The sequence below is a fragment of the Petromyzon marinus genome, chromosome 4 (genome assembly GCF_048934315.1).
Source record: "Petromyzon marinus isolate PM22_M1 ecotype Great Lakes invasive population chromosome 4, UKy_Petmar_22M1.pri1.0, whole genome shotgun sequence".
In the NCBI taxonomy this organism is placed as follows: domain Eukaryota; kingdom Metazoa; phylum Chordata; class Hyperoartia; order Petromyzontiformes; family Petromyzontidae; genus Petromyzon; species Petromyzon marinus.
This window is the reverse complement of record NC_133670.1, coordinates 24,850,827-25,122,210: the sequence shown is the minus strand read 5'-3', so window position 1 is coordinate 25,122,210 and position 271,384 is coordinate 24,850,827. Positions and strand designations below refer to the sequence as shown.

The 271,384-nt window shown below is 51.4% G+C and overlaps 1 protein-coding gene and 1 long non-coding RNA gene across 6 annotated transcripts; one reads left to right on the top strand and one right to left on the bottom strand.

Moving 5' to 3' along the window:
* Positions 1–27,992: 27,992 nt before the first annotated feature.
* On the bottom strand, positions 27,993–253,368 carry SRCIN1 (SRC kinase signaling inhibitor 1). Of its 5 annotated transcripts, none has more exons than XM_032946607.2 (22): positions 253,035–253,368; positions 85,534–85,853; positions 82,866–83,040; positions 82,274–82,475; positions 81,484–81,577; positions 76,088–76,938; positions 74,200–74,417; positions 71,492–71,592; positions 63,792–63,985; positions 61,790–61,932; positions 61,107–61,254; positions 59,801–60,110; positions 59,199–59,573; positions 58,251–58,677; positions 57,487–57,788; positions 52,962–53,144; positions 52,040–52,156; positions 44,434–44,529; positions 41,498–41,590; positions 37,747–39,720; positions 35,673–35,816; positions 27,993–34,338 (listed from the first exon to the last, which is right to left on the bottom strand). In XM_032946607.2, the coding sequence occupies exons 1-22, from the start codon at positions 253,156–253,158 to the stop codon at positions 34,138–34,140; spliced, it is 6,792 nt and encodes a 2,263-aa protein (XP_032802498.2). In that variant the 5' UTR covers positions 253,159–253,368; the 3' UTR covers positions 27,993–34,137. The 5 variants fall into 5 exon arrangements, with proteins under 5 accessions (XP_032802498.2, XP_075916442.1, XP_075916445.1 ...); XM_076060327.1 differs by having other exon boundaries at positions 27,993–34,335; XM_076060330.1 differs by having other exon boundaries at positions 38,209–39,720.
* On the top strand, positions 149,099–153,303 carry LOC142911437 (uncharacterized). The gene is made up of 2 exons (XR_012933455.1): positions 149,099–149,264; positions 152,893–153,303. It is a non-coding gene; the product is annotated as an uncharacterized LOC142911437 (long non-coding RNA).
* Positions 253,369–271,384: the final 18,016 nt, after the last annotated feature.

The window sequence follows — 271,384 nt, the reverse complement described above, 5'->3', positions numbered from 1 at the left end:
TGTAGCCACACACGTCGTCCTCGTCGTCTTCGTCGTCATCAGCAGCAGTAGCCATGGTCCATCCACTGCTGGATGAATGCCCCCCCCCTCTACTCTCAAGCGCCATCTCCGCGATGTGGAAGTCCTCTCGGATGCGTTCCACGGTTGTTGTTGTTTTTTCAACTGTAACCGACGGACAACGTTGGCTCAACGTTCAGGTAACGTTTGGTCCAACGGTCCCAACCACATACCGACGTTGGCCCAACGTCGGTATGTTTACCGGGGTGATATAGAACAAGAACAACAAGGGGGACGAGTGGAGTGACGAGCCACGTGTCACCATCAACCTCAACGCGTTGGTCAATAACAACGTTGCCGTTAAAGAAGAAGAAAATCAAGCTACATGAGACAACGTTTCGGGAAATGGTCCTTATTCGTGTGCTATGAAGAAGACTTTTTTACCGAAACGTCGCTTAATAAATATTTTATTTGCAGCCCGCAGTTTGCTCCACTGGTGTCCTGCGAGTTGCCTTGTTAGTTGCTCTTGTGCACCACTGCCAATGCAGCATGGTCATCATCAAATATTGAATGCATTCACATCGACTCATAACGCTCAAGACATGCCAATCGAATCTCTAGAACGTGTAAATCTACGTATGACGTGAACTCATCCCATCATCATCGAACAGACAAATCAGTGCGGGAAGTAAAAACCATAAGTCGTTTCACGCAGCACTCAGCCTCGTCCGTGCATTATACAAACACCACAGCAGTTCCTGTAGAACTGCGCTGTGGCATCCTCTTGCCTTAGGTCACCAGCAGCAACGGTGGTAGGACCGTAGACCGGTTTCGCCCTTATCAGAACTCCTCGGTGCCGTCGAGTCTGCCGCGGCAAAGTCTGCCCCTGGGGAGCGAGGGTCCCCTCTTTTACACGGCGGGGGATCGCACCAGAATGTGGGGGTAACGTGCGTGAACATTCTATGCAATTGCACAAACGAATGTCAGATCTAGGACAACAATGGGCGAACAGAGGCGCGCTGACGAGACGGAGCAAAGGGGGAGAGATATGCAAAGCGGTCGCTAAAAACGAGGGGGAGGTAATCGTAGCGCATCGAGTGGAGTAGTGACACCCCCATCGAACTGTGACAATTCAGGAGAAGACAAAAAACACGATCGGATGATTGAATCGTGCCACGGTGGCTAGGAAATGTTAACTACCTCGCCTGGTATACAGGAGGCCGCGGGTTTGATCCCGACCCTGACGCTTGCTGCTGTATATTTGAAGTTTGCGGTGTCTCTCTCCGGTTTTTCCCTCCACATTCAGAATCAACATCACGCGTTTAGAGTATTTGGCTGCTATAAATGTCCAAGTGCTAAGCCACTTTGTTGAGCTATCATTTGTGATAGCCAGGTCGCTTCTGGGAAAGATATATTTAGCTCAGTGGGCCTTATATGGTAAAATTGTAATAGTTCATAGGTGTTTTTTTATCTAAAATACGAGAGCTGTCTGGGTGTTCTCTCTCGTAGATTTTCTCCAAAACCTGAACAGCCCAAGGCTCAAGGTCAAATAAGACAAAACTCTGCACATATGTCAATCACACGTACTGCCTTAAGAGAAAACAATAAATATATAATAGGCGACGTTTCGGGTAATGTTATTACTTCATAGCACGTAAAAAAAACAAGTTTGTTTTAATGTATATATGTTCTTTTTCAGGCGGTGTTATTAATGAAAGTGTGGAGTTTTTATTTATATATATACAGTCCGAGCAACTTGCACATCCTTTGGACGTGACAGCACCTCCGTTCGTCTCTCCCAGCCAGCCAGCCAGCAAAACGTGTTTTATCTTATAGAGAGCCCTGTCTCTCTCCACCTCTCTCTCTGCCTTCTCTGGACTGTATATCCCAACTTATCTCAATCTCTCGCTCTGTTTTTCAATTCCTTATTTCCCTTCATTTACCTCTCCCTCTAAATCCCTCTCCTCTCTCCACTTTATCTCACGCACTTATCCTCCCCGTACCTCTCTCCCCGTTTCTCTCAACTCTCACCCTCGCTCTCCTGATTCCCACCTCTCCCTTTCCCGTCTCAACCTCTTCTCTCCCCTCCGCAACCCTCTCTCCCATTGCTTGTCGCTTTCCCTCGCTCTCCTCTCTCTGCTTTGCCCTCTCTCTCTCTCATTCCTCTCCGTTCCAGGCCCTTTCATTCTCTTCCCACCCCTCTCCTTCCCGTCTCTTCCATCGTCCTCCATCTCCCTCCCTCCTTCACTTCCCTCCTCTTTCCCCTCTATCGCATTCTCTGCGGGATACACGGCCCCGGGTAGAAGGTGGTTCGGGTGGGGAGGCCGTGAGCATGGCCGGCTATGTACGGTGCGAAAGAAGTTCAACATACATAAATGCGTGACGTCAGCGAGCACGAACTCGGATCAAAGCTGTGCGATGCGGGTGGCGTCATCGCGCAGATGCGCGCCCTGTCGTCACCATCTCACCCTTGGCCCTCCAACCAGTCAGCCAGCCAGACAGCAAAACTTGTTTTTAAACGCCGGTGTTTGAAGAGGGCTGGGGCTGCTGGTGGCTGACTTCGCAGCGACTGTTGTGATGCCTGAATCAGAGGTAGTGGGGCGAGTCGGAAGTCAAACCGGAGGGAGTGGGTCAACCACAACTTGTCATTCCCATTTGTTTTGCCGTTTTCCGAAGGCACCTTGGGATGTCGGTGTACGGTAGTGATACGGCCTCGATCTCTCTCTCTCTCTTAAATGTTGAGGCTCCTCTCCGTTGTTGAAATCCAATGCCACAGCTCTATCAATGTTAACTCGTCTGAGCTGCATCATCTCTGCAAGAGCTTCGAGGTTTCAGGCTGCCGGCCTTGGCAGTCGAATCCTCCTCTTCGATGTCCTCGTCGTCGCTGGATTTGATCAGAAACCTCCCCCGGTCCCCTTCGGTCAGCTCCTCGACGGCCGGCTCGATAAGTTTCCTCCACCTCCGTTGCCTCCACGTCAGCGAACACTTCTCCTGCGACTTGATGCGCCTGCCGAGCAGATGTTCACCAGCGTCGTCATCGGCAACAGACGGGAGACCTCAGATGTCGTCGACTGCTCCTCGCCACAGCCTCCTCCAGCAACCATTCAGCGTAGACTGCTTCGCCTCATCCAGCGACTCTGTTGCGTTTGCAATGCAGCCCAGCGATGTTAAGATTCTTCCAACACTGAGCGACATCCAGTGTCCGGTCGGTCTCCAACGCATTCACAATCCGACTCAAAGTTCGCCTGGTGTAGATGGCCTTGAAGGCTGCTATTACGCCTTGATCAAGGGGTCGTGTGAGAGAGTTCGTATTTGGAGGCAGGAGTAACAACATCCACGCTCGGAGGCGCGCACTTGACGTCTCGTGGGTGGACCGGAGCATTGCCAATGAGGGGAAGGACTTTGAGTCCCAAGTTATTTGATTCTAAATATGTCTCCACTTCATGAACAAGGCGGTGGTGCAACCAGGCGAGGAACAACGATCGGCAAGGCGCATTGACGATTGCCCTTGATCGCGCATGGGTTCAGGGCACGGCACAGCAGCGTGGGCTATGCCGTGCGGTCCCCCGATGCAGAGGGGAAGTCGACACTCGGTCTGTAGCTGCCTCAAAGCCGCCAGGAGCAGCCCTTTTCTTGTTCCGACAGGAAGGTTCGCCGAGGCATCTTCTCCCAATACAGGGCAGTCTCGTCCGCGGTAAAAAAACAAAACCAAACCTGTTGCGGCCAGGATCCCTTCTGCTGTGCGAGCCTGCGCTACTCCTCAGGGATGCCTCGCGGGCTGCTGCCGACGACGACGACGACGCCACCCCGGCTCACCGGCCTCACGCTGTGCCGGCTTCGCCTTCTCTTGAACGTTTCGAGACATCCCCTTGCTGGCTTCACATTCAGTGGACGGCACCGTCTCCAACCCCGTCGCTTCAAAAAATGTTCGCGCAAACGCTTCGACTGGCCGAGTACGACTGGGGGCCACTCGGTGGCATTCTCTGCCGCGCTTGGCTCCTCGATCCACCCGCACGTGTCACGCTTTCGCCACTTGGTCGTCAAATGTTTTTTTTTTGGTTGTTGCGCACAGCCGTTGTCATGTTAGCACCCCGGGGAGCGGCCGGCCGCAACACTTTGCCCGATTGCATTCGCGCTCTCTGTAATGGACCTCACACGGTCGACTCGTTTGTACCAAAACGTCGGCCTACCCCGGACGCACTCCCACCGGTATCTAGACGATCCAACACGTGGTTACCTGTTCACTCAAACTCATCACTTCTGCCTTTTTTTTTTCAGCAGACGCACTTCACCTCTCCAATCGAAGGCTTGGGAGCGGTGATTAAGGGCAATTTACCTATCACGTAAAGAAAAATTGGCAGTTAGCGAGGTCAGAGGATTCAGAGGAGCTGCAATGTCGTTCGTATTCGTGCTACGCGGGGTTACTGCGAGACGGAAATCTTCGCTGACAGTTTCACATGTCAAATTCTGCGCGCACCTTTCCCCCGGTGTTGCTGGCCTGGTACTCAGTAGGCTGGCGAAGACTCGAGTCTGGCGGGTCGCGAACAGGGATTTGGTGCAAAGTAGAACCCGCTCGATTTGCGAGGGTTGCGCTCTCGAAAGCGCTCGCGAATGCAGAAACCTTGGGGCTACGTTCCTGGTACGAGTGAACATGGGGGCGGGGGGTGATAAATGTTTAATAAGAATGACTACAATAGAGAAATAAGAAATGATAAAGAGCAATCTGTTTTTGTTTTTACTTAGCTTTAACACTAACCACACTCATGAAATAAATACATTATAAAGAGCAATGTGTTTTTTTAGTACCTTCGATGACGATTATGATGATGATGATTTGAAGACGATGTAGGTGGTGATGGATGTTGAACTAATTTCGCGCCGTACGGAGCCATCCGCGCTCATCGGAGGTGCGTGGTACGGACAGGAAACGAAACACAGAAAGAAGTTCTATAAAAATGAGTTTTCGATCGAGATTTAAAAGCGCGCAGCTCCAGCGGCTTCCTGATATCGGAAGAGCGTTCCAGACGGCCGCAGAAGCAGCGCACATCCCAAAGCGCCGCGCGATGATGTGGTGGCTGCTCTGGAGATGCGGCTGTTTGATGGCAACGGCGCACGCTCCGCTCAGTGGACATCGCAGTCGACTCTCACCGCTATCTCGTCTATACAACACTTTGTTTCACCTTTTCACTCAAACCCATCACTTGCTTCTGCATTTCCCCCCCCCCCCCAGCGGACGCACTTCCCATCCCCCATTGGACGCGTGTGAACCAAAATTAAGGGCAATGAACGAGCAAGCGCGTGTCACGTAAAAAGTGCACAATGGCGAGTCCATAGGAGCTGCGAAGTTTAGTTCCTATCGTTGAGGACAAGGGCGGGCAGCCGAGGTGGCGCGCCCAATCTTCGCGGACCATTTCCAATGAAACATTCTGGGCGCACCCTCGCACTGCGTGGGAGGCCTGGCACGAGGCACACTCGCGCACGCTGGACTCGCGAGGAGGGAAGTCGTCGACGATTGAGTCGCTCGAGATTATCGCGAAACTCGCGAGTTCAAAACTCGCGCATAGCGAGGGGTTTACTATACTCGTTGGTTCGCTCGTTAAAGTACCTACGTGACTTTAACCGAAATTAACCAAAGAGTATGGGTTTCTGCAGTCGCGAAAGCTTCAAATCAAGATTGGAGGGGCTTACTGTCGTGTGATTTGTGCGTGCGCACCACTGCCAGCGCAGTAGCAGCAGCAGCATCGCCACAAAGATTTGTTCACATTTCGCAAGACTCAAGGTTGATCCGAGTGTGGAATCGTCCGCTCCTGGAGGGAGTTCAACAACACAAGTTGGCAGGAGGCTAACACGAGGCCCGTGTGAGCGAGCACGACCGAGACGCGAGGCGGGGCGAGAGGCGTGAGCGCTCAAACTGCGCCATCAATAAAGCAAGAATCTACAAAAGGGGTGATGCAGGGGGCGCTCATCGTGAAGAGTCGTGGCCCTGTGTACGTGCCTCCTGTGTCGCTCGCTTGTGTGCGTCTCCTGTGTCTCTCCTATGTGTCTCCTGTGTGTGTGTGTGGGGAGCGGTGGCGAAAATATGAACAGATCCTGGACCTCATCTAGGTCGACTCAGCCTTATATGAGGTGCTGTGCCATGTGTAAACATCAGCACTGGGGAGACAAAGGCGGCTGGGCGTCATGCTGGCCACCCACTCCCTTGTACGTCATTATGGCCTCAATCGGTGCTCGCTAACAGCACTTGTCCCTACAGCCTGTTCAAGGTTATATGGGGGATATTTGTCTTTGTGTCCCTTGTGAGTTTGACTTGTTCGCAACCATACGCTACCCATGCCTACAACCCTAACCAACCACACCGAACCACACAGCAACAGTCTCTTACCAATTCCCAAATAAACAAAACATACGCATTCAATGAATTGTAAAATGTGACTTGATGCAAGGCTTTAACGGTTTACTCTCTCCACCTTCCCGCAGTCGATGAGTCGTGATTATAGCGGCTGCTGGCGGCTGCATGAGTGCGTGCACCTATGACGTACGTAACAAATAAAACAATCGACCTTTCCCACGCGCGATTCTTGCTTGCACGCGACGCATCGCGAGATTAAAAAATGCATCGTTAATAATCTATGCAATGCATTTATTACGCCACGTAAACAAAACCACCTTAGACCCCATCCCCCCCCCCGCCCCCCAGATATCCCACGCAGGTAAGCACATCTCAATGGTTCCCTTTCGTGGTTAAATAAAGGGCGGTTCGCAGCAGGTATAGTGTGCGTATATGCACGTGGATCCCGCGGCCGCGGCCGCCGCCGCTGCCGCCGCTGCTGCTGCGTCATTAATAAAGCGCTGCGCTCACGAGTGGCGCGCGTGATCCCTCGGCACGAGGGAGGGAAGAGAGAGAGAGAGAGATCTGGGTTCGGACAAAAATAACCACAGCTCCCAGGGGTGCCCCTCTCTTCCTCCTCCTCCTCCCTCCTCGCTGCGATTCATGCGCAGCAGCAGCAGCAGCGATAGCAGTAGCTATAGCCGTCATTAGCAGTAGTTGTAGCGACAGCAGGAGCAGCAGTAGCAGCAGCGGTTGTATCAGCTGTAGTAGTAATATCCGTCTGCACGATTAGCAGCAGCTGTAGTAGTTAACGCTATAAACAGTAGCTGTAGTAGTTAACACTATAAACAGTAGCTGTAGTAGTTAATGCTATAAACAGTAGCTGTAGTAGTTAACGCTATAAACAGTAGCTGTAGTAGTTAACGCTATAAACAGTAGCTGTAGTAGTTAACGCTATGAACAGTAGCTGTAGTAGTTAACGCTATGAACAGTAGCTGTAGTAGTTAACGCTATACACAGTAGCTGTAGTAGCGGTAGGCACAGCAGTAGCAGCAGCACCGTCATCACCAGTAGTAACAAGCAGTGGCAACAAGAGAAACAGAAATAATTGTCGTGAACAACATCATCATCGGCAGTGACCCATCACGAACATCGTCGTTATTATTTGTGTCTTCCTCCTTCCCCAGTAATACAGCCCGGACACCGCTTCTCTCCGTTGGTAGCTCTGATCGTGTGATGGGAATCCCACCACATATTCCTTGGAAAAATTCCCACATATTCCATGGCAAAAATCCCACATTTTCCATGGCAAAAATCCCACATATTCCATGGCAAAAATCCCACATTTTCCATGGCAAAAATCCCACATATTCCATGGCAGGAGGCAATGAAAGCTTATAGGGAAACACATAATGATCTCCCTTGAGATCGGTATTGTTTCGTGTTCATGCATTTTGCCAGGTGACGGCTCATTCAGCATTAAGCTCGCAGATGTCCTGGTTTGCCGGGACAGCCCCGGTGGTTTCACAAAGTCTGTCTCCGTGTCCTGGAGCTTGTGTAAAGACCAATATATTATTCCTGGTTTCAACACTTTACAGATTTTTGCTCGACTCACGGTTGCGGGAATATCGAAGGAGCTGCGTGCGGGCGGGGCTAGTGAGCGGGTGGGCGTCGTTATGCAAAGTGGGAGTGGCCGATAGAAGGAGGGGAGGGGGCTACCATGTGACGTTGCCACGTGTCCTGGTCCAGAGGAGGGACTGCCACGAGGTACTGCCACGTGCCCTGGGCTGAGCCTCGTAGAAACGCGGACAGCTTTAGTCTAGGACGGTTCGCAAGGACCACGAGGGTGGCGCAGTCCACGACACGCAAACATTCAACACATTCGTCAATAATACTGCGGCGTTAAAACCAAAAAAGATATAATAGGCGACGTTTTTAGGCAATGGCCCTTCATATCCTTGGAATAAGGTGCGGTATGCACATATATTCTTAAAACTTTCATGACTACATGAATTAATATTATTTTGTTCTTTCGGTAAAGTCACGTAGATAGAAAAAAATATTGAAAATAATTATAAAAATAAAATATTTTTTCTATCTAAGTGACTTTACCTAAAGAACAAAAGAATATATATATACGATAATACTATTCGTAATGCACTTCTAAGTTAATTTAGGCAGGGGACTATTTTAGGAAGTTTGTTATAAACAAAAAATTTAGCTGCGTTACCTCGCGTTAATTATCAAGGATGCCGGAGTACTTTGAGAACATCCCCACACACGAGGACAAAACAAAAACATCACCCTAAAAAAATAGATTTAGTTAATATTTCCGATTTAAAAAAGTGTGTGGCGTTATCAACTGCTTGTGCTTTCAGGAAATTATAGAATTTCTCGTGATTGTATTTTTTCATGTTGACCTCGCCTCCTCTTTCTGAGTGGCAACGTCTGCGTCAAAATTGAGGCTTGTGAAATGTGCATTTATTGGATGCCAAAGAGCTCCGTGGTGATGGGATCAAGCACCTGGGGTTGGATCCCGACGCACGTTTGTGGACAGGAACGTCGTCATGATATTCATGGCATCGCCACGGACTGCTTATATGGCGCGCATGCGAACGTGATGCTAGCCAAGCCAGCAAAGCCACAAGTGTGTGTGTGTTGGGGCACATTCTCAGAGATGGATGCTTGATGATGGAAGTTCTGGAAGGAGTCGGGAACATTGCGAAAGAGGCCCAGAGGCAGAACAAGAATAAGCACGCTTCTTCTTTCTTATAGTTGATGTAGATGCAGAGCGACAACCACAATTTCACATTCAGGTGGTCAAGCCAGACAACCGCGTCATGAGCAGCGGAGTACGCCGCTGTGATGTCTCCTTCGTATGTGTGGATCGGGCATTCCGTCGTTACACGTCATCATGGTCTGTTCTATACGACCATAGTCGCACACTGTTACTGGATAGTTTTTTTTCTCCATTTGTGCATCAGGTATCCACGTCTGTCATGGCGGATGCGGTTTAGGGTGGACCATGAGCTTCGTCGAAGATCGAACCCAGGGTTCAGGGTTCTTCTGCGTCGGTTCTTTGACGACTTGAAGGAATTGGGGGGGAGGCATGCATTGATATGAAGGAGGACGCTTAAGATGGAATCGGAAGAAGGAGAAGGGAGTTTGAGCCAAATACAGTACCATTTAGCAGAGGAGTCAAGATAGGCATGTATGCGTGCATACACAAAGGCACATCATATATTCCCTTCCAGAGAAAATAATGTGAAATTTCAAAACTCACGACGACCGAAGGGACCTTTAGGAATTAATCCCAGAGATAATAATGGACAGAGGCGAAAATGAAGCAAAAAAAATCAGTACAACCAAACGAAATACTGTACTAATGTGATTACAAAACAGAATATTGCTCTTGTGAGGCCAGTCTCGTTGTCATCCATGGGTCGTGCTGGGACGGTGAGCTCTCTTGAAACCCCGGGAGAGCGACTGAGACAAGCCGACTGACCTTCGTCTTTGACCAGGTGTCTGAACACGTGTCCTTGTGCCAAGGGCGCGTGGATCTCAACACGTGTGTCTGTCTCACTCGCAACACGTGTCCATGCCTCAACTCGTGTGCATGCCTCAACGCGTGTCTATGTCTCAATACGTTGTGTCTAAGTCCATGTGTTTCATCACGTGTGTGTGTGTTACCGGACGTGTCAACACGTGTGTGTGTGTGTTGTTTCCTCTCGAAATCCCCACGTGGACAATGGACTAATTTCCTTGGATGGCAGATAACTCTGCTCTTCATCGGCCAGCGCTGTCTCTCGCTTTCCTTCTCACGTTCAACTCGACACGCATGACATCTAGACACATGTACAGTCAACTATATAACACATTCGCTTATGAATGATCATAATCATAATCTACAATCCTTGGTCTCTCTATCCACTGCACCGTTTCAGTCTTAGGGGTTGTCTGACTATTTCTTTACTTCAGCGAGTTGTCAAATCGACACCCGACCTCCAAGCTTACAGTCTCATCATCATCATCACTCCCATCTTGGCTTCAGGTGATCTCCTGGTCACTTGACGTTGTGTTCAAACGTATGCATATCGTCGCTGTGACAATCCGTGCAATGCCATAATGACGCTCATAACCGTAACTTTACATTCATATATATATACACACGTTACAAATAAATTAAACGTAGTTCCAAATTTGTGTCGGGACAGTCTGGAACACAGCCTCAGGATAGGTAGGATATAAGACCTGCTTAGAAATGATTCCGGCTGCGTTGAATGCACAACTGCCATAGTTACACGTGTATAACGATCCTTATTTAGATATATCACACTATTCGTGGGTGAATCGGAAGTCCCTTAAAAACAAATCAACTGCTTCTCATTTGGAGCTCATTAGCTGCCCCCCCCCGGCTCTTCTGCACCACGTGGCAATGGTCACGGGGTCGCTGCTCGGTGATTGGGCAGCGTGAGAACCGTTGAAGACTCCCTGTGAGGGCAACATCGCTCTCGACATGATGAAGATGCGAAGGACTGGTGCAAGTGGAACCGGAATTGAAACTGCTCTGGTTTTTAATTGCGTGATCCGGTTGATCTGTTTCAACAGCGCCAACAAAAATATATAATGTCAAATCCAGAACAATAATCAAATATATACCAATTATAATTCGTATATATGCATATGAATAATTATTCATACGGAAAATCATCACTCGAGTCTCGACTCTTTCTCAGGAAGGTCCTGCATTAATTTGCATGTTTGACCAAAATCACCGCACGGCTTCGTTTTGTAAGAAATCAGAGGACCCACATCGCAGCCCCATATCCATAACACGTGGTCACGGTGCACCCATCTGAAGGCAGTACCATCCAGGCGCAACTTCCTGCTTAGCTCTCGAGATCAAATGAGATAAAAGTATATCGGGCGTAATTAATGGTCACGTATGTGAAGCCGTGCTTGAATCTGTTCGGGTTTTTTTGTGTGTGTGTGTGAGCCATCTTCCTCCTTTAAGTGACTCACTTGCATCTGAGATTAATCCACGTGGGCTTCAGACATCGACTGCGTCATCTCCCCGTCGAAGACACCCCGACTCCAACCAAGTGAGAGTGGTCCCTAGAGGGTGTCTCTTCCTCCCTCTCTCCCTCCCATCGCCACCACCACCACCATCCCCTCCCCACTTCATCCTCCTCCCCCACTCTCGCTCTCTCCCTCCCACCACCACACCACCACCACCACCACCATCCCCTCCTCCCCCACTCTGCTCTCAACGCAAATGTCAAATTAAAATGACGACTCGGGGGGCTTGCGTATGCGTCACGCTGAGAGAAAGAGAGAGTGTATCGGCATGTTTATTTCATTATCTCTCTATCTCGCCCCGCTCTCCCTTCACGTCTTTGTCCTTGCCGATAAACATCTGGCAGCTCACCAGCGAGCTGTGACTCTGCTGCTGATGAGACACTGCGTGTCGACACCGGTTCACAGTGGGCGTGTGTTGAACGAATGGTGCTGAAATGGCGCACTGCCGGGCGGACACGGCTGATTGGACTTGTAAAACGTCTATTTACGTTGTGTTGACGTGGGGGGAGGGATATGTGATGGAGGCGCTGAACATATTTTCGTCTTTATCCCTGGCCCGTTGGGAGAAGAGACACTCTACATTGATTAGAGTGGTTGGCCACGTACGGTGCGAAAGAAGTTCAGCGTACATTAACACACATGCTGCTGCCTGGAGTTCGTCTGTCCTCTGCACGCAAAGAGCCCCGTTGCGTGCACCTCATCTGTCGTGTGCAGTAAAAGTCCCGTCGATTATAAAGGATTATATCCATCGCGCAGCCCGAGGGATTCACGCCGCCGACACGGACAGCTCCGGGTGTAATGAAACCGCGGTTATAGCTGTACCGAACAGCAACATCACTGTGTTGTCCGGTGACCGGCATACTTTGGTGTTGAACATTGTAAGTAGTGTACAAGCGTGAATGACCCCATGCGTAGAGTGTAGCCAGTCATGCTAGTCTCTGTATAATTGCTCCACGGGCTGAATTAATTGGAAAACGCCGCCAGTTCGATTTAATTGGTGTCTCGTTTAGGTAGAATGCTGCGTACGTTGTGCTGTGAGGGGGGTGGGGGTGACGGAAGCGCTCTGGTGATCGCGCTGCGCTATGGGACGCGCTGCCCTGGATTCTATTGCAGACCGTGGCTCTCACGGCAGTGACGGGTGGTGATGATCTTAGTCAGTCTCCAGCTGCCCACCCCACCCACCTCCCCGCCCTCCCTCTCCCAAGCTCGACCTGTCCAGCAGCGTGGGTGAAGTATGGGCTTGCATGAGTAGAGTACACGTGGCGCGGTGGATAAATATCGGCACTCCGCTCAAGTGCCGTGGCGACCTTAATCGGGGTTTCTTCCTCTTCATCTTCTCACAAACACTGAACCCCACAAAGAGTCCTCGAGCATAAACGGGGGTCGTCATCGTAGTTTGTGTTGCGGGCTCCGATGACTAAAGCCACCCAATGATTGCCACTCTCGCACAACTGGTCAGCGTGCAGACTCCACCAGTGCTGCAGGATTATTCGTTCAGGTTGTGGTCTGGCAACGGTGGCGAGATGTTAACTCCCTCTCCTGATATACAAGCGGGCGTGGGTTCGATTCCGACCCTGACGTCTGTATATTTGGAGTTTGCATGTTCTCCCCTTGGTCGTGTGGATTTTTCTCCGGGCCCAGCAGTTTTTCCCTCCACATTTAGAATGAACATCACGCGCTTAGAGTATTTGGCTGCAATATATTTTTTTCTACGCGATAATCCACTACGTTGAGCTATCATTTGTGTGGCCAGATCGCTTCTGAAAAAGAGCGACATGGCTCGGTGGGGCATACCTGGTAAAATAACAAGAAAACGTTTAAATCGTTTGGATAGATCACTATTATTCCGCTGTTTACCCTTCGAGGAAAGCCTAATTGAATCTCCTGACTCTTTTTCAGGAGGGTTCTGCCGAGTTTTCGCAGTTGGGGGTGGGGAGGGGGGGTCGCTGCGTAGACTTCAACCGAGCGACGTCACGGCATCCCTAACGGCCCACTGTGAGTGAAGCAGAACCAGCGTAGTCGTCGTCGTAGTATGTTTACCATGAATACACACCGCAATATTAACCGGGGCGGCCTTCCCGATCGAACCCTGATCCTCTGCAACAAGCGGTATATTGAAGTCTCGGCGAGTCAGGCTTGCGCCCCACCTACCCCTTGCCCTACCTACACCATCCAACCAAGCCAAACGGAGACACGTGGAGTCATGGACGCACGTGGCTGCCTGTAGTCCAGCAGTGAGGAGGCAGCGAGGGTGCCTGGATCGCGCAAAGATCTTGTGAAACTCCGAGGTTCCAGACCCTTCCTCGCCCAGGAGAAGGCGGCACAGCAAGCGCGGACGAATCTACAATTGTTTCCGTCAGCATGGAATAGAGTGTTTCTCCCTTGCACGCCGTGGGTTTTTTTCTTGGTGATCCGGTTCTCTCCCACGTGTATAAACACTCACTGGCTGAAACCTTCTCAAAAAACTTCGCACCTCCGTGTTTGAGGATTTTGCAACCCTGCGTGAAATACGTTTGCATAAATTACGCTCTGTAAACAACTAAATTATATTGTGTATGCGTGAGGGTTGCCTACGATTACGGACACTGCATGAACTGTGATTTTTTTGCACACAGCGTTGGTGTACGGTGCTGTTTTCAGGAATATTTTGCTGTTTTTTCATGCATTTTCTGTTTGCACAGTCACATAGTCACTTTAAGATGTTTTTCTTGTTCGTGTTTTAGTTTTTTTGATTGTTGTGGTTGCACCCGATTCAAGAGCCGAATGGCTCACAAGGCTATTCCAAAATAAATAAACTGAAACTGTAGATGTACATCAGCGTAACACGAAATAATCGAGTCGTGGATCGTATCGTGATGCAGATTGTAAAAATCGGATCGCGGAAGGATGAGTGGAGAGCCAGGACAAATTGCCATTGAGCGTGAGCCGGGCTTGAGCGCTGCTGGCAATCCTCACGACGTAGACTCACACCGAGTCCCATCAACTCACACATAGACTCACATAGAGTCAAGACTCAGACAGAGACCCATCAACTCACACATAGACTCACATAGAGTCAAGACTCACACCGAGTCCCATCAACTCACACATAGACTCACATAGAGTCAAGACTCAGACAGAGACCCATCAACTCACACATAGACTCACATAGAGTCAAGACTCACACCGAGTCCCATAAACTCACACATAGACTGACATAGAGTCAAGACTCAGACAGAGACCCATCAACTCACACATAGACTCACATAGAGTCAAGACTCACACCGAGTCCCATCAACTCACACATAGACTCACATAGAGTCAAGACTCACACCGAGTCCCATAAACTCACACATAGACTCACATAGAGTCAAGACTCACACCGAGTCCCATAAACTCACACATAGACTCACATAGAGTCAAGACTCACACCGAGTCCCATCAACTCACACATAGACTCACATAGAGTCAAGACTCACACCGAGTCCCATAAACTCACACATAGACTCACATAGAGTCAAGACTCACACCGAGTCCCATAAACTCACACATAGACTCACATAGAGTCAAGACTCACACCGAGTCCCATAAACTCACACATAGACTCACATAGAGTCAAGACTCACACCGAGTCCCATAAACTCACACATAGACTCACATAGAGTCAAGACTCAGACAGAGACCCATCAACTCACACATAGACTCACATAGAGTCAAGACTCACACCGAGTCCCATGAACTCACACATAGACTCACATAGAGTCAAGACTCAGACAGAGACCCATCAACTCACACATAGACTCACATAGAGTCAAGACTCAGACAGAGACCCATCAACTCACACATAGACTCACATAGAGTCAAGACTCACACCGAGTCCCATAAACTCACACATAGACTGACATAGAGTCAAGACTCAGACAGAGACCCATCAACTCACACATAGACTCACATAGAGTCAAGACTCACACCGAGTCCCATGAACTCACACATAGACTCACATAGAGTCAAGACTCAGACAGAGACCCATCAACTCACACATAGACTCACATAGAGTCAAGACTCACACCGAGTCCCATGAACTCACACATAGACTCACATAGAGTCAAGACTCAGACAGAGACCCATCAACTCACACATAGACTCACATAGAGTCAAGACTCAGACAGAGACCCATCAACTCACACATAGACTCACATAGAGTCAAGACTCACACCGAGTCCCATAAACTCACACATAGACTCACATAGAGTCAAGACTCAGAGACCCATCAACTCACACATAGACTCACATAGAGTCAAGACTCACACCGAGTCCCATAAACTCACACATAGACTCACATAGAGTCAAGACTCAGACAGAGACCCATCAACTCACACATAGACTCACATAGAGTCAAGACTCACACCGAGTCCCATAAACTCACACATAGACTCACATAGAGTCAAGACTCAGACAGAGACCCATCAACTCACACATAGACTCACATAGAGTCAAGACTCACACCGAGTCCCATGAACACACACATAGACTCACATAGAGTCGAGACTCAGACAGAGACCCATCAACTCACATAGAGAGCCATAGACTCGCATAGAGAGCCGTAGACACACAGAGAGAGCCGTAGACTTACATAGAGAGCCATAGACTCACATAGAGACCCATAAACTCACATAGAGAGCCTTAGACTCACATAGAGATCCATAATCTCACATAGAGAGCCATAGACTCACATAGAGACCCATAGACTGACATGGAGAGCCATAGACTCACATAGAGACCCATAGACTCACATAGAGAGCCGTAGACTCACACAAAGAGCCATAGACTGACATAGAGAGCCATAGACTGACATAGAGAGCCATAGACTCACATAGAGACCCATCAACTCACATAGAGACCCATAAACTCACATAGAGACCCATCAACTCGCATAGAGAGCCATAGACTCACATAGAGACCCATAAACTCACATAGAAAACCATCAACTCGCATAGAGAGCCATAGACTGACATAGAGAGCCATAGACTCACATAGAGATCCATAGACTCACATAGAGAACCATAGACTCACATAGAGATCCATAGACTCACATAGAGAGCCGTAGACTCACACAGAGAGCCATAGACTCACATAGAGACCCATACGCTCACATAGACAGCCGTAGACTCACATAGAGATCCATAGACTCACATCGAGAGCCTTAGACTCACATAGAGAGCCATAGACTCACATAGAGACCCATCAACTCACATAGAGAGCCGTAGACTCACATAGAGCCCCATAGACTCGCATAGAGACCCATACACTCACATAGAGACCCATCAACTCACATAGAGACCCATAAACTCACAAAGAGAGCCATAGACTCACATAGAGACCCATGAACTCACTTAGAGAGCCATAGACTCGCATAGAGACCCATAAACTCACATAGAGACCCATAAACTCACATAGAGTGCCGTAGACTCACATAGAGATCCATAGACTCACATAGAGAACCATAGACTCACATAGAGATCCATAGACTCACATAGAGAGCCGTAGACTCACACAGAGAGCCATAGACTCACATAGAGACCCATACGCTCACATAGACAGCCGTAGACTCACATAGAGATCCATAGACTCACATCGAGAGCCTTAGACTCACATAGAGAGCCATAGACTCACATAGAGACCCATCAACTCACATAGAGAGCCGTAGACTCACATAGAGCCCCATAGACTCGCATAGAGACCCATACACTCACATAGAGACCCATCAACTCACATAGAGACCCATAAACTCACAAAGAGAGCCATAGACTCACATAGAGACCCATGAACTCACTTAGAGAGCCGTAGACTCGCATAGAGACCCATAAACTCACATAGAGACCCATAAACTCACATAGAGTGCCGTAGACTCACATAGAGAGCCATAAACTCACATAGAGAGCCATAGACTAACATAGAGACCCATAAACTCATATAGAGAGCCATAGACTCACATAGAGACCCATAAACTCATATAGAAACCCATAAACTCACATAGAGACCCAACAATTTACATAGAGACCCGTAGACTCACATAGAGAGCCATAGACTCACATAGAGACCCATAAACTCATATAGAGACCCATAAACTCACATAGAGACCCATAAATTCACATAGAGACCCGTAGACTCACAGAGAGAGCCATAGACTCACATAGAGTCCCATCGACTCACATAGAGAACCATAGACTCACATAGAGAGCCATACACTCACAAAGAGAGCCATAGACTCACATAGAGACCCATAAACTCACATAGAGAGCCGTAGACTCACATAGAGACCCATACACTCACATAGAGACCCATAAACTCACATAGAGAGCCGTAGACTCATATAGAGACCCATAAACTCACGTAGAGAGCCATAGACTCACATAGAGACCCATACACTCACACAGAGCGTCATAGACTCACATAGAGAGCCATAGACTCACATAGAGACCCATAAACTCACATTGAGACCCATAAACTCACATAGAGAGCCATAGACTCACATAGACACCCATACACTCATATAGAGAGCCATAGACTCACATAGAGAGCCATAGTCTCACATAGAGAGTCATAGACTCACATAGATACCCATAGACTCACTTAGAGATCCATAATCTCACATAGAGAGCCGTAGACTCACATAGAGACCCATACACTTACATAGAGAGCCATACACTCACATAGAGAGCCATAGACTCACATAGAGACCCATAAACTCACATAGAGAGCCATAAACTCACATAGAGAGTCATAGACTCACATAGAGACCCATACACTCACATAGAGAGGCATAGACTCACATAGAGAGCCATAGACTCACATAGAGAGCTATAGACTCACATAGAGAGCCATAGACTCACATAGAGGGCCGTAGACTCACATAGAGAGCCATAGACTCACATAAAGAGCTATAGACTCACATAGAGAGTCATAGACTCACATAGAGACCCATAAACTCGCATAGAGAGCCATACACTCACATAGAGACCCATAGGCTCCCATAGACACCCATCACTTTCAAACTCTCTGGTCCCACTCCTCTGGTCACTGCCATAATCTACCGACCCACCAAACCAAATCCTTCCTTCCTCTCTGACTTTTCTGACTTTTTAACTCAGTTATCTGCCATCTCACCTTCTGTTCTGCTCCTGGGAAATATCAACATCCACATTGACACTGACTGTAAATTTGCTACTGAATTCCTGGAACTGCTACACTGCTTCAATTTCACCCAACATGTCAACTTTCCAACCCACAGCCGTGGTCACATTTTGGATCTCGTCTGCTCTACTGGTCTCACCATACCGCTCCTCGAGCCTCACAACCTTAACATCTCGGACCACCTGGCAATCACCATGAACATTAATCTCCCCATTTCTACAACCAAGGACAAAAGGACAATTTCTTTCAGAAATATTAAATCCACCTCTAGTCCTGCCCTTTCAGCCTCTCTTGCCAGCAAAACATCCTCCTCCCCCCGACCCGTGATTGACAACCCTTCCGACCTCACCAACTACTACAATGAAACACTTTCCACCAGTCTCGATTATCTGGCTCCTATCAAAACTAAAACTGTCTCATTCACTCACTCTGCTCCCTGGTACACTCCTATTCTGCCCAAAATGAAATCCCATAACTGTCAGCTTGAAAGGCTCCATAAGAAAACTGGTTTAAATGTTCATCTACAAGCTTACACAGATTACCTTCAGCAGTATAAGGAAGCTCTTAACACTACCCGGTCCACCTACTACTCACACCTCATACATTCTGGTTCTACCAACCCAAAGGCTCTTTTCTACACAGTAAATAAACTTCTCAAACCTAGTGACAATATCGTCAACTCATTCACAACTGATAAATGCAACACCTTTCTATCATTCTTTCAGACCAAAATTGACACCATTTACACCAACCTGTCCTCCTCTTCTTCTGCTACCACTGTCTGCTCTGTCATTCCATCATGTGTTCCCCCCCACCACACCTCTCAGCCACTGTCTCAGTTCTCCCCAGTGTCGCCGGGGGAGCTGTCTAAAATATTGATAGGGATGAAAACATCAACATGTGTCCTGGACCCCATCCCACCTCATCAAAGACTATTTACCAGCTATCTCCACACTCATTACAAAAATCATTAACTCCTCTCTCAGCTCTGGCTCAATCCCACGTTCACTCAAACTGGCTGCTGTCACCCCCATTCTCAAAAAACCTGGACTTGACCCCAACATTATCTCAAACTTTCGGCCCATTTCCTATCTCCCCTTTCTGTCTAAGATACTGGAACGCACTGTCGCCAAACAACTCCAAACCCACCTCTCCTCAAATGACCTGTTCGAACCATTTCAATCCGGCTTCCGTTCACAACACAGCACTGAAACAGCCCTCCTCAGAGTTACCAACGACATCCCCCTCTCTGCAGACTCTGGTCACCTCAGCATCCTCATCCTCCTGGACCTTACTTCAGCTTTTGACACTATCAACCACACCATTCTTCTCTCTCGCCTCAAATCTACCCTCAACATCACTGGCACCGTCCTCTCCTGGCTCCAATCTTATCTCACCGACAGACAACAGTTCATCCACATCAACAACTGCACCTCCTCCACTGCTCCGTTGTCCCAAGGTGTCCCCCAGGGCTCGGTGCTTGGTCCTTTGCTCCTCATACTATACCTGCTTAACACTGGTCTTAACTTTCACTGCTCTGCCGATGATGTCCAGCTCCACATCTCCACCAAATCCATCACCTCCGCCACCCACTCCACTCTCTCTAACTGCCTCGCTGACATTAAATCGTGGATGGACACCAATTTCCTTAAACTTAACTGCGACAAAACAGATATGATCATCATCGGTCCCAAATCTATCACTAAATCCATTCGCAGTTTCTCCGTCACTGTCGACACCTACACCCTGTCTCCATCCCTTCAAAGTCGCAACCTTGGAGTCTTTTTTGACAATAACCTCTCCTTTGAACACCACATAAAAACAAATCACCAGAACTGCCTTTTTCACCTCAAAAAACATCTCCAGACTTCGCCCATCACTCTCTTTCTCCGCTGCAGAAACCCTCATCCACGCCTTCATCACCTCCAGAATCGATTACTGCAACAGCATCCTATACGGCACAACCAAAACATTAAATAAACTCCAGTGCATCCAGAACTCTGCTGCTCGTCTGCTCACTCACACCCGCACCGGTGACCACATTACCCCTGTCCTTCAGAACCTCCATTGGCTCCCGGTCCCACAACGAATTCAATTCAAAATCATCCTCCTCACACATAAAGCCCTTCATAACCAGGCCCCTTCCTACCTCACTGACCTGCTCCACCGCCACAACCCATCCCGTAGCCTTCGCTCATCTGACGCCAACCTCCTGACTCCACCTCTCAGGACCAAGCATCGAACCTGGGGCGACAGAGCCTTCTCTATAGCTGCCACCTCACTTTGGAACTCTCTCCCAAAACAAATCCGTGACTGCACCGACCTTCCAGCGTTCAAATCATTGACTAAAACTCACCTTTTTAAAATTGCTTTTAATGTTTAGCTAAATTTGATGTGTTTTTAGTGTTTTTACCATTTGATGTTGTTTTTGCTGCTTTTATGATATTATGTAAAGTGTCTTTGAGTATTCAGAAAAACGCTCACCAATAAAATGTATTACTATTATAAACTCACATAGAGAGCAATAGACTCACATAGAGAGTCATAGACTCAGATAGAAACCCATCAACTCACATAGAGCCCCATAGGCTCACATAGAGAGCCATAGACTCACATATTGAGCAATATACTCGCATAGAGACACGTAGACTCACATAGAGACCCATAAACTCACGACTCAGATAGAGAGCCATAGACTCACATAGAGAGCCATAGACTCACATAGAGAGCCATAGGCTCACATAGAAACCTATGGACTCACATAGACTAAGTCGTGAGTAAACCGTTTGAGCAGAACGGTGGGGGGGGGGGGGGAACACAAATGCCACATCATCACCATCGTCATCAGCCATGATCTATCCACTGTTGGATGAATGGCTCACTTGCAAGCCGCAGCCATCCCTTGTGGTCTTGCAACGCAACATTTCACGGAGCTCGCTGCACTCGAGCCCATTGCATCGCTCCATCTCCCTGGTGGGTATCCTCTCTCCCCCTGGTCCGTATATAATACATAAATGCCTTATCCAGTTCGAAGGTAATGAAACAACAGGAATTTCTCATCACCACGGGGCACGCTCGTTCCACGGCTTCGGATGAAGGCCTCTCGTAGTTAAGCACCGTCAACTATTCCTCACGGTGCTGTGAATCTCAACAATGCTACAAAATCCATCTCACCCCTATGGCCATAGTCTGACGAGCTACGGCCGTGGGCCTCCTGAAGCAGCGAGCAGGCACGAGGCCATTCCATGTAGATTTCACTCCCCCCATAGCTCACCGCCTCTGTCCCCCCCCCCCCGGTCCCGTGCAGTCGCCCGCGATCTGTAATGCCATCATCCGCTCGGGGGATTTAATTTCTATAATGGAATTACAGAGGCAAATTGCATCAGACTCGCGTGACGTCTCTCCCATGCAGCCTCCCTCCCTCCCCATCACCGCCCCCACCCCCCTCACCACCACGTGCCGCGCTATAACAGCGCTTGACATTTATTTCCCTTGATGGGTCGATGCACGCATGCATCTAGGTAAGCCTTGCTGAGTCTCAAGACGTTCACTCTTTCAGGAGCGTCCTGCGTCCGGTTGGGTTGGCCCACATGAACTGCCTGCCAGTAGCCAGATGTTGTCGCCTTGGGCTGCGAAGTGGCCAAGGATGTGGCAGTACAGTCATGGATTCTTGAATCTATCTGTGCGGAGTTTTTCGTGTGTTAACCCCCTCGCAAGCGTCATGGATTTGCTCGGGGTAACTCCGGTCTCCGCTAGCATGATGTCAAAGTCTCGTGAAGAAACCTCCCCTGCACATTGAGCATTCCCCCTCCTTAACCTCATCTCGTTCCTCTCTCAAAGCCTAACCTCTTCCCCATTGCCCAGTCCCTTGCTCTCCCTTCCCCCTCGACTCCACCACTCGTTCCCGTCCCTCCTCTATAGCCCTTTCGTGACCCCTACGTGCCCTCTGTTATGGTCACTCCTCGGCCCTTGCACTGCCCCTGCCATGTAAATTACTCGATTTTCGTTACTGTTTTTGTTTACAATGTAAAGCGCCCTGCGCTAAGACTAAATATGAAAATAAGAACGTGGATGTTGACCGCCTGCCCCACGCGGTGTTAGTCATGGGGGTGATATTTAACCATACTTCACCCCACGCTGGTCAGTGCGCATTGGTGAAGTGGGAGGGATATGCCCGGGCCCGGTTCGGCGATTGTTAGACTTGGGCGAGTAATCGAACTCGGTTCTCCGCTAGTCGCCACGCTCACGCTCCACCCCACACTGCTGCCCCACCCCGCCCCCTCATCCCTCTTCCTCAACCCGCACTGATGACCACACTGGCGTAACCCCCCCTCCACCACCCCCCGTGACCGACACGGCGTTGGGGGGAGGCTGCCATCCAGTCGTGGATTTACATCGGGCTCGATCTGCTCTCGAAATGGAGACAACAAAATTAACGAACCCTTCCCATGGAGGGCGCTGTGATACAGCGGAACGGAACTGGCTCCGTCTCTTAGTCGCACGATTGCGAATTGGTGGCTACGCAATTTCCATACATTTCAGCAGTGGGGTGCTCTGCGGATGACCTCGCCGGGCCCCGCCACGGTAATGTGGAATTTCCATCACTAGCTCGGATTAATACCGATCCAAGGAAGCCACTCGGACGTTTATATGTATGAATATCCACACTAACATGCGAACGTACGTGTGAATATACTGTATGTAGAACTTCTTTCGCACCGTACCTAGCCAAGCGTGATAATCGGAGGTGCGGGGGAAAAACAACCTCAACACAAAAGGCAGTTGTTGTACGTCCCATCGTTAGTGTCGTGGGAAATATCAATCATTCTCACTTTCTTCCGCAAGACCAAACCGTCACACAATGCACTGTGCCAGCTATATTTTAGAATTTTAATATACTGTACATGAGTTTAATTAGTCATTGAATAATAATCAATCAGTTTTTAAAGCGCCTTTCAAATTGGTCAGCTGCAAGCGCTGTACATAAGACATAAAAAACCTTCATATAAAAATAAAACAGTGACACACCAGTAAAAAACCCAATCAGAATACAATAACACCGAAGATAAAACCCAAACAGAAACACTGGCAACAATCGGTGGAAGCTAGGGATAATACAGTAAAAACTGGTGGAAATTGTCACGATCTCCATAAAATGGGATTAACCAAAAAGAAAAGCCATCGATGAAAAAAAAGATTTTCAGACATTATTTTAAATAACCGACAGAATCAGGGATCCCGACGTCGATGGAAACAGCGTTCCACAGACTTGGTGTGGCTTCCATAATAGAGGTTTTTGGGTTAGATCGCGTAAATATATAAATGTGTCGTTAAAACCCGCCACCACCCGACACAGTCAACTAGTAAGGGTTGTCACGTAAACAGAACGTGGCCAATTCGTCACTAGTACATCACACCGGTGTGTTGGAGAGCCAAGCCACACCATTTACAATCTGAGTACGACGTTTCGTGTCTCCTGTGATAGCGAATTTGTACATGGAAGATTTTGAAACAAAAGCTATAGTGTCAAGCACACTAAAACCATCTGCTTGGTTTAGATATGTGGATGACACATTGGTGGTCTGGCCACACGCAAAGATCCACTGAACGCATTTCTAAATCATCTCAACTCGCAAAACCCATCCATCCAGTTCACCATGGAAGTGGAAGCTGACAGAACTCTACCATTTCTTGATATTCTGCTCGGACGGGTAGAAGTGGTAAAATAACACACAGTGTTTACCGAAAGAAAACGCATACTGACGCCTATCTGAATGCAGAGTCACACCATCACCCCGCACACACATCTGCTCTTATCAAGACACTCATTCGTTGTGCTAAGAAAGTGTTAGATGGTGACAGTCTGAGAAGTGAAATTCAACATGTTAAAGAAGCGCTGCAAATGAAGGGTTACAATGATGCACAAATCAACAGGGCATTGAATACCAAAATCAAATCAAATAACGAGAGCATTGAAACTGCCCAAGTAATTAAAACGATCAAAATACCGTGCATTGAGGGAGTAACTGATAAACTAGCCAGATGTTTGCAAAAACAAAACATCCGAGTCGGATTCAGCACGGTACATAAAATACAGAAATTAATATCTGGTACAAAAGATGTATTACGGAAGCTATCAACAGAAGGTGTGTACAGGATTAACTGCACGTGCGGTAAATGTTATGTTGGGCAAACAGGACGAATGATCAGCACGAGACTAAAAGAACATCGGAGAAATAATAAATTCTCCCAAATACAACTGTCAGCAGTAGCAGAACACGCGTGCCAACAAGGACACACTCAATTTATTTTGATGTTGAAGTTCTGTGAAAAACTAGCGACTACTGGCCAAGACTAATTAGAGAATCTATAGAAATTGAAAGAACTCAAAATAACTTTAACCGTTCGGATAGCTACCGTCTTAGTGCTGCGTGAAAGCGAATAATCAAATAATACATTGTTTAAATGCATGCCTACAAAGGGAAGCGTACTTCAATAGGGATTACCGTTGGTAGGGCTATTTTAATAAACACAATAGAAAGGAAGGACAAGTTCAAAGGGTTCGCATAATGCACATGCATCATGTACTTTGCCTCAGTAATCGCCCCCCTCACATTGTGCAAGAGCGCAGAAGCGTGGTCACCACATCTACATAAGGAACGAAACAGTAAGACTTCTACATAAATCTGGCTGTCGCCTGATGAAGCTAGTTGTAATTACTGGCGAAACGTCGTACTCAGATTGTAAATGATGTGGCTTGGCTCTCCAACACACCGGTTAGTGCTGTACTAGTGACGAATTGGCCACGTTCTGTTTACGTGACAACCCTTACTAGTTAACTGCGTCGGGTGGTGGCGGGTTTTAACGACACATTTATATATTTACGCGATCTAACCCGAAAACTTCTATCATGGATGATATTGGTCGCGAAAGCCTCCGTGTTGAATTGGTGTGGCTTGTTAATCCCTACCATTCGTGCAACTATTCATGTGCCTTTAAAAAAAAAGTGGACATCAGAAAACATTGATACAATGTGATTCTCATCAGTGTTAAGTGCAATCTCCAACTCTTATTGTCCACTAACTCTCTGGCCGTTCCTTTCATGTCCTATGAAGTAAGGGCCATTGTCCAAAACGTTTCCTGTTGTGTATATTTTTAAGGCCACATCGTTACTGACGAGTGTGTGTGGACTTTCAACTCTCAACTCACGAGAGGGCACCATCTCTCGCGGCACGTGCAGTCCTCGCCTAGCACATCACCAATCACAATTGCCCGGGCCGGTTAAAGTGGAACTAACCAGTGCCAAGGGCAGATCGATTACTTCATACGCACGCCTTGGCTCCGTCGGGGTTATTTCGAAACAAGTCACGTTACATAATTTCGTCTTGTGACGATGCTTTTACGTAAACCAGTCTGGACTGTGTATGCGTGCTGCTGCTGGTACGACTACAGTGTTGGATTCTATTCCGTCATATGTCGGTGTACTTTGACAGTGTAAATGGCAATTAAAGTTTGTTTTTTATGAACGGTTCTCTTTTGTCCCTTGCCAATTGTTTGCTGCGTTTGGAATTGTTTGGCACTCAGGAATCAGTTGTAATTATTTGCTTTTCGCACCAAAATGTGTCCTACCTAAGTTTACCCAAGGCTTACTGGGAACAGAAACTCGCGGTCTGAAGACGCTCCGTTATCTGATCTCAAAAGACCAAAATGCCCGAAATCTGCCCATTGTCGTCCTCAGTAGCTAAGCAGGCTCGAGAGCCTGATGAGTACGTGGATGGGCAACCTACGGGTTGCTCTGGGCGTGGGACTCCCATCGCGTGGCCAGGAGGAGAGATGGTAGCGCCGATGCGTGGTTGGGTTGCCTTCGGGTGATCCGGTCTTCCTCCCACAGGAAGCCAAACGCTCATCACTAATGCTCCGAGCTAAACGGTCCAATGTAGCAGGGCCTACCTGAACGATGATCTTCATTCTCGGCGTGGTGTTTCTGGTTGCTGGGTATTGACGGTAATCGCGACATAGCCTGGAGTGAGTTGCTGCGCCCGAGTCCTGCACTTGGGTTCGTCACACCTCGTCGCTCCGAGGTGGACTAAAAAAAACCCCCACAAAGACAGAAGGGAAAAACATCTTCTTGGTTCTTTCGGTAAAGTCATGTAGAAGGGAAATAATAATAATTGTATTATGTTAAATTTTATTATTTTATTATTTCCCTTCTACGTGACTTTACCGAAAGAACCAAGAAGATGAATCCCTGCAGTCACGAACGCTTTAAATCAAAAAAGGGAGAAAAAAAATCCATTCAAAGATTCAGCTGGCAGAAAAAGATAAACAGCCCAAGGAAAGCGCGGCTGACAGAGACCGACATGAAGGGAGGAGTGATCAAAGGGGAGATTGAGTGATTGCAGCAGCGTGGTAAGAAGGGGGTCGAGCGTGACGAGGCTTTCATCCAGAAGCAGAGCGAGATGTTTGTCTTGTTAGAAACTAAAATCTGAATCCCGTGGCCGAGCGGTGGCGCGTTCGCCGCTCGAGGCAGAGATTCACGGATGCGATTCGAGCGGCCGCCCCGGTTAATACTACTGCGGTGGTGGTGAAATATTAATCGTGGAAATATTACGCTGCACAGTGAAAGTTAAAGATCCCGTGACGGAAGTCGCAGGAGTTTTCCATTGTGTGCCAGCGTCAGGGTCCAAATTTGAAAAATGTACCCGCAAACTACTCAATTGGAATAGGCAGAGCAATCACCGCCCCTTACTGTAAAAACTCTTGAAAAATACTCACAAGACTCAGGCTATCCTGGGTGCAGAATATTAATACTGTCTATAAGTATATCGGCGAACTAATTGCAGTTTCTCCTGATTTCTCTCATTTAACTTAAACTTTCTGGCCTATCTAGGCCAGAAGGTCCATTTTTCCCGAAACGTCGCCAATTAAATATTTAAAATGTTTAAGGTCACAGTGTTATTGACAAATGTCTCGAGTTGTTTTTTTGTTAATTTGCGATTGCCGCACCACTGCCAACGCGGCAGCATCGCCGACGAACGTGCGTCACGTTGTGGGATTGCTTCATCGGTGATTTTATTTGAAGAAGAAGCAGCAGCACACACGTGGCCGCTGTGCGTGCGGTGTTCACACTGGGGAGGAAAGAGTCAACATCACTCTGTGCGTCTGTGTGTTTGCTCGCGCGCCGTGTGAGAAAGGCCAGGCGCAGTAAAGCGATCGAATGAGTAACGTGACGACTCAGCGGCCAGTGGGCTGCGGCATGAACGCAGGGAAATAAGTCCATGAAGTGTGGAGGCCTAATTGTTAAGTAGGTGCATCATGGACAAATGAGGTTACCCTGGGCACCTGCTTGTTGAACTGTATACCTATATGTGTGTACGTAGTCTGTGGGGGAAAAAAAGTATTTACAGGTATGCACTCTTGTTTAATGCCATACTTTTATTCCACATTTTTCAATTCCACAATTATTCGTGAAGGAAAAATTGAACGCCCCCGACTCAAAAAAAGTGATTATTACTCGTTACCATGATTAACAAAAACAACCATTTACAATGCGGGTAAAGCCTTTGCCAGACAGCCCGTATCATACACCAGAAACCCATCGCTAATATCTACCTTGCCTCGACACTTGACCAAAGTCCCACAATCCATCAATCACCTTTCGTGTGTATGCATTGTCTAACACACAAGACCATCAGTCACATGTAATTGAGAACAGGGTACAATTGTTTTGTGTGTATATATATAAAAGTATATGTACCCAATTTAATATCGTGACACTTTCATTTCTAACATCCGCCTACCCTTGTTACTTACTTTAGGACCTGCGCTGACCATTGTGGTGAAGTATGGTCAAACAACCCCACGACCAATAAGGCATGGGGAGGCCTTCATCCAGCAGTGGCTTGAAAAAGGGCTGTAAGCCGTTATTATTTAGTAGACATTAGAGGCTTCGGGGTACATCTCGAGTTATGTTGTGTCTATATACGTTCTCGAGTACTTTACTTTGTATAGCAGTTGCCAAAAGTAGAGTTCCTTTGTTAAGCTGCAATACACTTAAGTTTAATGAAGTGCATTACAAATTTTATTCTAATGGTAATGAAAACGAAATTTATACACAATCAAGTTAGCGTGAATGCCGAATTATCACACGGGCAGTGTTCGCGTGACCTCTCCCGTTTAAAACGTCGATTGGTGGTCACGCGTTGCAAACAACGGTCCGGTAAACAAACCATTGCGCTATCCGTGGAAGCTGTGAAGCTATGCTCACGTGGCGATATTGCGGTTTCATCTGAAATATTTTTTTCTCGGACATCAACAAAACCTCAAGTCCCAAAAGCGCAGCACGAGAAAGAGGAGTTCCGTGCCATAATAAATGTTCTTGGCATTCCGTGACGATACCATTACAGCGATTGCTTTTTCAGAAGGTGTAGAGTTGCTTTTTAAAAAAAATCAGTGTCGCAAATGACCTTCGTATTAATCCAATGACATTTCACTTACATTTATTTATCGACTGGCCCAAAAATAAAACAAAAAAGAGCAATAATGGGGGGAAAAAGCCATTTAATCGTTGATTTTTAGATTACCGTTCAGATTTGTATTAGTCTATGTTGAAGGCACCCCCCCCCCAACCACCAAGTATAAGACAAGACATGCAGTGAATGGCCAATCTCCCCCCTTCCCCCGACTCTCCCCACACCTGTCATCTCTCTGCAGATTAATGAGCGTAATTACAGTCGGTGTTTCACGTAAAACGTCGCGTGTGTACAAGCGAATCTTCACGCACGGTCCCGTCTGCGGTACATTCTACGCCGCGACACCCAAGCACACAGCGAGCTCAGAGCACAATGTACAAAGCTTTGCTGCAATTTGTAGACGAACCCCCCCCCCCCTCCCCAACTTAAAAATAAAGACGACACTCAACAAGAGGCTCGGCGTCGATCCTAACACGAGAACACGGGGCTCCGTGAGCTGCAGACCTGGCGACGGCCCTAGTGATCACGGAGCGTTGGGTCAACGTTGGGCCAACGTTGGGCGAACGAGGGCCAACGTTGAGTGAACGTTGGGCCAACGTTGAGCCAACTTTGGGCCAACGTTGAGTGAAAGTTTCATGTTTACCGGTACACCGCAATGTGTTTTCTTTCTCTTCCAGGCCTACGAATGTCCTCAGTTACAAACACGTGGATCGATTACGCGCTGCACGCGCCCGATGATTACGAAACAGGCGTTAACATCGCGTCGGTTAATTTGAACCGGCATCCTTCAGTCACTTGAGAGACAAAGATCCCCCCCCCGTGTAGCCTTAACAGACCGCTGGGGCCAGCGCCGTCAGCAAGCATCCGTGAAGGCGCACGAGGGAGGTGGGGTGGCCAACAGCACGCCCACACACGATCTCTTATGAACTTGAAGCGGTACTTTAGCAATCACGAGGCACGTGCAGCGCGGAACGAATCGTATTCATCGTGGTCTGTCGCGAAGCGCTGCAGGTAGGGAAGACCCCAGGCCGTGTCACGACGGTGAACTCCCGTGCCCTTCCCACTCCTTAAAAACAAAACAAACACTGCGAGCAACGCGCGCAGAAGCCACATGGGGGCGCTACTACGCGCAGCTGATATCGGTGAAGGCCCCGGCGCGTCTGGCTCCCCCCCCCACCTCCTCATCCCCCGCGTTGCTTCTGCTGCCGCCGCTAAGTGCCGAGTCCATTGGCCCACCGCGGGCTACCGGGAGAGGCGGAGCGCAACCCGAGGATGGCCCGACCCGATCGCAACCGTTTAGACGCTGACGACCACACTGTGCTCACGCAGCTGTTATGGGCTGCGGATGGGGCTTACGTCTTCGGCTATGCAGAGAAATCCACCGTTGTACTAGGCTTCTATGCTCCCACGGCTATGCAACGCCCCCCCCCCCTGCCTGCGCCTGCTTTCGCCAACCGGCACTGACCAGCGTGGTGAAGTATGGTCAAACAACCTCCCACCCCAACTCCCACTATCTGCACCGCCTGTGTATTCATGGCCATCAAACGAGAATTGTGTGAGAGTGGGAAATGAAACGCACACCGAATTTAAATCTGCTATCGCTCTGAAGTCAACGCAATTGGCCAAATGGCAAAATCGGTTGCACACTTCAATTCTGTTTTGGCCACATTCCACGGCCCAACGTGCTCTGGCGCACCTGCACCACCCCCCAACCAAAATCGTGTTGCCAAAAACGGTGCCATCCATGGGTCTCGTGGTGTCTATCGTCTGTAAATCTATTTCGCCACGAGCACAAATTCGTTTAAACCCGTGCTCCCGTATATAAGATCGCGCCCTTAAAGGGCTCTCGGCTGGTCTCAAGAGAAATGAATGAGTGAATGATCTTCGCCAAGTCCGTGTGTGAACGGCCTTGCAAGTACGCGGGTTTGAGAAATGCGTAATTTCCCGCACAAAAAAAAACCCCGTGAAATACCCTATACGTGTTGCCACCGTACTGTGATCACAAAATCATTCGATAGATGATACGCACCACAAGCACACATTTACCATATATATGATAAAGTCTACTAAATAGGGAAAACCCAGGCGCCATCATCGCCCCCTGCTGGCAGACTAATGCCCCACTTGCAGGCACCCCCCGCCCTGGCTGGGCTGCAGCAGGGCATTGGAATGGTTGAGATGGAGATCTAAGGCGCTTCGAGTTACTTGAGGCATATAAGCGCCCTATATATGCAATTTTCTCATCCCATATATGATATTTAACATATATACATTTACCATATATTTTAGGCTGAAACGCCGATAATTAGCATTTCCTAATCGACCGCTAAATCCTCTTAATCCTAATTAACAAGTTATTTTATTACGCTTACGTTCAGCCCGCCCACCGGCAACTTGATAACACCATATACGATAGGTTGGTTAACCGACGGTTAAAATGAACCCTTTTAATATCGTGATTAATCGATTTAAATTAACCCGACGCGACAGCTCTACGGGTGCAAGGGGCACGCACACACATATGCACGGTCTACACCGTGTGCATACACAAGTAGCAGTAGTAATACATTCATGTAATATACACAGGGCTGAGGAGGAGGAGGACAGTATACATGCACCAAGTACAGTGGGTGTACGTTGAACTTCCTTCGCACCGTACGCAGCCAACCGCGCTCATCGGAGGTGTGGGCCTGGCGACCGAGGGTCGTGCCGCGGTGTTGACGCCTCGCGCCAAGGGGGCCTGGGTTCGACGCCTCGCTCGGGCGCCTTGCCGTGCGCGGTTTGTATGTTCTCTGTCACGCGTGAGGTTCTCCAGATTCTCCAGTTCCCTCCCCATAATTAATGTGAACAAATGTACCTTGTGATGGCATTGGCCGAACATGCCAATGCAGGACCGCTCCTGAGGGAGAGCCTTCAGACTCGGCGTGGCATTGCCACGTGAGTCATCGGGGTTTGCATCGGACCATCTTGACAATTACTCACACCCCTAAAATGTGTTTCCCTTCCTCGTTATCTTCGACCGTTTAAATTGACAAATCAAAGCGACATTCCTCCGCTCGCGTGATGCCAGTAAATCGTGCAAAGTTTGCCCAACGTCCCATGTTGAGTTTCTACGTCGAACACCCGCCTACGTAGTGCCATCTATTCACACTGCACGATGCTCAACCTCCCTAATCGCTCTCTTTAAAACATTCACATCGTGTTCGATTGTCGGCTATTCTGCCAAGTGAATTGAATTGGAATTGGGGCACACTATGTTTTTAGGAATCGGATTAAAAAAAAGTATAAATGAATCCTCTTTTAGGCTCAATTTGCGCAACAACACGATGCACAAATTCTGTTTTACTTGGAGTGCAACAATTCAGGATCGTGGCATGCAGGAATTGCTTTTTTTTGTCGTTTAAACATCATAGCGAATGCAGCGCCTTCCAACGCCTGCAGAGGTGACAAGAACCCGTAACATTAGCACGTGTGTTCATTGAAGAACGGGGGATTGTTCTGAGACTGCGAATCGATATTGATAATTTATGTGAATTAAAGATGCACTTGTTTTGAGGTTACAGCCGGTAACGATTCCCGCTCCCCTCCTCGTCGTACGAATCGCTGGGATTCGCGGTTGCCATTCAATGTTTACAATTTGATACTTCGAAAAAGAAATCATTGCGATGCATTGTAGCGCCCTTAGTGGCTGCACGGATCACATGAAGCCACTGCCAAGCAGCACGAACGAGTAAAAAAAAAGAACCACATCAATGCTCGCAGGTGCGACTCGAAGCGCGTATCGCGGGCGCAAATATAGTTTTTTTGTTTTAACCTGCGAATGACGCAACGTTACACCACATAGGTTAATCTACTCTCATTAAACTCTATAATATATTTTTTTACAATAAAATAATGTGCATTTCATTTGTATGGCGTTACAGGCCGATCAAAGAACGAGGGGATGAAAGGTGGAGATTTACAAAACAAGTTAGAGGCAGGGATTTTCATGAACATTCCTTCTAATGAGTGTGCACGACAGTTCGCTAACCAACTACGCCTAACAAAGCATAGCCTCTAGGTACAACACTGCAAACCGTCCATGTCAGGATTCATTTCACGGGCTTACTCGGACTTAGGAAAATGCAAAAGCTTGTTAATATTCAAAGAGCGTTTTCAAAAAACTGCAAACGATAAATATTGCGAATCCATTTGGTGAATAATTTATCAGGAATTGTTTGTTGTTTTTGTCATATACCATCGGAATAAATTTCAATAATTCAGTTTTACAGGTCTGTGTCACTGTAACCCTGTAACCATAACAGCCAATTCTAAGCTCTTGACTTGTCGAAATAGGCCCGGACAGCAATAGACCTTGATATTAATATTCGTGCAATGATTCACTTGTAACGCGTTTGACAATCGCCGCACATCCTCGAGCACATAACCTCTGCACCTCTGGCTGACAAATCAGAAGGATGTCCCCCCCCCTCCCCATCTCCCACCCCCATCTCCCCCCCACAATTTGACACCAGTCCAGATAGGGTCAAGCGAGCTTTCGGCCAAAAGAAAAAGTGTACATTTTGGCAAAACGATTGCGCACGCGACGCACGCAGTGATGTTGGCAATGTGAATGTCAAGGCCACACGGACGGAGCGGTGCCAAAAACACCGATCCTGAAAAACTGGGCCCAGAGCGATCCAAGGACGGACGCCTTAAACCGGCTCGAACACCGGTCACCACGTGCGCCGGGTCCCCCCCTCCCGCGTGCCCGGTGTGCAGGGACTACCGGTCGCGTACACGTGAGCGTGGGTCGCGGTTAGCACACAAAGCCCAGTGTATTCATTAAGTCACTGTTGTTAATTAATCACGAAATCCCAACGTCTACCTCCCGCGGTAATCACAAAATCATAACGGACCGTCTGTGTGCACGGAAAACCTGACAAACTCATAACCTTTACATCGCCCAGCCCGGCATTTAGAGGCAAACAGCTTGTAGAGTTCATCGCGTACAGGACCACTACACGATTGGCATGATTCACAACCGACAAACGAGACGCACACGGCGGTGGCCGAGCAGCGAGTCGCTACCGCGGCGCTGCGCCGCCCTCATTTATGCTGGCCTTGGGATCCCACCCCGCCGCTACCACTGGTGCCACCGCCGCTACCGCTGCTGCCGCTGCTGCTGCTGCTGCTACTGCTGCTGGTGGTGCGACCGGTGTGGCGGAAGGAGTGGAACACGCGGATGGCCTTGTGTCCCTGCAGCGGAGCGTTGGGGTCTCCCGCGTCGGCCGGAGATTTTCCGTTCTGCTGGTAAGGGGTTGGGTGGTGGTGGGAAGTGGTGGTGGTGGTGGTGGACGGATGTGGCAGTGGATGGTAGCAGTTGGTAGGTGGTGATGCAGGTGGTGGTGGTGGCGGCGAGGAGGGATTCGTGGGAGAGAGAGAGAAGGAAGAGAATCAGTGACGCACGAGTCGACTGCCCCCGACACTCCCTTGGGTCGTGCAGGGAGCCCTGTGCAGAGAGATTAAAGGTGCTTTGTTTCCGGCTGCAGCCAAGTGTCTATTGTCTAGCAGAGAATGTCTCAAACTCCGCTTCTCTTATCCACCGATAAAGTGCATGTCTCCATGGGAACGCCACAACACTGCTATGAAACTCACATCATTACCCTCTCCACCACCGCCGCCACCGCAGCAGCGGCACACGCAGCCATTCATGTTGGTCGTGCTGCACTTCAGCAGGGTTACTTTTTAGATTACAATCCTTGGCGTTGGGCGACGTTTGCACCGGCCCCACCGCTCACCAAGGCTTCGTTTTTGTCGCCGTGAATTTTGCCTCCAGGTACACAAACTCAGGCCTCCTTTGCAAAAGCCCTCACCCACATCTAAAAAGAAAGGCAATCGACCAAGGTGATGAATCTCCAGGATTGTCTTTAGTTGTTTGGTAAACTGTCGGAAGGCGTAATGATACATCGCTTTAAACTGCTCTGGCAACAATTGGGGATTCTTTTGTTTTATTTGCGCCCGTTGCACGGAATGGGTTCGCATGACCCCTGCAGACACTTAGCGATACTCTAAACTAAAACTATTCGAATATAAACCATTTTATTTGACCAGGTAAGGCCCACTGAGCTATGACGCTCTTATTCAGAAGTGACCTGGTCACAAATGATAGCCCAACGAAGTGGCTTTTCACGTGCACATTTATAGCAGCCATATACTATAAACGCGTGTTGATAATTATAAATGTGGAGGGACCCGCAGAAAAATCCACGCGACCACGGTGAGAACACGCAAACTCCAAATATACAACAGGCGTCAGGGTCGGGTATGCATTAATCCGCTGTGGGAGGGGGGGGGGTCAGAACCGTTACACCTCGAGGGGCCCATCGAGATGGATCACACTGCAGCAGGGTTCTCGTAGGCAGATCGCATAAAACACGAATGGGAAATTCCTCCGCATCACATTGCCAACGCTCCAGCTGTGGCGCTCGCTCGACACGCAGCACGCGGCATGACGCCTGCCCCAGCCTCGCAAACACCGACCCCCTACCCCCTCCCCCCCCCCCCCGGTGCCACCAAACGGACCGCGGCACCCGGGGTGGCGCCGAGGGACACCCGCGACGAGCCCAGGACATCGGGGTTACCTGCTGAGCGCCGTCCGCCAGGCCCGCCTGCCGCGGCACGCCGGGGTCCCTGGGAGCATGCGCCGAGGGGTGGCCGCCCCCTCCAACGCCGCCGCCGGTGGGGGTCACCGGCGTCACGGCGTTCGGCGACGTGCCGGGGGGGCCCTGCACACGGGGAGGGGTCGGTGGGTGTTGAGGAGATGGAAACGGGGAAGGGATGAAGATGGAAGAGGCACGGGGGAGGGGGGGGGCATGGCGTTAGCGCTTAGGGGGCGACTGGCAGCGTTGGGCCATCCCAGAAGCGGTTAGTAACTGTGACAAAATCATTTTGTATTGTGTTAATAAATTAGGGTCACACGCGGGGGGCGGGGTGGGGGGTGAGGGGCAAGCAGTGGGGGCGTCGTCCCAGCTAGCGCACGGGGTACACGGCACGGTCGCTGTCGTTATGTCCGCCCCAATCGCAGCCAGACGCAGATTAGCTGGCTGCTCTCTGGCTGCTGAAAATCAAAATCCCAAGAACTTGCAGAGAAAACGAAGTTCCATCTCCACGCAACCAAACACGGGTGCCGCGCGCCACTGACTCCGAACCACTTTCCCCATCCTGACTCTGGACAGGGTGAAAATGTTACGAAATAACTACGTTCAATTCGTCGGTGTGGGATTGCATGGGGTGGTGGCAGCTGCCCCACTTTCTCCTTCGGACAGAGGGGTAGGAGCCACCATGCTTCACAGACCCCTCCCATCCCGCCTCCCCCAGCTACTCAACTCGGCTGATACCGGCCACACGATCCGCAGCTTCACATCCGTTCCGGCGCTCCTAAATCACACCGCGCTGCCCTTGTGGTCACTGCCGGTGAAAAGCCCGCAACTTGCAGATGCGGGCATGAGAGAACGAGCGGCGCGCCGCGTGCCCAGGTCCCCCCCCCCCTCCCACGCGACCCCGCGTGCATGCGTGCGAGCACAGGAACGAGCGAGCGAGATCGCAGAAACCGCCACCCCCCCCCCCCCACCCCCGTTCGCGTGCGTCGCAGCGAGCGCCAAGCGGACGTGCCGTGTACCCCGAGTCTAACTTCACCCACGGGAGGTGCACGGGGGGCCGGGACGCATGCAGGCTGTGAGAGCGAGCGCACGCGCGCGCACGCGCGCATGCTGGTGCGGGGATATGCAGGCGAGCGGCTGTGCGTGAAGGGAGACAGGGTTATCAGAGCGGGCGTTGCGAAACCCTCGCCACGAGCGGTTCAATTATTTTTCTGCCGGCGTCATCGGCCCCACGGCCTCGCGCAGTGAAAACCTCAAAAGGGGCGGCCCCAAATGTTCCGCCCCGAGCCTGACGGGGCAGGGTTGCTCACGAGCCTTGGTCGCTTGCTCATCTGACGAGGCACTTCAGCGGCAATGCGTCGGTGAAGGGTTCGCAATGCCCGGGGTTACAGAGCGGTTATCGAAACGCGCGGAGACCAACCGAGCCCCAAAGCACAAAATCCACCCCAAAACGAAAAAGAAAAGAAAAGAGGGGAGCGGCGCCCAGACCCACAGCGACCGGCGGCGCCAGTCACACGTCTAGACACGCACGCGCCTGTGCAATTATGCATGTCGCGAGGTGCGAAAATTGTAAAAAAGAAATTAAACAAATGCAAGGAAATAAATAAAGGTACTGAGCAAGTCACAGCAGATTCCAAACGATGCACATCGAGTCTACGAGCAGGCTGCATGTACATCAGTGCACTGGCGGGTACACGAGCGTACATGCCAGCGATTAAAACTGCGATTTCCATCCTCCTGCACTGGTGGGGATGGAAAGACGCGGGCAGTTCAGGTTAAATGCACAGAGTAAATAATAATAATGCTAGCAGAAGGAGTGATAGTTTAGTAATATAAAGGCAAGCTGAGTGCGAGCGGTGTCGCAGGTGAGGTCACAGTTGGCCGCGTCAGCATCTCGCCGGGCGGACCGCCTCGAACCGCTCCGACAGCGCAGAGGCCCAGTCACTCCCGCGAGAGATCGAAGCGGAGAGCACCCAGAGAACTCATCACAGAAGCGGGTCCAGGGAGGAAAGAAGGAATGTTTGTGCGGGCTGATTTGAGAAAAACACAAGGGAACCTGTAGCAACTGATCGGCAGACAGGGATGGCTTTGGTAGCAGGGGTGGTTTGGATTTTACAGATGTTTTTTTTACGCTGGTTTTCAATTTCTCTTCTCGTGGCCGCTCCTCCGTGATCTGCTGTGGTGAAGCCGCAGCCGCCACCGCCGCCGCTTTATCATCGACGGGCGGTGGCGTCTTGGGCACGGAGATCTCCTTAATCGTGGTCTCCAGCTCTCGGATCGTCTCTTCCAGGCTGTCCAGGCTGCGGTAGGTGTTTTGCCGGATCTCCTCGGTGCGCTCAATGCTCATACCTTCTTCTTCTTCACCCTTGCCGCTGCCGCCACCACCCCCGTCGCCACCGTCGCCGCCGCCGCCATCGTCATCACCCGCAACCCCGACCTGAGGGCCCTGCGGTGGAACCGCCGCCGACGCCGACGCCGCTTTGGCTACCACCCGCGAACCCCTCTGCTCGGAACCCACCAGAGCCGCCCGAGAGGAGTCGCCCTCGGGCCCCGGCGCCTCCCTGCCCTGCGCCGCCGCCGACGGAGGCGGCGCCTGGGTGGCCTGCTCGCGATCCGGCCGCTCGTCCCCGTCCGGCACCAGCTCCAGGGTCTTCTTCCCCGAGCGCGTTCCCGAGCGCAGCGCCGACGTGAGCGCCGCCAGCTGCTTGCGGGGGAAGCGGATGCGGAACTTGGAGGAGGACGCCGTCTTGCCGTCCTTGTCGCCGGCGCCGTGCTTACCCTTGGTCGGCGCCGTGGCGCCCGCCCCCCACCCCCCCCGCGCCGCCCCCCGGCGCGCCGCCTCCGCGTCGTCCCAGGGCGCGGCGCCGCCCGCGTGCTCCTGCGCCGACTCGGGCATCGGGCTGATCTCCACGTCCGAGAACTCCGCCTCCCGCTCGGCGGTGGAGTTGCGCTGGCTGGGCGAGGAGTTGCCTTGGCTCTGCCAGTCCTGCTCCATTCGGTCCAGGTCCGACTCCTCGAAGATGGTGGACAGGCGCTTGTAGGCGGCGCGGATGTCCATGGGCTCGTCGAATATGACGATGATGGGCTGCTTCTTGCTGTGGTACGTCGTCTGGGAGGTCTCGGAGGTCTGGGCCTCGCCGTGCGCGTAGCCTGGGGCCGCCGCGCCGCTGCCGCCCCCCCCTCCCGTCGCCGCGTCCGCGCCGTCGCGGCCCCCCCCGCCGTGGCCCGCGCCGGCGCCCGGCCCCGCCTTGTTGGTCACCATGAGCGAGGTGACCTCGTCGCCGGCACCGCTCACGATCTGGGCGGCCTGCTCGTGCGACATGGCCTGCACGTGGCTCTCGCGGATGAGGAACGCCAGCTTCTCCTTGACGACGCCGTCTGCTCCCTCCTCCTCGCCGCCGCCGCCACCGCCGCCGCCGCCGGGGGGCACCGTCTCCGAGGTGATCTCCTCGATGTAGCGGATCGTTATGGTCTTCGGCGCCTGCGCCCCGCGGTCCAGCACGCCGCTCTGCTGGTACACCGTCACCGTGCTCTGCTGGCCGTCGCGGGCCGACGACTGCGTGAACGTCTCCCTGGTGGCCCCGGCGGGAAGGCCCGCGCCGACCGGGCCTTGCGGGAAGCCCGGTTCCAAAGCCGCCACGACGGCGCCGGCGCCCTCTCGTGCCGCGCCGTTCCCGGCGGACGTCCCCCCTCCGCTGGCCGGTGGGACCGCCGACGCGTCCTCGGCCGTGGCACGAGGCTCCGCCAGCGGCCTTCCCGCCGGCTCGTCCATCTGCGTTTGGATTTGTGGGGAGAAGGTGACGCTTCGTTTGGCGGCGGCCAGGCCTTCCGAGGGATGCGCCCTGCGCTTGCGGCCCTCCTCGGGCTGTTCTGAGCCACTCGGCGGACGGGCGGGCCGCTCGTGCGGGCCTGACCCTGTGACCTCCGCAGTGCCGGGCAGCTCGGGCGAGCGCTCGTAATACACGATGGTGCACGCATCGTCCTGGCTCTCGCCGGGCACTTGCGGAAAAGTGAATTTGCAAGAGTGAACCTGCGCCAGGAGAGAGAGAGAAAAGAGGAGAAGGAGTTGAAGTTAAAAGGAAACTAAAATGAATGCACATTAATAAAAATGTTAACGCTTAAATAATATATTAGAATAAAAGACGTTAGGAGTTACGCATTTCATTTTATACTTCACCAAACGTTACTAATAAGGCAAGAGAGTAATACTTTTTTTTTCCCCATGAAATTGAAACGTTACCGGTGTTTGTTATAATTGCAATTATTCATACCCTCGTCGAGAGAAAGAAAGAAAAAAAGAAATCCCCCACCAGTGCGGTTTTGCTCAGGGAGAATTGGATGGGCGCGTTAACTCGAATTAATGCTCTGAATAACGGCACTTTGTAACCGACTGCGAGAGAGAAAGGCACAATCGGGCGGGCGGGCGGGCGTGCCTCAGCAGTAACCTGTACCATCGTTCTGATGAGCGATGACATCATCCCGCCAATACGTTCCGTGACGGCACATTCACCACGGCTGCATTACCGTTAAAAATTAATAACGCCCGTGCATTTACTACGTCGGGTGCGCGCGTGTGCGATGTCATCGGCGGCGAGAGGGAGCGAGCGCGCGTCCCTCTGTGTGTGTGTGAACGGACGGTGCAGCAGAGCGTGGTACGTGCGTGCAAACAAGCGGCAAGCAAGCAAAGCCATGCGTGGGTCCAAATTACCAGCAGATTATTCCGCTGGTGAAACACAGGGCATCGTCGCTCCCCGTTGCAAAAACTTAGCACGACCCTCCTACAAAAAGTGACCAGAGACCCAGTGAGGCTTTCCTGAGTAAGTAGATGAAATGCACGAAATGTATTGTGCGTGTGTGTGCGCGCATGTGCGCGTGCATGCAGGGAGGTTAGGGGAGCGTTGGTGCAGCGGTTATGGCACTGCACTTCGAACCCCGTGACTTGAGTCCAATTCCCGCTCACGGCCAACACCGATGACGGTTTTCTGAATTGGTCCTGGCTCTCCCGTAGGTCGACTCAGCCTTAAATAACTACCTAGCGTGATGTGTAAACATCACCACTGGGGGAGTCAAAGGCTGCCGTACGTGGTGCTGGGCACCCACTCCCTCGTGTGACGTGCCGGCCTTCATAGGCGCTGCTCGCTAACAGCACTTGCCCTAACAGTCTGTTAAAGGCTACACGGGGAATCTGTGTCTTTGCCTGTGAAGCCACGTGTGCCGAGGTCTCAGATGAATAACCGAGACTAAACTGGCGGGTCACGCCGACGAGCGGAGCTTGCAGAGATGCGGAGGCGATCAGGAGATGGCAGTACAGAAAGTGGGTTTGGTGCACCCCTCCGCGTAGAGCTTGGAGCGTTATCACCTCGAGTGCGTTGGCTTTCTCTGGGCACTCTGGTTTCACAAAGGGAATTGGCAGGGGAGCGAGAGTGTGAGTGGGCAGGGCGTGCAGGGCGTGCGGGTGGCAGGGGAGCGAGAGTGTGAGTGGACACAGTGTGCGGGTGTTCACATGCTTGTGTGTTTGTGTACACGTGTCCGTGCGTATGTACGTACGTGTCTGTGTACATGCACGCGTACATGCGTACGCGTGCATGCACACGATTGTTTGTGCGCGTCTGAGCATGCGTACGTGTGCGCGCATGCGTGCATGTATGTACGTGCGCGTCCATGCGCGTCCATGCGGGCGTACGTCCACGAGTGTCCGTGCGTGCATGCGAACGTGCGTGTCCGTGTGCTCGTACGTCCGTGCGTGCATCCATGCGTGCCTGTGTACGTGTACGAGTGTCCGTACGTGCGTGCGTGCGTGCGCCCACCATCATCTCTTCCCCCGTGGGAGAAATTACTCTGAGATCCTCGCTGCACGGCAGCCCTGGGCCGCCGCCGATTCCCCGGCAGGCGTCGGCGCCCTGGAGTCGCATAAACCCCGGCAGAGAAGTCAACACCACAGTGCAGCTCCCCCCCCCCCCCCACCAGACAACCCCCACAAAAACCTGCCTCCCAGCAGGGGCATCGCTACGCAAAACGCCGTGGACAAAACTGACGGAGGGACTTGTGTGCGTGGCTGCTTGTGTGTGCGTGGCTGCTTGTGTGTACGTGGCTGTGTGTGTGTGTGGCTGCGTGTGTGTGTGTGCTTGTGTGTGCCTGCTTGTGTGTGTGCCTGCTTGTGTGTGTGTGGCTGCTTGTGTGTGTGCCTGCTTGTGTGTGTGTGGCTGCGTGTGCGAGGCTGCGTGTGCGTGGCTGCGTGTGTGTGTGGCTGCGTGTGTGTGCTTGTGTGTGTGCCTGCTTGTGTGCGTGCCTGCTTGTGTGTGTGTGCCTGCGTGTGTGTGTGGCTGCGTGTGTGTGTGTGCTTGTGTGCGTGGCTGCTTGTATGTGTGGCTGCGTGTGCGAGGCTGCGTGTGTGTTGCTGCGTGTGTGTGTGCCTGCTTGTGTGTGTGCCTGCTTGTGTGTGTGCCTGCTTGTGTGTGTGGCTGCGTGTGTGTGTGTGCTTGTGTGTGTGCCTGCTTGTGTGTGTGGCTGCGTGTGTGTGTGTGTTTGTGTGTGTGCCTGCTTGTGTGTGTGGCTGCGTGTGTGTGTGGCTGCGTGTGTGTGGCTACTTGCCGTTTTTGTTGGGTCGGCGGAAAGTGAGAAAAAAGAGAAGCAAAACGGGGAATGAAATGATAGAATGCGCGTTCAAACAAGTTGGCCTCCTGGGTAGGGAGATGGTTTTGCTCATCGAGGCAAGAACAGAAATAAAATGAATTATTGAAAAAAACGAAGAGGTGCTTTTACTTAATAAATCATGGCAGGGGGCAGGAAGGCAACATTACGTCGTTAGAATACATAGCTAGAGATATGGTAACTAGTTGTAAGTAAAACATAAAATAAAATTCTCACATTGAGAATTTTATTTTATTATTATAATTCTCACAGCGAGAATTTTATTTTATTATGTTTTATTTTTATTATTTTATTTCCCTTCTACGTGACTTTACCGAAAGAACCAAGAAGATGAATCCCTGCAGTCACGAAAGCTTTAAATCGAAATTTAGTTGTAAGTAACTAAATAGCAAATATATGTATAGAGAGAGAGATAGCATGGGACAGAGAAACGCAAAGATAAATAAAAGGTTAAGCCTCTCATCATGAATCAGCGCCATGACATTTCTATGCCCGTGGGTCGCAGTGAGTGTCACACTGGCTGTGCGTGCGTGTGCGTGCGTGCGAGTGCGTCCTTGGTGCCACGGAAAGGACAGATGGGTGACCGAGCAAATGCAGCGAGCGGACAAGACAACTGGCGATCTGGCGATGGTGGTGGCGGACGGTTTCATGCAGGCAGGGAGTCGCGGGGGTGGTGTGGTGGTTGGGGGGCGGCGTTTGCTGGCTGCAACGACGACGGGGGTGGCGGCTGCTGCTGCTGCTGCTGGCACAGGCGGGGGGTGGAGCATGCGATGGCGCGGCGGCGGCGACACCCCGGGGGGACCCTCTGCGTCTCCTCGCGACGACGGCATCTCTCGGCGGTGTTGTAATCGCGTCGCGGGCCTCTGACGGAGCCCTCTCGGCGTTCCCGGGTGGCTCTGCCCCCCCCGCCCCCCGCGCCGCCGCCGCCACCACCGAGAGGGTGATCGATCTCCGAGCGGTGTCTCGTCGATGGGCCGCGCCTCGCTGAAAGCGCTCAATGGAGTCGAAGCCGGCCCAGGGTCGCGAAGATTAAACAAAAGCCACTGGGAGGGTTGATCTGGAATGCCTCTCTAATTCGATCGATTCAATGATTTCCTTTCGTATGATGAAATAAAACGGTTTCTTCTTTACAGGGATATACTTAGACAATTATCAATGATATCGAGGCTAGGATGCTGAAATTTGGTATAAATATTGTCTCGTCTCTGCCTATTATGGCATAATCCCAAAACCTAAATTTCGGCACCAAAAATTACAGGCCAGAAGTTGATTGACTAGTTTCACTCATAGGATTAGGGTCGGCCTAAAGAATATTGGTTTAATATTTACGCAAAACGATTACATCATCAGTGAACCAAGTAATGTGCCTCCCAGAGAGTGTGCTGCTGCAGAAAGACACTACACTCCCATACATACACACGCACGTGTATGACCAAATCATCGGATCTTAGTAGCTAAGCAGGCTTTGGCCTGGCTTGTTCTTGGAGGGGTGACTACAGGAGCTTGCGAGGTGTTGTGGGTCGAGCATCTTCAAGATCTCCCACGAGATGGCAGCGTTGAATATTCACCCCGAGGATGTGGAATTTCTCCAGGTTCTCCCAAATTGAAGCCAAACCATCCCAATGTAGCAGGCACCTCATGTAAAACGTTCTTGAGGCTCAATGGGACTTTGCAAAGTGAATATTAAGTGTAACTGTTATGACGCTATTATAATCATATTCTGTACACACACGTGGCCTAAGAGAGCTGGTTGAAGTGTCGCCCCTTGTGTCACCGGAAGCGGCATTGTGGGAATTTGCATCGTGGCGGAATGGAGATTTCCATGCAGATGCAGCGATGGCAGCGGCAATGTAGGGACAGCGCGACGCCGCACGAATAGCATGGCGTCGCACGAATAGCTTGGCGTCGCACGAATAGCATGGCGTCGCACGAATAGCTTGGCGTCGCACGAATAGCATGGCGTCGCACGCGCGCACGACTGACAAACGTCAAACACCCGACGATGAAGGCGACGGGGGGGGCAGCGGACGGAGCGATGGGGCATGGGACAGAGCAGAGGGTTTTGTCCGTCTGCGAAACGGAGCCAACTTGCCTCCTCGTCAATAAAGAGGTGGGCTGCTGCACGGTCCCAGGGCTCAGTGAGCGTACAGTAAAAGTAAGGGACGTAGTAGGATTGCTGGAGGTAGGACTGTGCACGCGCGCGCACAGATAAAACACACGCATGCAGACACCCACACACGCATGCAGACACGCACACACGCACACAGACACCCACACACGCACGCAGACACGCACACACGCACGCAGACACCCACACACGCATGCAGACACGCACACACGCACACAGACACGCACACACGCACGACGACACGCACACACGCACGCAGACACGCACACACGCACGCAGACACGCACACACGCACGCAGACACGCACACACGCACACAGACACGCACACACGCGCGCAGACAAGCAAAGACGCACACAGACACGCACACACGCACGCAGACACGCACACACGCAAGCAGACACGCACAGAGGCACGCAGACACGCACAGACGCGCGCATACAGACGCACGGGCAAACACGCGCATCCGCAGAGAAGGACAGCACAGCGTAAAGGAGAGTAAAGATGGCTTTGCATAGGTACAGGAATTTTGCACATACATCGGCATAGATTAGATATAGGCAGAGACACAGTTACAGTCCTCCTCCTCGACAGTCTCCTTGCACGAGTGTATCTCTGTGTGTGTGTGTACACACGTGTGCGTGTTATTGCACTTGTGTGGATCGGTCCTGGGCCTCCCACAAGGTTGACTCAGCCTGAAAATGAGTACCTGTAAGAGAGTGTATAAATTTCAGCAATAGGAAGACAAAGGCGGGCGGGCGGGCGGGCGGGAGTGGTCCTGGCCATACCACCCACCATGTGGACCGTGCCGGCCCAAATAGGAGCTCGCTAATATGACGTTGCCCCGACAGTCTGTTAAAGGCTTCATGGGGGATCTTTGTGTGTGTATATGCGCGCAATTTTCTGACGTGTTGCATTCTTCCATGGAACATGAATGCGGGGCATTGTGGGAGATCGCAGCGGGCCGAAACGCCAGAGCAGCGGCAAAACGAGAGGCGTGCACAATCGACGCACTAAGTGCCGGTAGGGAGGGAGGCGGGCAGCAATCGTGGGGAGCAAGCGGGGCCCTGCAAGAGCGGGAGGGAAGACGACGCAGCTGGGTACTCAATAACAGGAGCCGAGGTCGTTCACGCGGACACTAAGCCATTAACAGTTTCGCCAACAAATGCCATATGGATAATAAAGGAATGAAGCTCATTAAGGTTACGCCGAAGCGATGGTAGCTGCAGTAATTGAAAACGAATGTAAAAGTGTTTTTTTTTTAAGCAAACGTATTATTCTTTAGTTCTTTCGGTAAAGTAATGTAGATAGAATAATAATAATAAATGAAGTGAATACAAATGATAAAAATAAAATAAAAATAATAAAAAACAAAAACCACTAATGTCGACTGTGGCCTGGTTCTTAATCGGAGTGAGTGTACTGGCAATCTGTAATACAGACTGTAGCCTGGTTATTAAGTTTAGTGAGTGTACTGGAAGTCTATAATGTAGACTGTAGCAATGGTCAAGCTGGGTGAGTGTGCTGGCAGTCTATAATGTAGACTGTAGCCTGGTTCTTAACCTCGGTGAGCCTAGTGGCAGTTTATAATGTAGACTGATAGCCTGGTTCTTAACCTGAGTGAGCATACTGGCAGTCTATAATGTAGACGTATTATTGGTTCTTTCAATAATAAAATAAGTAAATGCTAAAATTATTATAATAAACCACGACGTTTCGATCGCAACACCAGCGGTCGTCATCAGGGAAAAAAACGCTTGTGTTGCGATCGAAACGTCATGGTTTATTTTATTTTTATTACTGAAAGAACTAATAATAATCTTGATTTGTTATTTTTTGTCATTTTATTTCAACCTATCTACGTTACTTTACCAAAAGACCCAAAGAATATGAAAACCAATAACAAGTCTACATTATAGACTGCCAGTACACTCACCCAGCTGAATAACCAGGCGACAGTCTACATTATAGACTACCAGTACACGCACCAAACTTAATAACCAGGCTACAGTCTACATTACAGATTGCCAGTAGACTCACTCTGATTAAGAACCAGGCTACAGTCTACATTAGTTTTTTTATTCACTTTATTTTTTATTATAATTTTTCTAAGTGACTTTACAAAAAAAAACAAAGAATATGATTTCCTGCAGTCATGAAAGTTTTAAGTAAAAAAAAAATTAAACGTATTGTTTGGCATTTCGTGGACTGTGTACGATGGCCACGTTGTCCTGAGCGTACCGCGATCGCCAGAACTTGGAAGCCAAGCGGGTTCGGGCTCGGTTTGGTGCCTGGGTGTGTGGTTGCCCGGCAATGCCCGGTGTGACAGGCAAAGGGCTTTAAACATGTAGCCAGCAAAATCTCATCAGAGGAATTCACGATCGATGCTTTGAGTGGTGTCCCGCGGTGTGTGCCGGGGTGTTCTCTGGGGTCTCCCGAATCCTGGCACACCTGTTCAATGGGACTCAACGGACATCCCAAAGCGGGACCCTTTCGGAAAAAAAATAAACCTAGAGATTCAGCCAGGATGTTTTTTAAGTGTAAATAATTTACGATGTTGTTGATTTTATTTGATTTAATAACAGGTAATGTGCGCGGTGATCGCTCGCTTTATGAAAGAAAGGCGTTAAGCAGGCAGTAACGCAGCCCAAAATTCCCCCGAAAGTTCTAAGGTCCTCCTACATATGATTGTGGAAATCGGCCATGTCATGAGTCTTTACAGGAGGGAGGAATGAGCAGCACCCAGAGAAAACCCATATGTACGAGTGGGCATCACTGTACCCCACACAGAGACGAGTTCACACTTTCCTTCTCCTGGCAAGCTAGATCATGGCACCTCGCTCGACGCCCAGGGGAAGGATGATTCACAACATCTGCGCGTGATCCAACAACCCTCGCTGCTGCCTCCACAGCGCTGGGTTACAGGCATGCGCCACCACCTCCCAGCTAATGTATTGCTCGTAGTTTGTTAATTTGCTCGCGGAAGTGTCGGATAAGATCCTCCCATCCCCGATTGTTGGTCTTCTAATCGTTGCGAAAAACCAACGAGGAGCCAATATAAGAAGAGGTTTTCCCCTTTTTTATGGCAACAAAAGAGGTGTCAAGATGTTAAAACACCAAACTTAAATCTTTTGCAAGGAATCATGTCTGCATTAACCACAGATACATGTGGTGAAAATACAAATAAAAACATGCTCTGACGGTATGTGCATTGTCTTTTAAACTGATTGGTCCATACCATCAGTTTCAAAGACAATGCATATCCCAGCCTACCACCTTCCAATGTTAGTGGTTCTCTTTGGCTCTCTGATTTTTTACATTAACAGATTAAATTTCTCACTAACACAGCTACCTTGCGTGCCATCCTCGATACTGCTGCTTCATGATCTGCCATTAACATGCTAACCTCTTACATTGACATAGCCACCTTGGCGCACTCACCGTGAAAGTCTCGACGATCTTGCATTGACATGCTAATTTATGTCTGGCAGCCCTGAGATTGGTGGAAAGCCCACCACCGCCGCGGTCGCTGTCCACCACTTGCATCGGCATTGGCTGCTGACATTTGGGCTACGCCCATTTCAAACCTTTATAAGCAGTTGTCTTTAGAAGCTAACCCCCCTTTTCCTGATAACCACCGCTAGTGTTGCGATCGAAACGTCGTGATATTTTTATTTTTTCTATCTATTTGACTTTACCGAAAGACCCAAAGAATATTAATTCCTGCAGTCACGAAAGCTTTAAATCAAGATTTAAGTCAATATTTAATGTATAATCTGTCAGAAACTGATTGGTCCACACCATCAGTTTCAAAGACAATGCATATACTGTCAGAGCATGTTTTTTGTTTGTATTTTCACCACAAGTATCTGTGGTTAATGCAGACATGATTCCTTGCAAAAGTTTTTCGGTTTGGTGTTTTAACATCTTAACACCTGTTTTGTTGCCATAAAAAAGGGGAAACCTCTTCTTATATTGCGACACTGGCAAAGGAGGTCCCATGATGAGAAGTCATTATTAACACAAATAGTTATTTAAAATGAGCTGGTGTAATGATGACCTTACGTTACATTACTCCTCTTTGCTCACTGTGGAGCATAAGTCTGCAAAAAGCCCACGCCATGCCGGACGGTCTCTAGCAGCTTGTGATGATGACTTGCTCTGCCGAAATTTACATGAGCCTCACAACTCAAGTCCACATTCCAGTTGCGCTCGAGGCACCGCGTTTCCACGTTCGCTTTGTCAACTCAAGTTAGCTGCCGTCCAATTAAACAAGCAACGACATTGGGCCATCGTTGGCACGTGGTTGGAGCGTTGGCCGAACGTTCCGTGTTTACTGGGGATTCTTGGCTGGAGGCCGAATTGTCTGGGCAAAATTGACACCCTCGGCGGAGTGTCCTGGATTCCCTCCATCAGGAACCGGCTGGGGATAGGCATGCGCCGCCAAACATGCCACGAGAAAAAAACGTTGGAGGTGGAGCGATCACTCAATTTTATGTTTGATTTGACATTCAGCGAATTCGTATTTCGTTTTTTTATTCTCCTTGCAATGCAGCCTTGACCTTTATAAGCAGGAGCATTTCTGCGGAGGTTTCTTGCTTGAAAGCGTTTCTGGAAAGACGTGCCCAATTCCTGTGATAACTGGAGTCACTAGGAAAATTGCGGTAACACCACTTTATCTAACTAAATGTAATTGTCCTTCAAATGGGCTTCATCAACTGGAGGTGATTAACTGGGACTCTGGGATGAATCAGACGCAAGTGCCCTCAAGTGTCTCCTTCAGTTGCCTGTCCGTGGAAAGTGAAGGGTGGAAAGTGAAGAATGGGAGTGTCCGTGCGTAATCGCACTGGGAGTATAAGACTCGTGGTCCATAGATTAATTAATTATTTTTAGCTAGATGAGAACGCAAGTGACTAGGATAGTCTAATTTGCAAGAGTGAGTGAATGAGTGAGTAGGTGTGTGAGATTGTGAGTGAGATGTTGGGTGAGATGGCAAATGATTGAGTGAGTTGATGAGTGACTTTCTGATTTTAAATTTTCTTTAACCAGGTGAGAACTCACGAGACCGGGGAAGAGTAATTTGCAAGAGTCACTTGGGGGTCAGTAAAATGGTAAATGCAATGATGTAGAAGCATTTTCCATTCCTTGAGCATAAATCATGGCTGAGTGAAGTGGCTGTCAATCTTCCGAGTGGTTTGTTCTGTGCCGTGTCCGCAATGGAGAGGCGTGTGAAATGCACACATGACTAGCTCTGTTGCTACTTGACACTTCACCCAATCATCAATGATGATGATAATTTGCATGAATAGTAAGTTGTCTGCCATTGTTAAGGGCCCACATCTAAAATCCAATCATTATCCTCTTTACCCAGGAATGCCTCACCGAGTCTCAAGACTGCTTTCAGGAGGGTCCTGCCAGGTTTTCTGCAGCCATGGGGGGTGTGGGGGGGAGTGGCAAACCGAGCCATCTGCAGGGAATCGTTCAGCATTGGGATGTTTGGCCGAGACCAATCACAATTCCCTGTATAAAACCAATATCCTAGGTCTCCATTGTACAAGAGCTACTGAATCTCAACAGGCGCTTGCCCCATTAAATGAAGGGCAATGCTTAGCCGGCTCATGCGCGTTATCTCGTAGACTCTGGGGAGCGTGCAAAAGGGCTGCACTTTCTTCGAAAAAAAAGAAGGAAAAAAAACAGCTAGGAGTGGATTTTTTAAGGAAGGATGATTACATACTCTATAAATATTTAAGTGGATGCCCGTGATATGAGAAAACTGGAGGAGGAGGCGTGGAGAGTGCAGAGTGGAGATTGTGCCCCCCAAGGGTGGAGGTGTGGGGGGCGAGGGGGGGGGGTTAGTGGGTTGTGACGCGCAGACAGCGGGCCCCCGCACGAGAGACGGGCGCAAGCGTAATGAGTTTGCACCGCAATAACCCAACACTGCCATTAACGCCACCCGCTCGGCCTGGCTTCATTAAATTGACTTGGCGCTTTGTGACCGTGCAATAATGAGTGGAGGTGGGGGGGGGCAGGGGGCCTCCCCCCCCGCCGCCCCCACCCACTCCACCTCCTCCCCCTGAACGGACGGGGCAAGTGCAAGGCTGCCCTGGGTAAACATCGCCTAATTAGTGCAGTGTAAGGGGCCGCGAGGTTGCCATGTACGCCCAATTTAGCGAGGGATGAATCGCGCTGCCGGGACCGAGTGTGCTCAGGTCGGGAGCTGCCGCCCGAGACAGCCGATTTCATTCATCGCATTTCAATATATATGTAAAAAATTTGGACGTGCACATTTTCACGGCCGATGAGGGTGATGATGACGATTCATTCCAGTTATTTAAACGATTCGCCACAGTCCTAACGTGTTTTATTCAAGCGACGCATAAACGTTTTTTTTATCATTTACCTCGGTGTCTACGCATGCCATCCGTGTTCATATGTCACAGCACTGCTGGGATGTAATGAAGAATCAAGAGGAACTGGTACGCCATTGTTAAATCGAAGTTGCCTTGTGTCTGCGTTTAACAGTGCTTCGCGATATCTATCGCGATGTACTGCGGGTCTCCCACCCAGTAAACATGCCAATGTTCAGCCAACACTTGGCACTCGGATGGAACTGTTGGATTGACGTTGGCCCAACGTTGGCCCAACATTCGACTAATCTTGATTCAACGTCAGACCAACATCAGCGCCCAATCTCTTGATCTGCGCATTCAGCACCACCGAGTTCCAGCGTGTGGTTGTGCGGCCACGACGCACGAACACACACGTGGGGGGGGGGAGGGGCCCTCGTGGCGTGCATGTGAACCGCTCATTAGGGCTTCGTGCCGGACGATAATTTTGCATCCAGTTCGGCTCTCGTTCTGCCAGCTCGCGGTCAGACCCAGTCACCCGGCAAATATTCGGCAAGAAATGAAGCTGTGCCATTAGCCTAGCGTGCCTCGCGCCTTTTAGCTGGCTTCTCATTTCCGCTCGGAAACCACGTCACGGCCACCACCGCCTCACCCCACCGCCACCAACTGTGAGTGCGACGCCTGCAACGGGCTGCATAGGATGCATCACCGTAAATGGGGGCTGTAACATGACTACACATAGAAGTTAATGAGGTAGCCGTCTAAACGAGGGTGTCCTTGGTTTAATGATTCACCCTGCGCCCCCCCCCCACCTCCATTATTTGGTAAAGAGTCAGGATTTGGTATCACAATTCGATTCGAGAATTGTTGTTCTTGCGCTGGTGGCTACACGAGTCGCCAATTATATAATTATATACTACACATCAGGATCAGCCACGGTTCATCCACTGCTGGATGAAGGCCTTCCGCAAGGCACCAATATCTCTCAGTAGGGGCGGGTCAGAAAGTTAGAACAACAAACAATACAAACGTCATGGGAGAACCTATTCTCAAACAGTACAAACTTCTCTGAGTCTCGAGCATCGGCCATCGTCCCCTCCTCACGGCCTAACGGCAGGCTTCGCCTTCCGCTCGTCAAGAGGCGCGGATGGGCCGGCCTACATCTCCCTGGGCCCTGCGGTGCGAACACTGGTGCCAGCGTGGTGCCCCCTACCCCGTCCTCACCGTGCTGTCCGTCAACACCTCCCTCTCGGCGCCAACGTCGAACACCTCGCACGCCTCGGCCGCCATCGCCACCGTGTTCGCACTTAGCCGCACCGGAGCCGGGCTCCGCTGGAACGCCTGCGGGTCAGGGGGGGTTGGTGGGCGAGGGTGGGGGTGGGTGAGGGCGAGCCATGGAGTGTAGATGCGGGAATGCATGGGCATATGGATTAGCAAGGTCATGGTTTGATTAGCAGAATTGGTGAGATCAAGTGTGATGGGTGGGATCATCCCACCGGGCGTGGGGGTGGTGGTAGTGGTGTACATCTATGATCCAGCACTTTGGAGGCGAGGGTTTGTGGATCGTGTGAATATTTGTTAAACTCCCAAACACTCCGTGAATTGAGCTGGGCTGGTCCATGCACCAGGCGTGCAGAAAGCAGCACGGCCGTAGGCTGTGATGAGGCTGCACGGCTCAGATAGCGGCTCTGCCTGGGAGGGCGCTCCTCAGCCACCAGGGCCAGGTAAGCTCCTTTTAGTTATCTTTGAGCCTCCAAGTCGTGGACAACCCTTTGATCATTTTGACCAGTTTTCAACATTGTGTGCCCCTAAGAGCAACGCAACTTTATCCGAGATTTTCATTTGTATTGAATAGCCTATATTGAAGTTTATCACACGCTCCGGATGGACAGACAAAGCTCATGCATAAATCCTTTCCACCCTAGTTGCAAAATATTAAAAGCTTGGCTACGTGCCGAACACATCGCCCGTTATATATTTTAGCTTTTAAGGCCTGCAGTGTTATTGATGTTGTTGAGATTTGTTTTATTAACCGTGCCTGCGTGCCCACTGCCAAGGCAGCAGCATCACCAAAATATTTATCCAAAGGCCCGTACGACTACTGAAATGAACGTTTGGCGACGATGACTGCGATGGAGGTCCTCACCTGCAGCTCTGCGAGGATGCGCTCCTCCTCCTCCTCTTCGTCATCCTCGCTGTCGAACGCGGACGCCACCACGGGGGGCCTGGGCGTGCGGTTCACGCTGGGGGGCAGGGAAGACGACGGCGTAGTGGGGGGCACTAACCTGGACACCTCCGCTGCGCTTGCGTTGGCCTCCGCATCAGACTTCTGTGGCAGCGAGTGAGTGCGTAGAGAGGAATTGGATGGCGCCAAGAGATAACACATGCATGCACGCACCCACGGGCAGACATACACATAGGCAGAAAGAGAGAGACAGGAAGGTAAGGAAACAGAGGAACAGACAGAGCACCAAAGACACATACAATAAAAACACTGCCATCATCATCATTGTGATACAATCACAACTTGTGCAAGGATACTGTATCTAAGGCTCATCATATGGGTAATTGATGTAACTTTGTCTTTGGTCATGCATGTAATGTCAGCCTGTTGTACGTAACTCTAAAGCAGGGCCATAGCCATAAGCATTGGTTTATCATAATTAGTCTTATAATAAGGCGGTGTGTGGCTGCCGATGAGGAGGTGTCCTCAGGATGGCGAGCCATGCGATTCCTTTCAGTAACTCTGGCCCAAGCGGAGCGCGGTATCGCAGCCAGCGCAGAGCTGACGAGCACCAGGGAGAGGAACAATCTGGCGGGCGGCGTTGGGAAATGCAGTCAACCTGCAAATTTGTCCACAATTTTGGCAGACAATGTCCCGTGCTCGTGGGCACCATCCTCAGAGTGTTTTACAGCCAAATAAATTGCACATGGGATGTGTGCTTTGACGAGCAATGCCCTTGATTTGTCTTGTTTACAAACAAAATCAAAATCATGCAAGGAGGTTGGGGAGGGGGGGAAACTGGGGCCCAATTGCCAGCCCAGGATTCGGCAACAGAGCTACGGAGCAGCTCAAGCAAAGCGCAAAACCACAGAATGTTAGAACAATCGCGCGGCAAGCCGCGGTTTATTTTGCTCAACAAGTAACGAGCTGTGGGTAACGGTCGTCAGAACGCGATGCTGCAGCAAAAGCCACGTGCTGATTTCTCCAGAGACAGGGACGAGCCATGATGAGACGGAGGGAGGATGCTGGGATGGAGGGGGAGGGGGGGGGAGTAGGGGGAAGAGAAGGAGTGGGAGGAGGAAGAGGAGGGGAGGGAGATAATTTAAAATGGAAGCTAATAAAATGTGAATGTCTGCCCTACACACCAAGAAGTAGGACGTCTATTTTAGGAATTATTCAGTGAACGCTTCTAACGCTCGTTAGAAGGGTTACAGAAGGGGCAGGAGACAAAGATAATTACGATTTCCACGACCACAGCAGATTTACCATTTGCCCGACTGTCCCAAAAATAATTGCTAAACCTCCAAGTTCGGAAAACAGAGAGTGGTGTGGCGAGGATTTCGCGGAAGCGAATTTAACTAAAAACTAAAACTATTTTTATTTTACCAGGTAAGGCTCACTGAGCTGCTATGATAGCGGCCTGGCTATCACAAATGACAGCTGAACAAAGTGGCTTATCGCATGAACATTTAACAGCAGCCAAATACTCTGAGCGCACGATGTGGATTCTGAATGTGCAGGGAAAAACCGGAGGAACCCAGAGAAAAATCCACGCGACCACGGGAAGGATATGCAAACACACGAGCGTGCGCGTTTTGTGTAAACGCCCGCGCAAGGGAAAAAAACACACGAGCGGGAGCCTCCGGTGAAGACGTCTCCCTCTGGTTGTACACAGCGGCTCCACTGAAGCACCCTCCTTCTCATCCTCGCTGTGAGGCGCACTCCGCAATGCTCAAATTACGTGCCCCGTCGTGATGAATTTACCTACTCAGGGCGGTGGAGCCTCTATCGCTCACCACTATAAATGAAAGGAGCTAATTAATTGGCCGGGTAATGGATTGACGGGCACTTTATGAAAACGTTTAGAAGATTCTCCATAGTTCAGGTGCGCATATTTAGTGGTTCATTACTGTTTGGGTTTTCATCTGCACGGACCACCTAATGGAACGGGGCAGCTGTGTGAGCCGAGGTCACAATTCGGGGGGGGGGGCCCGTCAAAGTGGGTGGGGGGACGTCACTCCGCAAATGCTCGTGGGGCTGTGAAGTCTCGTGGCGACGCGAGGAGGCACACGCATGACGCGTGCACGCTACACGCACACGTGACATGCGCACACGACACGGACATAACCTTTTCACATTCCAATGATGAACGTCGTTTTTTTTAAATGCCAAAATAAAATAGCTTTATCGGTACCGAGGCTCCCACAAAGCCACGTGGCACAATTTAGCGCCAGCTATCGTAGAGTGCGGTCGTGTCGCTACGGTTCTCTACGGTGAGTACAACGTCTTTAAAAACAGTGGCGCTACTACACCTCGAAATAAAAATTCACGCCGTGCCGCTTGCGGGTACCGAGATGCAGCGGTGAACGGGACACCACCCACCCTGGAACTTGCAGAAGTCGTCTCGGAATGGGAAAGGGTTAAGAGATGCAGTTCCAAGCACGCTAAGAGGAGGATGTGCACGCACGCCTCTTGAGATGCAGTCTCGGTGAGATGCACGACAGGAACGCGTGGATCGGCAAAACAAACACAAATTGGAGAGATCGCATTGGCGACAGAGAAGACCAGTAAATGAGCTCGGGCAGGACACATCGCCGGGAGGGACGATGGCCGACGGGCAAGACTGGTGCCGGAATGAAAGCCAGACAGAGGGAGAGAGAGCGTCTCAGGAGGATGACAAGTGCAGAGATGCAGCGATAAAATACATTCACGTGTCGGAGTGCGATGGACGGTAGCGGCACTGGACCGTGAGAGGTTGTGATGGCGTGCGCAGGCCTTCATCCAGCAGCGGATAGACAACGGCTGACGATTAATCCCAAATGTACCATGGTTACGTACGTACGTACATGTGTGCGCGACATTTACCCACGTTACTACAAAGTCGACCCGGGACGGTCCCGAGCCCATTATGGATTTGCGAACGTCCGCTTTGATTATCCCTAACGAGCCTCGGCACTGACAAGGGTCGGAAGCGCTTCGATTGAATTGGGGAGTGCTCCTGTATGCGATGAGCACAAACCCCCCCCCCCCCCAGGCCCGCCCCACGCCCGCACCTGGAGCAGTGGGGGGCTTCAAAGCGGCCCATGAGTGGGCCCCGCTCTGACAATCAAAGTCGCTTGTGAGCACTGCAAGGGTGCCGGCGGATAATTTCCATCGCATCAAATGGTGGATGGAGCGGAGTGGACTGAGCGGAGTGGACCGAGCGGAATGGATCCAGTGAAGCGACCGAGTGGAGCGAACCGAGCGGATCGAGCAGAACGGATCCAGCGGAGCGGACCGAGCAGAGTGGATTGAGGGGAACGGATCCAGCAAAGCGGACTAAGCGGAGCGGACTGAGCAAAGCGGATCGAGCGGATCGAGCGGAGCGGAGCAAACGAATCGGATCGAGTGAAGTGAACCAAGCAGAGCAGATCGAGCGGAGCTGACTGAGCGGAGCGAACGGAGATGATCGGATAATTTATTATTAGTTAAATCCTGCTGCTGTTGTTGTTGGTGCTGCTGTGCTTGTAATAATTTAAGCATTCATTAAACTTGATTCTTATGATTACCGTGCATGCAGTGAAAAAAAATGGCTCTTGAAACTGGGTGTAAAAAAAATGTAAACGGTAGTGGGGCAGCCCTGCAATTGCCCGCTCACGCAACTGCAGGCGGAAGGCATTCGCACCTCGCGGGAGCACTGCCGAGCCCCCCTCAAGGGCGAGTTGCTGCACATTTGCACGCTCAACACGCGTCTTAGAATAGGCGAGAGTACCCACACTTTACCCCACCACACACAAACCGTTGTTGTATCCATTTATACCGGTGATTGCGTGGAGGCGGGGAGGTGGAAGGGGGGCAGGGGGGAGCAGGCGGAGGAGATTTAAGAAACGCGACAGGAGCTGGGCTTGAACTGTGGATTCCAATGCGCTAACCATTACACCACGAATGTAATCGTTACGGGATTATTATTATGATTACCACGATAACCACGCGTATTAAGATATGCTTTTGCGGCCATCTAGAATGCTCTTCTTTCTGATATTAAGAAGCCACTGGAGCTCTGCACTATTACATCAAAATTGAAAACTAATTTCTTTAGAACTGCTTCTGTTTTGATTTAAAGCTTTCGTGACTGCAGGGATTCATATTCTTGGTTCTTTCGGTAAAGTCAAGTAGAAGGGAAAAATAAAATAATAAAAATATAAAACAATAAAATTCTCACGACGTTTCGACTGATGATGATTGCTTGTGTTGCAGTCGAAACATCGTGAGAATTTTATTGTTTTATATTTTTATTATTTTATTGTTTCCCTTCTACGTGAGTCTAACTGCTTTTGTGCTTAGTTTGTTGTCCTCCCCTGGAACCTCCGATGAGCATGTTTGGCTACGTACGGTGCGCAAGAGGTTCGACGTGCATACGTACATATAAGACCATACGTACAACATACATACGCTAACAACCACTGACCGTGGGCGGCGCGGGGGATTTGGTCGACTCCTTGCGGCTGGTCAGGATGACCTCGCCGGAGCGGCCAGTCGTCAGGCCGAACGAGAAACTCTGGGGCCCGCGGGGGGGCGGGGTAGGGGGGTCCCCCTCCTCCTCCTGCCCGTCCGCGGTCGCCGAGGGAGACCCGGAGCTCGTGGCCTCTGGCGCTACGGAGGGGCTGGGGGCGGTCGGCGCCGCAGACGGCGGTGGGGGCCGGGGCGGCGCGCCGGGCGACTCCGGGGGCGAAGTCACCACCGCGTCGTCCGTAGCTGGAGGCCCGGCGCCTGTACAGGGAGGGCAACAGCACGACGCTCGTCTGGGTTTCATCATGGGATGGACGGCCGTGTTGTTTTTTATTCCGATCCACGGTGTACTCCGCTGGGCGGCTGGGGCGGCACCCCCGTGCGCGGAGGACTACGGCCCAAGGAGGGTGATATCGCGAAACTGCTTTTGAGATCCCTTCAAGCGACCGCTCGCACTCAGCAGGGGCAGCGGTGAATTTTACCGCATGTCCCTGCTGCACAAAAAAAAATGTCATTCTACAGGCAAATCAATATTTTGTACTCTCAAGAGTTAGAACCATTTACCCCGACGAAGGAGAAAAGGTAAGTTAATGCATTGAATGTTTTGTGCAGTCGTTGGTGGCCAACTCACGACGCTTGAGAGCCCATCTACATTGGAACCTAAAGTGGATTACGATGCCACGCTTCACAGCTCATTTCATCGTCACAGCCGGACCCGCTCACCTGGCCGACCCCCGACCTCCGGGGCCGTGCCACGGGCCCTTGCGGGCGGAGCCGCTCGCGCCTCGGATACGGCCGACGCCGCCACCGGCTCCTCCGGGGCCGCCTCCTCACGAGCGTGCGCCGGGGCCACAGCTCCCGCCGGCGCTGCTGGCGCCTCCCTCGCCTGAGCCTGCAAAGGCCCCGTGCCAAGGCCTTCCCGAGGACGAGCCTGCTGCTGCTGCTGCTTTTGCTGCTGCTGCTTTTGCTGCTGCTGCTGCTGCTGCCCGTCGTCCCCCTGCTGGTCCCACGGGGCTGGCGGCGCCCGCCCATCGCCCACGGGGGACATCAGAGCCATGGTGTTCTCGGCCTCGTTGAGGACGCGGTTGAAGTCACGTTCGCTGAAGTGGCTCCGGCTGGCTCGTCGCTCCTCCAGCTCACGCTCCAGCTCCTGCAGCAGGCGCACGCGATGCCGTTGGTAATCAGCAGGTTTGCGCGTGGTTAGTAACTAAACTTAAACGAGATTGTTCATTTTATGTTTTACCAGCTAAGGCCTACTGAGCTGTTAAACTTATTTTTCAGAAGCGACCTGGCCAAAAATGGCAGCTCAATGAAGTGCCTTATCACGTGAGAAATGCTTAGCAGCTAAATACTCTCAACGACTTTGCATTCCCTCCTTAAAAGGAGGTCAATTGACAAATGACTAAACTTAATTTCAGGTGGAGCTGCCCATGAACCCCCTCTTGTGGGGCTGGGGGCCCTGGAAAATATCCCATCGCAAACGGGTCACGAGGCAGAGAGTTTTGTTAGGACCTCATCCCTCCTCCAGAGTCCAGATTGACCCTTGCCCACCAAAGAAACGCGGAATTTCCACCGCCGGCTCACAACAGCGAGCGCGAGATTGGCCGCCGCTTAAAGCGAAAACGAGCAGCACCGCCACTCTCACACGTCACGGAACGCCCGGGGACGCACGTCGAGAGTAACGCTCCTGTTGACAATCTCCAAGGTGGCGGTGGACGTGGCGGTGGCCGTGGCAGCCGTGGTGGCGACGGCAGCGCCGCTGCTGATGACGTGCGCGGCGCCGCCGTCGCGGTGCTGCTTGGGGGTGGGCGGGAGAGGCGGGGGGGGGCCCTCCCGGGGGTGGCCCTCCCTGTGCTGGGCCCCCCGCGACCTCGGCGCCGCCTCCAAGTGCTGCTTGGCAGCCGAGCGGCCCCGTCCGTCGGGCCGATCCCCGCCATGAGGTGGCATCGTGCGTGGCTCCTCCTGCTGCTCCTCCTGCTGCTGCTGCTGCTGCTGCTGTTGCCGGGACGACTTGACCCCGCGAGTTACACGGCTCACAGGATGCCCCTACACGGCAACCACCACCACCGCCATCGCCACCGTCATCCAGCAACGCCACGTTAATCAACAGCCAATCAAATCCGAGCCGGATCCGACAAGACACGTCGTATTTGTATTTATTAACGGCACCAGCATTCTACACAGCAGCGTCATAATCACCATCATCACCACCACAACCACCACCACCACCACAATACTGACCATGGGCAAGAGAGATGTAACCACCTCCTCACCTCCTTGCTTGCACCACCGGGTGCGGCCGATGTCACCTCTTGGTTCCGACTGCCCGGGGAAGCCATGGCGAGGGTGACGGTGGTGGCGGTGACGGCGGTGGCCACGGCGCTGGTGGCGGCAGCGGTTCCTGCAGCGGGGTTCCGGCCCTCTTCGGCCGCCGGTTTGTGGTGACGCGGCACGGCCCGGGGCTGCGGGGACGCGGCGTCGCCCGGCGGCTCCGTGGCGTCCGGCCCACCCTCAGCCGGCACCGGCTCTCGCTCCCAGCGAGGCAGCTCCAGCGAAGAAACAGGGACGCCCTCTGCTACCGCCCTGCCGAGGTAATGACGCGCGAAGCGGCGACGCTCAGAATGCACGCGGCACGCAGGGGCGCGCGTGATGCCACACGCGGCACACGGCACATGCAGTCCGCACGGTGTCGACGTGAGCGATTGCCGATCGCGGTGATGTCACCGCGTAAGGTTTCCACAGTTGCTTGGCAACGGCTCTCCGGCGTGTTTTCGGGTCATACCGTACGATGTCCGAAGTTTCACTTCACGTGATCGGAGCTTCGTCAGGAACCGAATTTAGTTCTTGGAACGGAAAGACGCGCGGTACAATCTAGAGGCACGCCAAAGAAACGGCAGTGATGTGGATGAAAATGCTTGGAGTGCGGGAGAGCGAGTGATAAAGCGACTATTTGCGATGGCAGGGACGGCGATGATAAATATGGGGGTCCTGTAGTTTTTAATAACCGGTTGCGTAATTGTAAGTGTCAGGCAGATGTAATAATCTCAACTACCGCTAAACGTTCACAGCAATGACAATAACGATGAGGGATAGCGGTGAATGGCAGTGATGATAACCGTGATGAAACTTAATTTGCGAAGACAAAGATGATCAAATCAACAAGCACAACATCCATGAAAATAATCATCAGCGTGCCACAACCATTTCCTATGTTTGTTTTTATGAGCAGCCCAAAGACGCACACGGACAGACTAAATACAGAATTACTCGACTCTTAATTGGGCGCGAGGAGGCCGAGTCGAAGTGGCAGATGGACAGACGGACAGATGAACAGACAAATGGATAGACCAACGGACAGATGAACGGACAAATGAATGGAGAGATGAACCAACAGATGAACCGACAGATGAACCAAGAGATGAATGAACAGAAAAAATGGACAGATTGACAGACAGAGAGATGAGCGGACAGATGAATGGACAGACGAACAGACAGACAGATGGATCTGCATTCTGCCCAGCTACAGTCACACCACGAGTGGAAAGAGACTCTCCTCTTCTCTCCATCTACGATGCGAACCTGCGCAGGAGGCCGATGGCTTCGTTGATGACGTGACACCTCCTGTGCAGCCCCTCCAACTGGTGAGGTTCGTCGTTGAGAAACTTCACGGCTTCCACCTCGGCTCTCAGGAGGCTCCGCAGATGCATCTGGAGCACGGAGAATTGGGCTGCTCACACACGCACACACGCACACGCACGCACACACGCACGCACACACAAACAGAAGGTACGTGTGTGGCCTTTAAGAGTCGGTTGGGGCTAGTGGTAAGTCCGACATGGCACACGATGCGGCGGTGTGACCAGTGCCATGTCCTACAGCCTTTGTCTCCCCACTGTCGATGTCAATACATTGAGTGATACTTTAATGCTGAGTTGACCTGAGTTGACCTAGAGGAAGCCCAAGACTGAATCAGATATCAGTCACTTTTAGCCATGGCCGGGAATCGCTGGGTTCATGGTACAGCATGTGAATCACCATGTGTACATCCGTTTGTTGTTGTGTGTGTGGTGAGTACATCTGCACGTTTGTACGTATGTCTGTGTTCACGAATTAGGCCTGTGTTAGCATACATCCGCATGCATGTTGAATTTTTTTGCGCATGTGCGCGTGTGTCCGCGTGCGTATCCGAGTGCGTGCATCTGCGTATGTCTCTGTATCTGCGTGCGTATCTGCGCGCGTGCACGTGTGCATCCCCCGCGGACCTTGCAGCTCGGAGACGCCCTCCCCGACGTGTCGGAGCGCCCCGACGCTCTCGTCCAGCGCGGCGAGCGCCGCTCGGCCGCCGTCCCCGCCGCCGGTGCTGGAGAGCTCCCGCTGCAGCTGCTGCACGCCGCCCTCCAGCTCGCTGGGACACGGGGCGCAAGCGACACGCAAAGGCAAAGGTCCCCCGCGTTGCCTACACAGACTCTTTAGGGCGGGCGCTGTCAGCGAGCAACTATAAATGCTGGCGCCACGCACGACGGGGCGGTGTTGGCATCGGCACCACGCCCGGCCGCCTTTGTCTCCCCAGTGCTGATGTTTGCGCACTGCACCGTCGAGGACTCATTTAAGGCCGAGTCAACTTGGGGCGCACCCGGGACCGGGAAGGGGGGGGGGGAGATGTGGTGGGGGGCGGCGGGCGGCAGGACTGCTTCAGACGAAGCAAGCAAACATCTGCAGAGAACTAGTGCATGCACCACCACGTTGAGCCACTGCTCTATGCAGCATAGCATTGGAGTGCATGCCAGTGTGTGTGTCTCATAGAGGGGAGCGGTAGTGTAGCGGTGAGCGCTGCTGCGCTATGAACCTGGTGACCCGAGTTCAATTAGTACCTGGCGCCGTGTGCTGGCCGTGCCGGCCTCCGTCGGTGCTCGCTAACAGCATTGCCCGAGCAGTCAGTTAAAGGCTATACGGGGGACCTTTGTCTTATGTACGAAGATGTATGCGATTACAAATAAGCGCGCGTGCATGCGCCCATATGTCAACACTCAATCTACGTCGCGTTCACTCGTGATCTGCGCTCGCTCGCGAGAGAGAGAGAGAGGCAGCATCTGTTTGACCATGAGGCATATGCGTCGTTACACAGCTGCACTTCATCACGAGCTGGACACGAGATGTAAATTAGTTCCGCGGCGGTTCTGGTAATGAGAAATTAAAATGTTTGCCACAGCGAATCAAGTTCCTTACATTTACAAATAACCTCAAAAAAAAAAACTTCATCAACAATGCAACACATTTGCCAAGAACACTGTGGCCCGGAAGCGACGCTCGGTCGATTCGTCAATTCAGTCGCTCGTCCTCGCAGACTATGCGCAACGAAAATCCGTGGTGGAGTTAAGATAAACGTCATTCCCTGACGAAGCGTGATGCTCGGGAAAGGTATTCTCCTTCGGTGTGATCTGTACTGTATTCATCATCATCATCATCGACCACGGTCAATCCACTGCTGGACAGAGGCCTCCTCAAGCAGCCGCTACCAACTCATGGCGCCGCGATGCTTCAACGCACGTAGCGGCCGTGCGCGAGCAGATTTCATCGCTCCGTCTCCTCCGTGGACGTTTTCCAACGACGGCCAATTCCCCCCCCTCCCCCCCCACCCCACCGCTCCCTTCGCTGGCGTTCACACAAATGCAATTATCAAATGGTACTGTGCACAATTACGCACGGGGCAGGTCAGCGCAGCGCCCGCGCGGCATTTCAAAAGTTCCAAGAGTGGCTTTGCGACCAATTAGGCGGAGGCCGGTAGTAAAAACTGTTCCTGTCAAGTGACGTCCATCGTAAGGGATGGCGAGGATGGAATCCCTGCGCTGGGATGCGTGCTTCTCTACCCTCCCTCTCTCCCCCTCGCCCTCACGCCCTCTCACCCTCCCGCTTCGTATGTCTGCTTGCACTTCACGGTGTGACGACATCAAGCCAATACTGCCGAAGGAAAATCGTTCCCAGAAGGCCGTGGTGGCTGATGGGATGTGTACAGGAGGCGAAACTGTCCGCTTAATTACTTTGTTAATTACAGTCTCCAGAATGGTGCTAATGGTTACTTTGCGGTTGGTCCATCTCATCTGAATGTCTGTGTATTGCTGCCCATGGCCGCCTCTCACTCCGTCCGTGCGTTTGTCTGTCTGTGTGTCTGCGTGTTTGTTTCTATGTCCGTGACCCCCCCCTTCGCCGGCTGACAGCGGGCCAGACGAGGGGAGGGGGGGGGCACGCAGCGATGGGGCACCGCACCTGAGCTGGCGCTGCACGGCGTGCTGGCGCCCCACAAAGTGGCCGCGGCTCTCCTCCAGCTGCTGCCGCTGGAGCCGGGCCTGGGCGCCGTCGCCGTGGTCCGCGGCCGAGCGCCGGGCAGCCTCGGTGGCGCGGCCCAGGACCTGGCGCGCCGTCGCCAGGCTCACGGTCTGCCACGCCAGCTTGTGGCTCATCTGGTGGGAACGCGGCATGCACACATATCAAAGATCTACCCCCCTACCCACCGTGTAGCCTGAACAGACTGTTGGGGCCCACGTGGTGTCAGCGAGCAGTGTCTATTAAGGGGTGGCACAGGGCACTACACCGGGTACGGATTTAAGGCTGGGTCTGCCTAGGGAAGGACCAGAACTAGTTCTGACATTACTTTTGACATGATTTCAGGGTAAGTGCACCAACTGCTCCCCAAACACACGTGTACATATGCACAAATTATCCCCCCGTACAGCCTTAATAGACTGTTGGGGCAAGTGCTGTTAGCGAGCAGCACCTGTGCCACACGAGGGGGTGGGTGGCCAGCACCACGCCCAACCGCCTTTGTCTCCCAAGTGGCGATGTTTACTACACACCGCACCAGGTACTCATTTGAGGCCGAATCACACGCACGCGTTACACGCACGCACGCACAGGCATGCCGAGCGCGAGCGCCGCGAGGCTGCAGGCGACACACTCTTCCAACGCAGCGATGCGCGGCGCAGCCAAGCGGAGTGGAGGTGGAATTGGTTTTGTTAGTGCTCGTCGGCCTCATTTGGTCCGAGAGATTCGATTGTGATGGAACTGCGTCTGATGGGGGACCTGCTTGTAGAGTTAAAAACTGGGAACCCCCCTCACCCCCCAACTCCATCGCCCCAGACGCATGGACAACTTGCTTGGACAATCCGAGGTTTTATCTTTTTAAATACAAAAATGCCTATTGCACACAAATATAACAAAGATCCCCCCCCCCCACCTAGCCATATAGCCTTAACAGACTGTTGGAGCAAGTGCTGTTAGTGAGCACCTATGAAGGCCGGCACGGTACAGGAGGGGGTGGGTGGCCAAAACCACGCCCGGCCGCCTTTGTCTCCCTCGTGGCGATGGATACACATCGCCCAAAGTACTGTACTCATTTTAGGCTGAGTCGACCTCGGGGAAGCCCAGGACTGACAAGAAGGGACGGACACGCACACACGGACAAAGATGCACACACACACCCTTTAAAACGAGGGGTGGAGTGAGCCCCTTCCTGACAATGAGTGTTCCCGGTACAGTGCTGCATTCAACATGGGCCTACATTTGAGAAAATTATCCAAACATATACTCAGTTGGAATTAATGTGTACAGGAGAGCACTGTACGCAGCCATCATCATCCCCTCCTGCCGCAAACACCCTTCTGAAAAAAGAGTCACAGGAATTGGCAATACTTTGCTGGATATAAGCGTTGCTATAGCAATAAGAATTCTGGTCCGTTAACCCATTAGATTGTTTTAACATTGTCGTGAATGTAGCGGCCACCAGCGGTTGCAGGGGTCATGTGAACGCATCACGCGCTACACGTGTGAATCTGCATGCATCGATTTTTCCCCACACGCAATTAAAACGCGCGTAGCGCAGGCTTCGAAATCGCTATCAATTGATCAATCTATGCATAATTACACCTCTACCTGAAACCCATTTACAAGCGCACTCCCACGTTGCCATACACAGCCAGATGAGAATTACCATGTGTGCTTATACACGCACGAGCATCTGGTGGAGGACCTGAAAGAGCATTAGCTGCTCAAGTCCTCCGAAGCAACCTCATTTTATCCCTTGTGATGCTATCAAAGTGTTCACTTATTACATCCAGGCTCTTTAAAACGACTCAACGTTACAGATGACGTGGGATATAGCTTAGCTGAATGGCCGAATGAACGAACAAAAATACCCTAGTTTTATTTTGTGGACGCAAATAAACGTTCTCCAATTGCAGAAAAATCTAACTCTAAAAGGCCTCCGCAGACAGCCAGGCGTTTATGCTTGGGGGTTAGGAACGTCCCGAAAGAGTTAAACGTTTGAAGCAGTGATGCGGCGAATGCAGGGGAAGGATTTTTCCGATCGAGGCACCCAGCATCAGGCTCTCCGCCGTGACGTGCCATGCCGTGCCAGGCGGCGTGGCTCAGCTGCCGCTCGGGGTCCATGCGAAGAAACAAGCCGCCCGAGCCAGTGACAGCAAATTGGGCACGGAAACTGGAATGTCATAACCTAACTGCAAAGATGAAGGGTAACTGTCAACTCCCCCGAAATTGATTTGCTTTAGAGTTCATAAATGTTTTTTGCTGTGGGTTTACACAAGCTCTTGACACAAGGCAAGGTCCCTCTCTTGCAAGCGTGACAGGAGGAAAGAGCTCCTTCTTCAAGGGCTTGCCAAGTTCTGAGTAAATTATTTGCTTGAAAGCCACGTGACTAAAGCTTCGGGAGCAGCGCGACTTAACGCCGCCCGGTCCACCGGGGAGCGGGCCCAGTAGGACGACGATGCCGTTTGTTCATGATGTGGTCCATCGTTTGGTTCGGGTGGCCGTTGGTCACCGCACCGCGAGTCTTCATCGTCCTTAATGTCCCACTCATGGAAGAGGTTTCGCGTAGCGACCGATCGTTGTTCTGAAGTGGTTGACAGAGCCGCTGCAGGGGGTGGAACCAGTCGATTTGGAGTGTTGTTGGGCTTCTCTAGTTGATTAGTTTATTATGTTCAATGCATTTCGATGGCCAGACAGTTTTTTCAAATTTAACTATAGCGACATCCAGTGATTTTCCGAGGTTTGTTTTTGGCAAATTTTTCTCTTTCAGGAGTCGGTGGCCAAGACTGCGCCGTGCTGGAATTTCAATTCAGCGTGGTCCGAATGACCTCGGAGAGGTCCGTCTCGCACCCCCTCACTCGCTACGTGCCGGCACGCGCTCAGCCGGGAGAGTGCCACACGCGAGCATCACGAACATCCCGCCGTCACCAAAACACACATCCCCATCATCCCGAGTTCAGCAGCGCGCAGTGGCCCAGACTTTCTGCATCACCCCAGGGAAGCGGGGGGGGCGGGGGGGTGGGGCAGTGTCCTTCTTAACGAATGTGTCATGAAGGCCTACTGACGGTTTGGGTTCTCCCAGCAAAGATACGTTGGTCTAAAGTGACAAACTTAGTGACTGACGCAGATTCAAGAGCAAATCCAGGGATGCTTAAGAGATACAGGACCAATACTCGGTCAATTGTCGTGACATTTTGACGACTTTATGCAGTCTATGTCGGCAACATTTCGTGACATTTTTGAAGCTCGCATGGCGACTTCCTGCTCGAAGGAGTTGCCCGTATCGCTAGCCGTGGACTTTCGCAGGCAATAGTGGAGGGAGGGGGTGGGGGCTGAGATGGGGGGAGACGGTGCGTGGTGGTAGCGAAGGGCACCGTGAGCTGGCAAACCACGCGACGTGGAATGACCACGGGGGGGTCGTGTCTCACAATGCGGCCGCACTTGACACGCGTGCACACAGCTCCATCACCGTCACCCACAATACCACGGGGGTGGGGGGGTGGGGTACTGGCATCAATAATTAAAAGCGAGGAGAAATGGGGAGAAGGAGGGGTGAGAGGTCAGGACGAGAGCTATGCGGCGGTGGCGGTTGGTGGGGGGTGGGGTTAATGAGTGATGAGCTGCATTGTAAAAAGGCGCCAAAGTGGCCCGCAATGCCTGCCGGAGATCAGACTCCACTACCTCCCTCCGCGGGCAGGTGGGCGGGCGGGTGGTGGACCCGTCCGGTCACTATAGACATTCTATAGACGTTCGTTTGGTGTGAACCGTGCATGGGAGGGGGGGTGCAGTTAGAGAGACCTCTGATCAGGAGGGGCAGCATCTCCCCTCACGGCGGGTGGCTGGGTAGAGACGACAGTCGTCAGCGTGTTTGCCTCCAAACCAAAATTTGCATGCAAGACGAAGGTTCGCTTGCCCCACAGGCGCCCAGGAATGTCGCTGCATGACCCGAGCATGGCATGGGGGTCTTCTTGCGACGTGAGCGTCAGTCACCGCGTGCCCTCGTTGCGAAGAGCAGCTGATTGTGTCTGAACCTCAAGTGTTTGAAATTAAACCGTTCAATCAGTAAAGGGAACGTTCATATTTGTTCATATTACTGTATCACGAATGTGACATCTCAATGCTGCACTGCTGGGTTTATGCTCTCCTGCTGCTTGTGCGCACAAAGCCTTGGGGCCTGGCGTGAAGACTACGTGAACCCCACGGACCCTGGGCTCCCAAGCTGCCTCCTCTCTGCCAGCTCTGGCACTGCCTCAGACGATGCTCGACGACGTGAGATGAAGTCAAACGAGGTGGAAAGTGACGTGGAGGGACCAAAGAGGGCCACACGGCAGCGGAGCCTGAGGCCTACGTTGGGTTAAGCCGAAGGCTCAATCCCACTTCAAGAGAAAGCACGGTGATTGATCACAACAGAGAAGTGTCTGCCAACTCCTTAACACAGAAAGTCCTAAAAACGAACATCAAAACGTCTATCCAGCACACAAGGAACATTGGGCCGTCGTTTGTCCAACGGGTTTCAACTGCATGCCAACGTTGGGCCAACGTCGAAATATTTACTGTGGTCTAAAATGTCACGAGACAATTCACCACTGATTACCCGTTGTGGCAAATATGTGGCAGTGTCCTCGATACACGCTTATATCCGCATCATGTTCTGTTCAAAGAAAGTTGATAGATATCGCCCTGTCGCTTTGACAAATTCACGTCGCCAAGGAAACCCGAAAACGTAGCGCGAGAACCTTGGGACAAAATTGGCTCATTTGGCAACGCTTGCGTGATCCGTAGCAACAGATGCCTCTGGCGTCAGTGGCCCGGAATAATTACAGATGCAGAACTCTGTGTGCTCCAAGTGCGAAAAAATGTGCACCTGTACATGTTAAACTGCACGTGTAATTGCTTCGTTAAAAAAACGAGGAACAACCCACGCTGTGCGGCCATCTCAACGTGTGTGTTTGAGAGTGCGTCCGTGTGTATGTTGATTATGCAAATTACCAAGAATACTATTGTACCGGTTAAAGTGCACTAGAATCAAAATGATAATTTTCCTTGCCAAGAGCAAATGTGTACGGCTGTGAATTCCAGTGCAATCAAGTGGAGGTGGAGGCTGTAATTTCCCTCTAAAGACGAGCGAGTGTGCGGACCGTGAAATAAATTGCGTTAAAAAACTAAGAAAAAAGAGCCTCAACTAAAATCTCCAATGGCATTGTTTGACTTTTAATTAAGTGTTAAAAATGCAGGCCAAGACCACTTATATTAACTGCCCCCACTCCACTCTACCCTCCCTCTCTCTCCCCTCCCTTACTCCACACCTCCAGACCGTCTTGCCAGAACACCTGTTCCCTGCAGGGCATGCTTGGCAGAATCGCACATTCATGCCCAGACACATACACACAAGGATCCCAGACGTCATCTTGAACAAACTGTTCGGAGCTAGGACAGTTGGCGAGAATCTATTTAGGAGACGGTGACGTGGCCAGCACCATGCCCCGGCCGCATTTTTCCCCAGTGCTCATTGTTTACATGTAACATCAGGTTAGTTCAATTGAAGGCTAATTCGACGTACGAGAGACCCAGGACCCGTTCTGGTATCATACACCACTGATGTTAGCTACGGTGGGTTCGTGGCACAGGGCACGAACCACAGCACGATGTTAAATTACAATTATTTAGATTTAATTTCTCTCAATTACAATGGGGAAAACATCCTCAGTAATTGTCCATTTTTGCTCAGCATTGCGTGGTCAATAGCTTGGCTTTCTGGGAAATAATTTCATGACAAAATTATTTAATAACAAATCACACGTAACAACAACAATATTAAACGCATTCTTTGTTTTTTTTCGGTAAAGTCACATAGAAATAATAAAGTAACATAATAGTGTACAACGTTTCGATTGCAACACAAGCAATCATCATCAGGTAGAGAAGAGCTAAATTTACGAGAGAGAGGAGACACATAACCGCAGATATAGATATATATACAGACACAGATACAACAGGGGATACAGGGAGAGAGAAACGTGGGAGCACACTAAATCAAACAGGTTTTAGCAAGATTTGGAAACCATATAACCCCCCGCCAAGCAACACCCACCTCCAGCGGGGGTGGGAGCCACACTTTGTGTGCGGTTATGTGTCTCCTCTCTCTCGTAAATTTAGCTCTTCTGTACCTGATGATGATTGCTTGTGTTGCAATCGAAACGTCGTACACTATTATGTTATTTTATTATTTCTACGTGACTTTACCAAAAAAAAACAAAGGATAATTCCTGCAGTCACGAAAGCTCCAAATTCAAGTTTCAATATTAAACGCATCCAGCTATGTTTTGCACGTCAGGACAGCTACAGTTTGAGCAAAGAAATGCACCAATTAACTCATAACAATTAAGGGTTCTTGGAATCTATCTTGGAATCAATTTTGGAAGACAAAGTAGTTTTTTTTTCAAGGCTAGAGGCAGAATATACAGTGGGGTTTTTTTGGGGTTCAGAGTCAAGCGCAAGAGAGAGAGAGAGAGTCAGTGGGGGTGGGAGCCACACTTTGTGTTTCCTGTTGGGGACTCTACAGGAGCAAGCTGCACCTCTGTGGCATTTGGAGAAAATGCCAGCGCGTGCCAGCGACCGATGCCAGCGTGCGGTGGTGACTGGCGTCGGCATCTGGCAGGGTGAGCGGCACCAGAACCCCGTCGTTCTCACCACGGTTGAACAAATAAAACTCGACCCGGTGGCAGCTCACGTTGCGAGCGTGTGGTGGTGTGCACGCGGCCAGCGGTGTGCCACGGTGTGCTGCAGTGTGCTGCCGGCACTCGGCTGTTTTCGGCTTTGGCAGGTGGGTGTTGCTTGGCGGGGACTGGTATTGGCGCACGGAAAGGCACCGGTTCGGCTACACGTGTGACGGTGAGTGGTGGTTCCCCTTGGGAGAAGTCTGGGGGCCGCGGTGCTGAAGAGTGCGAGTGGAATGAGAAAAACAAAGCAGCGTGGAGAGGTGCTTGCTCACAATCACACAGAGAGAGAGAGAGGGGGGACGTGGAGATTACCAAACACGCAGGTAAACGACACCATTCCCACTAATAGTGAGTGGGGATTGGGTGAGACAGTAGCCATCAATCAAAGACGGTGGTCACCACATTTCGCGCTTTCAGATGCGGTTCTGTGGCCGTCTGGAACACTCTTCCTTCTGACATTAGGAAGCCCCTGGAGCTATGCATTTTCAAATCATCATCTCGATTTAGAACTCATTCCTTTAGAACTGCTTTCTGTGTTTAGTTTCTTGTCCTTCACTTGCACCTGCAAGGAACACTGTTGGCTACGTACGGTGCGAAAGAAGTTCAACGTACGTACACAGGTGGCCAAAAAGGAAGATGGCCGACGGTCAAGAATAATGACGGGGTGGCGTTCAAGAGTACGTCCCGTGAAGGGAGATGGAGCACCTCGCGCGCGGGCGGGTAGGTGTTTGGCAGATTTTTGTGCCAGAGCAACCGTGAGAGATGGTGGAATCTTGCGGAGGCCTTCATCCAGCGGTTGATTCGACCAAGGCTCATGAGTAACCTCCTTCTGAACCTGGGTCGGGCCCGGAGAGAGCGGCTACGCCACGCAACAGCGCATGGCGTCGCCGCGTGGCAGCGTAGGCATGTCGTCAACGCGGCGGTCACCTGCATGTGTCTCAGCTGATTGACGTCCGTGCGGAGCTGTCCCACCGTCTCCTTGAGTCGCCACGCCACCGACCGCAAGGAATCCGGGTCCCGGTCACCCTCTGCAAAGGTGAGAGATGGAGAACTGAGTGGAAGAGATAGAGACAGAGTGATGCACGCCGATAGGAATTTACCAAAACCTCACGCATCCCAGCGATCTCAGCAGCCGTTTCGTCCATCTTATGGACAACATCTTTAAAGCTGAGATTTTACCCAAAACGTCTTTTCCATGTTTACGAGGTAAAGTATAAAATGTGGACGAATCTCTTTCAAGTCTGGGTTGCTTCAGTTTTATGGAATGCCAGTGTGTCTGTGCAATGACCTCTCACCTTGTAAAATCGAGGTCACTGAACGGCTGAATGGCTGGCAGGCTGACTGGCTTACAGATTGACTGATTTTCTAGCTAGCTGGTTGAATGATGTCAGACTGACTTAGCTCACTGACTGTCCGACTTCTGGCTGGCTGGTTGACAGGCTCACAGTTTCTATCCTGTTCTTGCACACGATGGCAATATCTTCAGGAGCTTGTGTAGTTCTGCAACATTTAGGTTGAGAGAATTTCAAAATGTAGTTTGTGCATTCACAGACCTCGTCTGATCAGTTCCTGGTGATTATTTGCAGCATTTAGCTCTCCCGATCATATCTGTATACAAATTAACAGCGTCCATGTCACCTTTATAGGATGGTATTAGTTGTGTTTAAGGTGACATAAAAGAACATGAAAAACGTAACAAGTGGGCCCGCAAGAAGGCTCACCACCTTGTGAGCCAGCGAGGGCAGGCCATGCCACCGCATTGAGGACACCTGCTCACAATAACAATGACGATAGAGAGACAGACGCCTGCGATCCTCTGTTGATAACCACCTACGCGAGAGGCGGAGGCTGGATAAGGCGAGTGGTGTAAAGTGAGATTAGAATGGCGGGGGGAGGCAAAAGCCTGAAGGGATCTGCCTTCCCCATCCCCTGTCCCAAGCTGCACCAGGAGCTCTCTGCCAGTGTAGAGCGATCGAACTCAGGGTGAGAGAGATTGTGAGATGGGCAGATTGGGAGATGGAGAGGCAGCTAAGATCAAAGGAGCAGAACAATGAATATTGCAGGGAAGAGAAATATTGTGGCAGATAAGGACAACGGGAAAGATTAAGAGCGGAGTTTCAAGATTCGTAGTGGGCGGCTGCCTTGGAGAGGGGGAGGGGGCCGCAGGGGAGGAGAAATAAATACAGAGAGAGGTAAGCAGGAGGAAGGAGGGAGATGGAAGGCAAGATGGCTGAGATGCAGGAAGAGAAAAGACAGAGGGAAGAATAGAGGTACAGAGGAGACATGGCCAGACACGGCTGATGGAGCGAGAAAGGATGACAGGAAATTACAGACATTAAAACGAGAGGGCAACGAATTACTTTAACGGGGAGATATGAGATCAAAAACGAGATAGCCAGAGAGATGAGGTCACAAACGGCGCCGGCGAGGGAAAGAGACTCGGAGCTGGGGAGGTCACCCCAGGTGCCCTCTGGTGACACACGGCGAGCGCCGCTTGGCGTCCCATCAAGCATATCCGGGGTAAAAAATAAAACCAAGTAATGAACCAAGTAAAGGAGCCGACGATGACGCCACGGTGCTCTCTCCTCACGGGCATCACGGTGGGCCACGGGGAGGCAGCGAAGGGAGACGGAGGGAGACGGAGGGAGACGCGAAGGCACCGGGGGCGGCATCATGTTGGGCACATCGCCTCCACCCAGTGGCCTGAGCGACCTCGTGTTCCAAGTGCGCGCATGTGTGTGTGTGTGCTCTGTAGGGGCAAGTGCTCGCTAACAGCACTTGCCCCTACAGTCTGTTAAGGCTATATGGGGGATCTTTGTCTTGTGACTAAGTGACCCAATCAGACATTTAGTCGCGTTTCATATAAACCCACCAACTCCATCCACCTTCTCACCTCCATCCACCCCCTCCCCTCCTCCTTTCTCCTCTTCCCCTCCATCCATCTCCTACCCTCCACCTCGCACCCTAGTCCCATTCCTCAGTAAGGAGTTTGGCGAATTAGGGGGGGGTCTATAAATGATTAAAGCCTTAAATTTCGATTTAAAGCTTTCGTGACTGCAGGGATTCATCTTCTGGGTTATTTCAGTAAAGTCACGTAGAATGGAGATAAAATATTTTTATTATTTCATCTGCATTCTACGTGACTTTACCGAAAGAACCCAGAAGATTTCAGCCTTGGCAATATTTTTTCTTGAATCATTGCGCATGGCAAAGAGCCAGGCTCTCCACCGCGGTGCCCGCATGTACGCCGCACCAGAGCTGCTGCCGTTAAGCCCCAATTCTGCTTGTTGATTAGCGCTAATTGATTTACGCATTTTAACAGAGTGCCATTTTCCCTGCCGTCGATTCAAATGCGACGGGGCACGCACACGAGCGCGCCCGCGCCCACAGCAGGCATCGACCGCGCATGTGGAATGGTATTTCATGGACTCTGTAAATTGAATGGTAATGACGATGCGATGGGGCGCGTTCCATCGCGACGCCGACGAATGTTTTGTTTATTGCAATCAAATCGACGAGCATATTACGAGAGTCTGAATCCGTTCGTAATCGACCGGCGAATCCGCCACGTCGTTACGCGGCGGAGGCACAGGTGCCGAAGGCGCAGCCGACCCGATCCGGCGCTCTGCGCGTACCCGAGGAGTCGGTCTGCGTGCACGCGTTGCTTGTCGGGCAGGCGGGCGCCGGCGTCGCGCTGGCGCCGCCGCCGGCACCGCCAATCCCCGCCGCCCGCAACCTCGCGTCCTCGGCGCCGCACCGGCTCAGCGCGTCCTCCAGCGCCTCCGGGCCCATGGTGCGCTGCAACAGCTCCATCAGCATCGTGACCTTGCGCTCCATACTCTCCATCTTCTCCCTGGGCAGGGTTTATTTAGGGGGCAGTGTCGGTAGTGGGGGAGGGAGAAAATAATCAAGTGTTGTGGTGGAGGCCCAGGGACGGAGCTGAAGATGCTGCGAGTGGCGGGCACCGTGGGAGTCGCCGCAATGTCGGCAGCGGGGGCGGTCGTCACTACCGACGGGCAACGTCCAGTTTGGGCTTCGAGCTGGCGACAGTCTTACGCCGTTACTCTCGCTCGCACTCAAACCGGGGAGGTAACCAAGCTGACGGCCGTGGCGAGGGACGGAGCCGCGCTCGCCCTGCCGGGGGCAGGATGACGTACAGAGCTGGCGCGGCACGCCACCACAACCCAGACAGTCGGGCGATACATTCCTCCCGCGGCCGTTGCGGGTGTGTCTTCACTGCCGCCACGTGTTCGACGTTACGGCTACGTGACCTCCGGCGCTAGAGGCCGACCCGTGCCCGAGTGTGCATATCTGGCTCGTCGAAGCGCGCGTTCAGCTGGAGCCGCCTGACCAAACGACGGACGAGCCGAAAGCCGGCGGGGGCTTCCGGGCCGGCCGACTCGCGTAGCAGCAACCGACCGATTGACCGGCTGATGCGGCGGCCAATCCATTTAACTGCGTTAACGCTCTCCGGAGGAGTCGCCGAGTGACCGAGCGGACACGCATAGCGAGCGTAATTTTCCGCGGCGTGCACCGACACGCGTCCAACCCATCTGCTGCCGAGGGGGCCGGTGCTCAAGCCCCAAATCTCCCCCCCCCCCCACGCATCATCCATAATGATCCTCGCAGCACCGTCCCGTGGGCACGGCCAGATGCCCTCGCCCCCGCTGCGTGGATTTACTCAGAGTTCACACGCGCCGTGGGGTCGCGACCTCGCAGATTTGAAAACCGATTCGCCGTAGGCTGGTGATTCGATGACATTTAGCAAATTTAGGACCGCGATTCTGTTCAAGGTTGGATTCGATTATGTTCCGTTTTAACCGTCGTGTTTGCGCTTTTGTGTTTTTGAATGAAGAGCGCTATTTGCTAAGTCCAATGCCACCATAGTATTTTGCATGCGATTTGCATTGATTGCATGTAATCAATTCTCACACACTCGATCCGATGCACGTATAAAGACGGTCAGAATCGATGCATTATTGCACGCCTAGTGAATAGAAATTTGCAAATTAAATCTAATTCTGTCTGACCTCTGTACGTTCAGAAGACAAAACAAAGTCAAGTCAATCTGTTTCCACGCTCAAATACTTTGGGAGTCGTGCCCATCTCCTTTTGCAACCCAAAGCGTGGTCAGTACGTGCATAGGGAACACTGCCTGAGAAGTCCAGGTGTTGTAGGCTTGGGGCTGCGAGGTAGTCAGGAGATGACAGCACAGCAAATCATATTATTGTTCAGCATCAACCCTCCGTATGCATGTTAGGTTTTCTCCGAGCTCTCTTGTATCCTCGCACGTGAAGCCAAATAATCAAAATAGAGTTGGCCAAACATCCCAATGCAGGACCCAACTGCAAAAAAATTTTTGGGCAATGAGGTTTTCCAGCTTAGCACAAAGGGCATTTCTCTAAACCGGGAGGAATCGCGAGCCTAGTCAATGGCGACATCCACATTTAACCTCACGACCTTCCAATTAAGTCTGCACCTGTCGAACCACGGTGCCACCCTGGCCGGGCGCGGTGCTCTCACCGACTTTCGCGGTCGCTGGCGAGCGTCGACGTGCTGTTCCCTGAGGGCGACCGTTCCCAGCGGCCATACCCCCACGAGTCGCCGCTGGGCGGCGTGGTCGCGGTCGAGCTGGGCGTGGGCGTCCCGCGTTGCAGGGACGCCGACGCCGCCGCCGCCGCCGCCGGACCTCGCCCCCCATCCACCGTCGACCCCCGTCCACCGCCGTCCAACTCGATGGGCACCACCGTGTAGCCATGCAGCGAGTGCAGCGACGCCGGCGGGGTGCGCGACCTCGCGGGGCCTGGTGACGCGTACGCCAGCACGCCACCTCCTCCTCCGTCTCGCGCCGAGTCGGAGCGGCGCATGCTGCCGGTGCCGCGCGCGTAGCCCTGCTCGTAGTACCCGCCCGTCGCCACCGCCCGTGCCGCCGCCGCCTGGTACTGCTGCTCGCTGGTGTAACTGGCGTTGGAGGCGAGGCTCTGCCGCGCGCTGCTGCCGACGCTGCCGCCGGCGTCCGCGTAGTAGCCGAGCAGCACGGGGTCGGAGCGCAGGCCCTCGTTGCGCACCAGCACCACGTTGCGGTTGCGCAGATCCTCGTCCGGGCGCACGTCTCGCCGCTCAAGGATAGCGCCGGGCGACACGGGGGAGGCGGGCGGCGGCGGCTGCTGAAGGTGGTGGCGAGGGGCCGGCGACGGGCTCCCCCTGCCCCCGGGGCCCACGCCGGACGGGCCCGCGTTCCCCCATTCCCAGGTGCCGCCGGGAGGCCCCGGGCTCGGCCCGTAGCCCGAATGGCGCTTGGACGGAGAGGGCAACGCCGGCGAGGCATAGCCGGGATTGGCGGCGGCGGGGGTGACGCGCCACAGCGTCTCGTCCTGGAAATCCACGGCGCAGGGTGGTCGGAGGAAAGAACAAGATGGAGAAATGCACAGAGGTGAGTGGGGTGGGGGGGATGGTGGGAGCGCGATCGCGACTCAGCGCTTCGGAGGATATGTAGAGTTGTGAAACGTTTCAATGAGACGGGCTGCTAGGTAGTTGTGGAATGGCAGTACAGCAAGCGGGATAGTGAAGCCGTACACGTTAATCTCTGTGCATTATCCCCCCGTACGCATCGTGGGGGGTTTCTTTTCCCGAGGCAAACAAATACTTTAAAAATAACGAATCAAACATCCACTCTGCACGATCTCTCCGAAAAATTATCTAAGATAAGTAAGCAAGTATTTATTTTCTTAAAGTGGACAGGTGTGCTCCCGATCGTGACTACAGCTTACATGTTCTTCTGTTCTTTTGGTAAAGTCACGTAGAAGGGAAACATTTAGAACTGGCGATTTGAAGTGCAAAACATTGCGACGCGAACCTTTTCGTCGCAAGAGCTACCATTTAAGGTTTGTATGTTATTTTATATACGCAATATTATTTATATATTATTTATATATTACACTATTTTAAGGCCACGGTGTTATTGATTAACATATCAAGTTATTTTGTTGGCGTGAAGACAAGTCAGGTGTTTGTGGGGAATGTCATGCAAAATGTGTCAACTGCTCTTCTATCGTGCAACGGTTAAGAGTCCGAAATAAATTAAGTGGACTCACGTTCACAATATTCCCCAAACGACGTTACATTATCCCCCTCCCCTTCCTCTCTTCCCTTCCCCTCCCCATGCTTCTCCCGATCATCATCCCTACGGTGCTAAGGCTGTGAGGAGCCCAAGTGTGCTTCCAGCGGGTCCCCCCTTGACGCGCTGATGAACTGTGTTTCCCCCGGATGTTTGTTTGTCTGTTGGGTTCTTTAACAATAAAAAACACGACAAGTACAGTGAGGGAAAAAAAGTATTTGATCCCCTGCTGATTTTGTACGTTTGCCCACTGACAAAGAAATGATCAGTCTATAATTTTAATGGTAGGTTTATTTGAACAGTGAGAGATAGAATATCAAGAAAAAAATCCAGAAAAACGCAAGTCAAAAATGTTATAAATTTATTTTAATGAGGGAAATATGTATTTGACCCCTCTACAAAACATGACTTAGTACTTGGTGGCAAAACCCTTGTTGGCAATCACAGAGGTCAAACGTTTCTTGTAGTTGGCCACCAGGTTTGCACACATCTCAGGAGGGATTTTGTCCCACTCCTCTTTGCAGATCTTCTCCAAGTCATTAAGGTTTCGAGGCTGACGCTTGGCAACTCGATCCTTCAGCTCCCTCCACAGATTTTCTATGGGATTAAGGTCTGGAGACTAGCTAGGCCACTCCAGGACCTTAATGTGCTTCTTCTTGAGCCACTCCTTTGTTGCCTTGGCCGTGTGTTTTGGGTCATTGTAACGCTGGAATACCCATCCACGACCCATTTTCAATGCCCTGGCTGAGGGAAGGAGGCTCTCACCCAAGATTTGACGGTACATGGCCCCGTCCATCATCCATTTGATGCGGTGAAGTTGTCCTGTCCCCTTAGCAGAAAAACACCCCCAAAGCATAATGTTTCCACCTCCATGTTTGACGGTGGGGATGGTGTTCTTGGGGTCATAGGCAGCATTCCTCCTCCTCCAAACACGGCGAGTTGAGTTGATGCCAAAGAGCTCCATTTTGGACTAATCTGACCACAACACTTTCACCCAGTTGTCCTCTGAAGCATTCAGATGTTAATTGGCAAACTTCAGACGGGCATGTATTTGTGCTTTCTTGAGCAGGGGGACCTTGCGGGCACTGCAGGATTTCAGTCCTTCACGGCGTAGTGTGTTTCCAATTGTTTTCTTGGTGACTATGGTCCCAGCTGCCTTGAGATCATTGACAAGATCTTCCCGTGTAGTTCTGGGCTGATTCCTCACCGTTCTCATGATCATTGCAACTCCACGAGGTGAGATCTTGCATGGAGCCCCAGGCCGAGGGAGATTGACAGTTATTTTGTGTTTCTTCCATTTGCGAACAATCGCATCAACTGTTGTCACCTTATCACCAAGCTGCTTGGCAATGGTCTTGTAGCCCATTCCAGCCTTGTGTAGGTCTACAATCTTGTCCCTGACATCCTTGGAGAGCTCTTTGGTCATGGCCATGGTGGAGAGTTTGGAATCTGATTGATTGATTGCTTCTGTGGACAGGTGTCTTTTATACAGGTAACAAGCTGAGATTAGGAGCACTCCCTTTAAGAGTGTGCCAGAAATCTTTCTGATTGAGAGGGGGTCAAAAAATTATTTCCCTCATTAAAATGCAAATCAATTTATAACATTTTTGACATGCGTTTTTCTGGATTTTGTTGTTGTTATTCTGTCTCTCACTGTTCAAATAAACCTACCATTAAAATTATAGACTGATCATTTATTTGTCAGTGGGCAAACGAACAAAATCAGCAGGGGATCAAATACGTTTTTCCCTCACTATACATTACCAAAACGAGGCGTGAGAACACGCATGGCCCAGGCGGTGCCCTCGTGTTCCAAATCGATGCGGCATCACGCTTCAATTGCGATCCGCAGATTCACGTCCCCACGTACGGAATGCTGTTTTTTTTTTAGATTCTCTAAGCTGCCGCCCGCTGTTATGCAAAATAGATTTTTATTCTATTGAATGCGTTTGAAAAAAAGCAGAACCCGGCGGATTCATTTGTATAACTTTTCTTTGTTGTGTTATTTTTTTTTATTTCCACGAAGCTGCGCGCGTGGCAATTCAAAACATTGAACGCATAATGGGATGATGATGTTCGGTTGGTCAGAGTTTTTTTAAATTTTCATATTTCAGGAGAGACGGGGGTAAGAGACAGCTGATGAATTGAGACAAAAGCGAGAGGATGAAGTGAGAGCGGGCCGACTGGAGCCGAGGTTTTGTGTACACGTGCTCTAATTGCACACGTCTTTCACACCTGTTTACTCATATCCTCCATTCACGTTTAGATTTGGTAATGGCAAATCCACGTGGTTCTCGGAAATACAAATGTATTCCGAGCACGGGGAGAAATACAGGCGGAGACGAAGCAGCTGTCATCATCATCACGACTACAAGAAATGAACATTTGATGTGCCCCAAGCTAAAAAGAAATGTAATGGATTTCCATTATTTGGAATTGTGATTCATATCCGAAATGTATTGAGATTGTTGTCTCCTCTTCATCAATTTGCTCCGTTTCTCATTTCTCATCTCATTCCTCCAGTGCGTTCACTCCGTTAGCCTAAATGTAACGTTAGAAAATCACGTGCATCACATTTGCAGACAATAATATTGATGATTTAGTACATGTCTTACAAGCGCAAGGCTATCATGAAGATGCTCTGTTTCACAGACATAGCCTGGAGGAGTGTGTCAGCAGCAACGCCCCAACTACAGACCGCCACGTCTCAGAGCGCTTTGCACCTCACATCCTCTCCTCAACACATTTCCAAGGGCGCCCCCCTGCGGTGGCAGCTGTCCCCGTGTAGTACAAGGTGCCTCGGCACCCGGCCTGCAAACGGGCATGAGCCTGCCGGTCGATGGTGAAGTCACGAAGAGAAAATCTAAACAGAGTAATTTTGCGGTGAAATGTTTTCAAATTCGAACCATGATGCAGACACACAACGACCTGCTCGTTTGGAAAGATGTCACGGGATTTTTTACGTCCACTACGAAGCAGATGGCACGTATTTTACGGTCAAAACACGACCACAGTATTAGCCAGGGCGGTCTTCCAGATTCGAACCACGAACCTCCGCGACAATCGGCAAACGCGATACCACGGGGCCCGTTTCATCACCCCAAGTTACCGGTAAATATAATCAATTCTCACACGTGCAACTCGATGCGTGTATCATGAGCCTGGGGAATTGGAGTTGATTGACGAACCGATGAATCGTTACACGCCTGGTGTAGAACATCGGTGATTCGTCGCGTTATATGCAAAATGCAAATACAAAACATTGTGTCTGCGCAGCGCCAGGTGCAAGATTGAAACACAATACCAGCAGCTGGTCACACGAAACATCGTGTCCTCTAGTTGGTAATTTACATCCGTGTGAAGTTCAGTCGAATTTCATGGAGTATGTTTGTTCTAGGCAACCAACCGCAGGTAACGAGAGTTAGAAAAAAAATACTCTGCTTAAAATCCACCAGATAGCCACCAATACAAGGTGGCCGGGTAGAAGACAGCACAGCAAGTAGGTCGCTGGCCTATCACAAGGTTTGTGTTGAGTGTTATCCCCTGGAATGCACAGACGTATTGGGAGCACTCCAATGTCCTCAAACAATGCTCAAACACTCGATAAGGCTTTGGGGGCCAGACATCGCGAGTGGGGAATATTCCTACTCAGGGAGACTTCCTGGGCAATGAATGCACCTCCGATTAGCACGGTTGGGCTACGGACGGTGCGAAAGAAGTTCAACGTACAATGTAGGACATTAGAATCTGTATTAGTATTGTTATTGCCGTTAAACGATCCTGTGAGGTGCAAGCATCTCACCCGCATGTCCCCGTTGGAGGGGCGAGGGGCCCCGTAGACAGCCTGCGCTGGCTCCATGAAGACCAGCTTGAGCACCGCCTGATCCCTCACCTCCCTGCGTGGGAGAGGCGGGGGGATGGGGGGTGCAGACGAGAATGAACGACCACACCTCATGGATTACGACGACTGGCAGATAAACAGAAGAAGAGACGGACGGACGGACAATCGCACCGATGAGCAGACAAATAGGATGGGGCGAGGGAGAGTAGATGGGAGGACACAACTGTGAGTAAGAGCAGAGCGGACGCATCCGGGATGAGTCAAGGCAGACCGGCCGACAGTTGGGACCAAGGTGGCAACTCGGCGCACACTGTTGCAGTGGTGCAGGGTGGAGACCGCGACGCGATGAATGAAGCAGATTTAAGAATCCAAGAGTGAATGCAATCTGAATAGATGATCGGAAACACGTGGCTTGAGCAGTTTGAAGGCAGTAGCGGATTTATATTAAGGGATAAATGAACTGTGGTACAGAACACAGCACTAGTGGCTGAGTGTGAACTCAGCCCTAGGCCTTCGGTTGAATGGCTCCTAAGCGAAGCATCATCTGCAGCTGACCGAGTCGAAATACAACCCTCATGAATTAATCCCAAATCAGGAGTCATTAATGGTTTTCCGACTCCCAACCTGAACCTCATCAGCGGCTTTGTGAACCCTGCGCCATCTCCCTCGCGAGAGGACGCCAGGCCGCGGGTGGTTCCAGCTTCGTCTCCGCGGCGACAGCGGCACGGTCTCCGTGGCGACAGCGCCTCACCCGACGATGTCATTGAGCTGGTTGAAGGAGCTTTGCTTGTGGTCGCCCACGAACACGATGGCGTCGGGCGAGGTGAGCAGTGCCATGGTGAGCGCCGTGGGGAAGGCCTTGACGAACAGTGCCCGCACCGTGTCCATCGTCGTCACCGAGTTGGGCATCACCGTCTGCCGCATTTCGCCACCGTACTGCAGGTACAGCATACCTGGCGGCAGTGGTGGGCGGGAGGGGGGCGGAAGGGGGGGGGGAAGCGTGCAGAGGTAAGGGGAAAATGTCGCACTCGTTAGCCAGGCCTCGCCGCCAAATCGACTGCATTTTTGTCATCGATTGTTCGGGCCGAGTGAAGAATCTTTTCCTTTCCCAAAAGTAGGAAGCCTCCTAAAAGTCAGGCTCAGTGCAATGTGGCTGATGATGTCATTGACGTCACCAAGCCCCGCCCATAAGCTCCTGTCCAGTGGCACACGTGGGGACAGAGGTGACGCTTTTATTACAACCTTTTTTTTTACATTATCCGGTTGGTGGAGCAATATGAAATTATAATCGGCGGGGGAGTAACCAGCCGAGCTTTGGCTGAATCTGATGGTCACACACTCACCGAGCGGCTTGTCCTTGCTCTGATTGGTGGAGCGGATGACAGGGAGTGAGGCACGCTGCTTAGAGCCGCGTGTGAAGCCGCGTGGGCCGTCTGCCTCCGATGTCACTTCCTGGCTGTGCGCCGACGGGTAGGCCCCGTAGTCGGCCATGTCGGGCGAGGCCGGGTACATTACGCCCTAGCACAGCGACGACGACAAAACAAAAACCACGCAGAATATCAGATAGGCAAACCTAAACAAACAAAACAAGAGCATATCACACGCGGAGAAATAAAAACACACGGGAGCATATTACTGCACAAGACTAAAAACAAATCAAACAAATTAAACAAACAGCATTGTATTTCAAAGCATGCCGCTGACGGTAAACTTGTAGTTCAGAGGAATGTCGGCGCCCCTGTAAACATTCAACATTTGGTCAACGCAGGCATGTGGTTGGAACCATTGGACCAGACATTCAACGTTTACTGGGTCACTCCTTCCAACAAAAAACGAACGAACCCAGCCCTCCTTCAGTGGCGCTTATTGTGGCCGTGTATAAAAGAATGCCACCCACCACCACCTCCTCTGTGATGTCATCCACAATTGTGCGGCAATTGCTGCTGCTGCTACCAGTGTCACTTACAAAGCTAAAACTCGATTCCTCCGTGGGACCCCAGCCCCCTCCATCACAGTTATCGCCAAGAGGCAAAGCCCTGCAGGAGCCGGCGCTGAAATGAGATACTGCAAGACCCCTTGCCGAGTACCGGCCAAGGGACGTCTCTTACCTGCTGCGGACAGAGTCATTTCTTTTTCCCTCTTCGCTTGCCTTTCGCCTGGGGATGAAAGTGTCTACCCAGTCCCTGCAATTGCGGTCTTAAATACCGGATCGCGTTCATACATTGTATGACTTGTTTTGTTTTGGTAAAGTATCGCCGTACGGATACTTTCCCGGTACGTTGCCTCTATGCAGAGACCGTTTCCTTCATCTCTGCCGAATTTGTGCAAATGCATTGCCTGGGATTTCACGTGCTGTCTGGCTCTCTCCCAAGGTGTTTTTGGGTCGCACCGTGTGATTTTCTGGCGCGGTGTTCGACGTTTCGCTCCACGTGCCAGGAACTTCTGCAGGAACTGAATACCCTAACAGCATCCGGCGCAACCTGACAGCCCATCAGAGAGCTCCGTACAAATGCATCTCTAAATTCGAGATTAATTTTCGAGAATGGATTGCATTGACCAAATCTTCTCCATTTGTCACTGGTGACCAAGCAAGGCTGAGGTAATCAACCCGCTCACTCTGTAGGAGGTGATTCTATCTCACTCTGGAGGTGATTGTATCTCACTCTGTAGGAGGTGATTCTATCTCACTCTGTAGGAGGTGATTCTATCTTACTCTGTAGGAGGTGATTTTCTCTCACACTGTAGGAGGTGATTCTATCTCACTCTGTAGGAGGTGATTCTCACTCTGTAGGAGGTGATTCCATCTCACACTGTAGGAGGTGATTCTCTCTCACACTCTGTAGGAGGTGATTCTATCTCACACTGTAGGAGGTGATTCTATCTCACTCTGTAGGAGGTGATTCTATCTCACTCTGGAGGTGATTTTATCTCACTCTGTAGGAGGTGATTCTATCTCACTCTGTAGGAGGTGATTCTATCTCACTCTGTAGGAGGTGATTCTCTCTCACACTGTAGGAGGTGATTCTATCTCACTCTGTAGGAGGTGATTCTCACTCTGTAGGAGGTGATTCCATCTCACACTGTAGGAGGTGATTCTCTCTCACACTCTGTAGGAGGTGATTCTATCTCACACTGTAGGAGGTGATTCTATCTCACTCTGTAGGAGGTGATTCTATCTCACTCTGTAGGAGGTGATTCTCACTCTGTAGGAGGTGATTCTCACACTGTAGGAGGTGATTCTATCTCACTCTGTAGGAGGTGATTCTATCTCACTCTGTAGGAGGTGATTCTCTCACTCTGTAGGAGGTGATTCTCTCTCACACTCTGTAGGAGGTGATTCTATCTCACACTGTAGGAGGTGATTCTATCTCACTCTGTAGGAGGTGATTCTATCTCACTCTGTAGGAGGTGATTCTATCTCACTCTGTAGGAGGTGATTCTATCTCACACTCTAGGAGGTGATTCTATCTTATTCTCGAGTCCAGCATAAAGGCGCCACTCGGGCTAGGTCGCGTTGTCGCTAAGGAGAGACAGGGGAATAACTTTTTTGCCCGAGGCTGACGTTGTAATTATTCATACAATGGATTATGCATGTTTGGAATATTTAAGCACGACTGCAAATTCTCACGGCAAGTATGCACGAGATGGGTGTTGCCTTTTATGCAATGAGAAAAACAATAATGCCATTCAATTATCCAGGAAAGCCTCACCGGGTCTCGAGGCTATTTATTTGCATTGGGATGTTTGGCCACTTCTGCTAAAAGAGTGTCTTGTGATGCCAGTTCGATTCATTGCGGAACAAGATTGACATCTTGGCTCAACCACAGAGCCGCTGCTGCTCCCTCCATTCCAGCCCGGAATGCCATCGGAGCCAGCTCAGCGCCCTCCGACCCCTGGGCCACCCGGCTGCCTCCCGAACCGACCTTCGAATCGACGGCCCGACGCATCGCTACGACGTCCCGAACATTCGCCGTACGCTGCCATCGCTCACACACCCCACCCCACCCCGACCTTGGTAGAGCTGACGGGCGCCGGTGCCGTGTGGGAGTGCAGGTGCCGGTAGCTCCCGTACAGGCCCCGCTCGTGGTTCCTGGGCGGTGCGCCGCTGCGCAGGGCGTGCGGCACGGTGGCGGTGAGGCGCGGCGGGCCCGGAGTGCCGCTCGCGTGGCCGACGGCGGCGTCGGCGTCGTTGAGCCGCGCCCCGTCCACCGTGTGGCGCCGGCTCACGGGCCGCTCTAGCCGCGTGCCGCCGCGCTCGCGCCCATTGCGCGGGGCCGCCGACAGCACCTCGTCCCTGGAGAGCAGCAGGGGCCGGCGGAGCACCACGCCTTCTGTGGGACGGTGCGGGGGTGGGGAGAGAGAGCGTGAGAGAGCGTAGGAGAGCCCGGGAGGATGGGAGAGCACGTGCGACGGAGCAAGAGGTGTGCGCCAAGGAGCAGGCGGAGCACGTGGCGTGGATCTCGGGTGCGGGAGATGACGGGGGGGGGTGAGGTGAGATAATTGCGTGGGAGGATACAGGGAGGCGTGGACGCAAGTGGGGAGGTGTGACGACAGCGCGTCGGAGGACGTGCGAGCGCGTGGGGGGAGAGAGGGAGGCGGGAGGGAGTGGAGGAGGCGGCAGACGATTGGGAAGAAGAGAGATGAGCAGAGTGGCGGTGAGCGCAGCATGGGGTCAGAGAGAGAAGTTTGGTGGTGGTGGAGGTGGTGGTGGGGGAGCAGTGGTTGGGGGGGCCGGAGGCGGATTCAGACAAGAGGGAGGGAAGATCGAACATGTCAGGATTCGGCAGCATTTATCAACGCCCGCAAAGTCCAGCGTGCACTTCGTGTTTAACAAATCAGAAACGCTGCTCCCAAACCGATCGACCGGCTCTGTTGTGCTGCAACAATTGGTGACTGCCCTCTCAGGTCACCCGTCTCTGACACGAGACAAACCGCGGCACTTCCGCGCACCGCACAAACAATGAACCGAGCAATCACATCACTGTCTGCTGATGGCACTTTATCTGTAATCAGGTGAGATGTTACATGTATAGACAAACACAAAGATCCTCCCCCCCCCCCCCCCATAGCTTTAACAGGCTGTTGGGGCAAGTGGTGTTAGCGAGCACCTATGAAGGCCGGAACGGTACACAAGGTGGGTGGGTGGCCAGCACCACGCTCGACCGCCTTTGTCTCCCCAGTGGCGATTGCTTACACACCACACCAGGTACTTATTTTAGGCTGAGTCGACCTAGGGGAGGCCCGGGACCGGTTCAGATATTCATCACCGATGTTGGCCGTCAACAGGTATGCAACCCGGGTTGCCTGGTTCGTAGCGCAACGTGCTAACCGCTACACTAATGCTCCCCTATACATTTGTACCAACACCTGCCATTCGCCAATAAGTGTGCCAGGCCAGGTGCAATTTGAGGCCACGTGAAGTGTCGAAGGCTTGTCTGACAGGAGGAGGTCTCGGCACAGATCCAGGTGCCGTGGGTTGACTGACTGAGATGACTGGTAGATGCACCATCTGTACCCGCTATTGTGCCAAATATACCGAATACACACACTGGTACACACTGACACACACTGACACACACATCTTGCACTGTGAATGTCCTAAGCACTTTAGCAAAGTCCCTATTTGTTGCACGCCCGGTAAAACCAGTCAGTCGCGTTCGCACGAGGCAGCGCGGCACGTCACACAGAGCCAGACACGTTCCCCGCGCCGTCCAATCATCAATGGGCTCATTCCATCATGTTTCTTGGATTATTTTTTACTCGGGGAAGGTCATAAAAACACGAAACGCGACAACGTGAACATGGCGCCTTTCACATATTCACCACGTGTCCGATTCTAGCTTTGGTATATATAGGCAAAAGCGAATATCTCCCAAACAGCCTTTTAATAGACTGTTGAGGCAGTACTGCGAGCGATTAGAGCACCTATGAAGGCCGGCAAGAAACGCGAGGGATTAAGGTGGCCAAAAATCACGCCCGTCCTATTTGTCTCCCCAGTGGCGATGTTTGCACATCGGCAGCAGGTAATCATTTGACGCCGAGTCGACCTAACAGAGACCCAGGAGCGTTTCAGAACATTTATCTCCATTTATTATTCCTGTTCCATGGCCCGTAGGAAGGACCCCCCGGACTAGCGGTGCGGCTGGGTTGGCCAAAGCGGCCGGGGAGTCCAGCCAGGTGCCGGCTGCCCCCCCCCCCTGCCCCACCTTTGCACAGGGACGGAGGGTGACCAGGACTTGGGCAGCCTCGAGGGAGGAAAAGACGGCAGATGTCGCTGCCCTTACGAGACTTGATGGGGGGCGAGGGGGAGCAAAGAGGAGCACGGCAGATTGCATCACCCACAGCTCTCGAGTACGCCGGTCGGGAAGCCGATGCCGCGTGCGAGGGGGGGTGGGAGATTGTCAGTACCACTTGGGGTGATCAATGGTGCCACGGTACCCCACCGTGAGCAGAAAGCTTGGTTATACGTAACCGTCTGTTTTATGGACGCACTTAAATATTTGTTTTCAAATTCCGTGGCGACCTCACACGTGTTTCCTTCCACCGCACCTCCGATTAGCACGGTTGGCTACGTACGGTTGCGAAAGAAGTTCAACATACATACATATCACGATTAGTTTGTTTTTCTTCATTCCAAATGTATATATATTTTTGTTTCAACAATAAAACTACAATTCCCTTCTTTCACAAACATTTCCCCGCAAAGAGTCACCAACCACGGCACTATTGCCACCCTACGTGCCTGCATAATCTGGAAAAAAATAAAACCCTTGAGGAAATCACCGTCAGCATTTGCCACCCTGGATGGTACCCGATTATAAATGTTTGGGCCAATGGCTCAAGGAACGAGGAGACGCACGGTGGCCTGGGGTGGGGGGGGGTAAGAACCACGACGGGCCCACACGAGACATCGATCGCGTCACTCAAATCTGTCCGCTGCTCGCTCGTGATTCCGACGCGTCCGGCTGCACCGCGCCACGCCGCTGCGACGAGCCGGAGAGCGACGTCCGCTCAGAGGCGGTTCGGCGAGCATCGGCGAGCATCCGCGAGCATCCGCTCGCGTGGCGTTACGGCACTCGCGCCCGTCGGCTCCGTCAGCTCCGTCAGCCCCGACATCTCCCTCCACCCTCCCCCCCACCACCCCACTGCCACTTCCCATCGCACATTCAGTCCTGCGAGCGTGATTTAACCGAGCGAGTACCTAACGAGGTGGCCATTATCGCTTCTGCAAGGACGATTTGGCAAATGTGCTTGCGCGGACGTTTGCCGTTTGTTTTTCGACTCGGCGATTTCATGCAAAGCGGCCCAGCGGTTTGCACGGTGGCCGCCCGAGCAGCACTTTCCAAACCACTCCGTGTGCTCCTCCTCATCCTCTCGTAAGCACCCACTTAGCACTCTGCCGGGCTGCACCGTGCAGCACACGTGAAGCGAATTTGTCCCCTTCTCTCCTCTCATCGCCCAATGCCGAATGTAACGGCTCCCTCAACCAGCCGCCGCCGCCTCCTCTCGCGATGCCATCGCTCCATCTCCTTGGTGGACATCCGCTCGGGGGCTCTCCATTCCTCGGCTGATACCCCGTTCATTATTCCTGACCATCGGCCACCGTCCCGTCTTCGAGCACGTGTCCTCCCGCACCAAGGCCACTGACGTATCCGAGCACGTCGAATGACGTCTCTCAACGCGGGTCTGTAAAATGCCTCGCGACATCACTAGGCACCAGGCACGCACGGCGAACCTCGCACCGCCGCGCCGATCTGCCCGCATTCCCGGCGAAGCGTTGTAGTAAATCGTCCGTCCATCCATCAGCGTCGGCTCTGGGGTTCGGAGGTCGACGCTCGGCGCAAACGTCTCACCACTTTCCCCGTGCGGAGTTTGGGTCCACTCTTTAATGTCATCGCCCCCCACCTCACCTCCCCTCACCCTCCCCCCCCCACCAAGTCCGTCTTTGTCTTCCTCTGTGTTTTAGATAAACACTTAGCTAATAAGCAGGCGCTGATAATAGCCGGCAAAAAAACCACATCGCGGCACGGCCACCGCTCCCAGAAAAGGCACGGCTGCTAAAATATTGACCGCAGCGTTCGAGAGCTAATAACAACGTTGGGGAGATAACCGTACTTTCCAAAGTGGCGCGAGGTCGCTGCCGGCATATTCTCCAAACGGAACGCCGTGCGTCACCCTCGTTGGTTAAAGGAGGCGATGTGTGCTGGGAACAGCCACTGTTTGCGTGCAGTTTGCACGCTCGCCAAACCTCAGCCCCTATTCCGCAACTTACGTCGATCCGGGCAAATTAAATTCACGGAGATAATTACGTTCCAGCGAGGAGCGCGCCGCGCTTCCTACGAAGTTTTAGAATGCGACGGTTGAAAGTTTATCACAGTGGCTCGACGAATAATTGTTTTTTTTCCTTTGTAAAAAAAAAGAGTATTCGCACAAGTCACTTTAATACTGAAATATAACCTTTTTATTAAATGAGGCCACCTATCCCTCTACCCTCTCTACGTCCGTGCAATGAAGAAGGGCCATTGCTCAAAAACCGTCGCCTGTTTTATATCCATTTGAAAGCCGCTGACGTGTCGAGTTTCGCTTCGTCGTTGATTGTGATCGTTGCATCGCCGGCAACGTGGCGGCAATGGAGGCTGTCGAGCCTGAACGTCCCATGAACTGCCAGCCGAGGTGTCGTCACGGCTTCCAAAAAAGCGCAGTTTTCACGACTCACCCCCGCTCCGCCTCCCTGTGTTGACCGATCAACTCCGTTGACATACAGATCAAGTCGTCACGCACCGCACACGCCCGATGATTGCTGCGCACGTCCCCCATGGATGCAGAGGACGTGCAGTTAAAGCTTCCGGTAGAGGTGTGTGTGTACGTGTGTGTGCGCGTGTGGATTCATATTGTAGTCGAGCGGACATGGAAGGTTGCCTCTGTGGGTAGAGGCAACACGAGACGTTGGTCTGGAGACGGACGGAGTTGTAGGAGAGTGATTCACGACGCACGCATGCCACGCGCGTATTTTGTTTTTATATACGCCTGTCATCTGTGCACGTGCCGTTCGTGTTTCGAATGCCTCTGCGTTTCAGACGATTATGATACAACGGAACTGCGAACGTCCCCCTTTCATTTCTGAGATCTGAAACACAATCTCAGTCTCCGTTGCGTTCGGTGCTTCACGGGGGTGAATTTGAACTTATCTCAAAGTAGCTTGATTTAAAAAATAAAACATCAAAAAAAACCCACCGATGGCATAACCGATCCGCGCCGTGCACAAAGCACAGACGGCAACACGCGAAGTGGATAAAGGCACAGCCCTGCAATTACTCTCTCACGCCGCTGCTTGTAGAAGGGCCCCGACTCCATGGAGATCTCGGAGGACCCCCTTTTCCAATCGACCAGATTGTGGCGGTGTACCCGTGTCCACTGCTGGATGGGCGGGAGGGTAGGGAAGCGGTGGGGGCAGATTTAAGAAGCTGGCACCGTCGCTCCGACTGCCCGGTTGCGATTCGAGTCTGCTCACCGCTGCGCCCCAGCAGCAGCCTCCTTCAGTCGGGAGGGGGCTAGAAGTAAAGGAAACGCCCGAGCAACGCGATGCTCCTCTACCTAATTTAATTCCTCCACGGGGCTAATGCCTTGCGACATTACGGCTCCCGACGACCAAATTAAGTGTGATCACATTTGGTCGGCGAAAACAAGGGGGGAGGGGGTGTGGAGGTGGGGCGGGTGAACGGGAGGAGGGGCGGGGGACGATGGGGGGGGGGGGTTGTGGGACAGGGAGGGTGGTGCTATTGCGTTAAATAAGCCACGCCGTTTCGGGCACGCGTAGTTACGGCATCAGAATCTTTATTGGCCCCGGGGGGATCCGACGAGCTATGAATCTTTTATATTATTTGGGTCTTTCGGTAAAGCCACGTAGATAGAAAAATAATAAACATAAAACATGTATTATTTTTCTATCTACGTGGCTTAACCGAAAGACCCAAAGAATATGAATCCCTGCAGTCACGAAAGCTTTAAGTCAAGATGTTCTGGCTCATGTTGCCACCGCTCATGGTCTCGCTCCTCGTTTGAATCACGACGAAAGTCCGGAGGGCATCGCACGTCAAACTCTCCACCACCCCTCCCCCACCGCCATCTCCGATACGTGAATCGAGGCCGAACGCTCACGGCACGTACCAGCTGCGTCTCGGTCACCCAGCGCTGCCTTCAACTCTGAGACTTCATCCTCCCACCCCCATCGCCGCTCGCTTCTGTCCTTCGCGTCTTCCCAAACCAACCCAACCCCCCTCCTCCACCTCGTGATAATAACCTGCTGCCGCCGAACACATTATCACGCGTCCCTTGAAGGTGACGGCGGCTGCAACGCCAACTCGCCAACGCAAAGGTCGCGTGACGTTGTTCGCGAACGGGGGGAGGGGGGGGAGGCCGTCACGTGCCGGTGGCTGCGAAATCGCCCTTCTTATTACAGAATCACGCGAGCACAGGGTGAAATATTCTAAGAGCCGTCGTCATGTAGAGAAATGCCAGACGTCAACGCGTCTCCTTGCTCACGTGAAAAAGAGCGGTAGAGCTGCTGCTGCTGTGAGATAGAGGTGACCCTGAGTCTTGCAGTGGAAATTCCATGTTCTTATGTTTGCTAAACATACTTAACTAAACGATTTTTTTATTTCACCAGATAAGGCTCACTGAGCTATGTAGCTCTTTTTCAGAAGCAACCTGGCCATAAATGATAGCTCAACGAAGTGGCTTATCATGTGGACATTTATATCAGCCAAATACTCCAAGCTCATGTTGATTCTAAATGTGGAGGGAAAAACCGGAGGACCCAGAGGAATGTCCACGCGACCACGGGCAGAACATGCAAACTCCAAATATACAGGCGTCAGGGTCGGGATCAAGCCCCAGGCGAGGGAGATAACATCTCACCACCGCGGTGCCCCACATTCTCTGCAGATGACACCCACTGTGCAGACCTTCCTATACAGGTTATATAAAATAGTGAGACGTTTTTGGGGCCAAGAAGCCATTGCCAGCAACGTGAGCCGACTAAATTTTAGTTGGATAGCGGAGCCGGCTCTTGCACAATTACCAAAAGTCATTCCTCAAATTCTTTGAGAGCGTAGACACGTCTGCCAAAGATGTAATTACTGCAACAACAAAAAACAATAGCAGTGTTTTAAACGAGCTTGTGTTGTAGTGTATCTCGTGATTCCAATCATTTCAGGACACTAGCACATGCTCTCAGGACAATGCTCAGTTATTTTCATCATCGGCAGCAGCATCAGCATCAGTCATGGTCCATCCACTGCTGGATGAAGGCCTCCCTAAGCTACCACTGCCATCTGTCATACCCCTGCGATGTAATAGTCCACCCAGCACCTGCACACGCACTGACTTAATCCGCTTGATTAGAATTATTATTTAATTTAGCAATCAAATCTATCCTGATGGCTGCATGGCACACGTACCGACAATCACGTGGGTCCAAGTTGTCACTCGATGGCTAAGCTCCACGCACTGCCGCTGCGGGGTGGAGGTTGCGTCTCCACGACCCACGCATCTCCGGCAGCACGCTCCGATGAGGTGACGGCCACACGCCCACCGACATCTCGACAGGTGAGCGGACACGGTCGCGCCAGACATCACGGGCAATTTATTTCCTGTCACCGCCGCGTCACGCTCCACGATAATAATAATAATAAATACAAACAATAACACGTTTCTCTCCCGACTGCAAAATTTAGTCCGCCAGGTTCCAAATGTCAACCTCATTTTTTGTATTCTCACCGCGCGGAAGGCAAAACCACCGGCCTCGATCCGGTGCAGCTTCGGCACGACCTCCCCGTAACCGCGTCGGCGCACGCCTGCTCGCACACTCCCCTCCGCCCTCTGGCTTTGACCACGTCCCGGATTAGTATTCTTCTTCCTCTCCTCACCTGCGGCCTTGCATCGCAGCTCATTGTTGTCCTTTCCCCGCAACTCTGAATAGCACGGTTGGCTATGTAAGGTGCGAAAGAAATTCTACGTACATATCGTGAGGGAGAAAAGTATTCGATCCCCTGCTGATTTTGTACGTTTGCCCACTGACAAAGAAATGATCAGTCTATAATTTTAATGGTAGGTTTATTTGAACAGTGAGAGACAGAATAACAACAACAAAAAATCCAGAAAAACGCATGTCAAAAATTTTATAAATTGATTTGCATTTTAATAAGGGGAATAAGTATTTGACCCCTCTGCAAAACATGACTTAGTATTTGGTGGCAAAACCCTTGTTGGCAATCACAGAGGTCAGACGTTTCTTGTAGTTGGCCACCAGGTTTGCACACATCTCAGGAGGGATTTTGTCCCACTCCTCTTTGCAGATCTTCTCCAAGTCATTAAGGTTTCGAGGCTGACGTTTGCCAACTCGAACCTTCAGCTTCCTCCACAGATTTTCTATGGGATTAAGGTCTGGAGACTGGCTAGGCCACTCCAGGACCTTAATGTGCTACTTCTTGAGCCACTCCTTTGTTGCCTTGGCCGTGTGTTTTGGGTCATTGTCATGCTGGAATACCCATCCACGACCCATTTTCACAGTACGCACATGTCCAGGTTTGATAGTCAATGGACAGCCGCGGCAGCAGCCGAATGGATTTGTTCCAACGCCTCCGCCGAGTTTAACCCGAGGTTCATGCCGGTGCCCTCGCAGTGCGGTCCGCGACGGTCTGCTCAGGATTCCCACGGTCGGCACACCACCCACCGGGCTTCCACCGCCCGGTTTCCCGATTCAAATAGATGGCTGCAAGTGGCCGCATCTAACCGTGGGTGCTGCGGGTTCTTTGGCGCAGCGTGATTTTCGTTTTCGAGGCAGGTCTAACCCGGTGGGACGGTGGTGGGGGGGGGTAGCGTTTGATGGGTTTGGCTGGTGATTACACATTATATTAGAAACATCGCTGGTTGTACAAAGCTGTAAAGACATCATGGATCCAGCCTCTGCCACTTGACAACTCAACCTCCCCCGCACAGCCTTGCCTTACCTAACCCCGTCGCGACTCCCGGAGAGAGACTCGTAAAATGGAGACGGCTCTGCTTACCCCTCCACTAACCCCCCCCCCCACTTCAACCCCCCACCCCTTTAAACTGCGGTGCCGCACTCATACCGCTACCGAGCGGCATAAATCAACACGGACGTGCACGTAATTCTGCTGAGCAGAGGCGAGCGACGCCGGTTTTGCCCGCGGAGACAGCAGAGGTTGTTAAGCAAGCGCACGCAGGGGAGACGTGTGGCCGTTACCACAGAAGATCCGCCCCGATTTAGCCGCGCGGTAGAGAATGTTGGGACAAGGGCTGTTTGGTAAGTGCCCGTTAAACGCCGGCTGGACACCCGAGGGTCATAACAAATTCGGTTAAGTGTTGCGAATAGATTTCGCGAGGAGTTACATAATGTCCGTGGGTGCAATTCAATCCGCTTAATTCATGGGGGTAGGGCGATGGCTGGACGGGGCGGCACATGCCCCAACAAAGCAGAAGGTCGTCCAAAAACATCTCTGGTCATTCCATCATCTCTTGCGGGTCGGTAAAACAAGGACTTGACGGCGATTTCCACTGCCGCTAAAAACTGGACCCCTCCTGCCTAGAGCACTCGGAATTTCCACCGGCGGCTCGGAAGCCCGGAGGCCCGCTAGTGGGGGCGAACCCAGGCCCTCGGTCGAGGATGGGTGGAAAGAGGACAAATGAATAACAACAACACATCTAATGACACCTCGCGGCCCCACTGCAGGCAGTAGGCGGGTGAGTGGGGAAGGTGGGGGGAGGAGCCGTGATTTGTAGAAACGTGCGGCTGGGTGATTTGAAACCCCCTCCCACCCTGCCTCCACCCACGCCCCCCCCGACCACGATCCCAACTCGGTCCCGACGAAGCAAATTGATTCACGAAACGGCACGCTCTCCGTGGCGGCTTGCAAGGCGTCGTTTTTTTTTGACGAGACAATAACAACGGCTCTAAATATAACCCGATCCCGCAGAGTCGGTTGGACAGAGGGCGTGAGAGAGCGAGAGAGCGAGCGAGGTAACTCGAAGCGAGCGAACAAGCGAGCGAGGCGCACGAACGAAACGCGGCGGCGTGACCGCCCGAACACCACGCGGCTCACAGCCCCTATATTCGTCACCGTAAATTACATATATCGGCCAAGGTGGTGCAGGGGTGGGTGGGCATGGTGGAATGGGCGAATGGTACCTGCCCTCCCAGAGCCAAGGGAAGCAAAATTAGTGTGTTTGTTTACAGTGCCCGTCTAAAATTGCAACGCATATTTACCGGAGGTAATTTTGGGCCGCTCATATTAGCGTCCGTGGGTAATTATTGACCGCGCTCTCGCGCGTGCGGTTTGCGTGGACGACGCACGCCCAGAAGAGGAGCACAGACAATTATTCGCACGGGTTCCAACATCTATCACAGTTGCTTTGGTGAACTTAAGCAGAGAACACAGCAATTAATTGAAATAAAAAATACAACGTGAATGCAGGTGGCCGTCTGTATGTAACCGCATCTCTACAGAAAAGACTACCGTAAGGACACTGTGAGCATGTTTAATTTAGAGAGAGAGAGACGGTCACCCTGTAAACATGGAACGTTGGACCAGCGTTGGACTCCGACGTCGCACGTTTACTGAGCAGTCGTAGGAAGAGGTGAAAAGGAAGGTCTTGACTGGTAGACTTAAACTGGGGGAGGGAGCCGACAGCGCGTATGCCCGCGGGAGGGGAATTCCTGACAATAGGAGCAGCAGAGGAGAGTGAGCGAGCTCCCCACTGGGAGGTTGGAGACACCTGACAAGATTGATAGTTTAGCTCGTGTCAAGTTCGACAACGCACAGTGTGCTACACTCAGGGGTAGTTCCACTTCACACCGTGTGTTTGCAAGACATCGCTTTTGCAAGACATCGCTTTTTCCCAGCTCTTCGTGGGGAACATCCACTGCTGGAGGAGCGCCTTGCCATGCCGGGCGGGCAAGATGGATCGTCGTTTCACGCGACTCTGAGCAGCGGGCACACCACGGCCAACACGTGGCAATGGTGCCATGGGGTCGTGTCGCACTCGCGACGAAGGATGTGGGGAAAGCCGGCTGAAACGTCCCCCCCTCCCAGAGCCGTGCGTACGTTTGTGCACACGTGTGCTTGCGATGTTGTTGGTCGGGCGTTCAACCGGAGAACATTATTCAAACGCGCGCGTCGAGTGAGCGAGCGTCGTTTGTCAGCAGACCGCCCGCAACTCGCAACAGAGGGTCTCATCAGCGTCTGCATTATTAACACGTGGGGGCCGCGGTATGGGATTGTGTTACCTGGAACCCAGGCCCCCTCCCCCGTCAGCCAGCAGTGGTGCAGGTGTACCGCCTGCCCACTCAATAGCTAGGCCACTGCCCTTAGCAGAGCCACGGTGCTCAAATAGAAAGTTACCCTTACTTGAAAGTTGGAAATAACCCCCCACAATTACCGTCAATACGTAAAAACAAATTCGCAGTCATTTTTTGCAAGAACAGATAAATGTCAACGGAGCTCTCGGCTCATTATTACGTCACCGAAACGACGCGATAACTGTAGTGCCTCTAGTGGCTGCAGTAGTGATTATGAAGCTATTGCCACACTACTTACAAAACAGCACAGATTCCTACACGTGCGAATCGTGCCACGAACCCACAAGCTCACGGAATCAATACGAACCGATGAACGCGCGCATCACTCCACCGCTAAAACGTCACCCTGGTGTGTAATAATTGAGCCTTTGGGTCTGCGCTCAGCAGCTGTGATAATTATGAAAATATTAATAATACAAATCAGCACACCGTTCAAAATCTGACATTTCTGTCGAAGTCGCTTTTCTCATTCGCTCGGCACGAGAGCATTACCCACGCGCATTCCCTCACTTGACATTCCGTGGCAATGGGTGGCTCCCTTGCGGTGTTCCAAACTCCCACGGCTTGGCGCCCACAGACGTCTCGTCACTGGACTCCCAACGCCGACTCCCACCTGCCGCGTCTCCCCTCACCATCCGACCTCCCACGCGAGCGCATGCATCTGGCTGAGGCCGACCGCACGGCTCACGGTCAGGGGTTTGGCGTTGCAAGGTCTGTGAAGTATGGTCAAAGGGTAAGCTCGTTGTGTTCAACCAGGTGAGGGCTCAAGAGACCCAGGGAAGAGTCACATTTTCCAAGGGTGACCTGGGGCATTAGTCCTCCAGCAGGCGGGGACTGTGAATAATTTGCGGTGTCATTTTCGAATTTGGCAAAAATTGGACCCCAACACCGGCACACGGTGGCCCTGCTCTTGCGAATGACACCAAGGGATTATTTAACGTCCCCCCTGTGAGGAAGACGATGCGTGGGGGCGGTCACTACACTCGCCGGATTTCAACCATGAACCCTCTCTGCTACAAGCGGCGAATGTGCTACCGACTAGGGCATGAGTTAATAGACTAAAGTACAATTAATTAAATGTTTACGAGCGTCATGAGAAACATCTGAGGTTGAACTGCTCTGAGTTGAGGTTGAAATCAGAATCAGAATATTTTAATTTATACCGGAGGATATCAGGTGCACCCCTGTGGTTTTTGTTGTTGTTCATTAATCTGGGAACCTTTGGGCCACTTGGGGTCCCCTACACATTGGCTTAGTTTTCTCATGCCCAGCGCTGCTGCCACTGCGCCCACCATCTTGGGGCTCGGATTGCCGCCCGCCAAGTGGCCGGCCGGCCCCTTTTGCATGTTGTTGTGCGTTGTAACCTCTGCGCCGCTATCAACATTTCTACTGTTCTGCAGGTTTCCAACAATAACATGGAAAAAGACGGCACGATTAAATACATATTTGGCACAAACCGTTCGCCTTTTACAATTTTATTGTAACGGAAAGAGCGATTGGAAAAAAAAACATGTTCATTGCGTTTTCACAGAGTGTCTTTTATTGTATTTATGTATTTTTTTTCTGACTGTAATCTCTTCCCCTTGTTATGGGAAATTGTGGCTACTGTGGGGATTTTTTTGGTTTGGTGAAGTTCGCGACCTCGAGTCAATGAGAAGCGACGATTATAAAAAAATATATTTAAAACTTCACTAATCATGCCAGCCGAGTATAAGAAGCTTTGTAAGACGCACGTCCTTCAATTTCCGAAGCGCAGTCCCGAGCAGATGTTAACAGCCGCACGGAAACGACGGTCATTTTTGTGACCACATTTTGCCATTTTATGTACACATTTTTTTCTCAGCATGTCCTGGCAAATAAAAATTGAAATGGATGCTTTGTTTTTCCGCCTCGCCCACGCAATACATTTGTTTACGAGGCACCGGTGTGGCATCACTGCACCGACGAGATTGCAACCTCGCGCTACTCCCGAGCTCGAGTGGCCATCTCGGTCGGCCGGCGCTGTGATCCCCCCCCCCCCCCCTCCATTGCGCCTGTCGCTCGCTCACCGCAGCGACGCGCAACCAATTCCTGACATCGCTCGCGATCAATTTTTACACGACGAACGGCAAAGGGTTTGGCAGTAAGCCCGCTTGCTCCGAACAATGTCTTTACATTTGAATGCCTATTGAGGGGGGAATATTTTGCAACATTTACCAACCTTGAGGCTTATAGAGCCTGCGTGGACTTTTTTTTTAATGAACAATTTCACAATTACCTATTATAACAACGCAACGATATGATCAGTGTGTCAGTACGACCTGCTGTAAAGTTATCAAGTTCCTTCTTTTGCGGTGAGCACAAAGGGGCACTTGTACTTGAATCGTACTTGAGAAATCAATGGGCATAATTGTGCTTGTTACAAGTCAATGGAAGAATTTTCTGGAGCTCAGCCACGGGCAGCTCCGGCTGAAATTAAGCCCTCCGCGCGGCCACCAAATTTTCGGTGGCTTTGGGGAGAGGGCAGCCAGAGGCGGATCCAGAAACTTCCAAGGGGACAGGGAGGGGCTGCCCTGAAATGTTAGGCTTTAAAAAATATATATTAACATCAAAACCATTCACGTGGCCCTCTCGTTTACACGCAACAACAATCAGAGCCGGGCTCCTCTCGCTGAGCTCGGCAGTCGACGATTCTACCCCACTGTCGGTTCCATTACTCGGTGAGTCGGAAAACGACAGTGGCGGAAAAAAAAAATCCTCGCCTCTATTCACACGTGCCGCTGGACGGGAGGTGATGGGCGGGGCCTAGGGACATCATCAGCCACGTCACACCAGGCGTGGCTTGTAGGGGGGGGGGGGTTATTGCCTTTGGGAGATAGGATGCGGGGAGCGGCTGCCAATTTTAATGGGGCCTGAGTAATCGACTCCAAAAGCAGTCGGTTACTATTGTTAGTTGTTTTTAATCGGCTTAATCAACGTATCGCCCCAGCTCTGAATGCCATACAAAACATATAACCTCTCCGAAACTGCCACCTGTCTGCCATTTGTTGCAGTCGAGATGATTGCAAATGTAATTTCTCTCTCGCTTTCTCCAGTTTAGTTTGTTTATGTTAGGAATCACTTTTTGATTTGCACCCGGGGGAGGGTATCGCCAGAGAGTGCTGTCGTTTCTCTCCCTGTGACAAACGAGCACGCACACAGGGAGCCTTCCTGCACCACGCCGAACCAAAATCGGTGAATTACAGCTTCATTTTTTGCAGAAGCCCTTCAAGATTCCTCACAAGCCACCGCCGCTGCTGTCGTCGGCGGCTAGTTTAATCGCCGCCACCACCACTCCATGTCACCACCCACCGCGGTGAAGTATGGTCAAACTACCTCCAAGACCCGACACAGTACCGGAAGACTGTTATCCAGCAACGAGAAATAATGAAACGCTGGCACGCAGAGGTCACGGGAGGGCCTCGCCTCAACATCGCTCCCCCGATTGTCTAATGGGGGAGGGGGTGGGCGGTGAAACAGCATTTTCTTGAAACTTTTAATGATGCGACAACCTCTTTACCATCACTTGAAAACGTAGGAGAGAAAGGGATATTAATTGCGAGGTGTCGCGCGTTTTATCTCTCCGTAGCCAGCGCATTGTAATTGCCACCACCGGGAGGCGAGTGGTGAGAATGGCTTCACATGCAACGCGTGCGATGGAACGCGTCAGAGTGGAATTGCTAAGCGGCCGCCTACCGCTGCCACTATCAACGCACAGCAATGAGCCGTGTGCCGTTGTCATTGGCGCTGTAAAAAAATATATAAGCATTTAAAGCTAAAACCCCGATCAAGAGATTCGGCATCGCTTGCAATGCCGCATGGTGAGAGTGGACGCCACCGAGCCAATCGCAGCTGGTGCAGCGAGCCGTGAGCGGGCTGGCGGGCGAACAGGTGGACGGATGAGCGAGCGGGTGGACGTGCGGGCGAGCTAATCAGCATGCGGGTGCGTGTTCGTGCAGCTTGCATCCCTCAACCTCGGAACGACAGCGTTCTCCCCCAGCGCTTCAGTACCCGGACTAAATCTCGCTCTGTGGTTCTCCTTGTCCTGGCCAGCGCACTTACAATCCTCCTTCTTTAACAACTCCACAATCCCCCACAATCCTCGTTCTTTAACAGCCCCACAATCCCCCACAATCCTCGTTCTTTAACAGCCCCAAAATCCCCCACAATCCTCGTTCTTTAACAGCCCCAAAATCCCCCACAATCCTCGTTCTTTAACAACCCCACAATCCCCCACAATCCTCCTTCTTTAACAACCCCACAATCCCCCACAATCCTCCTTCTTTAACAACCCCACAATCCCCCACAATCCTCCTTCTTTAACAACCCCACAATCCCCACAATCCTCCTTCTTTAACAACCCCACAATCCCCCACAATCCTCCTTCTTTAACAACCCCACAATCCCCCACAATCCTCCTTCTTTAACAACCCCACAATCCTCCTTCTTTAACAACCCCACAATCCCCCACAATCCTCCTTCTTTAACAACCCCACAATCCTCCTTCTTTAACAACCCCACAATCCTCCTTCTTTAACAACCCCACAATCCCCCACAATCCTCCTTCTTTAACAACCCCACAATCCCCCACAATTCTCCTTATTTAACAGCCCCACAATCCCCCACAATCCTCGTTCTTTAACAACCCCACAATCCCCCACAATCCTCCTTCTTTAACAACCCCACACTCCCCCACAATCCTCCTTCTTTAACAACCCCACCTCTGCAAGACATCACTATCGTTATTAATTATCTTCAATGCATCTATCTGTTCGGTTTCGAGTGACCATCCTCGTTACTGGGGGTCGATGTTCACGACAGACGCTCTCCATCTTCCATGGTCCCCAGCGCCTCTCATGCAGAGACCTGTCCAACGGTTCACATTGTTCCACCTCAACTGATCCGTTTCCTTCCTCTTCCCTCGTCGAGTTAAATGACGTGCTCGTCTTTTAACTCGAGCGGCCACTCAAGCGGGCGCGCAAGTGGAGTCTCGCCTGCCGCCGCACGTTTCCCCCAGCTCGATTTGACAAATCTGCGCGGGGGGGGGGATGTCTACGCGCCACCCCCCCCCCCCCCCCCCGTTTAACGCAAAGAGCACCCGAGCCACCAAGCACTGAGAGCCGCCCGTTATGTCAAGGCCCACTCGATTCGTGGCTTGGGAAAATGACGGCGTCCGCGAGAAACGATTTTGAAATTAGGTCCTTAATCGCGCCATGAGGAGCGACAAGCAAGCGCGACCGGCCGCCCCTCCTCGTTTCCCGAAAAGTGATCATTTCTGCATTGGCGGGGCTGGCGTCCGTAACAAATCAAGCGGAACAACACCACACGGCCGAGCCGCATCGCCAAAGGCGCCGCACGTAGACGGCCTTCAATTAAGGAGAGCGCTCAGCCCGGGCGGTCGAAGGCCAAACAAATAAAAAGGGAGCTCTCGAAGGTTTGCAATCTCGAATCGTGCCAAGTCGATGAAAACCAAAAACCTCAATTACTCTAAACAAACGCGGGGCAGGGGACGTGCGCGGGGATAAGCAGCCAGAACGCCGGGTACACTGCAAGTGCAGTGCAGCTTGCAAGACTTTTAAGACAAAACACAGACCCCGTGTCTATTGTCGTCCATTTGTCGCAGCTGTATTGGATGCATCGATGCGTCGATACAGTGAGGGAAAAAAAGTATTTGATCCCATTCTGATTTTGTACGTTTGCCCACTGACAAAGAAATGATCAGTCTCTAATTATAATGGTGGGTTTATTTGAACAGTGAGAGACAGAATAACAAAAAAATCCAGAAAAACGCATGTCAAAAATGTTATAAATTGATTTGCATTTTAATGAGGGAAAAAAGTATTTGACCCCTCTGCAAAACATGACTTAGTACTTGGTGGCAAAACCCTTGTTGGTAATCACAGAGGTCAGACGTTTCTTGTAGTTGGCCAACAGGTTTGCACACATCTCAGGAGGGATTTTTGTCCCACTCCTCTTTGCAGATCTTCTCCAAGTCATTAAGGTTTCGAGGCTGACGTTTGCCAACTCGAACCTTCAGCTCCCTCCACAGATTTTCTATGGGATTAAGGTCTGGAGACTGGCTAGGCCACTCCAGGACCTTAATGTGCTTCTTCTTGAGCCACTCCTTTGTTGCCTTGGCCATGTGTTTTGGGTCATTGTCATGCTGAAATACCCATCGACGACCCATTTTCAATGGCCTGGCTGAGAGAAGGAGGTTCTCACCCAAGATTTTACGGTACATGGCCCCGTCCATCGTCCCTTTGATGCGGTGAAGTTGTCCTGTCCCCTTAGCACAAAACACCCCCAAAGCATAATATTTCCACCTCCATGTCTGACGGTGGGGATGGTGTTCCTGGGGTCATAGGCAGCATTCCTCCTCCTCCAAACACGGCGAGTTGAGTTAATGCCAAAGAGCTCCATTTTGGTCTCATCTGACCACAACACTTTCACCCAGTTGTCCTCTGAATCATTCAGATGTTCATTCGCAAACTTCAGACGGGCATGTATATGTGCTTTCTTAAGCAGGGGGACCTTGCGGGCACTGCAGGATTTCAGTCCTTCACGGCGTAGTGTGTTACCAATTGTTTTCTTGGTGACAATGGTCCCAGCTGCCTTGAGATCATTGACAAGATCCTCCCGTGTAGTTCTGTGCTGATTCCTCACCGTTCTCATGATCATTGCAACTCCACGAGGTGAGATCTTGCATGGAGCCCCAGGCCGAGGGAGATTGACAGTTCTTTTGTGTTTCTTCCATTTGTGAATAATCGCACCAACTGTTGTCACCTTCTCACCAAGCTGCTTGGCAATGGTCTTGTAGCTCATTCCAGCCTTGTGTAGGTCTACAATCTTGTCCCTGACATCCTTGGAGAACTCTTTGGTCTTGGCCATGGTGGAGAGTTTGGAATCTGATTGATTGCTTGCTTCTGTGGTCAGGTGCCTTTCATAAGGGTAACAAGCTGAGATTAGGTGCACTCCCTTTAAGAGTGTGCTCCTAATCTCAGCTCGTTACTTGTATAAAAGACACCTGGGAGCCAGAAATCTTTCTGATTGAGAGGGGGTCAAAAACTTATTTCACTCATTAAAATGCAAATCAATTTATAACATTTTTGACATGAGTTTTTCTGCATTTTGTTGTTGTTGTTCTGTCTCTCACTGTTCAAATAAACCTACCATTAAAATTATAGACTCATCATTTCTTTGTCAGTGGGCAAACGTACAAAATCAGCAGGGGATCAAATACTTTTTCCCCTCACTGTATATATTATCTCCAGCTCACAATGCCTTTTAATCAAATAGACATCGCATCAAGTCGCACGCGCGAGAATCGATGCCTTTCGATCGGCGCATGCCACGCTTGTTGTTTGGTCACCTGTCGTGGAGATGGAGTAATGAGATCGTGTGCAGGAGCTGCCGGGATCGTCACACTGCAGGACCGTGAGATGCTGACGGCTTGGTGAGGCCTTTATCCAGCAGTGGACAGATCATAGCCGATGGTATTGATACAACGTACTGCGTGCGCCATCCATCGCGTGTATTTTCCACGTGTACAGGCGTGAGTTGGATTGGGGTAAGGCAGGACCACCAGGGACAGCGAAGGCGCCGACGATTTCCTGTAATGGGATCACGTGACCTCTGCAGCCACTAGAGACGCTATACCCATCACAGCAACGTACAGAATCATTTATTGAATCGAACCACTACTCTTATGCGTGAGACTTCATCGGAGGCCCTTCATAAATAGTACGGGAGTGGCAGTGTAGTGGTTACTGCACCTCGATTTCAATTCCCGCTCACAGAAAACATCGGTGACAAACGCCTGAACTCCATCATGGCCTTCCGCGAGGTCAAGGGTCGCAGCCTGTGGCTCCGGAGCAGCAGACTGCGCGGTGTTAGTCGCATTCAGTATGGCTCTTTATATATATAACCGAATTATAAAGAAATGGCTCCTCTTGTTATTTTGGTTGCAGACCCATGCTCTAGGAAGACAGCCTTTTTGCCACGGGCAGGAATCCAACTCGGATTACCAGGTTCACGGCACAGAACACCAACCACAACCATGTTGTGTATGGTGGCGTCCGTGTGTAATACGCACATAATGTACGCATTACACACGGACGCACGCACGCACACAAAGTGCATTACCTATGAGTCATCTGCACATGTAATCTCATTCCACGCCGAGAAAGGGCCCCGCTGTGCAGGCACAGATGGGGACGATGGCTGCGGAACTTGTGGTGGATTTTTCTGTTAAATCTTTTTCTTTCCCAAATCAATCTTCACCATCACCCATACCCCCCCCCCCACACACACACATCATCGTCGCCCTCCCCACACCAATATCCCATTCCCTGGGCCCTCCCCACCAATTGCCACGTGACGACCGATTGCCCCCCAGGCCCACGTTGGCCGCTTTGCAGGGAGGCGACTCGTGGCCACGCGTCACCCGCGACGAGCGTCCTGGCCACCCGATCTTCTCGCCGGGGTAATTGTGCTAATTTATTAATTCGTGCATTTTTGTGCTCTCATCGCTATTAGTGTGTGCACTTTATTTAAATTAGCAAATTATATTTCAGTTTTGGGAATAGTAGCATCCCCTTGTGAGTTACGATGCAAATAAACATCATTCCAAGACTCCCAAACCTCTGCCCCTTGCTGCTCCCCCAACCCCCCTAACCCCCCCCGACCCAGCTCCCCAGCCCCTCCAGCTCCCCCAGGGATTTTAGGGATCACGGTGAAGCGATGCGGCGAATGGGAGCGCTGCTGCAGGATATTGCATCACATTCGCGATTTGTAACAAATGTATCCTTCGATGCATGTTTTTTTTTCTCTAAGGTCATTATTTCCATTGCCCCTTCACATTGACTATTACATTCACATATGAATCAAAGGTACCGATGTATTGTCGCACTAGATTATCCCGTGCAATGTCAGAAAATTGCCCCGTAAGATGACGGGAGACCACCGTACCTTCAAGTCACGTCAATCAGCCACTCCAACCCCAACATTAAGCAGGCACAGCACTATGCTCCTCCGGTGAACGGCTCGTACATTTATTAATTTTAATCCTTTTGCCCTTGGGAGTTGTACGAGTGGGATGGAGTGATGGGTTTTATTTCCTCCGTGCAGTATTTGGTGCCTGGGCCGAGAGAATCAGCTGGCTACATTCGAAAAGACAATTTAATCATTGCTGGCTGAAATCCGGAATCAACACTCGAGCCTTAGCACTGCTCGAACTAAGCTAACGTGAGCCTTTGGAGACTCGCCGTCTATCTCAAAAGAAATAACGTTACCAAGATCAACCAGACTCGCGCATTGCTATGCATACGCTTGCACGCACAAATGTGTGATGCGTTGTACACCAACGTCCAGAGATTGGTCATCGACGTATCGTACTGCCGGGGAACATTGTTGTAATGGAGGTGGGTCCAGGTTCACGACGCTCAACCGGCCACCTTCATCTTCACAGTTGTGACGTTGGCCCACGGGTGCCCACTTTTTGTCCATGTCAACAAAGATATCGATTAGGTCCCCCCCCCGCCCTGTGTAGCCTAAACAGGTTGTTTATGCTGTAGCACCTTTGAAGGCCGCCACGGCACACAGGAGGGGTGGTGTGGCCAGCACCATGCGGGAATCCCAAGCCCGGTCCAGATATCAAGCTCCCAGCAGTGTTGTGCGTGGACCAGGAATTGAACTTGGGTTACTGAACCCACAGCGCTGGACCCTAATCGCCGTTTCACACTGCCGAGCCAAACACGTTTACGTATGCTCGCGTGGGCGCAGGCACGCACAACGTTCTGTATCGACGTTCTTTCCCCCCCATACCCCCCCCCCCCACCACTGTCTTGCCGGTCTCAATCGCCGACCAGCAGCGGAAAGAATGTTCCCACTGTAAAACCCCCGAGCGTCTTTACGGAGCCTGCAGCTGCGATACGATCTCCGCGGCGCTGCAGCCGCGTTCCGTTTCCGACGCGGAACAAAGGTGACTGATGAGACGCTCGGCGAATTCCTGCAGGGACACCGCCACTGCCGCCGCCACTTTCGTCACCGCCGCTGCCCGTTGTCGTTTTCCGCGTGCAAGCCGGAGCGCGGGAAGGAGTCACGGCGCTGGTGTGAGGGCTCAATCGAGGCACCGCCGGCGCTACAATTTCAGCAGCACCGGATCAATCTTTTTTGGTATTTTACCAGGTAAGCCCCACTGAGCTATGTAGCTATTTTTTCAGAAGCGACCTGGCCTCCAAATGATAGCTCAACGAAGTGGCTTATCAGCCAAATATTTTAGATGCATGCTTCTAAATGGAGGGAAAAACCAGAGGACCCGGAGAAAAATCCACGCGATCACGGGGATAACATGCAAACAGCTGACATGAGTGGCAACATCTGAGCCGATGCTGGGCCCTCCGCTCGGCAACCCACACCGACCAGCGTGGCAAAGGTAATGGTGAAATAGCACCAGTGACCCACACGGTGTATGGAGGTCTCTAATCCAGCAGAGGATTCGTCCAAATGCTGCCAGTTGTACTGATCGCACACAAGGGGCCACGCAAACAATGTCCTAAGAACAATATGCTAAGAAATGTCACAGCAACCCGGCGTTAGAGGCTCATTCTAAAGTCGCCTCTGTGTACTAATCACAATTAATAAAATATGTAAATCAACGTTGCGAGGAACAACAACGAGAGACCGAATATCCTCTCCGTTTTATTTGCTCGCTCATTGAGCGAGCATAAAAAACACGTTCCTGACGACGAAAGTGAAAACTGCTTTCGTTCACGTCGCAACTTGATTTATTCAGCGTAAAAGCGCGACCGCCGTTTGTGTTGCAGCCGCTAATTACTGGACATCTGTGAAAAAGAGCTTCATCGCTCATCGGATTCCTCCAGGATGAATAGCGATTCTGATTCTGAATAACCCAACGCTCATTCACGCACGATCCGGTGAAATCAGCTGAATATTTATAAATCTATTTAAATTGCAGCTGCGCCGCTCTCTGTGCCAAAAATCCGTCCTAGAAAATTAGACATGTCACGTAAAAGGGCTCACTTGGCTAAACGAATAAAACAAAGCACACCACTTCCAGCGGATAAATAAATACACCAAGAAATGCAGAGCCACAAAACGGCCCTCCCATACATCTCTACCCCCGCACACCCCACCCCTCGCCTGGCCACCCCCTCCCTGTGCCGGCATGTCAATGTGACACCGCGCGCCGGCAACTGTTTGTCAAGGTAACCAGGTAACGAGTAACATCACCTGCCCGCCGAAGACGCGCGCCCTGCCCACGTGACCAACGCCGCCCTGCCACCGCCGTTGCCCGTCAGCGATGAATGACGTCTTAAATTTCATCCGTTTCATTTCGGGGTTTCTTTTTTTCTTTAAAAAAAAAAATCTCTCCCACGCAATTATTCTGTGACATGTCAAGTCACACAAAGATGTTTTTTTTTAAGACTTATATCGGCATATATTCTCCAGACCACGTTCGCATGCCAAACCCGAGTGGAACCTGTATTCTATTCGTGTGCTGTAATTATGAACGGGGAGTGAGTTTGCAGAATTTGTCTTCAAATTGAATCGGTAAACGATGAGAAGAAACCCCCATCGTAGCAGGATCCTAGCGCAGGCTGGTAAGCCACGAGTTTCAAACAGCACTCAGAATTGTGCAAATCACACACACACACACACCCCCATTAGCACGTCCTGCAACAGTGTACTGTCGTCCTCTTGTCTTTGATTACCATCAAAATATCAGCATCTGAAATCTTGATTTAAAGCTTTCGTGACTGCAGGAATCCATATTCTTTGGATCTTCCGGTAAAGTCACGTAAATAGGTTCAAAGAAAATGACAAAAAAAATAACAAAAAGCTACGACGTTTCGATCACAACACAAGCGATCGTGTTATTTTTCTGTTATTTTCTTTGAACCTATCTACGTGACTTTACCGAAAGACCCAAATAATATCAGCATCTTGCTCAAATGCGTTTGATGGTGACCAAAGACGAAGAGGACCACAATGCACTTCTTCAGGAAATGCCGATGTTGTTTTGCATAATCCACGAACGGCTGTGTGTGCTCTGTCACACATTTTTGCATCGCCTTGTTTGTTTGAAACATTGGATTTGCCTTCATGGAATCAGTAAAAAAAAAACAAATCTCTTTTCTGCCATCACATTGTGAGCGGAGCTTCTGCGAGCGATTCAAACGACCGCAAATTGCTTCCCACCTTCATGAAAGCGGTGGGGCTTGTGCAAATGATTCCTCTCTCACTCTATTTCTTCACGCCTCCATAATCATGGTCACCATAATCCTACCAACAGTCTTGACAGTGTGGAGGTATTACCAATGGAACCATGAGAATCGTACAGGTGCCGCCTTAGCCCAGCTCTACCAGCCTCAAACCAAAACACTAGATTCTAATAATCTGAAATAGTGTTTTAAACTATAAACGAAATTCTGTTTTATTTGACCAGGTAAGGCCCACTGAGCTATGTAGCTCTTTTATCAGAAGCGACCTGGCCACAAATGATCGCCCAATGAAGTGGACATGTGTAGCCGCCACATACTCTAAACGCATGTTCCTAAACATGGAGGGGAAAACCCGACGACCCGGAGAAAAATACACGTGAACACAGGGAGAGAGACAAATATACAGGCGTCAGGGTTGGGATCGAACCCACGAGCTCCTGTATACCAGCCGAGGTAATTAACATGTCGCCGCCGTGAGCATCCCTCAATAATAATGTAACCAAAGAATAATTCAGGTACCTTCACCCGGGCTCTGTGTGCCAGGGACAATAACAGCAAACCCTAGCAATCTCAACGTGGCTCTGTGCATTGCTGCGCTATTCCGTGTGTACTGCCTGTCTCGTGTGTGTAGAATCGTAATCAAGAAGGTCAAGAGGTCATCCGCGGGCCGCTCCGTTGATGCGACCACACATTGTCATTGCTTCCTTCTGCTAGATCCTGCAATTGTTGTAATGGTAGGAAACTAATCTAAATATAGATCGGTTACGTGACTTTACCGAAAGAACTAAAGAGTATAGAACGGTAACAACAAACAAAATATAAGGATAGTAATACAAATAAACATGACTGCTCAAGGCCAAATAATTGTTTTATGTGTGTGATTTATATCAGTGAATCCTATATATATTAAATAATAATACTATTATTTGCTCGTGTTAACATTCTCATGTGTCATCATCACCACGACCATCAGCCAGATGTCACACTGTGAGGTGTCAACGCTGCCCTTTACAAAAATGAAAAATGAGAAAACTCCTGGCCCAGTTCGTGTAACCCTGAACATCATCAGAAGCGGAGACCAGCTGTAAGAAATCATTTTTATGCATTACATTCTCAACATGAAACAATAAGACAAACAGCAAAAGCGCGAGCTCATTGTGGCCACGTGTTTGCTGACATTGTTAAAACAATAACGCGAACAAAACCAGAAAAGCGTGACCGGACGTCGACTTTGTGGCGACAGGCGCAGCCCATTAATTCACGCGGACGTGCCCCCTTCACAACACAGGTGCGCATGGTAATCATCCTCCACACTTCTCCCCACGAGGTTCCACACCAACACGTCTCAGCTTTCCTCCCCCTCGACTACCAGAGGAGCCGCCGAGCTCTCCTCCAGCATGCCACGGAGCGTTGATCTGCCACCGCCGAGGTTCCTGGCGGCTGTAGCGGTCAGAGGCACTCCCCATCCCCATGGCGAAATGAGACAGTGGAGAGGTTTGTGTGCGCTGCGGGCGGCCTGTTTGTTTTTTACGCCCTTATCTCGTCCATAAAACCCCTCTCACTCCCTCCCTCTGGAGCTGCTGCTGCTGATGCGTTGGGCGGAGTCGGGGGGAGATTACGGCCCAGGTCTGTCCTCGCGTGTTTTTGACGTCAATGCGTTAACAATGCGGACCATTGACTGTCGGGGCAGCAGAATGTTCCGATTGGCTAAAGACGACCCATTGTTAAAATGGGGGTTGGGGTTGGTGGCGCGCGTGCTATCGCGCGTGCACGAAGACCGAATCGATACAATGGGAGGCACCTCTCCTAACGCACAGGGGGTTAGGGGGGGGGTGCACCTGGACCGATAGTGGACACAACAGCCCTGCTAAAATCCACACCCCTCGTGTGTGTGTGGTTTTGTTTACTGGCACACGTGGCGTAGCTTAAAAATAAATATGATTAACCACCCCCCCCCCCCCGGGTGTCTGAAATGTGCAATTTGTGAAGGCACTGTTTTAATATTTCATTATGTTGGAGACGGGAGAAACGCGCAGAGACTCTTTTGTGTGAAATTAGGGAACGGAAATCCATTACGGTATTGCGAAGGAGGTCCCTTAACGATAATGTCTAACATGAATGAATTAATGCATGAAATAAGAGGTTGTTAAGACAAATTGAAATGTTAAATTACACGGTTTGTCTCATTTACGGCAAACAACACAAATCTGCGCGATTGTAAGCATGATCGATACTTGAGGCCTCTACTCCTGCCCGGCAAGAACCGAGGCGGGTCGATGTTTTTGGGCCTTGGGATTTGATTAATACTAACGTGCAAATGGCGCGCACTGATGATCTTGGTAATTCTGTAAAAAAAAAAAATCTATTTTTAAATTAAGTGTTTCATTTGTACGTTTTGTGTTTCCCCAATAATTTACACATTGTACACCAACACGCTCACAAAGCAGTATATTAAATGAACATGATACTTTCTTTTTGCCACTAATTTAACAGTGAGATTTTGTTATTATGATTGTTCATCAATATTACTCATAGGGATGTGGAATTTACACCACAGCAGAAGCAGCAGAGCTATGAAGAGGAGGTGGAACACTGCCTCAATGCTAATCTGAGCAGTGATCACTTTCACTTTTTTATGATTGCAAATATCATTATAATGGCTTTCTTTTCAGTCTCATCATTATTATGGTTTTAATTTTAGTCTCATAATTTCAGTCCCATCATCAGTATCATCACTACCATGGGCCATAGTCTATCCACTGTAGGATGACAACTGCCTCACATTGCTTCTGCTGCTGCTTTATTTGTCTCGTTAAACACAAGTTGGGCCAGGACACCAAACGAAGCGAGGAGCCTGCAGTGGGTATGGCTGTAACTCCGTGATCTGTGCTCAAATGGTGAGGAGCACTACTGCATGACACCAGATATTGTTTGGACCGGCGCAGACGCCAGTTTTGGGATTGATCTTGGAACTCAGGCAGCAAAGAAGAGATGGGAACTCCTATCGGAAGCGGTCAGTGGTGACATTCGGGAAACACAGGGATTCAGAATCAGAAACTTTTATTTAGACTGCAGGAACCCGATGAGCTATGAAGCTCGTTTTCACAGATGTCCAAGGATTGGTGTTGAGGATTTACGTTAGGCCTAGGGTTGGCGGTAGTGTCTGATAGCAGGGCTTAACCTGCAGGTTTCTCTTACTTTTGACGTCACATTTCTTGGGAGGCAACTTACTTGGTTCACTGCCAATGGGTATTATAGTCCTTCAAATGCTGAGCAGAAGGTCTAAAGCGACGTAGAATGTTAGGCTAGCCCCGTCGCAGAGACAAACCTGGCGACTTCTTGGCTGTAATCTGAGGACCCAAATTCGAAAAGAATGGATTTCATATGAGTTTAGCTATGAACATAGACCAACTATCAACATCTGCAATGATCTATTCGCTGCTGGATGAAAGCCTCCTCAAGCCATCGCCAATCTTTAGCACCTTGCGATGCAACGATCCACCTCGCTCCTGCACGTGAGTTGATCTCGTCACTCCATCTCCAACATAGACATCCTTTGAATTGTGCTCCCTCCGTTAGCTCCCACTCTGCTGTACGTCTCGACCAATGGCTATCATCCATTCGAGCGAAGTGTCCTGGCCAAGCCAACTTACGTTTCTTAACCATCAGTCTCTAACTCACGTTATTTAGCCAGACGGTGGTGGGTTTTCACACGGCTGGCGTGTACGACACAAGACCCAGGTCAGATCAGGTCAATTCAGTTCAGTACACGTCAAGCATGATTTCGACAGACACCCAAGACTGCATCGCAACACTCACGCAAACATGGGGAGAGACGTCTTTGACGAAAGAGCTCCTTGGCCTATAATTAAAATGTATACCGTCAGGCCCTGTCGTTCAAAGTCAAACATTGAAGCCTGCGGATCGCACCGCGGGAGAGCGACACGCCCCCGCCCCCCCCCCACCACCGTCACGGCCACGCGAGCAGCGCGTCCCGGCTGAAGGGGTGACGACGACGGAACGGGGCACGCAAGGACGCACGGCCCTGGATGCACGAACCCAGCGCCGCCGCAAACTCTCCCCGGCCACTTCTCCCCGGCACCGGTGCGATCCCTGGGCCAGCAGGGAAACCACAAGCGACTTGCCGCAGGTCAACGCCGTGGCCCCAGGTCGACGGTGGCGGGTCACCGGGTGCACGCTGCCACAGTATTTTTCCGCGTCTTCTGTACAAGGTGCCAAAAGAGCAACCCTGGGAAACGGCGGTAAAGTCGCAGCGCTGCAATTGCTCACTCACGCCCATGCCGGCAGAAGGTCGTTTTCGGCCACTCGTGTGGCGAGAAGTCTTGGACGAGGTGGGAGTACCCACTCTTTACCCCACCGCGTGCCACCTACTTGACTGTGGTGGTGCCCTTTTAGAACTGCTGGATGCACAGAGGTGCAGGGAGGGCGGGGGGGGGGGGGAATTTAAGAAGCTCGCACTAACATTGCATCAACTGCTGAAGGCTTCGACACGGTGATCGCTGGATTCCGAGTCCCGTGCGTGACCTGTCGCTCTGCCGTTGCCAGCATCCTTTGTATTCCAAGTAAAATTTATCGCGTTGTGAAGTGGAGATTTATTAGGTCCCATTGGTACCATTAAGTCGGAAAAATGGGCAAATCGCTGCAATTTTTCTGCAAAATTAGCTGTTTCCATCAAACAGTTTGCATCAACAGTCGAGCGAGGCCAAACGAACTCTAACCCCGTCGCACCAGTGAACATACAACTCTCCTTCATCGCAATTACTGCAGACACGCACAAACAAAACCACATCCAAATTCAACCGAACAAAAACGGTCCCCCGTGGCTTTTCACAGGAGCCGTCGCAGTGATCGCTCCACGCCGTGTGCGCGCGAACCGCCGGTGCGGTGCGGGGGTGGTGGGTGGAGGCGCGGGGGTGGTGGGTGCCGTGGGGGGTGGTGGGTGGTGGTGCGGGGGTGGTGGGTGGCGCGGGGGTGGTGGTGGGTGGCGCGGGGGTGGTGGTGGGTGGCGCGGGTGGTGGTGGGTGGCTCGGGGGTGGGGGGTGGCGCGGGGGGTTGCAGCGAGCGCGCCGCCCGAGGCCGCTCAGCGCAGGCCGGGGGAGCGAGCGGCCGATGTCCCGGTTCCACGCCGGCGGCACCTGATCAATATTTCATGGCAACAGGCCGATGCGGCAAAATGCCCCGTTGCACGTGCCATGCGGTGGCGTGGAGGAAACAGTATTACGGTAAGCACCCCCATGCTCCCCGTGCGTGCGCGACTGCATGGCTGCGCGCGACATGTTTGGAATGCGTTGCACGTTGAGAGTGAGTGGCTCGCTCTACCGCTGAGCCTGGGTGCAGGTGTTGACTCGGCCCATCGTCCCTACGGAGTCGACAAAATGAATAACGCCTTGTGGGGAAGTCAACGACGGTTGTCCTTTGGATAGACTCGCCCCTGCCATTGGAATGTGGAATTTACACCAATGGCTCAGGGCTGTGAACAGGACATGAGCATCGCCTGGATGTTGATTTAAGCAGGAAGGTCAGTCACTCTCTCGCGTGTGTGGAGTGGGGAGGGGTGGCACGGCGGTGCGCGCACTGCGCTACAAACACGAATTGGTTTCGCGGCCATGGCTAACATCAGCGGCGATTACCATCTAAACCGGTTATCCGGGGCATCATCCTCTACCCTGGGTCGGATTCCGCCTCTTTAACATAAACGCTCGGGGGGACAAAGGCGGCTGGGCGTGGCTCTGGCCACATCACCACCACCCCCCTTGTGTGCAGTTGCCAGCCTCAAATCGGAGCTCGCTCACAGCACTTGCCCCCCCCCCCCACCCAACAGGCCATCGAAGGCCACACGGGGGGACTTTTGTCTTTATGTTTTTGTTGTTGCATGCAAGTGCACAGGTGGTTTTCCGCTACAATTAGACTCGGTAATGGACGGCACAGCGCGTGCGTGTCGGCTTTCATGAGCCACAACTGCACCGCAGATCTCTGGTTTCGTTCCACGCACGCCGCTGCATTCTAATTGCCCCGGATAATCCCGTCCCGAAAAAATGATCCCCTCCTTCGCTCGAGTGGACGGGGGGGGGGGCACAGAACGCCCGTGCGTGCCGCGGCTAAATGTGTTGATAATTAAGCGGCCGTGTTTGTTTGTGAGCGCAGGAGAGACGCTCGGCGCGCTTCTGGCTGCATTGCATCACGACCACGGCCTTTGGCATTGCTACTAAGGGTGAAATGGTGCTTAGTTTAGCCACTCGTCAGCGAGACCTGTTTGGCAGGGTGGCCCCAGACGTTCCTGGAGGCCTGGGGCAGAATGCCATTTGGGGGGGGGGGGTCCTTATTCTGCCACCCTCAGGTCCGATGTGAGGAACCACGTTAGCGTGAGACCCAAAGAAACGTGGCTGCATTGCTGCTTGTGATGTGTGGTCTCGTTCATGGTGTTTTTTTCTTGTCGGAGGTCAACAGAGTGATGGATGAAAACCCACACGCATTCCGCGGGGGACACAGATCACTCTTAAGCTTTGCCTGAGTCGGCAGACTTCTCCACTGAACTGATGTCTACAGGCACCTTGCCGTGTCTCGGCACGCACTGCGGTGTGCGACTGATCCAACTGCACGCGCTCCACCAACCCCTTCTCCCAGGTCTCGCTCTGCATTACGCACGCGGCACCGTGACCAACTTTGAAGCGCAGCCCCCCCCCCCTTCCCCCTACCCCCCAATGCTTCCCCTCCCCGTAAAGGGGTCCGTACCGCGGGGTGCTGTCGGGGCTCGAATGCCTTCTTCATGCTGCGTGACCCACCCAGCCCCGTACCGCGTGCAGGGGTGCGGGCAGCTCTCGGGAGCGGCGGTTCCGCGCTAATCTGTGACGAAAAGCGATTACCCGCCGAGAGCTCCGGCCTGCACACGTGGAGGGTCCGGTTAATCTCCTGGCCATGTCGCCTGGAATGCGCCCGATGCTCGTCGGATCTTGGAGGCCAAAAACAGGGTGAGGCTTGGATGGAGAAGACTAAATTCAGGGCTGTAAATGATCACGAAACTCGTCGTAATATAAACATGATGATTACCGGCTGGAAAATAATACGAGTTGACAAGACACTAAAGGAGCGTTGTTATCGGCTCGGGCTGCGAGGTGTCCCAGCAGACGGCAGGACAGAAACATGGACGCTTGGAGTGCATTTATCGCCACCAACAGCAGCACAAATGTAATGTCATTTTTGGCGGGGGGGGGGGGGGGGGGGATGAAGTGAATCCACTGCATGAAGGAGGCCATGGGCCTTGTAATTCTAGCGGGCAGACGCTCCGCCGAACTACATCGGAAAACTCGGACGTCAACAAAGCGAGAGATGATGGGGCACGGGGAATTCAAGAGTTTGCGGAGGCGCTCTTGCAACCAAAACCGCGTTATCTTTCGACACAGCAGCACATGGGGCGAGAGGAGTTTAGAGAAAACTGTGAGCTGTACACAACAGTGCTGCCGATGCTGCACACGTTCAAACTGCTCCGGGTGGGCACGTGGCGACCGGAGTCTCGGTATAAAGGTGATAACAACGTAGATCCAACGGGCAGTTGCGATTATAGCGTTTGAAAGATACAACCACGAGGATGGCAACACAAGGGACGGCAGTAACCTCCGAGGAACTGCCCCATCCTGCACACGGTGACATCCACTCGGTTCCAGAATAATAATTTAAAAAAGGTGCGTGTGCGTGGAATGCATTTTGAGGAAGGTGATCTTGAAGATGGTAACGGTGATGGTCGTGGTGATAATGGTGATGGTAGTGGTGATGGTGGTGATGATGGTGTCGGAGGCTGTGCAGGGCACGCATAGGCCAAGTGACCACTCGGGCTACCGGGACACACACAGCGGGCCCAGTGAGGAATAGTGGCCCGAGTGCCCATCCAAATAGTGCATGAAGGAGGGACATTGTCCGAAACGTCGCCTATTATGTATGGTTTAAGGCAACAGCGACGTTGATGAATACGAGAAACGTTTCTTTGCGCGTGCACCACTGGTCGCAGCAGCACCACGTCATGAATCCAAGAGCAAAGTGATTACGCAATTACCCATAACCGAGCAACAGAATCAATGCTATTACATTAGCATCGACAATCAAATCTATTTCTCGGCAAACTCTTCTTATCCGCAAAAAATGTCACGGATAACCGGAAGAATCGCAGGGCGGCGGATGAGGTGAGGATTTGCCACGGTTCTATCCCGGCGGTCGACGGGTCCTCGCAATTCAGGGTGGCTTCAATTTACGCTCAGCCACGGCCCCGCACGCTCAGCCACGAGCCACCCACGACCACGATTGCTGATTCCCCCTTCGCCGGGCCCGCACCACTCGGCTCCGCAAGTCGCGACACGGTCAGCTCGGCACCGGCGGCGACGGCACTGTATACGCGTCACGCTGTCACGGTACACAGCCGCACGCACGGTCTTTAGCGGTTTTTTTGTTGGTTTTCCCCGCCGCGGGCGATGCGCCGAGTCCCCCAGAACACGACGACGCACGTCGGGCAGCAGCAGCTGGGCCTCCTGGAGCAAGGCAGCGGAGGCGTGCAGCTAAAAAATAAAAACGCCGCTCCGCTTCTCGCAGGCAACCCCCGCCCTTAATCCAGGTCCGTGCGGTGAGAGCGGTGGCGCAATGGTTAGCAGCACACTTGCACGATGAACCCAGCCACCCGAGTTCGAATCCCGGACACGTGGCTAGCATGAATGATATGCAGAGCGTTGTCTGAATCGGTCCCGCGCCACATAATTCTCCAAAGCGCACTGACCAGAGTGGTGAAGTATGGTCAAATAACCCGCATGAACCGACGTGGCCCGGTGGGGGAGGGGGGGAAGTCTTCATCCAGCAGTGGATTAGCAAGAGGCTGTGAATTATTATTGGTTATAGTTTACAGATCTAGCTTCTGCTGCACCTGCTGTTGCGACTTGTGAACGCAAAAAAAACTACTACCCCTGAATGCACTCCAATCCCCGCATTTAAAAACAATGTTGTGGTTTGACGTATCGACTCGATAGAATAAATACATCAACCTCCGCTATCTCCACGTGTTTTTATTTGCGCTGATAGGGCCCCGTCGTTTTAGAGAGCGTGGCCAAAGTGACCTTTACCAATTAAGATCTCACAGGCCGCAAACATTTGCTGAGCAAGAATAACTCTTGCTGACGAGCCCCAGGAAAATGAAAGCCCGTTCAGACACCGCTTGCTTAAACAAATGCTTGCTAATCGACATAAATCTGGAATGCAGATGGGCTCTCAGAGACATATTTATGGAGGCAGTACAGAACAGAGGTTGGTTACAGATGCCCCACTCGGATAAAAAGGGGGCATTGCTGTATACAGGAAACATTGTAATTAAACACGGCTCCCACCAATCTCGACACATTTATAACTCTCTCTCCTGGTACCCTTCGTCCAACGTAGCCGGGTGTGAGGGCCTTAAAATGTTCAGCTGAGACGACAGCAGAGAGGGGCTCGTTATAAATCAGTGGGGTATCTACAAAAGGGTGACTGCCGAATGCATACATTGGAGACATGGATGCGGCAATACGTATTTTGTTTAAAGACAAAGTTCCCTCATATAGCCTTAACAGACTGTAGGGGCAAGTGCTGTTAGCGAGCACCTATGAAGGCCAGAACGGTACACGAGGGGGTGGGTGGCCAGCAGTGGCGATGTTTACACACCACACCAGGTACTCATTTGAGGCTGAGTCGACCTAGGGGAGGCCCAGGACGGTTCAGATAATCGTCACTGGTGTTGGCCGTGAGCGGGAATCGAACCCGGGTCGCCGGGTTTGTAGCGCAGCGTAGCGCTGACCGCTACACTACCGCTCCTCTAAAAATAACAACCCCCGCCCACCCCGACCACCCAAAAAATATAGTCAAACTATATGTACGCGGGTAATAAATTCGGCGTTTTTATGGCCAAATTCATCTTTTGCCAGGGCGAGTTAAAAAGGACATCGTGCATCGGCTGCCCTTTGCGCAGAGGTGGCGAGGCACGAGACGCGGGGCCCGCCTCGCCTAGGCCCACTGGCCCGTGCCTCCTCTCTTTCTCTGCTGGCCGGATATCTCTCGCGGTGGCTCGCACGTGGAAGGGCCGTGACCAAGGCCTCGTTGTCAGAGCCGTTCCCACCAGGGTACATGGAATCGGGGCGACCGCCCTGGGCCCCCCGCGCGCTTTTGGGGGGTGTGGAATCGGAGCGCGCTTCGACGTCATGGTGTCAGTCGCCCCGGGCGCCGCACGCGTCTCGCCTCGCATCGACCACGAATCCCCTCCCACAGCAAACTCCCTCCATTTCCACTCCTTTCTCACCACCACCAACAACAACCACTAAGTGGCGGTTCCGTCATCACGGCGCTTGTGCCAGGCTCGGTGCACTACCACCAACCATCACCAACGCGATCTACTCCGATCCCATTCGCTGCCACCACCCACCACTACTACCCACCCAGCCCCTGCACCCCAGCCCACCACCACCCCTCTTACCTAAGGAATTACCCACCAATCAATTGACCAGCTGATGCAATTAGCCATCAACGCTTCAAAATTAAATTGGGGCCAACAAGTATTCAAGTGGTTGTGATGAGGGCGGGGTGGTGTGGATGGAGGAGAGCGGAGGAGAACAGGGTGGTGGTGATGGGGGGGGGGGTGATAGGGGGGTGATGGGGGGGTGATGGGGGGGTATGGGGGCGGGGGGTGATGGGGGAGGTTATGCGTGGGGGGGATGGGAATCAACGTTCGGATTGAGATGTAAACATCGCTTGCGATTCGAGCTCACGTTTGAAACGCGCTTTTACGTTGTTGTCTTTTTTTATTGTATAAAACGAATGTCTCCCCCCTCCCACACCCCCTCCTTTGCAATGGCGTGGACGTTGCCTATCGAGTTCCTGCAGCATTATTAACCGCCTGGTAGCGTTGCTTTGCTTGACTCCGTTCATTCGAGAGGGAGAAGACCCCCGTCACTAAAACTCCGGGTCCTGGATGTCCTTCTGCCTGATGGTGCTCTAACTACCACGGGTCCCTCGTTTGTCAATATAGCGGTGAAGTATGGTCCAAAAACCTCCCATGACCGACACGGCGTGCTGCCAAAAATCTTCATCCGACGGTGGATGGAGAAGAGCAGCAATTAATTTTATTATTTACCCGCTAACCAATCCGTCCACTCTCCATGCGGGCACACATTAGTGCTGTATAAATATTAAATACCATCGACTTGTTTTTAATGCATAGAAAGGAGGCTTCGTGCTCCGTGACTGTACATGGATGGGGCTCTCGCCACCATGGATGAGCCTCGAAGCCACCTTAACCCCAACTCCACACCGCAACCTCAAGGCCTTTTCTCTTTTCCCAAGACCAAAACATAGCCCTCTCCCCGTCCCGCACTTTACACATTGCATATACTGAACTGTCGTGACATTCCATAGCAATGAGACCGGATGAGGAATCGGAGCGAGGTGCGTACTGGATGTGATGTGGCGAGGGCATCATAATAATAAGACGAGGGGTGATAAACACCACCGCAATGACGAACAAGCCCAAGTTCTAAAAGTAGATGTCCCATGCTGGAAACAGCTCGCGTCGCACAATTGTTTTTTTGTGCAGTTCTGCGTTCAGAAAGACAAGTGACCATATGTTGTGGACGAGTAGATACTCGCGGTAAGATACGACGCGCACGGCAACAAAGTTATTTTTTTGTTAATCGAGTCTCATACACACGCGTATAAGCGCCAATAAATAATGCGCACTGCCAACTTTTGAGTGAAAATATATTAGGGGTGAGGTTGGGAGAGGGGGTCTTATAATCTGGCGAATACAAGCGTAGTATAGTAATAGCTGGCCAGGAACACGCACACACACAAGGCACTGTTGTTGTGCGAGGCACTGCAACAAGACGTCTGAATCTCACAGCGCAATCGCGCTGCGCTCAGGGAGGGTGAAAAGCCACCGCACATTCTTTCCTTGGTCCCTGGGTCACAGAACCACCCCGTCTCACGCTGCTCTACCGACGGCCGCTCCCAGGTTCACATTTCTATCCCACAAGGCACGCAAAGACTACCAAGAACGCAACAGCAGCGGCAGCTATAGCCAGCGCAGTGCGTGCTGTGTTCACCACCCACCTGGGTGCTGTGTTAGCTGTTGCGTTTGCTCGTGTTGGTCAAAGGTGCTCCCTTGCTTGGCCAATGTCCTCCCCTTGCTTCTTGCCTCGCGATGCTGGTGGAGGTGTGCCGTAAATTCCAACGAGATGAGAGAGTAAGGAACCCCGCGAACGCGTTCTCGTCCCTTCTCTCTGCGTGCTCCCTCCCTCTTCTGTCGAGTCTCTTGTCTCAACTACAAGCGAGTGTGTCCAGTCAGGGCTGTCTAGGTTTAGGGCAGTCAACGCCCTGGTTTAACTCTCTGTGTTTGTCTCTCCCCCTTCTCTGCACTCTCCGCCCCACCCTACCCTACCCCCCACCACCATCACAACCACCACCTCCTCCTCCTCCTCCCCCATCACCACAATCACCTCCCCCCACCACCACCAGGACCCTTCACCACCACGCACCACATCCCCCCACCCTCACCTCCCTCTCGCGGGGCTCTCCTCCCCTAACCCCAACCCCACCCGGGTCTCGGTGTCTCGTTGCGCCGCGCTCAGGCTCAGGTGAAGCCCAATGTGGTGGCCTTACCCCCCCCCACCCCCCGCTCTTGCAGGTGGGGGTCACGGCGAGGTGTGCGATTGGTCCACGTTGCAGGTAGAGGAGATTCAAACTGCAGACAAGACTCCACTTTTATCGTCGTCGGTTTATTTCTGGGTGTTGCCCCCCCCTCCCCCTGCGATGATCTGAACTCTGGATATATTTTGTTCGCGGCTGCCGACGCGACTGCAGTTGTTGGTGCGCGACTCGCGAGTGGCCACAGCCGTCTTGGTGTGTGGGGGTGTGGGGGTGTGATACTGGATGTGGTGTGCCGACCAGGTGCAGAAAAACGTGTCCGCGGTTCGCCGAGGCGGGCTAACGCGGCTGAACTCCAGCACGCGCGAGTGCGTGAGTCGTCGCCAGCGCTACTCGCAGGCTCAGCGGGATTGAGCTTGGAGAGTCCCCCGGCTGTCGGCCACTTCGGGGGGGGGGCGGGGGGGGCACACGATGAGGCCAACAGATGGCAATGCAGCCAAAACCCATTACGATGCTTCAACGTCCTATGCTGCCCGCCTTCACCAAAAAAACCACGCACGAACCATCGTGTTGAAGTATGGTCAAAGTTGAACAAACCCCTTGCGACACACACAATCGTGAGACGGGGGGGGGGGGTCCTCATCCAGCAGTGGGTTGACAAAAAAACCACCCTTCACATGTACACACGCTTGCAAGGCTGCGCTCGGCGTTGGTTATCGCTCAAGGGAAGCTCCGATTTGGAACACAAATCAGAGCTCATCTCAACTCTGGCGCGATATTAAACACGATAGCACGCGATGCCAGACCGGCGCGAATATATATGCAAATTAGGCAACATAGGGCACACGCGGGGCGGTAGATGGTTAATTGGTTAGGCAGCAGCCAGACAGTGATTCATTTCCACAGCCAAATTAATTGGCACGCGACAAGACCCAGCCATTTGATTAAATGTAGGATTTATTTATGGTGTTGTTATGGCGTTGTAATATTTTGGGGTTTTGTTGTTGACGGATCGTTTGCATATTTTAATTAAATCTTAAATGTAACATTACCATCTCGTTTGCGTATACAGTTGTGTGATTGTCAGACCATCTCCATTATTCGATGGATACGTTAATGTATTATGAATGTAAGACTCGACGTCTGATCAATGGTGTCCACGCGATTCTTGACCGACCGATACAACGCAACTACTATTACTATTATTATAATGGTGACGATGGTTGACCCAGGAAAGCCTCATCGAGTCTCACGGCTCTTTTGCAGGAGGGTCCTGCCACGTTATACACACTCGCCGTCGTCTTGTACGTCCGCACAATATTGTGCGCGCTATACATTTCACGACCATATGTTGCTTTCTGTAATTCCAGTTGAGTAATTAGCGGGTAATTTTTCAGCATTGGGATGTTTTGGCCAATGCCAGTTACACTGTGTGGGTTCTGTATGTATTTTCTTGCTCAGCTATGGGATGAAACCGAAGAAATCGGGAGAAACCCCTGAACGAAATGAAGCGAGAACAATACACAAACTCCACGCAGAAAGGAGCGCGGGTTGGAATCGAACCCAGGATTTTATTGATGCGAGGAACAAAGGCGTCACCCACTGCGCATGATCGCAAACTGAGGCTACGCGGTGGGCAGCAGAGGGGCGGGTGGCCAGCACATATCTATTGTTGGACTCTACTTCTATGCTTCCGCATCTTCCCGAGCAGAGGCCGTCATCCAGCGCACGACAGACGGAGCCGTCTTTTCGCAAACGTTTCAAAACGTCATTGCGCACGTAACCAGCGCACGCACACACACACACACAAACGCCAGGCGGGGTGTGAAATGGATATGCAAATGGGGCAAATGTGGCACGCGGAAACGGCGGGCGAATGCGGCAGTTGCTTAATTGGTGGTGGGCGCTGATGGTTGAGTCCGTGTCTGAAATCCTCGGCCGGAGATTTAAAGCCCCCGCCCGCCCGCTCGCTCGCCCGCCCGCCCGCGCCGTCCACGTGTCAACCGTTCGCCGTTTGCCAATTAAGCCGTGACTTAGGTAATGGATGCGTCGAGTTGTTGATTGGTTTAACAAGGAAGCAATGATCGGTACTTGCATCCTCTGTGTATGTGTGTGGTGGTGGGGTGTGGCCACGAGGGGAAACGGTGGTGCTGGGGTTAGAAGTGTGGGCAGACCTCGCAGAACGCAGGGGTTACGTTCTTGGAATATGTCGTGTTAGGCAAAACCGCATTCGCTCTCCTTGTCTCCTGTGTGCGTGTACGCTCTTTATTTTTAAATTTACTTCACCCCCCCCCCTCCATTTCTCTTCCCACACCGCGGCACTCACGCCAAGGGCCGATAAACAAAGTCCGACGGCGAGAGTGTTGAGGCTGTGAGAGTTGTTCGACTTAAGTTGGGCACCAATGTCCGCTCAGGCCCAAGGACTAACCTGGTCGCGCATTTGAACGTCATCCCCTCTAAACGCTTTTTTTTATTTTACCAGGCAAGGCCTCCTGAGCTATGTAGCTCGTTTTCAGAAACGACCTGGCCACAAATGATAGCTCAACGAAGTGGCTTATCACGGGAGAATGGAGAGCAGCCAAACACTCTAATCGCGTGATGTTGATTCTGAACGTGGAGGGAAAAACCAAAGGACCCGCAGAAAAATCCACGCGACCATGGGGAGAGAGAGAGACACACACGCAAACTCCAAATATACAGCAGGCATCAGGGTCGGGATCGAACCCACGCCCTCCTGTACACCAAGCGAGGTAGTTAACATCTCACCACCGCGGCGCGCTGAACAAAACAAATTTCCCTGGTGAAGAAGAGTCTTGGGACTCGGTGAGGTTTTCGCTGGATCAACACACGACCGTATTATTTTTCACGCATGGTGACGCCAGTGGCTGTTGTCTGCCGTGCACACTCGACAGCTGTGTACACGGGAGGCACGCGCGTGAAAGACGCCATGGAAATGATCGCGACGATGATAATATTCAGTGTTATTGAAGCGTCCTCTACTTTGCTATACACGAAGGCCAGAAAACATCTCCACACAAACCCCCACCATAACCCCCCCTCACCCGACCAATAGCTCGCAATATAATAAGTATAGAACAATAAGCATGTACAGGCGTTTTGTCAATCCACTGCTGGATGAAGGTCGTCCCATGGCGGTCCTTCACCGCGCTGGTCGGTGTCGGTTGTTGAAGGAGTGCAAAGCCAAAAAACTCGCCGCTGATGTTAACCGTGGCCAGGATGCAAACTTAGGTGACCAGGTGCATAGCGCAGCACGTTAACCACTGGGTCTCCGATTCGCAATCATTGATAGATGTCGTCAGTTTTTTTGTTGTTGTTTTGAGTCCTCAGTGACGTTAGTAAAATAAACTACTCATCCTAGTCAAAGTGATTTTACTTTTCCCATCTCAGACCAGCGTGGAGCGGCGTGCGCAGTGCCCGTTTGGAAGCCCCGAACCAGAGGTGTGGAAATTCCACATTCCCATGACGCGGGACCCGCCTACCCCTGTCGTGTTGGAGGTCTGCATCAAACTCTCAACGTAACAGCAGTGGCAACAATTGAATTTGCATCGCGTCAGAAAACGCGCACGTGTTAGAGACGGAGGAGGAGGAGGAGGAAACGCGCCCAGGAGCACGTCTTCTGCGGAGACGGAGTGAAGGTGTCGCTCACGGCGGGGGTGGGGGGCGGCTGATGTGGAGATTGTTGTTGTCGCAAGACCTCTGATGGCTTCGGGGAAGTCGTTCATCCTGCAGCGGAAGGATCTTGGCTGGTGATGCGATTCAAGAATGATTATAATGTTTTTATTTATTTGTCTTGTTATCCATAATAGAGGGTTTTTTGGGTTAGATCGCGTAAATATATAAATGTGTCGTTAAACCCGCCACCACCCGACATAGCCAATTAGTAAGGGTTGTCACGTAAACAGAACATGACAATTCGTTACTCGTACAGCACACCGGTGTGTTGGGGAGCCAAGCCACAACATTTACAATCCGAGTACGACGTTTCGCTCGCAGTTACAACTAGTTTCATCAGGCGGAAGTCAGATTTGTGGAGAAATCCTCCTGTTTCATTCCTTGTCTCGCGAGCCTCGTTTCTCGTGCGTACTGCACAAAGTTGTTTTTGCTCCGCAAGCCAATGGTTAGCATTAGCATACCACGAGCAGAGATTTGGTCATTTCGCTGGATTGAGTCTCCACCAGTGGACCGAGCCTCTGTGTGTGTGTGGGGGACTTTCGAGCGCCCTCTCCCCGCCTATCGCTGTGCGCTTCCTCCGGGTGCTCGCTTTCCCTCGCACATTCAGAATACGGCATTCCTAAGTGGACCTTGCCAAAACATCCCAATGCTGCGGGACCCCTTCTGAACGCAGAGTCTTGTTAACTCTGGTGAGGCTTTCCTCGCTAAATAATCAGAATAATTATGTTCGAGTATGATTTGGCTTGATTTAAAGAGCAATTCATACGCACGCTTATCGATGCATGTATCCAGCGGCCTTAAGACTCGATATTAATCGATGGCCTTGTTCTGCTCATAGTTTCCACGGTGGCTGGATTTTTGGTTTTCTTTCGAGTGATTGTACACGTGCCGCACTACAGCCACGTCTGGCTGCGAGCCAGGGCTCATCCACACAGAGCGTGATGACACTACGACCTCCCCTCCCCACTTAGATGACTACGCAGGCTGTTACAGCACGTGTGATGTTCGTCGGGAACCTATTACGGGGCGCCGAGGTGGCGGGGATGTTAACTACCTCGCCGGGTATGCAGGGGGTTCGTGCATTCGATCCTGATGCCTGTTGTATTTTTGGAGTCTCTCTCCCCTTAGGCGCGTGCATTTTTCTCCGGGTCCTTCGGTTCCCCCTCCCCCCCTCCACTTTCGACACGTGCGTTTAGATGATTTGACTGCTGTAAATGTCCACGTGATAAGCCACTTCGTTGGCCTATCATTCGTAGCCAGGCCGCTTCTGGAAAAAAAGAAACTAATAGCTCAGCGGGCTTTACCTGCTAAATAAAATGTTTTTTTTTAATAATTATTATTACAGTATGTTCTCTAATCAATCAGCAACGTATATGTGAAACAACTCAATTCGCCAACTTATTGCGGGGGATTACCTGTGCTGAGGGTGGCATGGCACACATAGGAGCCAGCACCATTCCCTCCCGGCCACCTTTGTCTCCCCGGTGCTGATGCCAATCAAACTGTATCAGAGTACTTGTTGAAGGCCGAGTCGACTTAAGGGGAGACCCAGGCAAGGCTCCCCGATGTGCGTCACAAACGGGAACAAAACTCTGAACCAGAGCGCAGCTTGTCAAGCAACTCTACGGATAAAGCATTGACCAGCATGGTGAAGTATGGTCAAACAACCACGACGACCGACGCGGAGCAGTGGATTGATAAAAGGGGCTGTACATTGCGTACTGTACAGGACATCAAACCTCACCGACTCGTGAAAGGAAGGTTTCAGCGCGCACTTGTGCCATGCAAGGTGCACTCTGAGACGGTGTACAGCTGTGATGGTGATAAGAAGGCGGTCTCAGGAGAGACGCATAGACCCGAAGGCTAAACAACTGGCAGATGCACAACTTTGCACACACAGACTTTTGGGAAAAGTGCCGTTGGCGAGCACCTAAGACAAAGATCCCCCATATAGCCTTAACAGACTGTAGGGGCAAGTGCTGTTAGCGAGCACCTATGAAGGCCGGAACGGTACACGAGGGGGTGGGTGGCCAGCACCACGCCCGACCGCCTTTGTCTCCCTAGTGGCGATGTTTACACACCACACCAGGTACTCATTTGAGGCTGAGTCGACCTAGGGGAGGCCCGAGACCGGTTTAGATAATCGTCACTGGTGTTGGCCGTGAGCGGGAATCGAACCCGGGTCGCCAGGTTCATAGCGCAGCGCGCTAACCACAGACACACAGAGGCCCTAAAATAAACTTAAGAGCTTTCCTCTGCCACTTAATCCAAGTTATAAACGATTTGTCCATTAAGATATCGAATGTGCAGAAATAACCACAGCCGACAGCCGCCACTAAGTGGCGGTGATATCACCGCGGTACCAGGCTAGGTGCACATGGCTCAGAATGTGCGTACGCGTATATATTTGTACGGGATGTGACGCGCAAGTCTACAATATCAGCCAAAGTTGCTTCCTTCTTGACTAATAGCTTTCGTGACTGCAGGAATTCCTATTCTTTGGGGTCTTTCTGTAAAGCCATGTAGGTAGGTTAATAAAATAATAAAACTACGACGTTTCGATCGCAACAAAAGCGACCGTCATCAGGTGGAAAAAGGTTGGTTCCTATTTACGAAAATCTTTGCCCCCCCCCCACCCCGAATCCGATTTCTTTGCACAAATGTAATTAGTGGCTCTATTTAACTTGGCTAAAAATCTCTACAAACGTCCGCGCTTTTCCTGTCCATCACCAAGCGTCACGGCGGAGTTTGCAGCGCTGTTCGAGAAGCCGGATATTGATCTCGAGCGGAGCAGTGAAAGCCGGCGGTTACGAAATCCATCGCTAATGGAGATCCAAATCGCTATGCCATATGAAGACGGCCTTGCTGAAAGACGGCCACCATCGGGCGAACACGTGGACAACCCCAGAGCACAACAGAAAATAGCCACGCACCTCGCCCCGTGCGCCGAACCTGGAATACAACTTAAAACAACATCGACGAGACGGGCACTATTTAATATTTATTGAAAGCCGCCACTGAACGCAGCCAGGCTAATAGAAAATTCTGCATTATGTCAAAAATGGGATTTGGAGCTTAAGAGTTTGATGTCTAGCAGGCCCGCGCGAAAAACTCTGGAAGGCTTCTCTCTGCCACTTTAATCCAAGCGTTCACATGCATTTTGTTATGTATGCGTGTACGGATACTGTATTATGATGTGTTACGAATATATACAAATATGTACGCACTTTTTTGTTTGTATGTGCGGGTGTGGGGGGGGGGGAGCTACGGTATGAACCCGACGACCCGAGTTAGATTCACGGTCAACAGTCGGTGACGATTATCTGAACCGTTCCTCGGCTTCCGTTCGGTCGACTTCCCTTCCCGTAGGCCACGAGAAGGTTCCATGCCATGGCTGGCCTGGAGAATGCAGTACAGCAAGTGGACTCGTAGCCATATGTTCCCATCCGTACGGGGATCGAGTGTTACCCCCTCGCGCCCGTGCGTTTTCTCCGGGTGCTCCGCTTTCCTGCTCCCGTTTGTATAACAAACACGCTCGTCATTAAGTGGCTGAAACCATTTGAAAATCAAACCCCGATGTAGCAGCAGGGCCCTCTTGAAAGAAAGAGTCCCACAACCCAGTGGGGGATTCGACGGTTAAGTAAGCAAAAAAAATAAAGATTCCTGCTCTCGCTGCCTTGTTTGCCCATCCTAAAACTGGAACAGGATGTAAAAATGAAAAACCCTCCGCCAGTGTTCACGTGGAGACGATGATGTCACCAGAAGCTGGGAGGGCAGGCCGCTGGAGTTTTATTAACAAAAAAAATATTTCAAAACAAACAAAGCGAAATCCTGCACAAACACGGCTCCACTCCCCCGAGGGGAGGCGCGGACCCTCCGTCCAAACCCAATAAACAATGACCCTTGCTCCTGGGCCGCAGAGGCGCCGTGCGGAGTCGATTAGCGGGGAGGTTGCACGGACTCCGACACCTGCCTGGTCAGACTCGACATCCAGCGTGCCATTTGGCTGACTACATGCGTGTGTCCATGTCTGTCCGTTTATACATTTGCATTGTCTGTCTAGCATATACACACATTCACGTGTGTCAATTTATGCATCCGTATGTCTCTCTGTCTATCTATCTGGCTGCCAGTCTATCTACAGGTGGTGTTCTTTGACTCTCTGTTCTGTCACCTGCTGTTCTGTTTGTGTCCTTGTCTTTGTGTTGGTATGTGTGTGTGGTTTGTATGTATGTATTTGCGTGTATTTGTCACCAAATTATCATGAGCGTGTCTTGGCGGAGCATATAGGCAACAATATAAATAAACAGACAGGACGTCTCCTCTTACCCCCACGTAAACACATCCCATCATGCACACGCCCTCCATGCCGACAAACATCTGGCAGTGTTCCAACATGGGTTCAAGCTGACGAGACGGTTGTAAAGCGCGGGACTCGTACAGACAGGCACTGGCACGGTGCACAATTAATGAAGTAAACGCAAACACAAAGACAAAGATCCCCCGTATGTCCTTAACAGACTGTTGGGGCAGGTGCTGTAAGCATCTATGAAGACCGGAACGGTGGCACACGAGGGGGTGGGTGGCCAGCACCACACCCGACCGCCTTTGTCTCCCCAGTGGCGATGTTTACTGCCATCGCACAAGGTAATGATTGGCGGATGAGGCCCAGGACGGTTCACGTGGTTGTCATTGGTGTTGGCCATGAGCGGGAATCGAACTCGGGTCGTTGGGTCCTTAGCGCAACGCGCTAAGGACCCAACTATGCAAACACACACACCCCTCTCGCATGTATCAATACACAAAGATTCCCCCATAGCCTTTAGCAGACGATGGTGGCAAGTGCTTTTAGTGAGCACCATAAAACAAATGCATGCACGCGCAGAGGGACAATGGGAACCGTTGTTGACAAGCGCGTTGTGCTCATAGCTCGGGAGATGAGTCACTGTGTTCCGTGGATTAAACACTCCGAGTAACGATGACGCCGAAGAAAAGAAAACTGTCGAAGTGCAGGACCAAAATAAATAAACAGACAACGTCTCCTCCACGTACTTGTCTCTCCAAAGATTTGTTTTTGTTCAAAGTATTTCTTAGACAATACATCAACCGCACGCCCTTCTGACGGTGCATAATTCCAGCAGCATTGGTTTCAAGACGCGCAAACACCAGTACCGGTTTCGGGTCTTAATAATCAGCAGCAGAGACAAGCTCGCTTGAACCAATGGTGCTAAACTGCCGACCTCATGGAGAAGGAACTTTCCCCTACGTTATGGGGTCCGCTTGTTAACATAACACGACTCGGTTTCATCATTCGCATCACCGTGGAGAATAACATTAATGCCGATTTACTCATACGGCCAATTCGAGCGAATTATGTCCTTCATAAGCCACTGATTTAAAAAAGGCTACCACATACTTCACCTTTATTGACCGCATTAAGGAATGGGAACCGCTGCAGCGATGAGGTCTCAGTTGGTAACGACAGGTCAATTGTCTACTCTGGGCAAATGCCTTTGTATGTGTGTATGTACAGCTTCCTAGGGGATACTTTGGGAGACAGCAGAGAGAGATTATATGGACAGTGGTCAGTATTGGAAACACAAGCACAGCGATGATTGCATCGATGTTCAAAATACCTTTTGGTAAACGTTAGAATTTTCTTTGTTATGGTCACCTAATTCCTGCCCCAAACCCAGCTCAATGGATCCACCACGAAGCAATTTAATTGATTCATGCCAGCCATCCTGTCGTTCATTGGCTTCATCAATAATGGATAGTTATTACCACGGCCATAGTTCTAATAAATTTCATATCTTGATACCTCTAATAATGTCAAGGACTCAATTCACTAGGTTGACCGTTACGTACATGTTATGTATATCGTTTATTGTTAAATTTGAATTGCACTTCCTTTGATTACTGTTGTTAGATTGTTTTTACAGCTTCATTTTGGTGATTTTGAAAACATGGTTAAGCCATGTTCCTTGTGGAAGTGCGGAGTTGGCCTGATAACTTTAATCTAAATTGTCTTATGGTTGTTATTGTTTGACTTGCATCACACTGGAATTTTTGCACACAGCGTTGTAATACGGTAGGTTTTTTTTCTGGAAGATTTGCTGGTTTATCCAAGATGTTTCTGTTGCGCGTCGTCGCTTTTAGATGTTCTCTTCATATTTTATTTGTTGCGGTTGCACCCGACTCAAGAGCCGCATGGCTCACAGGACTATACCGAATAAATGAAACTTGATATAGAACTTCCTTCGCACCGTACGTTGCCAATCGCGCTAATCGGAGGTGCGGGAGTTGGCTACGTGCGCTGTGGCAGGCTGCACTAAAAGTGTGAACGAGCGGGTGTCGCCTCTCATTGTTCGCCTTCTCTTGTTGGGTGTCCCGCGGCTCACCGCGGCGCCTCGTACCCCGTACCGCGTTCTGTTGGAGCCATCGGTGCCAATTCTTAGATCCGCCACTGACCCACCCACACTGCCCGATCCTCTGGGCCGCATGGCGGGGCGGCGAGCCCGGCGTGGTGCTGGCCAACCACCCCCTCGGGCACATTGCCGGGCTTTTTCATAGGTGCTCGCAAACACCCCCCCCCCCCCCCCCATACACACACAGCCTATAAAGAGACATTTTGGAAAACGAGTGTGTATGTGTGCGCGCGTGTGTTTTGTGCACTTTAAAACAAAGATGCGAGTGACCTGGGCTTATGTTCAGCAAACGATTGCCCCATGGGTTATTGTTGCGCCTCTTGCCGAGTGCTTCAATCAAACAACGACACATTGCACACTGATGCCACGACCATGTACACGTCACCTACGACTTGGTTCGAGGTAGGTTTAAGTGAGACTGATGCCACGACCCTGACGGGTGCGCCGTTTCCGGCCTCAACAGGGGCTCGCTAACACCACGGGTTGCCACCTCCCTCTGAGCATGTCATGGGAAGAAGAAGATGAGGAATCGCTTCACAGCACCGGAAGAGGTGCGATCCACACACGCAATGCATTGTGTCTCGAGCCCGTGCGTTATTCAGCAACTGACGAAGGCCCGGGATGCTATTTCATGTTCTGGGTAAACTTTTCGATTTCCCAGAACAGCTGTCTCAAGGAAGATGACGATACTGGGAAAACCGGGACAAGTGGCAAGCCCAGGTCACACGGCGGGGGTGGGGTCATTGATGTTTGCGTTTTACATTGGGGGCCCGCCTGTTTACGTTTGCGCTAAAGGATAGCAAACCCTGCACACGCGACCAAATAATCCTTTACTAAAAAAAACAGGCCGGTGCAGTTTGGGTTAATTTATGCAACGTTATATTCTTAGCTCTTTCGGTAAAGTCACGTTGAAGGGAAACAATAAAATAATATATATATTTTATTATAAATAATATATATTATTATTATAAATAATATATATTTCATTTTTTTATTGTTTCCCTTCAACGTGACTTTACCGAAAGAGCTAAGAATATGAATTACTGCAGTCACGAAAGCTTTAAATCAAAATTTATACGTTGTTGTTTTTTTTCTTCTTGCAAGTGACGCCACGTTGATTATCGTTTACCATTGGTGCTCATGATTGGCTGTAATTTATTTTTCATTTGATTTCATTCTCCGTCGACCAAGAGATAAAGGACACTCCCTAAGACTTATGGGTAATTTCATGGGAGTCTTCTTTTTCAATTGTCACACTTCACCACGCTGGTCAGTCCAGGTTGACGATGGGGGAGGGCACCACTGGTTCTGAGATCACTCGCCACTGATATCAGCCATGGCAAGGAATCAAACTCAGATGGTCGGTTTCAGAGCGCGGCGCGTCAAATCACTACACCGCTGCCCCTCCAGCCCTCTCACGGTTGACTTGAGATAAATGTATACTTTATGCCATTTGAACGTGAAATCTTCTCTGAATATATCTCTTGGATGTGTGACATCTACATTTGATAGCTGGTTGTTGGGAAAGGCGTGGTGAAGTATGGTCAAACAACCACAATGGGCGGCACGGCGTGGGAGAAAATAAAACATCATGCAGGAGTGGAATTGGCAATAGGCCGTAAATTATCATTATCGATAAGGAAATGCACCTGTACATAATATGTATAGACAATTAAATCTGACTACATACGTGGGATATCTGTCCATACCTTTGGGGAGTAATTGGCTCCGTGAGATTTTAGATTTGAAGCTTTCGTGACTGCAAGGATCCATACTCTTTGGTTCTATTCGGTAAAGTCACGTAGGTAAAAAATAAAACAACAAAAATCACGACGTTTCGGCCACAACACAAGCGGCCTTCATCAGGTGAAGGGACCAAACTGTCTCGAAGACTGCGCTGGAGTGAAACAGAGCCAAGCTCAGACCACGGCCTTTAAGCTGTGTGAGAGGGATTAAGGTGCATCGACAAAGGAATTAGCATAAAAATTTTGCATTTTAATAGGCGGACTTAGCATGATGAAAGGTAGGGAGGGGGTCGACCTGTGCAGCGATGCCATCTCGTCGCCGCGCCGTGTACGCCAACCGCTTACGCGCATCACGTGGTTGAGCGGAGCGGCGACGGACGTAACCGCTGGGCGAATAAAACCACCGAGGACGCGCCTATCATCAATATAAATAAATGTTGCGACGCCGCCAACGATAAAGTCGCGTCAGAATCGCGCGCCCCTTTCGAGCTCGGCGCCATCTCTCCGCGAAACGAGAGGCGTCGTAATAATATAATAGAGGAGAGACGTCGTCTTCCTGCCACGCTGGATTTCACTGAGACGAGCGCATTTAATTTGTCGGGGTGGGGCAAACTTTTATTAAAGCTTTTGTCGTGGCTGCCGAGCCCTCCCTCCGACGTGGGCCGACGACACCGCAATCACGCGACGGTGATCAGAATAGATAACAGTCGGCCACGTTTTGAGATCTTTGCCAGGCTCGCAGCAGCAACAGAATCGAGATGGTATCGGCGTAGCTGGCAAACAGCCAACGCGTAAGAGAAGCAAATAAGTCATTTTTTTTACATTTTATAAGTAAAAACTTTAGTATAAATCTGCTTTTGTTTTGTTTCAGAGGTGTTTTGCTTGTGTTACCCTTACCGAGTGGGTGACAGCTGCCCCTATGGCAAATATTTTATTATTTATTTCGATGTTGGGATTTCAGTGGCGCAACCGTGCCAGGAGACTCGCATGTGCCCACCCAGTGAGCTGGGAGAGCGGCTATCATCTACCGTCCGCTATCTACGATCAGCGATATATCCTGCGCACGAGTGTAAAAAAAAATACACAGACAGCGTAATGAAAGGGTGACTTCATAATAATAGTCATGTGCTAGATACTTACTCGGCACTCATGGTTTAGAATGACAGGCTGAAAGCTTTAATATTTCTCCCTGGCCACCACCACCATCATCATCACCATTAACAAACGCTGGCCGGTGCCCTAAGCAGTGGTTTCACCTTTAGACTCCGAATTCTGACTATTATTATTACTCCTACCTTTGACGGGGAGCAGCGGCACTGCATTATGAACTTTGGCAACCCGACTTTTATTCCCAGCCACAGGAGGCGAGTGATATCTCACTCTTTGCCATGCCAATGCTTAGAACCAATCCACACTGACCAGCATAGTGAAGTATGGTTAAAATATCACATGACTGAAAATACTTTAGGGGGGGAGAGGCGTTATGCAGCAGTGGATAGAGAATACGCTGTGAGATGTTTTATTGTTTGATTGTGACCTTAGCACGGGGGCGTTCCCATTGAGTTCTGAGTGCTCAGCAGCATAATGAGAGGCATTGCTCAAAAATGCAATTCCCCCTGTACCCGTGCTTCTCGTAACATTGTGACCAACGATGAAGGTAAAACATAATTTTGACACGAATCGGCGGCATGAACTTCAGAGGGTTAAACAAAAAAAAGGTCAGCATTTATGCGCCCACATTCCCAGCGTCTGCGGGAATCTCATCTGCGAGTGTGGTGAGTCAAAGTACCCGGGGAGGCTCGACAGGAGTGCCCTCTCCGCTGGCGGGCTGGAGTAAGAAGATACAATTCCCACTCTCTCTCCCTCCCTCTCTCTCTCAGTGTAATGTCGTAAAATCCCCCCCAAAAAAGACGGAGCAACTTCGATTCTGCGCTGAGAGGCACTTGGGCCGACTTGTCGCGCCTGCGTGGGCGATCTCCCGTGAGAAGAGGCGCTCGCTCTCGATACACAAACAGCCAGAGTGGCGCTCTCCAGTCCCACTTCTTCTTCTTCTGTCGTACTGCTGCTGATGTCGATGCAGAACAACGGCCACAATTGCGCATTCAGATGGGTCAAGCGAGATAGTCGCGTCACGAGCAGCGGAGTGTAGCGCCGGGATGTCTCATTATTCGTCATTTGTGGATCGGGGCGTTGCGTCGTTATTTGTTTGTACGGTCAGCTCTGGATGATTCCCACTGCCTTGGCAGCATTGTTTACTTTTACAGCGAAGTTTTACAAAGCGCGCAGCGAAGTTTTACAAAGCGCGCAGCGGCTCGTTCTGCGGCTGTGCAGCGTGTGCTTTTGCGGCACGGTGTCCGACGTTTCGCTCCTCGTGCCCGGGAGCCTCTTCACGCTGGATAACCCGAAAACACACCGGGAGAAGTTTTACAACAACAACAAAAAACGTCGCGGAATTGGACCACTCGCGGCCCTTCTATTCGTGGACACTTTCACTTCGATTCTTGCACCTGCATAAGTCAGACGCCGGTCATAGATGAACAATATAATCATTTGCCGTTGTTCACGTGTCCATGAAGGCAAAGGTGCAGCCCGACAATTAAACTAAAACTGGCTGTGTCGGGAGGTGTCGGGTTTACCGACACATTTGTATATTTACGCGATCTAACCCCAAAAAACCTGTATTATGGATAAACTAAAACTTATTTTTTTACAAATGTTTACTAGGTAAGGCCCACTGAGCTATACAACGCTTTTCCAGAAGCGATCTGGCCACAAATGATCGGTCAACGAAGTGGGGTATCGTGTGGACATTCATAGCAGCCAAATACTCGAAACCCACGTTGATTCTAAATGTCGATGGAAAACCCGGAGGACGCGGAGAAAAATCCTCCCGACCACGGGGAGAGAGAGAGACACCTAAACTCCAAATATACAGCAGCAGCAGCAGGCGTCAAGGGTCGAACTCACGACCTCCTGTACACCAGGCGAGGTAGTCAACATCTCCTAGCCACCGCACGCCCCTCTCGCCATTTGCTGGTTCACGCCACTGCTGGCGGAGGGGCGTTCGCTAGAGGGGGCTCCGGAGAGCCCCTTAAGAATTTCCTAGAAAACAGAGGACACATTCATCACTGTCCAATGTTTCCGTGGCTCGTAAGGCATGGATGGAGGCTCAGACTGTGCTGGGAATAATGCTGCGTTGCTACCAGCATTGGAAAGCAGATCTGGGCACTGTGTGTTTATTTATTATTAATTACCCTAAGCACCGCGACTTTAATTGGGGGCGGTTCGGGTGAAAGCCCGCATGCGTCTCTCCGACCCCCCTTCGTCAAATGCCCCCCACACAGCAAGCCACAACCACAGGGCTCGGCAGGCGAAGCACCGGGCCGGCTCATTACGCAGTGCTCGTGGGAACGTGGCTCGAGTGACGGCACGAGTCGCGATGTTCAGGATGCAAGGAGCCTCGGGCCGAACACACCCCGCACCCACAGCTCTCAACACAACTCTCTCTCTTAACTCTCCCCCCCAACTCTCAACACAACTCTCTCTCTTAACTCTCCCCCCCAACTCTCAACACAACTCTCTCTCTTAACTGTCCCCCCCAACTCTCAACACAACTCTCTTTCTTAACTGTCCCCCCCAACTCTCAACACAACTCTCTCTCTTAACTGTCCCCCCCAACTCTCAACACAACTCTCTTTCTTAACTGTCCCCCCCAACTCTCAACACAACTCTCTCTCTTAACTGTCCCCCCAACTCTCAACACAACTCTCTCTCTCTTAACTCCCCCCCCCCCAACTCTCAACACAACTCTCTCTCTTAACTGGCCCCCCCAACTCTCAACACAACTCTCTCTCTCTCTCAATTGTCCCCCCCCCGCCCAACCCTCACCACAATCCCCGCTCTCTATTAACTGCCCCACCACCACCCCCCCCCATACCTCGGAGTGAACGCGTCAAGGTGGGGGGCCCCGGTGTCTGACGCAATTGGCCACGCAGCTCGTGACGATCACGTCCGCTGCCGCGCTCTCTCGTCCCAGTGAACATTCCGCGGTGCGAGTCCACACACGCACAGCGCACACGCACGTGGGTGCACGCGTATGTGTGTGTGTGTGGGTGCGCGTGTGTGTGGAACATCTTCGCCGGTTAGAAACATTTAGGCTGGCCTGCCTACAATCTATCCTGGGTTAAACCAGACTGGATTGTGTGAGGAGCTCACAAATCCTTGAAAGATCTGGGCAAGGTCCCATCGGTGAGCTCCTCCGGCGGGCAAGGCTGCGATGGCTGGGTCATGTAGCCCGCATGCCCAGCCACCGCATGCCGAAACAGCTTTTGTTCGGCCGGATTGAGGGGGCTAAGCGGGCGCGGCACGGGCTAGAGAAGAGATGGAGTGATGTAGTACAGGAGGACGTGGAGCTGAGTGGACTTGCCGATGACTGGTACCAGCGGTGTCAAGATCGTCCTCTGTGGAGGAGGCTCGTGAAGGATGCTACTGGGCAGTTGGAGGTAGTCGCCCTCCAACAACAATGGAGGGCGGAGGAGCGACGCTCAGAACAACGAGCGGAGCGCCGGGTGGCTAGAGCACAGCAGGTTGGCACAGTAGGGGGCACAGGTTGTGCATCAGCCAGTCATCTCAGTCAGTCGACCCGTGGCACCTGGGTCTGCCCAGTGACCTCCTGCCAGCGGGCGTTCGACACTTCACGTGGCCTCAGGGTGCACATAGCCTGGCACAAGCGTCGTGGTGACGTCACCGCCACTTAGTGGCGAATGGCGGTTGTTGCGTGTGTGTGTGTGGGTGCGCGCGCGCGTGCCAAGGGCGCACTCACGCACACACGTGCACAAGAACACAAACGTCCATTCTCACGGTCCCCAATTCATGTGCCTGATGCATGCAAAAGAGAAAGATCCGTCCGGTATAGCATGAGGAGACTTTTTGGACAAGTGCTGTAAGCGAGCACCCATAAGTGCCGAGAACGGCACACGAGCGGATGGTGTGGCCGGAAACCACGCCCGACCACCTTTGTCTCCTCAGTGGCGATATTTACTACACACCGCACCAGGTACTCATCGGAGGCTGAGTCGACCTAGGAGAAGCCCAGAACCGGTTCAGATAATCGTCACTGGTGTTAGCCGTGAGCGGGATTCAAACTCGGAACGCCGGGTTCATAGCGCAGCGCTAACCACTGGGCCACCGCTCTCCACGTGAACACACACACGCACATGCACTCACGCTCCATCCAGGCCTCTTCTCATCCCACTCCTGTGGCTTGTGCCAAGGGCGTTTCGTTTTCCCACCGTCCCTGCATTCCTCGCAAGATAAGGCGAGCAGCCATCTGCTCCCAGCTCGGAATCGTCGCGTAATCTCGAGAACACGACTCCTCTGCCCGGCCTGTGCCCAGCCCGCTCTGTCACACTCCACTGCTGAACCGTAACCATCTCCCGTCAACTGCTGGCCGACCCATCAAACGTTCTCCGCGGAGGTCCGGTGACGCAAGGATGGTGAGGGGGGGCGTTGAGGGGACGTGCGTCGTTCGCTACCTTGCGTGCCCCCCGTTGGTTCGCACGGTTGGCTACGCACGGTGCGAAAGAAGTTCAACATTCATGCGTTGTCTGGCAACAATGCCAATCGTAGGCTGCGAGCCGCGGTGCGCCCCTCCCCCTCTGCTGCACCCCGCGGTCTGCAAATCTCTCCTCCACATCTCCCAGGTCGCCCGTGCTTTCGACCCCCTTCCCTCTGTTCAAGGCCAGGCTCGACCCTTCTGCTCTGCCTGTGAGCGACTGCCCATGTGAGCAACTGACCCGACTGCTCCACAGTGGCTAGATGTTAACTACCTTGCCCGGTATACAGAATGTCGTAGGTTCGATTCCGACCCTAACGCTGCCTATATATTTGGAGTCCGCGTGCCTCTCCATCTCTTCCCGTGGTCGTGTGGGGTTTTTCTCCGCGGTTCTCCGGGGTTTCCCTCCATATTTATAAACACCATCACGCGTTCACATTATCTGGCTGCTATACCTTTCTACGTGAAAATAAGCCACTTCTTTGAGCTCTTTGTCGCCAAGGTGTTTCTGAAAAATACATATATAGCACCGTGGCCCTTATCTGGTAAAATAAATCGATATACGCATACCGTTCGTTTACAGTATCTCGAGATGCCGTCACACTGGGAGGCTGTATAATTCTAGATTGCGTTCTGTTGCACTGCATCGACTCGCGGGGAAACAACAGATTCGCACGGTCACTCATCCGGAGGCTCGTATATCTACGCAGACCGCTGCATACACCCACATAGATCCAAACGAGCACACAGAGACCCACGAACTCATATATATATAAGATACGCACGTGAGTGGACGGGTCTCTGTCTACAAAGTAAATATGCCCACAGTGTCTGTGTAGAGTTCTGCAATGCAGTCGCTATATAAACACAAACAGTATTGTATCAATATGCGAGGCTACTGATGGAACATCTCTTAACGCTGTTGCCTGGCCACTACACTTGCAGTCTGTTTGCTCGCAGCCGTAAAATGTCCCCTGTTCCCAGCATCACTCTCTGTTGCTTCAAGGTCTCGGAACATTGAGATGCATGCCGCCTGCATTTGCGCCTGGAAGCGTGTTTCTCTACATCACGAGATGTGGTCTTCCTGGTTTGCAAGCCACATTTCTCGAGTTTTTGTTTTCTATTTTCCCAAATTCTATTATGTCACGAGACAATGATATTTCTAACTCACAAAAAAAATCACTAAAAACTCAACAAATTCGTAAATATTACTGTGGCATGTTATCCTCCTCCCGCGATTAGCACGGTTGGCTAAGTACAGTGCGAAAGAAGTTGAACATACATAATATGCGACGTTTTGGGCAATGGTCCTCTTTATTTGGATGCGCTATGAAGAAGCGACATTGCATGAAACGTCGCAGCGTTATTGACGAAAGTGCACCACGGCCAACTCAGCAGCAGAATCTCGAAATAACTCGTATGGCTCCCAGAGCGGCAATGTAGATCAATTAAGTGCAAACCCCAATTTTGCATTAAAATTGACGGAAATAAACAACCTAAGTTGTATTTTTTTTACACAATCAGCCACAGTGCCGGTTAGCAACCAGGTAGCAGGACGCCAGTCTCTGGATTGGCCGACTGCTCGCGGCCACGTGATCAGATTCTTGACATTCCCACCACGAAGCCGGCTCACAATGACCTCGTTGATTGGATTTGAATCACCACGCTCCCCACCCTCATGGGCCGATTGCTGCTGTGTTGGCGGCCAACCATCATACGGGGAAGCACTGTGGCCTCGCCTGGGATTACAGGAGGTCGTGGGTTCGATTCCGACCCTGACGCCTGCATGTTTGGAGTTTGCATGTTCTCCCCGTGGTCGCGTGGATTTTTGTCCGAGTCCTGCCGTTTTCCCCTCCATATTTAGAATCAACACGCGTTTAGATTATTTGGCTGCTATACATTCCCACGAGACAAGCCACTTCGCTGAGCTGTAATTTGTTGCCAGGTCGCTTCTGAAAAAGAGCTTTTTTGCTCAGTGGGCCTTACCTGGAAAAATAAAAGTTAATAGGTTCGTTGTTCATACCCTGCGTGGCCAAGTGCCCCTACCTGCTCACAACACATGCACAGCGCGGTGCAAGCTACCACCCAGTGAACATGGAACTGGACGACGTCGGCATGTGGTTCGGACCGTTGGACCAAAGTTGACCCAACATTGGCCGTGGTTTACTAGGCAGCAGTACCCACTCACGAAAATATCGATCCGCCTTTGAGCTCTCTGGTGTGTCTTCCGGTTGCTCTGCGTGCTGCTCCGCACGGAAGTGTGCTTGGATGAAGCTTGGGAGTTTCTTCGCGAACTGCCTGGCACGTTGTGCGAAACGTCGGCCACCAGGCCGAACGACGCGCGACGCAGCCCAGTTCAACACGGACGCGGCTGTCCATCTCCGTGACCTTTAACCCCCAGCTCGCCGCATGCAGCGCGGGCGAGCGCTCAAAGCCCTCGCCCCGGCGTGACGCCGCTAGCACACGCCGGGGTGCGAGTCACGGAAGGTGACATCGGGGGGGGTGGGGGGGGGAGCGAACTTGATACGGTAAACGTCCAACGTTTGGCCAACGTTGACATGCGATTGGGCCAACGTTCCGTGATTACTTGGCGAGGGCTGGTGGTGGTGGTGGCGACAGCAGCGTCATCCTGTGCGCGTGTTCTTGCTGTACGCGGAAATTGAACAAGCTCGTTCGCAGGCCGTACGGCAAGGGCAGCAATACTAATAATAATAACAACATGGGAAAAAGGGCGCTCAAACTCCGGCACAATCCTTGTCATCGCCGACCGCCGCCCTCCCTCGGAGCTGCGAGGCGTGAGCTCACCGCGCCGGCCGTGAGCCCCGACACGTGCAGGCATCTGGAGGAGCCGGATTCCAGCTCCCCCGATCGAGTCCGGACCGCGGGAGGGGCGAGGCGCTGGGGCCTCAGCCTGGCGCCCTCACGACGAGCCCGCGGCACGCAACCAGGGCCCGCCCCGCGCCGGCTCGCACCGCCCGCCACGGCGAGTCGTGGCAGGCATCGTCTCCCCCCCCACTGCTGCCGCTCAGCAGCGCCGGTCGTGAACATCGTCCGACTCACGTAACCACGGCGATCCTCTGGCCTACGACGTCCATCTCCTGTCGGCACCACGAGCACCGGCTGACACCACGCAACTCCCCCTGCCACCTCTAAGCCCGCAGTGATATCCGTGCATATATCATGTAGCCTTCACCAAACGTGCATGGATGTATGTATGGTTGAACTGCTTTCGCACTGTACGTAGCCGACCGTGGTAATCGGAGGTGCGGGGGAACGAGAATAAACCAAACACAAAAAAAGCAGTTCTCAAGAAATGAGTTTTCAATCTAGATAATGATTTAACATTGCAGAGCTCCAGTTGCCTAATATTATTGAAAGGAAGGGCATTATTGATATTATTATATTATTGATATTCTTTGGGTCTCTCGGTAGAGCATTCCAGACGGCCGCAGAAGCGGCGCATCTGAAAGCGCCGCGCGATGCGGTAGTGACCTTCCTTGTTCGATGGTTAGCCAAAAGCCGCTGCTGGACACCCGTGCAAACAAGATCTTCGATCACAAGGGATTTTCCCCAAGTAAAATATTAAAATTAATGAATATAAAACGTGTGGTTAATGTCCAATAGTCACCACCACATGCCACGTCGCCTGACACCCACCACCATCTCTATCCACCGCGGGCATCGAGCAACATCGGCCAACCTTCTCTCCGTCGACCACCCCAAGTGACTGTTGCCATCATCCACCGTCTCCCTCCACCAATCACAAGTAGCTGCAGCCACACTACGAGTGTAGAATACGAACAACAACAATGCACGTTCCCATGTAAATCCACTGGTGGATGAAGGCTTCACCTTGCCACGTGAGTCATGGACAGTGTTTGATCATAGTTCACTATAGAGGATCGTGCAGCTTAGATATCTGTGGGAGGAGGGAGCGTGTGATCGGGAGTGCGGGGTAATGGGCAGCACCGACTCAGATATCACCACTGATGTTATCCGTGGCCGGGAATCGAACTCAGGGGGCCGGGTTGAGAGCGCAGTGCGCTAACCAACGCCAACCGATTATCCTCAGCTGACACGCACATGGGGTGCTCACAAACAGCAGGAAGGCACGGCTCCCATCTACACGGCTCCCATCTGTACGGCGTTGCGCTGAATGCTTTTAACCACTTGTCTTGGTCACCAGCATTGCGGTGTCTTCTCAGCACCAATATGCTGGATTTGAATAGCACGCTGGGGCAAAAATTGTTTTCACTAAACAAGCAAAGAGTCAAAAGCAAACGCTTGCAAAACAAAATCAAGTGACGGCTACTGACTCCACGAAATCCACACGTGGCGCCTGTAACCCGGCCGCAACAGGTGTTTAGTTGAAGCCAGTGCAGGCACGCACGCACGCACACAAAAGCGCACACTCATCAGGCAGCGCTCAGTGGCTGTGTTTACGCAGGGCCCCCATAGGGGACGGACAGCAACGCGCGCGGTGGGTGACAAGACGCTTGACGCTCAGAGCCGATAACCCCGACGCACAACGAAGTGGGGGCCGCCCAGAGGGGTGACGTGGAGACGAGACTTGGCGAGCGATCTTATCTCCCCCCCCCCCCGCGGTCGTAGCTCACAGCGAGATAAATACAAAGACCCCCCGTCTAGTATCGGCGTATTTTTTTTTAGGGCAAGTGCTGTTATCGAGTAGCACCTACGAATGCCGGCACGGCACACGAGGGGGTGGGTGGCCAACACCACGCCCGGCCGCCTTCGTCTCCCGAGTGGCGATGTTTACACACCGCACCGGGTACTTATTTGAGGCTGAGTCGACCTAGGGGAGACTCAGGAGTGCACGAAGATAATCGTCACCGGTGTTGGCCGCGAGCGGGAATCGAATTCGAGCGGCCGGGTTCGCAGCGCGGCAAATCGAGAACACGCGCACCTATACAACCGGTTCGGGGAGCGCGGGTGATCGATCGTTCGTGAACGTGCACCCCCACCGTGCGGAGCTATGCCCCAGTCAGGGCGAGCGCGCAAGGCCCCAAGTGCGTTCGAGGAGCCACACGGCCCCAATCACCGCCACTGCTACCGCAACGACGGCTGCGCGTACCACCCAACAGCAACAGCGGCAGCGCACGCGGGCAGCAGCCGGGCCCCGCCGGCAACACGCACAGCCGCACGCCGCGATCACCTGGCCCGGTGGAGACGCGCGCTGATTGGGCGGAGCTTTTGACTTGGCCGGTTTGTCGTGAGCCGAGTGGAAACGTGAGCCGCCTCGTCTCGGATGACAGCTCAGAGCGGAGTGGGTCCTCCACTCCCTCGCTTACCCCACCACCATGCTCCTCTGGCTCCGAGCTAAAAGGGGGCCCTGCCTAATGAGGCAACCGAGCCCTCCCCCGTCGCCTGCCCGTCCACTGTCTTTATAGAAAAACAAGTTGAAGCGTTGAATCTGCGTCGGATTCCTCGTTTCACGACTGCGTGGCTTTGCGCGGTGCTGCTGCTGCTGCGTACCTCTGCGATGCGTTTGCGAGCTGTCACCGCGTGCTGTTCGGCACGATGTCCGACGTTTCGCTCCACGTGCTGGGTGAGAGCTTAGGGGTGCCAGAGTGGCGATATGTTAACTACCTCGCCTGGTATACATGAGGTTCATGGGTTCGATCCCGACCCTGACGCCTGCTGCTGTATATTTGGAGTTTGCGGTGTCTCTCTCCCCGTGGTCGCTTGGGTTTGTGTCCGGGTCCTCCGGTTTTTCCCTCCACATTTCGAAAAGTGCGTTTAGACTATTTGGCTCCTATAAATGTCCACGTGATAAGCCACTTCGTTGAGCTATCATTTGTGGCCAGGTCGATTCTGACAAAAAGCGACGTAGATCAGGGGACCTTACCCGGTAAAAAAGAAAGGTTGTGGCATCGCGGGAGATTTTCAGCCAGTCGCTCGTGGAAAGTGTTGCTGCTGCAGATGCTGTTGATAATGATGGTGATGACATGCATTTCCCGCATCATTAATGAATGCCGGTTTAGGTGAAACCCCTGAAACAGGAGTCACTCTTGCAGACAATCCTGCCCTGACCCTGCTTCATAATTCACTCTCCTCGAAACTAAAATAATTTTAAAGCGAGAGTCGTGAGCAAAGCGCTCTGGATCTAATGGCACCACAGTACATATCGGTCGCCTGTGCTTCTCAGTATAAATACTCCAAAGGCCAGCCTTCTAAAATATCAACTGCGTCTGTTCTTGAAATCCAATAAATATATATTTGAAATTAATCACGTTTAATCAAACAACGTATGGATCGAGTTGACCTTTCAAAACAAGCGATTGAAACCGACTTACGTTTTTGACCATTGCATCGATCTGCTCATGCGTTCTCAAATGTTAATTCTGCAGTGCCCGTCAGTCTGTATCCACGGCCAATGATTCGCACGCCATTTGTTTGAATCTGCCTTTTAGACCTTCTAAATTGTACTCGTGCAACGTGAATAGTATACGTAGTTGTGTAAGCAATTGACTGATCATAGCAATAGCAGCCACCATACGCCGCTGAATGGCTGTTCGTAGCTCACAGATATAATGGGATTGTCATATTTTATAGACAAGAGAATACCAGAATACACATTGAAAATGTAAATTCTATTTTCTAGAATTCCTCTGCGGCTCCGACGTCTACAAAGGAAGAGGGAAGGGAAGGAAAGCAGAAGTCAAGTCTCCCCATAGCATAGCCACTGTTGGTACTTATTTTACCGACCCTGTGGGGATGATGACTGATGCTGACGACGATGACAATGAGAATGATGACCGTGAGGATAATAATGGAAGACAATGATTTTAATGATTGATGACGATGATTTTGTGACGATGATTGATCGATTAATATAGTTCTAAACGGCGATGACGACCACGACATCTACAATGGGTCTGAAATGGCCCTAACTCTGAATTGAACTCTCAGCCTCAGCACTGGGGAGTTTCACTGCTCTCCCGCTCCAGCTACCGCTATAAAGCACAGCACGCATGGAGCGCACCCAGGTACACACACGTGTGTGTATGTATACAGTGAGGGAAAAAAATATTTGATCCCCTGCTGATTTTGTACGTTTGCTCACTGACAAAGAAATGACCAGTCTATAATTTGAATGGTAGGTTTATTTGAACACTGAGAGACAGAATAACAACAGAAAAATCCAGAAAAACGCATGTCAAAAATGTTATAAATTCATTTGCATTTTAATGAGGAAAATAAGCATTTGACCTCCTCTCAATCAGAAAGATGTCTGGCTCCCAGGTGTCTTTTATACAGGTAACGAGCTGAGATTAGGAGCACACTCTTAAAGGGAGTGCTCCTAATCTCAGCTTGTTACCTGTATAAAAGGCACCTGTCCACAAAAGCAATCAATCAATCAGATTCCAAACTCTCCACCATGGCCAAGACCAAAGAGGTCTCCAAGGATGTCAGGGACAAGATTGTAGACCTACACAAGGCTGGAATGGGCTACAAGACCATTGCCAAGTAGCTTGGTGAGAAGGTGACAACAGTTGGTGCGATTATTCACAAATAGAAGAAACACAAAATAACTGTCAATCTCCCTCGGCCTGGGGCTCCATGCAAGATCTCACCTCGTGGAGTTGCAATGATCATAAGAACGGTGAGGAATCAGCCCAGAACTACACGGGAGGGTCTTGTCAATGATCTCAAGGCAGCTGGGACCATAGTCACCAAGAAAACAATTGGTAACACACTATGCCGTGAAGGACTGAAATCCTGCAGTGCCCGCAAGGTCCCCCTGCTCAAGAAAGCACATGTACATGCCCGTCTGAAGTTTGCGAATGAACATCTGAATGATTCAGAGGATAACTGGGTGAAAGTGTTGTGGTCAGATGAGACCAAAATGGAGCTCTTTGGTATCAACTCAACTCACCGTGTTTGGAGGAGGAAGAATGCTGCCTATGACCCCAGGAATACCATCCCCACCGTCAAACATGGAGGTGGAAACATTATGCTTTGGGGGTGTTTTTCTGCTAAGGGGACAGGGCAACTTCACCGCATCAAAGGGACGATGGACGGGGCCATGTACCGCCAAATCTTGGGTAAGAACCTCCTTCCTTCAGCCAGGGCATTGAAAATGGGTCGTGGATGGATATTTCAGCATGACAATGACCCAAAACACACGGCCAAGGCAACAAAGGAGTGGCTCAAGAAGAAGTACATTAAGGTCCTGGAGTGGCCTAGCCAGTCTCCAGACCTTAATCCCATAGAAAATCTGTGGAGGGAGATGAAGGTTCGAGTTGCCAAACGTCAGCCTCGAAACCTTAATGACTTGGAGAAGATCTGCAAAGAGGAGTGGGAGAAAATCCCTCCTGAGATGTGTGTAAACCTGGTGGCCAACTACAAGAAACGTCTGACCTCTGTGATTGTCAACAAGGCTTTTGCCACCAAGTACTAAGTCATGTTTTGCAGAGGGGTCAAATACTTATTTCCCTCATTAAAATGCAAATCAATTTATAACATTTTTCACATGCGTTTTTTTGCTGGATTTTGTTGTTGTTATTCTCTCTCTCACTGTTCAAATAAACCTACCATTAAAATTATAGACTGATCATTTCTTTGTCAGTGGGCAAACGTACAAAATCAGCAGGTGATCAAATACTTTTTTCCCTCACTGTACATGTGTGTGTGTACATGCTTGTGCAACGCACTACCTAAGTAGAGCATACCTCATACCGCATGTGATAAAACCTGCTCTCTCCGCACTGAAATACCAATTTCTTTCATGTGCCAAATGTGCCTTTCATCTTGGGTGGAGGCGAGCAATCCCAAGGGCGCGCATATGAACGTTCTCCCTCTTGCTCCCACACGCCCCCCCCCAGTCACCCCCCCCCCCAGTCCCCCCATCCCTCCCCCATCACGCCCTGGCTCCGTGCTCTCATGCTGACAGTGCTGGTGGAGATGCCAGCGGCAGCGCCCACAAAAGGTGGACATCACACACATACTGTGTGTGTGATGTCCACGTGTGTGTGACACACACGTGCGTACCCTTGAACAGCATAAGAATCAGAGTATTTATTTATACTGGAGGAATCCGATGAGCTATAAAGCTCATTTTTCACAGATGTTCCAGTAGGGGCAGGTCAGAACGTTACAACAACAATCAATACAAAGGCACGATAGGACCCAAAGTATAGCAAAAGTAAACAAATCACTTAAAATATACCAAAAAAACTAAACAATTTTTCTTCTTAGAAAATAATGCCTACTGAGGTATTAACTTGTTTTTCAGAAGCGACCTGGCCACAAATGAAAGCTCAACAAAGTGCTTTATCATGCGGAAATTATCGCAGCAAAACAATCTATTTTCCTCGTGCCATTGTCCGGTTAGCTCGGTTGTTTGTCTCTCGCTCTCATCTCCATTTATTTTAGGGACCGACTCTTCGAGTTGGGGATCGACTTAATTCAAACATTATCAACATCATCAGCATTGATCATCATCACCATTAGCATTGTCATGCCAAGCACTCGATCACGGAACCTGCAAAACATACAAATGTCTCAAAGAGGCTTTCCTGGGTAAAGGATACCAAGATCACCATCATCACCACAATCAACCACCACCATTATCGTCATCGTCCGTATGGGGCTGAGTAATGACATGAGTCCATACGCCAGTCGTGGTGGAAGGGAATCACATCGTAAACAACACCTTGCATCGGGAGTTTGGGCAAACATACTGTGCCGTGCCATACATTTCTACCCCTCTCGCCGAGAATTTTGCACGAGTGCGTTTTAATACGAGGTGCATGTTGGTGCCAACCCCACCACCCTTTCCTATAAAACAAAAAAATATCAATCACCGCCCCCCCCACTCCCCGCCACAGGAATGTGGAATTTCTGCCAGCGGAGTTGAGCGCCCACGCCCCTCCCGCCTCTCACACGGAGCAGCAGGAAGAGACGGGGACACGACTCTGATCTCTCGTCCCTACGACGGCTGCGCAAGCCCCGAGGCCCCGAGACTCTGGGCTGACTCACTGGCCACCACCGCCTTCGGTACGTACCTCGGAATCGGAATCTGTATTTGTACTGGAGGAGGAATCCGATGAGCTATGAAACTCTTTTTGTTCACTGATGTTCCAGAAGGGGCAGATCAGGAAGTTCCATCAACAAACGATACAAAAAGACGATAGGAAAGCAAAGTATAAGAAAGGTAAACAAATGGAAAGATTTTTATCATGGCCCGAGTCGGATTAATTAACGCTCATGCCGCAGACCATTAGCTTTGAAGGGAAATTATACAATCATTATGCACACACACATATATACATCTAAAGTATAACGTGAACCCATGTGTCCCTTGGAAGACATCTCACCTCAATGGACTCATCTGGTTTTGCTTAATTCCGTTTTTTTACTATATTTTTTCTCTCTCTCCGTATAACAGAGAAGAAGCAATATTGTGGTGCAGAGACCTTTCAGATTATGCACACAGACAAAGATCCCCCATGTAGCCTCATAGACTGCTGGGGCAAGTGCCGCGAGCGAGTATCTCTTAACATCAGCACGGCGCACGGTTGGGTGATGTGGCCACAGCACCTTGAGACATCATCCAACACTGCATCCCCAATGCTGGCTTCTACGCAACTAATTCGAGGCTGAGTCGACTTAGTTGGAGCCTTAGGATTGGTCAAAGATATCCCTCGCCATTGATAGTAGCCGTGGCCGGAAAATCGAATTCGGGTCGCCAGGTTCGTAGCTCGGTGCGCACATTTCTCCGCCACGACACGGCAGGTCACCGGGCGCGCAGTGTGTGCTTTTACTGCACCACCACTCCCCATACACACACAAAGACAAAGGCCAATACCACGCCCGGCCGCCTTTGTCTCCCCAGTGCTGGTGTTTACACACCGCACAAGGTACACATTTAAGGCCGACTCTACCTTGGGAAAGCCCAGGACCGGTTTATATATTCGCCAGTGTTATCGGCGGGAACCGATCCCCATCGGGTGGGCGCGTCCGTAGCGCGGCACGCTAACCACTACGACTACACCACCGCTCTCCGCATATGCACACATACACAGTACGCGCACTCGCAATACAAAACAACAAAGTGAATAACCCCGAAGGGCTCCATTTGTCCTCGGTGCAGTCCGTGCGGGGAACGGCGCCCGCACAAGAGGTTGACTCGAACTCAGTCGACGGTGCATCCTGCTTTGTGTCTCTGCTGCTGCCGCTGCCCCCGCAGGGAGCAGCCACGGCCGCTGCTGGAGGCGGCTTTGTGATGTCATGAGTGGATGATGGTGGGGGGTTGGTGGTGGTGGTGGTGGGGTCGGCGTGGGGAGCGGTAGTGTTGCTGCGCTACGAACCCGGCGACCCGAGTTCCATTCCCGCTCACGGCCAACACCAGTGACAATTATTAACAGAACCGGTCCTGGGCATCTCCTAGGCCGATTGAGCCTAAAATTAGTTGCTGGTGCGGTGTGTAAACATCCCCACTGGGGAGACAAAGGCGGTGAGGCGTGCTGCTGGCCACCCACCCTCTCGGTTGCCGTGCCGGACTTCATAGGTGCTTACTCTTTGGTTCTATTCGGTAAAATCACGTAGGTAAAAAATAAAATAACAAAAATCACAACGTTTCGGCCACAACACAAGTGGCCTTCATCAGGTGAAGGGACCGTGCTGTCATGAGGACAGCGTTGGAGTGAAAACAGCCAAGCCCAGGTCGCGTCCTTTAAGCTGTGTAGGAGGAAGCAAAACGCTTGACAAAGGAATTAGCGTAAAAATGAGCACGATGTACGTAGGAGGTGCATGGGCCATGATGGACCAGGAGCGGGTGGGGACCATGACGGACCAGCAGCGGGGGGGGGGGGGGGGGGGAGGAGTAGAGTGAGTGAGTGGAGTGAGTGAGTGGAGTGAGTGAGTGGAGTGAGTGAGCGAGTGGAGTGAGTGGAGTGAGTGGAGTGAGTGGGTGGAGTGAGTGAGTGGAGTGAGTGAGTGAGTGGAGTGAGTGAGTGGAGTGAGTGGAGTGAGTGAGTGGAGTGAATGAGTGGAGTGAATGAGTGGAGTGAGTGAGTGGAGTGAGTGAGTGGAGTGAGTGAGTGGAGTGAGTGAGTGGAGTGAGTGAGTGAGTGGAGTGAGTGAGTGGAGTGAATGAGTGGAGTGAGTGAGTGGAGTGAGTGAGTGGAGTGAGTTGAGTGAGTGGAGTGAGTGAGTGGAGTGAGTGGAGTGAGTGAGTGAGTGGAGTGAATGAGTGGAGTGAGTGGAGAGAAATAAGCAGCTGTGAAAGTTTGGGATACCACTAGGCAGGTGCTTGCTAACAGCACTTGCCCCAACAGTCTGTTAAACCTACACGGGGGATCTTTGTCTTTGGTGTGGGCTGGTGGGGCTGGTGGGGAGTTCGCACCGCAATTGGCCGTCTCTGTGGCTGTCGAGAGAAGCGGATGTGCGCTCCGCCCGTGACCTGCCGTGTTCCATTCGACACCTGTCCCCGGCATCACGACCCGGCGCGTGTCGCGACCCGGCGCTGTTAATTGCAACGGCGGCGCGTCGAGCGCCCGCTGCAACAAACCGGCAGCCGCCAGCGATAAATCGTCGTGCGATCTTCTCTCTCTCTATCTCAAAAAAAGCCCTTGCAAAATAAAGAGCTACTCCAAATCCACCGTCTCAACATTACTGCCCCCCTCAACACCCCCACCCTCGCGCCCTCCATCAATACCACACACATTACACAAACATTACACAACGGTCAATGTAGCTACAGGCAAAAGATAACAAGGAGGGGGATGCCACCATGCGTCATGGGCAGAAGGGGCCCCGAGTGATGCGCGTGCCGGAGAGGGGGCAATGACGAGGCGATTCCCAGCCGCAGAGGATCAGAGATCGTCTGAAATGCGACAAAGCCCCGTTTTCGAAAAACAAAGGCTCGACGAGAGTGAAATCGACGCTGCGCTGAGCTGAGCTGGCAGCGTGGACAATTTGTGGGCCCTGCCAAGAAGCGCGGGGACGAGGCGGCGACTGCTCCGCTGCCGAACATCCTTTTTGTGTGTGGGGGGTAGAGGCTTAGCTGGTGGTGGGGGAGTTCAGGAGTGGTGGTGGGGGGTACAGAGAGCAGGAGGAGGGGGTATGTGTAAGTGACTGTGAACAGGTGTGCGTCTCGTGTTTTACGGCTTTCAGTTTAAACTTCGGCGGCTCCCCCTCCTTGGCATTGAAGCTGCGCTACATTTTTTTTGTTATCGCCTTGGCATTGACCATCAATCACGTGACAAGGCTGCACACGGCCGTTAGCAAGCTACTTGCTCGACTGCCTTCTGCTGGACAGCCTTGTGGCCTTGTCTTGTGTTTTATCCCTGTTATACAGTTTCCTTTCCCCGTATCTCACGTTCCCTTTCTATAGCCCCCCCCCCTCCCCGCAATTAATCAAACCCTGAGCACGATTCCACCCCGAACATTCCCACGTTTAGCATCTTTCCACATTCAACATTCGATCTGGCTGCACACATGAAATATGTTCTAAATGTGCAACCGCATTTCGTTTCAAATTGGATGCAGTTTTTGTTGCTGTTATATTCCTGCCGATTAAATCTAGCGTAATCGTTCACGAATCATTTAATTTATTTCTGCATTCGGAATTGTTTGCACTCTGAAACCTGCTCACATTGGGATTTGTTTCTTGTTTTCCCAGGTCTCCCTTGAAAACGAGGCTTCCAGGCTCAACTGATTTGAAATGAAGGCAATCTATTGTTCAACGGTGATTTTCTTGCGGATGGATTGAAACAAATATAACCAACAAGTTATATTCTTGGTTCTTTCGGTAAAGTCACGTAGAAGGCAAACAATAAAATAATAAAAATATAAAACAATAAAATTCTCACGACGTTTCGACCGCAACACAAGCAATCATCATCAGGTGCGAAAACCAGGTGTGAAAACCACCTGATGATGATTGCTTGTGTTGCAGTCGAAACGTCGTGAGAATTTTATTGTTTTATATTTGTATTATTTTATTATTTCCCTTCTACGTGACTTTACCAAAAGAACCAAGAATATGAATCCCTGCAGTCACGAAAGCTTTAAATAAAAATTTAACCAACAAGTTGTTTTTTTTTGGTTTACCAGGCAAGGACCACTGAGCTATATATCTCGTTTGTGAAGCCTATAAACAAATTGGAACTGCTGAAAAGTGTCCGCTTAGGCCCGAGGCCTAACCTGGACGTACAGCATTGGAACGCCACCCTCTCGCGTGCGTTGTTTTTTTTCCCAGTACCCCTGTTTATTCTCTCATTACAATAAACACTTCAAACTACAAACTAAACTAGTTTTTTTTTATTTTACCAGATAAGGCCCACCAGGCTATGCAGCTATTTTTCAGAAGCGACCTGGCCGCAAATGATAGCTCAACGAAGTGGCTTACCCATGTGGAAATACAGCGCAGTCAAAGACTCTAAACGCACGTTTGACCCCCTTGGAAAGCAATCGAGGAATTCCACCTCTGGCTTCGGGGCCATAGACTCATATGAGCTCCATCCCACGGTCATTTGAACATAGAATTCACTTTGACGGTTTTTTTTTCTAATCATCGTCACGATGTCTGGCATCTTTCCCCGCACTCTGTTCCGTCAGCTGCTGCCCACACCTCCACCATCTCCGCCGCCACCACCACCAGGCACCAAAATTCCACCCCCCCACCTCTCTTTCCCCCAAACCCCTTCATTCCCGGTGCTTCAGGGCTGCAAAGACCTCTTGCCATGGAGCCGAACACGCGCAGGCTCGGCGGGAGAGATGCTTTAATATTGACAATTCCAGGCCTTTTCATTATTTTTGGGTTTAATAACCCAAAGCCATGTGAACACCCGCGTAATGATCTCGATGCACCATGTCGCGTCTCTGTTTGTATCTATTTAAATTCAAGGAAGAGTGAAAATAAGAGTTTAATTGTAAAGTCCACGCCGAGTGGCAGCGTGAACACCCGCCACTATAAGGAAAACGCATTTTGCAATCCCGAGTCTCGTCCGTCATTTATCAACCGGATGTTCCTTGAATATTATCTCACACCTTATCATCTCTTATCCCTGTGCACTGTGCGTGTGTATAACACGCCGGATATATAAACCCATTTTGTCGTTCATGTACACCTTTACCGATTAGGGCCTCGATGAACTCGTCCCCCCCCCCCGCCCGCCTAATAAGGCAACACAGTGTCCGCCCCGAGTTTCTGGAATGATATCACCATCTTCACTCAGTCATCTTGAATCACTTCTTTCAAGTGCATTCCTGCCAATATGCCGCTGCTGAAGCAAGTAGATGATATACAAATAGTTTTTCATTATTATTCTGTATATGAGTGTTGTGTAATGTGTGCAATGTCATTGTGATTGTTATGGTTACTCGTGCTACTTCGAATTTTTTGTTTGCACAGGGAAAACTCTTGTACCAAAGGCGTTTCTATTCGTCGATTTGCAATATTTTATCGAATCTTATTCCTCACTCTAGATGCACTATTTTGCAATATGTTTCTCTAATCTTAATGTTCAATTTAGTTGAACATTTAATTTATTATTATATTTAATATAATTAAGTAATATATTGTAAAAAAGAATTGTTGACTTTTTAAATCGCTGTATGTTTTGTAATTATATTTTTTATGCGACCTGTTGCAAACGTTGCGTTTTTAATTTTACAGTTTTTATGTTTTGTTGATGAAACCCGATTCAAGAACTTCTTAGCTCACAGGGCAAATTCTAAATAAACTGTTATAAATAATTAGTTACTTCATGAAATTTGAATTGAAGGAAATCATTTTCCGCAAGAGATTATTTTTTGCTGCACTCGATGGCTCTTAACTTCCCTCCTCGTTCAAAACCGACATCGCTGAAAATAAGCCAAGGGAAACAGCAGCAACGTTCGCCCGATGTCACGTGATGATGGAACGTTTGCCTCAGTTCCACGTACCAATTTTCTGCGGAAAATAGCAGCGATTTAAGTTATTTTACCCCCCCCCGCCACCCCCCAACAAATTGTGCACGAAAACGACATTTCCGTCAACACACAATTCGGAGCTTGTTGATACCTTCACCAAGTTAAAAAAATGGACTGCTGCCCGGCTAAAAATCAAAATCCTATTTACGCTGCAGTAAATGGTAGCGCCTCTAGTGGCTGCCGGGGTCATATGTGACACATTACATAGAGCATACTGCACTGCATACGAATATAAAATAATACATTCAAACCCGAGCAGTGTGGTGTGTGCATCGTGAGCTTATGGATAAGCATGTTTACTTTGATGCATGGATACATCTAGAGTAAACATTATTATGCAATGTATTCTACTCTAAAAATATAACTATATATACTGTTTAAAGCTTTCGCGACTGCAGGGATTCATATTCTTGGTTCTTTCGGTAAAGTCACCACGTAGAAGGGAAACAATAAAATAATAAAAATATAAAACAATAAAATTATCACGACGTTTCGACTGCAACACAAGCAATAATCATCAGGTGTGAAAACCACAACAAGAAATACTTTCTTGCTGTGGTTTTACCGAAAGAACCAAGAATATATATACTGTATTCAGCACGGTAGAGCAGTGGTACAGTGGCTCGTGCATTACACCGTGAAACAAGCCACCTGAGTTCGAGTCCAGGCCATGGGTTCTGTCAGTGGAGAGTGATGTCTGAACCAGTCCTGGGGCCCCCTTCCTTCATCAACCCACATTGACCCGTGTGGTGAAGTATGGTCAAGCAAAGCCCCATGACCGGCACGACATGGGGGGCAGCTTCATCCAGCAATGGATTGGCAAAGCGTTGTAAATTGCTAAAAGTTAATTATATCAGAGGCAATAAAGCAAACAAATATTATAAATTGCTCTAACGGCTGCACCTGCTTGTAAAACGCCTGCTTCCCCAAAAGCTTTTATGTTATTGATTCTTGTTCAATCCCAATCGCGAACAAACAATAGATAAGGAGGAAAGAGAAATGGCAGCCGATTCAAAGCCCGCGCGGGCCCACGGGTGATGGCGATTCATTGCCCCGCAGGAGCGAAGAGTATAGGAGTGGTGGAGCGTGCATTTAGTTCCAGAGTGCGAGAGGCGCTGCCTCCGATTAATCTCTTCCACACGCGGAGCCATCGCACCACCGATTAGCACGGCTGTCTTCGTACGGTGTGAAAGAGGTTCAACATACACACACACAAAGCTTTCCATGTTTTGTTACGGAAGCCCATTTTGTGAAAATAATGATGTGTTTTACCCTTTATGACAGTAAAACTGGTGTTAAGATATTCAAACACCAAATAGAACCCTTTTGCAAGGGATCAAATCTGCATAAACCGCACGTACTTGTGGTGAACATGCAAACAAACAAGCTCTGATTATAATATCTGGCATTGTCTTTAAAATGTATTGTCCTACACCAGAGACCGCCTTCTCTACGGCCTAGTCTCGCCAGTGTCAGACCAGGGCACACCAACAGGCGAAGGACGAGGATTGTTCATCAAATGGGATGCAGCAGTGTACGCGTGGAACAAATCTGCGTTCTCATCATTGTCGTCCTTATCAAGGCCGATAACGATGATTTATAGCATGTATGGTGAACGCTTTCGCATTATCCCTGGCGGATTATCCGGGTTGCGTATTAACCGCGCTTGCTAATATATACAGTATTGTATTTATTCACATTTGCAAGCAAGCGCATTTCCAATGATTATCTGCTCCTCACACAATAGGGGTCTGTGACTCGTGACCACGTGACCGCAAACACGTGGCCGCGAGTAACCCGAATGCTTTTCATAAACACACACACGGCACATTTTACGTGTGTTCTTCATTAAACAATGCATACGTTTTATATACAGTAGCCGACAATTTACATGGTTTGTTTTATCCGTGCTCTTGTTTTGTTTGGTCAATCCCTCTCAACCATTACTCTCTATAACCGACTGCGGCATAACGTTGTACGTATGTGTGTTGAGCTTCGTTGTGAGATCTGTCCCGTGTTACCGATGAGATGGAGGTCAGGAGGGCACTGCGGATGTCCTGTACACGGCGCAGGCCTAGAGGGGTCATCGCGTTCCTTGTATTCATGGCACCGCGGCTCGAACGAGTTGATAAATGACCCCACGCACCAAACGACCACACAATGAGCTCATGGGCAGTACCTCCACAGCCAGGCGCGGCTTGCGTTTGCCCAGAAAAGACATTTGGGCAAAGAGACGACAATGGCGGTACGTGACGAGGCTACGATTGGTGTTCGTCATCTTCCTGCATTGGAGACACGATCCCTGCATTGGGAGTGCTCGTTGTCCATCACCAACATGAAGTCACATTGATCAATATTTTTAGCAATGACGCAACATATACTGTCATATTAGCACGCACATTCAAGTCGGTTTTAAGTTGTATTTGTCGAACGCGGTGAGACCTCAAGAGACCAGCGATATCCTTATTTGCAAGAGTGACTTGGGCCTGCGAAATTACAAATTGAGGCCATTGCTCGTGGTGGATCGGTTGCGCAGTTGTTAGCTAACTGCGCTGGCAAACCTACGTTCGATTCCCGGCCACGGCTAACATCAGTGGCGAGTGATATATGAACGAGTGCCACCCTCCCCACCTCACTTCATCAACCCGCACTGACTAGGATGGTGCAGTATGGTCAAATAATCCTCATGCCTGGCATGGCATGAGGACTTTACTCAGCTGTGGAATGGTAATGTGCTATAAATTCTAAATGGCTTCGCTCGACATGATTTTCTGGATATGCTCATTCGTAACTCTTAATTTAAATACTTGAAATGCTGAAAATAAGTAATCAGTGGATGAGCCAATTCTGTTAAGCTGATTCGTTTGTTGGCAGAAAGGTGATTTGCACCAATTTTCAGTGGCGTTAATCATATGGAGGGCAATCAAAAAATATTTTGTCGCGCGATATTTATTTTTAATCACCAAAGTCGCTTTTTTTACTTGCCACAATTTGTCGTCTTTTTTACGACTACAATCTGTTTTCCTTTTCTGTGATTAACTGGAGTCATCGCTTGCAGTGTTCCGGCTGCAAAATACATTCGATCGTTGTGATACCTGACCCCAACCAGTCTGCACAACGCATTTATTTACTGGATTACATTTGCACCCCTCTCGTTTTGCATTAATTTTAATGGTTTATCCATGACATCTTACACCTAATTGCATTGCTGTGAACTTAGCGGGTATTCTAGTTGCGCAGAGCTCCTTACTCGTTCTCTCCAATGTCGATGTTTGTTGTCGTTTTGTTGCTGCTCCCGTGAGAAATAGCCGGGAAACTGGCCTAACGGGATCATCTGTGTAACAAATAAAATTAACCCAAACTCTTGTATTTGCCATTGTTACCCACATCTTTCTTGAACAAGAGACGAGCAATCCCAATGGCTTGCGGAGCGGTGGTTGACTCAGTGCACAACAAACCCTGCGGGTCCGAGGTTTTATTCCGGGACACGGCGGGACACGGCGAGCGAGTGAAACCGACCATCCTCCCTCCCACCAAATCACACTGACCAGCATGGTGAAGTATGGTCAAACAACCCAACACGGCGTGACAAGGCTTTCATCCAGCAAGTGGATTGACAAAGGCCTGCCAATGATTCTAAGAATTCGTCTCGGTGAGCTCTCATCATCATCATCATCCACTGCTGGATGAAGGCCTCCCACCCAGTAAACATGCAATGCGGGCCCACAGTTGACCCAACGTTGACTGGGCCACAAGGTCACCATCCCTCACTTTTGCCCCCCTGAGTTATCATCACATCGCTCCATCTCCGTGACAATCGCGAAGTTCGCGCGCGTTCTCTCCTGTAGCTGCCGTCCAATCGCGACGTCTTCGTCTCCTGCCACTTGTGAATGCTTTTGTTGTCTGTCGTTGTTCGTTTCAAACAAACGCTTCGACTGAAATTCTTGCGGCGGCATAAGCGAAGATGGGGGGACGGCGTGGACGTGGCGGCAACCATCAACAAGGTGACAACAGCAAGGCAACCCCGCCCTGGCGTGGCGATAGTCAACGTGAGGGACCTTGAAGCGAGTGAGAGAACCGTGATGGCGGTGGTGTTAGTTTCACTCGGAATCTGCCAAAATCCTTCAAGGGCGTTGAACCCGATCCGTCAAACCAAGCCTTTTATCGGCATCGTTCGCCTCAGAAATCAAAAGCGACAAAGGGTTTTTTTTCCTTCCCCCTTTCATGATTTATTTTAATGATTTATGACAGCTGCGTGACGTGAGGAGAAGACACCGAGCGAACTAAGTAAACCGGTTTTTTATTTATCTCATCATGCTTGGTTGTACGACTCTCCCGCACTGTACGTTGTTGTTGTTGTTATTACAAGCGACCCGAGGGTCGGAGAGGTGGGGGAATTCGTGGCGGACGTCCATGGCGGCCGTTTCTCCCGCCGAATGTAATGATTTGTTTGTCTCTCAAGTTCACCAATCCCCCGGGCTGTGGGGTCCACAGGGTGCACGGGCGGGACATTGACGCGCCCAGCCGACTCCCATTCCCCCCTCGCGACCAACGCAAAGTGGCGATCATCCGAACCGGTCCTGCGGCCTCCCCATAGGTCGGCTCTGCCTCAAATGAGTTCCCCGTGCGCTGTGTAAACATCGCCACTGGGGAGACAAAGGCGGCCGGGCGTAGTGTCGGCCACCCACACCCCCTCATAGGCGCAGCTACTCGCTAACAGAACTTGCCGCTTCAGTCTGTTCAGGCTACACATGGGGGGGGATCTTTGTTTTTGTTCTTCACAAGCGCCACCCACCCCGAGGGGAATTGCGCGTGGCTCTGTCACCACGTGGCAGCTCGTTGTGTTACATAACCTCACAGATGCGCCCTGTGGAGTCGACTGGGGAGGGGGGAGCACACAAAGAACAGAATCTTTATATTCTTAGCTCTTTCGGCAAAGTCACGTAGAAGGGAAATAATAATAAAACTATATACAAATAAAACAATACAATTCTCACGACGTTTCGATTGCAACACAAAGCAATCATCCGTCAGCTTGTGTTGCAATCGAAACGTCGTGATAATTTTATTGTTTTATTTGTATTTTTAAAATTATTATTTCCCTTCTACGTGGTGGCTTTACCGAAAGAACCAAGGATATGAATCCCTGCAGTCACGAAAGCTTTCAATCGAAACAGAATCTTTGTTTTCATTTACCGTGGAGAAATCCGATGAGCTATGAAGCTCTTTTTCACACAAGTCCAGTACTTTTCGATTTAAAGCTTTCGTGACTGCAGGGATTCACCTTATTGGTTCTTTCGGTAAAGTCACGTAGAAGGGAAATAATAATTTGATTATTTTATTATGTTCTATTTTTATTATTTTATTATTCCCCTTCCACGTGACTTTACCGACAGAACCAATAAGAAGGTCCAATACTGTTCAACAAACGCAGTGATTCACGCACATCTCGGGTTGCCACGTGTCCCGGTTTCTCGACCCCCCCACCTCTCCCCAGGATCGTCCTCTTGTTGAGACCCATGTGCCCTTGGGAAGGACTACTGTCATAGGCCATGGAGAAGGGCCATTGCCAAAGAACGCCAGATATACGGCAATATATCTTCCCTTCTAAGGCAGTGTCATTGATTAATGTGTTGAGTTTGTTTTTGTCTCTTGTTGAGGTAGGTGTTCTGGGAAATCTGTAAGTTTACCCAGGACATTTCAAAGTCCTGTTTTTTGTCAGTTGTGTAATGATAATAATAATAATGCACCACTCAAGACAATGCATTTATTTACATGTAGTTCTATTTTTCTGCAGGTAATGTGACAAGAGTTCCTCCCGTTATATGTCCCGGTGTTTTGCAAGCTAGAGGTGGCAACCCCTGGACTCCCCCCTCCCCAACCTCATCAACAACCACCACCTCCTCTAACCTGCCACCACAGGGAACTACAACACAACACGATTTGGACTTGGATGGCATACAAATACGAATGCATCTCAAAATTATGTGAAATAAACGACTGTACTTTAAAACGGTGGTCAGATGGCTCAGGGGAGGACCGATGCCCGCATCAGATGAACCACGTTTAATGTCGTTCATAATGCACGCATGCATAATGTACGTTGATTCATTAACCCCCACTTCGCGCAAGTATGGTGCACAAGTGTTGTGACCACCTCTACGCCTATTTAAGAAACGAAACAGTAAGACTTCTCCACATGTCTGGCTGTCGCCTGATCAAGCTGGTTGTAATTACTGGCGAAACGTCGTACACGGATGGTAAATGTTGTGGCTTGGCTGTCCAACACACCGGTGTACTGTACAAGTAATGAATTGGCGCGTTCTGTTTACATGACAAACCTTACAAATTGGCTGTCGGGTGGTGGAGGGTTTAACGACACATTATATATTTACGCGATATAACCCCAAAAAAACCTGTATTATGCACGATCAATGTGTTGGAGGATGTTACTTTTAGGCCGATCTTTTGAGTAGATATTCCGAGGTTTCTATCCTTAACATTGGGGAAAATGGACAGTGTGGTGATGTGTTTTGGCCATTTTGTGTCAGGATGTGGCCTGATCTGGCCCTGTGACAGTCCAGTTTCATAGCTCATCACAGTGCAAACTAAGATACTGAATTTGATTCTTGATTACGTAACATGGCGAAACGGTGCGCGTATTACCAACGACGCATGCATTGAGTTTTTATTCGCGATATGGATCAGAAAAACAAACTGACACTTGACTCAAGGCCCAGAAACGGGTTTTTGTGTTTCTGACCATTTGCCTTGGGGCTTTCTTAATTGTCGGTAATTTATCAAGTGATAAACACGGCTGTTGCAGGTTTAAGTGTCGTCCATTAACTCGCACAAACCATCAATTGAGGAACGACCCGGGTTGTCCCGGTGCGGTTTTGTGTGACTTCACTGGCGGTGTTTTACGCGCACGCAATGTGATGTGTGTAGCCATCATGCTCCACAAATGGGGTGGGGGGGGCGATCGTTCGCCGTGGAGACGGAGTGACGAGATCAGCCTGTGCTGTGCAGGCGCGAGGAACCGCTGCGGCGCATAGGGATGCACTTGCCTTTGGAAATATAGTTTTGTCTCATTGCGTGACTCAATACCCAGAGTACCGCAGTTGAATTTACAAGTATGGTGCACTGTAGTAATTGTATACATTCATATCAATTACTGTAAGAGCAAGTGCATTGCAAATTCATATCAGAAAATTACGTCTCACAATGAGAACTATAATTTGCCAATATTATTTTTAATTGTATTTAATCCACTTGAGGATGATTGCCAAGGTTTTCCAGAATTACATTTTCTCATATGATTCATGGTATCTTGGTAAATACTATATTCACAGACACAACTGCTGAGCCATAAGCCATAAGTGAGCTTTTCTGCAGCCTGACGATTCCTCTCCTACTGCTGCTTTTTTTCTTCTTAAATGTATTCCATTTGTTCTATTCGAGTCACGAGATGAGATATCCACACAGAGCCTGTGAGTTAGATAAGGGTCCGCAGAAGGAGACCCAGGATTACAGAACTGCCTCTGAGATGAAGTGACCGCTGCACTTTCCCACACACCTCCTGCTGAAAAATGTCCACTCTATAGCAGTCAAATCAATATTGGCAAATCGTAACAGCTGGCATTGAGCCAATTTAAGTGAAAATATATTATCGTTATCACATCGGGTTTCTTGTGAAGTCATTGCCGACTGGGCTGAAACCATCAAATAATTACAGTTAAAGCCTCAGTTTAATTATTGGCGGCTCCAACACGAATCTGAAAGATGGCTCTCAGTAATGCCGGCTCAATGCACTGACTCCTGCACCACCCAGCCACCTCCATGAAGATAATTATTCATAGTCAACTTGGATATAGTTTTGCCTTAAGACTTCTCACAAGTGACTCATTTTTCTCTAAGCTCTAGCCCCGTACAGCCAATTCACTTCTAAAAACATCTCCACTCTTGCTCACGCTGTTCGGCACCGCAATACCAATGGCTAATGCGATATACTTTATCCTTGCTTACCGAGGTTGCTTCACAATTAGGGTCAGAACAGAAAAGCATTGAGTGGAATTCGTTGAAATTATGATGCAGGGGAAGGGACCAGCGTCGGTGCAGTGAAGTCCACGCACTGCGCCATCTACCCGGTCACATAAGTTCAATTCCCGGCCACGGCTACCATAGTGGTGAGTGATAACTGGGCCTTGGTCCTCTTCCCTTCACGAACCCGCAGTGATGAAGTACGGTCATATAACCCCCACAAGGATTGATAGAGTTCTATAAATGACCATTGTTATTGCTGTGATGCACACGCGGAATATCTGGCTGCCACGGGTTATCGCCAGCCAATGCTTTCTCATTATCGCGCGCAAATTCAGGCCGACGGTCCAGCATTCTGTTATAAAAAAATGTATATATTTAAATAAACACATGCTACTCCGTTATTTACGTTATCAATAACATCCGCTGCCTACCGCCACATTATTTTCTCTTGGTGAAGAAAGAAGGTAAGAACCATCATGTCACGGGATAAAATAATGAGCCCCTCGTAAATGTGATCACGGAACAGCAGGGGGTGGCTTTTGATGCAATAACTCCTCGCTCGAGGCCGTCTCCGCGTTAACGCACATTAGCGCCATCGCTGTAACCCACCGCGCTCGATCGTACGTGCAGTGCCACTCTGAACAGCCGCTAAATCTTTCATAATGATACAAAGCGACGAGCGATGCTGCCCGCGCGAGATATTCCCCGGCCACACTTGGGAATACAGCCACACCAGCCGCGCACTTCTGTCCAGAATGTTTGTTCGCCCAGAAACAAATAATTCGGTGAATGGTTAGTTCTCCCGTCATGATCATCATCAACATCCACCGCTGGATGAAGGCCTCCCCCAAACAGTCACCATCTCTCACGTTCCTGCGATGCAACAATCCATGCAGCACCTGCACGTAAGTTGATTTCATTCTCCATTTCCACAATGGTCATCCTCTTAGGCACGTTCCCTACATACCTATTTGTGACCCCGGATTAGAGTGAAGGATTAGGTGCTGGATTAGTTTGGACAACGTTAAGATCAACGCACATCTGAAAATAATATATACTCAAAGCAAGCTGAGCACCCGTTTCACAAATATATTGGACAGTGGTTTTCTTTCGTAAGATTTTCATTTAAAATAATGCATGCATATGAACGCGCATACAAGGAGCACTTGCTTTATTGCCAAACAAACAATAAGGGGATAAATGATTGGGAGGGGAAAACGAATATTCCAGAATTTTTTATTCCTAACGGGAATGAATATTCAATCCTGGGTGGACACCTATTCGTCTGACATCAGACGAAATTTCCCAAAAATCCATCAACGCCGCTCTGGTCCCTGCTGAAGGTGTGACCCAGCCCAGGGTTTGCAGTGCACACTCAATCGTACTGATATGTGCAGGTGCACTTTAAACACTCATCAACCTCACGCCACTAATTATTGTTCTTTGTTCATTGGTGAAATTCTATGGGGATGATTAATAAAGCACCTACGGGTAGCGGAGCGCACTGATACTCAAGCCCGACTTTGTGGGAAGAACACAGACGCGGTTATAAAATATATATATTTTGCCCTGGTAGAAGCAGGAGGGATGCTATCAAGCCGGGGGCCACGGGAGGAAGAGAGGAGGAAGACGACAGCGGACGCTGGTCCGGTGGGGGCGGGAAGACCCAGCGAAAGAGCGGGGAGGTGGCGCAGTGGAGCAGCGGGCTGGACACCAACGCACGCCAGGAGGCACAACTGCGTCAGGGTGGAGTTGAAGGACGATGTGGGGGAGGAGGTGACGATTGATAGAGCGACCGTCGTGAGGTCGGTGATGCTCGGGATGCTGCGGGTGGAGGTGGCGGACCTGTACTGTTTGATTGCTCTGCCGGAGGGGAGGGCTTTTGACGTGAGCTTCACTTCGAGCCTCCTGCTGCAGAACTTCCTCACCCGCTCCGAGGAGAAGGCGGGGGGAGAAGCCTCTGGCATCCATGAGGACGCAGCTGCTGTCGGATCTGGAAATAAAGGTTGTGACTGTCTTCTTGTATAATGAGGCACTGCATGACCAGGACGTGGAGGTGTGGTTGAGACAGCATTGCGTGCTATTATCCAACTGCAAGAGGGTGCAAGACTCTGTGGGGATATGGACCGGGGCCAGGCAATGGAGGGTGCGCCTGAAGATGGAGGGGGGGGTGCTGAATCATATCCCGAGCGCCTTAAACATTGGGGGGAACAGGGGGTATGTGGTATATGCGGGCCAGCCTAAACTGTGTAGGAGGTGTGGGGGAAGGGGGCACCTGGCGGCAGCATGCGAGGCAAGAATCTGCTACAGGTGCAAGGCGCCGGATCACACGGTGGAGGAGTGCAGGGAGCCGGCCCAATGCAACCTCTGCGGTAGCAGAGGGCACCTGTATTCGGACTGCCCGGAATCAAACGCCAACAAGGTGCGGGCGTACCAGGGTGGACGGGAGGAGGAGGCAGTGGAGGAGGCGACCAGACGGGGATCGGACCGGGAACTTGTGGGGGAGGAGGAAGGAGAGGCGGCAAAACCACGCCCCCCCCCCCCCGGGGGGGGAGAGGGAGGGAGACCTGCAGAGGGGGAAGCCACGACATCACCGGACCGGGAGGAGGGGGAGCAGGGGAGCAGGGGGAGGAGGGGAGGGAAGGCGAGGGAGATACCCCAGGAATTCCCGTGGTGGACTGGGCGGAGGCAATGGGCGAGGAGGAGGGCGAGAGGGAGCAACGGGTGGAGGAAGGAGCTGAAGGGGCGTGGGAGGAAACAACGGGGAGGAAGAGGAAACTGGACAGAGCCCTAAAGGGGGCTGGCCCCCAGCACGACACGGATCCTTCAGGCTCCTCACCGGACACGGAGGAGTCTGGGTGGAGGAGGACAGAAGAAGGGGGGCGGTTGAACCGGGGGAAGTGCCGGAGGTTGAGGGGGAGGAAGAAAGTGCGAGAGAAGGCGGACAAGGACGGCTGCGGGGAGCGTGCAACGGAGTCGGACTAAAGTACACTCCGACATGGATCTCTCGGCGGCGTCCATAAACGTGAGAGGAATGAAGGTGAAGGGAAGGAGGGGAGCAATTATGCAACTGTTAAAGGCCACCAGAAGGGATGTGACTTTCCTCCAAGAGTGCCACCTACCGTACACCCTGGGCTCGGAAGAACTGGTTGAAGACTGGGACGGCCACTACTTATGGTCGGGTAGTAACGGGAATCGGTGCACTGGGGTAGTTACCCTCCTGGGTAGGAGGGAAATTAGGGTGGAAGGAACCCAAGAAATGATCCTGGGCCGACTCCTTTGTGTGGACGTGTCCTACCAAGGCGTGGAGTTGCGGCTGGTGAATGTGTACGCCCCTGCACGATGCATGGAAAGGGTAGAGTTGTGGGAGAGCTTAGCGACCCTACTGGCTACTAGGCGACAAGTTATCGTACGGGGAGACTTCAATTGCCCGCTATACTTAACGGACCTGGTGTCGGCAAAGGGGAGGAGGAAACTGGACTCTTCCTCCAGAAAGCTGAGAGAACTGATGGCGGACCTTTCTTTGATAGACACTTTCAGGAGGGTGCATGGTGTAAGGCCCGGGTACACATGGTCGGACAAAAGCGGGGGAGCGCAGTCGCGGATAGATTTTATCTTCACCTCTGCCAAAGTAGAAGTGGAAAGTGCGGGGGTGGAACCCTTCCCTTTCTCGGACCACAAAATGTACGTGGCAGGGCTCTCAATCCCAGGTGGGGCGAGGAGAGGGAAAGGGATGTGGAAAATGAACGTGGGTCTATTGGAGGACCGAAAAGTGGTGGGGGACTTTGTGCAAAAACACAACGACTGGAGGACCTTGCCGGACTGTTTTCCCACGAGGGTGGAATGGTGGGGCCAGATGAAGGGCAGGGTGAAAGCGCTTTTCCAGTACCATAGCAGGAGGAGGGGAGTGAACGGGGAGTTGAGGCAGTGGAACGCCAGGCTGGAGAGGATGTACAGGTTGCTTGAGCTAGGCTTCCCAATGGGGGAAAGGATAGAGGAATTGAAAAGGAGGATAGCCTCAGTGTTGGAGAGGAGGGCTAGACAGCTAGTGTACAGGGCGAGGGTTAGGGCAAGGGAGGAAGGGGAGAAGTGCACGAGGTTTTTCTTCAAAGCAGGTAGGGAGGGGGATAACGCAATTAGGGAATTGGTAAGCCCTACCAGGGGCAGGCAGACGACGACGGCAGGGATGATGAGCATAGCGGAGGACTTCTATAGGGAGCTGTACGGGAGAAAAGGGACAGATGGGGGGAAGCGGGAGGAGGTGCTGGGGGCACTGGGGAGGAGGATTGGGAGCCTGGATCCGCTGGGGGAGAAGATTCGGCAGGGAGAAGTGGAAGGGGCGGTAAAGGGGCTGAATAGGAATAGAACCCCGGGCCCGGATGGTATCCCAGCGGAGTTCTACGTCAAGTTCTGGGAGCTCCTGAATTTATCTGGGGGGGAGGGATGGAGAGGGTGAGGAGGGCGATACTGTGCAAGCGGGTTGTGAACGAGGGGAGGGGCGCCCCAAATGTGGAGTACACCCTGATCTCGATCTTTGTGTGTAATGCAAAGAGACTGTTCTTCTCCGCAGAGCCACGAGGCAAGGCGGCATGCTACATGAGATATCGCCTGACGTGGCGCCTGCGGGGCCTCGGGATGACCCAAGCCGAGAGGAGCACACCCTTGGACTGGCCGGAGGGCTGGTTGAGTGACGTGGTGGGGGACTACGTAGGGCAGCACGGCCTGAACCGGTGGGGGGGCCGGTGGAGCCCCAGAGAGGTGCGGGCCGAGGCAGAGAAAGGGGAGACCTATGAGGAGGTGCCAGGTGCGAGGAAGGCGGTACATCGGAAAATTTGGAGGAACACGTCGTCGACTGCACTCACAAAAGAGCAGAGGGACCTATCCTGGCTGGTGGTCCGGGACAAACTGGAGATGAGGGGCTTCATGTACGCCCGCCAAATGGCACGCACCCCCAAATGCCCGAGGGGCTGCAACGGGGACGAGAGCGCTATACATGTGATGGTGGCATGCCCCTTTGCCCAGGAGGTGTGGAGGCGGAGCGAACCGCTTTTGGCCCGGTTCGCCCCATCGAAGGTGACAACGTGGGACATTATGTGCGGGGAATTGCGGGGAGTGCGAGGGGAGAACAGGGACCGGGCATGGGCCATAATAGGCGCAACAAAGGAGGCCTTATGGAAGGCGCGCAAGAAGGAACTGGAGGGGTCCCAGATGTCCCCTTTGGAAACGTGCTACGTGGCAAGGAGGTTGTTGGAGAGGGTGGTGGCGGTGGATCTGGTGAGGCTGGGGCACGAAGCCGCACGGGGAAAGTGGAAGTGGCCACTGCCCAGGGTGGGTTAGGGTGGCCTGGGATGGGGGGTGGCTTTAACTGGCGCCCGGGGGCGAGGTCGCGCGTGGCTGGAGGGGAGGTAGCCCCTCCATGCACAGATGTGCCCCAGTGCTGTGTCGGGGGTGATTCCGGTCTCGCGGATGGGTCGGTGGCCGGGTGGGGCCTTCGCGGCGCACGGGAGGGGGCGGCTCCTCGATCTTTGTTTTGTTTTGTTTTCTTTGCTGTGAAACTGAATAAAATTTTAAAAATCGTAATTACCAGCGAAACGGTGTACTCAAATTTTAAATTATGTTGATTCACTCTTCAACACACCGATGGGCTAAAGTAGTGAACTATTTGTCCTTAATAAACGTGACACGTTTTTTACTGTTTGGCCGTCTCAGGTGGTGGAGGGTTACGACAGATTTATAAATAACGTGATCTAACCCAAAAACCTTTATTATGAATTATGTACCTCCTTTCTCTCCGGCCTGCTCTCATCACCTCCTGTATGGAATGCAGCCACGCTCGCGGCAATATTGAACGGCTGCCATGGAAAGGGACACGTGGCATTTGAATGGCCCGGGGTCTCTACTGCAAATGAGACTCATCCTCGCCTCTTGAGTTCTCGCCGAAGATAAACAACGTTTTAACACATCACCGCCGGATACGATCCGTATCTATCAATCTTTCACTGCATGCACTCAACCAGGCGTCGTGACCAGAGCAGAGTCCAGGATTAGGTCCCTGGACGACCTTAATCCAGGTGCCCTTCCCAAGAGAATAAAATATATTGTTACTGCACAATGGCGACCTGTGCCATGTGGCACAAATGCGGGAGCGATGTTGTCATAGTTCATGCAACGATCCCCAACGCACACGGCTTTGATTCCTGGTCAGAAGTGGCAGCTGGTGTTCTGCACCTGGCTTGGTTCTCCCCTATGTCAGCTGAACCCTAAATGAGCGCCTAGAGCAGCGTGGCAAAAAAACAACAACATCAGTATGTCCGATGGCTATACCACGCTCTGATGTGTTGTTATTGGACTTGTAGTAAATGGGTGCTCGCTAACAGAACTTATCCCGTCAGCCAATTGAGGTCATCTTTGTTTTTATTTCATTATAACCGGGACGTGTGCTTTTGCGTGGCTGCGATGTCGGCGACTAATCACACGCGCCTGCTTCCGAACGTCGGGCTTGTGAATACTTCTCACGGAATTAAAAAAATAAATACATTCTTAAATCGGCATTGCTTGCTGCACGCTATCCACGAAAAATCCTGTCAAACGCGTAAGCTCGTTCACTCCTCGGCACAGATACGATCTGTTTAACAAAAATTCCGCAGCGCGTGTTTAGCGCAGTCCCGGGCTATTATGGTGACAGCCGTCACACAAAGCGTCCGTCACAGCCGGCCGCGCGGGGGGAATGGAAGGCCCGGACACTGCCGTAGATCACGGAAGGAGCAGAGTAAATACCGCCGCCACCACCATCGCCATCACCACCACCTGCGCCGCCAGGATTTCAGCTCGAGAGCCGGCTCGGCCAAGAAAAAACAAACCCAACGAGGAAAATCATTTACCTTCGCACGCCAACACGGGAAGGGACTGACCAACAAGGACGTGATCTCAACGCGCACGCATGCACGCACACGCGCGGCGCACGCAAATGATTACGCAGTTAATCCGGGCACCGTTTGTCTATCTCGCTCATGCTGCTTCCCCACCACCTCTCGCCTCCTTCAACTACTTCCCCTTTGCATGCTCTTCACTCCAGCAACCAAGGACCTTGTGCCTGCCCACCCCCCCTAGGTAGACAACGTTGGCTCAGGAAGGTCGCTCCTTCTCTTCTGCTGCACCTCCTAGTTTGGGACTCGCTCCCCTCCCGGAGATCCGTGCTGTTGACTCTCTGCCCCTGCTCACGTCCTGGGCCAAGGCCTTCCTCTCCTCCTCTCCCCATGTCTGACATTATCTTGTCTTAAAAAATAAAAGTATACGAAAATAAATAAACATAGAGTTACAAAAGGCCAAAGTGTTTTCTCGCTCAAATGAGCATTGAGGTGGTGTTCATCTCCGATCTCCAATTTAGCAGTGGTGGAATTTACACATTACTATGGCGGGGGTGAGACCATCCATGACACAACGTCGTTGGGTTCCCCACAATTTTCTATATAGTTTATCGACCCCGGGAAGGATGATGGGTTGAGTCTACCCAAAACCAGGAGTTGAACTCGCAACATTCCGAGTGGGAACCGCTGAGCTGTACCGCTGAGCCAAGCGGCCCGGTTGAGTTTGCACGTGTTTAGAGGCCTCCTGTCTCGCCGCACGTCCCACCACAGAAAGTCCACGTTGTTGCTCGCACCGTTATCTCGCTCGGTGGGAAATTCCACCGACAGCGCTGTGAGGGCATTGAGGCCACGGCGCTGCATAACAGCGGCGTTTTGAGCAGGTTCAATGATCAGATTATGTTACAAAAGGTTTATTTATTTCAAAGTTTGAGGGGTTTTTTTGTTGTTGTTGTTAACAAAAGGAGAAGGCCGTGCCTGGAATGGACGCTGCTTTTGTTATCAAATTCGTTGCAGAAACAGTACTGTCGTCTTTGAAGGGCTGGCCGTTTAATAGCGGTGGTTTATTTTGAATCGCTAATAAGATCGTTTATTTTCACACGTTCAACAGACTTTAACAAATGCAGACTTTTGCTTTTCAAATGGAGTTATTAATTTATTTTAAGTGAATTCATATAGTACTTACTATCGCAGATGTAGATAATATCTTTGGGTTTTTTTTACGTATCTTATAGTGATGTAATTTGCGCAATTTCACTTATTGGCGTCACGTCAAGAGAAGCAGAAATGTTTATATTCGCAGCTATTGCAGAGGGTAGTGTAAACATCACTTTCTCACTTGCGCCGACTAACAGAGACGTTCAAAGTAAGGCGTTCATTGTAAACTGATTTTTTTGTAATCCCCAGAGCTAGAATAACATGGGATGAATTAAACCGCATTTCAAATGATATTGCTCACCCTGTCTCTCTCTATTGCTCATCCTGTCTCTCTGTATTGCTCACCCTGTCACTCTGGATTGCTCAACCTGTCACTCTGTATTGCTCACCCTGTCTCTCTGTATTGCTCACCTTGTCTCTCTGTATTGCTCACCCTGTCTCTCTGTATTGCTCACCCTGTCACTCTGTATTGCTCACCCTGTCACTCTGTATTGCTCACCCTGTCACTCTGTATTGCTCACCCTGTCTCTCTGTATTGCTCACCCTGTCACTCTGTATTGCTCACCCTGTCTCTCTCTGTATTGCTCACCCTGTCACTCTGTATTGCTCACCGTGTCTCTCTCTGTATTGCTCACCCTGTCTCTCTGTATTGCTCACCGTGTCTCTCTCTGTATTGCTCACCCTGTCTCTCTGTATTGCTCACCCTGTCGCTCTGTATTGCTCACCCTGTCTCTCTGTATTGCTCACCCTGTCCCTCTGTATTGCTCACCCTGTCACTCTGTATTGCTCACAGTGTCTCTCTGTATTGCTCACCCTGTCTCTCTGTATTGCTCACCCTGTCTCTCTGTATTGCTCACCCTGTCTCTCTGTATTGCTCACCGTGTCTCTCTGTATTGCTCACCCTGTCTCTCTGTATTGCTCACCCTGTCTCTCTGTATTGCTCACCCTGTCTCTCTGTATTGCTCACCCTGTCCCTCTGTATTGCTCACCCTGTCACTCTGTATTGCTCACCCTGTCACTCTGTATTGCTCACCCTGTCTCTCTGGATTGCTCAACCTGTCACTCTGTATTGCTAACCCTGTCTCTCTGTATTGCTCACCCTGTCTTTCTCTATTGCTCACCCTGTCTCTCTGTATTGCTCACCCTGTCACTCTGTATTGCTCACCCTGTCACTCTGTATTGCTCACCCTGTCTCTCTGTATTGCTCACCCTGTCTCTCTCTGTATTGCTCACCCTGTCTCTCTCTGTATTGCTCACCCTGTCTCTCTGTATTGCTCACCGTCTCTCTCTCTGTATTGCTCACTCTGTCTCTCTGTATTGCTCACCCTGTCTCTCTGAATTGCTCACCGTGTCTCTCTCTGTATTGCTCACCGTGTCTCTCTCTGTATTGCTCACCCTGTCTCTCTCTGTATTGCTCACCCTGTCTCTCTGTATTGCTCACCTTGTCTCTCTGGATTGCTCAACCTGTCACTCTGTATTGCTAACCCTGTCTCTCTGTATTGCTCACCCTGTCTTTCTCTATTGCTCACCCTGTCTCTCTGTATTGCTCACCCTGTCACTCTGTATTGCTCACCCTGTCACTCTGTATTGCTCACCCTGTCTCTCTGTATTGCTCACCCTGTCTCTCTCTGTATTGCTCACCCTGTCTCTCTCTGTATTGCTCACCCTGTCTCTCTGTATTGCTCACCGTGTCTCTCTCTGTATTGCTCACTCTGTCTCTCTGTATTGCTCACCCTGTCTCTCTGAATTGCTCACCGTGTCTCTCTCTGTATTGCTCACCCTGTCTCTCTCTGTATTGCTCACCCTGTATCTCTGAATTGCTCACCGTGTCTCTCTGTATTGCTCACCCTGTCTCTCTGTATTGCTCACCGTGTCTCTCTGTATTGCTCACCCTGTCACTCTGTATTGCTCACCATGTCTCTCTGTATTGCTCACCCTGTCTCTCTCTGTATTGCTCACCGTGTCTCTCTCTGTATTGCTCACCGTGTATCTCTGTATTGTTCACCCTGTCACTCTGTATTGCTCACCTTGTCTCTCTCTGTATTGCTCACCCTGTCACTCTGTATTGCTCACCCTGTCTCTCTCTATTGCTCACCCTGTCTCTCTGTATTGCTCACCCTGTCTCTCTGTATTGCTCACCCTGTCTCTCTCTATTGCTCACCCTGTCTCTCTGTATTGCTCACCCTGTCTCTCTGTATTGCTCACCCTGTCACTGTGTATTGCTCACCTTGTCTCTCTCTCTGTATTGCTCACCCTGTCACTCTGTATTGCTCACCCTGTCTCTCTCTATTGCTCACCCTGTCTCTCTGTATTGCTCACCCTGTCTCTCTGTATTGCTCACCCTGTCTCTCTCTATTGCTCACCCTGTCTCTCTGTATTGCTCACCCTGTCTCTCTGTATTGCTCACCCTGTCTCTCTGTATTGCTCACCCTGTCTCTCTGTATTGCTCACCCTGTCACTCTGTATTGCTCACCATGTCTCTCTGTATTGCTCACCCTGTCTCTCTCTGTATTGCTCACCGTGTCTCTCTCTGTATTGCTCACCGTGTCTCTCTCTGTATTGCTCACCCTGTCTCTCTGTATTGCTCACCCTGTCTCTCTGTATTGCTCACCCTGTCTCTCTCTGTATTGCTCACCCTGTCTCTCTGTATTGCTCACCCTGTCTCTCTGTATTGCTCACCATGTCTCTGTATTGCTCACCCTGTCTCTCTGTATTGCTCACCCTGTCTCTCTCTATTGCTCACCCTGTCTCTCTGTATTGCTCACCCTGTCTCTCTGTATTGCTCACCCTGTCACTCTGTATTGCTCACCATGTCTCTCTGTATTGCTCACCCTGTCTCTCTGTATTGCTCACCATGTCTCTGTATTGCTCACCCTGTCTCTCTCTATTGCTCACCCTGTCTCTCTGTATTGCTCACCCTGTCTCTCTGTATTGCTCACCCTGTCACTGTGTATTGCTCACCTTGTCTCTCTCTCTCTGTATTGCTCACCCTGTCTCTCTGTATTGCTCACCCTGTCTCTCTCTGTATTGCTCACCGTGTCTCTCTCTGTATTGCTCACCCTGTCTCTCTGTATTGCTCACCGTGTCTCTCTGTATTGCTCACCCTGTCTCTCTGTATTGCTCACCCTGTCTCTCTGTATTGCTCACCCTGTTTCTCTGTATTGCTCACCCTGTCTCTCTCTGTATTGCTCACCCTGTCTCTCTGTATTGCTCACCGTGTCTCTCTCTGTATTGCTCACCCTGTCTCTCTGTATTGCTCACCCTGTCTCTCTGTATTGCTCACCCTGTCACTCTGTATTGCTCACCTTGTGTCTCTGTATTGCTCACCGTGTCTCTCTGTATTGCACACCGTGTCTCTCTCTGTATTGCTCACCTTGTGTCTCTGTATTGCTCACCTTGTCTCTCTGTATTGCTCACCGTGTCTCTCTGTATTGCTCACCGTGTCTCTCTCTGTATTGCTCACCTTGTGTCTCTGTATTGCTCACCTTGTCTCTCTGTATTGCTCACCCTGTCTCTCTGTATTGCTCACCGTGTCTCTCTCTGTATTGCTCACCGTGTCTCTCTGTATTGCTCACCGTGTCTCTCTCTGTATTGCTCACCGTGTCTCTCTCTGGATTGCTCACCCTGTCTCTCTGTATTGCTCACCGTGTCTCTCTCTGTATTGCTCACCGTGTCTCTCTGTATTGCTCACCGTGTCTCTCTCTGTATTGCTCACCCTGTCTCTCTCTGTATTGCTCACCGTATCTCTCTCTGGATTGCTCACCCTGTCTCTCTGTATTGCTCACCGTGTCTCTCTCTCTCGGTATTGCTCACCGTGTCTCTCTCTGTATTGCTCACCCTGTCACTCTGTATTGCTCACCCTGTCTCTCTCTGTATTGCTCACCCTGTCTCTCTGTATTGCTCACCCTGTCTCTCTGTATTGCTCACCGTGTCTCTCTGTATTGCTCACCCTGTCTCTCTGTATTGCTCACCCTGTCTCTCTCTATTGCTCACCCTATCTCTCTGTATTGCTCACCCTGTCTCTCTGTATTGCTCACCCTGTCACTGTGTATTGCTCACCTTGTCTCTCTCTCTCTGTATTGCTCACCGTGTCTCTCTCTGTATTGCTCACCGTGTCTCTCTCTGTATTGCTCACCCTGTCTCTCTGTATTGCTCACCCTGTCTCTCTGTATTGCTCACCCTGTCTCTCTCTGTATTGCTCACCCTGTCTCTCTGTATTGCTCACCGTGTCTCTCTGTATTGCTCACCCTGTCTCTCTGTATTGCTCACCCTGTCTCTCTGTATTGCTCACCCTGTCTCTCTGTATTGCTCACCCTGTCTCTCTCTGTATTGCTCACCCTGTCTCTCTGTATTGCTCACCGTGTCTCTCTCTGTATTGCTCACCCTGTCCCTCTGTATTGCTCACCCTGTCTCTCTGTATTGCTCACCCTGTCACTCTGTATTGCTCACCTTGTGTCTCTGTATTGCTCACCGTGTCTCTCTGTATTGCACACCGTGTCTCTCTCTGTATTGCTCACCTTGTGTCTCTGTATTGCTCACCTTGTCTCTCTGTATTGCTCACCGTGTCTCTCTGTATTGCTCACCGTGTCTCTCTCTGTATTGCTCACCTTGTGTCTCTGTCTTGCTCACCTTGTCTCTCTGTATTGCTCACCCTGTCTCTCTGTATTGCTCACCGTGTCTCTCTCTGTATTGCTCACCGTGTCTCTCTTTGTATTGCTCACCTTGTGTCTCTGTATTGCTCACCTTGTCTCTCTGTATTGCTCACCCTGTCTCTCTGTATTGCTCACCGTGTCTCTCTCTGTATTGCTCACCCTGTCTCTCTGTATTGCTCACCGTGTCTCTCTCTGTATTGCTCACCGTGTCTCTCTCTGTATTGCTCACCTTGTGTCTCTGTATTGCTCACCTTGTCTCTCTGTATTGCTCACCGTGTCTCTCTGTATTGCTCACCGTGTCTCTCTCTGTATTGCTCACCGTGTCTCTCTCTCTCTGTATTGCTCACCGTGTCTCTCTCTGTATTGCTCACCCTGTCACTCTGTATTGCTCACCCTGTCTCTCTCTGTATTGCTCACCCTGTCTCTCTGTATTGCTCACCCTGTCTCTCTGTATTGCTCACCGTGTCTCTCTGTATTGCTCACCGTGTCTCTCTCTGTATTGCTCACCGTGTCTCTCTCTGTATTGCTCACCGTGTCTCTCTCTGTATTGCTCACCGTGTCTCTCTCTGTATTGCTCACCCTGTCTCTCTGTATTGCTCACCCTGTCACTCTGTATTACTCACCCTGTCTCTCTCTGTATTGCTCACCCTGTCTCTCTCTGTATTGCTCACCGTGTCTCTCTCTGTATTGCTCACCCTGTCTCCCTCTCTCCGAGTCCTTCTTGCCCCCCTCACCCAACCGCCCACTGCTGATCCCCCCCCCCCCGGCCCTCTCCCGCCAGGCGACTGCCACTCACAGCCATGCCCATGATCCAAGTTTCACTCCGTCGACGGGCCGACGTTTGGCAAAGGCTCCTCGCTGGCTTGACCCCCACGTCGCTGTGGTAACCCATGACAGCAGCGTGCGCCATCCAAAAGATGCTTTAAGAGATGTTTATCGCTTCCTTTTTATATATAGTTTACTTTCTTCAACGTAGCCCTTAACATTTCCAAAATTGTATCGAAAGTACATGAGATACGAGTAATATGAGTAGGAGTCTTGTAACTGGATGCTATCAGAAACTCGTGATTGCTTCTGAAGTCTGGGCATCGCTGTGGGAGGTTCCGTCAATAATGCAACCACCCAGACACACGGAGGCACGCACAGCCATAAAGACAAATTATGCCCAACCCCTATGTAGCCTACACAGGCTGTCGGGGCAAGCGCTGTTAGCGAGCGCGTATGAAAGCTGGTACGGCGCACGGGGGGAGGGCGGCTGGCCGTCACCACGCCCGACCGCCTTTGTCTCCCCGGTGGCGATGTTTACACACCGCACCACGTACTCATTTGAGGCCGAGTCGAGCTAGGTGACCGCGACCGATTAAAATAATCGTCACACACAGTGCCATGGTCGTTAAGTCAACCGCACAAGAAACGTGGTGACCTGAGTTAGACTCCCTGCCACGGCCAATATCTGTGGCAAATTATATTATAAACGGCCCTCCCCAAGGTCGACCCAGTCTTAAATGTGTACTTCGTGTTGTGTGTCAATGTCACAATTGGACAGAAACAAAGGCGGGCGGGCGTGGTGCTGTTCACAGCCACCTCACCTTGCTCCCTCCCAGGGTGAGCGCCTGTAGAGGGAATCTACGTGTGAGTGTCTGTAGAGGGAATCTACGTGTGATTGTCTCTAGAGGGAATCTACGTGTGATTGTCTCTAGAGGGAATCTACGTGTGATTGTCTGTGGAGGGAATCTACGTGTGATTGTCTGTAGAGGGAATCTACGTGTGATTGTCTCTAGAGGGAATCTACGTGTGATTGTCTCTAGAGGGAATCTACGTGTGATTGTCTCTAGAGGGAATCTACGTGTGATTGTCTGTGGAGGGAATCTACGTGTGATTGTCTGTAGCGGGAATCTACGTGTGATTGTCTGTAGAGGGAATCTACGTGTGATTGTAGAGGGAATCTACGTGTGATTGTCTGTAGAGGGAATCTACGTGTGATTGTAGAGGGAATCTACGTGTGATTGTCTCTAGAGGGAATCTACGTGTGATTGTCTCTAGAGGGAATCTACGTGTGATTGTCTGTGGAGGGAATCTACGTGTGATTGTCTGTAGCGGGAATCTACGTGTGATTGTCTGTAGAGGGAATCTACGTGTGATTGTAGAGGGAATCTACGTGTGATTGTCTGTAGAGGGAATCTACGTGTGATTGTCTGTAGAGGGAATCTAGGTGTGAGTGCCTATAGACGGAATCTACGTATGAGTGCCTGTAGAGGGAATCTACGTGTGATTGTCTGTAGAGGGAATCTACGTGTGAATGTCTGTAGAGGGAATCTACGTGTGATTGTCTGTAGAGGGAATCTACGTGTGATTGTCTCTAGAGGGAATCTTCGCGTGAATGTCTGCCACGTTTTTTTTTTAATATTGAACCTGCTCTTTAAGTACCGGACAGTGTGGTTCAGATGTCTTGTGACACCCCCCCCCCCCCCCCCCATTCAATTCTCTAAAACGTTAAATGTATAAAAAGACAAATTAAGCAGCCATGTCCGGTGTCAATGTGTTGATGGTCACACAAGGCGCGGGGCACCCGGCGCTGTCGGCGTTCCCTTTCTCCATCTACCCCGCCTCTCGTTCAATATTTAATATCCCTGCCATGTCGACGGCGCTGCGATAGCCTGAACGACGCCGCTGCACAAAGCCTCCCAGCTGCATAATAACACGCTTAAGATCCTGCTGAATATATTCACCTGCCACTGATTACAGATATTAATGTGCTCGGTTACGTACACGCGTGGAGGGAGGGGGGTGTTGGGGGAGGGGAGCGGTGGCGCAGTGGTTAGCGCACTGCGCAACGAACCCCAGTGACTTGAGTGCGGCCACGGCTCACGTCAGGAGCGAGTGACATCGAACTAAACGGGTACTTGTCCGTCCCACCCCCCTTCTTCACTAACCACTTGCACTGCCCAGCGTGGTGAAGTATGATTCAGCACCCCTCCTTGTTTGAACATATTGGACCCTACCCATTCCTGACCTCACTGGTCAGTGTTGGGTTGGCGAATGCATGGGGCCAGACGCAATTCAAGAGAGCCACACTGAGCTCCGTGGCTCTTCTTTGATGAGGCTCCTGCATTGAGTTTCATTTTAAAACGGTTTCCAGCCAATTGGTGACGAGTGTGTATCATACACGTGGGAAGAGACAACTTGGACGACTCAGAAAAAAACGTCACGTGCGAGGGGGCAACGCTCTCTCCCCGTACAGATGGAAACAGATGGTGGTGAGCCAATTTACTGTCTTCTGCTGGCAGTACCATGGAGTTTCGCAACATCATCTGTGTGTGCGGCCATCCACCAACCCTTGCTAACGCTGGCTCCAGAGAGTGCTAGACCACAGGCAGCCACGTGCAGGAGCGTAGCCACCACTGCCAGGATATCACTTGCTGCGGAGCAGTGTTTCTAAACGTGCTAACCACTTCACTCCATTCCCCGTACGACCACGTCCCTGTAAAGGACAAAATACTGCCCCGTTGCATCCATCCGTTATGATGGCGATTGTCCTCCGCGCCCGCTGAGTCATTTGTTCCGTTTAAAGCCACTCGATGTCATCCGGTGAAGCCCCGCGTGTACCAGCGTCGCCCCGGAACGCTGAATTCTTGTCCCGCGCGTTAAAGCTGTCGCACAATTATCCTTAAACGCCGAGAAATTACTTTTGGTGGCGCGCGACGGGTCTCGATCGAGAGACAGCGATCTCGGCCGGCAGCGATCTCGCCCATTCATTTTACCCTCCGCCTCTACGAGAAAAAAACATCCTCGGCGCATCCACTCGTCCCATCTGCGTTGCGTGTCGTCTAACACGGCGCGCTATTTAAGCAAAAGCCGTCTAAGTCCAACACACGATATCGTCCACGCAGAGTGGTGGCAGAGGACGTTTTGTTGTTGTTGTCATCCGTCTTCTACTTTTGATGTTGCCTTTTTCCGCGCGTGTTCACTCCCGCACCGAATAAACACCATCGCAGTACCGCGCGTCTCCTCGTCACACGCACGCACGCCTTGCGATTGTCGTCAGAGGTTTATTTTCAGATTGCGAAGGCAACCACTCCAACCGTCCCACTCATGCGACTTTATATTCCCCGGGTCGGGTTATCCAATAATTCAGTAATTATGAAGTAATGATGCGTTAAGTGGCACCAATGTCTACTCTGGCCCACGTAATATTCACTGGGTGGTGACCCGCACGTAATCCAGCGCTGTGGAGGCAGAGAGGGTTGGTGGACCACATGCAGACGTTGTGAAACTCCCTTCCCGTGGGCTAACCCCCTGGGAAAGAGCGGTGCAGAAAAAGATGGACGGACCTCCATCTGTCCCATCTGTGTGGGATAGAAGTGGTGCCCCCTCGCACAAGGCGTGAGTTTTCTCCGGGAGCTCTGGTTTCCTCCTATACGTAAAACAATCATTAATTGGTCGATACCACCTTCATATGTAGAGGACCGCAGAGCTCGGGAGCGGGGTGGAATTTTTAGGGATGTACGTTGAACTTATTTCGCAGTTCAGTTTGACACCGGCTTACGACATCGGCTGATGGCTCGCCACGTGGCCCCTGCCTTGTCGCTTGTCTGTGGTTCCTCTCTTCAAGAGTGAGCGGACACTGTGCGATTACAAGTCTTTAAGTTAGTGTCATTATTAGCTAATACTAATTTGCTGCCCTTTGTTACAAGCGCCTACAACTTGGAAAAATAAAAGCCACGTGGCTACTCTTTATCCAAAGGAAACGAATTCCCAACACTGTGAATGAATGCGCATAACGACATTCATTGACATTTCGAAGTGAATCCAAGTTTCTAGAACACGGACAATGTTTGCAAACTGTGCCTTTTCACATCAGATCTTTCGCAATTGCTGTTCATTCACTGCCGATGGGAAGTAAGTGTGCGTGTGTGTGGAGAGTGAGCTCGAATCCCAGCCATGGCGACCATCAGTGGCGAGTTGATGTTTGAATTTGTTCTGGACCTCCCCTAGGTCGACTCAGCCTTAAAAAAAGAATACCTGACGCGGTTTGTAATGATCAGAACACCACTCCCTCGTGGGCCATGCCAGCCTTAACAGGTGTTCGCTAACATATTTCGTCCCAACAGCCTATGAAATGAGATCGGGCCATTTCTGTGTTTGTGTGTATGAATCGACGATACACTTTATACGATGTTGTTTACATGCATTACCTGCGGTTCTACTGCTTAATGTGCCTTGGCAATTTTGTAAACAACCACATATTTACTAGACCGGCCAATTTATGGCAATCGACATGCGGTAAAAGGGTATAAAAAGGGTCGAGAAATCGTCAGCTTGCCACTTACATCGGCAGGGTCAGCCATGTAGTATTATTATTCTTATCATGCCGCCGTGGTCCATCACTTACAGTGACATCAGCTGCCCTGCCCATGCTGCTGACGCTTGGGCTACGCCCATTTTAAACCTTTATAAACAGCTTGGCTTTAGAGGCTAACCCCCTTTTCCTGATGACGACTGCTTGTGTTACGTTCGGAACGTCGTGGTTTTTATTTTTATTTTATTATTTTCATTTTTATTCACTTTGTTATTATTTTTCTATCTACGTGACTTTACCGAAAGAACCAAATAATATTGTTATGCTTATTCTTTGTTCTTTCGGTAAAGTCACGTAGAAGGGATACAATAAAATAATAAGAATATAAAATAATAACATTATCACGACGTTTCGACTGCAACACAAGCAATCATCATCAGGTGTGAAAACCACGGCAAGAAAATTTGAAAAAAGTGGCGTTTTTTTAACGTTTAGCACCACGGAGAGCGATTTGGCAGTTATTCAGATGAACGAGTCCATCTATTTCGATTTAAAGCTTTCGTGACTGCAAGGATTAATCTTCTTTGGTTCTTTCGGTGAAGTCACTTAGAATGAGAATAAAATAATAAAATAAAATAATACAATAAAATTCTCACGTAAGAATTTTATTGTATTATTTTATTCTCATTCTACGTGACTTTACCGAAAGAACAAAAGAAGATGAGTCCATCTATGTTCGGGAAAGAGGAGGGGGGAGACGAAAATAATGGATGCGGTCTGAAAGCCACCGTAGGCGTGAACAATCAATTAAGACCCGAAATGGTTTATCAAATCCTTCCAATGATTGCTAAGCCATAATCCATCTTCTCGGTTGAAATTGTCTATGTGTTTGTATATGTGGATAGCCTCATGAACGAATCTCACATGGTAGCCAGATGGCTTGCAAAGAACCTCTGTCTTGGAGAAATCAATGTCATGTGAGCCTACTAAATTATAATAGTGATCTGCCACGGCCGAGATGTTGGTCCTACCGTGTTTTAGGTCTGCTTTGTGTTCACGAATGCGGTCCGAGACATGTCGTTAATGGATTGTTCACACTTACAGTGGCTTTCAGACCGCATCCATTATTTTCGTCTCCCCCATCCTCTTTTCCGAACATAGATGGACTCGTCCATCTGAATAACTGCCAAATCGCTCTCCGTGGTGCTAACGTTAAAAAAACGCCACTTTTTTCAAAATTTCTTGCTGTGGTTTTCACACCTGATGATGATTGCTTGTGTTGCAGTCGAAACGTCGTGAGAATTGTATTGTTTTATATGTTTATTATTTTATTGTTTCCCTTCTACGTGACTTTACCGAAAGAACCAAGAATATGAATCCCTGAAGTCACGAAAGCTTTAAATCAAAATTATTCTGCTTGTTTGCCTAGTAAAGCCTCAGTGAGTCTCAATACTATTTTCCACGAGGGTCTTGCTATGTTTTCGCAATCGGGGTGGGGGGAATGATATTGCTGCTGCTTTTGCTGTATGGAATCCCAATTGAGGAATTTGCCCTGAAATTCATCAGCACTGGGATGTTTGGTGGATTCCAGTTACATTGTTTATTTTTGGATGGGAGGAAACCCATCCAGAAGAGGGAGAGAATGCGTCAACTCCACAGGAAAATTTCAGCCTGAGTCAGGGATCCAACCCAAGGGCTTCTTGCTGTGAGGCACTGGTGATAACCACCGCGTCACCCTCGCTGTCCGCCCAAATTTTTCGCTGAATGATTCCCAAAGGGTAACGATGCCATTTGTGATAGCCAGGTCGCTTCTGAAAAAATATGCAAAAAGCTCAGTGGGCATTACCGGGTAAAAAAAAAACATTGTTTAGGTTTATTTGTATATACATTTTAAGTGATTTGTTTACCTTTCTATACTTTGCACTCCTGTCGTGATTGTTGTATTGTTTGTTTTTGTAATTTTCTGACCCGACCATACTGACCTCTGTGAAAAAAAGCTTTATAGCTCATCGGATTCCTCCAGTGTAAATACATATTCTGATATTGATGATCTCCTCAGAGTCCCTGTGCCCTGAATGAATTATTTTGTATCGTTTTTCAGCAGCCACACATTTCCCATGCGCTCTTGCGTACAGGCTCTCCGCACGGAACTATCGCGTGGTTGCTGTTCCCTCAATGCGATTTTCTCAAACTTTCTGCGTCCTCCGAAATTAACGTTGTCCATCACCGCGAGCCGCAACAACAGCCGCCGGTGACCGCCCGTGCTCACAATATACAAAGGTCCCCCGTGTAGCCTTTTGACAGACTGTTGGGGCAAGTGCTGTTTGCGAGCAGCACCTATCAACGTCGGCACAGCACACGAAGAGGGTGGGTGGCCGACACCACCCCCAGCCGCATTTGTCTCCCCTGTTGGGAACGTTTACACACCACACCAGGTGCTCATTTGAGACCGAGTCGACCGAAGGGATGTCCGGGACCGGTTCAGGTAATCGCTACTGGTGTTGGCCGTGAGCGGTAATCAAATTCGGGTCGCCGGGTTCGTATCGAAGCGCCTTAACCGCTACACTGCCGCTCCCTGTTATGCAAACACACACACAAAACACGCACGCGCGCGCACGTGCGTGTGTGTGTGACGGTGCGTGCATCACATTCAGCCTTGCAGAGACCGTAGGGAGCGAGTGCTGTTTAGCGAGCACCAGGCACGGGATGAGCTTCTTGAATTAAGCTCCCAGCACGCGGAGCGAAAGGTCAGACATTATGCTAAACAACGGGCGCTTGTACATCCAGAAAACGCATGAGAGAGAGAGCCGTGTTGCCGAAGTAAAAAACAACAACAACAACAACAGTCCATCGTTATTTTAGCCGAGAGGTGTGCTGTTTTATTTTCTTCCCGGGAGGAGGGGGAGAAGGCATCAGGGTGGATATTTATTCTTAATTCGCTGTGAACAGCGCGCGCGAATCGTCCCTGTCGGGACGACATCTAACAGACGTCGTCCCCACGGGCAACAGACGCGCGTCTCTCGGAGCGTCCGACCGGGAGGCGACGTTCAGGGCCCGCGAGTGGAGAGGACCGTCGGAATTGTCCCCGCCGCTCATTCTCCGCCGCGCGTGCACAAAAAAACGGCGCTCGAGACGCTTCCGCGAGCGGCCGCGTGATTAATGCGTCTCGGGGGGGGGGGGGTGGGGGGGGGGAAATCGTGGCCGAAGCTGCGGCTCTGCAGATGAGTGGCAGCCGCGGAGACAATTCATCACCCGGGTGATTCGACCCCCACGCCGACGGACTCGCTTCCCAGCGAAACCCTCGGGTGTGAGAGCGCTCAAGGTCAAGGTTGACGAGATGACCTCTGTGCTCTCTCGCACGCTCTCTCTCTCACACACACAAGCGTACACACACGCGGCAGTCTTGAGATGCGGTTGTATTGCGACGCGTATTTAAATCCAAATTGTATTGTAATTGTGTCACAACAACAACAAACGCCATTCGCCACTAAGCGGTGGTGACGTCACCACGACGCTTGTGCCAGGCCATGTGCACCTTGAGGCCACGTGAAGTGTCGAACGCCCGCTGGCAGGAGGTCACGGGGCAGACCCAGGTGCCATGGGTCGACTGACTGAGATGACTGAGATGACTGGCTGATGCACTACCTGTGCCCCCTACTGTGCCAACCTGCTGTGCTCTAGCCACCCGGCGCTCCACTCGTTGTTGTGAGCCCCGCCCCTCCGCCTTCCGTTGTTGTTGGAGGGCGACTACCTCCAACTGCCCAGTAGCGTCCTTCACGAGCCTCCTCCACAGAGGCTGATCTTGACATCGCTGGTACCAGTCATCGGCAAGTCCACTCAGCTCCACGTCCTCCTGTACCACATCACTCCATCTCTTCTTTAGCCAGTGCCGCGCCCGTTTAGCCCCCTCGATCCGGCCGAACAAAAGCTGTTTCGGCATGCGGTGGCTGGGCATGCGGGCTACATGACCCAGCCATCGCAGCCTTGCCCGCCGGAGGAGCTCACCGATGGGACCTTGCCCAGATCTTTCAAGGATTTGTGAGCTCCTCACACAATCCAGTCTGGTTAAACACAGGATGGTTCGTAGGCAGGCTGGCCTAAATGTTTCTAACCGGCGAAGACGTTCCATTAGGGGGGTCCACGTTTCGCAAGCATAGAGAAGGGAGGGAATGACCGTGGCCGAGAAGACCTGAAGCTTAGTGCGGAGCGACAGACCAGGTAGTTTCCACACAGCGTTACGCAACCGATGAAAATATATTTCCGCTCGACTGATTCGGAGTGAGACCTCTGCTGTTAAACTGGAGCCGGTCATAAGCACACTGCCCAGGTATGGGAAACTCTCCACTCTCTCCACAACTGCCCCATCATCGATTGGGAGTTGTGGGGGTGGAATGTCCGATGGTACAAAATACCCAGGCAGGTACTTAGTTTTGGTGGGGCTGATGGTAAGGCCCCATCTCCTAGTGGCACGCTCCAGGCTCAGCAGCAGCGTCTCCAACTCCTCCTCTGAATGAGCAGCTATTACCAAATCATCGGCATACATAACGTGGTTGAGCAATAGGGAGCCATCCCTAGACCGCACCCGGGCATCGATCAGCCTCCCATTATATCTGTACCATATGGAGATTCCCTCGGTACAGCTATTGAAGGCTTCACGAACTACGTGGTCGAAATAGATGTTAAATAATGTGGGAGCCAGAGGACATCCCTGTCGCACCCCAAGGTGTACAGGGAATGGCTCGGACTCCCGGCCACGTAGATTTACCCGGCCCGCTCACCATCATGAAGGTCCTTAATGATCGTGAGCAGAGGGTCAGGTACTCCAAAAGCACGAAGAACAACCCAGAGCCCAGGCCTACTGATGGTATCATAGGCTTTGACCAGGTCAATAAAGCAGAGATGTAGGTCTTGCTGGAATTCCCTACACCTCTGCTGTAGCAGACGGACAGAAAATATGGCATCTGTGCAGGATCGCCCTTTCTTGAAACCGCATTGGGGCTCCGCAAGCCTCTCCTCAGCGTGCCTGGCAAGGCGATGTTGAATAATCCTTGCCAGGACCTTTCCCGGCACACACACGTGCGCGCGTACACATGTGTGCCGGTGCGTGCGTCCCCTATTAGACCGACGTGAGTACTCGGCGCGTCACGATTTACTTGCCCCAGTGATTGGATGGATCGCCACGAGGTACCTGTGGCGATTCAAGGCTCCATTCCTTTTTTGTTGTGTCCATCTCGTTTGTATTAATGTTTCACTATTTTGTACAGTCGGGTTTCCGCCATCAGCACACATGTATGTAAAATAAACATAGCATTTGCATCCGGGCTTGGAGCGTCAGCACAGATGTCGTGCTGCGCTATTAACCCGGCTACCAGAGTTCAATTGCCAGCCACGGCTAACATCAGAGGTGAGTGATATTTGAACCGATTTCGGACACCTCCTTTACCAACACCTTTGCTCAGCAGCGTGGTGAAGTATGGTCCAAATTTGCTATGCAGTATTTGAAAAATATTCACGCTATCCTATCGATCAACGTTCACGCGGAGCCTTTGCTTGTTATTCAATTCGGATTTTACACACACGGCAATTGTGGCCCTCTCCTGCGAAGACTTACCAGGACCCTACCCATTAAGAGCCATCGGTGAGGCATTCCTGGGATAAACACGCGTGGAAGTAGCAATAATTACTATAATGATGATAATAGTCACAAAACGGGCATATGAGTGAATGAGTAAAGCAAAAACAAAATAAGTAGCGGGCACAACACCGCGCATATCCAGCTGTCCCTGTCACAACCAACACAGCCCCAACGCTGACGGTAATGGCACTGAATTACGGCGGAGCTGACACTCATTGCACCGGGCTGATTCGTACGAAGGTCATGGCAAATTGATAATGGCACGTTACACCAGATACTCGTTTACAAAATATAATGCGGCCAATTTGGGGATATATATATATAGCATGGCAAATCGCGGTCGGCATCCCAAGACGATGCACGGAGACAGTGGCGAATATATTTTATAGAGAGAGAGGGAGTGAGAAAGTGTGAGTGAGGCGGTGAGTCACAGGAGAGGAGAGGTCGTGAGGCAGGGAGGGAGGCGACAGCACGGGCGGATGGGGGGGTGGGAGTTCCAGACATTGGGAGCAGCAGAGGAGAATGAGCGACCTCCCACTGAGAAAATGTTGACTGGGGGTTGAGTTGAGGAAGATTCAGGCATTAATTTGCAAAGGTATTGTGCATGCCCAGGAATCGAACCGACGTTACTGGGATCGTAGTGCAGTGCGCTGACGAATCAGGCGCGAGTGTGTGTGAGAAGTAGCTCGTCACTCAAACACTGTTACATCTCGATTGAAAACTAATTTCTTTAGAACTGGTTTTTGTGTTTCATTTGTTATCCTTCCCCCACACCTCCGACTATCACGGTTGGCTAAGTACGATGTGAAAGAATTTAAAAATAAATGCATACATGCAGACACACAAATACACAAACACGCACATCTCTTCCTCTTTAACTCTAGCATTATCCCCTAGTCTGCCTCATGCCGTCATCATCAACAGTGGATAGATCATGATCTATAGGTGAATATATCATGATCAATCCACTGCTAGATGAAAGCCTTTCCAAGCAGTCGCCATCCATCGTGGTCTCACGATGCAACATTCCACGACACTCCTGCCCACGAGCTCATTTCATTGCCCCACGTGTGTACAAAGCCTCAATCTCGTTCTCGAATTGGACTCTATTGGGTTAGATCACCGTGCAGGTATGATGCCATTTGTCTTTTTTCATCTATAGACCTCCACCAACTGACAAAGCCAATTAAATCAAGTTGTCACGTGGGCGAATATGCAAATCGGTTTGGTTTGTTAGCAACACCGGAGGAAGATTGAACGGTGAGCACAGCCTCACGAGATGTGAGTTGTTGTTAACAACCTGATGCTGTCTTCTTGGTTCTTTTGGTAAAGTCACGTAGAAGGGAAACAATACAATTATAAAAATATAAAACGATAACATTATCACGACGTTTCGACTGCAACACAAGCAATCATCATCAGGTGTGAAAACCACAGCAAGAAATTTTGAAAAAAGTGGCGTTTTTTTTTTACGTTAGCACCACGGAGAGGGATTTGGCAGTTATTCAGATGGACGAGTCCATCTATGTTCGGAAAAGAGGAGGGGGGAGACGAAAATAATGGATGCGGTCTGAAAGCCACCGTAAACGTGAACAATCAATTAAGACCAGAAATGGTTTATCAAATCCTTCCAATGATTGCTAAGCCAGAATCCATCTTCTCGGTTGAAATTGTCTCTGTGTTTGTATATGTGGATAGCCTCATGAACGAATATCTCACAGTAGCCAGATGGCTTGCAAAAAACCTCTGTCTTGGAGAAGTCAATGTCATGTGAGCCTACTGAATTATAATAGTGATCTGCCACGGCCGAGGTGTTGGTCCTACCGTGTTTTAGGTCTGCTTTGTGTTCACGAATGCGGTCCGAGATATGTCGTTTGGTTTCTCCAATGTAACTACTACCACAGAGGCAACTTAGTTTGTAGACACCAGGGTACTGTATGTCCGGAATCACATATTTTACAGACGGAACCAGATCACGGATTTTATTTAATGTGTTGAATCGGACTTGGATCTTGTGTTTATTCAAGATTTTGGAGATCTTTTTTGTGATCCTCGCAATGTAGGGTAAAGTGATGGTTTTGAAAGGCTCCTCAAGATGGTCTTTCTTCATGCTTGGAGTGATAGCTTTGCGGATTGTGTAGTCGGAGTAACCATTAGCCTTAAGAGCTTGGTGTACGTGCTTGAGTTCACTGGCTATGTGTTCCTGGTCAGATATGCATTAGGCTCTATGGTGCAGAGTCTTGATGAGGGAATTCTTCTGGGATGGATGGTGGTGGGAATCCGGTTTCAGGTAAGCATCCGTATGGGTAGCTTTCCTGTAGACAGAGTGGCTCATTGAACCATCAGGTCTCTTTTTTATTAGGACATCCAAAAAAGGTTGCTTGCCATCTTTTTCGACTTCCATGGTTAATCTGATGGCTGGGTGTTTGGAATTGATGTGGTCGAGGATTTGGTTTTGAGTAGGCCGGCCATGTGGCCAGATGACAAAAGTGTCATCCACATACCTCTTCCATAAGGTTGGGCGCATAGTGGCAGTCTGGATGGTGTCAGTCTCAAATTTATCCATGAAAATGTTGGCTACAACCGGAGATAGGGGGGAGCCTTTTGGGATGCCCTCAGTTTGTTTGTATAAAGTTCCATTCCAAGTGAAGTATGTATTGTTTAAGCAGTATCGCACCGGGGGGGGGGGGGGGTACCTCAGTGTTTATTCCTTGATGAACCAAGTCTTCAATGATTGCGATGGTGTCAGGTACAAGAACTTTGGTGAATAAGGAAACTACATCAAAACTGACAAGCAGGTCGTCTGGGGACAGGGAAATACCCGTGATTGTCGATACCAGGTGAGTAGATTTTTGTACCGCAGAGGTGTTTTTTTCCAGTGAAAGGCCGCAGGATTTCAGACAGAAAACGATCCAGTTTGTAGGTGGGGGAGTTGATAGTAGAGCCGATGGGACGAAGGGGTGTATCGACTTGATGTATTCTTGGTGGCCTAGCAGCAGAAGGTTTCAACGAGAACTGTTTGGTTTGATCAATTAATGCGGTTGAATCAGAGATGATTGTGTTGGTTTGTATGACGAGGCTGTTGGTGGGATCTCTTTTTATTTTTGTATAGCTGCCATCATTGAGTAATTCTTGAATTTTATTGTTATATTCTATTTTATCCATGATGACAGTGGCATTGCCCTTGTCGGCTGAGAGGATTATAATGTCATCCCTCTTTTTTAATTTATATAATTCAAAACGCTCATCTTTGCTGAGCTTGCTAGCTGGCATCTTAGCGTTTTTGAGGGTTGCAGCGATTTCAGATCTTGCTACGTCTGCAGCAATGTGACCCAGGCCCTTGAGAGCCACGTCTACTTGGGCAATGATATCATTAACTGGTATGTGTTTAGGTGTGACTGCAAAGTTTAGCCCTTTAACTAAAACGGATTTCAGACCATCGGAAATAGAACTGTTACTGCGATTAATTACGACTTTGTTAACGTCTAGCTTTTTGGTGTGTGGGTCCGGTCTTTTGTTGGAGAGGAGGTTAAATTTGGAAATCAAGTTGTTCTTACATTTGGTCGAAATAGTGGCAGCTGAAGAGGCAGTCATATTGTCTACATGTTCCCAATCCGATGTGGACATTGTTGCCGTCAATGATAAGTGTGATTTGTAGATTGTCTTGTCTAACTGATCTAGTTCGGTGCGTATAAGTCTGATTTTCTCTGAGATAAGGGCTAAGCTAGTTCTGGAAATAATTCGTTTCGCATTAGAAGAAGTTACAGCAGCAGAGGTCAGTGTAAATGCGATTGGTATTACCCCAGAGTCGCGGCATCTCTTCAGAAAGGTGAGAGACTCGATCAGCTGAGCCTTCTCATTCCGGAGTTTGTTGAAGGATCTCAACGTTATGTGGAAACCCTCCCCATCCATCCCAGAAGAATTCCCTCATCAAGACTGCACCATAGAGCCCAATGCATATCCGACCAGGAACACATAGCCAGTGAACTCAAACATGTACACCAAGCTCTTAAGGCTAATGGTTACTCTGACTACACGATCCGCAAAGCTATCACTCCAACCATGAAGGAGGACTCTCTTGAGGAGCCTTTCAAAACAATCACTTTACCCTACATTGCGGGGATCACAAAAATGATCTTCAAAATCTTGAATAAACACAAGATCCAGGTCCGATTCAACACATTACATAATATCCGTGATCTGGTTCCGTCTGTAAAAGATGTGATTCTGGACATACAGTACCCTGGTGTCTACAAACTAAGTTGCCTCTGTGGTAGTAGTTACATTGGAGAAACCAAACGACATGTCTCGGACCGCATTCGTGAACACAAAGCAGACCTAAAACACGGTAGGACCAACACCTCGGCCGTGGCAGATCACTGTTATAATTCAGTAGGCCCACATGACATTGACTTCTCCAAAACAGAGGTTTTTTGCAAGCCATCTGGTTACCATGAGAGATTCGTTCATGAGGCTATCCACATATACAAACACAGAGACAATTTCAACCGAGAAGATGGATTCTGGCTTAGCAATCATTGGAAGGATTTGATCAACCATTTCGGGTCTTCATTGATTGTTCACGCTTACGGTGGCTTTCAGACCGCATCCATTATTTTCGTCTCCCCCCTCCTCTTTTCCGAACATAGATGGACTCGTCCATCTGAATAACTGCCAAATCGCTCTCCGTGGTGCTAACGTAAAAAACGCCACTTTTTTAAAAAAATTCCTTCTGTTGTTTTCACACCTGATGATGATTGCTTGTGTTGCAGTCGAAACGTCGTGATAATTTTATCGTTTTATATTTTTATTATTTTATTGTTTCCCTTCTATGTGACTTTACCGAAAGAACCAAGAATATGAATCCCTGCAGTCACGAAAGCTTTAAATCAAAACCTGATGATGCTGCATACGATCTCCAGCGAAACATCGGACATAAAACTGCCACAATGTTGCTTGCCTGTCAACGTTCCTCTGGATTTCACATTTGTACCAAATTAATTGACACATTTGCCCATCACGTGACAACTTGATTTGACTGACTTTGTTGGGTGGTGGAGGCTTATAGTAAAAAATAAAACAATGTTATTATACCTACACAGTGATCTAACCCAAAATAATCCCATTTTGCATCATAATATCGGTCGCGAAAGGTTAGTAATGAAATTAACAAGTCTCTCTCTACAATTCTGCCTGTGATTCTCAATTTCACACCGTCCAGATATTGTTTGCTTGTTGTTGTCAAACCTCACTCTGACTGCTTCGTAGCATCAGTACAACGTCAATCAATCATCTATAAGAGAGGTTTTTGGATTAGATCGCGTAAATAGAAATGGGTCGTTCAACCCACCACCACCGACACAGCCAATTAGTAAGGTTTGCCACGTTAAGAAAACCTGCCAATTCGTTACTAGTACAGCACACCGGTGCTGATTAACCATTCTCTTAAATTTCCTACTCTGCCACCTCATCCACCTCTTCCGTACTCCAATCCAGCTCCTCCAGCTCATTATTCATCATCATCATATCTCTCGCTGGCCTAACCCTAAATATGTTGGACGTTGCGTACTCAAGGATTAGCAGGGCGCTAATTTTAGCATCTTCGCCATTAGGAAATGAGGGCCGGGGGGGAGACACGATCTGTGCTCGCCTAATGGGGCCATCAATCATTCGGCAAACTCGCTGGGCGGGGGGGGTTGAGGGGGGGTGAGGGGGGGTGAGGGGGGGGTTGAGGGGAGGGGGATCGGGGGGGGATAGCGCCGTGCGGTGATGCCGCAAGAGGCGGCGTGTGAGTTGGCGAGGGCTCCGCTGTCGCACGGCTGTCCGAATGAATTCCCCTTCCGCGCTCTCACGGCTGCCCGCTGCGTAACGGCCTGCGGTCGGAGTTATTGTTGGCACAGGTAAACACCCATTGGGTAATTAATTCTCATTTTCGATGGAGATCTGGTCACGGCATAGCAACCTGGTTACAACAACAAACGAAACAAAAATGAATGACACAATCCAAAAACCAATGTGCGAGGAAAAATCAGCACCCGGAGAAAACTCCCACGTGTGCGAGGGGGCAACACTCTATCCTCCTGCAGATGGCCGCAAGTGGCAATTAGTCCACTTGCTGTACTGCCTTCTCCACGTCCACGGCAAGAGAGTTTCACAACATTCGTGCGGTGATCCACCAATCCTCGCTGCTGCTGCCTCCACAGACTCCACACAGAGCTGGACTACAGGCAGCCACGTGCGGCAGCAGAGTCACCGCTGGGGGCCCCTTCCACAGGCAGTGGCGCCGAGCCAGCAATTGCACGGTTGGGCTTTTATCTCTTTGCCACCAGGCCGTGTGCTCCGTGAGGACTCTAGCCGCAGCTCCGCGTGGTTTAACTCTGGGTGGCGAGCGCTGCCTCCCTCCCTCGCTCCCGAAGAGCTTCACAGCTCATCAGATTCCTCCAGGATAAATAAAGATTCTGATTCTCTCTCTCTCGCACGCGCGTGCGTGGGCTCGGAATGGGATGCCGCGGGGCTGCGAGCACCGAGTGCTCTTCGCCGCTCGCTCGGTGGTGCCACAAAACATCGGGGGAGCGCTTTCGCCCCAAAACGGAAATCCGACTGGGATGGAACGGCTCGCCAACGACGACGCCCCACGACGACTCGGCGTGGATTCATCATCGATGGCCTCAGCGAGGAGGGGGGTGGGCGGTGGCGGGGCGGTCTCGCCGTGGTTCCGAGCAAATGTTCTTCAGTGACTTTTGATGAAACTAAAGATCGGTTGCACAATGCTTGGCCCCTGCTGCGGCGCGAACGAGAGGCGGTAGGGCGGGAGAGAGCTGGGAAGTAGTTCGGCGATGTCCGCTTCCGTGCGCCTCTTCTTTAGCGCTGTCGCGTGACGCCGATAACGCATCGGAGATGGAGGGTTGGGTGGGTGGAGAGGAATAAAACATTTGCTTTTAACGATTGGATGCAAGAATAATCACGCGGCACCACGCGTGCTCCCCTTTGCGTTCCTAATGAACTAAACGATTACACTTTTTTACGATACCAGAAGCGACCTGGCTATCAACAATTACAGTTCAACAAAGTGGCTTATCATCATGTGGCCATTTGTCGCAGCCAAATCCTCTAAACGACTGATATTGACTCTAAATACGGAGGGAAAAACGGGAGAATCCGGATAAAAATCCACGCGACCACGGGGAGAGAGACACGCAAACTCCAAATATACAGCAGGCGTCAGGGTCGAGATCGAACCCACGACCTCCTCTTATACACCAGGCGAAGGAGATAACATCTCGCCACCGTGGCGCCCACATTGCCGTCTCCCCAGCATAGCCCCTGTCCGACGGACTCCCTCTCCACTGTCCTACCGACTCCCTCTCCACTGTCCTACCGACTCCCTCTCCACTGTCCTACCGCCTCCCTCTCCACTGTCCTACCGACTCCCTCTCCACTGTCCTACCGACTCCCTCTCCACTGTCCTACCGACTCCCTCTCCACTGTCTTACCGACTCCCTCTACGTTGTCCTACCGACTCCCTCTCAACCCGAGTGCGTGACCTCGACTCCCAGCAGCCATTAGTAACCCACTGATCGTACATTTTGGGCAAATTGCAGCCAAAGATTGGCAGCGTTGACAGGTATAGATTTTTTTTTGCGAAGACAAACGAAGAAGAAACTACACAACGGCAGATATCCAAGGATTGTCTCAAAAGCTGAGATGAAATCGAGAAACGGGGAGCGTGTGGGAGTTGTGCAGGAGGTAAAGGTGCACCATGTACCGCACGTACGTGTGTTGAACTTCTTTGGCACCTTACGTAGCCAACCTTGCGAATCGGAGGTGCGGGGGAAGGATGGCAAACGACTTACTACTCTCTCGCCCTGTGTCGCAAACCTCGAAGGAGAGGAGGACGTCACGCAGAGGCTGACCTCGGTGGAGATGAAGCCACGAGGTCAAGTTCATTTCATCCAGCCAGGCGGGAACTCGAGAGACCAGGATGATTCTCATGAGAAAGAGTGATCTGGGGCACCAGTCTGTCAGTAGTAACGTGGTAGTTGCATTCCCGAAGAGCGCCGCGTTGTGAAAAAATCGCGTTCTAAGAAATAATATATAATGTAGGATAAAGCACAACGCGTGATATGCGTACGCAGGCCGAACAAAAAGTGAGGCGCGTGGGTAGCATCTAGAAGCATCCAGCAGCATCCCAATCCCTTGTGCGACGACGCTACGCCTAGGCACCGCTTATTCCGACTCGCGCGACGAAGTTCCGGTCACTCAATCACGTTATGTCAAATTCGTATCCGCCTTACAAAAAATGTGTTCCCTAACGCATTCATTGCGCTCTACTCCCAAGCGAGTAAAGTTTGCGGGGTAATTTTCGAATGAACCAGGCGGCGCGTATTAGCACGGTCGCTGCACGGTCGGCTACGTACGCTGCGAAAAATGTTCAACATGCGCACGTGCGTATATATTATGACGGCTACTGTACCCGCGGCATTAACCAGGGCGGATGCTCGATTCGGACCACGAATCTCTGCAACAATCGGCGAACGCTCTGCCCGCTGGGCCGCGTCACCGTCCGAGCTCGCGTGTGAGACGGATTGAGGCATCGCAGGGCCACGGAGGGTGTCAACCACGTGACGAAGCCTTCATCCACCAGTGGATCGACAATGGTTGACGATAACGATGATGACAACACGTTCGCCATTCCAACGGCTATTTCATTCAGATATCAAGTAAAAAAACACGCGAAACTATGGTCTGTCAACCGAGGGTGGTATCGACATCGTGAGATGTTTGGTCTGGGTTTACGATGTTGCTGCAGCTCATAGCGACTCACGTCTCCCACCCACATGCCCCCCCCCCCTCCCCCCACTATTCCCGCGGATTTCACAGAAATCTGCTCGAGAACGTCTACCTGTGCACAACTGTGCGCAACAAGGGGTGGCAGGCGTCTCGGTGGCGCTGGTGCAGGCCTGTAATCCACAGCTGTGGAGACGGGGTGAGTGGATCGATAAAAGATCGCCGTGCGCTGTGTTCTTAAGTGTCGCGAGTTGATCGTCTCAGCCCAGTAACCCGACGACTGCACGGATACTAACACAATCGTATTCAATTTGGTTTCTTGCTAAATTTGGCTAAGGTCTACTAGCCCCGACAGTTCAAAGCACACGCGTTCACTTGGCTGCCACGTGACAAACACAACGCTGTTGCGGGTGGAAAAGTGCTGCCACCCGGTGTGGCGAAGCTGTAAGTTGAAGGAATCTCAAAGTAACTCTCACGAGTCGTTCTTCGGGTTCTCCGATGTACTTCAGTGAGCTCTTCTCCCGTGGGCCATTGTCGAGGAAAGGACGACGCCCTGCGATCTGCGAGAGTCCCGGGTGCACATTTCGTCATTTTAGGACAGGTTGCTGAGAGCGCAATTGTAATGAAGAAAATAAACAACAATCGAAGACGATTTTTTTAAGAGGCAGAGAAACTCGATGATGATGGTGATGTTATTTTTTTTCCTCGGCACACAACCGTGCATCATCTATCTGCCGGGTTCTCGCGCTTGCTCGCCCGAAGAAAAGGCAAATGCACTGATGTTGGCCGTGTGCGGGAATCGAACTCGGGTCGACGGGTTCGTTGCCCAATGCGCTATCCACAACGCCACCGCTCCCCACCGATGAAACACGCACACACAGGAGGTGGTAGAGCACGGCCAGACACCCACACCTCATGTTTTAAGCACACATTATGGAGAAAGGTCACAGCCCACAAGGCTAGAATGTTTAGTTTTTAATTCGGCTTATAAAATATATATGTCAAATTTGTATTATTATTTTTTTAATTTACAATTGCCAAAGGCCATCGTGGTTTTACACGCGGCTCACAGCAAAGGCCAGCCAGTCCCGGTGAGTGGCTTTTACGAGTGCCGGCTACGTTTTTTGTCGATATCCAAGGGCCTGGCGCAAGTCTGTGTATGCGTGTATGTTGAACTTCTTTCGCACTGTACGTAGCCAACCGTTCTAATCGGAGGTGCGGGGGGAAGGACAACAAACTAAACACACAAAAGCAGTTCGAAATAAATGCGCTTTCAATCGAGATCATCTAAAAGCGCACAGCTCCAGTGGCTTCCTAATATCGCAAGAGCGTTCCAGACGGCCGCAGAAGCAGCGCACATCTGAAAGCGCTGGGCGACCGGACCGCCGGGCTGCTCAGCGCCGTACCCATCGCGCATGTAACGGCTGAGAGAGGCGTGGGCGGTCTCGGTGCGTGTGTGGCGTGCGGTGTTTGCTCTCGCATCGCTCCCCCGCCTCCCATCGCTCTCGATAAAGGACAATGATATTGCTCTGCTTGTGAGGAGGGGTGGGGCGGGGGCACGCGGATTTTGAAGCCTTTTATTGTGGGGGGTTTGCGGGAGGGGCGGTTTTTTTCCCTTCCCCCAACCCACCCCGTCACCGAGGGCGACGCAGCGACTGATCTGTGACGTGTGACGTGCGTCGAAGCGAGCGGGATCGGTGGCGCACGTGGTGGGCACGCATGCACACACGCACGCGCGAGCGTGCACACACGCGCATACGCACGCATGCATCACACACAGGCATAAGCATGCACGAACACGCGCAACAACACGGTGCCTGTGCCAGGCCAGGTGCACTCTGAGGCCACCTGGGTCTGTCTGACTGACTGAGATGACTGGCAGATGCACCAGCCGTGCCCCCTATTGCTGCGTTTTAGCCGCCAGTCGACACGCGACGTCTTCGTCAACGCTGACGCAACGCAGACGGTCGGGATGCGTCGTACAACGCGGAGGAGAGGGCCCTTGCTCGTGGACTCTGCACCCAGGGCAACTCGCACGTCGCCTGAGCCAGCCCTGCACCCCCCCCCTCACGCTTACGACGTTCGAGTCGCTGGCGTTAGGGGGCGAGGCGCAGAGCGAGGCTGCAACGTGGAACGGCGCTCGCCCACACAGAGGCAGCAGCAGCAGCGGCAGCAGCGGCGGCGGCGGCGGCGCAGTGACCTAGCAACAGCGGGGTCACGCCCGGTTTTGGCGTGGTCCGTAAGCAGACCAAGCGAAAGTTTAGCGGCTCCAAATAGCTGAAGGGTGCCACGGATTCACGACAAACATCGCGGGCGGGGGGGGGGGGTGAAGGCAACTGTCCGCGTCTCGCGCTTCACTGCACCTCCGCCTCATCCACGCCGCTCTTCTCTCATCTCACTTACATTTGCTTTCCTTAGTCCATCATTTCTGACATCTCACTACATCTCTTTCTTGCCCCTATCTTTGCCTTAATCTCGCTAGGTTATAGGTTAGAGAATTCCGCTCCAACTCATCACGGGACTGGAATTCCACATCTGGATCGGATAAAAGAATATCGTGCCTCGAAGGCCCTCTCGCCCTGCGGCTTTAACTGTGACGTGTTCCGTCAGCTGCCACACTTTCTTCGAAACCGACCCCTTTCCTCGAGAGCAAAGCCCGCTCGAGTGTTTTGTTGTTTAACCCTCGACACGGGATGATCCTTGCCCCCTGACAATCAAGGCGTGGGTGGGGGGTCGCCGAACTAATTTTAAGCCTCCAAAGTAAATACTCGTTCTCGAGTAGACTTTTTGACAGCGCAAATGTTTTCCTCGCCTGAAATTTGTTCTGCACGCATTTCCCTGCCACCTGAAGAGGAGGTGTTCACCCCTCCCTCCCCTCCCTCCCTCCCTCCCTCCCCTCCCCGTTCCTTTCACTCCGCCGCCGCCGCGTGTGGCCCAAGCCTAATCAACCGTTTCACCGCTTTATTCACAGACCTGTTTTCGAACAAACGAGTCCCGCTGCCTCCCAGCGGAATTCTAGCCGATTATAAGCGAAAGGAATTGATGACTTAATTGATTGCTTTTGGCGAACGAGGCTCCCGGGAGCTCAGGATTTTTGTTGTCTGGACCACGAATCTGCGTCGACTCCCACGACTGTCCCGCTGCAGCGATTCGCGGCCCACACCTCGCGGTTGCGTGGAATTGTCACGGCCCGGACTCGCGAGTCACGAATCGATTCCACCTTTGAACAAATATACATGTATATATGTATGTATGCATGTGTCTATGTTGAACTTCCTTCCCACCGTACGTAGCCAACCATGCTAATCAGAGGTGCGGGGGAAAGACAACAAGCTAACCACCAACAGCACTTCGAAAGAAATTCGTTTTCAATCTAGATGATTTAAAAGTGCGTTGCTCCAGTGGCTTCCCGATATCGGAAGGGAGAGCGCGTTCCAGACGGCCGCAGAAGCAACGTCATCTGAAGGCGCCGCGTGACGATTCGGTGGCCGCCGTCTTTGTCCGATGGCTGAGCCAGAAGCCGCTGCTGCTGCAGCTGCTGCGAGGATGGCCGTAGTTATCGTGCACGTGTGCGGGGGTTATTGTTGGCAGTGGTGCGTGAGCACAAATAACAAACAACGCAACGCATTAAGTCAATAGCATCGAGTGTGGTCTTAAAAGGAAACAATATATAACGGGCGACGTTTCGGGCAATGGCCATTCTTCATAGCACATGAAGTGTGGTCAAACAACTCCGATTCTCGAATGCACCGAGGAAGAAAGGGAATTCCACAATCGCGGAGCCTGGCTTCTAACGGCTCCGTCTTCCATTGAGCACAGAATCGCCTTTGGAATAATGAGTCGTGTACCAGAATCAGCAGATGTAGCGTTAGAGAACCTAACGTAGCCCGCACCTCCACTCACCCATTCATCAAGCACCCACTCAGCCACCCCCACCGTACACCCACCAACCTACCAACGCATCCCCAGTACGCACCACTCACCCACGCACCCATCTCCACCACACAACCACCCACGCACCCATCTCCACCACACAACCACCCACCCACGCATCCATCCACACCACACACCGCTCAGCCACGCGCCCACCCGTCCACACCGCACACCCACAAGAGAGGTAACAACTCATTCAAAAGCATACGAATAGAACGAAACCATCCCCATCCTACCAGGCAAAGCCCACTGAGGTATCACCTCATAATACCGGCTAATATCGGTGGCCAACAAATGACGACCAAACGTGACATCGCAACATCCCGGAAATAAACGGAAATATACATTTCGTTAACAACCATATGTCCATCCACTGCTGGATGAAGCCCTCCCCACTCCGTGTCGATCACGGGAACTGTTTGAGCATACTTCACTAGGATTGTCGGAATGTTAATTACAGAACGTGGTCGTGAATGGGTGGGACCCATGACCTGTTGCGATATCACTCGCCGCTGATGTTAGCCGTGGCCAGGAGTTGAAGCCACTTTACGGGGACTCGTAGCCCAGCGCGCTCACCACGGCCCAACCGTTCCACGCACGCTTCTTTATGTATCGGTTATTTTTTATTTTATTTTCTAAATTGTCACTTCATCCCGCCTCGAGTCTCCCGTCCCGAGCACTGCGGACCGCGCGTGTCAATGGGTTCATCTCGACCAGGCTTTAAACAAAGATTCGGAGTGATTGATCGATCGAGGCCGTCGCTAGAATGTTTATCGCCAAACTTGCTCCCAACTCAACGGCGGAGAATCGATCGCGTGGCTCTTCACGCCCCCGCTCTGCACCCCCCCCCCCCCCCCCACTGGGCCCCCGCCCCTCCACCCGCGCCTGACTCCCCCGGGGGGGTGGGGGGGAGTGGGGGATGGGGGGGCGGGGGGGCGGGGGGGCAGGGGGCGGGGGGGCGGGGGGGGGGCGTGCAAGCGCCCACACCTCGATATTAAAATAACTATTTCATATTTTGATTTAAAGCTTTCGTGACTGCAGTAATTCATATTCTTAGCTCTTTTGGTAAAGTCACGTTGAAGGGAAACAATACAATAATAAAATATATATAATATATGTTATTTTTATTGTTTTATATATATTTTATTATTTTATTGCTTCCCTTCAACGTGACTTTACCGAAAGAGTTCAGCATATTTCATATTTTTTTTTTGTTTTCACATTTTTGTTTTTTTACCCAGCAAAACCTCAGCAGTGACGACTCCCGACTACGCTTTATATTTCGCAGGAGGATCGTGCTTTGGATGTTAAATTTCCCGGCGGCAAGCCCACGCAATTTTGAGTGGGGGGGTGGGGGGAGATGAGTTGGAAGCCCACTTGCGGCACCACCTCACACGAGGGGAGTCGCCGCACCTGGGGTCCGATCCCGTGTTGCTGTCGTCGTTGTGGGAGCCGAATCAGCGGCGGCCGGCAGCGCTCGAACGAGTCGAGAGGAAGAGAAAAAAAACGAGCGGCTCGATTGAGTTCCCGGAGAAGCGGTCAGCAAACTCGGAGCGAAACGTCGGACTGTCGCGCCGGACACGCAGGCACACACGGTACAACCCGAAACACAAACGCCGGGGAGCTGCACGCCGGGATGTTGTTTTTTTTTTGGTTTTCAACGCAAAAAAACGTCACCGTCACCTGCGACAGAGAAGGGGCTAGCGCTGACGATCCACGAGTGTGCGGTGAACTTCTTTCGCGCCGTCACGTAGCCTAGCGTGCGCTCATGGTAGGTGCGGCGCGATGAGTGGCGCTCTCCCTGTGTTAACAAACCACATTTTACTGCTCCGTTTGTCGTCCTCAGCGCGCATCTGCGATGAGCGCGGCTGGCCACGTACGGCGCGAAAGAAGTCCAACGTTCGTGCGCGCAATGACGTCACTCTCGCTGCATTTTCCGTTCGACTGCCCATGCCGCCCTCAGCAGCCAGAGCGCCAATTCCCGACGAAATGATCCGCTTGCACGTATCGCATATCGCCTCGTAAATCAACGTTCACATCCAGGCCATGAAGCCCTTTGAGGTTTTTTCTCCATTTTTTGGAACCGCGCCATAACAGTGACCTCGCCAAGCCATCACGCCGCGTTACCGTATTCACGTTACCGTATTCACGTCACCGTATTCACGTTACCGTATTCACGTCACCGTATTCACGTTACCGCATTCACGTCACCGTATTCACGTCACCGTATTCACGTCACCGCATTCGCACGCATTACCGTATTCACGTCACCGTATTCACGTCACCGCATTCACGTCACCGCATTCACGTCACCGTATTCACGTTACCGTATTCACGTCACCGTATTCACGTCACCGTATTCACGTCATCGTATTCACGTTACCGTATTCACCCGCACAGGGTATCGATCTGCAACTCCCACGGGAAAGGAATATATATGTATATAAAAATGCGATTGCAATTTCGATAATTGAAAATAAAATAAAATAATAAAATATATCGCGACGAGACTCGTGCGCAATCGGAGAGCAAATCGGTGTCTTGAGAGCCGTTTGCTTCGTCAATCCGCATATTCATGGACAAAACCCCAAACTGAAACATCCAACATTGAATAGCGATAAAATGACCGTTTCCAAACGCACGTTTGTTGCGAGAGTACGTGAGCTGACCTAGGCAGATAAAAGAGCGTGTAATGGTATGACCGCTTGGTGATTGCCGGCTTAGAGGCACACGTTGACACACGGCTGGATTACAATGCTTTCCATCTTGTTATCATGATGTTATTGGTTTGTCCAATGCTGTTTGTTTGTAATTCCACTTCATACCACCCCGGTGAGATGGGGCCAAAGGCTCTACCAAAGCCAGCAGCCAATATCCACTTTAATAACAATAACAATTGTGGTGTTGTTCAGCCACTGAACAAATTATTTGCAAGCCACGCGATGTCCCAGGCATCGCGATGAGAACTCGCGAAATGATGATCTTTCGTCGTCGGTAATCTCGTGCGGATCATTTGGAAGCAGCCTGCAGAAGCACATGCCCAAGACCCAGTCTAAACATACCGTTGAATGAAAAAAACACAACGACACGTGCATGCAGACGATGCGAGGAGTAGCATGGAAGGATCGGGTTGAACAACTCGGAAGCTGGGAATAAAGCAGTGTGCTTCACTCGTTTTCAGAGGGGGGGGGCGGGCGGGGCACTTTCACCGATAAGACATCAGCAGTGTGAGGGCCGCCACGCATTTGAACCCATTTGGGTTTGACAGCAGCAGCACGACGACGACGATGATGAATGGGGAGGGGGGGGGGGGTTCACTGTTTGTGTCTTGTCGGGGGTTGCGCAAGTCAGGGGCCGCATCAAAGGCCACCAGGGGCCGCCAGTGGCCCCTGGTGGCCTTGTAACGAAACACACTGGAAGAGAGTGTGGCAAGAAAGCGCTGTCGATGTGATTGGCTCAGGGGAGCTTGTGATGGGTGGGGCACGGGCGCAGGGCGGAGGAGGCTACCCAGAGGGGAGCAGGGGAGAGGGGTGAGGGGAGCCGTGATGGAAGCGACTGCGAGTGCTGAGAGCTGAACTTGAGGGTTCAGGAGTGGGTTGGACTTTGCAACAACCACGCGAGATCTTAGCAGAAGGAAGGAAGCGACGGCGAGGTGGGCGTGGGTAGCACCGACGGCATTGGCCATGATGACCTCTTGATGAAGAAGAGAGTGATGCGAAATACTGATGGCGCTTCATAAATGGTGTACGATTTTTTTTCAAAGCCCTTTCATGTGGAGCAACGACTCCGTGATTCAAACTGAAACTCGACACGGGTTCTCACCGGGGTGAGACAGCTTCAAAGCCACGGCAGGCGTGGGGGTTTGGGGGCAGCGGTGGGGGTGGTGGGTAGGGGGGGCTTGATAATTGGAGGCCACCCCGCGTCTCGCTTGAGTTACCCACGGGAAATGACATCAGCGCCGCATTCACCGCGCTCTAGGCCATTGTTGGGTCACCACCTCGCCATTGTCAGGAGGCTCAGGAGGAGAGGATTCGAAACCAAGAGGGCCGAGTCAGAGGTCAGAGGTGAGAGCCAGAATGCTGAGCCGTCACCACTGAGTCCCTGGGTTCGAATCCGGGGTTGAGCCGCCCGCTATTAAACCGGATTCTCAGGTACCACGCAGAGACACCCATCATATAAACACCCATCGATTCATATAGACACCCATCGATTCATATAGACACCCATCGATTCATATAGACACCCATAGACTCATATAGACACCCATCGATTCATATAGACACCCATCGATTAATATAGACACACATCGATTCATATAGACACCCATAGATTCATATAGACACCCATCGATTCATATAGACACCCATCGATTCATATAGACACCCATCGATTCATATAGCCACCCATACACTCATATAGACACCCATCGATTCATATAGACACCAATATACTCATATGGACACCCATATACTCATATACACACCCATATACTCATATAGACACCCATATACTCATATAGACACCCATATACTAATATAGACACCCGTATACTCATATACACACCCATATACTCGCTTAACAACCCAGAGGCTCGCACAGACATAATCGTGATTAAACCGGGTTCTCCAGTGCAGAGACTGCACAAGATGAGCCCCATATTGAGATTTCCGCTCGATTGCAGCTCCAGAGCATGGAAGGGAATCCTCCGCTTGGCTGCCACGTGACGATCGCACGGAACGGCTCACGCGCTGGAGTTGCCCCCAGCAATGCGAGGCAGAACAGCGCACGTCCCAGCCCGCGCGTACGTGTGAGTGTGTGTCAGTGTGTCAGTGTCGAGTCGGGAGCGGTGGTGCAGCGGTTAGCGCTACGCTGCGCTGCGAACCCGGCGACTCGGGTTCATTTCTCGCTCACGGCCAACACCGGTGACGGTTATCTAAAGCGGTCCTTGGGCCCCCCCCCCCCCCCCCCCCAGGTCGACTCAGCGTTAAATGAGCACCTGGTGCGGTGTGTAAACATCGTGACAGGGGAGACAAAGGCGTTTCAGGTGTGATGTCGGCCGGCCAACTCCCTTCCCGTGTGCCTAAATAGGTGCTCGCTAACAGATAACAGCCCTTGCCCCAATAGCCTAATTAAGGCTGAGTAGGTGCTCGCTAACAGCACTTGCCCTGCAACTCTAAAAGGCCAAACGTGAACCGTGTGGGTTGTTGTTGTTGTTGTTTTTTCTGTGGCCATACAGCTGCCTCTGTGCACGGGAAGAGAAGCGACGCTCACAACAACGAGCAGAGCGCCGGGCGGATAAAACGCAGAAAGTTGGCACAGTGGGGAGCACAGTTGGTGCGTCATCTGTCGGTCAACCTACGGCACCTGGGTCTGTTCCGTAACCTCGTCCTGCCAGCGAGCCTTCGACACTTCACGTGATAGCCTTAAGGTGCACCTAGCATGGCACAGGCGCCGTGGTGACGTCACCGAGTGGTGAACGGCGGCGGTTGTTGTTGTTGGTGGTCACCGTTTGTAAATCCCTCATCCTCTGTCAGTGGGATTGGCATCTCCGCACGCTCTGCGCCAGCAACGACGACTCATGAAGCAACGACGACTCAAGAAGCAACGACGACTCAAGAAGCAACGACGACTCAAGAAGCAGCGGCGACTCAGGAAGCAACGACGACTCAAGAAGCAACGACGACTCAAGAAGCAACGACGACTCAAGAAGCAATGACAACTCAAGAAGCAACGACGACTCAAGAAGCAACGACGACTCAAGAAGCAGCGGCGACTCAGGAAGCAACGACGACTCAAGAAGCAACGACGACTCAAGAAGCAACGACGACTCAAGAAGCAACGACGACTCAAGAAGCAATGACGACTCAAGAAGCAACGACAACTCAAGAAGCAACGACGACTCAAGAAGCAACGACGACTCAAGAAGCAGCGGCGACTCAGGAAGCAACGACGACTCAAGAAGCAACGACGACTCAAGAAGCAACGACGACTCAAGAAGCAGCGACGACTCAGGAAGCAACGACGACTCAAGAAGCAATGACAACTCAAGAAGCAACGACGACTCAAGAAGCAGCGACGACTCAGGAAGCAACGACGACTCAAGAAGCAACGACGACTCAAGAAGCAACGACGACTCAAGAAGCAACGACGACTCAAGAAGCAACGACGACTCAAGAAGCAACGACGACTCAAGAAGCAATGACAACTCAAGAAGCAACGACGACTCAAGAAGCAACGACGACTCAAGAAGCAACGACGACTCAAGAAGCAACGACGACTCAAGAAGCAATGACAACTCAAGAAGCAACGACAACTCAAGAAGCAACGACGACTCAAGAAGCAACGACGACTCAAGAAGCAGCGGCGACTCAGGAAGCAACGACGACTCAAGAAGCAACGACGACTCAAGAAGCAACGACGACTCAAGAAGCAACGACGACTCATGAAGCAACGACGTCCCCGCATTGGCGGAGGAGCCGGCGACCTAGAGACGCAACGAGCCTTGGTCAGCCCCAAAGCCCCCCCCCAAGGCCCCCCCCAACGCCCCCTCCCCAACGCCGTCCCCCCGTCGCTTAGCAAACGAACGCTCACACTGGGCACCACCACCACCACCGCTGATAAATAATAATTATTGTTGTTGTTGTTTTGCTTGCACGGAGCCAATGAACTTGCTCCATTAAGCCCCGCGATTGTGTTTGTTCACCAAGGACTCCTTTGTGAAAGTGACTTGCCGCTATTCGCTATCTGTCGACCTTTTTTAAGGCCCGCGGTGTTGTTGAAGTACGTCTAGAGTTTTGTGTTTGAGTATGATGCCCGTTATTCTCTCCAATGCCAACGCAGCAGCAGCAGCAGCATCGCGAAATAACGCTCCGTGTTCATGTCGAGGTCAAGAGGACACCGCTGTGATTGTTATGAAACTCTATAATATTACTAAGTTAACACATGTTGATCAATGCTTTATATTTGTTTTCACCTATGCCAAAGGTTATTATCTGGTCACGGAGAGCTCATTATTAACACCATAGCTTCCTCCCTGTGAGGGTGAGGCCTCACGTGACAATCACAATCAGCATATATTCATGCTGGAGGAATCCGATGAGCTATAAAGCTCTTTTTCACAGATGTCCTGAAGGGGCGGGTCAGAACGCTGCAACAACAAACAATACAAAAGCAATAGAATTGCCAGAAGTAAACTAAATCGCTTAAAATATACATATAAAACGAAACTATGTTTTAATCTTACCAGGTAAAGCCGACTGAGCTATTAGCTTCTTTTTCAGAAGCGACCTGGCCACAAATGATAGCGCAAATAAATCGCCTATCACGTGGAAAATTATAGCAGCAAAATAATCTAAATAATCTAAAGGCACGACAGTGCTCACCCCAGACGGACACACGGGGAACTCGCTTAAACGCGAGGCACCATCCATGTCACTTGCAAAGTGAAAAAAAAAACCTCAACGCATTCGTCAACTGCAGTGTGCACACCAAGTCAAAGACCCCACATTCAATAACACAGACCATGTACAGCCATCCGAGAGACTTGATAGGTGCTCGCTCAGAACGGGTTCCATAGATCCGTACTCAGGCAGTCGGGGGATATTTTTTATACACGTTAGTTTGTGTGTGTGTGCGTGTTAACGTGTGTGTGTGCGTGTTAACGTGTGTGTGTGCGTGTTAACGTGTGTGTGCGTGTTAACGTGTGTGCGTGTTAACGTGTGTGTGTTAACGTGTGTGTCTGTAGGTACGTTCAGTTGAAAGGGAAAGCATGAATGGGCTCGCTAAACCTTTACAAAATTAAAATTCCGACAGCATAGCACAACAATGTAATTACTGCCGATAAATCTGCTTTTATTATTAAACGAAAGCTCCTGGCAAAACATGAATCACAAGGGATTAAAACCTTTCCCCGAAAGTCAAGCACAGTTTTATTCTATCAGTTATATATTTATAGTCAATAAAAGAAGGGCAGTCGATGTAATTATTAAACACGTTACAAATAATTAATCTCAAACATATAAACTGTGATATTCACTCCTTGAAGACTTTTTAATGAAAGTTGCAACCTTTGATATATCTTTTTTTAATAATTCACATTGTTACCTTTAGCATAATATATGCTTGAGAACTTTTGCTGTCAACTTTGCTGTTTCTGAAATCTCTATACTGACAAACTGGTTTCTGATAGACTCTCTCAACAATAGACTGGCAGACCCGTCTCTGATGGGGTCTCTAAACAATAGAGTGGAAGACTTATCTCTGATGGGGTCTCTAGACAATAGACTGCCAGACGTGACTTTTATAAAGCACATGCAAATGAGAGGTAGCAACTCTTCATGATGGAATATTTCTCAATCGTACAAACAGTTGCAGGGGACCTTCAACGTAAACCCTCGCTCACTCACTCACTCATTTGCACTCACAACAACAACAATAACAACAATCGCCATTCACCACTAAGTGGTGGTGACGTCACCACGGGGCCTTGTGCCACTCACTCACGGCATAGAGCGAGAATGCAATACATTTGCTGAAACACTGTGGCTGCATTCCCACGGCAACGACGCCCCACGTCCCCTTAATCCGTGTTTTAATAGTTGCATTTTTTTAAAACCATTAGCGCCGGAACGTAATTATTTAACGGGGTGTTTTGTGTACGTGGCACTTCTTGAAGGTTATTCGGCATAATCGTTGCTCAACGCGGAGGCCTTTGCCAAATCACTGTGCATTCAGACAAAGACCCTCGTGTAGCCTTAACAGACTGTTGGGGCAAGTGCTGTTAGCGATGAGCACCCATGAAGGCCGTGGCACGGCGCACGAGAGAGAGGTGCAGCCAGCACCACGCCGGGCTGCCTTCGTCTGGGTCGAAATAGGGGAGGCCCAGGACCGGTTCACTGGTCACTGGTGTTGATCGTGAACGGGAATCGAACTCGGGGTCTCTGCCGGCTTTGTAGCGCGGTGCACTGACAGCTACGCTAGCGTTCCCCACACGTATCATATACATGCACCGATACACAAACGCAGATTCCCACGGCGATTTGCTTTGCGCGCGCAGTCACCGGTGACCGCGCTGAGACCATTAACTCAGAGCACGCGAGCACCCGGCTCAATCATTGATCAAAGGCGGTGGCCCAGCCCTGGACTTGAACCCAGGTTATTCTTGGGTGCCGACTGGGCGCTCTGATCTCTGAGCCACGCGGCCGCTTGCGGGGCCACTTCGAATGTTTTAATCTCTCCGATCATCTCAGCACAACCCCACCAAGGCCCACCCCCCCTCCCCTCTCTCTCTCTCTCGTCTCTCACGTCGGGAACGTGAAAGTCAAACCCCCTGGCGAAGAGACAGCGCCAATTATCTCCCGAGTGGAGGGCGCCGGCGGTTTCACCCCGCGGCCCCGGGCGGCATTGTCCGGCGACCGATGGAAATGTCACCGGGGCTGCTCGTGGTCGTCGTGGAGGGTAGCTGCGGGTTCAGTTCTTTTCAGTTCAGTTTCATTTATTGGGTATAGCCCTGTGAGCCATTCGGCTCTTGATCGGGTGCAACCGCAACAAACAAAAACGTGACCAAGAAACATCTTAAAGCGACTACGTGCAAACAGAAAAATCCAGGAAAAACAGCAAAGTCTTCCAGAAAAAGCACCGCGTATCAATAATGTGTGCAAAAATCCCAGGGGGGATGCAAGTCAAATAATAACAACCGTAAGACAATTTAGATTAAAGTTATCAGTCTAACTCTGTACAACAAGAATCAAATATGGCGAATCCAAAACTTTTCGAAATCACCAAAATAAAGCTGTAAAAACAACGTGGGGAACGGTGGCGCGGCGGTTAGCGCCACGCTGCGCTACGAAACGCGCCTCACCCGAGTTGGATTCCCGCTCACGGCCATCGCCGGCGACGATTATCTGAACCGGTCCTGCGCCTCCCCTAGGTCGACTCAGCCTCAAATGAGTACCTGGTGTGGTGTGTAGCAAACGTCGTAACTGGGTAGACAAAGGCGGCCGGGCATGGTGGTGGCCACACACCCCTCGTGTGTCGTGCCGACCTTCATCCGGTGTTCGCGAACAGCACTTGGCCCAACAGTCTGTTACAGGCTGTACGGGGGATCTTTGTCCGTATGATACAAATATGTTTAGTTTAGTTTGTTGTCCGCCCCCCGCACCTCCGATTAGCACGGTTGGCTTCGTACGGTGCGAAATATGAACCTTGTGGCGGGACCCCGGGGTCCCGAATGAACGGAAGTCAAAATCGTAATTAATTCATTTATTTTAGGCGACTCCGTCCGACCACCCACATAAACGCCGCGACCCACCTGGCGCGGATCATTCTGTTGTCGTGTGGTCCAAGCGCAGCAGCGAGGACGAATGCGCAGAAGAAACAACATTTTGAAACTTTGATTAGCGCATCGTGTGGAAATATGAACCTTGTGATGAGCTATGACGCTCTTTTTCAGAGGTGTCGGCTCACGGCCAGCGACAACGCCGCGCTGCGTGAGCATCGTGTGGAGCTCGTCGAGAGGGGCAGAACGCAGTTTATGCGAGAGCCGGGGGCTAATGGGACCCCGGGGCCCCGCCATGATCTGTTCAACAAACTGCGCGTTGAGATCACGAGCAGGCGAGCGAAATGTCGTGCGTCCAGGACGCACACACGCAGCGCGGCGTTGGCGCTGGCCGTGAGCCGACACCTCTGAAAAAGAGCTTCATAGCTCATCGGATTCCTCCGCTATAAATACTGATTCTGAGTGCCGATGTGACGGCGGGCCGATGGGAAAGGCGCGCGTGCAAAGGAATTGTGGTGGTGGTGGTGGCGGCGGCGTTCTTCCGTTTTGTGCGCCGTCGTTTTCTCTCGCGAGATCGATTCGAGGTCTTTGGCCCACCGTTCTGTTGAGATTCCGTATCGGCGGGGAGCGGAGGCGAAGGGCCAGCGATATTTTTTGGTTTTAACACGAGGAGCCCCGTGCTTAAGGCGCGCGCACGCAACGGAGTCAGTATGTTCCCGATCGCGAATGTTAATCGCCATCTGCACGCACTTATAATCGAACAGGATGATACATCATTGACTCAGGGGTAATATATAGCAGCTCAGCAGCAGGGCCCCATCATCGTTATCATTATCACCACATCATCACCATCGTCGTCCCTTCGGGTGTTGGTTAAATGACCACCATCAAGTCGAGCGCAGCAAGACTGGGCCCCATCATAAGAACGTGGAATATGTATCGGGAGGTTGTCGGAGGCTCTGTTCACGCGAGGCACCTCCATGGAGAGAGGGGCGTCAAGGAGAGAGGCTGCGAGTTAGACATCTTGCTTAGGGTGGGTGGGGGGGGTGACTCGGCCCATCATCACTGCGGGATCGATAAAATGAGGTCCACTCTATGGAGAAGTCAGCAGTGGTTGCCCTATGGATAGACTCGCTCCTATACCAGAGGACTGTGGAATCTCCCCACTGGTTGTGGACTGTGAACAGGGAGATTGGCACCACCGCTTCCGTGAGCAGGAAATCACCGAGACTTTCAGACTTTGACGCTTATGGTCGCAACAGGTCCTTACTGCTCTCTTAAATACACTCATCGCGTTGTAATGTTTATGGAAACAGCGAGTCTGGCGCTCTGTGTCGTTATCGGCTCATTGTGGCTAATTGTGCATCCCAGACCCGGGGCAACTGGGGTCTCGTGTGGCATCGCGTGCGCGCGGTACAGGCGGAGAGGAGCGAGCGCTCTTCTCAGGTCGTGATCGTCAAACGTTCAGTTTGCACACGGGGCGTTGCATCCTAGGGCAGCGATAACACTCGTTAAAACAAATATATTCGCGAATGTTAAAGCAACAGTTATTTGCCTTTGGAATGGGGGGAGGGGGAGTCTCTGTTCGCAGGGCTTCGTAAAAATTACGACCCCCCCCCCAGCACCTGACCAATCACAGAACGATTGTGCAATCGTGCCCGCCGCTCGAGTTGTCAAAAGAGACACGTGGGTTTCACGGGGATTGGTCAAAACAGTAAAAACGTTGCGAGCACTTAAACTAAAAACTAAACTTTTTTTTATTTTACCGGCTAAGGTCCACTGAGCTATACGGCTATTTATTTTTTAAATGGCATGGTTATCACAAATGGTAGCTCAACGAAGTGTCTCGTAATTATGTGGAAATGTAGAGCAGCCAAATACTCCAAACGCGTGACGTTGATTCTAAACGTGGAGGAGAAAATCCGGAGAACCTGGAGAAAAATCCACGCGACCACGGGGAGACAGACACCGCAAACTGCAAATATACAGCAGCAGGCGTCAGGGTCGGGATCGAACTCACGACCTCCTATATACCAGGCGAGGTAGTTTACATCTCCTAACCACCGTGATGATGATGAGAGAGAGACACGCAAACTGCAAATATACAGCAGAAGGCGTCAGGGTCGGGATCGAACCTACGACCTCCCGTATACCAGGCCAGGTAGTTAATATCTCCTAGCCACCGTGATGATGATGAGAGAGAGACACGCAAACTGCAAATATACAGCAGCAGGCGTCAAGGTCGGGATCGAACCCACGACCTCCTGTATACCTGGCGAGGTAGTTAACATCTCCTAGCCACCGTGATGGTGTTGAGAGAGAGACACGCAAACTGCAAATATACAGCAGCAGGCGTCAGGGTCGGGATCGAACCCACGACCTCCTGTATACCAGGCGAGATAGTTAACATCTCCTAGCCACCGTGGTAGTCCCTTGCTGTTGACACAGATGCCAGTAAGGACAAGTAGGAGGGTGAGAAGCTGCGACGCTACCACTCGGCGATGAATGCGTTGTTATCTTTTTGCACGTGTGTGTATGTATGTTGGACTTCTTTCGCACCGTCCGGAGCCAACCGCGTTAATCGGATGGTTGGCTGCGTAAGGGATGGCACGGCAACGGTGATGGGGCCGGGGAGCCCGGTCGCCAACGGCCGCCGGGTCGGGCCCACCCCCCAGAGCCGTCCCTGTGGTACACGGCGAATTGGGGCCGCTGCCCCGGGCCCTGCGATTTGGGGGGTGGGGGAGGGCGAGCGCGCTGCGGCGTCACTGCCACAAACTTGGGCACAGAAACGCGGAGAGGCGCGCGCTGATAATTGCATCGAGAGGCAGAGAGAGAGAGAGGAGCACGCGACGAGAACAATATTTCCCACCGGCTATTCGCCCAACCGAGCCAGCACCAAACGATGAAACTGGCCTCACAAAAAACCGCGTCTGGCTCGTGGCCAAGCAGGGCGAGGTGAATTAAGTAATTGATCACACGTAACGTAGAGTTGGTTCGGCACGGCCCTGGCGCGGCTCGCACCTCCGATTGGCACGGTTGACTACGTGCGGTGCCCGACAGAAGTTCCACACCGTGCATACATCACACACTAAGTGTGTGGGGGGGGGGGAGGCTTGGGGACAGGACGCCTCGTGGCAGAAGAGGATTGGGCGGTGGCCAGTGGCGGAGACTCACGGCGGAGTGGCAGCCAAGGGAGGGGAACGCGCCCGGCGAGTTCACCCGGCGGCGAGGGAGCCACGAAGTCGGCTCGTGCGCCGGCACGACGCGGGGCGGCCTTCATCCAGCAGTGGACCGATCGTGGGTCACGCACGGCGATAACGAATGGACGGGACCGCCACTCGCCTCGCAGAGCAGCGCCGCCCGTGGCTCGTTAGGCTTGATGAACAGAAACAACAGCTCGCGAGCTGGCGGTGGCGACAAAAGGGGCCGCGTGGGACTCGCTCCCTCGCCTCTCCTCCAACTCGGTGGAAGAGGCCCTCTGACTCTTTTGTGGCAAGCGTCACGCGGAGTGCCGCGTGCCGCTGGAGAAGCGCCGCACGGCCACAGTCTCGGTGTAAATGTCGACAGATGTTTCTCGCCTCGGTGCCGGGGGTAATTGGGGAATTGCTCAAAGTGGCATTTGAATGCAATTGCGATGTGGTGCGCGTGCGCGCGTCCGTGCGTATGCGTGTAGCCTTAACGAACTGTTGGGGCAAGTGCTGTCAGCGAGTAGCACCTATGAAGGCCGGCAATGCACACGAGGGGGTGGGCCGCCAGCACCACTCCCGGCCGCCTTTGTCTCCCGAGTGGCGACGTCTACACATCGCACCGGGTGCTCATTTGAGGCTTGAGTCGACCTTAGAGAGGCCCAGGACCGGTTCAGATAATCGTCGCCGGTGTTGGCCGTGAGCTGGAATGGAACTCGGGTCGCCGGGTTCGCAGCACAGAGTAGCGCTAACCGCTACACTACCGCTCCCCCCCCCCATAGACCGCCATTGCTTTGTGTGGGAGCAGTGGGGAGCAGGACACTGCTTGCGTAGCGTGATTGGCAGGAATGAAACGAGCCCTCCCTTGTCCAGTGCCCACCACTACCCTGGCCGTCCCACCCCAACATCTTCGTATATATCCCCGGTGCCTAAGCCCTTCCGGCAGGTATGGGCCCAGTGCAGTTGCACCGCCTGCGCACTCGACAACCACCGCCACGGCGAGACACGCGCACGGCTGTGGGCCAACGAACGACGCCGCCACCTTTAATTTAAATTCCGATTTACGCAGCAAAGAGGCACAAACACCTCGCAGCATCGTCTCTCTGAACGAGCGCTGCTCGGCCAGATCGTAAAGTACGGACACAAATTAGCTGCGGAGAATAAAAAAAATTGTTTTTGTTTCATTTAACAACAAAAATACGGCGCTTTGGTGGCAGCGTGGTCAAGGTCAAGGCTCACGAGCGGAGCTTGGGTCGCGGGGCTCGCCGCGAGATGCGGCAATTGCCCCCCAGACACGGAGACATTGCCCCGCACTGCACTCCCGCGGCTGCCCTTAATTGCCCCCTCACTCCCCCCCCCCCCTGCCTCGCTCCCCCGCCCCGCTCCCGCGCACGTTGTAAATGAAGAGGGCAGCACTTGGCCACCGAACGCACCCGGCCAATCCACCCACGCGAGCACGCGCGGTCGGTCCGCTCATTGTGCGAGTTTGGAGGCGCTGCCTCTGGCGTGCACGAAGAGATCCCTTCGCGAATCGCGCTGCGCGTGTCCGTTCCACAACGCCAATTGCGCACGGGGAGAAATGCCATTGGCCAAATATTCCAATGTGGCAGGATCCTCCTGCCACAAAAGAAAATTGTCTCGAGACTCGGCGCGCCTTGCATGGGGTAAATAAACAGCATCGCTTAGTTTGGAATGGCCAGAGTGGTGGCTCGGTGGTGACGCTCGTCCCTCTCAGCACGAAGGAGCTGGGTTCTCATTCCGTCTTGGGCGCCTCTCCGCGTGGAAGCTGCACGTCAAACACTCGCCACGGGGGACCCCCGCCTGCTCCACCCACTTGGCAACTCCGCGCGGCGACACCACGACACGTGCCGCCAAACTGCACCACGCGCGCGCCTCCATGCGCGGAAAACTTCACTCGCCGTAGTTGGTGGCGCGCGTCCCGTCAAACGCAGCGAATGTTCCGACTCGCGATAGGATGGTCGCGTTTCCACTCAAGAAGAGACCGCTGTTTATCGTCTCGTTTGCGCCCGTCTTTGCTGTAATTGTCCGTTTTGTGGACACCGTCTCACTTAGTACTATCCATACCGACTGTCTTCTTTGTAGGGTCTATGCTGTCGGTCTCGTTTGTGCTGTCTCATTCCCACTGTTTGACTCGCCTGTACGTATTTTGTCGTTGTTTTCGTATTCACGTCCATTCCGTCTCAGTGGTATTTCGTTTAAATTCCCCGTCTACCTCCTGTACCGTGCTACCTCTTCACAAATCAAACTAATCCACACTTTCACGTAAAACACAAATCAATGCGTGCGCCGTGAGCGTAAATAATAAATTTTAATCAACAAATAATATAAAAGTCGCATTTCCTACCACAACAAAGACAAAGATCCCCCGGGTGGGTGGCCACCACCACGATCGGCCGCCTTTGTCTCCCTAGTGACGATGTTTCCACGCCGCACCAGATGTCATTTCTTTAGGCTTAGTCGACTTAGGGGAGGCCCAGAACAGCTCAAAGACAGACGTGCGACCGTTCCTCCACTAAGCAAGGTGAGGAGGGGGGGAGCCGGCGAGGGAGGGTTGGGGAGGGATGTGGGGGTAGTGGAAGAGAGGGTCGTTGACTTCTTGTGAAGCATTTCATGAGGCAGTCTCCATCATCAATGGAGCTGAACTCCTACTTAATGAGATGTATCCACAGTGTGTGCACGTGTGTGCAAAGACAAAGGGCCACCAGTGTAGCCTACACAGACGATTGGGGCAAGTGGTGTTCGCGAGCGCCTATGAAGACCTGCACAGAGTGGAGGGGCAAGTGGTGTGGTCAGCACCACGTCCGGACTCATTTGTCTCCCGCAGTGCCGACGTTCACACAGCACCAGGTGGGTGCTGCTTATTTAAGGCTGAGTCGACCTAGGGGAGACACCAGGATCAGATTAGATATCACTCGCCAACTGATGTTAAGCCCGTGGCTGGGAATCGAATCCGGGTCATCGATGTTGCAGTGCAATGTGCTGTAAACCACTACGCTGGCGCTCCCGCTGTACACGTGTGAGCATACACACGTGCACCGGGGGTAACACATCGAGAGCCGTGGCACAGTGGTTAGTGCCACTGCGCTATATTGGATTCTTAGCCACGGCTAACATCGGTGACAATTAGTCGTCGGAGCTGTCAATGCGAGCTGTCAACTCGCGCTTGCTCTCTGATCCATGCGTTCTTCTTTCCCGTCTCTCGGTGTAATTCCAAGCATGCAACCTCTGCACCTCTGGCTCACAGTGTGAATAAAAAAAGGCGTATCAATTGATCGCCTGCCTCCAAGGTTAGCTCTCCAATGCCGGTGCCGCATGTCCCACAAGTTGGGGCTTCCAGCACGACTGAACAGGACACGTGTCACTGTCCACGCATCCTCGTGATGCTGCGTGTTGTCGCCATTCAGGGTCATCATTCGATTGAAGGGTCAATTCTAAAAAAAAAGTCGTCTAACTTGTATATAATCTGTCTTTGTGCCACCTCTCTCTCTTGTTTTTTTTGCACCCGATGTCATTCATACCGGATGGTTCCCTCCGTCAACCTCGCCGTGAACGTGAACGCAACATTCGCATCTCGTTCACCGCGTGGGAACCAACGCGGGATTCTCAACGCGTGCGTGCACACGGCACACACACAGTACACACACAGTATACACACAGCACACGCAAAGTATACACACAGTACACACAGCACACACACAGTATACACACAGTATACACACAGTACACACACAGCACACACAGTACACACACAGTATACACACAGTATACACACAGTACACACAGCACACACAAAGTATACACACCGTACACACAGTACACACACAGTATACACACAGTATACACACAGTACACACACAGCACACACAGTACACACACAGTATACACACAGTATACACACAGTACACACAGCACACACACAGTACACACAGCACACACACAGTACACACACAGTACACACAGCACACACACAGTATACACACAGCACACACACAGTATACACACAGTACACACAGCACACACACAGTATGCACACAGCACACACACAGTATACACACAGTACACACAGCACACACACAGTATACACACAGCACACACAGTATACACACAGTACACACAGCACACACACAGTACACACAGCACACACACAGTATACACACAGTACACACAGTACACACAGCACACACACAGAATACACACAGCACACACACAGTACACACAGTACACACAGCACACACAGTATACACACAGCACACAAACAGCACACACACAGTACACACACAGCACACACACAGTACACACAGCACACAAACAGTACACACAGCACACACACAGTACACACACAGTATACACAATACACACAATGTACACGCACAGCACACAAACAGTACACACAGCATACACGCAGTACACACACAGTACACACAATACACACAATGTACACACACAGCACACACAGTACACACACAGTACACACAACACACACAGTACACACAGTATACACACAGTACACACAGCACACACACAGTATACACACAGCACACACAGTATACACACAGTACACACACAGTACACACAGCACACACACAGTACACACACACTGTACACACAGCACACACACGGTACACACAGCACACATACAGTACACACAGCACACACAGTACACACAGCACACACACAGTACACGCACATTATACACAGCACACACACAGTACACACACAGCACACACAGCACACACACAGTACACACAGAGTACACACCCAGTATACACAGCACACACAGTACACACACAGTACACACACAGTATACACAGTACACACACAGTATACACACAGTACATACAGTACACACACAGTACACACACAGTATACACAGTACACACAGTACACACACAGTACACACAGTACACACACAGTACACACAGCACACACACAGTACACACAGCACACACACAGTATACACAATACACACAGTACACACAGCACACACACAGTACACACACAGTACACACACAGTATACACACGGTATACACACCGTACACACACAGTATACACACAGTACACACACAGTATACACAGCACACACACAGTACACACACAGTATACACACAGTACACACACAGTATACACAGCACACACACAGTACACACACAGTATATACAGTACATACACAGTACACACACAGTATACACACAGTACACACACAGCACACACACAGCACACACACAGTACACACAGTATACACAGTACACACACAGTACACACACAGTACACACAGCACACACACAGTACACACACAGTACACACAGTACACACACAGTACACACAGTACACACACAGTACACACACAGCACACACACAATACACACACAGTACACACACAGTACACACAGCACACACACAGTACACACACAGTATACACACAGTACACACACAGTACACACAGTACACACACAGTACACACACAGTACACACAGTACACACACAGTACACACACAGCACACACACAATACACACACAGCACACACACAGCACACACACAGTACACACACAGTATACACACAGTACACACACAGTACACACACAGCACACACACAGTACACACACAGTACACACACAGCACACACACAGTATACACACAGTACACACACAGTACACACACAGTATACACACAGTACACACCCAGTATACACAGCACACACACAGTACACACACAGTACACACACACAGTATACACAGCACACACAGTACACACACAGTACACACACAGTATACACAGTACACACACAGTACACACACAGTACACAACGTTGTCCCACGTCCGACCGCATAGCCACTGCATGAGTACATTTGAACCGCATATTGCGAATTTTGGGTATAAATGGGTTCGCCGCACAAACTGAGCGTGAGTCAAGCCAGGGAACCCGTGATTTAGATGTGTGAGGCGCTCTTAAACCATGGCACTCGGATATCAGAGACATAGACAGAGAATTATACAGAGGAGGCGTTGTTTATCTTCAGTCGGGGCTTCTTCAGTCGGGGACTGGGGACTGAAGAAGCCTCCAACAACTGCGGATTCCAGAGCCCTGGGTGCCGTGCAGACAAAAGCCCGGGCGGTCATCCCAGGTTCAAAGTCTGAAGATCGGCGATAGGGGCACGATCGGGTCCGTATGTAAGGGGGGGAGATGTTACGAAACGCTTCCCGAATGAAATGGCAATAATTCACCGCTCGTCCCGGTGAGCGAGCTAGCGAGCGAGCGCACAAAGGCACCGTTTAATGGTTAACCGCCTGAATCGCCACAGCCTCGCACTCGCAAAAACCCGCTGGTTGCTAAGGTACACCACGCCGAGCGCATTGTGCACCAGTCCAGCAGACGCCAACAGAGGATAGAGCAAGGCACGCGGGCCGTACGCTTTAAGCACCCGTATTCTTGTACGGGGAAATTGAGTTCCCAGGTCCATAGGGCGTACAGCCGTTTCAATACGGCCAAATGTCTATTTGTGTGTGTTGTGTTTCTCCCTTGCGATGGGACTTTATAGGATAAACGTTGATATTTATAATGGCACGGGGTGACCAATGAGGTTTGAATTGATAAGGGGTTGACAGGTGATGGGATTACATCATCGCTACCAGCCCTCATTAACATCGGTGATGGAGGATGAGGTCATGGGCATCGCCTTAACGCTGCCCACCAGAGTTGGGCGGATGGAGGGATGGAAGATGATTGGTCGGCAGGGTTGAAGGGAGAAGGGCTGGATGGTGTATATTCCGATGCCGAGTTTGCTCCTTCATAACTGCTCCGGCAACTGCTAACGCGGTGTGAGCTCTGTGGGTGACGTTTAATTCCAAGCATTAACCGTCCATAATTTAACCGACAAGTGATCAGAATCGGAAATATGTATTGACACTGGATGGATCCGATGAGCTATCGAGTTATTTTTCACGGATGTCCAGTTGGGGCGGGTCAGGCCACCAGGGCACACCAGGGCCCGCGGGCCTTGCAATGAAGAACACCGCTCCTAGGGACACATTTCAGACTTTATTTTTGTCGGCGGTGCAGCGATTAGAGCGCTGCGCGATGAACCCGGCCGCCCGAGTCGCGGCCAACCACCGGCGACGATCATCTGAACCGGTCCTTGCCCCCCACCTAGGTCGACTCAGCCTCAGGCGGGCAGTAGCCGGCGCGACGTGTCGTGCACGTCGACGCTTCGGGGGGCGGTCGGGCCGTGGAGCTGACCACCCATCCCCGTCGTGTGCCACAGTGCCGGCCTTCGTCGGCAGTGCCCCAACAGTCTGTTACAGGCTGACACGTGGTGGCATCTTTGGGTGACGCCTCTCGCCCCAATACTCCCCGTCACCGGCGTCGGCCCGGAACGTTGGCAGCGTCCACGGTCGCCACGCAGCGCGAATGAATGAACGCGATGACGTAAACAGACGAACACTAAACAGCGCGGCCAAACAGAGACACAACAACAAAGACAAAAATCAGGACAAACAAAACCCCCCCTCCCAGTGTTTGTCTTTCAATCTTCCGAGCACTGAATGGGGGTTTGTACATCTTTAAAGTAATGTTCATTTGATGTTATCCTCCTCCTCCTCTCACACTCTTCCCACTAAGACGCAGAGCTCGAGGGAGGGTGGCGTTCCACACAAAGGGGTCCGGCTGAGTGTTCACGCCACAAGGCCGCGTTGCCATGCCGATGGCTAATGGCGCGTGGTGCATCAAGCTCGTGCGGGGCCAGTACCATATGTTGTTATAAAGGTTCCCCGAATATTAAAATAACACACATATTAAAACACACATTTTTAACTTGCATAGGAAAGTAATTGTAACTTTTTCGTTTGCTATACAGCCAGATAATACGACTAATCGCTAACCTTAAACACCCAGTCGTTCATAAAAGTTGAAGGCGGTATAGTACTATAGTAATAGAGCAAGTGCAGAATCACTGAACCGGAATTGATGGCTTGAAGCATTTAGCGCGGGGCCCTTGAAAGTGCGGGGCACGTAGCTACTACAACACGTGTAGTAGCTACACATGTAGTAGCTACTACACATGTAGTAGCTACTACATGTGTAGTAGCTGCTAATTGTGTAGTAGCTACTACACATGTGTAGTAGCTACTACACATGTAGCAGACGATCGTACGCAGGCGTTGGCCATGAGCGGGAATCGAAGAGCAGCGTGCTGACGACTACGCCACCACTCGCCACGCCACCGCATGGCCTTTGCGTGGCCTGCAAACTGCGTGGTGCTAAACTGGGCCCCCCTCTCTCGTTGGTTTATTGCCTCGTTTAGAGGGCCGCCTGGCGCCACTGAGGACCTGAGTTCGAATCCTAGGCAGCTGAGTGCACCACGTGCCAAAGACTCGTGAGACTGATGGTCTCGGCCCGGTCACCAACGACATCGGCTGTGGAAATTCCACGTTCCCATGGCAAGGGACAAGTCTGTCCGTAGTTTTGGAGTACAACCGCCGCTCATCTCGTGAAGTGGCTACAATTGTATTGACCCTCTGGCACACACACGGAGCGTTATGTGAACCCACGACCTTTTGACTGCGAGGCGAGTGCTTCTGACCCCCTTCGCCAGTTGGACCAGATGGCGAACGCTGGCGCCGCCTCGCCATGCACAGCCAACTCGAATCGGCTCGAGTTGGTTAAGTCCCAGAACTCGAGGAGCTTATGGACAGCTGGAGCTGATGGACTATTTGCGAATCGCGGAGGGGCGAAGAGGAGTATGTGGAGTAGTTCTGTGGCTCAGTAAAATCGTTGTTTTAGCTTCCCATTTTTTTGTCAATGTCTCTTTATATCGTCAGTCGTAAGAGAGGCCCTCCCTGTATTTGCCGGCGATGTTTCACAGCGAGCCACTTTAAGCCCTGCAAACGTATCGGCAACGTTTGCATGTATGTTTAACTTCTTTCGCATCGTAGGTGGCCAACCGTGCTAATTGGAGGTATGGGGGAAGGACAACAAACTAAACACAAAAAACCCCATAAACGTATAGAATAATAATAATGTCATTTTATAGAGCGTCATTCATGCAATTGCATCCCACAACGCTGCAACATCAATTAGCCAGTCCCTTACACAGATGATACATAAACAAAACCCCCACTTACTTAGCAAATAAAAAAACAACGCAAAAAAAGGAATATATAAATAACGAGGCAAAAATATACACATAACAAGAAAATTATCATCACAGAAAAAAAAAAATACATCCGTTCGTTCTCCGTAGATTTAGTGATGCGATAATTTGTGTGTGTCCCCCCCCCGCTCAAGTCAATTTGCAACAAATATATACATTGCTTCTAAACAACAGAAAATAATATTTATTTACTCCATAAATTCAATTTACGCCATTCTTGTTTAGAATAATGTGACGTTGATGTGAAATGTTGATTTCGTTTTTGCTTTTTAATCCGTTAATACTATTCATGAAATACCTCTGCGTTTCCTCCAGAATAACGCATCATCACACCACCGTCCGTAGAAACGTCAATTAAATTGACCAAAATTGACCAAATTTAATTGACGTCAGAAGAAAGTGGGGGTGGGGTGGGAAGTAGCGGCGCAACAATTGACCCACTGCGTCATGAGACCAACCACCCGAGTTCGACTCCCGGTATCGGCTGACGCCACTGATGAGTGGTTTCTGAACTTTCCTTCCCATCCCCCTCCCCCAACTCCTTCCCCCAAGCCCAACGCTGGCTAAGAGCGGTGAAGTACAACCCAACACCCCCCCCCCAACCCAGGACGACCCAGCAGGCGATTGAGGAAGGAGCTGTAAAATATTATTATATAACGCACACAAATCATTAGACGCCGTTGTGGAGAACACTGATAACGGTATAATAAGACAATAAGCCTCCTCCACATATCCCTCTGTCTACGTACAGAGATAAAAGTATATATTTTTGTTTGCATCGATCGTATTGGGCACGAGGCCTCTTGGGAGTGTGTCATTTCTGCGGCGTTAGTTCAATGCAACCCAACACTCTGGACCGGTTTTCATATTCATTGCCTCATTAGCAGAGTCAGGTTTGCTTAAACCACCAATTCCACTGAGCTGCCTGATGATATTTATTGTTTGTGTGAAACCGATGCTGCTGAAAAACAAATGTATTACATATATAAACTATCAGAAGGCAATGTGGCGATGGTATGTGTCAAAATGCGTTTGTGTTTTTACGTGGAGAGACACGTTTTATTTATTTAGTCAATGATTATGATCGAAATTTATTGTTTCTGTTCTCAAAAAAAGATGACAATTACAAATGTCGATGGGCATTAGGCAACAAGTGTGACCAGTTTTGGTCGTTTAAAAACAAAACAAAAACTCATCACTTAAATGAGCTCACTGATGCCACCACCGATCCCCCAAAATGTTGTATTATTATAATAGTTATTATGATAAGGACTAATGTTTGTAACAATCCACTTCGCAGTCGATCACCATTTCTCCACGTCCTCTTTTGGGCCTCACCATGGCATTGCATCCCCCGTGGTGGTCACTCCACCATCATCATTCTGAGCCATCGGCCATCATCCCAACTCGCGACGCGTATAAACTAAACTATTAAATGATCTTAAATAAAAAAAAAATCCACGTAAGGCCCACTGAGATATATAGATGTTTTCAAAAGCGACCTGGCTGTCACAAATGATAGCCCAATAAAGTGGCTTATCGAGGTGAAATTCGTTGCAGCCGAATACTCTAAACCCTGTCCAAGCCACTTACGTCTCTTTACTATGATCCAAACGAAAGCATTGGCTACAAAAACAAAAATACGTTTTAAGTAAATACACGAGCCTGATGTCATTATTATTTTAATAGCTAAATATTTTAATAGCTAAATGTTTTAATAGCTAAATGTTTTAATAGCTAAATGTTTTAATAGCTAAATGTTTTAAGGCAAATTAAGTGTAAAATGAAGGGGATGATCATCTCTTGCTTACAGTCCTGAGCCAGTGGTGGAAATTCGACATTCATATGGCGGAGTGCGAGTCCATCCACAAAGTGATGCTCATTTCACTGACCCGCAACCAGGATCTAAACTCGCGGCCTTCCCATCGCGTGCCGCCGAGTCACCTGGCCGGATAACGAAGTCATCGCGGTGATTTATTCGACCCACGTACGATGCGCCGGTGGTAATGAACTCGCAGGCTCGTGCCACGTGCCGATATATAAAGCCTTTGCAACAACCGATGAAGCTATCTGAGCACAAATAATACCAATAAAAAATGAAAAGCTAAATCCACCAAGCCGGCAGCAGCATCACCACCGCCACCGCCACCCTCTGGGGGGAATACTAATGACCGCCGCTGTTCTACGGAAGGAAAATTTATAACTCGGCCGCCCATGCAGCTTCCCTTATCAATGCAGCCTTTGTGTGGGTCAGTAAGTCCTTCCCAAGGACTTTGCTCTCACACACAGAGTCGCTGGCCTCTTCCCAAGGCCGACGCGTAAACACGGCGTCAACGACTGCCTGTCCTAAACGGTGGTGGAGTTCTGCAACGAAAACCGGCGATGGGCAGTGCTGGGGCAGAGCCATGAGCGCACCCACGGAGGGCATTGGCCTAGCGAGCCCACCTGCGTCTGGAGTGTACAACATCTGCACTGTCGCAGGACGCCCAGGGGATTCGGCCGTGCAGCTCGTTGGGCCCTTCCTGCTGACAATAAAACTAAACCTGAATCTATCTATGCCAGCCAATGTTTGTCTTGCCAGTTGGGTGATGTTAATTACGGTTGCCACTTCTGAATTGTCCTGAGTGGTGTGGTATTGTTATTACTCCGATGAGCACGGTTGGCTAGCATACGGTGTGAAAGAAGTTCAACATGCTTACATACATTACGCAACTGACCAAAAATTGGGACTCTTAATGTCCCAGGCAGACTGACAGATTCCCCAGGACTGCAGCTACTTCCTCAACATGAGGACACAAACCTGGCAAAAACCAGGACAGATGGCAACCCGAGTGTGAACAGCCATAGCATGCCAGGTGCTCGCTGTCTCAGGCCGAGGCTAGGTTCGAGTACTGCTTGCTTATTGATGTTAGCCACGGCACGGGAATCGAACTCGCGGTCACCAGGTTCGTAGCGTGGCTCCGCTGTTGTACGTATGATTATTTCGAGGATCTACACAATTGTGTGGATACGAGGATGATGGCCCGTGGTCGAGACTAATCGCGGCATGGCATCTAAGGCAGGGGACACGCTCTAGAAGGATCGTCCACTGCGGAGACGGAGCGATGAAACGAGCGGTAACATCGCTGGAACGTGAGAGGTGGGAACGGCTTTTGGAGGCCTTCATCCAGCAGTGGATTGACCACTGCTGATGACGATGTACGCACGTACGCTGGGCTTCTTTGGCACCGTACGTAGCCAATCGCGCACTAATCGGAGGTGGTCCCCAAAAACGGCGACGCTTCTCGCATCGTCAATACCACGCTCACCGTCAATACCACGCTCACCGTCAATACCACGCTCACCGTCAATACCACGCTCACCGTCAATACCACGCTCACCGTCAATACCACGCTCATCGTCAATACCACGCTCGCCGTCAATACCACGCTCACCGTCAATACCACGCTCACCGTCAATACCACGCTCACCGTCAATACCACGCTCACCGTCAATACCACGCTCACCGTCAATACCACGCTCATCGTCAATACCACGCTCGCCGTCAATACCACGCTCACCGTCAATACCACGCTCACCGTCAATACCACGCTCACCGTCAATACCACGCTCACCGTCAATATCACGTTCACCATCAATACCACGCTCACCATGAATACCACGCTTACCGTCAACACCACGCTCACCATCAACACCACGCTTACCGTCAATACCACGCTCATCGTCAATACCACGTTCACCGTCAATACCACCTTCACCGTCAATACCACGCTCATCGTCAATACCACGTTCACCGTCAATACCACGTTCACCGTCAATACCACGTTCACCGTCAATACCACGCTCACCATCAACACCACGCTCACTGTCAACACCACGCTCACCATTAACACCACGCTCACCATCAACACCACGCTCACCGCCAATACAACGCTCACCATCAACACCACGCTCACCGTCAACACCACGCTCACCATCAACACCACGCTCACCGTCAATACCACGCTCACCATCAACACCACGCTCACCATCAACACCACGCTCACCATCAACACCACGCTCACCGTCAATACCACGCACACCGTCAATACCACGCACACCGTCAATACCATGCACCGTGGCCACCCGTCCAACTCTCGAATCCACTCGAGATTCAGCTCGCTCTGACGACGGGCCCCTCGATGACGCAGTGGGCGGGCGTAAACGCATCAACCCGTTCGTTCGTTATTCATGAGGTGGGGGAAACAGTGGACTTTCAAATTAATCCGGCGATATAAGATGGGACTTAGCACGGGGTGCCTCCGCGCTTCAGGGCTCTAAACGCCGACCGCTTGCGGTGCCTTCCTGACAATGCACGGCGCGCCGTGCGAAAACGAAATCGCGGCATGAAAGTTGCGCGGTGTCCTGCGTCCCACGGACAGCCCGAGGCGACTCGGCCCAGCACTCGAGCTGAAGGGCGTCTCGAGAAAGTTGGCCGCCGTAGAACTTGAGTGCCGGCGGCGGTCATGGTTTTTTACGCGAGTTTTCACGTTGAGTTGGGCACGTCCTTCTCACGGAAGCGCTTCCGACGAAGGCTTTCCCAGAAGGAAGCAACAACAGAAAAAACCTCGGGTACCGCGTTGCTGAAATATTTCAATGTTTAATGATGAACATTAATTAAGTCTAACATTTTGTGTTCACCCCCCTTCCCCCCTCACCGCCTGCAACATTTCCTGGCGACTTGTTTTGTGAAAAATTTCCGCTCGGCCCCAATTCTCCAGCGCGGGCAACACAAAGCCGCTCCCGCAGAAGGTTCCATCGGCGCGGAGAATTCGAGCTCCTGGCCTAGAAATGGCAGACGCCTTCACATCGCAGCGAAATCACGGCGACGTGGAACCGACGATGCAAACTCGAGTGGCGAACTTGAGCCTTGCGGCGGATGGCAGCGCGGTGTTGGACGGTCGAAACGATTGATGGGCCCCACCAGCCCCAGGAATCCGTGGGTTCGATCCCGACCCTGCCGCCTGCTGTATATTTGGAGTTTGCGTGTCTCTCTCTCTCTCTCCCCGTGGTCGCGTGGATTTTTTTTCTTCTCCGGGTCTTCCGGTTTAACCCTCCACATTTTGAAACGTGCATTGAAATTAGGTAGATTATTTTGCTGCTATAAATGTACACGTGGTATAGCCACTTTGTTGAGCTCTCATTCTGGAGCCAGGTCGCTTCTGAAAAAATAAGTTAAAAGCTTTACCTGGTAAGATTAAAAAAAAACATTATTTAGTTTCACTCGTATATGTTGTGAGTGATTTATTTAACTTTCCTACACTTTCCACTCCTCTCGTGTTGTTGTATCGTTTGTTGTTGTCACGTTCTGATCACGTGCCCCCTCCTGGGCATCTTTGAAAAAGAGCTTCATAGCTCATCGGATTCCTCCTTGCAGTATAAATAAAAAGTCTGATTCTGAGGTGGCGATGTGCAAATTGACACGGCCAACTCTTATGGCTCCAGCGGCAGAGCGAGCAGCTCGCGATTGGAATGTCGCAGGTTCAACCCCTAGTTCCGGGGTTCACTCAACCTGTCATCCCTCAGGGGTCAATACAACTGTGCCACTTTGTGGGGAATTCAATCGTGGGTGTCTTACGCATAGTTACGTGGAATTTCGACCACTGGTTCAAGGCTGTAAACGGGGACATGACCACCATTATAGCGGCTATTCGAGGATAACGTGTGATACATTTGTACGTCACATTACAGCTCATTTTTTTTTCAGTTTCAGTTTCATTTATTAGGCATAACCCTGTGAGCCATGCGGCTCTTGACTCGGGTGCAACCACAACAAACAAAAACATGAACAAGGAACATCTTATAGTGACTACACGCAACAGAAAAATCCAGGAAAAAACAGCAAAGTCTTCCAGAAAAAGCACCGTATATTAACGCTGTGTGCAAAAATCTCAGTGGGATGCAAGTCAAACAATAACAACCATAAGACAATTTAGATTAACGTTATCAGGCTAACTCTGTACTACAACAAACAAACATGGCTAAAACCGAAACGTTTTCAAAATCACCAAAATAAAGCTATAAAAACAATGTAACACTGATCATAGGAACTTTGATTCAAATGTAAAAATAAACGATATACATAACATGTACGACCAAACTTTGCAGCCATAGCTGGCTGCATGAGTCACTCCATAATAGCAAGAATATCAGTAGCAGTATCAAATTTTTAAAACGTATTCACCGATATTAAAATTGCTACTTAAATGATCATTGTTATGATATTGTATTATTAAAGGTTGTGTGCACGTATGTTGTTGACCTTCCAACCAGCATTCGCCTGGCTACAAATACAATCAACTGTACATGAATGAATGTCCTCCTTGCTCGGTGCTGGGGAGACAATGGTGGCTGTGCATTCATGGTGCTGACCACGGTCCTCGTGACCTGGGTTGGATTCTCACCGGTGATCATCCACAACGTAATTATCAAATCCAATCTCAGACCCTCCTAAGCCTTCCCTCTGTCAAACTCGGCCTTATGATGAGTGTCTGCAAATACTGTACAGCGATCTCGTTTCACGACTTATCTCGAGCATTTTTTTTTATGTTTCAGCATAGACTCGTGGCTTTAGAAAGGTTTCCCGCATTCTTAAATGTAAATTTATTTCATCTCCGGGCCAATTTTTTTGTTCCGTAGAAACGCGTCCCCGGTTATAAAATGAAAATCCATTGGAAAAGGGCGCTCGATTTACGGAATTTCGCGTCGCAAACAACTTTTCAGGAACTAGCGGTTGCATACAGCTGGGTTTACGTAGACCTGGCCCAAATGACCGAATAAAGCGGCAGGCTGCTTCGCTGATTTAAAAAAAAAAACACTTTAACTGCGAAACTATTCTTTTAATATATTTTTTTAAAAAACAAAGCTTCCTAATGAAGTGTTTTTCTTTGCTTAGGAAATCAGTTACGCGTGTGTGGCAAAACGGATTAAAAATTAGCAGCCTGCCGCTTCAATCGTCACGGGTTGGCGAGTGTGCGGCTGCGGTGTGATCATTGCGGCGCTGCAGTGGCAGTCAGGCGTGTTCCACCATGCCAACATTGGGCCGACGTTGGCATGTCGTTGGAGCCGTTGGCTCAACGTTGGACCAATGTTGGCATGTGTTTGGAACCGTTGGCCCAACGTTGGCCCAACTTTGCACGTTGACTGTGGGGAAGGGGGGTGACGCCTATGAAGAGGGCTGACCTCGCGTGGTCCCTGACATGAATTGTCTATGAGCGTCTATGGGACAAACACGGGGGACAATTGCTTTGCTCGCGTGCCAGCGCTGTGGACGGCGTGCGCATTCGACTCTTTGTGCGTGCGGCACCGGATTCCACCGGATTGGGCGCGAAAGAAATGTGAGTTCTGTGGCCTGCAGCAATACGACGGTAAACTCAATCAGTTGATAACGAGCCAAAAACACGGCGCAATTAACACACAAACATAAAACAACGCACTCTGATCGCGAGCAGTTTTGTTCATCCTGTCTCTCGATCTGTTGGTCTGCTTGTCTGTGTGTGTGTCTACTTTATTGTTTCGTCTGCTGGGCCGTCTGTTTTTCTGTCTGACGATCCGTTAGTCTCTCTCTCTTGGTCTATTTGTTGGTCTGCCGATGTGTTGGTCTGTCTATGTGTTGGTTGGTCTGTCTATTCGTTGGTCTGTCAGCCTCCCTGTCAGTCTGTCTATCTGTCGGTCTGTCAGTTTCTCTGTCGGTCTGTTGTCACCATGTAAACTGTTGTAATTTCATAGAGACGAATGCTGATCTCTCCTCTCCTGCTTTCCCAACGATATGCAGGGTGGTTCAACGTCTTTTTTTATACTTATATGGGACAATTGTTTTTAATGGAAAAAGAACGGATAATACACCGTAACGAGATAACAAGTGTAATGTTAATAGCTTCAAAAAGTCAAAGAGTCTCCACTTGTTCGCCATCGTTGTCACGTGGTCTGGAATCTTCTCCAGGTGGTCTCCAGAGCCCGGAGGCAGCGGCACATGTCACGTGGTATTGTTGCAAATTTTCAGAAGTGTTAAAAAAAATGTAAACACCCTGTAAAATGTACTCCAGCTCATTACGGGCAGAAGTGTATGGGGGATGGAGGGAGGGGGGATGAGGAGGGGGGATGGGGGAGGGGGGAGGGGGGGTGGGAGGTAGATGGTAGTAATGGGGGGGGGGCATGTTGGGTAATAAAGGGGGCCCGTAAAGGCCGATAATGCGGGGCCCACGATGCGTGGCTCGGCTCCCGTGTCTAAACGTGGGGGGCGGGGGGGGGTTCTGCTGCCCTGCGCCCCCGCCCCGCCCCCCCTTTGTATACCCAAGCCCACTATTGGTGGAACATCTTAAATCCGGCCGGCTGGCAAAGCACAAGGGGACACGTTCCCTAAAGGAAAAGGTCAACTCTAAAATAATAACTGTCTGCGTGAAAAGTTGTCAGCGCTGCATTTCCCGGAACACAACCTTTTCACGTGAGCGGAGGACAAAGCCTCCGATCGTGTGACACCGATGTTGCCTTTCGCAATCCAACTTCAAGTTTGGGGGGGGGGGTTGCAAAAAGTGGTCACGGCCAAGAGATCAATGACTTCGATTCAGGAAAGGCCGCGAATCGACACGGTTTCAGTCTCGGCACGGTTCAGTCTCGGCACGGTTTCAGTCTCGGCACGGTTTCAGTCTCGGCACGGTTTCAGTCTCGGCACGGTTTCAGTCTCGGCACGGTTTCAGTCTCGGCACGGTTTCTGTGCCGACACGGTTTCAGTCTCGGCACGGTTTCAGTCTCGGCACGGTTTCAGTCTCGGCACGGTTTCAGTCTCAGCACGGTTTCAGTCTCGGCACGGTTTCAGTCTCGGCACGGTTTCAGTCTCGACACGGTTTCTGTGCCGACACGGCTTCAGTCTCGGCACGGTTTCAGTCTCGGCACGGTTTCTGTGCCGACACGGCTTCAGTCTCGGCACGGTTTCAGTCTCGGCACGGTTTCAGTCTCGACACGGTTTCAGTCTCGGCACGGTTTCAGTCTCGGCACGGTTTCAGTCTCGGCACGGTTTCAGTCTCGACCCGGTTTCTGTGCCGACACGGTTTCAGTCTCGGCACGGTTTCAGTCTCGGCACGGTTTCAGTCTCGACACGGTTTCAGTCTCGACACGGTTTCAGTCTCGGCACGGTTTCAGTCTCGGCACGGTTTCAGTCTCGACACGGTTTCTGTGCCGACACGATTTCAGTCTCGGCACGGTTTCAGTCTCGACACGGTTTCTGTGCCGACACGGTTTCAGTCTCGGCACGGTTTCAGTCTCGACACGGTTTCAGTCTCGACACGGTTTCAGTCTCGGCACGGTTTCAGTCTCGGCACGGTTTCAGTCTCGGCACGGTTTCAGTCTCGACACGGTTTCAGTCTCGACACGGTTTCAGTCTCGACACGGTTTCTGTGCCGACACGGTTTCAGTCTCGGCACGGTTTCAGTCTCGACACGGTTTCTGTGCCGACACGGTTTCAGTCTCGACACAGTTTCAGTCTCGGCACGGTTTCAGTCTCGACACGGTTTCAGTCTCAGCACGGTTTCAGTCTCGACACGGTTTCAGTCTCAGCACGGTTTCAGTCTCGGCACGGTTTCAGTCTCGGCACGGTTTCTGTGCCGACACGGCTTCAGTCTCGGCACGGTTTCAGTCTCGACACGGTTTCAGTCTCGGCACGGTTTCAGTCTCGACACGGTTTCAGTCTCGGCACGGTTTCAGTCTCGGCACGGTTTCAGTCTCGACACGGTTTCAGTCTCGGGAAGACGCAGACGAAAATGCCACCACGTGCACAGAAGGGGGTTAACACTGTAAAGGTGTTGCCCTAGAGGTGGGGTCGAGAACCCATTTGCTGTACTGACGTATCCTGAGCACCACCGCAGCGCAGTGGGTTTGGGAGTTTCACCAAATCTTTCCTTGCCATCTATCAACTGTTGGCTCCAAAGCGCTGGATAACAGGCGTGTGCCACCCACTACCCCCCACCACCCACTATCCCCCACAACCAAATACTCACCACCACTCACTACCCACCACTACTCACTACTCACCACCACTCACTACCCACTACCACCACTACCCACAACCACCCACTACCCACCACCACTCACTACCGCCCACCACCCACTACCCCCCACCACCCACTATCCACCACCACCCACTATCCACCACCACCCACTACCCCCCACCACCCACTATCCACCACCACCCACGACCCACCACCACCCACTACCCCCCACCACCCACTACCCACCATCACCCACTATCCACCACCACCCACTACCCACCACCCACTATCCACCACCACCCACTACCCCCCACCACCCACTACCCCCCACCACCCACTACCCACCACCACTCACTACCCACTACCCCCCACCACCCACTACCCCCCACCACCCACTACCCACCACCACTCACTACCCCCCACCACCCACTACCCACCACCACCCACTACCCACCACCACCCACTACCCCCCACCACCCACTACCCCCCACCACCCACTACCCACCACCACTCACTACCCACCACTCAGCACCTACCACCCACCCCTACCCACTGCCACGGATCACACAAACACAGAGTGCGCTCGCTGTGCTGCAGTTTAAAGAGCGATGCCTCCCGTGCCCCCAAAGCTCCAACGAGCACTGAACGGCGCTAATCTCTCATTTAATTATCCTGAGCACTTGTGAACATTCCACATTCCTCCGGCGAGGACTAGTCTGCCCATGTAACAAAAAAAACGCAACTGCCTTATCTGCTTTGTCAATAAATGCCTTAAATATTGTAATTGTAAGGCATTGCAGTGGGATATTGCATTACAACGATGAGCAACACCGGTAACATTGATCATACAAGTTGTATTACACCAGAGTGCAAACAACACTGACTCGCATGCTGATTATGACTGACAAAGGAGTGCACGCTGATATCATTATTATTACTACACGCACAAACACCCATTCGTGCCCAGTGACATCAGAATGAGAGTCGTCATTTAGACTGCAGGAACTCACGTGGGGGCTAAAGACGTCTCGCTGGAGATCGCGCACAGCATCGTGAGGTCGTGAACAGGAGCTCAGATCGCGCACCAACGTGCATGTTGTGAGATTCCTCTCCCAACATCAACACCGCCGCTGCTGCTGCTGCTCAAGCAATCATAGATTTGGCAACGTCTGATGCACGTGACACTTGCATTATGAATTGCCTCTGTCGGGTGGAGGAGGGTTTACGACAAACGTTATTTACACGACGACCTAATGCAAAATAAATCAGTTAGGATTAATCGTAATATTGGCCACGAAAGCCTTCGTATGCAATGAACATATGGTAACGTTATGGGTTCATTCCCTCGGCGGTGCGCAGATTTGGGACCGAGTTGCCGTCGCATCCCTGCGCACGTGTTCCGATGTTGACGTCAACAAACCGTTCCCATCTCACCTGCAAAGCATTGCCTTTCTTCTCACGAGCCTGCGTCGCCCACATTACACCCCCCCCCACGCACCCCCACGTCCCCCCGCCCGTCTCATCCTCTGCGCCGACGCGAGACGCTCGCCTGGGCGAGCAATTAGGCAGAGCCACAGTTCGACTCGTTGCCATGGGACTCGATGAGAATAGCTCAGCCAGCAGGTGCTTGCAGATCACCGCACACAACCCTAACCACCACCACCACCCCCTCCACACCCACAGGGGCTGTGTGCCTCGCTCACTGCCTCGCTCGCTCACTCACGCAGCCACCCACCCACTCATTCGCTGGATAGCTAACGAGCACACGGGCAGTGTCTGCCCGCCCTCGCTCACTCAACCGCGTGTTTATGAACTCGCTCCGATACTCAAACAGCCACGAATGGCCTCACTAACCCGCTGACTCGCTCGCTCACGTAGACATCCGCCCAATCACGTTCCCAGACACCCAACAACCCCTCACTCGCTATCCAACTCACCCCCAGCACTCACTTGCTCACCCAGTCGTCCACTCACTCACTCAAGCGCTCACTCACTCGCTCGCTCACTCACTACCCCACTCATCCAAGCACTCGCCCCCCCTCCCCCCCCCCCCAATAGCCTCGCCGTGGAACCAGGCTAGGTGCGGAACGAAGGGGGTGTTGTCAGGTGGGCCCCGCTGGGATCTGGAGAACCGGAGCACGTGCCTCTGCGATGAGCCGGGAACACGTGCGGCCCAAGTGGGTTAATTAACGGCCCCACTTAGCCGTCTGCGTGTCGTTTGCATAAATAGTCAATCATTTGTGAGCGTAGGAGCATGTCTTCACCGATTAATAGATGTGAATCGATGCGTGGTTGCTTACTGACGGAAGATCAGGGTTCATCACGAGCATCCACAATCCGAATTATTATTCATCCTGGAGGAATCCGATGAGCTATGAAGCTCTTTTTCACACATGTCCAGCTCACCCCCCCCCCCCCACTAAGTCACAACCTGCCCCTATGAGCGAGCACCCACTGAGGCTGACATGGCAAATGCAAGGACATTTTGGCCAACAGCATTGCCTGGATGCCATCTTCTTCTCAGCTATGATGCTCCCACTCCGCAACGCACCGTTATTTGAGGCTGCCTAAACCCAGGGGAGGCACAAGATATGGCTCATACATTACTTGCTGGTGATGGGAATCGAACCCAGATCGCTAGGATCGGAGGGCAGTGCGCAAACCATAAGGCCACCGCTCCCGATGCACTCGCACACAAAGACAAAGATCCCCTATATAGTCGTTAAGACTGTTGGGGCAAGTTCTGGTCACGAGCAAGTATTAAGGCCAGGAGCCGTGCGCGAGTAGCCAGTGTAGCCAGAGCCACGCCTGGCCACCGGTGTCTCTCCGGCGCTGTTGATGTGTTCACAAGACACTCACGTACGCCTCAACGGACCTGCTGCGTGGGAGACAGAGGCAGGGTGATTTCAGAAACTGCATTACGTCGACTGATACATATCGAGCCGGCGACCTCGGGATTGCGCGTCCATCGTGCTGACCATTCCACCGCCGCGGCATCAATTTATCGACGAGTTTTTAGTTTTAATAACGCGCGTCTGGGCAGCAACGCAAGCGAATGGCATCGACGGGGGACCCGGGTGGGGTGACCCGGGTGATTTGCGTGTTCGTCATCGGCCGTGGGTCAGCCGAGGTTAGGCGCTGTCACTTGTCCTTTCAGTCATTCCTTTGGGCAACGTTTGCTACCCCCCCCCCCCGATGCGCTCCCCCAATCGGACAATGGGGTGGAGCGAACCGATTTTGCGCCACTCCACCGCGGGCAGATGATGCCATCGCGGGCGTGAGTCGGAGAACGTCCTCCGATAAAAAAGCTAAACGAAATTATATATACTGTATATATGTTTAGTCCACCAGGTAAGGCCCCCACTTAGCTGCTTTGTAGCTCTCCTTCAGAAGCGACCTGGCCATCACAAATGACAGCTCAACGAAGTGGATGACCACCGTGTGTAAATGCATAGCAGCCAAATACTCTCAACGCATGTTTCTAAATGTGAAGGGGGAAAACCGGAGGACGCGGAGAAAAATCCACGCGACCACAGGGGAGAACATGCTGACTCAAAATATACAACAGGCGCCACGCTCGGGATCGAACCCACCACCTGCTGCATACCAGGCGAGGCAGTTAACATCTCGCTGCAGCGGGCAACTCTGGAGCGTCAACAAGCACGGGACGCGACCGTTGCTGCGGTAGTGATGATGATGATGATGTTTTTAACAACAGCGCTAGACTTTTGAGGCTGCGCCGACATCTCACAGGGTTCGCTCGAGTGAGAGAGAGCGAGAGATTTTTTTTTTACTTTTTAACAACTTTTATTGCCGCCAGCAGCAACAGCACTGTAGGCGATTCCGATACGAAATACACAAAGTCACCAGCAAATAAATAAACAAACGCTATAATTAATAAATAGGGGTTTTCCCCTTTTTTCTGGCAACACAACTGAAACCTTTTTAACAAGGAATCATGTGTGCATTAACCAAAATTCTTGTGGTCAAGTACTGGCAAAGGAGGTCTAACGATGTAGATGCTTTACCCCGAGCCCTCATTACTTTGATAGTGGCATTGTCTTTGAGCTGTACACCTTTTGGCGTCCTCTGGTCTAGCACCAATTGAAACGAGGCTCAAAAGAAAGCCGTCTCTGGTGTGGACCAATCAGTTTCAAGGACAATGCATTTTGTCCTTGTGGTTAATGCACACATGATTCCTCGTAAAAAGGTTTCAGTTTTGTTGCCAGAAAAAACGGGAAAACCCCTATTATTATATCTTGGTACTGGCAAAGGAGGTCTAATGATGTAAATGCTATAAATCCACGCGCTGTGGCGCTAAATGCACCGCGCACAACACGAAAGAAAAGTCACGTGGTGGTGGTGTTCATCGCGCACGCCACGGCGACGAGTGAGCACTTCAGAAGGTGAACACGTGAGGGTGCCCTCCACGCTGGTACAGAGAGGGGCTTTTCCGGCTCCCCAGCCTTCGAAGAAGACGCGCTGCACGTCACCGACACGAGAGAGAGAGAGAGAGGGCGACTCGGAAGCGCGAGGAGGAACCACAGACGAGCCAGGTGGCGAGCCGGCCTGACCAACAATTTCCCAAGTTCTGCGGTCCTCGATGCATTAGGATTGTGTTTGAGCCAGCTAACGAGTGTTTATACACGTGGAAGGAAACCGGCGAGTACCCAGGCGTGACTGAACGGCAACGCGCGACCCTCCGATTGACTTCACTGCCATTTCCATTCCGACCGGGTGGACAGATGCGGCATGGGGATTTAATAACCTCGCGATCGTCCGCTGGGGATGAAAAGCCAACCGGGCGACTAGCTTGTGACTAGCTTGTGACTAGCTCGTGACTAGCTTGTGTTTGGTGCATTGATGTGCAGGACCGCCGATCCCCCCGTGGATATTTCACGGGGGGGGGGGGGTCGGAATTCCGATCTCCTGGCGAGCCCCGAACGGACGCGAATTTGCAAAAGTGTGGAGGGAAGCTTGCTGGTGGTGGTTTGTGCTTCGCGGTGAACTACGAGCAAAGGGCGGTAAATTGGGTGTGCGACGTGATAATGGGATTTCCAACAATGTGTGAAGAGTATGCGATACATTATTAACGGCGCCATTAAAATTAAACACGGGTAGGAGCGAGGGGGGGGGGTTGAGAGCGCGCGGCTTTAATCGCGTCCCGCAAGTTTTAACAACAGCAGCAACAACAACGACAACAACAGCAGCAACAACAACAACAACAATGGGCGTTGGGCGGCATTCTCGCGGGGGCATTTGGGTGGTGCTCGTTTTGTTGTTGTTGTTGTGGGTCGGATGTGTGATGATGCCACGACAGCGAAGCCGCTCCGCCGAGGCCGGAACCGCCGCTGTGCGACAGCGAAGCCACCCGGATTCCGTCACAGCGCTTTCCCCACCACCACCCCCCACATAAACACACACGTGCACTCACATAAACACACACGTGCACTCACGTAGGGGGGGGGGGTCGCCTGCCCCTGACTTTTTACCCGAGAGACCCCCTCGTGGGGGTGCTCCACGGTTTCTCAGGGCCAGGGAATTGGCAGAACCCCTCCCAGGCCGAACGACACTGCGGCGCCGTGGAGTGACTTAAAATTGTACGGCCACGGCGAACTCACTGAGAACCGCATTGAGGGAATGCCCAAGGCACACGCGGACCAGCAGGCAGGCGGGGAGTGGGGAAGTGCAGGTTGATGCCCATGATGCGGTGCAGGTTGATGTCCATGATGCGGTGCAGGTTGATGCCTATGATGCGGTGCAGGTTGATGCCCATGATGCGGTGCAGGTTGATGTCCATGATGCGGTGCAGGGTGATGCCTACGATGCGGTGCGCTTGTTTAAACAATGGGGGCGGGGCGTCAGAGGGGAGGCTGCCGATTGGATGAAGGGCCAGCGGGTCGGCGGCACGTAGGCTTTGAAGCTGGGGCATAACAAGGAGTGGGATTGGGAAGCAAGGTGTCTTTGCGCTGGGGGTCAACTGGAGAGAGGGATCGAGGAGTCGTCATCCCTCTGCTACTCGAACGTCCGTGAGACGGGTCAGAGAGCAGCCGGGTCCAGTTTCCCAGCCAAAGCCACGTGCAGCCTCGCCTTTCCGCGGCTTCCTACACCTCGAGGTCGGAGCGTAAGTATAGAGTGGAGAGGTAATTCCGAGGAGAAAATCCCGTAGAGGGGTGAGTAGGGAGAGACTAGGCAAATTGAGCCCTAAACAGCCGGGAGATAGGACAGGCCTGCCCTGCTGACCCGCACTAACACGAGTAGAATCATTCTAGTTAAATAGAGAATAAACCACCAGTAGACATTAAACCGTGTCGTGTTGTCTCTGTGAGTACGGGGAGGGAGGGGGGTGCGTGGTGTGGTGAGCCTGTGCATGGTATGGTGTCTTGTGTTTGCGCACGAGCGTATATTTGCCCGCGCGTGCGCGTTCGCCGTGCACGTGAACCGTGAGCCCGTGCGTTGTGGTGCCCCGCGTGTTCTGTACGCGGGGGCACTCTCGCCGTTGCGCAGCTCGTGGTTGGCGTGTACGAGAAGGGCACCGCGGCGTATCTGCGAGTTGGTTAGTGCAGCCAGTTAAATCATGCTTCTGCGAGGAGCAGTAGCGGGGGGGGCAGAGGAGAGCGGGGGGGGGGGGCACAGGAGAACGATGAGTCGAGGGGCAGCAGCCCTAACAGATGTCTCCAACCAGAGGTGGAAATTCGAGAATTAGTGCGGAAAGGGAGAGGCGGGCCCCCATTAACCAAATCTCTGATGACGTCCAAACAAGTGGGGCATCGTCACTTAGAGCTGAGCATTGTATCAGTCCTTAAGTGAGGACGACGATGATGATGATGGCGGTGATGAGGGCGACGAGCAAGTGACGGTGTGGAGGTGATTTTCGGGAGGCAGGTGGTGGCATACGGCAGAGATTCCGAAACTCCAATTCTCGCAGTGGTACAATTGTGGACATTCCACATTACAGCTCAGTACCGCGAGGCGATGCCTGATCGGCAGTGACAGCTCTCATTCCCTCCCCATCTGACAGCAGCAGATGGCGACTGTCGCCCGGTGACCCCCCCTTCTGCCTCGCTCAGGATGCAGGAAGCGCCCGTGTCTATCTGTGTGTGTGTCTGTGTGTGTAATGGAACATCTTCGCCGGTTAGAAACATTTAGGCTGGCCTGCCTACGATCCATCCTGGGTTTAACCAGACTGGATTGTGTGAGGAGCTCACAAATCCTTGAAAGATCTGGGCAAGGTCCCATCGGTGAGCTCCTCCGGCGCGCAAGGCTGCGATGGCTGGGCCATGTAGCCAGCATGCCCAGCCACCGCATGCCGAAACAGCTTTTGTTCGGCCGGATTGAGGGGGCTAAGCGGGCGCGGCACGGGCTAGAGAAGAGATGGAGTGATGTGGTACAGGAGGACGTGGAGCTGAGTGGACTTGCCGATGACTGGTACCAGCGGTGTCAAGATCGGCCTGTGGAGGAGGCTCGTGAAGGATGCTACTGGGCAGTTGGAGGTAGTCGCCCTCCAACAACAACGGAGGGCGGAGGAGCGACGCTCAGAACAACGAGCGGAGCGCCGGGTGGCTAAAGCACAGCAGGTTGGCACAGTAGGGGGCACAGGTGGTGCATCAGCCAGTCATCTCAGTCATCTCAGTCAGTCGACCCGTGGCACCTGGGTCTGCCCCGTGACCTCCTGCCAGCGGGCGTTCGACACTTCACGTGGCCTCAGGGTGCACATAGCCTGGCACAAGCGTCGTGGTGACGTCACCGCCACTTAGTGGCGAATGGCGGTTGTTGTTGTTGTATCTGTTTATGTGTGTGCCTGTCTGTGTGTGTGTCCGTGTGTGTGTCTGTCTGTGCGTGTGAGTGTGTGTGTCTGTGTGTATGTCTGTCTGTGCGTGTGTCTGCCTGTGTGTCTGTCTGTCTGCGTGCGTGTGTGTGACGATTATCTGAACCGGCCCCGGGCCTCCCCTAGGTCGACTTAGCCTCAAGTGAGTGTAACTGGTGGGATGTGTAAGCATCGCCACTCAGGAGACAAATGCTGTAGCCTATGAGGGCCAACACCAAACCCGGCCGCCTTTGTCTCCCCCGTGCTGAGTGTTTACGCACCGCACCAGGTATACATTTTAAGGGAGGCACAGAACCGAATCAGGTAATAGTCACCGGTGTTGGCCGTGAGCGGGAATTAAACTCGGGTCGCCGACGTTCGAAGCCCAGCGCGCTAACCACTGCGCCACCGCTCCCCACAGACACACAAAGATTCCCGTATAGCCTGAACAGACTGTTGGGGCAAGTGCTGTTAGCGAGCACCTATAAAGGCCGGCACGGCACACGAGGGGGTGGGTGGCCAACAACACGCCCGGCCGCCTTTGTCTCCCCAGTGGCAATGTTTACGCATCGCACCAGGTACTTATTTGAGGCTGAGTCGACCTAGGGGAGGCCCCGGACCGGTTCAAATAATCGCCACTGATGTTGGCCGCGAGCGGGAATGGAATTCGGGTCGCCGGGTTCATAGCGCAGCGTAGCGCTAACCACTACACTACCGCTGCTCACACATACACATACAGACGCACGCGGGCGCAAGCGACGACCACTCGTAAGTACGCAGTGTCGTTTGATCTGCCCGTGTGTGCTGCGCTGCCAAGGCATCCAACTTGACGTGGCAGGTGATCACACACAGACACGCACACACACAACCACACACACGCACGCACCATCACGAGTGTGTGTACCCAAGAGGAGCAATCAAAAGCCACGATTCTGACAAGAGGGCACGGCGACCTCGTGTTACGTTTACTTTAGTCCCGCGACTTGGTGTGACACTGACCAGCGTGGTGAAATATGGTCAAATCAACCCCCCCCCCTTGCTCCCCGTCACCCCCCTTTCCCACAAAATCCGCGTGGTTTCGGGCGACCCTCATCCAGCAGTGGCTTGGCAAAGGGGCTGCAAACGCTCCTGCTGTGGCATAACGCGTTCGTCAATAACACTGTGTGGCCCTAATGAAGAAGAAAATCAATAAGAAGCGACGTTTCGGCCAACGGCCCTTCATAATAGCACGTAAATATAAACCATTTGAAGAAGGATTGTTATAAGCGTCGCCTTATATTTTGTATCTTTTAAGGCCACAGTGATATTTGTTTCGTGACTACCAATGCAGCAGCGTCACCAATTTTGCTCCTGCGAAAGGATCAGAGCGGTGCGCATAGACAGAGAACACGTGGTACAAACAGAGAACACGTGGTGCAAAAGTGCGCAGAGACAGAGAACACGTGGTACAAAAGTTCGCAGAGACAGAGAACACGTGGTACAAAAGGTGCGCAGAGACAGAGAACACGTGGTACAAAAGGTGCGCAGAGACGCTATGGAAATGTGCGCGCTTGGAATCATTGCACCGAGAGAGGGAGAGATTGAAACACCGAGATTAAAAAGAGAATCCATTGATTGTAGAAAGTATACGTAATTCAAAGCCATCGCTTAGGAAACGCAACTGGGCTCGCTCGGACGGTGGCGACTCACAGCGCATTCCGTATTTCCCCCCCCCCCCCTACGGTTTGCGCAGTTGAACAGGAGATTCCCGCGTGTGTTTGCGTAATTGTGCCATATCCTTGCACACGTGAAACATTAACTTGCAATGCTAACGTGTTCAGAGGCAGCAAGCGAGCTGCCACTGTCCCAGCCGAGCGAGCCAACTTGGTTTAACTCCCACTGTAAAAAAAACCCCATAAACTATTTTTATTTTAGCAGGTAAGGCTCACTGAGCAATACAACTCTTTCTTCAGAAGCGACGAAGTGGCTTATTACGTGGAAATGTGTAGCAGCCAAATACTCTAAACGCGTGATGTTGATTCTAAATGTGGAAGGAAAACCCGGAGGGCCTGGAGAATAATCCGCGCGACCACGGGGAGAGAGAGACACCGCAAACTGCAAATAAACAGCAGCAGGCGTCAGGGTCGGGATTGGACCCACGACCTCCTGTATACCAGGCGAGGTGGTTAACATCTCCTAGCCACCGCGGCGCCACTGGGAGGCGCGTGGCCCAACACACCCAATTCGTTTGGACGTTGCACATCGAGTCCCGTGATGTTGATGATGACGACGGCTGTGATGATGGTGACAGTGATAAATGGTCGTGACGATAAGATGACTCTTGTCAGAGCCGTCCCAAGCCGATGGCGATTCGGGGTGACCGTCCCGGGCCCCGCGCTTTGTGGGGGGGGGGGGGGGCGGGGAGGGTCGCGCTTCGACGATCACGGTCATGGTGATGACGAAAACGATGAACGCGACGACGTCGTTCTGAATGATGATGGTGATAGTCACTGATGTTCTGCCATAAATCTGGCCTGGATCGAGGCTTCTTCTGCCGTCGGCTTCATTTTCTCACCCTCTCAGCAGCAGCAGCTGCTGTTGCTGCTGCTGCTGTTGTTGCTGCTGTTGTTGCTGCTGCTGCATGAACCCTCTGGAGGTCAACCCTCCTGGTAGAAGACACAGCGGTGGTGGGTTGGGGGGGGATTTGCCACCGGCACGAGAAATAAACGTGGGACCAGTGGCGTAGTGACGACATTATCAGCTTATGTGGTGCGGCAATTCGGTCAGGTGGGGCCCAACATTGGATTTGTCTTGCCCGGTCGCACCTCGAGGCTGTTGTACATCGCGGCTCCTCTTGCCCTCATCACATCGCCGTGACGCTCACGGGCTCGAACATTTAGCGCTGTAGGAGCACGCCGTCGTCGCGAAATGCATCCACTACAGCTTCGTGGTAAGTACCTCTTAGCAATATTACGTGATTGCTTCTAATTAAATTAAAATAATACGTGGAACGTAAATGAAATAATGTTCGTGAAAATAAAAATTAAACCGCGTTTTAAAGCAGCGTTGTTGTTGTTGTTCTTTGCGACTTGTTGTTGAAAGCAAATCTCGTGGTGGTTGTCAAGGGGGACCCCAACTCGTAGCTTTGGCCTCCAAGTGGGGTGGGTGCATGGTACCCCCCCCCCCCCCCCGCCTGCTGCACGCTCGTCACGCCACGGATTGGGACCAAACAAATCCCGGCAGCTCGCCGCTTCTCAACATTTTGAACTGCGCGCAGACCTGGGTGCAAAGCCCCCCCTCCCCGCGCCCGAATTGACAATCCCTGCTCGTCGGTGGTTTGATTCTGAAGACAGCAGCACGCGTGCCGACCTGACAGACTATGTGTGCCAGCTTGCAGCAGCGGTGATATTTGATTGTTTTGGGCGTTGGGAGGCCAGACGGATGTGGAGGTTTCGAAATGAAATCATTGGGCGGTGGTCGTCTTAGGTTGCCTCCGTAAGCCGGCGGTGTTTTCATTATTATTATTTTCTTCATCTCTCAGTACATGTTCACAAAGTGTATGGATTCGTTATTTAATTATTCGCCTCGCTGAGAAAACCCGACCAACAGCGTGGGTCGGGTTTCCTCCCGTCCTGCCAATAACATCATTCGCGGGTGGCGCCTCAAACGGTCTTTCCCCTCCCCCCTCCTATTGACGAATCCGTAACGTGCCACCGTGGTGAAGTATGGTCAAACAATTCTCGTGACTGACAACGGCGTGGAGAAGCCTTCAATCCAGCAGTGGATTGAAAGATGAGCTGTGAATGGCACGTCCTCATTTTACTGAATAAATCTCCAAAATAAACGTAGCCACTGTAAGTTCTTCCAGCAGTGAAATCTCTACTCCTGAACCTACTTCACTATTCGTGTGTTGGTGAGTGAATGAGTGAGAGTGTGAGTGAATGGGGAGTGAGTGTGAGTGAATGAGGAATGAGTGGGAGTGAATGAGTGACAGTGTGAGTGAATGAGTGAGTGTGAGTGAATGAGTGAGAGTGTGAGTGAATGAAATCTGATTGGGAGGACGCACTGCAGGTGCCAGGGTGGAGAGATGTACATCTGCGGTGAATGTTGCCGATCGTCGCGTGACCGTCCACTGTGGCCACATTCGTCCCACGCTCTCTCGCTGGAGTCACGCGGGCGACGCTTCAAGCAACTCCTGGCGCCGTCACGTGGATGCCCGAGATCAAAAACCACCACCACGGCTGCGCTCAGTTCCCCTTAAAAACACCACGGGAAAGATATCGCGAGCGAGCGAGTGTGAGAGAGCTTATGCACGGTGCGTGGGGATTGGTGAGGAATTTCATGTCGAGTGGCGGCACGGGCAGAGCGCGCGGCATGGGATGGAGCGTTGTTTGGCACCGCGGTGATGGTGGATGGAGCGTGTGGCACTGCGGTGATGGTGAATGTAGAGGGGCACTGCGGTGATGGTGAATGTAGAGGGGCACTGCGGTGATGGTGAATGTAGAGGGGCACTGCGGTGATGGTGAATGTAGAGGGGCACTGCGGTGATGGTGAATGTAGAGGGGCACTGCGGTGATGGTGAATGGAGCGTGTGGCACTGCGGTGATGGTGAATGTAGAGGGGTACTGCGGTGATGGTGAATGTAGAGGGGCTAATAAAGTTCAGTGGTCGCCGTGACGCCAGGCTGAGGTGGCACCCTCGACGGATCTCGAGATTCACTTCGCCGAACTTCGTTTGGCTTTACGGGACGCCTGCCGTCCACCCAGTCGGCCCGCATGCTGTTGCACATCTGTGTGTGTGTGTGGTGTACGTCTGTGTGTGTGTGGTGTACGTCTGTGTGTGTGTGTTGCACGTCTGTGTGTGTGTGTTGCACGTCTGTGTGTGTTGCACGTCTGTGTGCGTGTGTGTTGCACGTCCGGCAAAACAACCCCCTACCTCCTCGCGGTGCCGGACGGACAACTCTGTCGTGGACAGTGCTGTGGGGGGAGGGCCAATTCCGATTGGCTCCTCCCCTCATGGCGTCTGTGACCACCACAGTGGCTAAACGGGGGCTCTTTACGGGTGCGAGGGGCTGGTAACCCCTCCACCTTCAAAAATGTACCACGAAACCACGACTAAAATATCTAACTAATAAGCTTGTGTCGGAGGCCCCGGGGGGACAGGCGTCTATTACGTCTCCTGGCCAAACCGCAATTGGCGGAGCCAGGAGATTGAATCTCTACCCTCGGGGCTCCTCCAGAAACAACGAAAAGCCACTTCGAGTGGCCAGGTGGAATGTTCGAACGCTCACTGTGGAGGAGAGGCTGCCACTCCTCTATCGGGTGCTGGACTGGTACCGCCTGGATCTCTGTGGCATTAAGGAGGTCTGGTGAACCGATTCTGGCTCCTGCCACCATGAAGGGTGGACAGTTCTCTACTCGGGGCAGCAGACTGCCAAACAACAGGGTGTGGCTCTTCTTTTGAACAAAATAATGAAGGGGGCGTGGGAGCGTGGCGGTGAGGTGTGGGAAGCTGTAAGCCCCAGGCTACTTTGGGCTCACCGTCCCATCAACCGGAGGCGAGGAGTGGTGGTCGTGGTTACTTATGCCCCCACCGTGGAGGGATGCAGGCAAAGTTGATGAGTCAGATGCCTTCTATGACCTCCTGTCACAGGTGCTGGCTAAAGTGGCCCCTCGGGATAGAGTCATCTTGTTGGGTGACTTCAATGCCCGAGTTGGTCATGATGCTGGCACCTGGTCTGGAGTGATTGGAGGGCATGGGCCAGATCAGCTCAATAACAACGGTAGGAGGCTGCTAGATTTTTGTGCAGCCCATGGGCTTGTAATTACCAACACGCTGTTCAGGCATCGGCGCATCCACACAACATCATGGATGCCGATGACTGGTACCAGCGGTGTCAAGATCGGCCTCTGTAGAGGAGGCCCGTGAAGGACGCTACTGGGCAATTGGAGGCAGTCGCCCTCCAACAACAACGGAGGGCGGAGGAGCGATGCTCACAACAACGAGCGGAGCGCCGGGTGGCTAAAGCACAGCAGGTTGGCACAGTAGGGGGCACAGGTGGTGCATCAGCCAGTCATCTCAGGCATCTTAGTCAGTCAACCAGTGGCACTTGGGTCTGCCCCGTGACCTCCTGCCAGCGGGCGTTCGACACTTCACGTGGCCTCAAGGTGTACATGGGCTGGCACAAGCGTCGTAGTGACGTCACCGCCACTTAGTGGCGAATGGCGGTTGTTGTTGTTGTTGTTCTTGCTTATCGCAAGGCAAGTTATCCAGGGGGCGTTCCAACTGGATCGCTCAATTGCCCTCCTCTGCTATACCCCTGCTGGAATCGCCAATCGGTGCTTTATCCAAGCGATCATGATAATTATTTTATATCATATGTATTTATTATATTCTATATATATTAGTATATTTGTTTTAACATTGACGGTTCGGGTGATCGTGTTAATTGCCAGGGTGGCAATGCAGAGTCAATTGACAATTTACCTGACGACTGCGATGATGATGGTGAATTCTGGAGATTCATTTGTATGATGATGATTCTGATGATTTTGATGATTCAATTCAGGATGCAACCAAGACAACAAGCAGGGCTCACTGTCAAAGCCCCCAATTATCCTACACTCTGGGGGGGGGGGGGTCGCTCATCACCCCCCCCCCCCCGTGCCCCCGTAGCTTGCGACGCCTCTAAACCCGGATTCAGCGCCAGGGACAAACCCTACCCCCATTTCCCCTCTGACCTATCACTGGATCACGCCTCTCTCTCTCTCTGTCTCCCTCGACGAAATATTAAAACGAACAAATCCTCGCCGTTTCTGCTGCACGATCGCGATGCGCGGTAGCGTTCAGATACCATCTCAATGCACATCGTACCGACGACGGTGATGGCGATTGTTACATTTGCATGGATCGTCAGGGATTGAGGTGGCTTTGGAAGGCATTCATCCAGCAGTGGATCGACCAAGCCTGATGATGATGATTCAGTGGTGAAGTTCAGCGATTAGCGCGCTGTGCTACGAACCCAGCAAGCCAAGATCGATTCCCACTCACAACCAATAACAGTGACGAATATCTGAACCTGTCCTGTGCCTCCCCTAGATCGACTCAGCCTCAAATAACTAGTGCCTTTGGTGCAATGCGGTAAACATCGCCACGAGGGAGACAAAGGCGGCCGGGCGTGGTGCTGGCCATCCACCCCCTCCATGGTTGCTCGTTAACAGCACTTGCCCCAGCAGTCTGTTAAGGCTATACGGGGGATCTTTGTCTTTGTGTGCACGTCGTCCACACGTGTGCATGCACGCAGCCTCGCACCCCCCCCCCCCACTCTCCCCCTCTTCTGCCCGCCACTCTATTGGTTTATTCAAATAGAATAATCAGCTCGAGGTACGAGCCCCCGACAGAAGCTCAGCGCAGCGCGACTGCAGATTACAGTAAATACCACAGGAAATGAATACGGGACCGGGGGTAGCCAAGCGCAATGTTCCATGCGGCATTGCATGCACATCCAACCCCCCCCCCGCCGCCCCTACTCCCCCGCAACCCCCACCCGAGTCAATCCCCCCAACCCCACACCCCCTCTCCCTTCCAGCTCTCCCTGAGAGACTCAAGGCGCGAGGGGCGCGCAGCGCAGACGGACGCCGTCGATAAGTCGTGGGCCGGGATCGCACTCAGAGCTGGGACCGCGGGTGTCGCAGCAGCGCTCCGTGTGCGAGGATCCCCGTCTCCGGCACGGCTCCGCCAACCTCGGGGAATCGTTTCAAGCAGCCGGAGCTGTCCGTGAATGAGCTCCGGAAAATATTACGGGGGGTGGGGGGTGCTTACAAAGCTTCGCACTCGAGAGACTCACGACGCATCAGAGAGACAAAGTCCACAGGCACCTGCGACTTAGAACTCATCAGACTCTGCAGACGAGTATGCCAGGCTGACATTGCCTGTGCGTGGGTGGTTGAATGCGTGTGTCGGTTGTTGAGTGTGTGTTGTTGTTGTGTTGTTGAGTGTGTGTGGGGTCGAGTGTGTGTGATATTGTGGTGTGTGTTGATGTTGTTGTGTGTTGATGTTGTTGTGTGTGTGGATGTTTACTCTTTGGTTCTATTCGGTAAAGTCACGTAGGTAAAAATAAAATAACAAAAAAATCACGACGTTTCGGCCACAACACAAGTGGCCTTCATCAGGTGAAGGGACCGGACTGTCCAGAGGACAGCGTTGGAATGAAGACAGCCAAGCCCAAGTCGCGTCCTTTAAGCTTTGTTATTTTTTTGTTATTTTTTGTTGTTGTTTTATTTTTACCTACGTGACTTTACCGAATAGAACCAAAGAGTATGGATCCTTGCAGTCACGAAAGCTTCAAATCTAGAATTGTGTGCATGTTGTGTGTGTGTGTTTCGATGTTGTTGTGTGTTGATGTTGTGTGTTAATGTTGTTGTGTGTGTGTTTTGATGTTGTTGTGTGTTGATGTTGTGTGTTAATGTTGTTGTGTGTTGTGTGTGTGTGTTGATGTTGTTGTGTGTTGATGTTGTTGTGTGTGTTGATGTTGTTGTGTGTGTGAGTGTTGTTGTGTGTTGTTGTTGTGTGTTAATGTTGTTGTGTGTGTGTTGATGTTGTGTGTGTTGTTGTTGTGTGTGTGATGTTGTTGTGTGTGTTGATGTTGTTGTGTGTGTGTGTTGATGTTGTTGTGTGTTGATGATGTTGTGTGTTAATGTTGTTGTGTGTGGTGTTGTTGTGTGTGTGTTAATGTTGTGTGTGTGCTGATGTTGTTGTGTTGATGTTGTTGTGTGTGGTGTTGTTGTGTGTGTTGATGTTGTTGTGTGTGTGGGTGTTGTTGTGTGTGTGTGTTGATGTTGTTGTGTGTTGATGTTGTTGTGTGTTAATGTTGTGTGTGTGTGAATGTTGTTGTGTGTTGTTGTTGTGTGTTAATGTTGTTGTGTGTGTGTTGATGTTGTATGTGTTGTTGTTGTGTGTGTGATGTTGTTGTGTGTGTTGATGTTGTTGTGTGTGTGTGTTGATGTTGTTGTGTGTTGATGTTGTTGTGTGTTAATGTTGTTGTGTGTGGTGTTGTTGTGTGTGTGTTAATGTTGTGTGTGTGTGTTGATGTTGTTGTGTGTGGTGTTGTTGTGTGTGTTGATGTTGTTGTGTGTGTGGGTGTTGTTGTGTGTGTGTGTTGATGTTGTTGTGTGTTGATGTTGTTGTGTGTTAATGTTGTGTGTGTGTGAATGTTGTTGTGTGTTGATGTTGTTGTGTGTGATGTTGTTGTGTGTGATGTTGTTGTGTGTTGATGTTGTTGTGTGTGATGTTGTTGAGTGTGTGTGTTGTTGTGTTGATGTTGTTGTGTGGGTTGATGTTGTTGTGTGTGTGTGTTGATGTTGTTGTGTGTGTCGTTGTTGTGTGTGGGGAGCGGTCGTGTAGCGGCTCGCCCCGAATCGCCGCGCACAACCCCCCCAAGCGTGCTCCGTTTCAGCCGGGACAGCCTGGAACGATGTTCCCAGGAATAGTTTGGGCACGCCACATCCCATCTCACCTGGCAGGGACCCTTAACCTGTCCCGTGGGTGGATCACCCAGCGGATATGCATCGACTAGCGCCAGTCATAAGGAATTGCCGCCAGCGGCCCAGGGCTGTACTCAGGGGGAATGCGCGCTGCCTGCAATGATCATCTGAGCAGGAAATCGCTTCGACTCCACGGGGCCGACAACGCTTGAACTTTCCTCCGCAAAATGGTACCCATTTTATCGACCCACACCCCTCGCCCCGGAAGGATGAAGGGACTGAGTCAACGCCCCGCAGCCGAGATTTAGGACTCGGCACCTTCTGTGAGCGTGATCGCTCGCTCGCTCGCTCCACCGCTGAAGCCACCTGGGCGGACACGCACTGCCCATGGCTTGGGGATCTTCGTGACGTTGCTGAAGGCGTCACGCGCTTCGGTGCGATAGCCACAGAAGGTTCGCGAGTTTTAATTCGGCACGCGCACGGGTCCGTGAGCGTGCATGGCGCAGGCTTTGTACAACCGCTGCCTTTATTAGGCACAGACGCACAGACACACAGACGGCGCGTATACCTGAGCCAGCACACCTGTGTTGGAGGGGCAGATAAGGACGGGGGGAGGGAGGGGGGTAAGGGAGGGGGGGGGGTACAGGTCCTCAGGGTTTGTCACCAGGCGTGCTCGTGACCTGCCGTCTTCTCTGGTGCGTGTCAATGTGTACGCAAGTCGCTGCGCATGCGTCAGTCTTTTATGGGCGCTCGCTAACGGCACTTGCGCCCCGACAGCGTGCTGAGGACTGTATCGGGTGACCTTTGTCTCTTTGTCAATTCGAGTGACTCCCCCCGGGTCGACTCCAGCCTTCGGCGGGGCGCGGCGTCGTGGCATCAGCGGCGGCGCGTTCGACGCCTGTTGCAGAGATTCACGGTTCGATCTCCGCGGCCGTCCGGGTTATTACTGCGGGATGTGGTACCAAACCGTGGCGAGACCACGCGTCCTCTGCTTGACATGCGCACGTTAAAGATCCCGTGATGTCGTTCGCAAGAGTTAGGCCATTGTGTGCCGGAGGGAGGGTCTAACATTGTTTGCCGAATGTGAAACGTTACCCGCACACCGCTCGTTTGGAATCACACTCGGCAACCATTGCGACATCCATCGCCCTCCCCCCGTCGCCCCCTGCTGCGAAAACGTGGCAGGACCCTCCTTAAAGAGAGTCACGAGACTAGGCGAGGCTTTTCCCTGGGTGAACAAGCGTTGTTGTTGTTAGTACGGTTAAGATGATGAGTACCTGGTGCGGTGTGTAAACATCAAAGACAGCCGGGCGTGGTGCTGCCGGCTCCAGCACCGTGCCGGCCCTCCTCGGTGCGTCTCGCTCACAACACTTTCCTCCAACGGTCGAAACGGGGCAGCTTTGTCATCATCATCATGACCACCACCACCACCAAATGTGATTTGTTTAAGTAAATATAATAACCGCACGTGTCCCGACTTCTTGGGCCACCCTGTGTATGGCTAACTGCATGTGGGCATGCATGCGTTATGAAACCGGAAACCTGAATTAAATCCCAGGTCACGAGTGCTGAATTGATCCTGACCCCCCCTCCCCCTTCACCAACCCGCACAGACCAGCGTGGGGACGCGTGGTTTAACAACCCCACAATGGCAACATTCCCCCGTGTAGCCTGCACACATTGTTGGGGCAAGTGCTGTTAGCGAGCACCTATGAGGGCCGGCACGGCACACGAGGGGGTGGGTGGCCAGCACCACACCCGGTCGCCTTTGTCTCCCCAGTGGCGATGTTTGTACACCGCACCAGGTACTTATTTGAGGCTGAGTCGACCTAGAAGAGGCCCCGGACCGATTCAGATAATCGTCACCGGTGTTGGCCATGAGCGGGATTCGAACTTGGGTCGTCAGCTTCGTAGCGCAGCGCACTATCCGCAACACATACAATCACACACAAACCACCTATACATACCGATACACGCCTATACGCACTTATGCATACATTGACAGCTGTACACACCCACCTGTATACACAGGCACCTATGTACACACACACACACGTGACTCCCATTGTACACGACCCTCTATGCCCCATGCTTGCGAGAAGAGGCGTGGATACGCGCCGAGTGGCTTTGGAAGCTCGCTGCAGGTGGCGATGCTGCTGTACTACGCGTACCTGTACAGCTGTATCAAGCTGTCTGTAGCTCTACCAAGGTGCAGCTGCATCCTGTATGCAGATCGCTGCAGATAGCTCTGGCAGTCGTGTATCTATTGACGGCAGCTGTGCCACACTGCACCGTGCTATAGCTGGCTAGAACAGACAAATCACTCTGCAGCTGTGACCATAACATGACTTGGATGTGCGTGGCGCTGCTGCATTTTAGATTCCCGCTCACACGACCGGCGTCCGTGGCTTCCCTAGGTCGACTCAGCCGTAAATGAGTACAGCACCCAGTGCTGTGTAAACATCAGCACTGGGGGAGACAAAGGCGGCCGAGCGTGGTTCCTGCCGCGCCACCCCCTCGCGTGCCGTTGCGGGATTAATAGAAATAGGTGCTCGCTGACAGCACTCGCCCAATAGTATGTGAAAGGCTATACGGGGGAACTTTCTCTTTTGTATTGTGGTGCAGCTGTAGCTTGCTGTGGATAGAGCGTGACACGGTGGACTGTATCTGTGTCGTGCTGTAGCCGGGTGTAGTTGTTGAACCAACGTGCGTGGCTGTAGCGTGGTCAGGGTGTACAGCTGTGCAGGCTGCTGTAGCCGGGTGTAGTTGTTGTACCAACATGCGTGTCTATAGCGTGATGAGGGTGTACATCTGTGCAGGCTGCTGTAGCCGGGTGTAGTTGTTGAACCAACATGCGTGTCTATAGCGTGATGAGGGTGTACAGCGGTGCAGGCTGCTGTAGCAGCTGTAGCTGCCTGCGTTTGAAGCGAGACGGCGATAGCGTCCGTATGGCGACGTTAGCCGTAGCTGCTGTATCTCAGCCACCGCGTGCTGTACCTCCGCAATGCTGTATCCCGAGCTGTATGTGTCGGTACCTGTGGCTACTAAAGGTTTCTGAATCTCGGTATCTGCACGCGCTTTTGCTGTGTCGATGCTGTTGGTAGCTGTATGCAACGTATCCATGCTGTGTGTAGCTAGCTGTAGGTGATGTTGGTGTAGTCTCGATCTCGCTAGACGTAATGTTGCTGCCTCCATGCTGTGTGTAGCTATAGTTGGTGATGTCGCGGTGTCCATGATGTAGCTGTTGCCGTATCCGCGATGTAGATGTCGCTGTTATTCACCGTGCCCGTCTGTGGCTGTCGCCTGTCTCGAGCTGCAGGTGCGAAACAACGCGAGCCACCAGCACCGCTCTGCCAGCGGCACGATCCTCGCTGCCGTGCTGCCAGAGGCGACGCGCGGCGTTCCCGCACCGCGCGCGCTGCCCCTGTGGCTACTGTCAGCACCCACCCAGCCCGACCTCCCTCATTCATCCGTGCTGTAACCATAGCCACCGTCACGCTCTCTCCGCCGCTCGATTCACGACGCCGTCACCATCGGAAACCCGAGGGCATCACTCACCCGACACAGCAGCCGCCGATGCCGCCGACGATGACGCTGCTGCTCCTGATGATGTCCGATCTCCCGCGCGGCTCTGAGTCTGTCTGCCTCCGGAGGGCATCCCCGAGTGGCGAGCCACGGACATGGCCTCCCTGGCTCCCGGCTTGGCTCACGGGAGCGCGAGGAGAATTTCACTCCCCGAGTTTATTTTTGGTGGCGGCGCGGCGGCGGCGGCCGTGGCGAGCGCGGGCGGCGATCGTCGGGATTCAGGACGCGTCCCTCTCGCTCCTCCTTGCTGCCTGCCTCTCCCGACCTTGCCTCTCTCTCTCTCTCTCCCTCCCCTCTCTCTCTCCCCTCTCTCTCCCTCCCCTCTCTCTCTCTCTCTGATACTCTCTCTCACCCCTTCCCTACGGCCCTTTCACCCCCCCCCTCTCCCCTACCACTGTGTACTTACCTCTCTCTCGTTCTTTTACGATCAGAGAAAACAAGAAGATGCTCGGTGTAGTCGGCACTTTGCTTCGTTCATCATTTAGTGTTTTTTTCAATGCTTTGCTTTATTTAACCCCTCCCCCCCCCCTCTTTTTTTTTATAAATGACAGATTTCACAATAGATTTCACGCTCTGCTCTCCTTACCAATTCCCTCTCTCTCTCCCCCCTCTCTCTACCCCCCCCTCTACCACCTCTCTCCCTACTCCATGTCGCTCTCTCTCCCTACCACTGTGTGTCTACCGATCGCTCGCTCACGCCCTCTCCGTACAATTGTATCCTCACCTCTGTCTCTCAACCATTCTCTCGAAATCACCCCTACGACCGCTCTCTCTCTCTCTATCTCTGTCTCCCGCGACCACTCTTGCTCAGCGTCTCCTTACCTCTCCCTGCCTATCCAGCACCCACTCACTCTATCCATATCTCTCTGCACCACACTCGCTCTCTCAACCACTCTCTTCAATTCACTCAGCAGCACCGCCACCCTCTCTCTCTCTCTCCTTCGCTCGTTCGCTGTCGTTCTGTCGCTTGCTCTCCCTCTCTCTCCGCTCTCCCCCTCCGCTCTCACTCTCCTTCGCTATCTCCCTCCAGCCCCCTCTCTCGCTCTCCGTCGCTCTCCCCTCTCCCTCCCCTCTCAAATCCACAGTCCGGAATCAATAAACAATCCCCTTCTCCTGCCGCCAGGACAGCCGCTGATATCCGAGAGATGCGTCTCGAACCGCTGGAGCGGTGGTGGTGGTGGTGATGATAATAATGGGACCCACCAACCAAGATTCTCCTATTCGAGAGGTTCCTGCTGCTGCTACCTCGCATAGGGTGACATGTCTGGCCAGTTATCTTCATATTGTATTAAAGAGAACCTTACGATTAGCACGGTTGGCTACGTACGGTGCAAAATAAGTTCAACACGCATCGCATTAATCGGTGCATTGAGTACGACGAGCTGTGCACCAATCCGTACTGACCAGCGTGGTGAAGTATGGTCAAACACCCCCCCCACTCCCCCCCATCTCAACCTCAACCGTGGCCGACACGGCGGCGTATGTAGACCTTCATCCAGCAGTGAATTGACCACGACCAATGATGACAATGATGTTTTATTTTTCCTCCATGAGTACGAACAGTAGTATTTCTGTGAGCCGGTTTCCAAACCCGCGGTGGTCCGTTTGTAACATTCTCATCAAATATCACGGAGCATAAGTCCTCCCCTTCTCGGTATTATCATCAATGCCGCTGCTGCTGCTGCTGTTGTTGTTGTTATCTGCAATTGCTCATCCGTTTTGGCACATCCCGTTAGAGGTGGTGGGCTGGGGTTGTGGATGGATGGGTAGGGGAGGAGGGGGAGGAGGGGGGAGGGAGGAGGCCGTTGAGCGACGCTCAAGGCGGCCGTCAATACCCAGGGAATCTCTCGATCTCGACTGCTGGAATGAAGGATCGTCGTCCGAAACGTCGCCTGTGATATATAATGTTCAGTTTGCGGAATGCGCTAATGAAGAATGCGTCCTTGCTATTTGTGTTTGCGTGCCATCGCCAACGCTGTATTAAAAAAATATATAACCCCGTTGATCAATAGCACGGGGGGAGCGTTAAGTGGTGGGAAGGGAGGGAGGTCGTGGGAGAGGGGGCGGGGGGGGGAGAAGTGGGGGGCAGGGGGAGAGAAGTGTGGGCGCGTGGGTGGGGAGGGAAGCAAGGGGGGAGGGGTGGTGCTCAGCAACCCGCCCACTCTCTACCGTAATCACCCGACACGCAGCGTCCGCGGCCGTCAGCCACGCGCACTGTGGCGGGGAACGCGCCGAGTCGGCGTGCGCGTCGGGGCCCTGATGCGCCGCGCGTCGCCGCGTGTCGACGCCGATGCAATGATGACCCTATGATGACCCAATGATGACCCTATGATGACCCAATGATGACCCTATGATGACCCAATGATGACCCAATGACCCAATGATGATCCAATGACCCAATTATGACCCAATGATGACCCAATGATGATCCAGTGATGACCCAATGGTGACCCAATGATGACCCAATGACCCAATGATGATCCAATGACCCAATGATGACCCAATGATGACCCAATGATGATCCAGTGATGACCCAATGATGACCCAATGATGATCCACTGATGACCCAATGGTGACCCAATGATGACCCAATGACCTAATGATGATCCAATGATGATCCAATGACCTAATGATGATCCAATGATGATCCAATGATGATCCAATGATGACCCAATGATGATCCAATGACCCAATGATGACCCAATGATGATCCAATGATCCAATGATGACCCAATGATGACCCAATGATGATCCAATGATGACCCAATCATGGCCCAATGATGATCCAATGATCCAATGATGATCCAATGATGATCCAATGATGATCCAATGATGACCCAATGATGACCAAATGTTGACCCAATTATGACCCAATGATGACCCAATGTTGACCCAATGATGACCCAATGTTCACCCAATGATGACCCAATGATGACCTAATGTTGACCCTATGATGACCCAATGATGATCCAATGATGACCCAATGATGACCCAATGATGACCCAATGTTGACCCTATGATGACCCAATGATGACACAATGATGACCCAATGATGACCCAATGTTCACCCAATGATGACCCAATGATGACCCAATGTTGACCCTATGATGACCCAATGATGATCCAATGATGACCCAATGATGACCCAATGTTCACCCAATGATGACCCAATGATGACACAATGATGACCCAATGTTCACCCAATGATGACCCAATGATGACACAATGATGACCCAATGATGACCCAATGATGACCCAATGATGACATTCAATGATGACACTCCATTGTCGACCGCCTCTTCTTCCCACTGCCGTCGTGAAATCACCACCACCACCATCATCATCAGTTCAACATGCAGTCAAGCAGCAGGCTTTCGTGACCAATATAATTCATAATCGAGGGGGGGTGATTTTTGTTGGGGTTATATCGCGTAAATATAAATGTGTCGTTAAACCCGCCACCACCCGACACAGTCAATTAATAAGAGGTTTGTCACGCAAGCAAAACATGCAAATTCGTTACGAGGACAGCACAGCGGTGTGTTAGAGAGGAAAACCCACAACATTTACAATCAAGTACGACGTTTCGCAGGTAATTACAGCCATGCTCATCAGGCGACAGCCAGATTTGTGGAGAAATCCTCCTCCCGTTTCACCATCATCACCACCACGACCACCAAGAGCCCGCCATTCGCCACTCAGCGACGGCGACGTCATCACCACAACGCTTGTGCCAGGCTAGATGCACGTCGCGGTCATCACGTGGAGTGTCGAGGTCTCGCTGGGAGCAGGTCAAGGGGACAGGCACAGGTGTTATTAAAACAACAACAACCGAGCAGACAATGTTATTAATCATTCATGTCACCACCAAGGTGCTGTAGAGGAACCAGGATGACGTTTGTGAGTTGCCCTACCAGCGGTGCTCCCCTCTGTGTGACTTGCTGCGTTTTAACCGCCCGACGCTCTGCTCGATGTTGTGAGCGTCGCCTCTCCCACCCCCTGTTGATGTTACAGTGATGATTTTGTACGTTTGCCCACTGACAAAGAAATGATCAGTCTATAATTTTAATTTTAGGTTTATTTGAAGTGAGAGACAGAATAACAACAACAAAATCCAGAAAAACGCATGTCAAAAATGTTATAAATTGATTTGCATTTTAATGAGGGAAACAAGTATTTGACCCCCTCTCAATCAGAAATATTTCTGGCTCCCAGGTGTCTTTTATACAGATAACGAGCTGAGATTAGGAGCACACTCTTAAAGGGAGTGCTCCTAATCTCAGCTTGTTACCTGTATAAAAGACACCTGTCCACAGAAGCAATCAATCAATCAGATTCCAAACTCTCCACCATGGCCAAGACCAAAGAGCTCTCCAAGGGCTACAAGACCAATGCCAAGCAGCTTGGTGAGAAGGTGACAACAGTTGATGTGATTATTCGCAAATGGAAGAAACACAAAAGAACTGTCAATCTCCCTCGGCCTGGGGCTCCATGCAAGATCTCACCTCGTGGAGTTGCAATGATCATGAGAACGGTGAGGAATCAGCCCAGAACTACACGGGAGGATCTTGTCAATTATCTAAAGGCAGCTGGGACCATATTCACCAAGAAAACAATTGGTAACACACTACGCCATGAAGGACTGAAATCCTGCAGCGCCCACAAGGTCCCCCTGCTCAAGAAAGCACATATACATGCCCGTCTGAAGTTTGCCAATGAACATCTGAATGATTCAGAGGACAACTGGGTGAAAGTGTTGTGGTCAGATGAGACCAAAATGAAGCTCTTTGGCATCAACTCAACTCGCCGTGTTTGGAGGAGGAGGAATGCTGCCTATGACCCCAAGAACACCATCCCCACCGTCAGACATGGAGGTGGAAATATTATGCTTTGGGGGTGTTTTGTGCTAAGGGGACATGACAACTTCACCGCATCAAAGGGACGATGGACGGGGCCATGTACCGTCAAATCTTGGGTGAGAACCTCCTTCCCTCAGCCAGGGCATTGAAAATGGGTCGTGAATGGGTATTCCAGCATGACAATGTCCCAAAACACACGGCCAAGGCAACAAAGGAGTGGCTCAAGAAGAAGCACATTAAGGTCCTGGAGTGGCCTAGCCAGTCTCCAGACCTTAATCCCATAGAAAATCTATGGAGGGAGCTGAAGGTTCGAGTTGCCAAACGTCAGCCTCGAAACCTTAATGACTTGGAGAAGATCTGCAAAGAGGAGTGGGACAAAATCCCTCTTGAGATGTGTGCAAACCTGGTGGCCAACTACAAGAAACGTTTGACCTCTGTGATTGCCAACAAGGGTTTTGCCACCAAGTACTAAGTCATGTTTTGCAGAGGGGTAAAATACTTATTTTCCTCATTAAAAATTTTTGACATGCGTTTTTATGGATTTTTTTGTTGTTATTCTGTCTCTCACTGTTCAAATAAACCTACCATTAAAATTATAGACTGATGATTTCTTTGTCAGTGGGCAAACGTACAAAATCAACAGGGGATCAAATTCTTTGTACCTCACTGTATGTTGGGCGGCTGCGGCGTGAAGTGATCGCGCTCTGTCGCGTTACCCCATTCGTATGCTTCGCAGAAGGGCCATCGCTCGAAACGTCGCCTATTGTACATTTGTGTTATTGACGAATGTGTTGAGTGTTGTGTTCATGGCTCGTGTGCACCGATGCAGACGCAGCGTCACCGAATGATGTGCCACGCCCTGGAGAGACAAAGGCGGCCCGCGCGTGATGTCGGCCACAGCCACCGATCTGTCCAAAGAGTGCTGCTCTCTTAGCAGCACGAGTCCCGACATTGGTGTGTGCGTGTGTGTGTGGCGTGTGTGTGTGTGTGGCGTGTGTAGCGTGTGTGTGGTGTGTGTGTGTGTGGTGCGTGTGTGCTGTGTGTGTGGCGTGTGTGTGCGTGTGGTGTGTGTGTGTGGCGTGTGTAGCGTGTGTGGCGTGTGTGTGTGGCGTGTGTCTGTCGTGTGTGTGTGGCGTGTGTGTGTAGCGTGTGTGTTTGTGACGTGTGTGTGTGGCGTGTGTGTGTGTGGCGTGTGTGTGTGGCGTGTGTGTGAGCTACACGGTGGGATCTCTGTGCCGTGTGATAAGTGTTCTCTCTTACGCGTCAATTCACGCCGCGTTGTTTTGAATTGTTGTTTCCTCGCTCGGCCTAAGGGGACGCGCACAATGGGACGAGCGTCCGTCCCGTGGCATCACCCCGTGTCGCCCTCCAACCCCGCACCTCTGTTGGGCGCGGTTGGCTACGTACGGTGCGAAAGGGGTTCAGCACACATACAACTCATCCGAGAAGTCTTAGCTAGTAGCGTTGAAGAGTAGGCCAAACTACCCTCGACGAGGGATTGTCTCGGGACTCATCGATTGGAGGCTCCTTCTGCCAGCAGTGTCGTGAGCGAACGGTTGCAGGGATGCGCCTTTGGCTCTCACCGTGCCTTTAAGTTATTTTTGTTCGACCTATGAGACGTCTCCGCGTGATTACTAATCTCCGATTTGCATAAATCTCCAGCGGGTGAAGGAGTAGCAGTTCACGACACAACAACAAAATAACAGAACTAAAGGAAAGCCACTTTTCCCGACGTGGCGGAGAGTGCGATGTGATGTGATTATGAACTGTAATGTGATGCGATTACGAGTGTAATTAAGGACTTTGATTGCAATGAGCGGTGATGAAGGTCCTGCTAATGCATCGTGGCGAGCAGTGATTACTGCTCGTGGCTGCAAGGGGTGGAACGCAAAATATATACACACATACACAGAACACACACAACACACATACACACAGAACACACGTGTCATGCATACACACAGGACACACACAGGGCATATACAGACACGCAAGACAGACATACACACGGGACACATGCATACACAGGACAGACACGGACACATACACAGGATATACATAGATACACAGGGCACACATATGCACAAGAGACACACAACTACAGTACATAGGACATACACAGGAAGCACATCCACAGCACGCACACTGTCGTAGCTTCACATACACACAGGATACGCTGCGTAGATCACCACAGGACGTGACCGTATCACACACAAAGACAACGATCTTCGTGCAGCCTGTCACAGACTGTAGAGGCAAGTGCTGTTAGCGAGTAGCATCTATGAAGGCCGGCACGGCACACGAGGGGCTGGGTGGCCAGCACCACGCCCTACCGCCTTTGTCTCTCCAGTGGCGATGTTTACACACCGCACCAGGTACTCATTTGAGGCCGAGTCTACCTAGGTGAGGCCCGGGACCGGTTCAGATAATCGTCACTGGTGTTGGCTACCGCTCCCCACTCACACAGACACCAGCCGAGCTCACTCCCACAGTCGCGATGCGCAAACAACACGCAGAGCCCCACCGGCTGCACGAGCAACGAATGCCCCACACGCTCCTCACACCCGACAAAGACAAAGATCCCCCGTATAGTCTTAACAGGCTGTTGAGGCAAGTGCTGTTAGCGAGTGGTGTGCTGCAGTCGGTACCACCTTTGTTTCCCAAGTGCCGATGTTTTGGGGGTTTTTGACAAACCGCACCAGGTACTCATTTGAGGCTGAGTCGACCGAGAGGGAAGCCCAGGACTGGGTTCGGATATCCCCAACTGTTATCGGTCGTGCGTGAGTGGGATTCGAACTCTGGTGGTCGGGTTCTTCGCGAAGTGCGCTAACCGATGCGCCACTGCTCCTACATGCACACGCACATACACACGCACAGAGGTGCACACGCACGCAAGGCGATACCTGCACAAACGCAGAGACGCCAGGACACGACCATTCCTAACTCTTTACCACCACCTCGTGGTTAAATTACCCGGTGGATATTTTTGTTTTTATCTTTCAAATCCCAAAACGACATTGAATAGTAAGCTCTGCAAATGCGTTTTCCGGCTGTTACCGCGTGTTAATTGACGCGATGTCCGACGTTTGGCTCCACGTGCTGGGAGCTTCCTCAGGAACCGGGAGTGAAACGTCGGACATCAGGCCGCGACAAGCTGTACTGTACAGCACAAACTCCGAGAAAAATCCGCCGAGCAGTGGCCTTGTAGTTTGAATCCATGAAAAATAATTAACCCGTTACACGCTGCACGCGACCTATAATTGTGAAACACGTCCCACGTGACAGCGCTAAGCAATGAACGCTGTGTGCGTCACGATGAACACGTGTGCACACACGTGGTACAATCATCGGGCGAGTGCAGCGTGGAACGAATTAAATAGTATTTGAATGGGGAGGACTAAATTTGTGAAATGTGGAAAGATGGAGTGTAGTGGTGGTGGTGGCCCGCGACGTCGACGAGTTCAGGGAAACCGTGGATGATTAATTAATAAATGACTCCGCATTATTTAATTATAATCAGATGAGCCTCTTGGAACCAAATGCGTGTTGTGCACGTGACTTCTGGAACCACGTCTTTATCAACTACATGTATTTTTGTGCGCACACGTGTGCGTTAACGATGTGCATGCACGTGCACCGCCAACGTCAGCCGTGATCTATCCGCTGCTAGATGATCATGATAATAATAAACAAGACCATTTTGTAACGCGCGCAATGTCGCGCAGTCGAAGACGCAATTCGGAGGTGCGGAGCCGGGATCAGTGTCGGATCGCGTCGCGCGGTTCCGGTGAGACTCGGTGGTCAAATGTCGAGCCGAAGAGACGCGCCTCTGAGATGGGGTTTTGTTTGAACGAAGTAAGTGGACGTGGATAGAGGGGGGGGGGGGCGTTCCAAATGGCGGGGAGCTGCAATGGAGAAACGATCAAAAACAATGACGGTCCTTGTCATGGGAATTCCAAGGAGGTTCTGCGTCGTACTACCAAGGTGTCTACGATTTCGTCGGCAGAGAACTTGGGTGCGGCAGGGCTCGTCGGATGTGAGGGCGCCGTAGCGGAGGAGAGCGATCTCGAAGGTGATTCTGGTCGACATGGGGAGCCAACGAAGGGCACGGAGGATGGAACGGGGGAGTCGCGGGGCGAGTGTCCTGGGGGCCCTAGGCTAAAGGCCCTAACCCAAAAACAGTCGCCGACTCTCGCCGATCCCGCGATGTCTTCAGTGAACCACGCAGCAGCAGCATCAGCACACGCGCTGTTTCCTCGCTCCATCTCCACAAATCTTTCCCCCGCACCTCCGATTAGCACAGTTGGCTACGTACGGTGCGAAATACATTCCACATGCTGTACAATCTGCTCGGCTGGAAGGCCCTTTCCGTTTAAAGAGCAAAACAAAGTCAACCGATAGGCGATGCGCGCTCTGAGCACGATCGTAAGACGAACACACACACACACGCTAAGTTCAGACTAGTCCACATATGCTGTGAACCCAAATTCATTGAGTTTTAGACAATTAAAGGCGAATCGCAAGACATCCGGACCACCCTGTATAGTCGGGCTGCAACCGTGCGTGTGTGTACACGTGCGTGGTGTAGCGGTTAGCGCTACGCTGTGCTACGAACCTAGCGACCCGGGTTCGATTCCCGCTCATGGCCAACACCGGTGACAATTATCTGAAACGGTGCCGGGCCTCCCCAAGGTCGACTCAGCCTCAAATGAGTACCTGGTGTGGTATGTAAACATCGCCACTGGGAAGACAAGGGCGGTCACCGTGCCGGCCTTCATAGGTGCTCGCTAACAGCACTTGCCCCAACGGTCTGTTAAGGCTATACGGGGGGATCTTCGTATTTGTGTGCGTGTGGGGAACGGTAGTGTAGTTGTTCGCGCGGTGCGCTACGAACCCGGCGACCCGAGTTCGATTCCCGCTCATGGCCAACACCGGTGACGATCGTCATCTGATCCGGCCCTGCGCCTCCCCTAGGTAGACTCGGCCTCAAATGAGCACCTCGTGCGATGCGTAATAAGCGCCACGAAGGGAGACAAAGGCGGCCGTGCGTGGTGCTGGACACCCACCCCGTCGTGTGCCGTGCGGGCCTTCACAGCACTTGCCCAGAAAGTCTGTTAAGGCTATATACGGGGGGGGGTCTTTGTCTTTGTTAGATAGGGCCACCGGGAAGGATGCAAGGTCCATGGGTTTTGCTGACCCCTCCCCCACGTCCCCCCCCTCCCCCACGTCCCCCCCACCCCCACGGACTACCCCCTTCCTCGCGCGGAGCCGCTATTGTGTTGGGGGTCGAGGGGTCGCGCACTTCCCTCTGGAGGCGAAGCGAGAGAACTGTTCTAAATAACTGACGGGGGCCGTGTAAACATTCACACTGAAGCCCATCTCCCCGTTGGACTCATTCGCGATTCAGTCGTCACGAATCGATGCAATGATCGATGGCTACTTTATTTGTTTCGTTTCCAGTCTCGTTTGTCTTGTACATCTCACTGGGCGCATGCATTGCCGATTTCCTGCGAAGGGAATACAATTCTTAATTCGCTTAATGAAAGTAACCTACGATGGAGATAGAACACCCCAGCCAGGCCACGAAGACGTCGACTGAATCCGCGTCCCACTCTTTCTCTTTCCGCACGGCTGCTGATGCAGATGCAACAACTGCGATGTCTCGTTGGAGGTGGTCAAGCCAGCCAGACAACCGCATCAGGAGCAACGGAGTGCATCGCCGCGATGTCTGCTTCGTAATTGTGGATCGGGGCATTGCGTCGTTTGTTACACGTTTGTACGGTCTGCTCTGGATGACCACACTACGACTGGAGTTTTTTTTTTATTTCCATTTGTGTATCAGCTATCCGCGTCTGCTGCCATGGTTTTGGTGCAGCGGATGCGATTCCGGGCGGGCCACGAGCAGCTTCGTGAAAGAGCACAGCGAGGAGTTTCATTGCGCGAGCTATTTTGAACTCCGCGCAGCTCTCCAGGCTGCACGGCCGCGCGGCACGAGGCCCGGGGAGGACGCAGGAGAGGTTCGAGGGGCAGCAGCAGCAGCAGCCGCAGCCGCGGCTTGGCGCGTGTTTACACGGAACAAACACGGCCCTAATGGGGGCTGAAGTGGCGCAGTAATTAGCCCTTGCGATAATGAGATGTGGATACAATTATATATATACACAGTATATGCATTATATTTATAATTGTCTACTGGGGGGGGGAGCTGGGGGGGGGTGGAGGAAAGAATAATGAAGGGTCTGCAAATATTTAAATGGCAAAATAATACCACAAAGACGATGTTTTTTTGTGCAGGCGCGCTCACCACTACACTCCTGCTCCGCACAACACAACCACACAAAGATCCCCCGTATAGCCTTATCAGTCGTGTTGGGGCAAGTGCTGGTCGCGATCAGTATCTACGAAGGCCGGCACGGCACACGAAGGTGGGTGGGTGGCCACAGCACCACGCCCGGCCGCCTTTGTCTCCCGAGCGGCGACATTTACGACCACACCGCGCACATTCCGCTCACGCAGAGACCGAAGGGCGCTTGGTTGTTAATGGGGACCGTTTTCAGTGTGAAGGGTCATATATATTTATATAACAGCAAATATCGACCGTGTATCGACCTCTTGTCCATCTTGTCTGGCTCGATTACTCAGCGAAACTAATGGCATAAGGACGTGGAGAGAGACGTCTACAGATGTGCACGGTGCACAAACCACACACACACGCGCCCACTTACACACATCCATATACATATACAAAGGTCCCCCAGTAATGTGTAACAGACATTTGGGGCAATTGCTGTTAGCGAGCAACCTACGAAAGGACGGTGTACGGCAGACGAGCGGGTGGGTGGACGACACCACGCCCGGACGCCTTTGTCTCCCCGGTACTAATTTGAGGCTGAGTCGACCTAGGGGAGGCCCAGAACCGGGTTCAGACAATCGCCACTGGTGCTGGCCGTGAACGGGAATCAAACTCGGGAAGCGGGGTTCGTAGTGCAGCGAACCGCTGCACTACCGCTCCCCACATTTGCAGTGCTTTACACACACACGCATGCACGTGTGTGTGTGTTGTCAGTGTGAGGAGTGTGAGGAGCGGTAGTGTGGTGGCTAGCGCGCTGCGCTACGAACCTGGCAACCAGGGTTCGATTCCTGCTCGCGGCCAACACCAGAGACGATTATTTGAACCGGTCCTGGGCATCCCCTAGGTCGACTCAGCCTCAAATGAGTACCTGGTGCGATGTGTAAACATCGTTACAAGGGAGACACAGGCGGCCGGGCGTGGTGTTGGCCACCCACCCCCTCGTGTGCCGTGCCGGCCTTCATAGGTGCTCGCTTACAGCACTTTCTGTTAAGGCCATACGGGGGATCTTTGTCTTTTTTTTGGCATGAGTTTGATGATAGGAGGGTCTCGACGTTTCGGCCGACGTAGCCTACTTCAGCAAATGTTGAGGATGTTCGTGCAGCAGAAAGTCCCCTGGATTCGATGCCCGACATCGGTGGTGTTTTTGTTTTTCTGGGTGTCGCGTGCTCGTTCTGACCACGTGTTCTGCCTGGGTTTTATTCCTCAATGAACACTGCTGCAATAATACACAAATAACACGAATTCATAATTATCTTGCAGTCGTGGAGAATATAAGTAAGATGTAAATGAGCAAATACATCGTGTAAGCCTCATTCCCGCATCAGTCCCTCGGTGGTGAGATGTTAACTACCTCGCTTAGTATGCAGGAGGCCGTTGGTTCGATCCCCACTCTGTTGTATATTGAAAGTGTGCATGTCTCTCTCTCTCCATGGTCGTGATGGATTTTTCTCCGGGTTTTCCCCTCCACAATTAGAATAAACTTGCGTTTAGAGGATACATTTCCACACGACCATTAGCCACTGCGTTGTAATTGCCAGGCCGCTTCTGAAAAAAAGCTTTATAGCTCACTGGGCATTACCTGGTCAGATTAAAAAAAACACGTATATAGCGTTAGTTTGGTTTAGCATATGCGCGGTTAAAAATGGACTGCGTTTGTAAAACAAAAAGCAAGCAAAGCGAACGTCGCATTCCTGCATGTGCACAGACGTGTCCGCGTGAGGTCCGTGAACGGATTCGCGACTGTGCCTGCAAGGCGTCACCCCCCACCAGCGGCGAGGTGACAATCCCCGAAGGTTAATGACAAAGGTAAGAAGAGATCCACGTGGCCCGACGAAAAGTGTAAATGCTTGCGCGTCTTTCCATTGGGTGGAACGTCGCCGCTTAACGATTGTAACGAAGGCAACAACGCGTTCGTTAATTACAAAACTGGAGCTTTCAAAGGAACACATATATATCATAGGTGGCGTTTACGATCAATGGCCTTCATCCAGCAGCGGATTTCACCAGAGGCGTGTCGTAGTTGGCATGGGAAGGCTCTTTTATTCAGGGGATGAAATTGGGCCCCATGTCCAATTTCACCCCTCCGTCGCCCCGACCCTCTTAGCATCCCTCTGGACTGCTGTTGTACAGCCGGCATCCTCGATAGCTACGCGACTGCGTTTTGCAAACGGTTGTAAGTTATCATTCCTCATGGCCAGTACTTCGTTATCAGCCGGGAAAAAAGTCCGTAACGCAGTCCCGGGAATTGTTTTGCCCGCGCGTCATTCGTCTCGCTTCGTCAATCTCTTTGGGGAGCGTACAGGAATGGAGAGTACAGTACAATAATGTGGGGTTATTATGGATGGGCGTACGCTGTACTCTCGTGGGAGTTTGCCGTACGTCGATAATCCCGACTCCTGAGCTAGCCTAGCTGCTGCATTCCGGAACATCTGGAGTAAGGAATGACACTCCGAGTAGTATCGGTATTATTCGTCATTGACGCGAAGGGCCCACAATAAGGGGACTCTTGCTTCATCGTATTCTTCTTTCGCACGGCTGATGTCGTGGATGCACAACAACAACGTCAATATCACATTCGCACCGCGAGGTGGCGGCCACGAGACACGCGGCGACTCGGGGACAACGCGCGCGGCTCCGCGTGCATACTCGGTAGAGAATTAAGGCCCAAGAGAGAGATAGAGTGAAGGCCCGAGAAAGAGAGAGTGAAGGCCCGAGAGAGAGAGAGTGTAGGCCCGAGAGAGAGAGAGAGAGTGAAGGCCCGAGAGAGAGAGAGAGAGTGAAGGCCCGAGAGAGAGTGAAGGCCCGAGAGAGAGTGAAGGCCCGAGAGAGAGAGTGAAGGCCCGAGAGAGAGAGTGAAGGCCCGAGAGAGAGAGAGTGAAGGCCTGAGAGAGAGAGTGAAGGCCCGAGAGAGAGAGAGTGAAGGCCTGAGAGAGAGAGTGAAGGCCCGAGAGAGAGTGAAGGCCCGAGAGAGAGAGTGAAGGCCCGAGAGAGAGAGAGAGTGAAGGCCTGAGAGAGAGAGTGAAGGCCCGAGAGAGAGTGAAGGCCCAAGAGAGAGTGAAGGCCCGAGAGAGAGTGAAGGCCCAAGAGAGAGTGAAGGCCCGAGAGAGAGAGTGAAGGCCCGAGAGAGAGTGAAGTCCCGAGAGAGTGAAGGCCCGAGAGAGAGAGTGAAGGCCCGAGAGAGTGAGTGAAGACCCGAGAGAGAGAGAGTGAAGTCCCGAGAGAGTGAAGGCCCGAGAGAGAGAGAGTGAAGGACCGAGAGAGAGAGAGTGAAGGCCCGAGAGCTAGAGACGGGATTGTGTGGCACGTATCGCTCGCTTAATGCATCTCGACAACAACAACAATAATAGTAACAGTGTCATCATAATGTCGTCGCGTGTAACCCTGCGCCGTCGCTCGTTCTCTTTACGCAGTCGAGGAGCGGGGAAGGCAGCTTCAGCAACAGCCACGCGGTGGTGAGCCGGCGCTGCCAACACTTGCCCAAGCTCTGCGGTCCTCTATATATGAAGGTGCTGTCTGACAATTGACGAGTGTGTATACACGTGGAAGGAAACCTGAGCACGCGGAGAAAACCCACGCGTGCGAGGGGACAACGCTCTATCCCGCACAGATGGAACAGGTGGAGTCCACACCCCGCTCTACCGCCGTCTCCTGGCAAGCGAGGGTACGGTTCCTCATCGACGTCCACGGGGAAGGGAGGTTCACGGCATCTGTGCGTGATCCACCAACGCTCGCTGCTGCCTCCAGCGCTGGACTACAGGCAGCCGCGTGCAGCAGCGTAGCCACCACTACCGCCAACGATCACACACATCGTCATTTGCGGGGAAATGCAAATAGAGTGGCAACATCTCTAACAGCGGGTCTTTTGTCGAAAAACATCTGACAGTTCACCGGCGTTGATTCAAGCAGAGCCTGACTCTGCTGATGAGACACTGCGTGTCGAAACCCTGTCCCTGTCTATAAACATCTGGGCAGTTCATCAGCATTGATCGATTTGATCAAGCTTGACTCTGCTGATGAGACACTGCGTGTTGAAACCCATCCAGCCAGAAAGTTGATTGTAGCGAACAAATTCTGCTGAAATTGTGCACCCCTAGAAGGCCGTGCGTGTGAAGGGCACAGCAAAGACAAAGATCCTCCGTGTAGCCTTGACAGAGTGTTGGGGAAACTTCTGTTCGCGAGTAGCACCTATGAACACGTGGGGAGACACATGCGAGGGAGATCAATCGCGTCTGCTTATTGGTAACGTGGACAACGTGTCTGCTGATGTATCGTTTGCTTTGTGATGTTTGGCCACAACGTTTCCAACATTATACGTCGTTGCGTCTCATTTGAATTGCGTTGTTCGTCTTGCATTATGCATCTCGTGTGCTCCGGCTCGTTTGCGTTGTACAGTTTTTTTCCCTCCCGTATCTCTTCCCTGGACTCTCCGGTTCACGTTGTCTGTGTCGCTAATTGTGTCGTCTTGCTCGTTACGATAACTTGCATGGAACATCATCATCATCACATTCGCATGCGAACTGCGGAAGGAGTAACGAACGGAATAATCACGCCGACGATTGGACGCTTGAAGCATGAGCCGAAGGTTTGAATTTAACCGATTGAACGACGCAATAATCGTGTGGGTGTTATCTCGTGTGAACGTCACGTTGCGTGCGGTGAAGCACAACACGTTCACGCAACACCATCACAACACCGTTGTACCCTGTCGTGGGAAAGGGCGGGCGTGTTAGCGATCACCTATTAAGGCCAGAAGGGGCACAACGAGCCAGTGGTGTGCACAATCACCACGCCCGGCCGACTTTTTCTCCCCATCTCTCGTGTCGATCACGAAGGACATTGGGGGAATTATTGAAGACGGAGTCCACCTTGGGGTTCAGGTACAACTTGCTATTGATGTTAGCCGTGGCCCGACATCGAACCCAGCTGACTGAGTTGATAGGAAGTGAGCGCGCAAAACCAAGGACAAAGCCAAAGAACTCGTGTAGCCTTTGACAGAATGTTGGGGCAAGTGCTGTTAGGAGCGATTAGCAGCACCCTACGAAAGCCGGCACTGTGACACACGAAGGGGGTGGGTGGCCAGCACGACGCCCAGCCGCCTTTGCCTCCCCAATGGCGATGACTACACACCATCGCAAAGACGAAGATCCCCCCTATAGCCTTAACAGGCTGTTGGGGCAAGTGCTGTTAGTAGCGAGCAGCAGCACATATGAAGTGTGCCACACGAGGGGGTGGGTGGCCAGCACCACACCCCGCTGCCAGTGATGATGTTTCAAATACTCCACCAGGCACTTATTTTAAGCTGAGTCGACCTAGGGGACGCCCAATACCGGTTCAGATAATTGTCATTGGTGTTGGTCGTGAACGGGAATCGAACTCTGGTTGCCTGGGGTTCGTAACGCAGTGAGCTAACCACTGCACCACCGCTCCCCGTGTGTGTGTACACACTCACGTTTGCGCAACAAATTAATGAATTCGAATGCATTTATTGAAATCATCAATCATGTAAATAATTAACTCGTGATATTGAGCGTGGGATTCGCATATATGTTGAACTTCATTCGCACCGTACGTAGCCGACCCGCGCTAATCGGAGGTGCGGGGGAAAGGACGACAAAACTGAACACAAAAAGCAGTTCTAATTAAATGAGTTGTCAATCTAGAGGATTCAAAAGTGCGAAACTCCGGTGGCTAAGAGCGCTCAAGAGGGCCGTCGAGGCGCACCGACCACTGAGCGATGCGGTGGCGAGGATGACCGGAGTGTCGCGTGCTTGGTAAATTATCCTCCTTGATGGAGGTTTTGTGCTTCGTTTAATGGCTAATAATAATAATGATGATGATGATTGCTTATGTGTCCAGGAAAGCCACGCTGATTCGTGACTCTTTTTCATCAGGGCCCTACCAATTAATGATGATGGTGTCAAATATTGGCAACACAGCCGAAACACATCATCATGGTCACCGTCATCATCGTCGTCGTCGTCATCATCATCATCACCGCACGCCACCTCGGTCGAATCGCCGCATTCATTGGTGGCGATGACAGAGACACGGTGAGGTCGTTTTCGCCCGACAATTGAACCTTATGGCGGGACCCCGGGGTCCCATAAGCCCCCGGCTCTCGCATAAACTGCGTTGCGACTTCATTTTAAGTCTGTTGAAGGCGAACGACACGGCGATCTGTCCCTCTCGACGAGCTCTACACGATGCGATAATACAAGTTTAAAAGTTTTGTTTCTTCTGCACGTTCGTCCTCGCTACTTCGCTTGGACGACACGGCAACAGAACGATCCGCGCCAGGCGGGTCGCGGCGTTTATGTGCGCAGTGGGACGGAGTCGACACAAATACATTTATGAATTACGATTTTGACTTCCGTTTATTCGGGACCCCGGGGGTCAGAGTGGGGATCCAACCCACGACCTCCTGTATAGCAGGCGAGGTAGTCAACATCTCCTAGTCACCGTGACACCCACGGTGGTGGGTCCACAGCACAGCGAACCAGAGCAGCAGCAGCAGCAGAGACTGCACCACGCCGACAATGTATTGCGAAGCAGTCGGCGCAGTAGATACACGTGTGTGTGTGTGTGTATACGCACATGTATGGAGTGGTGGCATCGTGGTTAGCGCGCTGCACTACGAATCAAGCGACACGAGCTTGATTCCTACTCATGGCCGACACCAGTGACGATTATCTGAACCGTTACTGGGAGTACCCTAGGTCGACTCAGCCTCAAATTAGTACCTGTTACGGTGTGTGAACATCGCCACCCGCTAGGGAGACAAAGGCGGCCGGGCGTTGTGCTGGCCACTCACCCCTTCGTGTGCCGTACCGGCCTTCATAGTTGGTCGCGAACAGCGCTTTCCCCAATAGTCTGTCAAGGCTATACGGGGGATCATTGTTGTTGGTGGTGCGGTGGTGATGGTGGTGGTGATGGGATTGTTGTGTTGGTTGTGGTAATGGGGTTGTGGTGGCCCAAAGGTCAGGACATATCGGGTTATTTCATTTATTTTAACATTAGCACTGAAACATTAATATTTGCTTGTTCTTTAAGTTAATATTTTATCGATTATCATGACTATGATGACTTTTTTATGTGAAAGAAGATTAACTAAAGAC

Bases quoted from the DNA above. Each gene is read 5' to 3' on its own strand.
- SRCIN1 (XM_032946607.2), bottom strand. From the start codon at position 253,158: ATGTCCGTGGCTCGCCACTCGGGGATGCCCTCCGGAGGCAGACAGACT. The intron at 71,593-74,199 runs GTACGCGCAGAG...TCACCTTTGCAG, and splicing joins CACGCAGACCGACTCCTCGG to AGGGTGACCGGGACCCGGAT. The intron at 60,111-61,106 runs GTTCGCATCGTA...TTACCTCGGCAG, and splicing joins GCCATCGGCCTCCTGCGCAG to GGCGGTAGCAGAGGGCGTCC.